Here is a 249999-nt window from a genome sequence, read left to right as displayed (position 1 = left end):
GAAGGATTTTTTTTGTCCCTGCTGTACAAAGTAATAAAAACTGGTCTAGTTCTTCTTAGAGAAGAGGGGGAAAAAATGGAACCCATGCTCAGTTATTCTGGAGCAAGTCATTTGTGAGAGACACTACATGTGTCATTTGGAAGATCCAATACCGTGTGTCAGGCACAGCGCAGCCACAGGAAGCCTAGAAAGCACATATTCTTTTTTAAAAAATTAATTAATTGAGACAGGACAAGGGAGAGGGAGAAGCAGACTCCCCTCTGAGCAAGGAGCCACATACGGGACTTGATCCCAGGACCCTGGGGTCATGACATGAGCTGAAGTCAGATGTTTAACTGACTGAGCCACCCAGGCCCCCTAGAAAGCACATATTCTTGTTTCTATTTTACTAGAAGAGATTGAAGTGTCACTCTCCTGGTTCCAAAAAATTGGGTTTTAAGTAGTACAGGCATCTGCATTCAAAACAAGCGCTCCCGGATGATTTGCTGGAGGTTTTCCTGAATCGACACTCTTGGGAAACACCGCACTGTACTGTGCACATACACATTTGCGTCCACTTTCACTGGCATTCACATTTTCTTATATAGATGAAGCTTCGTATTTGAGTAAATAATGCCATTTCCTTTGCTCAGGTTTTGTTTTTAGTTTTGATCTAACTTTACTTGTGCTTGAATGTTATGAAATTACAGCCATTCCCATGTGCACTCTCTCTATCTCACAAATTGCTATAAAATCTAAATTTGCACTTATTTCATGTGTGTTGGTGCACATGTACACACACATACACATACACACACACACACACACACACATAATAAGTACTAAAAAAAAAATACCCTAGTGTTTATTGATCCGCCTTACATATATGTTAATATTTAATCTCTATGTCATAGTTAGGACTCTACCATTGAAGAAGCTCAGAGAGGCTAAATAATTAAAGGTCGTTCAGCTTATATGTGATGGAGCCAATTGGAATCAAACAATCTGCCTTCAAAATTTATTTGCTTTCCACGACAGCATGAGCTTTTATTGTACTTTGCTTTGTACAGAAAAACTTTTGAATTTTGTGCCCCCTGCTGTTCATTGTCTGTAACTCATTTGTGGAAAGAAAATTGAAAAATGTTTGCCCTCAGTATTCATTTCACAAAGAGAATACTTCTTTTTAAATATTTTTATGAATTTGATATTATATCCAATAGCTTTATTTTAGAGCATTTTATGTACAAAATATTATTACATGTATTTATTTTGTTTTTTATAGTTAACAAAATCATAAGACTGGCTAGGAATATTACATATAAAATATGAGGAAATAGATGTACAATGAATTTTAATGTAAATTCCTTTTCTTGTGATAGCAATATTAAAATGATTGGTAAATAGCATGAAGTGTTAAAAGGGATCTGTAAAGGTTTTTCATTTTTTAAATAATTTTTTACGTGCTCAGTTACAAATATAAATACCGAGATTCTTTATGTTTAGATAAACATACATATATTTGACTTGAGGCAGAATACTAAGTGAAAAACAGAAAAATTAAAAGCCTGTATTCTTTTGGGACTGGCCCAAAGACTAAGGTATCAGATAAAGGCTACAGGTGTAAAAAGTATGGTTTGTAATTTGACAGGTGAATCTTTGATCTACCACACAGGTAGTCTTTTCAGTTTTGTCAGTGTAACTAAGCTCATCTAAGGTAACTTGTTAAATAGGAAGTGATCCCACACGTTCTTCTCAACAATTTTTTTAAGTTTACCTTGCGTGGCTTATGCATGTGCATAGGCACTAATGGTTGGTTGTAGAGCTACTGAAAGTTCCTAGTGTTCAAGTCCATTTTTCTGAACAATCTTGCTGCAGTGTCTGATATTTCTTCATCAGATATGCCTTTGGCTGAAGGTAGTGGACATTTCAATAATTATGGAGAAAATGTGTTACATTTTCATTAGTATTTAAGCTTTTAGCAAGAGTAAGTTTAGGATATCTGTAGAGAATTCCTTAGCTTGCGTGATGCTTTTTTTTTTTTTTTCCTGGCTTCTTGAACACCTGCCTTACTCCCTCCTTTAAAAGTTCCTGTCTACCTACCATCTGCCATCTACAAATCTCCTTTAACTCCCCCATAATCAATGCAGACTTCAGTACCTGGTTTTCATTCTTATCATATGCTGTTGATTTAAATGTCAATGTGAATGGACTAATACTCTGGTCCGGACGCACTTCTGATTCCCTCAAGTCTAATGACCTTCCATTCCACTTCTGCTCTTCGTCTCTGGTTGTATGGTGGGTGCTCATACTTAGAGGCACTCCATCTCTGAACTCTTATGCTCAGATATCCACTCTGGACCTCCACCTCCTCTTTTTTTTTTTTTTAAAAGATTTTATTTATTTATTTGACAGAGATAGAGACAGCCAGCGAGAGAGGGAACACAAGCAGGGGGAGTGGGAGAGGAAGAAGCAGGCTCATAGCAGAGGAGCCTGATGTGGGACTCCATCCCATCACGCCGGGATCACGCCCTGAGCCGAAGGCAGGCACTTAACCGCTGTGCCATCCAGGCGCCACCCAGGCGCCCCCCACCTCCTCTATCCTTACAAAATCCTCACTGTCTTTGTACCACTGTTCATGAGTATCGCCTTCAGCGCTTTCAGTTTCTAAATTATCTTCCGGTCTATCGTCACCTATATTTCCAATGAATCCCACAACCACACAAATTAATACCACTACAGATTTTTAATTTTCCTTTTTTAAAGGTTTTATTTATTTATTTTAGAGAGAGAGACAAACAGTGTGTGTGTGAGAGAAAGAAAGAGAGAACCAATAGGGGGGAGGGGGAAAGGAGAGGGAAAAGCAGACTCCCCACCGAGCAGGGAGCCTGACGCGGGGCTGGATCCCAGGACCCCGAGATCATGACCTGAACCGAAGGCAGATGCTTAAATGAGATACTCAGGTGCCCCAGATTTTTAATTTTCACCTTCAGCTGCTCCTCAGCATTGTTTACCTGTCTCCAGCAATTTCTTGCTTTGCCTGCTACCTGTCCCTCTCCTCAGTCCATTCTAAACAATTACTTAGGTGATTCTTTTCCAGATGTACATCTGACCTTTTCATATCTAAAGTCCTTCAGTGTCTCTGTACACTTAGGAGATAAAAGACTCTTCGTCCTTCTGTAGCCTAATACTGCACCACTTACTCAAGCAGTGCTTCATATTTTGTGTTTCTTCAGAGTTCTATGACTAGTATTTTTTGTACTCACTGTTGTTTTATTCCTGTATGTCTTTGGACATGTCCTTCTCCCTGCCAGGAATATCCCTTAGTTGGTAAACTCCTTTTTATCCTTGAAAATTCTGCTCAGGCATTACCTTCTCTAGGAGCCCTTCTGTGATCCCTCTTCTGTCACCCCCAGTGGAATTCTTTCTTTGTACTACTTCTGTTCCAAGCATATACTTCTAACTACTGCATTTTACTACCCTCTATTTTATTTATTAGTTTATAGGTACTTAAAAAAAATATTTTAGAGAGCGAGCATGAGCAGGAGGAGGGGCAGAGGGAGAGAGAATCTCAAGCAGGCTCCCTACAGAGCACAGAGCCTGACCACAGGCTCCATCTTATCACCCTAAGATCATGACCTGGGCCAGACACTTAACCGACTGAACCGCCCAGGCGCCCCCAGTTTATTGGTACACTTAAGACTATCGTTCTGTCCTTGCTGATTGTTCCTTAGTCATACTGTCTTATTTCAGTTTGTCTTTGTATCCTCAGTGCCTGGCACCTAATAGGCATAGGTCTTAAAACTTTTTTTCCTAGCTGAGCTGAATAGAACCAACGCGTTTTTTTGACGCGTTGCTGTAGTGATTATATGCTTGTGTGCGTCTGTATGATCCTGCATAAGATGCTCTGTAAATGTTTGTGGAATAAGTGAATGAGAGGCAGACTACTGGCAGAAGGCTAGGAAGGAGATCATTTGATAAACATGAGATAATGCTGCCTCTTCAGCTTTTCCCATCTCCCCAGGCTGTCAGCAGCACCACCCAGGCACACACATGCACTGGGAGTGCCTTCATCAGAACAATTAGCTTATTGAACTGGAATCGTCTATTTGTGAATCTGCACCCTAACTAGACAGTACATTTCATGAGAGCAGGTAATCTGTGTGTGTTACTTGTGCTCATATAGGGTTTTATTAACTAAAAGGAAGATATTGTGAGGGTCAAGTCAAATAAGAAATATAATGGTAACAAAAACCTCTACTTACAGTTAATAAAAGACTCATTTAACTGTGAATTATCCTTCTAGTTGGGATTCCTATTTCCACTCTTGCTTTTCCTTAATCCATTCTTCAAACTTTTTTTTGAATAAAAGTAAATATTTACTTAGAAGCAACATAATGGCATCCAGTTAAAATTTTAAAAAGCTGACAAACAGCTATTTAAAAAATCCATAAAAATATTTTAATTAACTGCCTGAACCACTCCTATTTTTCCCTGTATTCTCACTTTTATGTATTTTGATTGCCTCTTCACTTGACAATTTTGTAATGCAATTTCTTTGTGAGAGTAGTTTGGTATTTTCTCCATAGTTAAACAAAATTTATGTTTTATTATTGAAAATTTAGAAAAGTTAATTTCAGTCATAACTTAGTCATAACATGTCAGTTTTTAGTATTGTTAAGTTTGGGAAAACCTATCTAGTTTCCTATGTGAGCTCGATGATTTTAGAGCATTTTAAGTTTTTCTTGATCAGTGTGATTAACCTTAAATATTCTTGAAAGCACTCACTTGTCAAGCTGTTGTAGAAATGTATTGAGTTCTAGATTATCTTTGTAGATGCCAGTATCTTTTGCCAAATCAACAAGAAATTTTCAAAAGTTTCAATGTATTTATATGATTCATTCTTCTTCAATTGATTACTAAAAATTTTTGGTCTATTACTTCTATTTAAAATCTATCTCTGCCTCTCAGTGGATTACTGATTTTGGTTTGGTCTAAAAATTTTCTTCAAATTAACTTTTTGCCACAATAATTTCTGTTGATTTCATATAATAAACAAAAAAAAATTTTTGTTTGATGTATATATTATTGTATATGTTATACTGTTAAATGTTTTCTTGATGAAGAAAACTTCTATTTTGACTAGACTGATGAGAACTGAAACCTACATTTATAATTTTCTATATCTGGGGGTTGGAAGGATTTATTGACTCCATTGTCCACAGACTTCTGGTGCTTCATGCCCCAGAACATGCCAGGTGAGTTGTCTCAGTGGGGATAGGAGTGTTCCTGGAAGCCATTTCTACATCTAAATATCAATAACGTAACTACGCATGAAAGTAATTCTGAAACCACACCTTTTAAAATGTTAAATCCCACCAGGTCACTGCCCAACTGTCCCATTGCTCTTGTAGTAAAATTCAACCTCCTTACTGGAGCCTGCAAAACCTTGTATGATTTTGGCTTTTCCCATCTCTCCAAACTCATCTTTAATATTCTCTTAATTGCTTTCTCTTGCCTAGCCATACTGATCTCACGTCAGTTTCTGAATTTTGCCAAATTTTGTTTTTCTCACTCCAGAGCATTAAGATCTCTTCTGCTTACCTAGACACTTTTTTCCTATTCTACATGAGCTTTAAGGTACTTGGATGGTCCCCTTTCAGAGAAGCATTCCTTCTTTAGTTACCCCATTCTAGACAAGCTTTCTTTGCCTTTAAACAGCATCCTTTGAAGGTTACTTGTCTTTTGAGTTCTAAATACTTCTTTTCAGAATGCATAAATTTTCTCAATCAGCATCCCTTTCCTAATGTTCCATTTTGTCCATTATATGCCTATGACATATGTGTGTATGTGTATAGGCCTATATATGTATAGGTAAATAGATATATATGTATGGGTAAATATTTTCTGAATTTATAAAATAGCTGATACGAGTCCCACTCTGAATTCATCATTTCTCTCCCCAAACCTGTTCTGCCTTTTGCATTCCCTACCTTATGTTACTACCACCTATTCACTTGTTTGCCAAGTCAGAAACTCGAGTCACCTAGATTCTCTTCCGAGTTACCCCTTCCATCCAATCTGTCACTAAGCTCTGTTGATTTCACTTCAGCAACATCTCTCAGATCTTCACTTCTTGTATGACATAATTTCTTACTGGAGTTATTGCGAATGCCTCCAAGGAAGCCGTCTTGTAGCTTGTTTTATACTTCTCTACCTCCCTACTCTCAAAATCTGTCCATCATACTGCTGTCAGAATGATCTTTCGAATATTCAAAAAGAAGCACTATGAAAAATTTAATACCTCATTCATGTCCACTTCCGTTTCATTACCCCACCGTCGGTTCCCTATCTCCAGCTACTCCACACTAGACGAGTTATCTTTTCCTTTTGCCTTCCTCCTTTCCCGCCTTCCTTCCCCCCCTGCCCAGCCCAGTGCAACACACCAGCCGGACACCGCTCTGAAAACGACTCCGACAGCCCAGGCCTGAGGGTCCGGTGAGGCATCCTTGTACGGAGCTCCCGCCCTGAATCTCCTCTGTCACCGTCCTTAGGACGGCCCACGGCACGGTCAGCCAGCCCAGCGCCCAGCGAGTTGTGAGCCCTGTGATGGCAGGACTATTCTGTTCCCCCGTGTGGCGCCCCCACGCCCCTACCCCCCCACCCCCGCCTACTGCTGGCACCCACACCGGACACTCCGACAACAGAGAAAACGTGGACGAAAGAAAAAAGGTGAAGTTTGAAAATAAAGGATTCGATGTTGCTTCAACTAATCTTGGTCTTTGGGGACGGCAGTGTGAGAGAAAGTATTCCTGCCCGGTAACCGTTTCTGACGGCCGGGACCTACACCGACCGGGCTCCTCCGCAGCGGGGAGAGCCGCCCGCGCCGTCGGGGCCGGCCGGCAGCTCTGACGCAGGAGGCACTCAGTCGTCAGCACGCGGGCAGCCTTGCTCACAGAGGCGGCCTCGCTCACAGTCGCTGCTTGGAGCCCGCCGCTCGCCCTTCCCGTCTCGGGCAAACAGGGCCGCTGACTGGGGTCCCGAAGGCTGTTCATGCGGGTGCGCCCAGTACGGGGCGAGCCTGCCAGCACCTCGCAGAGACCACCCCCGGTCTCCTCCGCTCGCCGCGCGGCTGCCAGAAGCCCCGCGCCGCTCCTGCGCGCCCAGTACGCCCTGGGAAGCGCGCGCGCTATCGGCTTAACGGTTCTGGCCCCGCGGGCCCGCGGCCGCGCTCGAGGTCAGCCACCCGAGGCCCCGCCCCGCGCCCGCCTCGCGCCCCTCGGAGCCGTCGTCGGCCCCGCCTCCGCCCCCCCCCAGTCGCCCCCGGCCTCCGGCGGACGCGCGGCGGGAGCCGTTCCCCGACGGGCAGCGGGGCGCTGGGTCGCTGCGTTTGGGCTGAGCGCGGCGACGCTGCTGCCCCGAAATCCTCCCCGATCTTGAGGCGGTAGGTGCTGGGGAGGATGAGCCGAACTGGGGGGCAGGAGTCGGGCCCGGGTGTGAGGAGGCGGTGGGCGCCGTCTCTGAGGTCGGACACCGGGAAAGTTGTGAGGGAGGGGGGTCCTGGAGTCGGGAGGGACAAATCAGGCAGGGCCCCCAGAGGGTCCCCAAGGTGGGTCGTAGAGTGTGAGGGAGCGAGCACGTCGAGAGGAAAGGGTGGTGACTGGTGTGGGAACCCGGCGAGGGGCACTTCGCCGAGGGAGAGTTACGTTGCTGAGGGCCTATTAAAAGAACATAAACGCCAGAAAAAAGTAAGTACATAGCGCCCTCTGTCCCAGTACCTGGTCCTTGGTGGTGGAATGGTTTGAAGACATTTTGCCCCCCATACCCTGGCACCGTCACTACTAATTTCGGGCATTTTTTCTTTGATATTATTGTAGTTGTTTTTATTAATAAAATAAACAGCAAATTAATTAATTAGATGAAATTATATTAATGGAAAAGAAAACCCAGCAGGAAAAAAAGTGCCAAGAAACCATATATGGTTAATTCACAGAAGAAAATTAAGTGGTTCATGAAAGTATATGAAGATATACCACATAATTTATATGTAAAGATATGCCGTTAAAAAAACTGAGATGTAATTGACATATGACAGTTTCAGGTTTACAACATAATGACTCAATATGTGTGTCAAAAGATTTTAATTGCTGATAATTTAGGCAAAGTTACAGAAAAGGACAGTTACATACCCACGAGCACCCATTATGTGGACGGTTTTAATCTACTTAAGTGTTAAATTTTGTTTTTATTGAAAGATACCTCACAGAGAAAAACAATTTTTTCCTGATCTGCGTAAAGAGAAGGCACTAAATGGAAAATATTATGGAACACTCTCTCCTCTTACAACTCTTTGATAGTTAAATTTTTCCTGAATGTGGCAGCTTGATTTGTGAAATATAAAATATCTTTTATCACCTAAGTCATAATTGGTTTATCTCTTACTTCTTGTATTTCCTTATATTACTTTTCATCTATCAGTTTATCAGTTTGTGCTGTTTACTTGCAAGCAGCATATGGTTTCCAGGAATCCTAACTTTGTATGTAATATTTTGAAGTTGAAAATTGAGATTAAATCCTCTCTGATTATCATATGGGAAATATACATGAGGTAGATGAAAACAAGGTCTTTTCACTTCTCAGATTAATTTTATATGATCTTATTTCTTTTTAATTCCAATGTAGTTAACATGCAGTGTTATATTAGTTTCAGGTGTATAACAGTGATTCAGCAATTCCATTTGGTACTCATTGCTCATCAAGATAAGTGTGCTCTTAATCCCCTTCATCTATTTCTCTCATCCCCTTCACTCACAACCCCTCTGGTATCCATCTGTTTGTTCTCTATAATTAAGAGTCTGTGTTTCCCTTCCCTTTGTTCCTTTGTTTCTCAAGTTCCACACGTGAGTGAAATTTGTCTTTCTCTGACTGGCTTATTTCGCTTAGCATTATACTCTAGATCCATCCATATTGTTGCAAGTGGCAGGATTTCATTCTTTTTTATGGCTTAATATTCCAATGTACCTATATGTGTGTATATATAGAGATATATGTGCATATATACATCTATAGATATGTGTGTATATATCCATTCATCTATATGATTTTTTTAAAAGATTTATTTATTTATTTATTTATTTGACAGAGAGAGAGAGAGAGAGAGAGAGACAGCCAGCGAGAGAGGGAACACAAGCAGGGGGAGTGGGAGAGGAAGAAGCAGGCTCCCAGCGGAAGAGCCTGATGTGGGGCTCGGTTCCAGGACTCTGGGATCACACCCTGAGCCTAAGGCAGACGCTTAACGACTGAGCCACCCAGGGACCCCTATATGATCTTTTTTTAAACATTGATAGAGAGAGAGAGCGCGCATGCTCATGCCTGGGAGGGGGCAGGGAGCTAGGAAGAGAGAATCTCTAGCAGACTCTTCGCTGACGCAGGGCTGATACCAGGACCCTGAGATCCTGACCTGAGCCAAAACCAAGAGTCAGACGCTTAACCGACTGAGCACCCAGGTGCCTCTGATCTTATTTCTTAATTGCAGCAAAACCATCAGCACTTTCTAAAGAAATGTAGAATTTAAGTTGGAGATTTTAAGTATTGTATCTGGCTTCTAAATACAGTGCATGGTATGTATGTTTCCTGTGTTTTGACCCATGATAAATAAGGCACTGTACCATGTCTCCAGAATGAGGAAAGCATAGTAATCTAATAATTTATTTAGTATTATAAGAAAAATGATAAATTGAGGAAATGGAAATTATTAGTACATACTAATGTATTCAGCAAGTCTTTATATATAATGTCCCTTCTCATAATTCATTAAAAATATCCAATAAGCAATGTCCACATGGAATACTAGAGAGTCAAATGTCTTTCTTGTACTTACCAAACATGCAAGTTTAGAGACAAGGGCATGAACTTTATAGTTAAAATCCTCATTTTTACCAAATATATACTATGTGAACTTGAGAATCTCTCTCATGTTTCTGAGTATTAGGTTTCACATCTATAAGGTTACTAATAATGATTTTCTACAACAGTTAATGTATGGCTCAAAATTAAGTGAATTTAGCATGTAATAGGACCTCAAAAAATGGAGAGAATTAAAAAAGAATACTGTATGTTGCGTAGTATGTCCCAATTGGTCGGTATCTGGGCTTATTATCCCATTGTACTGTATTTTAGAAAATTCTAGGTTAATTTATAATTTCAGAATTGGTTGGTCCTTAGGATTCATATTTAGTTTGATTTTTTTTTTAAACAGAAAAGGAACCTGAGATATAGTTAAGTATTGCTAGATGTAGAATAGCAACTAAAGCTTCCTGACATGCGGACCAATATTCTATTCATAGCAGTTGGCCTTTTAGGATGATTTGTTAAATATGTGTAAACTTGGAAAAAAAACCACTTTATTCAGTAGCTGTTTCTCAGCATGTATTAATAGAATGAAAATTTTGAGACATTGGATCAAAATGTTCTTTAAAAAATATTTATACTACAAGGCTGTATATTCACAGTTTAAAAGACAGCTCCATGATTGGCCCACTACTTGTTCTCCATTGTTGTAAGTAGGATTCTTTTTCTTTTGCAAGTGTTGTCCTTTGTAACGGTTGATAGCATAAATGCCTACCGTAGGTAGTACTAGTAGTTTCAAAGGAAACTTTTGGAGCTCTACATTGGGTGGGTAAGGCAGGTATTAGAGTTTAAGATTAAAGTTATTTTAGATAATGATTTTGTAGTTCAGTTAAGTCTTTATTATTTTTAACCTAAACTGAGAATTGGGCTTTGGTTTATGGAGTCCTTTCCGTCATAGATTATGATCCTGTGAATCAGTTTCACAGTGGTAATTACTTAATGTAAATACTTGCTTTTAGTATCAGTGTCTCTATGGCAGGCATAGTTTACTTAAAAAAATATTAAATATGGCATTATCCTTTCTCATTTCCTTAACTGATGTGAATTTATATCTCTGGAGCCCTTGCTTAGTTGTCCTAGTAAAAATTGAAAGGGTGGGTGATACTAAAAGATCTTTTATTTTTTGTTTATGTACTTGTATTGCAAAACCATATAATAGTTCTGTAACTCCCCAACTCTTGAAAATCCCTAGTTTGAATACTGTGGATTTGCATTGCTCAGCAACTGGAAAGGACTTTACAACCTATCAACTCAATTTCAGCTGAGCAATGAAAAACAAGAAAGTGTGTGCCAAAGTACTCTATTGTATTCTGATTCATTAGTTTCATAAGGGAAACAGGATGGAAAGTTACTACGTACTAGTATTAGGGTTCTAATTATAATGTCTAGGATAAACATTAAATAACACAATATTAGATTGCTTTTTGGCCCTTACTTAAGAATTTTCCTTCCACATAGAAAATATTCAATATTTGTCTGAAGTATTTTTTTTTTGCTACATATGCTTATACCTTTTTTGTTTCCTATTATATCAAAGTTGTATTGCCAACAAGTACAGACAGTATTAGTTTTGTTTAGAAGGTTGTGAATAGCCATGTTGAAATACCAGTTAAGAGACACATTACAAAAGCTCAGTAGGTATTAATTTGGAATACTGGCTGGCTTATCTCCAAACTTTAGGAAAAAGTAACTATTTTTGTGCTTAGTTATCAGTGCTAACTTTAAGAGGTTGTTTATAAATTTATGATTTTTAACGTTTGAATTATGTCCAGAGGCATTTTTTAAATAGATGAAAACACATCTTTGGAGCTAAAAGGGAGTTATTAACTCTATTCTTAGGGAAACAGTCATTTAGGGTAGTGATCTGCTTAAAATCATATGGTAACAATTGCTTCTGGATGAGCAGATACAAAGTCAGATGGAATTTTACTTTAGGCTTTGTCTTAATAAGCATCATAATTTGGAAAGTTGTGTCCTAGGAGGTTTTAGGCGTATTTAGGAGGTATTTAAATTTATAGATTTGTTTAATAAAACTAATTATGTTGCAGGTACTAGGACACAAAGATAAACAAGATCTAGTTTTTTTAGCCTCAACTCAGTCTAATCAAACAGGCATATAACAGATTTATTGTGATACATCTTAGAATAATTAATAAATAAAATACAGTAGGGGCTAGCGGAAGAAGAAAGATAAAAAGATAAATTATTATTGTTATTATTATTTTACTATTAATTATCTGTTAGCAACTAAAAGCTTCAGGTGAACTACTTTATTTTCCATTACTGTTGAGACATGAGGGTATTTTTTCCAAAGAAGTAACAGGAACTTAACCTTGGTCTTGAAAGAGGAATAGCATTTTGGGAGAAGAGCAGCAGGGAGAGTGAAGGAACTCCAGAATGTATAAATATATGGTGAAACAAAATAACATTTATGAATTCGACAATCTATTAAACACCCACAGTATTCTAAGCACTGTGCTAGACACTGGAGACATACCTGTGTGAGAGAACTGTAATTTAATGGTCAGATGATAGGTAATTGCAACTACTGCAGTAAGAACCACATTGGAAGAGGATAGACACAGGGGTGTTTTGTGAACACATAAGGGTACTTAACCAAAACCTGTTCAGTTCTGCCCGGGTGTGGGGTGGAAAAAGGTTGGGCAAGATTCTTGATTCTTGCTGGCCAGAAGCATGGACATGGGCCTCCCTTCACTTCCTTGATTCAGTACCTTGGGCAAGTTACCTAATTTCTCCAAGCCTTATCTGTAAAATTAGGATTATAAAAAATAATAAAGCTAACATTTATTAAGCTCTTAATATGTACCAGGCATTGTGCTAATGCTTTCTACATATATCTTATTTAGTCTTTACATCAAACCTAGGAGATAGAGGCTGTTGTTTTCCATAGTTATATAACTAGGTGCTGGAGCCATAATATGAACCCATGTAGACCAACCTAAGACCTGAACTCTAACTCTTAATTATAACTAATTGATAGAGTTCTGAATCTTAAATAATGTAACTTAGGTACATGGTTTACTCTGCATGACACCTGGATGTTGGCTCCTGTTTCTATTATGAATAATCCAGGACGTGGTAAGGAACTGAAGTTTTTAAAGCAGGTGTGTGTGTAAAGGGATCATAGTGTGAAAGAGGTTATATTCACCCATTTGTTCAGCAAATGCTTGTGTTACACCTACTTTGGATCCAGTCCAGGTGCTGTGTTAGTTGCCAAGGAAAGAGGGTGAATGAAAATATTGTTTCTCACTTAAAGAATCTGCTCCTCACTTTTGTAAGTATAAAAGACAAATCAGTCATTATAGTATAGTACAGTGGCCTCTAATGCCACGATGTAGGCATATTCACTATGTCCCATGAACATACGGAGAGGAGAGAGTATTTAAATCAGACTGAGTGATCAGGGAGATGAATTCAGAGCTACTATGGAACTAAAAGAGTAGTGGTGGGTAGGAGGAAAATAGATTTGGGAAATATTTTGGAAGTAGAATAGACAGGAATTAGAGACTAATTATGGTATGGAGGCTTGTATTTAGATCTTATTTAACCAAAGGTGGTCTGAGGGAGTTGAAAACTTTAAGGAATACTGAAAGAGGAACATCTTTGGAGTCAAAGTAATGAATTTGATTTTGGATATCTTGAATTTGAGGTGTGTGTGATAAGATGTAAATGGAAGTATCCTAAAAAATAGAATTGGAAATTAAAAGAGAGGTGGATGCTAAATGTATAAATTAGGGTATATTTATCATGTAGATAGGTAGCTGAAATCATCAGAATAGTTGAGGTCAGGGAAAAGGATCAAAGCCAAATTTGGAAGAATTCCTCAATTTAATTGGAGAAAAGAAGAGGAATAAGTCAAGGAAGTTAGAAGAGGTAGTCAAAGAAATAGGAAACAAACCAAAAGAAAAGTCAGGGAAGTTATGGAGGAAAATGTTTCAAAAGAGGGAATGTTCCATTGTGACAGATGGTATAAAGGGGGCTAAGGTTTCCACCTTAACTTATAAAATAGATTATCTTCAAATAAATGTTGTGTATGTGTATGTATATAAAAGCATCTTGATTATCTTGTTGAAAAGATAAGATACATTTTTCCTTCCTAAAGTATGGAACCTCAAGGTCTTTATGATAATGGAAACCAAAAAATTGATTGGTAAACCGCTTCAACCAGCAAGACCTGTTCGTCATCTGACTTCTCCCCCTGGTGAGTAATCTAGGGTACATATCCTTAAATATTAATTGTTTAATGGCTAAGTAATATTTGAAAGGCTAAATAATACATGAAATAATTGTTTATGGTGGGTAAGGAATAATGAAAACTAATGATCTTGTTTGTTTGAAGAATTTAAAAACCGAAGAAAAAGACTCTTAATAGACTGTGAGTCCATAATCTACCAGACTAACAAAGGTAGGAAGAATAGTTCTTGCCTGAGAACAACTTTGTGTATTTTTTTCTTGTCTCATTTTCATGGTTAACCGGCTTCTGCTTAGAATGATACTCTCAATACACATTGGGCCCTGTGATTATGATCACTGCAGAGCAATCACACTGGAGAGAGAATTAGCTTTTAAAAAAAATTCCTAACAGCATATAAATGAATGAATAAGTGAATGAATACAAACAAAACAACAGTTATAGATTAGGGCTATGCTAGGACATATAGTCTCATTTTTCAGGAAATCTAAACAAACGTTCTAAAATTAAAGATTTTTCTTTTGCCTGTAAAACTATTATTTTGGACAGATTTTTGGAATACTTTTTCCTTAATTGGATTATTAACCTTTTATTTTTTTCTTTGTTGCCAGAATGGCTTCTGTATTTTAACTTAGGTGTGTGTGTGTATATATATATATATATATATATATATCCTAAATATTAATATATAAACATATGTCACCATCCTATTAAAATACTCTTTAGTCCATGTGTTCAACTGAATAACTGACTGCTTAGAACAAGGAAAAAAATAGCTCTTTTATTGGGTGCAAAGATGAAGCAGAAAAGATAGAAATGGCACCAGTTCCTCAGTCTTCTATTTGTTCTCCCATCCTTGGTTCTTACAAGGAAGATTGTCTCTACTTTGGTCGTGTTTCCTCTGAAGATGGCCATGACTTAGGACAGACAAATGAAATTAGGGATATTCTGGACCATAGCTTTAGCAGTGTTGATGCCATCCCCTTCTGGTGTGCTGAAGAAGCAGTAGGTGTGGGTCAGGTCTCAGATTTTCTCTGAAAGGGAAGGGTACAAAGCCATTAGCAGCAGCTCCTTTCTGTGACCAGCATTTTTACAGCACCCCTCACTCTTTTATCTGTACAGATTTGGTTTCTCTTGATCCTTTCCTTCAAAGTCTGTTATAGGGGTTAAAGGTAGTGGGCCCGTCTCTCATTTAATTGTATCCTCTTAAGATCCAGAGAGGAGTAGTTTTATTAGGTAGAAAAGCTTGGTAAATCAGAAATAAATTTTGGCCTTTTTCAATATACTTCCGTACTCCCTGGCTAGCTCACATCCCCAGAGAATTCTGCTTTTCTTCAAGACCCAGATAGAATTATTATTTTTTTTTTTTTGAGATTTATTTATTTATTTTAGAGAGAGAGTTAGAGAAAGACCAAGCTTGGGCTGGGCTTGAGCTGGGGGAGGGGCAGAAGGAAAGACTCTCAAGTAGACTCTGCACTGATCTTGGAGCCCAATGCAGGACTCGATCTCACGACCCATGAGATCGTGACCTGAGCCAAAACCAAGAGTTGGACACTGAACCATCTGAGCCACCCAGACCCCAGAATTATTTCCTTTTGTGAAGCTTTCCTCTATATCACAAAGCCCACTCTGCTCTCCCCTAGTATCTTCTCTGTACCCCTCATATAACTTATTTGTTTTTATTATAGTAATTGTTTATGAGCTTGTCTTTTAAAATAGACCATGAACTCTCTTATTTCTGAACTCTTTTCACAGCGGCTGACACACAGTGACTGACATTTCATAGTGTTTAATAAATATTTGTTAAGTAAATGAGTTATCAGAAAACCGTTGAAAACAGTACCTAGAATATCCTGGATACTTAAGGTTTTTGGGTGGTTGTATATCATTTATCGAAGTAATGGGTATTTAATGTAGTTTTCTTTTTTTCCCTTCTAACAGGAGCAGTATTCCCTTTCAACTTTCAAAATGAATATTCATGCAACACTCAGTGCTTGCAAAGTGGAGTTAGCAGAGTAAGTCCTAGAAATTATAATAAAATGAAGCATTGCAGATTAGAAAGTAACATTTGTTAGTTGGTGCTGTGCTAGGTACTGGGCTAGGTACTTTATATACTTTTAAAAAAGTTATATTTCAAGAATGTATTGAAGGAAATTATACCTGTTGCCCAGCATTTTTAAATCTAAACATTTTGCTATATTTGTTTTAGAAAACGTTAAAGAGGGACACCTGGGTGGCTCAGTTGATTAAGCATCCAACCCTTGATTTCGGCTCAGGTCACGATCTCAGGGTTGTAGATAAGATTCTCTCTCTTCCTTTCCCTCTGCTCCTCCCCCCCTAAAAATGTTAAAGAAGAAACCTAACATATATTTCAAAACCCGTATTTATCCCTCCACTAACCTATTTTCTTCTTACCCTCCTCTTCTCACCCCCTGTGCAGGTATATGAGAATAATGTTCGTTGTGCAATGGAATCCTATTTCCTGCCATCCCCAAGTGTTACATTAAATGTGTGCATAAGGCTTGTCCCAGAAATGGGCCCAGAGAAGGGGTGGCTGGCCAGAGGGGCACATAGCCACATGCCAAGGTTCTGACAGGAAGATGAGCTTGAGCCCTAGCCCTGCCACTTCCCTGCCCTGTGACCTTACATGAGTGATTTCTTTAACTTCTCAGAGCCTCAATTTCCTCACCTGAAAATGGGGCTAAGAGCTGTCTTTCTCACAGTTAAGTGTGAGGAGGAGGCAGCAGTGAGCTAATGCTCCCAAAGTCTTAGCACTGTCTCTGGCATGTAGTAAGTGCTTGCTCCATACGTGCAACAGTTTTCCTGGCTGTGCCTGTGGACCGTGCCCCTCCACCATCCCATTTTCTTCTCACCCTCCTCCTTACCCTCTTAATTATTCTCAATTTGTAATTGTTTCCAGGAATGTATTAGTGCTTTTGCTATAACAAATATAATTGTTTTAACTGTTTTATAATTTTATATAAATAGTGTTATATCCACATGTGTTTTTGCCATTCTTTCTGCATTTAGGTTTATATTTTAAAATTTCTAATATTAGTTTTTGACTAAGTAAAATAATCAAAATTTAAAATTGAAAACATATAAAATGACATTTAGTGAAAAATTTCCCTGCAGTGTCTATCCCCTAGTCACCAACTTCCTCTGATCAGAACTAACCATTGTACCAGTTTCTCACCTAGATACTTCCAGAAATAGATTATGCATGCACAAGCATAAGTATATTCATAATAAATAAAATGTTAGGCAACTTTTAAAATGAATGAAACTGTTCTATATATGCTGATACAAAAAAATCTCTATATAATAATATACCATATTTTTTGTTCCATTTTCTGTTGGTGGGCTTGGCACTTGTTTCTATTTTATAATAAATGCCACAATGAACATCCATCCATATGTTATATTTTATACATGTTTGAGAGGTCTTCTTCTTATAAAACTGAACTAGAAGTACTGTGTTAACAGGTAATCTTATCTTCAATGTTATTATTTACTGCTAAATTACTCTCCAAAGTGATTTGTATGAGCAATGCAGGAGAGGTCTGATTTTTCTATATCCTTGTCTTGTTATTGTCAGACTTCAACATTTTGTCTTGTTTAAGAACTTATATCTTTTTTAAAGAGATTTTTATTTATTTGAGAGAGCTCGCGCTCGCTCGTGCACATGAGTGGGGGGAGGGGCAGAGGGAGAAGCAGTCTCCCCAATGAGCAGCAGATGGCGCCACATGGGGCTCTATCCCAGGGCCCTGAGATCATGACCTGAGCCAAAGGCAAACACTTAACTGACTGAGCCACCCAGTTACCCCTGAGAAATCATATCTTTTTATTGGTTTTATTTTTTAATTTTCTATTACTTGTGAAGTGGGGTATCTTTTCACATTTTAATTGGCCATTTGGATTTTCTCTTTTTCTGAATTGCCAATTCATATCATTTGCCCATTTTTCTTGGGTTGTCTTTCTTTTTGGTTTATATGCCTTTAAACTATATTTTGGATTTTAATTTTTCTTGTATGCAGAGCAAATATGTTCTTTCCTGGGAATATGGTCTATGAGAGAATTATTTCTTTTTTGTGGTGTTTTTGTTCAGAAGTTTTAAATCTTAATGTAGTCATATTATCATTGTTTTTCTTTACGATTTCACTTTTTGTGTCATTGTGAAGTCTTCCCATTGCTAACATTGGAAAAGATATTTTCCTACATACGTGTTCAGGTATAGTCTACCTGACATTGATTTTTTGTATGATATAAGATAGAAATCTAATTTTTTTCATGTAGATGACCAAGTCTCAAGTATAATTCGTGAATAATCTATTATTTCCATAAAGATTTATAACATATTTATTATATAATGTTTTCATATACATAGGGTCTTTTTCTGGGCTCTTTATTCTGTTCCATCGATCTAATTGCATGTCTCTGTGTCAGTACCATGATATCTTAATTACTTTTGCTTTATATTAATTTTTTATAAGTCATTGTAATGTTTTGTTTTATTCTATCAGCTAACATGCCCCCTTAATACAATAATAATGTTTATAACTTTCTTTGGAACCACTCACGTTCTTCAAAAAATTTTATGTGTAAAAAAGGAGTATATATATATATATATTTTTTTTTAAAGATTTTATTTATTTATTTGACAGAGATAGAGACAGCCAGCGAGAGAGGGAACACAAGCAGGGGGAGTGGGAGAGGAAGAAGCAGGCTCATAGCGGAGGAGCCTGATGTGGGGCTCGATCCCAGAACGCCGGGATCACGCCCTGAGCTGAAGGCAGACACTTAACTGCTGTGCCACCCAGGCGCCCCAAAAAAGGAGTATATTAACATTATAGATTTTATAGAGGAAAACCAAATCATATAATGAAATTTACTCCTACACTGAAAATTTTGTCTGCTGCTTCAGTTATAATGCAAAAGCTACCAGAACCTATGTCGGAGGTGCCACATATATGCTGGATACTTTTTACTAACCATGTATTTTTTAAGCCAACTTTATTAAGGTATAATTTACAGTGAAACAAACCCACTTGTTCATGTTTTGACAAATACATACCCTATGTAACCAGCCTCACAATGAAGATATAGAACATTTTTATCTTCCCTCAAAGTGCCCTTATGTCCCTTTGCAGTCATTCATCATCCATGCTTCCACTAACCCCTAATGCTCCCTCTTGCTCCAGGCATCCACTGATCTGTTTTCTTCAACTGTAAATTAGTTTTGACTACTCTAGAATGTCATGTAAATGAAATCATGCATATATATCCTTTGGTGTTAGATTTTTTTTGCTGAGCATAATATTTTTGAGATTCTTTCATGTTATTGTATATACTAATAGTTGGTTTCTTTTTAATGTGAAATAGCATTCTGCTCTATGAATATAGGACAATTTGTTTATTCAGCACTTGATGGACATTGAATTGTATCTAGTTTTTGGATATTATGAATAATGCTGCTCTGGATGATTGTGTTCAGGTTTGTGTGTGGACATACACCCAATACATAGAAATGGAATTGATGGGTTTTATGAGTTTGTTTAGCTTATAAGAAACTGCCAAAATGTTTTTCAAAGTGGTTGTGCCATCTTATGCTCCCACCTGTAGCATGTGCCAGTTCCAGTTGCTTCATAGCCTACCATTTTTAGCCATTTATTATGTGAGTATTAGTATCTACCCGTGTTTTAAATTTGCATTTTCTTAATGATTAATGAGATTGAGCATCTTATCATCAGCTTACATTCCATTTGTATTTTTCTTTTTTTCGTTTTTTTGAAGTATCTGTTCAAATATTTTGCACATTTTTGATATTTGGGTGGTTTGCCTTATTTGGGTTGTTTGATTTTGTGTTGTTTGGGTTGTTTGTGAGAGTATTGAAAATCAGTATACATGTGTGAGTTTATTTATTTTTTTTATTACGTTCAGTTAGCCACTGTATAGTACATCATTAGTTTTTGATGTAGTGTTCAATGATTCATTAATTACGTATAACACCCAGTGCACATCACAACGCATGCTGTTTCTTTCTTTTTTTTTTTTTTACTATGATATGTTAGTCACCATACAGTACATCATTAGTTCTTGATGTAGTGTTCCATGATTCATTGTTTGTGTATAACACCCAGTGCTCCACGTAATATGTGCCCTCCTTAATACCCTTCACTGGGCTAGCCCATCCCCCCACCCCTCCCCTCTAAAACCCTCAGTTTGTTTCCTGAAGTCCATAGTCTCTTGTGCTTCATATCCCCCTCTGTTTACCTCCCCCTTCATTCTTCCCTACCTTCTCCTACTGATCTCCCTGCTATAGCTTATGATCCATAAATGAGTGAAACCATAGGATAATTGTCTTTCTCTGCTTGACTGACTTCACTTAGCATAATCTCCTCCAGTCCCATCCATGTTGCTGCAAATGTTGGGTAATCATTCTTTCTGATGGCTGAGTAATATTCCACTGTACATATGGACCACATCTTCTTTATCCATTCGTCTGTTGAAGGGCATCTCGGTTCCTTCCACAGTTTGGCTATTGTGGACAATGCTGCTATGAACATTGGGGTGCATATGGCCCTTCTTTTCACTACGTCTGTATCTTTGGGGTAAATACCCAGTAGTGCAATTGCTGGGTTATAGGGTATCTCTATTTTTAAATTTTTGAGGAACCTCTACACTGTTTTCCAAAGTGGCTGTACCAACTTGCATTCCCACCAACAGTCTAAGAGGGTTCCCCTTTCTCCATGTCCTCTCCAACATTTGTTGTTTCTTGCCTTGTCAATTTTTGCCATTCTAACTGGTGTAAGGTGGTATCTCAGTGTGGTTTTGATTTGAATTTCCCTGATGGCTGATGATGTTGAACATTTTTCCATGTGTCTGTTAGCCATTCGTATGTCTTCATTGGAAAATGTCTGTTCATATCTTCTGCCCATTTATTTATTTGATTATTTGTTTCTCGGGTATTGAGTTTGAGAAGTTCTTTATAGATCTTGGATACCAGCCTTTTATCTGTAGTTTCTTTTGCAAATATCTTCTCCCATTCTGTGAGTTGCCTCTTTGTTTTGATGACTGTTTCCTTTGCTGTGCAGAAACTTTTTATCTTGATGAAGCCCAAAAGTTCATTTTTTCTTTTGTTTCCCTTGCCTTTGGAGATGTGTCATAAAAGAAGTTGCCGTGGCTGATGTCGAAGAGGTTACAGCCTATGTTCTCCTCTATGATTTTGATGGATTCCTGTCTCACGTCGAGGTCTTTCATCCATTTGGGGTTTATCTTTGTGTATGGTGTGAGAGAGTGGTCAAGTTTCATTGTTCTGTATATAGCTGTCCAATTTTCCCAGCACCATTTATTGAAGAGATTGTCTTTTTTCCACTTGATGTTATTTCCTGCTTTGTTAAAGATTAGTTGACCATAGAGTTGAGGGTCCATTTCTGGGTTCTCTATTCTGTTCCATTGGTCTGTGTGTCTGTTTTTGTGCCAGTACCATGCTGTCTTGGTGATCACAGCTTTGTAGTATAGCTTGAAATCCGGGAACGTGGTACCCCCAGCTTTGTTTTTCTTTTTCAACATTTCCTTGGCGATTCAGGGTCTTTTCTGATTCCACACAAATTTTAGGATTATTTGTTCCAGCACTTTGAAAAATGTCATTGGTATTTTGATTGGTATGGCATTGAAAGTGTAGATTGCTCTGGGTAGCATAGACCTTTTAACTACGTTTATTCTTCCGATCCAGGAGCATGGAATGTTTTCCATCTTTTTGTGTCTTCTTCAGTGTCTTTCATCAGGGTTCTGTAGTTTCTACAGTATAGATCCTTTACCTCTCTGGTTAAGTTTACTCTGAGATATCTTATGGTTTTTGGTGCTCTTGTAAATGAGTTCGATTCCCGAATTTCTCTTTCTTCAGTCTCATTGTTAGTGTATAGAAATGCAACTGATTTCTGAGCATTGATTTTGTATCCTGCCACATTACTGAATTGTTGTATGAGTTCTAGTAATTTGGGGGTGGAATCTTTTGGGTTTTCTATATAAAGTATCATGTCATCTGCAAAGAGAGAGAGTTTGACTTCTTCTTTGCCAATTCAAATACCTTTTATTCTTTTTTGTTGTCTGACTGCTGTTGCTAGGACTTCTAGTACTATGTTGAACAATCCTTTTAATGTACTGTTGGATCCTATTAACTAGGATCTTATTGAGAATTTTGGCATCCATACTCATCAGGGATATCGGTCTGTAATTCTCCTTTTTGGTGGGGTCCTTGTCTGGTTTTGGGATTAAGGCAATGCTGGCCTCATGGAATGAGTTTGGTAGTTTTCCTTCTGTTTCTATTTTTTGAAACAGCTTCAGGAGAATAGGTATTATTTTTTCTTTGAATGTTTGGTAGAATTCCCCAGGGAATCCATCAGGCCCTAGACTCTTGTTTTTTGGGAGGTTTTTGATCACTGCTTCAATCTCTTCACTGATAATCGGTCTATTTAGGTTATCAGTTTCTTCCTGTTTCAGTCTTCGTAGCTTATAGGTTTCCAGGAAGGCATCCGTTTCTTCCAGGTTGCTTAATTTATTGGCATATAGTTGTTGATGATTTCTAATGATTGTTTCTGTTTCCTTGGTGTTAGTCATTAATCTCTCCCCTTTCATTCATAGTGTTATTAATTTGAGTCTTTTCTCTAATTTTTTGAATAAGTCTGGCCAGTGGCTTATCGATCTTATTAATTCTTCCAAAGAACCAGCTTCTAGTTTTGTTGATCTGCTCTACTGTATTTCTGGTTTCTAATTCATTGATCTTTGCTCTAATCTTAATCAGTTGTCTTTCTGTGCATGGGTTAGGCCTGTTCTTTTGTTCCATCTCCAGCTGTTTAAGGTTTGAGTATAAGGACTGCATTTTAGATTTTTCTATTCTTTTGAGTGAGGCTTGGATGGCTATGTATTTCCCCCTTAGGACAGCCTTTGCATCGTCCCATAGGTTTTGAACCGATGTGTTTTTGTTCTCATTGGTTTCCATAAATTGGTTAAGTTCTTTTTTAATTTCCTGGTTTACCCAAACATTCTTAAGCAGGATGGTCCTTAGTTTCCAAGTGTTTGAGTTTCTTTCAAATTTTTTCTTGTGATTGAGGTCCAGTTTCAGAGCACTGTGGTCTGAGAATATACAGGGAATTATCTCAGTCTTTTGGTATCAGTTGAGACCTGTTTTGTGACCCCATATATGGTCTATTCGGGAGAAAGTTCCATGTGCGTTTGAAAAAAATGAGTATTCTGTTGTTTTAGAGTGGAGTGTTCTGTATATATCTATGAGGCCCATCTGGTCCAGTGTGTCATTCAAAGCTCTTGTTTCTTTGTTGATTTTCTGCTTAGATGATCTGCCTATTGCTGAGAGCAGAGTGTTGAGGTCCTCTACTATTAACGTGTTATTATCTATATGTCTCTTTATTCTGGTTAACAGTTGGCTTATGTAGTTGGCTGCTCCCCTGTTGGGGGCATAGATATTTATAATTGTTAGATCCTCTTGTTGGATACACCCTTTAAGAATAATATAGTGTCCTTCTGTATCTCTAACTACAGTCTTTAGCTTAAAATCTAATTTGTCTGATATGAGAATTGCTACCCCAGCTTTCTTTTGAGGTCTGTTGACATGAAAAATGGTTCTCCATCCCTTCACTTTTAGTCTGGATGTATCTTTAGGTTCAAAGTGAGTCTCTTGTAGACAACATATAGATGGTCATGTCTTTTTATCCAGTCTGCAACCCTGTGTTGTTTTATGGGAGCATTTAGCCATTCACATTGAGAGTGATTATTGAGAGAGATGATTTCAGTGTCATCCTGTTGCCCGTGAAGTCCTTGTTTCTATAGATTATCTCTGTAAATTTCTGTTCTGTATCACTCTTGGGGTCTTTCTACTTTTATAGACCCCCCCCTTAACATTTCTTGTAGGGCTGGCTTGGTGGTCACATATTCTTTCAGTTTCTGCCCGTCTTGGAAGCTCCTTGTCTCTCCATCCATTCCGAATGACAGCCTTGCTGGATATAGTATCCTTGGCTGCATGTTCTTCTCACTTAGAGCTCTGAATATGTCTTGCCAGCCCTTTCTGGCTTGCCAGGTCTCTGTGGACAGGTCTGACGTTATTCTGATGTTCCTCCCTCTGTAGGTGAGGATTCTCTTCTCCCTGGCGCTTTCAAGATTTTATCCTTGGATCTAAGATTTGCAAATTGTACTGTTATATGTCGTGGTGTTGGTCTGTTCTCATTGATCTTGGGAGGGGTCCTCTCTGCCTCTTGGACACTAATGCTTGTTTCCTTCACCAGATTAGGGAAGTTCTCAGCTACAATTTGTTCAAATATCTCTTCTAGACCTCTCTCTCCACTCCCTTGGAGATCCCAATAATTCTGACATTGGAATGTTTCATTGAGTCAGTAATCTCCTGTAGCTTTTTTTCATGAAAATGGAGGTTTTTTCCCCCATGTTACCTCTCTTCCTTCTTTTCTATCATCTCATCTTCTAGCTCACTAATTCGTTCTTCTGCCTCATTTACCCTGGCAGTCAGAGTATCCAGTTTAGACTGTATTTGATTCATAGAATTCTTAATTTCTGCCAGATTCATTCTCATTTCAGCCCTTAGAGATTCTGTATTTTTGTTAATATTTTTCTCAAGCCTGTACATCATCTTGATAATTGTTACTCTGAAATCCATTTCTGACAACTTGGTTATATCCATATCCATTAGTTCTGTGGCAGAAGCCACAGTCTCTGTTTCTTTCCTTTGTTGGGGGTTCCTCCTCCTTTTCATTCTGATGAGGTGTGGTTGCAGGGATATACAGAGTCTAAATTATCGACCAGGACTCGAGCAAGATGCACCTGTTTTATAGGGACCTTAGGGATGTGGGCTTCTTGTTCTTTCAGCCTGCCTTCTGGGGGAGGGGCCTGCCACGCACAGGGTTGCCCTGCCCCCTGTGGGGGGGGGGGATGGGCACAGTGAGAACCGGGTTTTCCTGGCTTTTGTTCTCTGGTGGCTTTCCCTGGCCGCTTTCTGTGTCTCTTCTGAGAGTCAGAGTAGCACTGACCCTACCCAAACCTCTGTCTTAGAACAGAGAGATCGCAATCTGCTCTTCACTGAGCTCTCCTAGCCACTCTAACTCCGTTTCTGTTGGTGCTGCTAAAAACCCACAGTGTCCTGGTTTGTGCGCCCCACAGCCACCCTCCCAGCCCTCACTCCCAGGACCAGCACGTCTCTGCCCTTTGTGCTTCTAAAACTGCCAGCTGCCCTCAGTTCGCAGGCATGCTCCCAAGCTCCCAGTTTCAGTCTGGTTTCCCTGCTGCTGCTACCGGTCTGCTAGTGTGCCCACTCCCCAGTCCGGGAGGCTTCTGCCTTCCCGGTGCACGAGAACGGCGCTCCCTCCCCCTTCCATTTATCTTCCAATATCTGCGTGCAGACTCTAGGCTCCCCACTTCATACCTCGAGACCCAGCAGTGGAGATGTTCATTTGTAGAGATTCAGACATATCTTCTTACATCTCAGGCTGATTTTGTGGGTGTTCAGGTTGGTCTGGTAGATATCCAGGGATAACTACCTCGATTCAGGGAACCGGTTGAAATAGGGTCCCCTACTCCTCCACCATCTTTCCCCCCCGTGAGTTTACTTCTAAACTCTAATATGCTTTACTGATTTATGTCTTTTCCCCCAACTTTGAGATATAATTGACATGTAACTACGTTTAAGAGGTACAATGTGATGATTTGATACATTTGTATGTTGCAAAATGTTTACCACAACGAATTTCATTAAAATACTCTTCATTTCACAATTATCATTTGTTGTTGTTATGGCAAGAACATTTAAGATTTATTTTCTTAGCAGCTTTCAGTTATGCAATACAATATTGTTAACTATATTCACCACACTACATAGGTCTCCTATGTGTCCATCTTTTTGTCAACATCACATTTTACAGACTGCTGTAGCTTTATGATAAGTCTTGATATACGATAGTGAAAGTTCACTAACTTTAGTCTTTTTCAAATTGTCTCAGCTCTCTAGGTCTTTTGCATTTCCATGTAAGTTTTAAATGAGCTTGTTAATTTCTACAAAAAAGTCTACTGGAATTTTGATTGAGTCTAAAGATTGATTTGAGAAGAATTAACATCTTAACAATACTGAGTCTTCTGATTCATGAACACAGCCTGTCTTTCCATTTTTTGGTATTTTCTGGCATAGGGGTCTTGAACATCTTTTGTCAAATTTATAACCATTTTATATTTTTTGATACTATTATAAGTGGTATTTTTTGTAAATTTCGAATTCCACATGCTGGCTGGTAGGATACAGAAATAGTATTGGTTTTTGTATATAGATCTTGTTAAATTCACTTACTAGATCTGATAGTTTTTGTGGTAGAGTCTTCCCTCCCATTCACGTTGTACTATGGGAATAATTTTACTGTAGCTTGTACTATAAATACATAATGCATTGCTGTTATTTTTGCTTTCACCTGTTATATTTTAAAATAAGAAATAAAAGAATGAGTTTTATTTCACCTTTATTTACTTCATTTCTAGTGCTCTTAATTTCTTTGTATAAATCCATGTTTCTGTTTGATATTATCTTCCCTCTGCTGAATAACTTCTTTTAACCTCTGTTTTTTATTATTACCTCATAAAATATACTTGAAAACTTTGAAAACAATAGCTTCTTACTATCTTTCATAGCCCTGTGGATTGACTGGGCTTAGGTGGCCTTTTTCTAAGTTCAGTAATGTGGCTGCAGTCAGGTAGCATCTAGGATTGGAGTCATTTAAAGTCTTGACTGGATGGCCAGATGGCTTACTTACATGGCTGGGAGTTGATTCTGGCTATTGGCTTAGGGTTCAGCTGCTTCAGTGGAATACAAGAAACACCTACAAATGGCCTTTCCAAGTGGCTTGGGCTTTTCACAGCTCCATGTCTGGGTTCCAAGACTAATGTTCTAAAAGATAAGAGGTGGAAGCTGCCAGACTCTGAAGGCCTGGAAATCAGAAGAGTGTCATGTCTGCCATATCGGATCTGTCTGAGCAGTCACAGAACTTGCTCAGATTCAAAGGGAGGAGATAAAGAATTTACCTGTTGATGGGAGGAATGTCAAGATTTTGTAGCAATCTTTTATTTATTTAAGAGTAATTTTAAGGTCATCTGGGTGGCTTAGTTGGTTAAGCATCCGACTCTTGATTTCAGTATCCTGAGATTGAGCCCCCTATTGGACTCTGTGCTCAGCAGAGTTGGCTTGAGATTCTTTCCCCCTCTCTCTCCCTCTGCCTGTGCTCCCTCCAACCCTGGCTCATGCTTTCTTTCTGTAAAATAAATAAATAAAATCTTAAAAAAAAAACTTAAAAAAACCAGTAATTTGAATTTTCCTTCATCTGTATTACCATTTCCTGGCCTTTGCCCACTTTATGATAGGCCTTTTTTTTCATTGTTTTGTAGGAGCTCTTTTATAGTACAGAAATTAACTCTCAATGAATTAGTTTTTTTCCTGTTTAACTTTTGTTCTAGGAATGGAGTTTGATATGCATTTACCTCTTCTCATTCTCCATTGTTATTTCAGTGGTGTACATTTGTTTAAGATGAGTGACAGGAGTGACATTTTTGCTATAAATATGAAAAAGCAAATAGAATATTGGGTATTGTACCATAAATTGGAAAGAGCCTTGACTTGAGAAAAAAAAAAAAAACAACAAAACCTGGTGTTTATTTTGCTTTACTCAAGCCTATTCAATTTTCCATTTCCTAAACTAGCCATATTACCCCATACTTCCCAACAGAAAGCTGTTATTTTCTTCCATAAACATTCATTTTTTCACTGGTCAGGTCAGTCTAACTACTACTAATCCTCCAAGTATTGTTTAAGTATCATGTAAAGCCCTTCCTGACATTTTTTAAAAAAGATTTTATTTGACAGCGAGAGAGGGAACACAAGCAGGGGGAGTGGGAGAGGGAGAAGCAGGCTTCCTGCTGAGCAGGGAGCCTGAGGCAGGACTCGATCCTAGGACCCCGGGATCCTGACCTGTGCTGAAGGCAGATGCTTAATGACTGAGCCACCCAGGCACCCCTTTCCTGACATTTTTAGCCAAATTTGATACTCCTACTCATTCCTTCCACCATACTTTCTGCATATCTTTATTACAGAATTCTCAAATTTTATTGATTTGATTATGTAAGATTGTACAATTCGTAAGATTATGATTTTATTGTAAGATTATGATAATTGAAAAAATTATATAATTTTAGTAAATGTACTCTCTTACATGCTATGAAAGATTTGAAATAATCTGTATTTTTAGTTGCTAATATATGCAGAAATTACAAAGTACCATTTTTTCCAGATTTCTTGAGGTGTGATTGGCAAAAATTGAATATATTTAGATTATACAACATGATTTTTTTTATAAAGGTATACAACCTGATGATTTAATGCAGGTATACATTGTGATGTGATTATGACAATAAAGTTAATTAACACATTCATCACCTCACATAGTTACCAAATTTGTATGTGTGTGTGTAGGGGAGAACACTTAAGATCTACTCTCGGAGCAAATTTCAAGTATATAATGCAACATTATTAATTGTAACCAGCATGCTGCATATTAGATCTCTAGAACTTATCTTGTAATTGAAAATTTGCATTCTTTGACAAGCATCTCCCCATTCCCCCTATCCTCAGCCCCTGGCAAACACCACTCTATTTTCTAATTTTATGAGTTTGACTTTTTAACATTTCACATGTAAGTGAGATCATACAATATTTGTGTCTGGCTTATTTCACTTAGTATAATGTCTTCCAGGTTCATTCATGTTGTAACATGTGGTGGGATTTTCTTCTCTTTTTATGGTTAAATAATATTCTATTTATATATTTTTCATCTATCTATCTATCTATCTATCTATCTATCTATCTATCATCTATCTATCTATCTACCACATTTTCCTTATCCATTCATCTGTTGATGGATATGTAGGTTATGTCCCTACTTTGGCTATCGTGAATAATGCTGCAGTGAATGAACATGGGAATGCACAGTCTTCAAGATTGTGTTTTCATTTTCTTTAGATATATACCCAGAAGTGGAATTGCTGAATCTTTCAGTAGTTCTACTTTTAATTTTTTGAGGAACTTCCATACTGTTTTCCAAAATGCTGAACCAATTTACATTCCCACCAACATTGTACAAGAATTCTTTTTCCCCCCCATTCTTGCCAACACTTCTCTCTTATCTTTTTGATAGTAGCCTTCCTAACAGGTGTGAGGTGGTATCTATCTCATTGTAGTGTTGATTTGCATTACCTTGATGATTTAGCAATGTTGAGCATCTTTTCATGTACCTCTTGGCCATTTGTATGTTTTCTTTGGAAAAATGTTTATTCAGGTCCTCTGCCTATTTTTAGATCGGATTATTATTATTATTTGGATATTGTGTTGTATGAGATCTTTATATATCTTGGATATTAACCCATTAAATATGGTTGGCAAATATATTCTCCTATTCAGTAGGTTGCCATTTCATTTTGTTTGTTGCTTCTTTTGCTGTACAGAAGCTTTTTAGTTTTATGTAGTCCCACTTACTTATTTTTGCTTTTTGTTGCTTGTGCTTCTGATGTCATATCCAAAAAATCATTGCCAAGACGAGTGTCAAGGAGCTTTTCCCATATGTTTTTTTCTATGGTTTTTATGGCCTTATATTTGGTTTTGATCCATTTTCAGTTCATTTTTATGTATATAGTATAAGATAAGGATCCCAATTTCATTCTTCTGCACGTGGATATCCAATTTTCTCAACACTATTTTTTAGAAGATTTTATTTATTAATTTGAGAGAGATTGCGTGAGAGAGCACAAGCAGGGAGAGCAGCAGAGGGAGAGGAAGAGGGAGAGGGAGAAGCCGACTCCTCACTGAGTAGGGAGCCTGATGTCGGGCTTGATCCCAGGACCCCAGGATTAGACCTGAACCGAAGGCAGCTGCTTAACCGCCTGAGCCACCCAGACACCTCTCAACACCATTTTTTGAGGAGACTATCCCTTCTCCATTGTGTATACTTGGTTCCATTGTCAAAGATTAGTTGAGTAGGTGTGTGGGTTTATTTCTGGGTTGTCTATTTTATCCCATAGATTTATGTGTCTTTCTTTCTTTCTTTCTTTTTTTTTTTTTTAAGATTTTATTTTTAAGTAATCTCTACACCCAACATGACGCTCAAACTCACAAACCTGAGATCAGGCCAAGTATCCCATTATGTGTCTTTTTATGACAGTATTATAGTGTTTTGATTATTACAGCTTTGTAACATAGTTTTAAATCAGAAAGTGCGATGCCTCCAGCTTTGTTCTTACTCAAGATTACTTTGGCTACCCGTGGTCTTTTGTTTTTTCATATGAATTTTAGGACTCTTTTTTTTTTTTTTAAGATTTTTTATTTATTTATTTGACAGAGATAGAGACAGCCAGCGAGAGAGGGAACACAAGCAGGGGGAGTGGGAGAGGAAGAAGCAGGCTCACAGCAGAGGAGCCTGATGTGGGGCTCGATCCCATAACGCCGAGATCACGCCCTGAGCCGAAGGCAGACGCTTAACTGCTGTGCCACCCAGGCACCCCAGGACTCTTTTACCTATAAAAAAATGCTACTGGAATTTTGAAAGGGATTGTATTGAATCTATAGATCACTTTAGATAGTAAGGACATTTTAACAGTATTCTTTCAATCTATGAACATAGGATATCTTTCCATTTATTTATGTCATCTTTAATTTCTTTAGTGTCTTATAGTTTTCCATGTACAAATATTTCACCACCTTGGTTAAATTTATTCCTAAGTAAATTTTTCTTTTAGATACTATTTTAAAAAGAGATTGTTTCTTAATTTTTTTTCAGATTACAGTTTACTTTGAACTGATTTTTGGTCTTGCATTTAGGGTTAGTGAAGTGTGCCTCTGCTGAAATTTTCAAATTTAAAAAAAATAATTTTTAAAAAGACCATATGGTGGTTCATGTTGTTGTTTATTAAATCTAACAGGAAGAGAAACTTTGGAGAATGAAGATCTTTGACATTTTCTTATTTTTCTACCTCTACTTAAAATAAAGATTTTGCTAAAATTTGATTTTTTTCTAGTAACTTATTTTGATGACTCAGTATTGTAGAGTTATCTCATTACTCTTCATTGTGTCATAGGGCTAGAGAACTAATCTTTCTGACTTCTTGCAGAGTTACCTTGATAGAATTTGCAGATGTTTAAGGAATGGGGTACAACTTGCTACTACAGTGATTGATAGAGCAGAGATGTTCATTTTTCAGGATAGATGTCTTCAGAGAAACCTACCTTAATGAATTATCATGGTTCAGAGTATGTCCTGCTGTTTGCAAACTGATTTTTGTAAGTGTAAGAGATTATCTTAAGGATAGATTGTATTGACCAAATTTGTGAAACTGATTTATAAAATCAGAAAACCCATTATTTTGTCATGAGAAATCTTACTGTCTTGTGCTGGATATTTTCTTATTGATTCTATTAGTTTATTATATGCACTAGGGAGATTTATGGGAAGCTAAATTGTAATCAGTATACTTCTTGGTGAGCATGGAATCAGAAGAGGAGTTAGTTAAAAAAAATCATGACAAAATAGTTATATGTGAATATATTTTGAAATATTTTTTTTGCTTATTTTTAATAAGCATTCTTATAAGATTGCTTATCCTTTAGGCCAGAAATATGTCTTGACTAATACTTTAATTGTTTAGGAAAATAGTTTTGGATGGTAAAAAAAAAGCGTTATATAAAATTTTTAAGCCATAGTTAAAAAGTATATTTTATTTTCTTTCAATAGTGTAAGACGAATGGAATGCAAGCCTTTTCTCAAGGTCATAATGAACAACAGCAACATCAGTCTTCAGTTAAAAAAGGTAAATTTTTACCATAATTCCTAAATTTCGTAAGGAAGTCTTAGCATTCCTGTTAGTAGTTGCTTAGTTGAAAACCTTATGTACATAAGAAATTTTATTATATTCTTTTGGTTGATTTCAGTCTGTATTAGAAATGCTGTAGGTTTGACTGCTTTACAGGAGAGACCATAATAACAAGGCTTAAACAAGATAGAAGCTTATTTCTGTATTTTCTATAATAGTTCATAATTGAGCTGGTGTATTCATTCTGCTCTGGTGAAGTGTTACTGGACTCAATCTCATCGTTTTGCCATCTTTAATGTATGGCTCTGTCTCATTGCCCAAGGTGAATGCCTTTTCTCCAGCCACCATATTCCCTGTCTAGCCATCAGGAAAGAGGTAAGGGGAGAGGTAGTTCTCCTTAGAAGTATGACAGTATGACCCATAAGTAGCATCTATCACTTCACTTACTATCTCATTGGCCAGAACTTAGTCATGGTATACAAAGCAGACAGGAAAATGTAATCTTTAGCTGTGTAACCTGCTAATTCTGTTGCTGAAGCAGAAGGGAAGAACTGCTCTTGGGGATAACCAGCAGTCTCTTCCACTAGCTATTTTTTAATAAAATAAAAATTATTAATTTAGTTCCCAAATTTTGGTCAGTTTATATAATTTAATAGTTATGAAAATACTAGCTTTTTCTTCTAGTATTTAACTCTGTATTTCTAAATAAAATGTTTAAATTGTTTCCAATATTTTTATTTTTTTGATATTAACAGCCTATTTTGGAAAATGAGAATTTGTCTTCCACATCAGTTCCCTCACTTCTTCATCCTTTTATCTTCCCTCCTTACCATATATTTATTTCAAAAGTTTCAGTTTTAACTGAATTACCACTTTTTATATAAATACAGTTGCTAGCCAAGAGGTGCATAGCTATTTCATACACATCATTTTCCTTGGAGCTAATGTTTGTGTTGTTTTTCTATGCAACTGCTGTTAACTTTTCCCCTTAAATGCCCCAAGAACTCTGTCACACTCTCCTATAATATTTTTCTTATGTACAAATATATCAGTTGGTACTTTTTTCCCCCTGAGGAGACTTTTCTTTCAGAATCCTCCATTATCCTGTTCCAGTATGGACTGTTTACTCTTCAGTACTGTTGTCCTGGAGTACTTTTACTATTATCTTGGGATACCCTATTACAATTCTTTGGTTTCTTTCTTTTAATTTTTTTAAAATAAATTTAATTTTATTATTTTATGTTATTTTATTTTAGAGAGAGAGAGAGAGAGGATGTGAGCTGGGGGGAGGAGCAGAAGGGGAGGGAGAAAGAAACTCCAGCAGACTCTGTGCTGAGTGCGGAGCCCAACGTGGGACTTAATCTCACAACCCTGAGATCATGACCTGAGTTGAAATCAAGAGTCAGACACTCAACTAACTGAGCCACCCAGGCACCTCTTTTTTCTAGTTTTTAAATTGAAGTATAATTCACCATTTAAACCATTTTAAAATGTATAATTCGGTGGCTTTTAGTACAATATTGTGCAAAAGTCACCACTATCTAGTTCCAGAACATTTTTATAATCCCAAAGGGAACCTCATACCCCTTGAGTAGTCATTTTCCATTCTCCCCTTTGCTCAGCCACTGACAAACTCTAATCTATTTTTTGTCTTAATGAATAGTACTTATTCTGGACATCTCCTCTAATGGAATTATATTATATGTGACCTTTTCTGTCTGGCTTCTTTTATTTACCATAAGATTTTCAAGGTTCATCCCTGTATGTATGCATGTATCAGCATTTCATCCTTCATTCTTTTTGTGGCTAAATGATATTTTCTTGTACTGACATGTCGCATTTTGTTTATCTTTCAGTTGATGGACATTTGAGTTGTAAACTTTTTGGCTATTATGAATAATGTTGCTATGAATATTTGTGGACAGGTGTTTGAACACCTGTTTTCATTTCTCCTGGATATAAACATGGGAGTGGACTTGCCAGGTCATGTGGTAATTCTATGTTTAATTTTTTGAGGAACTGCCAAACTGTTTTCCACAGTGGCTACACCATTTTATGTTCCCAGTAGCAATGTGTGAGTGTTGCAATTTTTTGATGTCCTTGTTAGGATCTTTTTAAATTTTTTTTATTTTTTAAATTTTAAAAAAGATTTTATTTACTTATTTTGAGAGAGAGAGCAAGTGAGAGAGAGAGCATGAGCATGGGGAGGTGTGGAGGGAGAAAGAGAAACAGACTCACTACCGAGCAGGGAGTCCAGTGCTTGATCCTGAGACCAGGGATCATGACCTGAGCCAAAGGCAGACACTTAACTGACTGGGCCACACAAGTGCCCCATGGGTCTTTTTTATTATAGTCATTCCAGTGGGTGTGAAGTGGTGTCTTATTGTGATTTTGATTTACATTTCTCTAATAGACTAATGATTTTGAGTATCTTTTCATGTGCTTATTGGCCATTTGTATTTTTTCTTTGGAGAAAGGTCTATATCCAAATCCCTTGACCATATTTTAATTGCATTATTTTCTTTTTGTGGTTGAATTATGAGTTTTGGATACTAGACTTTCATCTATTTTCTCTCTGCCACTCCCCTTCTCCCGCCCACATGCTCACTTCCTTTCTTCCCCTCCATACACACACACGCACACACACACACGCGCACACACACACACACGTATGTGTGTATAAGGTATTTGAGATATATCTGTTAGACCTTTATCAGTTATATGATACTAGGCTCTTATCAGATATATACTTCCCAGATATATAATTTACACATGTTTCTCCTATACTAGAATTTCTTTTCATTCTCTTGATAGTGTTCTTATCTGTACAAATTTTTTAAAAAAGTTGATGAAGTCTAGTTTCTTTTTTCTTTTGTTGCTCATGGTTTTGATGTCATATCTAAGAAATCATTGCCAAATCTCAAGTCATGGAGATTTACCCCTATGAGTTTTATAGTTTTAGCTCTTACATTTAGGTCTTTTTTCCATTTTTAATTAGTTTTTATATATAGTGTTAAGAATAAGCCCAAATTCAATTTCTTTTTTTCTTTTTGGCTTGGATATCCAGTTGTCTCATCACCTTTGTTAAAGAGACTATTTTTTTCTCCATTGGATGATCTTGGCACCTTTGTTGAACATCATTTGAGCATAGGAGTATGTGTTTATTCCTCCACTTTCAGTTTTGTTTCCTTGTTCTATATGTTTATCCTATACCAGTACCATACAGTTTTGATTACTATAGCTTTATAGTAAGTTTTGAAATTGGGAAGTGTGAGTCTTCAACTTTGTTCTTTTTCAAGGTTACTTTGGTTATTTGGGGTTTCTTGCAGTTCCATTTGATTTTTAGGATCAGCTTTGCCATTTCTGCAAAAAAGGCTCCTTTTCTTTCAAAAGGAATTTTGATAGGGATGATAGTGAACTTGTAGATCACTTTGTGGGATTATAACAATATTAAATTTTCCAATCCATGAACATGGGGTATATTTCCATTTATTTCAGTCTTTATTTTATCAGTGTCTTGGTTTTCAGTGTATAAGTCTTATACCTCTTCAGTTAAATTTACTCCTGATTATTCTTTGTCATGCTAATGGAACTGTTTTCTTAATTTCCTTTTTGGACTGTTCATTGATAGTGTAGAAAATACAACTGATTTTGTGTGGGGATATTACTCTGAGCTTACAGAAATAAAAAGGATTATAAGAAAATACTACGAACAGTTAAGTGTATGCCAACAAAGTAGATAACCTAGGTGCAATAGAAAAATTACTAAAGGCATGGAAATTAATTGCACTACTGGGTATTTACCCCAAAGATACAGACGTAGTGAAAAGAAGGGCCATATGCACCCCAATGTTCATAGCAGCATTGTCCACAATAGCTAAACTGTGGAAGGAGCTGAGATGCCCTTCAACAGATGAATGGATAAAGAAGATGTGGTCCATATATACAATGGAATATTACTCAGCCATCAGAAAGAATGATTACCCAACATTTGCAGCAACATGGACGGGACTGGAGGAGATTATGCTAAGTGAAATAAGTCAAGCAGAGAAAGACGATTATCATATGGTTTCGCTCATTTGTGGAACATAAGAAATCACAGGGAGATCAGTAGGAGAAGGAAGGGAAGAGTGAAGGGGGAGGTAAATAGAAGGAGGAGATGAACCACGAGAGATTATGGACTCCGTGAAATAAACTGAGGGTTTTAGAGGGGAGGGGTGGGGGGATGGGCTAGCCCGGTGAAGGGTAATAAGGAGAGCACGTATTGCATGGAGCACCGGGTGTTATACACAAACAATGAATCATGGAACACTACATCAAAAACTAATGATGTCATGTATGGTGAATAACATATCATAATAAAAATTAAAAACAAACAAACATACAAATTACCAAAACTTCCTTAAGATGAAATAGAATATCTAAATAAACATGTAGCAAGTAAGGAGATTGAATTTGTAATAAAAAATCTAACAAAGAAAAGTCCAGGACTTGATGTCTCCACTGGTGAATTCTACCAAACATTTAAAGAAGAATTAGCACCACTTTCTCAAACTCTTCCAAAAATATTGAAGAGGAACACTTCTCAGCTATCCTGTTAGGCCAATATTACTCTGATACCAAAGCCAGACAAAGACATCATGTGAAAAGAAAACTAATGATCAGTAATCCTTAGAATATAGGTACAGAAATACCAGCAGACCAAACCTAGCAGCAGAGTAAAAATATATATCATGGCCATGTGGGATTAATCCTGAGAATGCAAGGGTGGTTCAACATGTGAAAATCAGTTTGTATAATACACCACATTAACAGAATGCAAGGACAAAAAAATACATCACCATCTCAATTGTTGCAGAAAAAGCATTTTACAAAATCCAACACCCTTTCTTAATAAACACTCATCAAGCAAGAAATAAAGGGGAATTTCTTCAACATAATAAAGGGTACGATATAGGAGAAGCCCATAGCTAATATCATAGTGGTGAAAGCCTTCAAGTTTTCCCCAGTAAGATCAAGAGCAAGTCAAGGATACCTACTTTCACCACTTTCATTCAACATTATACTGGAAGTACTAGCCAGAGCAATTAGTCAAGAAATAAAAGACATTCAAATTGGAAAGGACGAAGTAAAGTTATCTTTATTGACAGATGACACAGTCTTATACATAGAAAATCCTAAAGTGTAGTACATGTAAAAAAGTAGTAGAGCTAATAAATGAATTCAGCAAAGCTGCAGGATACAAAATCATTGTTATTCATGATTTTAGTAATTTGAGTCTTTCTTCTAGTTAATCTTTGTCAATTTTGATCCTTTCAAATAATCAACTTTTGCTTTGTTGATTTATTGTTTTTCTATCTCTATTTCATTTATCTTTACTCTCATCTTTATTATTTCATTCATTCTGCTAGTTTTTGATTTAGTCTGCTCTTCTTTTTCTAGTTCCCTAATGTTTGATATTAGGTATTGATTTGAGCTATTCCTTTTTAATATAGGCATTTGTAGTTATTTTGCTCTGAGCACTGCTTTTTCTGTATCTCTTAAATTTTGGTATGTTGTGTCTTTGTTTTCTTTTGTCTCAAAGTATTTCTCAGTCCTCTTATTCTTTGAACCATTGGTTTAAGAGTATGTTTTTAACTTTCATGTATTTGTGAATTTTCTAGTTTTACTTCTGTTATGGATTTCTACTTTCGTTGCATTATAGTCAGGATGTTTTGTATGATACCATTATTTTTAAAATTTTTTTAGACTTATTCTGTGTAGCCTAACATGGTGCATCCTGGAGAAAGTTTCGTGTGTACTTCAGAAGAATGTACATTCTGGTATTTTTGAGTGAAGTGTTCTGTATTTGTTTGTTAGGTTTAGTTGGCTTATAATGTTGTTTGTGCTCTCTGTTTATTTCCTTGTTGATCATCTGTGTAGTTTTTTTGTTCATTATTGAAAGTGGGATCCTTGGAATCTCCAGCTGTTATTTTTAAATTCTGTGTGTGCCTCTGATTCTGTCAGTTTTCCCTTCTGTTGTTAGGTAAAATATGTTCCTAATTGTTATCATTTTAATGAGTTGACCCTTTTATCATTGTATAATATTCTCCTTTATTTCTTGTAACAATTTTTGCCTTAAAGACTGTTTTGTCTATTATTAGTATGCCCTCTCCAGCTCTCTTTTGGTTATTGTCTGCATCAAACATCTTTTTCATTCATTCACTTTTAACTTATTTTTGTGATTGGATCTAAAGTGAGTATCTTCAGACAGCATATAATTGGATCATATTTTAATCCATTCTGCCAATCCCTGCCTTTTAATTGGAGTGTTTATGACTGATACTTAATTGTAATTACTAATAAGGAAAGACTAACACCAGCCATTTTGCTATTTGTCTTCTATAAGTCATATCTTTTTTTTCATTTCCTCCTTAATAGTTTCTTTTGTGTTTAATAGATTCTACTGTATCATTTTTATTTCCTTTTCATATCCCTTATTATGTATCTTGAAGTTATTTTCCTAGTAGTTGCACTAGGGAATTACTTAATTTACAACAATCTAGTATGAATTAATATCAATTTAGTTTCAATATTATACAAAACTCTCGCCTGTATAGTTTCATCCCACGTTACAATGCCATTGTCACAAATTCCATCTTCAAATGTGTAATCAATCTATTAACCTGGATTTATAATTCTGCAATTTTATGTATTTGTCTTTTAAGTCATATAGAAAGAAAGGGGAGTTACATCCAAAAATTCATTGATACTAGTTTTTAACTTGCCAATGTAGTTAGGTTTACTGGTGTTTACTTCTCAATGTGGATTCCAGTTACTTTGTACTTTCTTATTTCAGCTTAAAGGATTTCTTTTAGCATTTTTTCTAAGGCAAGTTTACAAGCAATGAACTGTCAGTTTTTGTTTATCTGAATGTCTCAATTTCTTTTTCATTTCTGAAGGTAGTGTTGCTGGATATAGATTTTTTTGTTGAGTTTTTTACTTTCAGTACTTTATCTTCTCTACTGCCTTCTGGCTTACATGGTTCCTGATGAGAAATCAGCATTTTATCCAATTGAGAACCCTTTGTAAGTGACAAATTGCTACTCTCGCTGACCTCAGGATTGTCTTGCTTATAAGCTTATAATGCATCTCAGCGTGAAACCTCTTTGCGTGTATTCAATTTGTAGTTGAACTTCTTGGTTGTGTCGGATTATGCATTTCATCAGATTTGGGGAGTTTTCTGCTATTATTTCTTTAAATATTTTTTTGTCCTTTCTCTCTCCCCTCTCCTCCTGTGACTCCCATTATGCATTTGTTGGTATTTTTGCTGTGCTCCCACAAATATTGTAGGTTCTGTTCATTCTTCTTCATTTTTTTTTCTTTCTACTCCTCAGACTGGATAATGTCAATTGACTTTAAATTTGCTGATTCTTTCTCCTGCCTTCTCATATCTGCTATTGAACCATTCTAGTGAAGTTTTCACTTTGGTTATTGTACTTTTTTTCCCTCAGAATTTGTTTGGTTCCTTCTTATAATTTTTATTTTTTTATCGATATTTTCTATTTGGCAAGACACTTTCTTATGGTTTCCTTTAGTTCTTTGAGCGTAGTTTAAATAGTTTATTTAAAGTCTTTCTCTAGTAAATCCAATATCTCTGCATTCTCAGAGAAATTTTCTATTAATGTCTTTTTTTTCCTATATATGGGCCACACTTTCTTCATTCTTCGCATGTATTGTATTTTGTTGTTGTTTTTGAAAACTGAGTATTTTGAATATAATGTATTAACTCTGGAAATCAGATTTTCTCCCTTTTTAAGGGTTTTTCGCTGCTGTTTGTTGTAATTTTTGTTGTTTGTCTAGTGACTTTTGTGAACTAATGTTGTAAAGTCTATGTTTGTTACATGTGGCCACTCAAGTCTCTGTTGTGATATCTTCATGGTCAGCTGATAATTTGGCAGAGAATTCCTTCAATACCTAGAACCAAAAAACAGAAAAGGAAGAAAAAACCTCTCTCAATCTTTGTATATGGCTTCTATATGTGTGTTGAATGTGCCTTTTGTAAGTACTCGATCAGGCAGTTTACAACTCTTCCTTTGACTTTACTTCTTGCTTCTGAAAAACTTGAAGGTCAGACAGAAGGGACAGCTTAGGACCTTCTCAAGTCTTTGAGCATGAGCCTAGCCTTTACATTGCATGTAGCCTTCTAGATTCCTAGGAACATCTGTCTTTCTGTGCCCTTAATTCCCAAAGCATCTTTTTCCCTAATCTTTATTCCTAAGCTTTTTAGGTTTTCCTGTTGTTTGCTTTAATTGTTATCCCTTCTCCCAGGTGGAAATGGCTGATATATTTCCCTATAAATGTTTTGACAAATGGATTCAGATAGCAACCTCAGGCCCAGGAGAGTTCTTAGGTGAGATAAAAGCAAATCACCTTTAGCCACCAGAGAGGTCAAAATGAAAACCACGGTTTTCTGAGAATATGATTTGCACTGTTCTCTCCAGTACTGGGAACCTGTACCAGGAATGAGAGCAGTTGTTTTCAAGGCCGTTGCCAATCTGGGTTGGGGGAGATCTTCTCAGGCAAGTTAAAATGCCACAAAACTCTTTAGCGAATTTAGCTATTCTTTTCTTTACTAAGCATTCCCCTGGTTTTGTAAACGTTTAATTCCAGAATTCAGAAAAAGTTGGTTCTGGAAATTTTTGACAATTTGTTGCTTTGGTGGAGGGATAGAATTTTAAGGTTTCTTTCTTGGTTACTTTTGCTGACTTACTCTTTTGTTTCTTGACCCTATGTTTTCGTCTTTTTTGATTTACCTCCTTATTTTGCTCAGTGCATTTTCCAGGAGCTTCAAAAAAAAAAAAAAAGGTATTGGTTTGTGTATTCTTTGAATTCGTGTATTTGAAAATGTACTAATTACATGCTTGATTGATAGTTTGGTTAGAGAGAAAATTCCAGGTAGAATGAACCTCTAAAGCCAGACACAAAAGGTTGGATATTGTATGATTTCATTTATATAAAATATCTAGAAAAGGCAAATCCTTAGAAAGAAATGTTTGCTTTGATGGGATTGAGAATGGAGAGTGACTACAAATGGGAGTGAAGTGTCAGATGGTAGTTGATATAAATATTCTAAAAATAGATTGTGGCAGTGATTTCCCAGCTCTGTAAATATACTAACAATCATTCATTTGCACACTCAAAAGGAATGAATTTTATAGTATGTGAATTATACTTCAGTAAAGCTTTGGAGAAGGAGAAAAGGAGAATTTGCAGATTTCTGTTTAGTAGTATTGTCAAAACTTGCCAAGTAAAACCTTCCTGAGGGCAGGGAGTGAGTCTTCAACCTCAGGAGGCTATACTTTGGGAACTCACATTCATGCAGAACTAGCTGAGTTTTCATTGTATAGATTAAATATAAAATTTGATTAACAAAATTCCAGGTTGAAAGTTATTTTCATTCTAAAATTTTAAGGCATTTTGCTTCATTTTCCAGCAGGCTGTATTAATTGGCTTTTAATTCTGCAGTGACATTCAGGTCCCCAGTACTTATAAATGGCCTTGTTTTCTGTTTTTGCTTTTTTTTTTTTTTTTTTTTTTTTTTTTTTTTTGCTTTGGAAGTGTTTTGGATTGTGTGTTTATCTTTGCTCTTCTAAATTTCCTAATGTACCTCTGTGTGGGTTTTCTTTCCCCTCAATTTTTTTTTTTTTTTTTCTGGACAGTTGGTGCACTTTGGTTTTCTGATGTGGAATTTTGTGGATATTTTTTTGATGATTTTTCTCATCTCCATTTTCTCTATTTTCTTCCTGAAATGCCTATTATAGTCAGATGTTAGTGATATTAGTCTACTCGATTCTCTAATTTTCTCATATTTTCTTTCTTCTCATTCTTTTGGTTTTACTTCCTAATAGCGTCCCCAAGTTTCTTTATCTGACAGCATAGTCCAGAGAACACCTTGGAACTGAGTATTAGCCATTGGTACTTTTAAAAAGCACAAGGCATTCCCATCACTGGAAAATTCTCATTCAGCTTTTATATGTGGCACTACAGCAGCAACAACTGCCCAGTCTCTCTCTTTCCCTCTCTTTTTCATTCTCTAAGTTCAGAATCCTTAGCCCCCAGTGTCTATTCCTTTTTAAAAGATCTTTATTGGGGGGCGCCTGGGTGGCACAGCGGTTAAGCATCTGCCTTCGGCTCAGGGCGTGATCCCGGCGTTGTGGGATCGAGCCCCACATCAGGCTCCTCTGCTATGAGCCTGCTTCTTCCTCTCCCACTCCCCCTGCTTGTGTTCCCTCTCTCGCTGGCTGTCTCTATCTCTGTCAAATAAATAATTAAATAAAATCTTTAAAAAAAAAAAAAGATCTTTATTGGGGTACCTACCTGGGTGGCACAGTTGGTTAAGCATCTGACTCTTAGTTTCAGCTTCGGTCATAATCTCAGAGTCATGAGATCCAGCCCCATGTCAGCTCCCTGCTCAGCGTGGAGCCTGCTTAAGATTCTCTCTCCTCTGTCTCTGCTCCTCCCCCCACTAAAATAAATAAATCTATAGCAATTCCAAGAGATCCTGATTTCCAATGTACTATTAACCCAGAATTTTCATGACTGGTTTTCTACCAAAGAGAAATGAAAAAAAAAATGTGTCCACAAAAAACTTAGAGTATATCCATTTTATCCAAGTTGTCAAATGTTGGCTTGAAGTTATTCATAGTATCTCTTATTTTCTATTTAACACCTGTACAGTCTGTGGTCAACCCCCCTTTTTAAAAAAAATTATGCATTTATTTTAGAGAGGGAGAAAGGGGCGGGTGCGAAAAAAAGGGCAGAGGGAGAGGGGAGAGAGAATCTTAAGCAGAGCCTGATATGGGGCTTGATCTCATCACCCTGAGATTATGACATGAGCCAAAACCAAGAGCAGGACACTTAACTGACTGTGCCACCCAGGCGCCCCTGGACAACCCATTTTTGAACCTTGGTATTTGTTTTTTGTGTTCTTTTCTGCATCAATTAATCTAGCTTAAGATTCATCAAATTCAGTTTTCTTTTTCAAAGAACCAGCTTTTGGCATTTTAATTTTACATATTGTTTTCTATTTTGGTGATATCTATTTATAAATTTCTTATACTTAAGGTTTAGTTCTTCTTTTTCTAGCATTTTAAAATGGATTGTTAGGTAATTTTTTGTAGATATTTTAAGAATTTATAAATTTCTATTGGAGCACCTTTTTAGATATACTCCACAAATTTTGATGTTATAGTGTCATTCAATTTAAAACATTTTTAATTTCCTCATTATTTTATCTTTGACTTGTGAATTATTTTAAAGTATGTTATTTAATTTCTAAGATACTTGAAGTTTTTATGGATTTCTTATAGATTTCTTTATTTTGTTTTCAGAGAATATAGTCTGTATGATTTCAAGTCTCTGAAATTTATTTTTTAGCATTGTTTTATTGAAGTACAATTGACATATACATTATATTAGTTTCAGGTGTACAACATAATGATTCAAAATTTGTATATATTGGGAAATGACCATCTCAGTAAGTCTGCTTAACATCTGTCACCGTATATAGTTCCATTTTTTTTTCTTGTGTTGTACTCTCTTGGCAACTTTCATATGTGTGGCACAATATTATTAACTATAGTCACCATGGTGCATATTATCCCTATGACCTATTTATTTTATAACTGGAAATCTGTACCTTTTGACTCCCTTTCCCCACGTTGCACATGTTCCACCCCCTGACTCTGGCAACCTCCAATCTGTTCTTAGTTTTTTTAAAAATACCACATGTAAATGTGGGGTTGTGCCGTATTTGTCTTTCTCCATTTGACTTATTTCACTTCACTTAATACTCTCTAAGTACATCCATGTTGTCACAAATGGCAAGATTTCATTATTTTTTATGGTTGAGTAATATTCCGTGTGTGTGTGTGTGTGTGTGTGTGTGTGTGTGTGTACACACATTTTCTTTATCCATTCCCAAATCAGTAAACAGGTGGCTTCCATATCTTGGCTATTGTAAATAATGCTGCAGTGAACGTGGGGCTATATAGATATTTTTGAATTAGTGTTTTTTTCTTTGGGTAAATACCCAGAGGTGGAATAGCTGGATTTATTTCTATTTTTAATTTTTTGAAGAATCTTCAATACTGTGTTTGTTGTGGCTGTTACTAGTTTACATTCTCACAAATTGCGTGAGTTTCCTTTTCTCCATATCCTTGTCAATGTTTATTTTTTGTCTTTTTGATAGACTAGCTATTTCGACTGGTGTGAAGTGATAGCTGATTGTGGTTTTGATTTATATTTCTCTGATGCTTAAATGTTGAGCATATTTTCGTGTGTCCTTTTGCCATCTGCATCTTCTTTGGAAAAATGTCTATTCAGGTTCTCTGCCCATTTTTAATTGGATTTATTTTGGTGTTGAGTTGTAGAGTTCTTTATATATTTTAGATATTAATCCCTTATCAGTTGTATCATTTGCAAATATCTTCTCCTATTCAGTAGGTTGTCTTTAAATTTTGTTGGTTTTTTTGCCTTGCAAAAAGCCTTTAATTTGATGGTAGTCCCAATTGTTTATTTTTGCTTTTGTTTCCCTTGCCTAATGAGACAGATCTAAAAAAATATTGCTAAGACTGAGGTCTAAGAGATTACTACCTTCTATTTTATTTTAGGAGTTTTATAGTTTTAAGTCTTACTTTTAGCTCTCTCTCCATTTTGAGTTTGTTTTTGTGTATGGTATAAGAAAGCAGTCAAGTTTCATTCCTTTGATTGCCATCCGGTTTTCCCAACACCATATTGAAGAGACTTTTTTTTTAAAAAAAGATTTTATCACAAATAATGAATCATGGAACACTACATCAAAAACTAAGGATATACTGTATGGTGACTAACATAATAAAAAATTATTTTAAAAAAAGTTTAGAACTTTTAAGAAATGTGTTTGGTTTGTCTAGGTAATCAAATTTATTGCATACATTGTTAATATTATTCTCTTATGTTAACTCTCTGTGTTCTGATATTAAGATGTGTTATCTTTCCCTTTTTTACCTACTCAATGTAATAAATCCTTGCCCAGGAAACAAATAAAACTAAACAAACAAAAAAAGATTTTATTTACTTATTTAAGAGAGAGAGTGTGCTGGAGCATGCGCGTGGTGGGGGGGGCGTGGCAGAGGGAGAGGGAGAAAGAGATGCCCTGCTGAGTGGGGAGCCTGACATGGGACTCAATCCTGAGCAAAAGGCGGAGCTTAACTGACTGAACGACCCAGGCCCCCCTTGAAGAAACTCTCTTCCCCGTTGTGTATTCTTGACTCTTTATCATAGATTAATTGACCATATAAGTGGATTTGTTTCTGTGCTCCCTATTCTGTTCCATTTGATCTGTAGGTCTTTTTTGGAGCAGGTGCCATAATGTTTTCATTACTATAGCTTTGTGTAGTTTGAAATTGGAGTGTGATACCTCTAGTTTTGTTCTTTCTCAAGATATATTTGACTCCTCATCGTCTTTTTTGGTTCCACACATTTTAGGATTTTTTTGTTCTAGTTCTGTGAAAAATGCCATTAGTATTTTAGTAGAGATTACATTAAATCTGTAAATTGCTTTGGGTAATATGAACATTTTAACAATATCAATTCTTCCAGTCCATGAGCATGGAATATCTTTCTGTTTATTTGTGTCATCTTCAGTTTCTTTCATCAATGTGCTATAGTTTTTAGAATATAGTTTTTTTTTTTTATACCTCCTTGGTTAAATTTATTCCTATTTTATTTTTCTAGTGCAGTTGTAAATGGGATTGTTTTCTTAATTTCTCTTCTTGATAATTTGTAATTAGTGTATAGAAACATAATAGATTTCTGTATTTTAATTGTATTCTGCATCTTACTGAATTCACTTATTCTGATAGTTTTTTTATGGAGTCTTTAGGGTTTTCCATATAAAGTATCATGTCATCTGCAAATAGTGACAGCTTTAGATCTTTCTTACCAATTCGGATGCCTTGTATTTCTTGTCTGATTATTGTGGCTATGACTTCCAGTACTGGGCTGAATAAAAGTGGCAAGAGTGGACATCCTTGTCTTGTTCCTGATCTTAGAGAAAAAGCTTTCAATTTTCACCATTGGGTATGATTTTAACTGTGCGTTCATCCTACTTGTGTTTTATTATGTTGAGGAATGTTTTCTCTGTACCCACTGTGATCTTTTTAATGTGCTGTTGAATTTTGTTTGCTAATATTTTGTTGAGGATTTTTGCATGTGTTAATCAAGGCCTGAATATTTTTGTGGCATCCTTTGAGAAAAGGATGTATCGGGGTAACGCTGGTCTCATAAGTTTAGAAGAGTTTGGAAGAGTTTCAGGATTGGTATCAATTCTTCTTTGAAGTTTGGTAGAATTCGTCTGGTCCTGGATTTTTGTTTATTGGGAAGTTTTTGATTACTGATAAAATCTCCTTAGTAATAATTTGTTCAGATTTTCTCTTTGATAGCTTCTATATTTCTAGGAATTTATCCATTTCTTACTGGTTGTCAAATTTGATGGATAATTGTTCATAGAAGTCTCTTTGTATATGACTTTTTGTATGTGTGGTATTATTTGTAATGTCTCCTTGTTTGTGATTTTGACTTTTTTTCCCCCAAGACCCTTAAATTTAGAAACTTGTTTTATAGCCCAGCACATGGTCTATCTTGGTGACTCTACCATGTCTACTTGAAAATAATTTGTATTTTGCAGTTGTTGATGTAGTTTCTATATCTGTTAGTTAAATCAAGGTGGTTGATATTGTGCAGATCTAAGTATTTTCTGATTTTTTGTCTATTTCTATAAAGTGCTGAGGTGATTGTTTTATATTACTTGATATTTTTGTGCAATTGTCTATTTCTTTTATTTCTGTCATTTCCTCTCTATGTATTTTGAAACTTTGTCATTTGGCACATCATTAATGATCTCTTTAGCTGATATTAAGATAGCCACTCCTGCCTTCTTATTCGTACTCTTTGCATGCTATATATTTCTATATCCATTTACTTTCAACCTGTGTATTTCTTGCAGGCAGCATGTTTTCTTTTTTTAATCCACTGTGTCAGTTTATGGCCTTTAATCACAGCGTTTAACCTAAGAGTTAGCAAACTATGTCCTTTAGTTCAAATCTCTGTTTTGGAAATTAAAATTTATTGGAACACAGTCACATGCTTTATTATCTATAGCTGCATTTGCACTGTAAGGCTGAGTAGTTGTGACAGACTTTATGTCCCAAAACTCTCAGATATTTACTATTAGGCCTTTTACCAAAGAAAAAAAAAACTTATTGACCCCTTGTTTAGACCATTAACAAGTAAGGTGATGTAGTTGGATTTAGGCCTTTTATTATTTATTTCCTGTTTGTCCTGTTTTTTTTCCTTTTTCTGCCTTCTTTTGGATATTTTTGAATTTTTGTTGGTATTTGATTATATCTATTGGATTTTTTAGCTATATTTTCTTGTATTTTTGTCTAGGGATTATAATATCTAACTCAGTGTACTTGTTACCATTATACTACTTCATGCAAAATGGTGATGGTAAAACCTTGCAACCATTTCTAAGTTTCTTCCCTCCACACCATTGCACTGACCTTTTTGCTGTTACTGTATTATCATATCTCCACTAGACAGTGTCATAAGTTTTGCTTTCAACATTCACACACATAAAATTTAGAAGGAAAAAAAAGGAGCCCATTATATTTATCCAGCTATTTACCTTTTTTCTTTTATTCTTCATTTCTAAGTATTAGTTTCTGTATAGTATTGTTGCCTTTCAACTGGAGAAACTTCCATTAGCATTTCTTGTGGATTAACTAATTCTGCTAGTTACAAATTCTTTTAGTTTTTTTTCTTTTCTGAAAATGTCTTTTAACCTCACGATTCAGTCTCACACAACTACCCTCTACTTCAGATGAGAGTTGCAAGTTGTAGGTCCCCAGAGTACTCAAAACTTCTGTCCAACTTGGCTATAAATTAGAGGTTAAGTCTCCCTTCTTGGATTTGATCATTTGCTAAAATGGCTCACAGAACTTAGGGAAAACTAACACTTAACCAGTTTATTATATAATAAAAGATATGATAAAGGATACAGGTGAAGAGCCAAATGAAGAGATACACAGGGCGAAGTCTAGAAGGGTCCCAAGTGCAGGAGCTTCTATCCCTGTGGAGTTGGGGTGTGCCACCCTCCTGGTACATGGATGTGTTCATCAACCCAGAAGCTCTCCAAACCCCATACTTCGGGGATTTTTATGGAGGCATCATCTTGTGGCATGATCAATCATTAACTCAATCTCCAACCCTTTCCCTTCTAGGAAGAGGTGGGGGTGGGGATGAAAGTCTCAAGCTTCTAATCATGGCTTGATCTTTCTGTTGACCAGCCTCTGTCCAGAAGCCCACCAAGTCACCTCATTAGAACAAAGGCATTTCTGTCACCCAGGAAAGTCCAAGGGATTTAAAAAGCTGTATGTCAGGAAGTAGGATCAAAACCCAAATACTAAAACAAAAGATAGTCTTAGTACTCATCATTTAACATAAATGCAAGGGTTTTAGGAGCTTTGTGTAAGGAACCAGGGATGGAGACCGGGAGATATTTTTTTTTCTTTTTCACATTACGGAATTCCAGCTTGTTAGTTCTTTTCTTCTAGCACTTTAAAGATATTGCTCTGCTGTTTCTGGCTCAGCAAGGGATCATTTATGGTGATAGTTTCTGATAAGAAATATGCAGATATTTGAAGCATTGTTTTTATTCTCTTTTAAAGATGGGGACCCTATCTTGGATCTTTTTCACCATTACTTAGCACATCTCTGATGTGTAGATGTACAATAAATTTTTCTTGATTTTGATTGTATAAACAGGCTTATTAGGGTTCTATTTTGGCAGGATTGGAATTGCCCAACATGTATTACTGCCGTTATTGCCAGATATGAATAACCAGATGAAAGAAGCCATGCATTACTCATTTTCTGAGATGTTTCTCTCTTACCCATTTTTCCTTGGTTACTTGGCTTCCTTTCCTCCTAAAAGGAAAAAAAAAAAAGAGGCAGTAGATACCACAATTTTTTGCTTCTCTTCTCTTTTACATAAAAACTACTCCTCATTTTATAAAATAATGGACTATTAAGGGACATTCAGAAAACAATGAACCAAAAAATGTTCTAGGAGAGTTCTTTATTTTACATTACATTTCATGTTTAATATCTATAGAGAGAATTAAATACAGCAGAGATTTCCTGTTGAAGCTCTCAAGTGTTTCCATCTGCAGAAAAAAACCAGACTTTCTGCCTGATCATCCCATTGTACTTAAAAAACCAGTAAGTAGTTTTCTAATTTTGTATTAATTCTAAAATATTCATCTTTAGTATTTTTACTGGATTCTCTCCCTAGATGTTTAATCTTATTGTGGAATATAATTCAGAAAAGTACATAAATCTAAATGTATAATATAACCAATTACTGTAAGTAATTACCACTCCAGTCAAGAAATAAAATGGAATTATATTTTAAGAAATATTTTTTCCATTGAAAGATAAAGAGGCTAAAAGTTCTATTGTTTTTCAGTCAGGTTCTGTAATCCATCTGCAGTTGATTTTACTGTATGATGTAAGGCAGGGGTCAAGTTTTTTTTTTTTTTTTTTTTCTACATGGATATGCAGTCATCCTAACAATATTTACTGAAAGGATAGTCCTCTGCCACCTTTGTCGAAATATATGTGTGGTCTGTTTCTGGGCCCTTTACTCTTCTCAATTCATCTTTTTATACAGTAAAACAAGTCACCCCACTTACTCTTCAGTGTGTTTTTGCTGTTCTTAGTGCTTTATATTTGTGTCACTGCATCAAATTTTATCAGAATAAATACAATAAATACACATATCTTTTAGCATACTGATTGGAAATGACAGGAGTTTTGGTATCAGGCTTGGGTTCAAATTGTGTACTAGTATACCGTTCAAATTTAAGTCACGTAACCTTGAACCTCAGTTTTGTGATTGCAGATGAGATTATAGATGCATAATAGAAATGTATAATTAGTGTATAGAATTTATAGATGGATAATGTATAATGTATAGAAAAACTTGGATAGTACTTAGCTCTCATTATGCACTTAGTAAATTGTCTTTATTTCCATTTTGACTAGAATTTGACATTAGAATTTTCAAACTTTTTTATATGGGTAAATGTATTCTATTGAGATGAACTCAGAATATAGGTATGCTGAGAATGGCTCAAATGCGAGACATAACATACCTCCTGCGCTCTCCATTTTTGGGATTTTTAACCCTTTGGAATACAAAGCCTCTTTTTCTCTTAAACTCCCTAACTTGTAGAACTCTAGTCAGTTTTTCAAAATTTAAGCTTCTTTCATAATACCTTGCACAAGAGGAATGTTTTACCATGAAAAAATGTTCTTAATGATGTTCAAATTATCCCACCTCTCAGAAAAGATCTTAGGAGTATGTATGAATAAATCTAAACTTGAGTGCTATATAAAAATGGTCACTTTTTCATTTGCAGACTTATTTCATCTCTAATATTTTATTTTGTAAATAAAATTTTGACATACATATTTTGAACAAGCCAGGTATCACAAAAACAACGGGTTTGGAATACAATCTAGTAGATTTAAAAATGAATTACATATTTTTCTGAACATAGAACTGTTTTTGACAGATTCCAGTTACTTTAATACTTTCTATAGTAACATGCATTTAAGATCTGTAAACACATAATAGGATCACAGTATTTGGTTTGATAAACTAAGTAGTAAAAACTGTATTCATTCAATCTAATTGATAAATTAACTTTTTCTTCTATGTTACAGGAAAACCACCAAAGTTTTAAGTAGCCTTTTAAGAACAGATGAATTTGAAGATAAAGAATTATTCGTTTTCTATTTTGGACACCTGCAAATGAAGTGGATCTAGTAACAATAACTGTAATGGACTGTGACAATTCAGTTTATTTTTAATTTTGATGGTTGGGTATTTGGTTTCTCCTAAAATGAGAAAGATATTTTAAACTATAAAGAATTTTCTAATCAGTTTCAGCTTTGCAGGGAGTTTCCTGCATAAATTGGGAAGTAACACTGGAAAGTAAGAATTTGGTTAGTAAAGTGGGAAGGCTGTATTTATAATTTGCATGCTACTTGCAATTTTTTGTTTTTCATCTCTTGTAATAATGGAATGGAAATGTAAGCTGTAAAGATTCTCAAATATAAAGTATTTGCTATGATGTATATATGGTATATAATTTCTTGTTGCTTTTAAAGTTGGCTTTTGTTCTGTTTTCCACTGATTTCATACCAGCACTTTGAAAGGATCTTCACAATCTCTCCAGAGGCTTAAAATGACCCAGGATGTTCAATGCAGAGTTCTCAATGACAGGAAGGAGAATATTTTAATAGGCATTTCTTTGGTCTCTAGGTTTTTGATAAAACTGTTTAAAATTCATAATTACTAGCAGAGATTGACAATTTGGAAACAATGAAACTCAAGGTAAAAAATAGCTGCTACTTGTTTTGTTGTCTCTAATCAGACTCCATGAACAGAAGAAGTTGGGCAATTGCAAAATAAAACTGATATTTTTATTTCCAAAAGAGGAAAAATTTAGGCATTTGCAAATAATTGAGGTACATTAAGTTTCAATTCTGTAATTTCTTATGACAGGAACATGTATGGATGAAGAATTTGGGGGCTAAACTTTTAGCTCCTAGAAATTTTATATAATAAATCTCCTGCATTTTGTCACTCTGGATGTTACTATTGAAAAAAAAAGTTTCTTCCAGCATAGTGTCAAAAAAAATTGCTGATATAAAGGTAAGTGTAAACTCTCCCTGCTTCTCTTAGATCCCCAGGTCTACTGGCAAGGCATTCAAGACCATCATTTGGCAGAAAGTTTATCGTAAACTGAATTCTGAACTCCTAAAACCAGTACCTTTTTCTTCACTGGTCTTTGGGCTTGTTACCTGGATTCAAGCTTTAGTCCGTGGTAGGCTTCCCATCTTGGTCTTTTAGTACACTACTTTTCATTACACTTTGTTCCCCGGAAAAAAAATACATTAAAACCACAAATTTATAGGGTACTTAAAAATGATACATTTAAACCTAGGGCCCAGATTTTTCATTTATTTTTTTTTCTTATAGGTTCCAGTGTGTATATATGTATATATATATATACACACACACAACAATTTGTGTGTAATCTGTATAAGAGCTGGGGTCAGTAGTACCATAATTAAATTACCATAAAGGCTTTTTTGACTCTAGTTAAAAAAACGATGACAGAACCTATTCCCGTTTGGAATCTAAAGAGCCCTTCCACTCAGCACTGTTACTGAGGGCAGAAACCTTTTTAAAGCCACACCACCATTGTACTTTGGAAACTGCCTCACACTTAAAAGACTTAGGTACTTTCTGAATCTAATACTGAAATATGTTTTGATTGGCTATGATTTGTATTTTTGAAACCATTCATAACCAACCTTTTCAAGAAGAGTTTTATGTCAAAAGTCACTGTATATAATCAGAGAGACTGCAAAGTGTTTTATTAGCTGTTTGCCTTTGTACATATGTATAACTTGTTTGAATAATCATTGTACATCTACATTAATGTTCTCTACTTTGTATATAAATTAAAAGAGTTGAGCCAGGTGTTGTTTCATAGTGTTTGTCAACTTTAGAAATGACCAGAGACATACACACACACACACACACACGTGTGTGCATATGTCAAAATTTACTGCCCTTGTCTCATAGAAGCTATGAAAAAAATTTTTCTTTAGATGGATGAGGACTGAGGTGTATACAAAGGTATACCTTTGATAGAAGCTAATATTCCATAAATTCATTTGAGAAAATATTTTAGGTCAAATTTTATATTTAAAAATATAATTTAGCTCAACCTTCTGAGTTTTCCAGCAGTAATAAATAAATAAATAAATAAATAACCTTACAGTTTTTCCTTGAAGACCTGTGGTTTCAAAGGAATTTAGACTATCGAATAACATGGTAACAAACTTCATATGCACTGGATTTTTATTAGCAGCATTTATCAGAAGAGATTTTATTAAAAATATATGAGCTTGTGTAGTAAATTTATTAGGTACACAGAACAAACCAACTGTTCTGGTGAAACTAGAATTGTTGTCATTCTAGTGTTGAAATTGGAAACGGTTTTCTGTGTAGTACCTTCCTTATTTTATTACTTCCTTAAAGTTTTGTGCTTGTTTTATATTTGTTTACTTAGGTTAAAATTTCATTATTTAAATATTTTGAAACTATTATTTAGATGCAAATGTCTATTTTTCATAAGAAAATTAGTCCTCTGGATCATATGACAAAAATTTGAATCCAGATTTTGTCAAAATTCTATTTTCTTGATTTATTGAACTTACATACAAGGGAATTATGATGCTAATAAATGATGTAATGGTGTTACAGTACTAAATGGTACTCTAACTATCACAGAATTGTTCTCTCGTGAAAAACCAGTTTATAACCTGATAGGTATATAGTGTCTATAGATTACAGTCAAGACTGTTGTATGCTCATGTATTACTATTAACAGTTTTTTAGCTTAAAGAAGAGAAAGGTATTTTCTCACAGTTCTAGAGACTTGAAGTCCAAGGTCAAGGTGCTAGGAAGATTGATTTCTTCTGAGGCCTCTCCTGGCTTGCTTTGGGCACCTCCTTACTGTGTCCTTATGTGGCCTTTTCTCTGTGCACCTGCTGTCGCTCTCTGCGCATAAGGACACCATTTTGGGTCACATATTAGCTTTCAGTAAAGTGGATGCTCAAAAGATCATGAGTTGGGAATGGAGTGAGCACTACCAAGAATAAACTTCATTCACAGAAAATCAGTTACTTAAAAATGACAAAACACTGACTTAACCTTGATAGTTTATGACAAATCTACAAAAGCTATCCTATGAAGGGATACTCTAAAAGTTCCCACTTCAATTATTTTTTATCATTTCTTTTTCACGATTTTTTTCCTTTATGTGTATACTTTTTTCACATATTAGGATTTTGCCACTAAAGTGTTTTAGGTTACAATGTAGCAAAACAGCAAATATTGAGAATAGTGAAATTCAAAAATTTAGCTAAACTTCACATGAAAGATATAGAAGACATTTTAGAAGAGTGCACACCTTAAATATATTAAAGTATAGATTAGATTAGTAACTGCAGAGAATTTTCTAGTTCACATTTTAGATAAGAATACTTGTTTTGCACTTGGAACCGTAAAGAAAATGTCTAGAACATCTAGTTGTTCAGGATCCACCAAGAAGCTGAAAAGAGAAAAACAACTTATTAAATGAAAATAATTGCCAGGGCTAAGTTAGTTCAAGGTGTAATCATTCTTATAGTATAAAAGACTATTTTCTCCCACCTCTAGTCTGCATAATTGCCTTTCAAGTCAGTCACTATTTCCTATTTGAACCAAGACTGAACTCTTCCTGTGCCAGATCTTTTGGCACTTGGTCATAGTCTATTTTTTGTTTGTTTGTATATATGAATGGAGCTTATCTTGGCAATAAGATTATAAATTCTCTAAAGATGAAATCATGTTGTTTTAATCTATCCAGTACTGGCAGCAGTTTGAGAACGTAAGATACTTTTACATAACAATTTCAGAAAGACTGGATATAAGCAAGTGGATGTGTTTTAAATATTTTTTAGTATATCTATATTGTAAAGTTGAAAATGTTTTCCCCAGTGATTATAAATATCCCAAAGACAAATCTATGGCAAAGAAGTTAAGACTGGTGGAATGCTGTGAGAAACAGACAATAGGATTGAAATTTGTTTGCAAAGCTATTTAAGAGACATACTGGTTGGCAATAGGATCTTAGTTTCTTGTGCATCTTCTTTTCTCATAGCCACAGGCCTTTCTCATTTACCAAGGGATATTCTGCTCCACAGACCGAATTCTTCATATTTTGGTCTGGGTGTTTTATGATGGCTAGTGGGCCTGTTCAGCTGTACTCCAGTATGCCTCATTTGAATGATTTTGATATTTGAGAGTCCACAGGAATATACTTCTTAAGCTGTTTCTTAGGTAAGCCACTTAGAAATTAATAAAAAGGAGGTTTTATCAAAAATCATAATTTGTGAGTTAAATTAAAAATACAAACCTACCCATCTCTAATAGGTGTTTTTTCAGAATTTTATTTTAGGTCTAAATATGTATAGCTGAAATGCTTTTAATTCTTATTTTTAGCCTTCATATAACAAAGAAAATTCATAAGACTGGTTGCTAAAAATATTAGAAGTCATATGGACTTTAAAACTATAAATAATAAATTAATTCCAGCTATTTGTCCAAGGAGGTGTGTCTGCTGTTGCAATTTATAAAACTTTCATGTTAAAAAAAAAAAAAAGGATAGGATACCCAAGTAGATGTTAAAAATCGAGGGAGGTTTAAAAAATTGTGTTAGAAATCAAACCTGTCTTTTCTTTTTGTTCTTCCAAATTTCAGTGGTCACTGTTGAAATTAGATGTGGTATGAAAATTAATGCAAAATAGGGTAGCAAAAAAGGCATTAAACTGCATTGAATTTGGGTTCTGAGAATAAGAACTGATCCAGTATTATTTGAGCCCAACTTTTCTCTCTAAATTAGGGAATGCTCTGAGAGAGAAAGAGTAATAGAAAAATTTCAGCCATATTCATGGCTTTCTTATTTGAGGATTAAATCTGAAATATACAGCAAGGGAAATTCTACAAATCCACAAACCTGTGTTTAAGATCTAGAGTAAGTATATACCTAAAGCTCAGGCAGAGATGGTAGGTCGGCTGACTGGAAAGCATTCATACCTGATCTCCCCCATCTCCTCGCCTACCTTCAATTCCAGAATTTACCTTTTCACTTTTCATTTATTCCCCAATCCATCAAAATCTGCCCTAATTTTTAAATTCCTACCACTGTATTAAAACTGTTCTCTTAAACAGTGACCTCTTGTCAAATCCAGTTTTCAGTCCCATTCTCTTCAGTCCCACCCCACTACACAGGCCCCTGACAAGCACTGTGCCTTGCACCGTATTTCTCTTTCAGTTTCCTTGCTACTCGACTACTCTGATTGTCCACCTCTGAGTGGTTCCCCTCCATCTCTTTATTAAAGAAGGCTGTTCCCTCCCTTTTAAATAAAGGCATTTTCCTAGGCTTTTGTCAGATATTTTGTTCTTACCTATACCCTTTCTCACTAAACCCAGGCTTCAAATATTGTCTTGCCGTGGTTAACTCCTGAAAACTATATTGGCAAGGGAACTCTCTGGGTAGCTCCTGGTTCAGGTGCCTTTTTCCTGGCCTAGATTATTGCCCTACCTGACCAATCTCTTACCTCTCTATGATAACCATGTTTCTCCCTTCTGCCAGTTACTACTGATTAGAGCATTCACTACCCCTCTCAAAAATCTTTAATGACTCCATACTACTAAGTTCAAACTCATTGTATTTTCGACCTCATTTCCTTGCTCTCTTCTCTCTCTACATGTACCATAGATAACCCCTATTCCTTAGTCTTACCCTTGCACCAATTGGCCAAGAACATTTAACATTTCTTACATTTGTTCATGTTTACAATTTACTTCTAGCAAAGTATTTTTATTTGTCCAACTTACCTTTTAAGTTCCAGCTCCAGAGTCATCTCTTTTTAAAAAGAAGCAATCCCTTCTCTAAATCCACATGCATATTATGACCAGCAGTAACTGCTATGTGATACCCTAAGCTTGTTTTGTTCTGCAAGCGTTTGGCTTTCCTACTGAACAGAAAGCATTTTATGGGAAGGGACTGAATTTTTACTTTGCACTCTCTAGCTCCCGACATAATGTTTATTCAAAATTGGAACTCAGTCAGCACTAGTAAGGCTAAGCACCCCAGTATGCCCAGTACCTAGAACATAAAACACTCAGTAAATATATTTAATTGGTGACTGGAAGGGTAGATGAACAAATGAATTTTGGTTCTCAATTATCTTAAGCCTTGGTTAAGCCAGACTTCTTAGACAATTTCATTTCAAATTTCTCTTTCAGTTCTGCTTTCCCCCAATTACAAATATTTTAAAAGCTATTAAAAATATTTCCAGCATAATTCTAAAATCTGCAGTTTATGGGTCACACATTTCAAATTTATTCAATACACCTAATTATAATATGGTAAAGCATTTGAATAATTTTTTTAGAAATATCATGATTTGACTTCAAGTTTGTTAGATTAATGAATGTGACCAGAAAATGACTAATATTAGGTTTAATATAGTCAGGAATACAAATAGAATCAACTAAGGAGTAAAGACAATAGAATATATAGATCTCTTATTAACTCCCCCCACTTTTAGATTTTAAGATCTAATAAAGAGAGCACCACTGATCACATTTGGGGTAAGAAAATACTATCTTTTAAAAAGCAAAGGACAATACAAAAGCACATAGAAGCACTGTGAAACCAGGATAATTACCAGGAACTAGCATAGTAGATGTGAGTTCTGGAGTTTCCAAGAAATCCACGTTGCTTCTTTGGAATGTCTTGCTATAATTCGTCTGAAGGTGGCTGTATAAATTAATTATAGGTTAAGGCTGTGCACTTTTATTACAATCTTCCTGAGTAGAGTGCAACAGAGTTTGAATTCAGTCAAGATGGCAAAGTTTTGGATGATTTGGATTAAGTGTCTGAATATAGACTTCTTTTTATGGTTATTTAGCCTTAAAAAAAAAAGACTCAAGTAATTTAACAATTGTCATCAGAAAAAAATTTTAAAGACTTTTGAAAACAGCAGAACATTAATTCCTTGTGGAAAATAAAACAAAAGGAGAAAGACTTTAATTGCAGAAAGAAGTTTAAACAGAAGAAAGAATATATTGGCTGTCAGGATGATTAAAAATATAGGATAGCTAAGAAGAGAGACTATAGATTTTCTCTCCCTAGAGAAAAAAAGAAAGAAAAATCATCTAACGTGTAGGCATGGAGTACAGAATTGAGTAAGTTGCCTTTAAAGCTCCCTTCTGTGCTTGAAATTCTATTGGCGTCATTATTATGGTTTTAAAGTAGTCACAAAAATAAAACTTTTAGGTGAAATATGTATAGCTAAATTTCCAGGTATTCTATTAATTTCATTACCATATTTAAAATCCTAAATATGGACTTACTGGAGGGCTATATTCTCTGCCATTTAAACCCAACTAGAACTGTATAATTTCAGCAAAAATTTTCTTCATCCCATTTTTCCAATTGTATGTAACTTATTTATAATTATTTTAATTTCAAAGAGGTGGATTTGTTTAACTTTGTTGAGAAATAACTGACAAACACGTACATGCAACATGTACAGCATGATTTGGTATACATTATACACTGTAGAATGGTTACCCAGAGAAGTTGATTGTTTAATCGTTTCCAATGTCTTTAATTTCTTTTTTTTTGCAGTTTAAAGACATTTAGAAAAGTTAAGCTATGATGACCTTAACTGGTATAGTTAACACAGAATTTATGAAAAATTAGAAAGTAAAATTATTTTCTCATCCTTCCTTTTCTGTGTCCTTTGTCCACCCACCCTCCTGACACTCTAGAAACCCATGACCCATACCTAACTCTGACTTGAAAGCATCAGTAAAATGGTTATACTTAAAGTAGGATCATTACCAAAAGTATTTGTGGTTCAAGAATAAAGTGGTTTCTAATCCATGAAATACATTCCTAAAAGTGTGGGATGTAGGAAAAAGAACAAAAGGGACAGATTTTAAGGTGAGGTAAAGGGAATAGAGCTTTTCCTACAAACATCATATATATTTCCCTCTCCTTGGCTCCCCCTCAAAAGAAGCTGGCTATTACTTACCTATTCCACACGCTGCTGTTCTCCCAAAACTCATAAATTATGTAGCGAGATTCATTGGAAAGCTTCTGTATGGAAATACTGAAATGGAAGAGAAAAAGCATAAGTAGACACAGGAAATTAAAGACAAAAAGCAAACTAATTTTTCTTTTTTTTTTTTTTTAAGATTTTTAGTTATTTATTTTAGAGAGAGAGTGCTATCAAGCTCTAGTGGAGGGAGAAGGAGAGGGAGAGAATCTCAAGCACGGTCCACACTGAGCAAGGAGCCCTATATGGGACTTGATCTCAAGAGCCTGAGATCATGACCTGAGCTGAAATCAAGAGTCAGATGCTTAACCAACAGCCACACAGGTGCCCCAAGAAGCAAACTAATTTTTCTAATCATCTCTGTATGTGGTATGAAACAATCTGACCTATTCATATGGGAAACACCTATGATGCCTGCATGGGAATGAAAGTTTTGTGAAGAATTGATTAGTTCAATATGTCTGTATTGCTTGACATAATTTTTTACTTTTCTGGTTTGGCATCATGAAATCATCTCAGTATATTATAGACATCACAAATACAACTTCTGTAAAATTTCATTCATTCAAAAGATTGACTATTTGTTGTGTTACAGTTCCAAAAACTGTTGAGTGCATGCCACTGCCCTTACCCTCAAGTGCAGCTCTCTGAATCTATCCTGTCTGCCTCCATAGCTCTTTCCAAATTCCTGGCCTTATCCCATCCTTGGATTGACTGCTGCAAGGCTTCTGGTTTGCCAATGCCGATGGTGTGCTCTCTCTCTCTCTCACACGCACACGCGTGTGTGCGCGCGCACGCACACACACACCCCCCTCTCAATTTCCTCTCCAACTTTGAGAGTCCACATTCTAGCCATAACTGGTTTTTTTTTGTTTGTTTGTTTGCTTTTCCAACTTAGGACAGACAAATTTGTTCCTTGCAATTCTCTGACCAGCCTGAGAGTGGCTAAAAGGCTATGTAATGTGTTTTGGAGGAGTTGGGTTGGGGGTGTGCTGAAAAGATACACTGGGGTGAAGGCTGGATTTAATCCTGGAGCAATTAAGAACCACTGAAGGATTTAAAACAGGGAGGTATCAGGGTTAGAGGTGGGTTTTAAAAGATCCTTCTGGTGGCGGCATGAGGTATCCCATGGGGAACAGTCAATACAACACAGGAAGAAAAGCTAGAAAGGTGGTGAAATTGCTTAGGTGGGTGATGACAAAGATCCAAATTATGGTAGAAAGGAGGAGGGGACAGATTCATAAGTTTAAGGGAGAATGGGAGACAAATACAAAGATGCCTTTAAAAAAATTAATTCCAGGGACTTCCAGGGAAGATGGCAGAGTACGAGGACCCTAAATTCACCCTGTCCCACAGATAGAACTAGATGACTGCCACCTCAGCGTAGGGGACTCAGAAAATGACCCACAGACTGGCAGAACAGATTCTCCAAAACAAAATGTAGAGAAGAGACCACATCTAACAGGCTAAGAATACTCTGGAGAGCTACATGGACCGTTGGACTGCTGGCAGAGGGGAGGGACACATAGGGGTAGAGAAGACAAAGAAACAGACCCTCACAGTGGGAAGCCCCCAAGGGGAAGATGAATTTGGCTTTGAAAATCAGAAGGATCAAATTTCATGAGTTCTTACAAACAGTGGGTCTTAAAACCTAGAACTTTAAAAATCAACAGCGTTGGCTCTGGGAGAGCCTGTAGGGTTTCAGAGAAACTGACTCCCTACCCTTAGGAAGCACAACAAACAGCCCCATGAAGGTACAGCATAGAAGCAGCAGTTTGAAAAATGCCTGGGATATACTTGTTTACTAATCTTGGGCATGTGCTGGAGGGGTGGGGATCACTGTCAGAGTTCTCCAGGAACACAGGAACAGACAGGTGCCATTTCCCTCCCCTGATTCCCAGTGTAAACACACAGCCACCTGTGGGAACCAGAGCAGCACAGACAATCCCTAACTTGCTAATACTGTGCATCCTGCCCAGAGGGCCCCCCCCCCCAATCCTGCCCCGGCATCCCTGCTCTTAGGCAGATCTGCCCTCTCCAACTTGGCCTGTCTTGGTTCTGGTGACTGCAGGTCCCCACAGCAGACCAGGACAAACCTTGCTAACACCACACATCCAGCCCCTGTGCACTTCAGTGGAGCTGCTCCTTCCTATATGTTCTTGGCCGGAGCCCATCCAAAGCAGAGCCCTAAGCTTGGCTATGTACAAGCAGCTCTGCCGGAGGCCAGCACCACTCCAAGGTGACGCGTGGCCCTGGGAAAGGGGGAGATAACCATATACACGCCACTCCAACGACAGCCCCAGCAGTGGGCTGAGGGCAGACATCTGGTCTGACTGCCGGCCCTGCTTGACAATGAACAAAAGCTGCTCAGGAGACAAAACAGGAGACAAAAACCCTGAGTTTGGTGCTACTATATCTCTGGCAAATGCCTGGTCTGACTCCTCTCAAGCTCAAGACGGCCCAAGACTGGCCCACTAACAGCATAGGGACCAAACTACTGCTGACAATAGGCAAAGAGAGCCATTGCAGATGCCTGGACCGAGGGAAAAAGCGGCTCAGTCATAATAGCAGGATGCATGCATCACACACAGCAGACACCCCTGAAGCGCCAGGTTCTGGTAAACAGGGGACACTGCACTGCAGGACACTACAGGACCTCTTCTTCATAAGGCCACTACTTTCAGGTGGAGACAGAGCTGAGTTTCCAAATACACAGAAACAGACAGAGACAAATGAGGAGACAGAGGAATACACTCTAAATGGAAGACTAGGACAAAATCACAGCAAGAGACCTAACGGAAATGGAGAGAAGTAATATGCTTGATGGAGAATGTGAAGTACTAATCATAGATACTCACTGGATATGAGAAAAGAGTGGAGGACATCAGTGAGGCCCTTAACAATGAGACAGAAAACATAAAAAAAAAATTAGGGATGAACTCAATGAAATAAAAATACACTAGCTGGAGTAAAGAGACTATAGGAAGCAGAAAAACAGATCAGTGACTTGGAGGACAGAGTAATGGAAAGCAATCAAGCTGAAGAGGAGAAAGAAAAATAATACAAAATGAATATAGACTTAGGGATCTCAGCAACATCATCAAGTGTACTAACATTCACATTATAGGGATCCCAGAAGGAGAAGAGAGAGAGAACAGGGCAGAAAATTTTTTTAAATAAATAATAACTGAATACTTCCCAAGTCTAGGGAAGGAAACAGATATCCAGATCCAAAAAGCACAGAAAGAACCTAATGAAATCAACCCAAGAAGCTCCACACCGTGATACATAATTAAAATGGCAAAAAGTAGTGATAGAGAATTTAAAAGCAGCAAGAAAAAAGAAAACAGTTATATATAAGGGAAACCACACAAGGCTATGAGCTGATTTCTCAGCAAAAAGGTTGTAGGCCAGAAAGGAGTGGTGTGATACATTCAAAGTGCTGGAACAAAAGAATCTGCAGCCAAGAATGCTCTATCCAGCAAGGCTATCATTCAGGAGAGAAAGAGAGATAAAGAGTTTTCCAGACGAAAACTAATTCATCACCACCAAACCAGCCTTACAAGAAATGTTAAAGGGGACTCTCTGAGTGGACAGCAAAGACCGTAAGTAGGAATAAGAAAAGTAGGAAGCACAAAAGAGTAAAATTGAGTACATATGTAAAAACTGGTCAAGAGACTCACAAAATAAAAGGATGTAAAGCATGGCACCATATACCTAAAATGTGGGGGGAGAGGCATGAAGAATGAGTTCAAACTCAAGCAACCATCAACTTAACATAGACTGCTAGATGCAGAAGATGTGATATACAAACTGAATAGTAGCCACAAATCAAAAACCAATGATATGCAAAAAATATAAAGGAATCCAAGTATATCACCAAAGAAAGCCAACTAATCACGAGAAAAGAGCAAGAGAAGAAAGGAACAGAGAAAATGTACAAAAATGACCATAAAACAAGGAACAACATGTAAGTTTGTACTTATCAATAATTACTTTGAATGTAAATGGATTAAATGCTCCAATCAAAAGACATATGGTGACAGAATGGATAAAAAAACAATACCCATCTACATGTTGCCAACAAGAGATGTATTTCAGACCTAAAGACACATGCATATTGAAAGTGAAGGGATGGAAAAACATTTATCATGGACATGAAAAGAAAGCCAAGGTAGGAATACTTACATCCGGCAAAGGGAAATGAAAGCAAAAATAAACTATTAGGACTACATCAAAATAAAAAGCTTCTGCACAGCAAACAACGAAAACGCACCCTGTGGAATGGGAGAAGGTAACTGCAAATGATATATCTGATAAAGGGTTAGTATCCAAAACATATAAAAAAAATGTACACAACTCAACACAAAAACCCCACAAATAATCCAATTTAAAAATGGGCATAAGACATGAACGGACATTTCTCCAAAGAAGATAACCAGATGGCCAACAGACACATGAAAAGATGGTCAAATCACTAATCCTCAGGGAAATGCTAATCAAAACCACAATGAACTATTGCCTCACACCTCTGAGAACGGCTAAAATAAAAAAACACAAGAAACAAGAATTGGCGGGGATGTGGAGAAAAAGGAACCCTTGTGCACTGCTGGTGGGAATGCAAACTGGTGTAGCCACTGTGGAAAACTGTATGAGGTTCCTCAAAAAATTCAAAATAGAACTACCCTATGATCCAGTAGTTCCCCTTCTAGGTATATACCCAAAGAATACAAAAACACTAATTTGAAGTGATATATGCACCCCTATGTTTACTGCAGCATTATTTACGATAACCAAAAAATAGAAGGAACGCAAGTGTCCATCAATAGATGAAGGGATAAAGAAGATACGGTCTACACACACGTGCGTGCACGCATGCGCTCACACAATGGAATATTACTCAGCCATACACAGAATAGAATCTTGCCATTTGCAACAACATAGATGGATTTAGAGAGTATAATGCTAAGCAAAATAATTTAGAGAAAGACAAATACCATGAGTACTGGAATTAAAATTTAAAAAAATAAAAAATTCCATAAGTCCTACTTGTTCAGTCTAAAGTTTTACATTATATTCAGATTAGAAATCAAAATGAGAGTATAAACTAATAGCAAGGATTTTGATTTAAAAGCGAACAAAGAATGGGTCAGTGTAAAAGTCAAGCTAAATGTAGTTTTAGAATTTACCTAAGTGTGACCAGCAGGTGGTGGTAACTACACACAGAAATTTTAATACTTTTTTCCTTTAGCTCTTTGCCTGTAAATAAAGTTTTTCATAGTTGTTTATCCAGCTTGCTTAAGGTACGATGTAGCAAATATTGTTCGCTCAATTTCAGATTTTCTAGGGAAAGAGTTAGAATCAAAGGAATTGGATGGAAAGTGAAATCAGGGATTTTCTAATTCTAGGAGTTCATGAATGAGCTCTTGTGGGGGGGGGTTCCTGGAAATCCCAGAAATGAGCTGCAAATTGATGTGCATGTCCATTTTTTTTCTGGGAAGAAAATCCATAGCTTCCACAATAGTCTCAAAGAGTCTGTAATCTCCAAACATAATTTGACAATGTAATGGACAAATTTCAACCCATGACCGTGTTGTTTTTTTGTTTTTTTGTAGGATAAAATTTAAAATACCCAGCTTACCATTTTAGGCTCTTCAAGAACTGCCTGCTCTAAACTGATTTATATTACTTATTACATTAAAAACCAATTTATCTTGCGATTTGGACCTCCCAATTTTCTGGACATCCATAAGACTGTAAGGAATTAAAAAAATTTTAGCATCATTCTCAAGCGTTTAAAGGACTGAAGGAAGCATGGGTGTGATCAGGCAGTGGTTGGAAGTACAGCCCAGCAGGCCTACCCTTCTCTACAACTTGGTAGCTTTATCACTCTGGGCCCATTACTTACCTCAGCTTCCTCATCTGTAAAATGGTGATAATAGCAGTACAGTGAGGATTAAAGTGTTGCATGTAGAGTGCTTAGCCCAGTCCTTGGCAAATTGTGTGTGTTTAATTAGCCGTCAGCTCAATACCCCAGAGGAAAGTGGCACTTCCCCGGAATGAGCAGTTACAAAGGCCAAGTCTTAAATGGTGTTAAAACTGAGAAACATGACAGAAGTAAAAGGAATTGGAAAGGAAACAAGACCAGAAAAAACAAAACAAAACTGAAGGAAAAAGACATATTTGTGACAACAATGTACAGCAGGAAGCCAATAGTAATGATGATAATCGTTATATTATTATATGCGCTCACAGCGATGGTGACAGTTGCTGACATGTATTGCTCTGTTCCAGGCCCTGGTCTAAGCAATTTACATGGATTAAGGAATTATACCTTCACCATGACTCTGGGGGTGACAGAGCAGACACAGTCTGTTGCCCCAACCATTACCTCTTTCTTAACAGAACCCTGCCACTGTTGAGTTCATAGCATACCCGATGTACCAGTCAGCCCTGGACTGAGACAGTCATCACCATCTCACCCCTTTCTGTTGGATACTGGTTTCCTCACCTCCCCTGGAGGGAGGAATGACCATGTGACTTGAGCTGGACCAATGAGATACCAAGGAATGTCTGCTGGGAAGCAAGGGCTTCTGGGAAATGCTTGCATCCTGAGGCTCAGACATACGTAAGAGGAGAGCTTGTTTATGTTGCTCCCTTCTCTTGCTTCCCGACTATAGGCCATCTGGTGGAGAGCCAGACGGCAGAGCTGAAAGCAATGCAGATTTTGGCTCAGAGGGAAATGCGTGAAAATGCTAATCAGAATTACTCTACAGGGGGTGCTTTCAGTTAAGAGTGAAACTGACCGATACATAGCAATGAGATTTAAGGACATTGCTCTTTAAGACTGTGCAATACAGGTAACGGTACGTATGCAATGATGACACTAAGAAAAGGTTAATTATGAAAAAATTCTGTCAGCAATATTTCTGTTGAAAAGGCTTAGGGCTTAAATGATTAGCTTTCAATTATCTGCAAATTTAGAATTACACAGAACATTTCTGAGCTGTTGCTAATGTGCTTGTCTTCCTCCTTGATGTGTTCAGGTTTCCTGTGACACCACTCACTGCATTCTTTGGCTAAGCTGTCCCTGGATGTAGTCACTAAGAGCTTTAGCCCTGAACTCCAGGAGACCTTCAATATTCCCAGCAGCTGGAAAAAGGCAGTGAAATAGCATCCAGGAGGGAAGGATGTGGCTCAGGAATAGTTGGGGGTGAAGATAAGTTAAAAGACTCTCCTCCTCTTGGTTTCCTCCTTTCCCCACATGCCCTACTTCAACTCATAGAATCTAGCCACCGGAGAAAAGGCACAACAGGAGGGAGGTCCCTGAGAAACCCCCCGCCCCATTTCTCCACACCAAGCTCCAGCTGCCAATATATTTCACCTGCATAAAAATGCTGATAAATGATTCACAGTCAATATGCCACAGGGTAACATTAGTTCTTAAAGATCTTTCTTTGGCCATGGTAAAGTCTTAGGATCAAGTCTTCTTTTTTTTAATTTTTAAAAATTTTTTATTATGTTTAGTTTGGGTCAAGTCTTATAATACAATTCCATATTCATGTTCCCTAGGCCCCTGACATAGAGTTTAGAACACACATGAATCCTAGAATTCATATCTAAGAGTGACTTCAGAAATCGTTTTATCCTATTTAACAGCTGTGAAATTTTAGGCTATGAATGAATGACTTATTTTCCTAACTGGATTCTAAGATCCGTGAAAGCAGAACCTTTTCTCACTTTTTCTGGCATCAAGCATGGTTCTAAGAATACATTGTGTACACCACATATATTCAACTGGTACCTCCCCACAGCGATTAATAAACTGTCGTGATTACAAAATAAGCAAAATGACGGATGCCTGGCTGGCTCAGTCAGTTGAGCATCCAACTCTTGTTTTCAGCTCAGGTCATGAGCTCATGGGTCAGGTTGTGAGACTGAGCCCCACGTAGGGCCCCACGCTCAGTAGGGAGTCTACCTGAAGATTCTCTCCCTCTGCTCCTCCCCCCACTTGCTCTTTCTCAAATAAATACATCTTTAAAATAAGCAAAAAGATCGTCAGAGTTTGTGTGTGTGTGTGTGTGTGTTGTGTGTGTGTGTGTGTGAGAGAGAGAGAGAGAGAGAGAGAGAGAGAAATGGGTCACAAAATTGATTTATGTGGCTTTTCCACTAACAACTCATTTTGAAACTCAATTGACAAATACTCTGACAAGGGCTCCGTCAGCTTCTAAACCTCTGGGTCTGGTGGTCAAATACCTTCAGGGCATAAGCCTCTCTAATTCAGTTGCTTGAATTTAAGAAACTAAGACCTTATAATTGGAGCAGGAGGGATCTTGTCCATTCCACCCCTGGTTAACCACAGAAAGTCTAGAAAACTTTAATTCAAGGATGACCAAGCACGGCAAGAAGGATTAAATGTGGGTTTTGGAGTCAGACACGCCGGGGCAAGATGTTTACTGCATCTGAGCCCATTCCCTCTTTCAGATGAGTGCAGTGAAGATCAAATAAGAAATGGGTGCAAACTGCCTAGTCATACATCCTTCATTTCTACTTTGTGGCATGGCAGCATTTCCTGGCTAGCCATGGTGAAGCTGAGCCTGACATCAGGGGAGAAGAAGAAACTGTCCATTCTGGGTTTCCTTTTACCAGCCCAGCGCAAGGCATGTGCATGGCTGACAACACGAGTGGCTCATTTGATTGCTCATCAACCGATAGAGAAGAAAACTGGATTTGATGAACTGAATTTAGACCGGCGGGCCGGCATAATGGGTATCTCACATGGTTTCGAGCCACTTGGAGTGATTCTCTGACGCTCATTCCATCTGACAAAGTCTACTTTTTGATAATTCCAATAAAAGAAAAAAAATCAGTTGAAAAATCAGCAAGAAGTGAGTGAAGAGTCCTTAAAAAACAAACCAGTCTTGCCAAGGAAAAGGAGAGACTGAGAGTCTCAATTTATCTCCCTGGAGGAGGCTCTCCCCCTCCGGTACTTCACAGCTGGAGCCCAGGGAGCAGTTTTCCGTGGCTGCCGAGAGAACAGTCTGCAGCAGGCAGCGCGGCCCCGTCGCCTCAGCTGCCCTCCCACTGCTGCTTCCGTCACCCGGGGCTGGCCCGGAGCGTCGGGCCCTTCTCCCCGCACACGTGAAAGCACTACCTCGGAATCTTAATCAGACGTTGTGCGTTACTTACAAATGTAAAAGTCTAATCCGTTCCTGGAGATTGTGATCCACCAAACCGGGTTTTATCTTCCTTACGTCCCCACTTCTTCGGTTAGTATTGTGCCCTAGTTCCTGCAGTTCCTACTGTGGATGGTGTGTACACACACACACACGCACACGCGCACACACACTCTTTTTGCATTTTCCAAGCCTTCAATTTCAGTTCCAGATGAGTAGGCTTTTAAAACTACGTACACTTGCACTTTGGCAGATCCTATGTCACTGAACTAAAAGGACTAAAATGGTTTTGATTTGAGCCCTTCTGAGTTTGCTGTGAAATACAACAACAACAACAACAACAACGCAACCTCAGCATCTCCTGTGTTTCTGTTACAAAGGCATGACTGGAAGATTGCAAGCAGTCGGACAGGAACAGCACTGAGCGAGTCCCCTGCAACTCTAGAGAGTGGGTCAGAGGTCAGCCAGCCAGATGATGAAGGGAGAGTACCCCGCTCATGTTGTCTGGGCCTTGGGGTGCTGAGCACTCAGTTAATCCTCACAGCCGTCTCAGGGTCTTAGGAAGTTCCTGATGAAGAACCAGTAAGGCTCTTTCCCTATATTACAAAATGAACACAATCCCATATTTAACTCCAGAGCCAGACTTCTTAACCGGGGAGCTATTCTGTTGGAGTATAAATAAAATATAATTACTGGGAGTAACACCAAAGCACTCAGACATAAAGTACGCGTTTCCGTGTGTGTGTGTGTGTGCGTGTGCGTGCACATACGCATGCATGCATACCCGTGCTAAAGTGATATTTGGAGAGCATCATGAAATACAGTTTAAACACACCCCGAGGTAGGGGTAGATTTGGTTGTAGTTTTCCAGAAGCAGGTGAGTTTGGGGCTGGGCTTTGGGCTTCAGGCACAACAAGCGCTTGGTGGAAACCTACCAGCTGGGCATACATTTCTGGGAAGGAGAGCAGCCCGGTCTAAGGCACAGGTTATGCTGGAAAGACAATGGGCAGCTGGGCGCTCAGGTAGAGAGAATCCATGGTAACAGTGCTGTGCATTTTCAGGTACGAAAAACATAGGGTCAGGGAAATAGCTAGCATTTGGTTAAGACACTCAGAGGTACTGCAGTTCCTGATGAAGGGGATTCTATAACTGTACAATTATATAATTGTAAAATTATTCTAGTAACTGTTTATTGGACTACTTGGAGTGGAGAAACTGAAAGTGAGTAATAGTTCATAAATTTTAGTAGCCTAAGATAATCGAAGCCTGAGCTGGGGTAGCTAGGGAAAGAGGATTTTGTGTCTGTTTTTGTTTTACGGCCAAGGTCTGCAATCAAGACGTCAGACACTGTGCAATTTCATAATGGCTGAGATGATTATCAGGCTGCAGGGCCTGCTGCCAGGGAGCATTCAGAGCTAGGCCCCGTGGAGTTGGGGCTCATCCATCAGAGGTGAATTAAATCCATGTGGGCCTGTCTGGGTGCAAGAGGGGAGATGCCAGTCGATGTGAAACTCCCCTCTTCAAATTGTTCTCACCATTTTATTTCCCTTGATGCCCCCGGTGATCAAATCCACATAGAGTCCAAGGCTAAAACAGAAAATACCCAGTTAAGGCCTGCAAAAGGCATCACCCAGAGGGCTGGAATGATCAACATAAACACAAGAGGAGCTCAAATGCCCCTCTTCCCCTCCTTCATCTAGGGACCGAGCCGGAGCGCTTACCGCAAGCATCCACTCTGGGAGGAAGCGCTCTCCACATAGTGTTTCAGGGCAAGCTGGAATTCTTCCAAGTCCTCCTCTATCACAGACATCTGACGCTGGACAAGCATGATGTGCTGCCGAGGAAGAGGCAAGCGTTACAGCCTGGCTGTCACGGAGCCTCGCTTCGCCGGACCCCCTATAGCCCGTCCCTCCCCTCCTCACAGAGCAAACAATCCTCACCTAAAAATATGACCAAAGGGAAGACCATGACTAGTCCAAGTAATACTGTGCTATGAAAGCTGTAATGCAGGCAGGATACCTTTCTTGCCTCCAGTAGCAGGTGCTATAGAGAGTGTCTCCCAACGATACACTTCCCTTTTAAAAGCAGTGGTTCTCAATTAGAAGCTCTGGGGAGGTTTCAAATTTGCACTCACATCAGAATCTCTGGAAGTGGGGTCCAAGCACTAGCATTTATACAAGCCATCCCCCAAGTGGCTCTAATGTGCAGTCCGGGCTGGGATGAAGCCTATAGTCATTTTTAAAGAGCAGTCCTACTGGACAGCTCCAGAGTCACCTTAAATATTTTGTGATATCAGACATGTGTATCATTACAAACAACCACATTTCAAAAAATGTGTGTTCAATGCTGCATTTCCAAAGCTACATTAACCACCGACCACATAACATAGGCCTTGCTCAAAATCTCATGGCATCAGATGGAGCCTGTGTTTAATGGATCACACTGGGCTGGATGGCAACCGCTTCTTGTAACAAATTCTATTATGTTTACAGCACTTGTAGTGTAAGGCCTTTCCTACAGATCTGCCCAGGGGCTTCACATACACTCTGATCCAAGACCAAGCCTCTCTTCCATCAAGGGTTAGGAATGAATCATAAAGTACAAAAAAAAAGTAAGGATTGGGAGTGAATTACAAAAGTATGAAAAAAACTGTAAGGACAGTTTAGAATGTGAGGAAAACAACTTGCACAACATTACTCAGCTGTGTAGCGGCAGAGCCAGAAGTAAGCCCCTGGTTTGCTGTCTCCTCTCCAGTGTGTTTCTCACTTCACGTTAATAGCTTTGTTGGAGACCAGTTATATCACAGATTGCATAATAGATAATTTATATATTCAATAATTGTTCCTACTTTATTTTCCTACAGGTAAATGCTGGGTGCTGGATTCTGGGTATACAGAGATAAATCAAGACAGAATCCTTACCTTCATAAGGTTTAGTAAATTAATCAACAAGGTTTTCATTTTTGTTTTTTACAAAGATTTTATTTATTCATTTGAGAGAGAGAGACAGAGATACCGAAGGAGAGCACGAGTGGGCAGGAGAGGGAGAAGCAGGCTCCCCAGGACCCTGGAATCATGACCTGAGCTCAAGGCAGACACTTAACTGAGCCACAGGAGCCTCAAGAAATCAACAAGGTTTGAAAACTGTGTCTATGGAATAACTTTAGGTTGATACTAGCACATGAAACTGACTATATTTAAATTGACCAGAAGTCTACTACAGTTTTGACGGAACCGTATTGTCAAAGAAATCTTGATCCCAGCCTCAAAATCCTTTGATTGTGTAAGCCTTAAGGGAATATTTGGGCCCCCAAACTCACACGAGCAGGAAGCAGGCTACTAACACTCTATAACCCCTAAAAGGGGCAATATTCTCCCATGAGCTCTTTCCGATGTGGTTATGGAGGAAAATGAACCAAAAAGAAACTCTCAAAAGAACAACAACGGACAACAGAGTTCCTCGCAGACGGAGGTACAGTGTCCAATCACAGAACTTCCCTCAACGACAAGCATCTTCCCAGCATGAATTCACTGTTGCAAGGAACCAGTGAATGCTGTCTGCTTCCTATTCGTGCCTTTCCCGAATTACAGTTGTTACGACATTTCTCCTGGCCCAGTTTTATCACTGTGTATTTTATCTGTGTGTTTGCGGGGAGTGGTGAGGGGAGATAACTTACTTTTTTATTCATAAGTGTGTCAGATCGCAAGGGACTATGTCTTGATCTTACAGGGAGGGCTGAGCATGTCACCCAGGGATGCCAGACTTCGAGCTAGAAGCAGTGACTGAAGGAGACTTTGGGTGGTCTCCCTTGTGAAGGGGTCTATGTGTTCTATGTACATGAAAAGAATGCATGTTTGAGGATCAGAAGGCTCGCTGTGGCAGAAACTCCAACCTACTCCCCCAAATCCATTTCCTCTTCTTTCTAGGTACAGTTAGAGTACACAGTCCATCAGCTTTTGCAGATAACCAACCGATGAGTTTTCACCAAGAGAACACAAGCACAAGTGCTGTGTATTGCTTTTGGGCCAAGACTTTCAAGAGGGATGTGAACCCCCTCCACATTCTCTTCCCCTTTTCTGTTGCTAGACGGACCTGCCTCAGGAATGGCAGGGCCACGCTTGAGAGGGGCCTGTGTCCCTGAATCATTGTGTGGACTGTTTTACCGGGCAAGGGGAAAACGTTTATTATATTAGAATCATTCTCCATTTGGGTCTACTTGTTTCCCTAGCCCAGTCGCCTTAATGAGTTCAGTAATTTTAATTGAGCTTTGTTTTATTTCCCTTCAGAATCAGAGATCAAGAATCAGTAGACATAAGCCTGTAACTATCTCCTAAGCTTATGTAAGGAACAACCAGCCTCCTGTACCACTCTCCCCGGACCTGGGTTTAGTATTAATAACTAAGAGTTTCAGTTAATCTCTGCCAAAATAATTGTGGACATGTTCTTCTCACAGAAATCTACAGAGACTTCTTGATCACGTATTTGTGATTAACAATGACTCAGATGATTTCTCATGGGCTTTCCCAATGAGATATATAAATATATCTACTTATTCCACCATAATTCTTTTAGTCTGAAGGCAATTCTTACGTGATCTAAATTGCAACCATGAATAGAATCCTTCTCTACTCCCTGAAGGCATGTCCTTTGAAATGTGACTGTGAGCTTCTTCTATCAAAACGTGGATCCTATTTCCCTTTCCCTTGGATCTGGGCCAGCCTTATAACTTGCTTTGGTAGAGGAGTCCTAACATCTGCATGACATTTCTGTATGTTCCTTATGTCGAATACACAGCCTGAGATCCTTACTGAAATCTGAGGTGAATGGCCAGCCCAGAGCATTTTTGTTTCTCTGCTTTAGAAGGGGTAGTGTAGCCTTTATTATTTACTCTGTAGGGACTGTTAGGATTGAATTATGGTGGAATATTTGCAGAATAGTGTTTGCTAGTCACATGAGGTTAGCGGCATCAACCTTTCATTTCTTGGATTTTTTTTTTATTTAGAGAAATTTCAACTTTTTAAATCTCTAGAGACAGAAATATTTTAAATGCAACTAATTTGTTTCATGTTTTCTAGCTCTATTTACTACATTTACAGTTGTGTTCCAAGCATGTCTTCAGAAATGTAACAGCCTTTCTTGCGTGCTCTTGTTCAATCTCATAATAGCTATTGCAAAGCAAAACTATGTTTTAACAGTCCCTGACATATTTGTGGGCAATAACCCCCAATACACATGGCAGGATTAATTTACTTCACAAAATATTATTATTCACAGGCTTTATGAGGATAGAAAGGCAGAAAAATATGTTAGATTTGTAAACTCCTATTATACAATAGGATAACAAAAGTTATTCTGGTATAAACAACAGTAATGTGCTCAAGAAAAGTTACAGCTTTTGAAAAGCACCAGAATGGGATCAAACCTTGTTTAAAATGACATTGACTCCAAAAAGAACCCTTCTGAACATAGGAAATATCTAGGAAATCATCACCTTTTTCTAACAGTTGTTTGGTAAGAAGTGCTGTGCAAGGCATACAATGGCACCAAGCAGAAAGGCTTTGGGGGGGTAAACACACCTGCCAGATCCAGAACGTGTGGTCTGGATGGACTCCCTTCAAAAACAATATTGATCTTTCAGTGATTCATACTCCCTGCCTAGTACTTGACAGCTGGAAGACAAAAAATTACTCCCAGGTTTCCAGGAGTCATAAAGTCACAATCTTGGAATTTAGATCTGGGTTTATTTTTGATGCACGTTTCCTATTCTATTCTAACAAGAGTAAAATTATGAGTTCTAAAGGTTGCGGTCTTTATAATGTGCTTGTTACAAATCACGTGGAACACGTCGATCTTCCTGCATAGCCCCTTAGTGTTTTCCTGTTAGTGCAACATTTGAACAATTCAATGTTATAAGAGATACGTAAATAGTTTTTCAAACTCCTATTTATTCTTTTTGATTTCACCTTAAATACTGTGTCACTCTCGAAGCATTCCCTGGCCTCCTAAGTTAGGTTGTGTTCCCTTGCTCTGCACATCTGTACTTCTCTATAATAATCCCCATCACCGTGTACTGGAGATCCTTGTTGAATCACTGCAGGTCCTTCTGTCTGTCTCGTAGCGCCTGTGATATTCACCACTTTATCCCCAGACCCTCCCCCAGGGCCTGGCACATAGCTGGCGATTGAGTTATTCATGGAACAAACAAGCAAAAGACGCACTATTCATTCCAGGAAAGCATGTGAGGTGGTCCCGTGAACTCTAGAGCCCACACCATTTTCTTTCATCTACCTCCATCATCTTGTCCTCTTTCCCCTTTAAGAGCAAAGAGTACACGTTTAAAAAAAACTTAGCTTCACTTTTATGAGCTCTGCGGCCTTGAGCCAGTTACTTCATTTTTCGTCCTAAGTCACCAAATGAAATTGGAATGGCGGTACTTATATCATGGAGTTTAAGGGAGGATTAAATGGAATACTGTATGTAAAAATCTTGCCCAGGATAGACACTCAATAGATGTTACGTCTCATACTCTGCTCACTGAGGGAAAAAAAAAAAAAAAGACCTAAAAGAAAAAAAAATCATATGCTGGACTCATCATTATGTAATGACTCACGTTCCAGAAAACTAGATATGTCAGCTAGTAGGGTTTGGGACTTTTGCTGCGTGCTATTTAAGCCTGCCAGATACTCCTGTTCTGCTCTAGTGGTAGGAGACCTCATGAAACAGAGTCATCTGTCAGCTCACAACCTCACTGGCAAAGAAAACTCCATTTCAGTGTCCAGAGATGCACCGAACACTGGAGTGGGACTGTTACAGTGTGGGGTACAGGTCTAGCACAGAGCTGCTGGGGCCCGGCTACGCAATGAAATCCTTCCACACCTCAATCCTCCATCTGCAAACTGGGGTTAATGACGGCAGCACCTCGGATAGCTATGATGGGGAGGAAGTGAATCACAGGTGCGTGTGCGGCACAATACTGTGCATGTAGCAGAGTCTCCGTAAAGAATAGCTTTACAAAAATAAAATCCACCATAACAGTTTGTTCTTTGCTTTCTGGTATGGGATTTATTTTTCAAGGTTCTCATGTATTCACTAACGGAAAAGGAAAATCACCTCTCTAGTCAATGAAGCCTGAACCTGGTTTAGGACACCAAGAGAAATCGCGGAACCCAGGGGAGCCTGCAGTGCTGGCTGTGAACAGTGGAGATCTGTTTTCGTCATTCTGAATACAGAAGGATTTATAAGAATCGATGGTGAGGCATTACTACCACTAACGAGAAAGTACAACTTGTAATGACAAGTAGCTTATTGGTATCTTTGAGAAAAACAAACTTACTCAAATCATTACTATATGTGTATTCCCAAAGAGCATAATTATTTTACCTTTCCATGTGGTTGAAAATAATTAAGGAACACCCTTTCCTGCTTTTCAATAATATTGACTGCTGAAGCACCTTGCCCAATCCTATTTTGTTAAGTACTTCTACGAACTATTGAATTAGTAATGCTGTCTGGGTTGATAAATCTTTGAAAATTGACCTTGGGCTCTCTTCTGTCAGGGACCAGAGAAGGAACAGTCTGTCACCTTCCACAAACAATCCTTAGACGATTTTTCTCCCACTTAGCTAGTGAGAGACAATAGTCTCACCTTAGGAAATCATGTAAGAATAGACAATGGTCTCTCTCAACATGAGAAAAGTTATGTTCAGTTTTCTTGACTGGAGTGTAGTTTTCCCTACATGCAAATCTCACTGATGCCAGACATACAAGATCACCAGGTCACGATCCTGGACCCGAGGGACTGCCAGGGATGGTCTTCTGAGTATGTGCCCTTGACAGCCTTCTGTCCTTCTCAGAAAAGATTCTGCTTCCCACCAAAACCTACCCCTTTAGAATTCTGGGTGCCTGATGAATTAATACAGACCACACCCTGTCTGTGGAGGAACCAGAAGCACTGAACCTGTGGTGAAATATAGGTTACCTTTGGGGAATGTGTCCATATCCATAGATTTTTTTTTCTTAAAGATTTTATTTATTTATTTGACAGAGATAGAGACAGCCAGCGAGAGAGGGAACACAAGCAGGGGGAGTGGGAGAGGAAGAAGCAGGCTCATAGCGGAGGAGCCTGACGTGGGGCTCGATCCCACAACGCCGGGATCATGCCCTGAGCCGAAGGCAGACGCTTAACCGCTGTGCCACCCAGGCGCCCCCATATCCATAGGATTTTAATGATGACACCATTAGTAAGCTTTTCTCTACAGCTTTCCCTCTGAAGACTCTCTGTGCTTTGAGTCTGGACAGGTGGGCAGGAGCCGAAAGAACGGTGAGCCTCACCTTCTATCCCACAGGCGGTGCCTGGTACAGAGAGGAAAGGTTTCCCAGCTTTGCCTCATGTAAACAGGATGGATCCTAGGAGATCTATACGATATATGTTTAAGGCATTAAGAAACAAGTGATGTTCTGTGGGTTGCCAAGATTTTAAAATCAAAATTTCCACTAAATGTGAATGCAAAGATCCACTTTCCCCCAATAGAATGTGCTACAAATATCTGCCTCAAAATAACAAATCATGATATGTGTTTTCAATTAGTTAATTTATTCATAAATTTCTTTCGTTGTGCCTTTAGTCTCTATTACTATCACTTTGTCCATCCTCTCTCAGTCTCTATAAATTGCCACCACTCCGGATGGACCTCTTTTCCCTAGGAGTGTAAATGTTCCTTTTTCCTCTAAATGTCAATTTTTTTTCTTGGGAAAAAAAAAAAAGATTTCTGAGCACTTCCAATGTGCCTGGCCCTCGGATAAAAGCGGGAGATACGATACCGAACAGCATCAAGTTTCGGCTCAGGTGTCACACCCAGGCTCGCAGGGTTTATTACATGTTGTTCGTGATATAATTTGAATGTTGCCCTTCTCTGCCAGTCACAGTCATTCAATTATTCAATAACTCACTGACTTATATATGCATAAAAATCTCATTTTGCACGTATTACATGCTAAGTACGTACATAAAAACCCTGTAAGGTAGGCATCAGGTTTCCACAAATCACAATTTCAACTACTACTTAGCCATGCAAAATAAAATACGCCTATGTATTACTTTTTCAAATTTTCACTGCGATAGTAACTAATTTTGAAGAACTTAAATGTTTTCAAAGTACATATTTCTAACATTTTGACCTAGAAAAAAAAGTACTTACAGATTTAGTATTCCCTTCAATAACTTCTTCTTCCCGTGGTTCAAGTTTGAGATCCTTCAGGTGGAGAAAGAAATGGGGGGAGAAAAGACCAGAACTGAGATAAAGGGAACACCATACACTTGAATGCTGGCTCTTTCATGGCCAATGTTGTACCAGAAGAACCGCATTATCTGTAAGGAAATGGAATAATTCTGAGTTTAAAAAGGAAGCCGGTCCAGCAGAGCCTCTCTTACCCATTTGTCCGTGGTAAAAAGCCATTTCACGTGTGTTTGTTATTACTTTCGGTTTACTGATGACATTAAAAGAGAACAAAATGGAGCAGATTCATTAAAACAGGGAAAGGATTGGACAGAAAAAGAAAAGACTAAGCTGCCTCCTTTAGCTGTTAGTACTGATTGCCACTTTTCCTGGGAAATCTTGACGGACATTAGTGCAACTAATACTTTTACCACTCTGGTGATAATTTGACATTACTAAAACATAATGAATTCAAAAGCAAATGAAAATGCTATTGATATTTTCTAAAAAGCAAGGACTACTAAAAAGAGCCTAGAATTTTCTGCAGTGATCAATGGATGATGCTAATGTCCCTAGTGAAACCAAGCGTGTAATCTCTGAGGACTTCCTTCTAAGAATATATATCCTAGCATTTGTGCTGAGGATTATGCACAATCATTCCTTCAAGTAGAAAAGAAATAAATTGAAAGTTGTGAAATCCAGATCGTCTGAAGTCACATAAGCTTGTTAAAAACAGAGCTATGTACATCTAGCTTTGCTGTTCCCGTGTGGTAAAACCTTAGACAAGTTATTTAACTTTTACTGTTTCCTCCGCCTGGAATTCTCTGTTCCTAAGAATTCATCTAACTGGCTCCTTCTCCTCTCTCACACCTCAACTCCAATACCACCTCCTTAGAGTGACCTTCCTGATCACCTACTCTAAGTATCCAAACCCTCATCTCTACCATACTGCCTTACTTTGTCTTCAACGTACTTTCCGTTATCTGAAATTACCTTATTTCATTGAGTTGTCTACTGATTTCCCTCAGTCTCTATTGGACCAAGGGCCTTACCTGTTCTGATCACTGCTGCACTTCCACTTCCAGCTCAATAACCATTAGCTGAATAAATAAATGGCTGAATGAGTCCATTGCAATCATGGCTTTTCCGTGAAGGCAAGGTGATGGACTGCATATGGATGTAAGCTGAATCTAAAATACTCTACAGAGAGAAACTGTAACAACAGGGATCTCCTTGACCACTCCTTCCCTAACACCAGCTCAGCTACACTTTTCACTTCCACCTTCTTCGATCGAAGATAAGAACAGCTTAAACCAGGTGGTACGAACAACATCCTTCGTTCTACCCCTTCCAATGAGGATGTTTGCAAACGAAGTTTTCTGCAGAGCTCAAGCACAACATAAAATATAACCTTGATATAGCCCCATAAATCCTCAGAGAGGCCGAAGTGGGAAGAAAGAAAGCCTGAAGGAACTTGTAGAAATTTCAAGGATGATTTCTCCCTGCACGTGAATGGTACCGGGCTTGGTTTACGGTGCAGGAAGGATTTATCAGACTAAGTGCAAGGAAGAGAGAACAGGTGTTCTACTGCAGGAACACTTCCTTCTAATGGGGAGACCAAACCCGGGGCCAACAACTGCAAGAGCCAAGAGAGTCAGCTGTGAAATGACATGCACTTAGCTACTGTTTGGCAGTTGGGTAGTTTTTCCTCTAAAAGCCTAACTCACGGTACAGAGTAAGTTGTAGGACACGGAACTAGAACTGCCTCTCCATTCATTAAGGCAGATCACGCTGAGCCCCACACAGCTGGGACCCAATGCCGAAGACCATCACATCATACTTTTAGCAAACCACTGTCCTCAAAATGAAACCCTTTCATAGGAAGGGAGGGAGAAAAAGTCTAGGAAAGGAAGAGATGTGATAATACTTTGATTTCAAGTTGGAAAAAAAAGGCATGACCTAAGGTAAAGCTAGTCCTTTAAAAATAGCTATATAAAGTTAGGACACCAAATAAAGACAGGTTTGCCAAGAACTTCGAACCTATTTTAAAAGGAGGTATTTAGGTTCTTTAAATGAATCTCAAATTATGTAACAATTGACTCTTTATGTTTTAACAAGGATTGTTTTCCAAATAGAGGTCATGCATTTCCACGTCTTCCATGATTGGAAAGCTAACTTTCATAGCCACCATTTTCCCTATGATTACGTTTAACTCAGGTCAATGTCAATTAATAAAATTAGGAAGGAAAAAAGTTGAATTGCAGCAAGCTCTAAGTTTAGGTGATTTGCCCAGTTAGAGGTCAGCGTAAATGTACCAAATGATGAATGGCAGCAGAGGGACTAGAACTCTCCAAGGTTTCTTCCCCCGGACTTGGTTCCTTGTGCATAATCTCCTTCTTGGAGATCCTCCTCAACCTCAGGACCTGGAGCTTTCATCTTCGTGGCGATGGCTCCTAACTGTTGGCCTGACTTCTTGCTTATTAACATCTAACTGAACATTTCTGCCTGTGTCCTATTGGATCCTGAAATTCACACATCTAATCAACCAGTTCACCTCACCTCACCCATTATCTCCCACTTATCTCTTCCTTTCCATAAGGATGCAACTAAGGCACTCAGGCTCAAGTCCTCAGAGTCCTACTTGAGATTCCCCTATCCTTTACCCACCATACCCATTCAGTGGTCCTATTAATTTCAAGTCTTTCACATCCGCCATTTTCTTTTCGGTCATATTACAGGCCCACCTCTTGCCATACCTGATCCCAGTGGGCTCAGATCTGCAACCTGCTCTTTAATGTCATTGCTTGAGCTGGCTTTGGTGCCTCTGAATTTTCTTGTTTGAATTCAGTTTGTATTCTTGCTGTCCAATTTTCTATCTAAAAGATCTTCAAGTTATGTCACTTGTTGAAAAATAATAAATGCCTCCTATTGTCTCCAAGACAAGTCCAAATCCCTTACTCCGTTATTTAACCCCATCCATAACAGGACCCCTGTCCATCCATGCAGTCTTATTTGTTACCATTTCCCTAAAGGAAAGAATCGAAACAGGCTGGCTTATTTAAGGTTTATTCATGCTATCACCCTTACCTGAACGTCTTCTCTAGCTGCTCTCTTTTTACTAAAAGTTTACTCCTCCGTAGCAAATATTTGTTTGTTCATTGGTTTGTTAGCAGGCCAGCATTTATTCCAATTTTAATAACAATACATTTTCTTTTCAGTGAAATCTCTCTTCTCCTTTCAGTACAGGGCTCTGAGACCATCAGTCAAGATGCTCTTCCCTCCCTTATCCAAGCAATCAGCCTGGGGCCCTAACAAAACCAGCCAGATCCTACCCCCTGGAAAGTGGAACCTTGAGCATAATGTCAACAGACTAGAGATCGTTGAAACTCATTCATTCCAGTAGAGGTAGCCTGAGAGACCACTGAGAATTTCTCACTTAGATCTCTAGAGGTATTTTGTCTCCTGACTTTTCCTGAATCCCAGTTTCTATACCATCTGTTGAGTCTGTGAGCACTCCCATATCCTTCCAGAAAAAAACTTTGATTGCAGAGGTGATTTCTGTTGCTTGCAAACAAAATTCCTAATTGTCATCTTTTTAAGGGCCAACTTAAGCCCCTCCTGTTGCACTAGGTCCTCGCCAAACAGCCTCGCTCGCAGTGGTCATTCCCTTGGAAGCATCCGTTCCACTCCTCTGGCACGTCTCAGTCAGCGAGAACGGACGGAGCGTTAACTATGAACTGGTTCGTGCTACTACATACGTTAAAAAAATCTGTTAACTCAATTTTTATAATAAAGCTTAATTTTTACAAGTAGACTGGGGGTTCTTCAAAGTCAGTAACTGTCTCAAACATAAACATTTCTTCCTCGGCGCCTGGCGTGCAGAGACAACACCTATTCTTACTGACTGACAAAACCTGCCGCTTCCATCAAAGCTGCTTCAGGGGGACCCACTACCATATCAGGACCGCATGTACTAACTGAATTAGTCAATAAAAATAGCTGGACACAAAATATAGATCTGAAAAACTCGTCACACATCCTTACTTGCTTGCTCACTGGGTAGTTCCAATGCCAAAAATCATCCGTTAACATGCAAATTTATAGAAGTTGAGAACGTAATTTCATTTTTTAGTATATCACACAACCACCCAGGAATCGCTCTGAAACATGCGCAAGACATGGGCCAGGTCGCCCCTGAGAGCTGCCATCGGCATCATTCAGGCGCACTGCTACCTACCGCACCGATCACCAGAGAGGCAGGCAATGCAGACATTTATTTAACTTGCAACTCTACAGCCTATTTAAAAAATTTTTTTTGAAGATTTACCTATGTATTTGAGAGAGAGCGTGTGTGTGCACACGAGCGTGGGGGGAGGGGCAGAGGGAGAGGGAGAAGCAGGCTCCCCACCGAGCAGGGGGCCCATGTGGGGCTCCATCCCACGATCCTGAGATCATGACCTGAGCCGAAAGGAGACACTTAACCCACTGAGCCACCCACGTGCCCCTCTAGATCCTATTTTAAATATAACTAGGGGTAGAGGTGGGGGACTGAGAATTAAGGTGAGCTTGTATATTTGCTTTAACAGAAACACCCAGATAACTACCAAGCAGCCATTTGTAGCATCAAGGGCTCCTGGCTGTTACTCTATCTGTGGGGCAGCCACAGATGTATCAATGCGGTGAGGAAAATGGGTCAGAATGTACTGAAAAGCGAGAGGGAGAAGAAAGCAAAGGAAGCACCTACCTTCTTCTCCAGTCGATCAATTAATTTCTGGAGTCTGTTGATCTGGGTCATCCACTGGTTATCTTCTTCTAATAAGCCTTAAGGGGGAAATCATGAGGGCAATGTATTACACAGAGCGGGACTGCTTTGGCACCCCAGAACTTACCTTTTACCCTGAAGGAAGCCCACCTTGTCGCTGACTAGTCACCACCTTTTTAAGAAATACATTCACATGAGTGCTTTCTAGGTTATTGATTTCCGTAGACTCGTGCAGCCCAGTGGATTCATTTTCGCAAGTCTGTGCCTTTGATAGTCAAAAAACAGATCCTGCTGAGCCATTTTTACCACCCCATGAGATGGCTGATTTTTCTTTTGAAAAGAGGAAAGCATCCATCAATAATTCTACACTTACTTCCGCGACAGTGGCAGGAGCCAGGGACGTAACAGGCCGGACCACAGCCTGGGAGCTGTCTCCTTTCCTAGGGACTAACCTGAATAGACACGGACACTATGGTCACGGCGTAGCAGTTAAGAGTGCGGAATCTGGGACCTGCTGATCTCGGTCAGATGACTTGACTCCTCTGGCCTCAGCATCCTGATTTTTAAAATGGCAATAATATCACTGGCCACAGAATCACTGGGAGGATTACATCAGAATATATATGTATTTATACACACACGTATATACATGCATACACGTGACAGATGTGCATGTGTACGTCTGTGTGAACACACAAACACACATTTATATCTAGCACCAGGTCAACCATGTAAGTCCTGCTGCTATTACTATTGCTGTAATTATTTTTTTAATTAAAAAATTTTTAAGTATCTTTTATTTTATTATTGCTTTTTCAAGTAAGCTCTACACCCAATGTGGGGCTTGAACTCACGACCTGGTGCAAAGGGAAGAGTTGTGGTCTGAGCCCCTGCACAAACATCCTGGCATCCTTGTGGATCCTTATGGCAGCTCGCTCAAAATGATTTCATAGGCATTTGCTAAAATATTACTGTTGGATATTTCTTGACGGGAGGATGTGACTGAATTCAAACGATAAAGCCTTGTTTTAACTTTGAATGGGAGGAAGATAAGACCAAATTATAAAGAGGTCGTACTTCACATTAGAATTCGCTTCTCTCTGCATTCTTGGGAAAAACTCCTCTCAAAGCCCATCCCACAAATTATGATGCAAAACTAAGCAGGAACACAGTCACGCAGCAGTGGCTACAAAAAAAATCAGAATAAGGGTGCTTTATGATAGGAAACACTGTAACTGTATAAGAAAAATTTATGTTTACTTTTTAATTTACAAATCAGTTAACACATTTCCATTCTGGGTTTTTCCTAAAGAATTTAAGGTGGCTGTCACATCAAAATTCCTTAGAAGGATATTTTGGGTTTTGCTCTGTCTTGGTTAAAGCGTAAAGAACAATCTGTATTTTGACGCAGGAGCCTCGTATTGTCATTTCCTAGCAACACATGGTAGACTGTATTAGTGCTCACAATTTTCCCCTTTCTTCCTGGATAGAATTCTGTGTGTACCGCCGTCCCCCCCCGCCCCCGCCCCTTGGCAGTAGCTCCTACCGCGAGGGTGGAGTACACGTCCCTTCTCACTACGACTGGCTTCGGCATATGACTCATTTGGCCAGTGGAGAGTTAGCAGGTAAGATGCACACATTTTTAAGTGAGCTGTGATGTGGCCTGGCTGTGCTTCTGACACACACCGAGAGAAGAAACTGCTCCAAGTGGTCACTGATCCCGGGAGGCTACACGAGAAGCAGAGCTGAACCCAACCTACAGGCCGGGGAGCACACATTCCGCCGAGATCACCCAAATCGTCACCAACCACAGACCCACGCATGAAAAAAAGACAAATATCTGCAGTGGTCATCACTGAGCTTTTGTGGTTGTTTCACTGTAAAAATGGACTAATAAACCATATACCGTGGACAACTTGCTTCACTTCTGGGGAAATAAAGATACTAACATCTATCTTATAAGGTATTAGAATGAAATAAGGCAGTGTTCAAGAAAGCACTTTGAAACCGTTCAAGCAAAGTCTGTGTAAATATAGACTATAGTTAGTACTTTGATTTTCTGAAATATGAGATATTTAAAGGTTAATTTGTATTAAAACAATATGTTCAAGTGATTGTTTATATATATATGCTCATATATTTACATACGCATATGTATATATATACACACATACTTTATAGAAATTACTGTGATATTTTGCAACATGAGTTTGTATATTTCAAATGGATTTTAAAGTAATTATTGCAAATAACACAGTTAAAATATAACCTAAACTATTAAGGTTTTAGTCCAATAAAAGTTACATTACACTACACACTTCAAAAACGCCAGCTCTGACTTTAATCCCTTCATGAAAGGAAATAAAGATCCTTTTCCTGAAATGGACTTTGCATACGTTTAGGCAGGCTTTAGGGGATCTGGAGCAAATTAGACTACAAACTAAAGGGTGCCTCCTTTCTTGAAGCTGATGGGGATTTCTATAGGTCTCCAGTCCCTCACGTATTAGGTGACTGAGCCACTCTCTTCCCTACCCATCGTCCCTCTGTGCGCTGCTGGGTTCAGCTGTGGGATTCTGATGGAAACAACGGGGAGGATCATCACCCCGTTCTTAAGACCACAGGCTCTTTGCCACTGTGGTTTCAGACAGACTTATCTGATATAAGAAAAGCATTCCATTACCACTGCTGTTTTACTTGCTTAAAGAATGTGTCAACGTGAAAAGACAAATTGGGTCAGTTTGGAAGAAGAAAAATGACAAAGCTTCATTACCTGGACCGCAGGCACTAAACTGAGGGCTTTTAGGGGAGAAGCTGTTGTGTCTCTGGACTCGGCGACTTGATCGCTTTCCAGGCCACTGAATCAACAGGACTTCCGGCTTGGTCGGCCCTTGCCTTGAACAAGAGAGACAACATTCAACCACAGCGTGTTTCTTGCCTCAAGAAACAGATCTTCACCCATCAGTCACGAAGATTTTCCGGTGTAGTGAAATGAAAAGTTAGAAGAATGATTGCTTGCCAACATGCTCTAAAGACCCATTTGGTTTTATAAATATGAATCTAAAGGAGAAACTGTGAGCTATCTTTACTCTTTCAAAGTTTGAGGAAAAATTGTATCTTAATTTGTGACTTAAGAAAAACATCTTTCCTTTCTTGACCATACCATCAATGGAGAAAATGTTTTTGTGTGTGCTGGTGTATTTAGTTTGCAAACTCAAGGCTATGTATCCATATAATTTTAAAAGTCAAATAACCCTACAAAGCTTCACAAACAGGAGCTCCTACTACCCGACCTCCATATCATGCCCCATGCCCCTTTCACAGAGGGAATGCTTTCAGCAAGTGTTAATTTGAGTATTTATCCCCATATCTGTATACAATATGCTTAAATTGCTACCACTTTATTCTTCAGTTTTAAAATATCTCTATTAACTTCCCAATATGAAAAGCTCAGGTCAACAGTATATACATGGAAATATTATAAGGAACTTATAGGAAGACTGTTTGAAAGAATGGATTCAACTTCAAGCCTTTGGTCTTTCCCTATTCTTCTCTCCTGGTTGGAATACACACGTTAGCTGGAATTCCAGCAACCATCTTGGACCATGAGGCAATCTTGAGGACGTACTTACTACGTGAAAAAGACAGGCGGTCTATGATAAATCTGTAGAGCTGTCATACCTGCTTAGGCTGCCACCACCAAGCTCTTTCATAAGAGATAATAAGCCCCTATGTGTTTAAGCCACTTTTTTCCTGTTACATGCAGCCAAATCTAGTACTAATTCACTCATCCCAAAATCTTCCTTTATTATCAGTAAGGAAAAATTTCTTTAGCCTCTCTCTAATGCAGATCCCCTCAGCCCCCCCTTTTATTTATTTATTTGAAAGAGAGAGAGAGAACGCAAGCAGGGGGAGCAGCAGAGGGAGATGGAGAAGCAGGCTCCCTGCTGAGCAAGGGAGCCAGATTTAGGACTTGATCCCAGGACCCTGGGATATATATATGTACGTATGTACGTACACATACACGTATACACACACACACACACACACACACACACACACACACACACACACCATTTTCTTTATCCGTTCATCTGTTGATGTCTACTTGGGTTTCTTTCGTATTTTGGCTATTGTAAGTAATGCTATAATGATCACAGGGTGCACAGATCTCTCAAAATTAGTGTTTTCATATTCTTTTGGTAAATACCCAGGAGCGGAATTACTGCATCATATGGTAATTCTATTTTTTTTAAGGAACTTCCATACTGTTTTCCACAGTGACTGCTCTAGTTCGCATTTCTACCAACAGTGCACAAGGGTTCCTTTCTCCACATTCCCGCCAACGATTTTTTCTTGTGTTTTTTGATTTCAGCCATTATGACAGGAGTGAAGTGATATCTCACTCTAGTTCTGATTTTCATTTCACTGATGGTTAGTGAGTTGACCACCTTTTTATGTGTCTGTTGGCCACCTATAAGCCTTCTTTGGAGGAATATTTGTTGTCTTCTGTGCATTTTTAATTGGATTATTTATTCTTTCGGTGTTGAGTTGTATACGTTCTTTATATATTTTAGATAGTAACCCTTATCAAATAAATTACTTGGAAATATCTCCTCCCATTCAGTAGGTTGTCATTTTGTTTCATTGATTATTTCCTTTGCTGTGCAGAAGCTTTTTATTTTGATGTAGTCCCAGTAGTTTATTTGTGCTTTTATTTCCAATGCCTTAGAAGACTTATCTAGAAAAATGTTGCTATAGCCAAGTCAGAGAAATTATGGCATGTGCTCTTTTCTAGGATTTTTATGGTTTCAGGCCTTACATTTAGGTCTTTAATCCATTTTCAGTTTATTTTTGTGTATGGTGTAAGAAAATGGTCCCGTTTTCCCAACACAATTGGTGAAGAGATGGTCTTTGTCCCAATGCATATTCTTTCCTCCTTTGTCATAGATTAATTGACAATATAATGATGGGTTTATTTCTGGGTTTTCTATTTTGTTCCACTGATCTATGTGACTGTTTTTCTGCCAGTACCATACTGTTTTGATTACCATAGTTCTAAAGTATATCTTGAAATCTGGGATTGTGGTACCTCCAGTTTTGTTGTTCTTCAAGATTGTTTTTGGCTTTCTGGGTCTTTTGTGGTTCCATACACATTTTAGGATTGTTTGTTGTAGTTCTGGAAAAATTCTGTTGGTATTTTGATAAGAATTGCATTAAAACTGTAGATTGCCTTGGGTTGTATGGCCATTTAAAAAATATGTGTTCCCCCAATCCATGAGGATGGAATGTCTATTTCTTTGTGTCATCTTCAATTTCTTTCATCAATGTTTCTAGTTTTCAGAATACAGGTTTTTCACCTCCTTGGTTAAGTTTATTCTTGGGTATTTTATTATTTTTGGTGCAGTTGTGAATGGGATTGTTTTCTTAATTTCTCTGTTACTTCTTTATTAGTGTATAGAAATTCAACAGATTCCTCCATACTGACTTTGCATCCTGTGACTTTACTGCATTCACTGATCAGTTCTAGTAGTTTTATTGGTGGAGTCTTTATGGTTTTCTATGTATAACATTATGTTATCTGCAAATAGTGAAAATTTTGCTTCTTCCTTACCAGTTTGGATGCCTTTCATTTTTTTGTTGTCTGATTGCTATGGCTAGGACTTCCAGGACTATGTTGAATAAAAGTGGTGAGACTGGACATCTTTGTCTTGCTCCTGATCTTAGGGGGAAAAGCTCTCAGTTTTTCACCATTAAGTATGATGTTAGCTGTGGGTTTTTATATATGGCCTTTTACTATGTTGAGGTATGTTCCCTCTAAACCTACTTTGTCGAGGGTCTTTATCATGAATGGATGTACTTTGTCAAAAGCTTTTTCTACATCTATTGAAATGTTCATACAGTTTTCATCCTTCCTCTTACATGTGATGTATCGTGTTGACTGATTTGCAAATATTGAACTACCCTTGCATCCAAGAAATAAATCCCATTTGATTGTGGTGAATGATTTTTTAAACATATTGTTAGATTCAGTTTGTTAATATTTTGTTAGGGAATTTTTCATCTACATTCTTCAGAGATATTGGCTTGTAGTTCTCGTTTATTCTTTTATTGTAGTGTCTTTACCTGGTTTTGGTAACAGGGTAATCCTGGCATCAATGGAATGAATTTGGAAGTTTTCCTTTCTCTTCTTTTTTTTGGGAATAGTTTGAGAAGGATCGGTATTAATATGCTTCTTTAAATGCTTGGTAAAATTCACCTGCAAAGTCATCTGGTCTTAGACTTTTGTTTGTAGGGAGGTTTTGATTACTGATTCAATTTCATTGCCGGTAATTGGTCTGTCAAATTTTCTATTTCTTTCTGATTTAGTTTGGGAGGTTATGTTTCCAGGAATTTAAACATTTCTTTTACATTGTCCCATTTGTTGCCATTTAATTGCTCATAATATTCTCTAATAACCTATTGTGTTTCTATGGTGTTGGTTGGTATTTCTCCTCTTTCATTTCTGATTTTGAGTCCTTTATGTATGAGTCTCCTACAAGTTTGTCAATTTTGTTAATTTTTTCAAAGAACCAGCTCCTGGTGTCATTGATCATTTTGGGTTTTTTTTTTTTTTTTAGCCTCTATTTCATTTATTTCTGCTCTAATCTTTATTATTTCCTTCCTTGTACTGGTTTGGGGTTTTATTCTTCCTTTCCTAGCTCCTTTAAGTGTAAGGTTAGTTTACTTGAGATTTTTCTGGCTTCTTGAGGTAGACCTGTATTGCCATAAACTTCCCTCTTAGAACAGCTTTTGCTGTACCCAAAAGATTCTGGACCATTATGTTTTCGTTTGTCTTCACGTGTTTTTTAATTTCCTCTTTTTTTTTTAAAGATTTTATTTATTTATTTGACAGAGATAGAGACAGCCAGCGAGAGAGGGAACACAAGCAGGGGGAGTGGGAGAGGAAGAAGCAGGCTCATAGCGGAGGAGCCTGATGTGGGGCTCGATCCCATAACGCCGGGATCACGCCCTGAGCCGAAGGCAGACGCTTAACCGCTGTGCCACCCAGGAGCCCTTAATTTCCTCTTTGATTTCATGGTTGACCCATTCATTGTTTAGTTATTTAACCTCCATGTATTTGTGTTCCTTCTAGATTTTTCTTGTGCTTTTTTCCTAGTTTCATTATCTTATGATCAGAAAAGATGCATAAGACTTCAATCTTTTTGAATTTGTTGAGACATGTTTTCTAGCCTAACGTGATCCATTCTGGAGAATGTTCCATGTGAATTTGAAAAGAATGTGTATTCTGCTGTTTTAGGATAGAATGTTCTGAACATACCTGTTAGATCAATCTGGTCCAGCGTGTCATTCAAAGCCACTGTCTCCTTATTGATTTTGTTTCAATGGTCTATCCACTGATGTAAAGGGCAGGTTGAAGTCCTCTGCTATTCTTGGTTTACTACTGATGACTTCATGTTTGTTAATAGCCGCTTTATGTATTTGGGTGTTCCCATGTTGGGTGCATAAATATTTATAGTTGTTATAACTTCTTGTTGGATTATTTCTATTATGACTATGTAGTGTCCTTCTTTGTCTCTTGTTATCTTTAAGTTCTATTTTGTCTGATATAAGCATTGCTACCCTATCTTTTTTCCCTTACATTTGCATGATAAATGTTTCTCCATCCCTTCGTTTTCAATCTGCAGGTGTCTTTAGGTCTGAAGTGAGTCTCTAGATGGTTCTTGATTTTTATCCATTCTGTCACACTGTGTCTTTTGATTGGAGCATTTAGTCCATTTATATTCAAAGTAATTATCGATAGGTATGTACTTACTGCCCTTTCATTCCTTGTTTTATGGTTGTTTTTGTAGTTCTGTGTTCCTTTCTTCTCTTGCTCTCTTTTCTCATGGTTTGAAGGCTTGCTTTTGTGATATACTTGGGTACCTTTTTCTTTTTGCAGTTTTAAAAAAAATTATTTATTTTAGAGATTGAGAGAACGAGTGGGGGAAGGGGCAGAGGGAGAAGGAGAGAGAGAATCTCAGCAGACTCCCCATTCATCGAGGAGCCTAATGAGGGGCTTGATCTCATAACCCTGAGATCATGACCTGAGCTGTAACCAAGAGTTGGATTTTAACCAACTGAGACACCCAGGTACCCCTAATTTTTGCTTTTCTATTACTGGTTTCTGATTTGTGGCTACCGTTAGGTTTGTCTATAACATCTTATGTACAAAACAATCTATAGTAAGTTGATGGTCCTTTAAGTTTGAAGCCATTCTAAAGGCACTACATTTTTATTCCACCACCTGCCATGTTCCAGGTGCATTGTGTTCTACTTTACATCCTTTGGTTTTGTGAGTCCCTTGACTAATTTTTATAGACATAATTAATTTTACTGCTTTTGTGCTTCCTACTTTTCTTACTCATGTTTATGGTCTTTCTGTTCCACTCAAAGAGTTATCTTTTAATATTTCTTATATGGCTGCTTTAGTGATAATGAATTTTTTCAACTTTTGTTTGGGAAACAATCTCCTCTTCTCTTCTGAATGTCTTCTCTTCTATTCTAGCCTTGCCGGATAGAGTATTCTGGGTTGGGTTTGGGTTTTTTTGTTGTTGTTTTTTTCATTTCATTGAATATATCAATATGCCGCTCTCTCCTGGCTACAATGTTTCTGCTGAAAAATAAGGTCATAGCCTTATGGGGTTTTTCTTGTATGTAATGGTTTTCTTTTCTCTTGCTGTTTTTAAAATTTTAGCACTACTTTTTGCCATTTTAATTTTTTTTAAAGATTTTATTTGAGATGAGAGAGAGAGCAAGCATGTGCACACAGAAGCAGGGGGTGGAGCAGAAGGACAGGGAGAAGCAGACTCCCCACTGAAGCAGGAAGCCTGACATGGGGCTCAATCCCAGGACCCTGAGATCATGACTTGAGCCAAAGGCTGATGCTTAAATAACTGAGCCACCTAGGCGCCCCTGCCATTTTAATTATTATGTGTCTTGGTAAGTACCTGCTTGGGTTCATTTTGTTGGGGCTCTTTCTGCCTCTTGGATCTGGATGTCTGTTTCCTTCCCAAAATTAGGGCAGTTTTCAGCTATTATTATTCAAATAAATTTTCTGCCCCTTTTTCTCTCTCTTCTCCTTCTGGAATTCCTATAATGTGAATGTTATTACACTTGATGGTGTCACTGAGTTCCCTTAATCTATTCTTATTTTTTTATTATTTTTTCTTTCTTGAGCTTGATTGCTTTCCATTACTGTATCTTCCAGGTCACTGATCCATTCTTCTGCTTCCTCTAGTCTACTATTTATGCCTTCTACTGTATTTTTAAAGATTTATTTTAGAGATAGTGTGAGCACACATGGGGATGGGAAGGGTAGAGGGAGAGGGTGAAAGAAACTCAAGCAGATTCCACAATGAGCGCAGAGCCTAACATGGGGCTTGATCTCAGGACGCTGAGATCATGACCTGAGCTGAAACCAAGAGTCGGATGGATGCTTAACTGACTGCACCACCCAGGTACCCCCCACTAATGTATTTTTAGTTTCTGTTATTGAGTTCTTAATTTCTGACTTTTTTTTTTTTTTTTAAGATTTGAAGGAGGGGGGAAGGGTTAGAGGGAGAGAGAGAATCTCCAGCAGACTCTGCTGAGTGAGGAACCCAATGCAGGGTTTGATCCCACAACTCTGAGGTCATGACCCAAGTTGAAATCAAGAGTCAGACACTCAACTGACTGAGCCACCCAGGCACTCCATGATTGGTTCTTTTTTATATTTTCTATGTCTTTGTTGAAGGTCTCACTGAGATGAGGGTCTGTCTTTTCTCAAGTCAAGTATGTTTATGACCATTACTTTATGTTCTCTATCAGGCATATTCTGTATCTCCATTTCATTTAGCTCTCTTGCTGTGATTTTGTCCTATTCCTTCACGTTAGACATATTCCTCTGTCCCCTCTTTGTGTAACTCTCTCTGTTTCTATGTGTTAGGAAGGTCAGCTATCTCTCCTGCTCCTGAAGTAGTGGCCTTATGAAGAAGCGGTCCTTTAGTGCCCTGCAGTGCAATGTCCCCTGTTTACCAAAACTTGGCGCTTCAGGGGGTATCTCCTATGTGTGTGGTGTGCACCCCAATGTTTTGGCTGAGCCATGTTTGCCTTCAGTCCAGTCACCTGCAGTGTCTCTGTCTTCTGTGGCAGAATTTGGTTCTTGTTTTGTTAATGAGACAGTCTGGTGCCACATTGGGGTTGAGTTTGGTAAGAGCAGACATTTGCCTGAACTGTGGTCACAGTGATCTGCAGGGCACTCTCCCTGTGCTGTCCACTGAGTGGCTTTCATTGGTGGGCAGGGCCTGCAGTCAGACTAGATGTCTGCCCCCAGCCCACTGCTGGGGCCACAGTAGAGCTGGTATTTATGGCTACCTTCTCCCCACCCCAGGGCAGGAGTTACTTTGGATTCGTGCTGGCCACTGTAGTGGCTGCCTGCACAAGGCCACATTTGTAGTGCTGCTTTGGGCTCCTGCCAAGCTGGGTTGGAGTGGGTGGGTCTGTAGAACATGGGTGCCGGGCATGCTCTTAACTTCATACATTGTCTGTTTTGCCATTCTCAGAGCTTCAACATCAGTCACCACTATATTCATTTTCTTTCTATATTCCAAAGTTTCTACCCCTTTGGTTCATCTATCCTTATCTTTGCACCTTGTTGTCCAGGCTCCGTTAATGCCTTTTTTGAAAAGTTTAGGGAGAAAGGAAAATAAATCATATGTTTACTCTCCAATCTTTAACTAGACCACCTTATGAATTGTCCTATGGCATCTAAAAAAGAGTGTTTGTGCTGTTCCTGAAGGTGCCCATGTATTTACACTGGGGTGCATGGGAGGGAATTGATGCCTGTTAGCTCCCTTGTTCCTGGAGAAGTCTCCCAAAGATCCCTGTTCCTCCAGCACATGTGCTGAGATGAGTAAATAAATGTCCTTGCTGTGTATTACCTGCATTTTTCAAACTGCTGCTTCTATGCTATATCTCAGCAGGGATGTCTGTTGTGCTGTCTCTTTAAGGGCGGGGACTCTGTCTCCTATCACTCTCCAGCTCTTTTTACAGTTCTAGGTCTTGGGCGCCTGAGTGGGTCAGTTGGTTAAGTGTCTGCCTTCTGCTTAGGTCATGATCCTGGAGTCCCAAGACTGAGTCCCACATCAGGCTCCCTGCTCAGCGGGTAGTCTGCTTCTCTCTCTGACCCTCCCCCTTTCTTGTGCTTTCTCTCTCACTCTCTCAAATAAATAAGATCTTTTAAAAAAATAAAGTTCTAGGTCTTAAGCCCCACTGACTGTAAAAACTTACAAAATTAAGCCTGTCTGGTTTTCAAATCCAAATGTTACAGGGGTTCATCTTCCCTATGTGGGTCCCTTGTGTCTGGGGTGCCTGGAGTGGGTCTGCTCTTTTCCCTTCTCCATGCTTTCAGTGTCCCTCTCTCCCAGAGACAGTCTTGTGGGTCTGTTTGGCTCCAGACTGCATCTCCACCCTCCCTACCATTTGCAATGTGGCTTCTTCTCTACATTTAGCTCTGGAGAGTCTGTTCTGCCAGGCTTCTGGTCATTTTCTGGGTTATTTACATTGAAGTGGGTGTTATTTAGGTGTATCCATAGGACAAGGTGAGCCTAGGATCCTCCTACTCTGCCATCCTCCCCAGAAGTTCGAGTAGAGAAATTTAGGTTGCAGATCATTCTCTCTTCAAATTTTGAAAAAGCTACTTGATTGCATTCTAGCTTCCAGTGTCATTGTTGAAAAAAATCTAGTGTTTTCTTCATCCTTTGTATTTGATCTGGGTTTTTGGTCTGGGAGAGTTTAGACACTTTTGTCTCTGGTATTCTGAAATCTCATAATGGCATGTCTTGGTGTCAGATTTTATGATTCATAGTAATGGGCTCTTGGTCCGTTCTATCAATCTGGAAACTCACGTCCTTGTTCTGAGAATTATTTCTTAGACTATTTCTCTCCTTTTTTCTCTTTCTGGAATTACTACTTTTCAAATATTGGGCCTTTTGGACTATCCTATAGTTTTATTTATTTTTCTTTCTTATTGTTCAACTCTTTGTGGAAACATCATCACTCTTTTATCTCCAAATCTTGCTCACAGGTTATTTCTGCAATCATAATTTCCAAGAGCTCTTTGTGTTCTTTGGATATTATTTTTTTTTTAAATAGCATCCCATCCTTAATTCCTACTTTCTCTGCTTTCTGAGGGTATTGATTTTTTTGGAGGTTTTCTTCTGCTCTCTGGATTATATCTTTCTTCTAAGTTTCTTTTCTTGTGTTTGATTTGTTCTCTTGGTTGTCCCTGTTTATCTCAGAGGAAGGAAACAGGGATGATTGGAAAGAGAGAAAGTGAGAGAGAGAGAGAGAGAGAGAGAGAGTGTGTGTGTGTGTGTGTGTGTGTGTGTGGTGGGGATTGCCAACTTGCAGCAGCCACTGTAGGGTGGCCTGGCTAGGCCTATTTATTAGGGTACACCATCTCTTGGTCCTTTTAAGTCTTTCTCTTAGACTGATGAGATCCCAAAGAAAAGCGAGAGAAGCATCCCCCAATTAGAGTGTATCAGCCCAGCTGTCAGTGCTTTGAGAGTACAGTATGCTGAGTGGCTTTCAAATCTCACTGTTCAGTATGAAGACTTTCACTTAATGCCTGTGTTTTTAGTACCATGTTCTGACCACTGCTGTGTTAGCTGTGTATCTGTTCTTCTCCAGAAAGCACATCTTTAGGCTTCCTCAAGCACTGGGGAGGGGTGCTTACACAGTATTAGATGGAGCTTTCAGCAATATGTTAGCCCCACCTTCACCCCCGTTGCACATGGTGAAGCCAATTCTTGAGCCTCTCTGAAGTTCTGTGATACCACTTACATTACACCTTAGCTTCATACATTGTCTATGTTTTGCCATTCTCAGAGCTTCAACATCAGTCACCACATTCATTTTCTTTCTATGTTCCAAAGTTTCTACCCCTTTGGTTCATCTATCCTTATCTTTGCACCTTTATGACTCCTTGTTATCCAGGCTCTGTTAATGCCTTTTTTGAAAAGTTTAGGGAGAAAGGAAAAGAAATCATATGTTTACTCTCCAATCTTTAACTAGACCACCCTATGAATTGTCCTAGGGCATCTAAAAAAGATCAACTTTCTTCCAGCCTCGGTGGTCATCAGAATAGGTGACTAGAGAAGTTCTTTTCTATGTTCAAGCTAAGGGAATGTAGACTGTCTGAAGTTTTATAATCACCTGCAAGCAAAATTAAAGCCTTCCCTTACTTTTATAATAGACAACCATCAGAAGGAGAAAAATAACTTCTAAACCTAGAAGGAATTAGTCATTTCTCTGGATAAAGAAGAACTTTGGAAAATAGAGTAAATTTTCGGATTCCATTATAAAAAGAAATTCACATGTAATTAAGCTGTGTTCTCAGAAATCTGGTTTGTGAAGAAGAGAGGCTTATGTAAGAGGACAGGGGCCTCTCAAGGGAAGCTCCAGTGTAACATGATGATTATTCTTGTCATTGGCTATTAGGTACTTTCAGAAGACATGGAATTAAAGTGGCTCCCGTTTAGCCAGTATGCGAGGACAGATACAGAAAGTGTTGCAGAGCACCATCTGAAAATCTCACCTCTGTGGCATTCCAGCTGTATGCATCCCTTCTCTCTGAAATTGCCATTTTCACATGAATAGACACAGACATTCCGCCCAGCACTGCATGTCTAACTCATTACTGCAAGATGAGCGATACTGTGTGACTCCTCCCTGGGGTTGGTAGCTAGAACAGATAACTTCTCAAAATTTGCTATATTCCAAGGAAGTTTTGTATCTCTAGGTTTCACAAATATTAAGTCCCAAAGTAATATTGATGCTTAAGAGGAAGCAAATTATTATAACCCCGGGGTTTTCAATGCTAACTGCAGGTTGCAACTGTTGACTCTGCAGGGCAACATGGAATCTTCCTTCATGTTGTAAAAAACGGATGAGTTTGTGAATCCACTGATTTGACCTCTCCTCTCTGACCTTGTTTCTTTTCAAATCTTTATCATATACTGATATGAGACTAATTTCCCTTAAAACTTGTTTTCATTATATTTCTCCTTTGTTTACAACCACCAAGACAATCTCTGATCATATGAAATCTAAATGCATCTGTCTAGCTTTTAAGGCCTTTCCTAACCTTAGATGCCAGGTGGCTTGTCCTCACTATCCCAGGTCCCCATCCACTGCAGTTCTATATAGTTCCCTTTACTGGGGATTCCCTTTCATTCATTCGGTTTCATTTATTTAACATGTAGTTGTGCCAGGTAGACAGAAACAAGGCAAAGCCCCTGCCATTTAGAAACCCAGCCTAATGAAAGAGGTAAGTAAAGTACTGAGTTTGTATGTAAGTCTAAGTAGAGGATACTGAGGAAGTACAGTGGTGAGTGGGAGGTACAAAGTCCTACTTTGAGAGCTGTGAAGGTTTTCCAGAGCAAGTGCTGTCCAAGCAGTGACCAAACAAATGAGGAAGAGCCAGCCAGAAGGAAGCAGATAGGTACTATGGGGTGGGTGAGGAGACCCCTTCAGGGAGAATACCCTCAGCCATTAAATCTACGTTAAAGATCCCGTTCAAGTCTTTCCTCCTCTGAGGCTTATTTACTGGTCCCTTGTCTAATATCATGGGAAAAGGACAGCCATATTTCCTGTCCTGTTTTTTTCTCTCTACTGGTGAGGGTCCCTGGGGCTCTCCTTACTGTGGTTTCTGGTGGCCAGCTGATTGCTAGATGGAGCTAAGGAGAGGAGACACAGTACTTGTAAACATGAGTCTAATTCTCACTCTTCAGTCAGGGTCACCAGACACTTCAAGTTGGATTTATGCACACAAACCCATAGTGGAAACTAGTTTCTTATTTGCTTTTCATTTTTTTATTTAGTGAAAACCTCCCCAGGAGGAGTATCATGGATTTGGGGTGGGATTTGGGCATCCCTGGATACTTATTCGAATATCATACTATAGCACCACCCAAATTCACATCAGACCTGTAATCATACTCATTCTTCCAGGCTCTGTTTGAGCTAGAAGCCTATACATAAAATATTCATCAGTCCTCCAGTGGCTTCCACTTTCCTTAAGTTCTGCATTATCACATTCCTTCTCATTAAACACAGCTGCTGTGCAGCTGTTGGGAGCTTGCACAGGAGGCCAAGGCTAGCCTGTGGCCTAACACAAAGAACAGCTATTTGTCGTGTGTTCACTATATGGTGGTGAATGCAGAACTCAAGTCTGCGGGAGAGGGCTGCAGAAAAAACCCAAGGTGCAGGTGAAGAAGGGAAGCACAGCGCTTTTGTAGGCCTCCTCTCAGGTGACAAATAATTGGCTCTAAAAAGGGAAAGAAAATCCATGGTACATCAAGAAAATCTAAAAACAGAGAAATCAACTTCATTTTCCATTTGGAACGTGAAATCAATTTCATTGTGTTTCAAGACATTTAGTTACCCTCTGGTCAGACTTAAGGAATGGGGTTTTTGCTCTTCTAAAGCTATTTGTTACACCTGCCGTTTGATACGGACTCACTCAAGGCAGCAAAAATGAGGAGCTGATAATGTGAAAATGCTGTGCAGATCCATTGCAGAGCGCAGACCCGTGTTCCTCAGCTGCACGAGCTCATTAGATTTGAGATTAGAGGCTTTTTTGTTAGAATTTGGTGGCGCTCACTCATTTTGACATTGGAAACATATGGTTGAAAATTCCACTGTTTCTCTGAGATGTCCTAATAATTACGTATCCATTAGTTTGTTTAGAAAAATTGGCCCTACTGAGCAGTCTATTATCAACCTGTTCAAAACAGTTACTGTGTGGTTCTCCCTAATTTAAAATGCAGAAATTAGATGGTCATATGTATAGGTTTGAAGTAACACATGCAAAATGTGTTGCGTAAGCCAGAGTTCTGCCAAGCCCTTCTCTAGCTTGCAAGGTATAAATAATGGCAATTCAAGAAAGTACCAACTGTTGGTTAGAATAATTTTGACGTCTGCTTTACACAGTTCTAATTCAGGTTTCTCTTTAGCATTAGCACCTTTATTTACATAACTATTATAACAGCATTACTTATCTTCTCAGTGATACTAATAGGTGGTCTTGAATTTTGAAATCTTTCCCTACCATTCACTTTTCTTTATTTCCTTAAATAAATAGGCTGATTCGATTCTCCAGTCCCCAGGCACATCCAGGTTCACTTGGCCGCTAAGTCTCTATCATTTCCACACTGTCACGTAACACTCATTTGCAACATGAGCCCAAATATCATCAGGAAATTCCATGAACTTGTCTTTCATCTCTGTCCGTATTCAATCTTTTGCTCTTCCTAAATCCTTAGCAACTTATTTCCCCTTCTGTATGATATATATCACTTTGCATCTTACGTTACGGTTTTAGTCTTCATGTCTTATTTACATAATAGACGTTAGGATCCTGAAGAGTCAGGACTACGTAAAATGTATCTTTACGTTATCACAGTGTCTTTTAAAGTCTTCTCCATCTACTAAATTGGCAATTTAAATCTGAATAAACGACGGACAGTAAAAGTAAAATGGCCTCTTTTAGAGGCAAATATAAGGTGAGCACCCAAAGAAGGTTCCTGTTATTCTATTTAAATTTATTAATTTTCATTTTTAGTTTTCAGTAGCTTAAGCATTGATGCCCCTCAACTGGTCTTTCATCGTCACTACAGAGATATCATATGAAAATACTTAACTTGCCTTTCTTGACGGGTTTGCTCCTCAGTTGTTTCCATGGCACATTCCAGAGAATTCTGGAGAGACTGCAGCTGATTCAAGGTCTCCTTCAATAAAAATCGAGTTACAAACTGTTCCAAATTGGAGGCCTCTTGGTAGTCCTGAGGAAGACAAAGCAAAGGCCATTGGAAGTAGGGTAGGGAAGAATATCCAGGAATGGTTCTCCTCCATGCACCCATCAGGCTCAGGCTCATCTTCGAGGAGAAACTAGGAAGAAGACTCGTTGGCCCTGGACGCTGAACTCTACCCGCCCACCAGAAGTTGAACACAAGAGCTGCAGAGATAATGGGAAAATCTAGCTCATCTCCCACCACATCTACCTCAGTGTTAGGAAAAAGGACGAAACTCCCTAGAATTATGGAGCAGACATCTGTAGAAAAGGAAAAGAACGTTATCTGGAGACAAAGGTTGGAAGGTGATTAGCTCAGAGTTTGTTCTGTGCTTTAAGTAATGACCATGCCATCATTTATTTTTTCTATTATCAACTAAACGCAGTCATGTTTCAGCAGTTGGCTTAGTTCCCTCTTGATGTATTTATTATGCCTGATCTGTATTATACTGAAGCCAGAGAAAATTATGTGTAGTTATCTCAAAATTCAGAAAATGTTAGGCATGGAATATTTAAACAGTTTACTAAATCTGCTTATGTCCCTCCCTCAGGAACTTACCTGAGGCTCGTCTGCATCTAACTCAGCCTCAAAAGCACCATCCCTTCAAACAGCCCCAAGTCTACCTGGAGGTCATCGGTCATCACACATGCAATAGCGCTCGCTACTTGTTGAGTTTAGTCTCAGGAGACAGGTGGGCTGTGCATGATGCTACCTGCTGCTCTTGTCTTCTGCAGTCTCAGGGAGAACCAGGAAAGAAAAAACCAGGTTGGCATGGATAGGGGCCAGGACCCCCCGTTCAGGTCATGAGACCAGCCAGCTGAACCTGATTTTCTACAGTACTGGGTGGGAATGATAAATACAAGTACAGCTAAGAAATAGAGTGATCTAGCTCTCTGTCCCTGAATGATTTTTTTCATGGGTGAAAATATAAAACTGAAAGGAGTAAAAGTGACAAGACAAGGTCGGAAGTTATGAAGTGCTGGGGAGTCTTAGGTCATGGTTGTAAACCCAGAAACCCAAGATGTAATTTAATCTTTCTGGGTCTCAGTTTTCTCATTTACAAATCGGACTGTAACTCAGGCACACATTCCAACTCAAAAATATTCTGTGCTTCTCTCAGCCCTAAGTTAGGACATAACGGATTGGGGCCTCCTGACAAAAATTACTTCGGAATTTCTCTTCTGGTGGCACAATCACCCAATGCCATAGAAACCCTCCTTTTGTTCCTATTTTGAAATCACAGAATGTTTCAATCATCAGTTTCTCTTTAAGTCCGTTCTTGTAGGTGAACACAGGAATTCTCTTATCTACCATATCTAATGATCTGATTTAAAACCTAAAAATTTTAATGCCTTTAAACTCCACCTAAGAAACTAACCATAAACCAAAACATTACATGCTTATAATAACCTAAGGATTTCTGTGAGTTAATTCAAGGTAAAAAATACACCAAATGTTCAATTTTATCAGATAGCTTGCTAGTTAATAGCAATAAAAACTTCAAAAATTATTCCTTCATGTGTTTTTAAATTGAGAAAAGCTTTCTTTTGAAAAGAAAATGTGTCACAGAAAAAAAAGGTGTGCTTGATTTTTTCCCCCTGGTCATTTGCATTTTGTGAAAGCATATTTTTAAAATAAAGCTTATTTAAATAAAGCTTATTTAAAAAATAAAAAAAATTATTAAAATGCTGAGACAACATATTGGTGTAATCAGAGATTATGCCAATTACCTTTGCATCTCGGTATACACTGTGACTAAACAAATGATAAAGTTTTATACGTATTCGTAGACAGCCTGGAAAGTGAAGAAAGCATACATTCACCGAGCAGCGCGTTCTCACATTAGCCTCACTCTTTTCTCAGTCAAATGTTAAGTATTTGTCATGTCAGAACTGCAGAACTAACTTCAGCTTCCTCGACTCAAGGTCATGCCTTATACTTGTGTGTCTCATGGTGCCCACACCAGATACTCACTCAATACTCGATTGCAGAGAAACTCCTAAGTGTAAAAACGTAATTGGGTTGGCTACTGTGGTCTTACATATCAAGATTTTGGTGATGTCAAAGTTCAATATTTAAGGACAGTTAAAATCCAACAACCAGCTACTCAGTGGGAGCAAATTAAGAAGTGGTTCTTACACTGAGACTTCTCTCCCACTCTGACACGACTTTTTCCTTTTTCTTCTTTTTTAAAGATTTTATTTATTTATTCGACAGAGAGAGAGACAGCCAGCGAGAGAGGGAACACAAGCAGGGGGAGTGGGAGAGGAAGAAGCAGGCTCCCGGCAGAGGAGCCTGATGTGGGGCTCGATCCCAAAGCGCTGGGATCACGCCCTGAGCCGAAGGCAGACACTTAACGACTGCGCCACCCAGGTGCCCCGCTACGTCTTTTCTATCCTCACTAGTGACTCTTCAGATAACGTGAAGAGATGGCACAACCAGCTAGTAAGTTGGACAGAATCGCTGATGCCTGGACGCTGAGAGGGGTGGTGGGTGGGTTCAAGGTTTTGGGACATTCAGGTTTTTGAGTCAATACGAAGACTGGCTGCTATGTGTTATCTCTTGATCATAAAGAGAAAAAGAGCTTGTTTTCTACTGTTCCTGTTTATCCTTCCAGACTCCACTCATGGAACCATCTCTGTAGAGCCTCTCCTTTCCTTGAGCCACCATTTTGCTTCATGGGCTTAGGCACACACTTCTTTTCCCCTCTCTGTGCTCCCAGCCAGTGTGCAGAATTTATTATTGTATATTGTAATCTGCTGTCTACGTGCCCATCTCCCTCATCCTCAGCCAACTCTTTCAAGGTAGAAAGTATATCTTGTCATCATCTCTGCCTTCAGAATGCCCAGAACAAAGCCCAGCTCCATAAATGGAGCAGCTGCCTCATAAATGCTTAAAGGATATGTGAGCTGCAGGAAACTACCTGCAAGTTCAGGCACCAGAGGGCACGTCTGAGCTCTGGAAACTGCTCTTGTCTTCCCCCAGGCACCAGCTGCCTCCCCCTGCCTGTAGCCCTTGCTGATGGCAGACACTGTGGTCCAGCTTGCCTGGTCGTGTGGGCTCTGCAATAAATGGAAATAAAGCTTTGTTCTTAACAGACTGTTTGTCCTCATTTCATTTTCTGGACCATTTGTTAGGCTTCTTCCCTTCCTTCATCTGAATCCCAAGGTTTAGGTTTGGAGACCCAGGTGGCATGAATCCAATCTTCTTTCCTTCTCTCAGATGTGCAGCAGATGTTCCTTTGGAAGGCAGTGGCAAAAGAAGCAGATGGAAAATTAAATAGATAACAAGCTGGAAAATGTCAAAGCCTGGCCCTTTCCATTCTCAACAAATGTGTTGGTTCTGCAGGTACAAAAAGGGATCTTTGCATGCTGAACTTCCCAAAGACTGATATGTTGGCTTACAACACATGCTCTTGTAAGCAAAATCTAGAATTTGAGAGACTGGCCGAAAGAACATCCACTGGTCTACTAAAGCAGTAAAAAAAAAAACCATACAGGTGGTACCTGATATCCAGATTCTGCCACTTCTTGCAGAAACAGTTTAGTCCTTTATGTTTATTAGAAAGGGTTCGGGCAAATGAAGGCTAAGAATATGTCCCCGGATCCCAATAACGTTCATTCACGTCACTGATAATTGTCAGTTAAATTAATCTTTATGTGGAAATTGCGAGCTAGCATTAATATTTCTGTCTGTGCCTTTGGAAAGCCAGAGTGTGAACATTTCGATCTGCCTATTTCTTTTGTATGGAGCTGGAACCAGATGAGGATTCATTCAAGTAAAAACCCCAGCACTGGAAGCAGAGTCCTTTGAAAACCAGGTTTCTTAGGGCCCTGCCTGTGCATCTTAATTGTCAGATCATTTCTCAAAAAGCAAGCCCCTGTCCATCTGCGTAATGGCAGACTAGAGATCCCGGCTATTAAACCACGATGAATCATCTGAGTTAATTAGGAAAATCAGAGCATCAGTCTTCCCTGTTTGTATTTGCCCTACTTGAAAATTAATCAAGTCTGTGACATGCAGTCTTGGCGTCTTCTTGTTTTTGAGATCAGATGCAATCACATTTAGCAGGGGGTACTGCTTCTGACCGCCCTTTGATCTAAGCCCTGCAGCTTCCCCTGTTCCGACGTGAGACAGCTGTGCTGGCTTCTAACAGGAAAAAATTCACTTTTACAAAGATAAGGTTATCTTTTTTCCCCTACTCTCCCCCAAACTGTTACTTTTTAAAAAATAATAATTGGCTTACACTGCTTTACCTATGTCCTATTTCTGTAAACATTCTTAGACTTTCATTTTAAATGACTTTTCTTTTAAGCAGGGAGAATACTATATCAAATTTAAGCCTTAGAAAAAAAGAATTGGTCCTTAGTTCAGTCTTTTTTTTTTTTTTTAAGATTTTATTTATTTATTTGACAGAGAGAGAGACAGCCAGCGAGAGAGGGAACACGAGCAGGGGGAGTGGGAGAGGAAGAAGTAGGCTCCCAGCAGAGGAGCCTGATGTGGGGCTCGATCCCATAACGCCGGGATCACACCCTGAGCTGAAGCTTAATGACTGAGCCACGCAGGCGCCCCCTTAATTCAGTCTTAAAAATGGACTGAGATTAATTCCAGATAGATAGTTAAAATTTTAGATAGCAGTACAAGAGATTAAAATATTTTCACACTGCAGATGCCCAAAGATTAAAGGAATTATAGATTTTCAGGTTAGTGAAAGAGGAAACAGGGCTCTAATTCTGGAATAAAATGTTATTAAATTACCAAGAAATTTAAGTAATTTCTAAGCTCTATGTTGAGATGGTGTAGTTCAAAATCAGAAAATACTATTATTTAAGACCTTTACATTGACAAACTCCATTGTGGGGGCTCATCTTGAAGTTATCAAAGATTGATTTCATGTAGGTTTCTTTCCTCTGGCTCTTTTTATCGCTCTGTTTCATACCAGGAGACTCTAACAAGAACATATGGCCCCTTGAATGGCGTTGCCCACAGAATAATCCCATTCTGTTCAAAAGTAATCTTCAAACAAGTGGAATTTTGGCAAAAAAATACCTGGATCTGAATGTGCAAACAAACAGAGTCAGCCCAAATTTGAGGGTTAATAGCTAACAGATGAAGACTTGGGTTCCATTTATCACATCTAATAACAACAGTGTGGTGATTAAGAACCTGGGTTTGAAGACAGTTACACAAGATACACATAAGTTCTGATCAGTGTTTATGCCACTTAACAGCAATGTGAGCTTGAGGAAGTAGTCAGCCTAAGTCCCTGGTTCCCTAACTATCAATAAGAATAGTGACAATCTCATAAACTTGTGAGGATTGAATGAAATATAGCCTGTAAAGCACATGGTATGATGTCTAGCTTACAGTTTACAATAAATGTTTATCATTGTTATCAATCCATTGGAGGAAGGATATTACAAAGAGTAATGATTGAATGTTGTGGTAACAATTCACTTCAGAATTTTACTAATATAAATATATGTCGGTGTTCAGTGTATAGCAGGCTCTTCACAAATACTAAATTTTGGAGTTCCTTCTACATATATTTGGTTTTTTTAAAGATTTATTTATTTGAGAGAGAGTGTGCACGTGTGTGGGCAGAGGGAGAGGGAGAGAGAAACCCAAGCAGACTCTGCGCTAAGCAGGGAGCCCCAGGTGGGGTTCGATCTCACAAATCTGAGGATCACACCAGAGCCCAAAACCAAGAGTCGGACGCTTAACTGACTGAGCCACCGAGGTGCCCCTTTATATATTGTGCATCGCACATCTCCTGCCTTACTTGTTCCGAAAGGTATAACTTTGACACACATATTTCTTACTATATTGAAGCTGTGACCCGTGGAATTCAGTCTTTGAAAAAGTCAGTTAAAAACATGGAGTTCAACTGCAAAAGTAATTAAAAAGTGTTTCTGTTCTTGTTTCTCATCAAGGATAGTACAAGGAAGCCAATTTATACATGTAAGCAACACTTTTTGCATTCCCTTTATCGCCTCTGAATCCTCTAAGCCATAACCTCTTCCAGGGCATTTCATTTTACAGAACCTTTTCAAAATTCCTTCTCAATCCTTAATCTGATTTTACTTCCTTTTCCTCTGTTCTCTCCCAGATCTTCCTACATATATTGGCTAAGATTTCTTCCCTTCTCCTCAAGCCACTGTAATTCTGGTTCCATTCATCTAGGTCTATTCCCTATTCTACATCACAGAAGTTTAGAAACCAGAAGAAAATAATAACAGGAGGATTTGGGGAAGGTGGACATGTTGGTGACATAGTTTTTTTTTTTTTTTTTTAAGATTTTATTTATTTATTAGACAGAGATAGAGACAGCCAGCGAGAGAGGAAACACAAGCAGGGGGAGTGGGAGAGGAAGAAGCAGGCTCATAGCGGAGGAGCCCGATGTGGGGCTCGATCCCACAACGCCGGGATCACGCCCTGAGCCGAAGGCAGACGCTTAACCGCTGTGCCACCCAGGCGCCCCGGTGACATAGTTTTTGAAACTCCTGGAATCAGGAGACACAGCAAACAGATAAAAACAACAAAAATCCCCACAGACAACATACACGATAAAACTAGATTTCAAGGTAGTATCATGAATCTGCACTGGATGGCATCACTGGATATATGGGAAGAAACAAAGGAAAGTAGTGGGATATATGACAGACCTGAAGACAAGAGAACTCCAAAACAGCCAACAAATATTCACAACTGGCTAACAACACATAAACCCAGGAGGATTTTTATCCCAAACTGGATGAATATAAACATCCTAGTAAAGCCTACAGAGACTGGAAATGTGGAGGCCCTGTGAACTCTTTGTTTTAAAGACAGATAGATGATTGATTGATTGATAATAGATAGATGTATGTATATGTTTGTTTATCTATTTATAGCACCAGCAGGGGGAAGGGCAGAGGGAGAGTGAGAGAGAGAGAATCCCAAGCAGACTCTGCATTGAACCTGATGTGGGGCTCAATCTCATGACCCCGAGATCATGATCTGAGCTAAAATCAAGAGTTAATGGCTCAACCAACTGAACCAACCAGGGGGACCGGCCCTGTGGACTCTTAAAATCAACTAGCTAATACTATATTCTAAGAGGGCCCCATATTGAAGGGAAACTGCTGGGAGTCAAATAGAAGCTGAGCAGGAGAGGGTCACAGAGATAAAGAAGATTCAGTTAAAAGTAGGGGACAGGGGGGCGCCTGGGTGGCACAGTGGTCAGGCGCCTGCCTTTGGCTCAGGGCGTGATCCCGGTGTTATGGGATCGAGCCCCACATCAGGCTCCTCCACTATGAGCCTGCTTCTTCCTCTCCCACTCCCCCTGCTTGTGTTCCCTCTCTCGCTGGCTGTCTCTATCTCTGTCAAATAAATAAATAAAATCTTAAAAAAAAAAAAAAAAAAAAAGCAGGGGGCAGGAACAGAACCAGGAACTCTCAGAGGGAAAGTCGCTATATTTTTTTAATACTACAAGTCAACCACCTACGAGGGAGCTGTGAAGCTAGAAAAAATATTCTGAACACAGCCATCTTTGAAAAATTCAGGGAAATCAGTATTTTATTTTAAAGTGGGCAAAAGAAAATTACTAAGGTTAAATTCTTTATATTGTTATTATAAGAGAAAGGATATTAAAGGGCAGAACACCATTCCTGCAGACAATGAAAGCACACCAGAAGGACAAAGCTCACAAAACAGATCAAAAGTATAACCAAGTATTTTAAAATGAGCTAAAAGACATTGAAAAAAGAAACTGAAGAAATGAAAGAACAACATGAATGAGAGTTTAGCTCAAAAACAAAGTGACAAAATTCAGAAAAGAATTAAAGAAGAAAATTATTTCAGAAATGAAGTTTAAATTAGAAGGAGCACAAGAACACATAAACATAACAGGCAAGACCTTAATAAATGAAAATGAAAAAGAGGCAGTCTTTAAAAATCGAAAGGAAATAAACGTAAAAACATTGGAGAGAACATAACAAATATTGCAGACAAAGAATACCCAACATATTTATAATAGAGTTCTTAAAGAAGTATAGAAACCATCAAAAGAACAGTACCAATACTAGAATCAATTATTCAAGAATGCTTTCCTAAAATATAAAGATTTGAAATTAGGTATTCAAAATGTGAAAGGTGAAATAAAATGAAGTCACGTGTATCAAGGTGTTTTAAAATGGAGCCAGGAGGTCATTAAGGAGTAAGCCTTACACATGACTTCACACGTGGAACCACGAACTTTTAAATTGGGCCAAACCACAGATCAAGGACTCTGCAAGAACACTTGTCACTTGCTACATTAAGAGAATTTTGCTTAGTGATAGTCTTAGCAATTAATTATGTTAGGCAGGATTAGTGTTCTGCCCCCATCATCAACCAATATTCTTTGTAAACAACTTATATGGGCATTCTCTTTTTGTCTTTAAAAACCCTTGACTTTTGCTCCCTAGGGAGACACTATTTGGACTGCTGCCCAAATCTGTGTATCTCAAATGAGAATTCTTTGTTCCCAAATAAATGCTTTTGCTTAATTCCTACCTCTTGACAATTTTAGATTGACAAAAGTACACCACATACCTAAGAATATCAACTCAGAACAAACATCAAGACATATTTCTGTAGGGGCGCCTGGGTGGCACAGTGGTTAAGTGTCTGCCTTCGGCTCAGGGCGTGATCCCGGCGTTATGGGATCGAGCCCCACATCAGGCTCCTCCGCTATGAACCTGCTTCTTCCTCTCCCACTCCCCCTGCTTGTGTTCCCTCTCTCGCTGGCTGTCTCTATCTCTGTCGAATAAATAAAAATAAAATCTTTAAAAAAAAAAAGACATATTTCTGTAAAATTATTGGGCTTTAAAAGACAAGCAAAAATTCCTTGTGCTTTTAGACGTAAAGAGCAAATGACTTACAGGGTAACAACAACAAAAAACACCCTAAAAACTGAATTATTGTGAGAATTTCCAAAAGAAACCTTCTTCTGTCAGAAGAATGTGAACTGCAGCATAAGAAGGCAATCAGCAAAATCTAGACCATGAGCACCTCTTTAAAGGGCTGCAGGGTAACCTGTAAATTAAAAGACATGTTAACACACATAAAAATGGGCACAACTAAACTATGGTTTTTAGAGATGAACATTCATGGGATGAAACCACAATAACATGCAAGGAAATGATTACTAGAGGAATCTGGTCATTATATCGAGGGGGAGAGAAAAGAATGGGAGCAAGGTACATGGAAGGGCGAGGGAGGCTGGCAGGTTTGTTTGGTTTCTCGATCTGGGTGGTGGTTTAAAGAGTGTTTGCCTATAATCATTAAATTCTACACTTGATTTGTGTGACTTTTCTCCTTTTCATTTTATTTTTGCAAAAGTTAAGATATGTGTAGGAGCCAGCCTGGGAGGGATACACTAGCCTCATATTTTTGAGACATTGTGGGAGTAGACAGATAAGGGCTGTAAAATACAGGAGTCTTTGGCAGGCAGTAGGACAAGAAAATCTGTAAACACTTCCAAATTAGTAATTTTTATCACCTCTCATATACTATCTTCTCAACTGCTAGTCTGTATTTTTCTGGAGTGTAACATAGAACCAAATGTTAAATTTTTTTCCAGTATGAAGAGCACAGAGCTATATTTACACATAATTTGGGCTAAATTTATGTTTGTTGATGTTGATAAAAGATCATCAAAATTTCTTCCCCATAAATATGATGCTTTCTACCTTATTGCTCACACACTTTTCTTTGAATATCATTGTTAAGCACGTAATACCTCAAAGGTAACAGCACTTGTAATCTGACTCCTCCTAAACAGTGTATGTGTCAGATGGATAGTTCTATTTTAACCACAATCTTAAAATATGTTGAGTTAGTATGTCTAAGTTGCTGAATTTGTCAGAGACAAATACATCTTCAAAACGTCATTTATGATCTTTCAACTTTCAAAGACTTATTATCCTTGTCTTTGATCTAAACAAACCCTATGACAGAGGAGTAATCAAGTATTAAAATATGAGGAGCACTTACAAATAGCATAATATACGGGAAATACTAGATAATATATACGAGCACGGACACATTTTTGGATTTAATTTGCCTTTGGGGCTCACTTATGAATAAAATACCACAACATTCCAGTAACGTTTTGTTCAGGAAAAAAGTATCCCTGGGAATAGTCACTTCTTCAGAATAATAAATAGGCAAGGATATTTGCCAGTCAGATTTAAAAAATAAAAATATTATATTTTATCAAATACAAAGTGCCATTAATTATGAGATGCATTTTTTGTATTTTACTTACCACTAGGAAATAAAAATATTTGCAATTCAATTTTATACACCATCGAGTGCAAGATGCATCCCAATTTCATAGACATTAAAATGTAAAAATGTATGCATCTTAGAAACTGATGAAATATGGGCCTTTGCTACATTGCAATATGGCAATGACTAACAAAAAGAAATAGACAATGTCTTTGCACCTGTAATTTCGTACTTTTATGTCTTTCACATTAAAGAAATTTTTTTAAAGATTTTATTTATTTGAGAGAGAGAGAGGGTGCACGCACACGCTGGGAGCAGGGGCAGGGGGCAAAGGGAGAAGCAGACTCCCCTGCTGAGCAGGGAGCCCGAGGTGTGGCTCAATCCCATGACCCTGAGATCATGACATGAGTCGAAGGCAGGTGCTTAACTGACTGTGCTACCCAAGCACCCCTAAACCTTTCACATTTTAAAGTCCTGGAATGGTATATGGAGAGACAGTACTGAACATTTCTTCTATGCATTCAAGAAAATGACTGGTCAATGTAAGAACAGACCGGCTATGGACCGAAATCACAGTCACGGTTTGCCTTTCTTAAAATTGGGTTTGTGCCAAGGTCTTTGGCTCGCTTTAGAAATATCTAGATAGGCTTAGTCAAAATCTTCATATGTATCCTGAAGAATAAGTTAAGCATTCATGATGGCAGTGTTTCTATGGTACAAGGTAACTAAAATAATGCAGCCTGCTGACACACACAAAGGTCCTGGGTGGATTACAAATAGTAAAGACCCCTTAATTCCTAGGTGATTAAAAACACACAGGAAACTATACAGGGAATACACGTAAGAGTGGATTATAAAAATCTACTTATATTCTCCTTTCTAAAAAGGTTTCTAGATGATTATATAGATTATTTACAATCAGTTCTGAATATCTTATTTTCAAACTGGTAAATTGTAAGGTAATATTTACATTAAAAAATTTCCTGGAAGCTCCACTTTTGGCAACAGAATTTGTTAAATTTCCTAAAAAATACTTCTTTTACAAAAATATTAAAGTATGATGAATATTTTAAATGCACAGCAGAGCTTCTAAGAAAAATAAGAAAAAACCCTAGTAATGGCGAAATGAACAGGAAACAGACACACAGACTATAATGCTATAATCTAGCACCGAGATCCTTGCTGTCCTGCAAGCATTTTCTTGAGCCAGAAGCTTCAAGTTTCAGATTATAATTTTGCGGGGAGATGCGATAAGCCAAGGTGGAGAGTTGGAATTGGAACACATAAAGGAACACTATCCGTAAAGAAAGAAAGATGACAAATCGTCTCAGGCTTAGCTATGGGTACAAAAAATTCTTGAAAACTTACAACCAAAGCTTAGTCCACATTAGAGTCTGAAGTTCAGTTACTTTACCTGCATGATGCAGGGGATTCCTAAACTGAGAGATTAATTTAAAGTAGTTCTGTATTAGTAATATCCTGGGGCACCCGTCATAAACCAAAAAATATATTCTTTAGGAAGCATATCATCAAACCACATTTCTCAGAATACCCAATGACTTAATCATCCAAATATGAATTCACAGCTAAAAAATTCAATCTAACATGGATCCATATTGCACAAAGAATAAAAGAATCATAAAAAAGTCCACAGAAATGCTTCAATGCTCAAAGAAATTTAAAAAAAAGGTAATTGAAAACATGAGAAAGGAAAGAGACTGTAACAGAAGGCCAGGCAGATTTCAAAAGAAGCAATATGAACTTGAAAAAAAAAAGAACGAAACGCTCAATGGACAGATTAAATATCAGATTAGCTACAGATAAAGAGAGCATTAGGGAACCACAATATAAATCTGAAGTAATTATCCAAATAGAAGCACAAAGATGGACTATATGTGATAAAAGACATAGGGAAAACGAGGAGGTCAAACCTTCTAGAGAGTTCTAAGAGGTGAAGAAAGAGGCAACAGCTGACAATTTTGCAGCATTGAACAAAGCTCTGGCATCTCAGATTCTGGAATCCCAGCTGATGCCAAGCAGCATAAATAAATATATTGCACTTAGATGCTATATAATAAAACTTCTTAAAAAACAGAAGTGCTAATATTTTATTTTCTCTTCCCTCTTGAGGAAACTGCAGCTGAAACAACATGAATGAACCCTTATTCCAGCTCCTTCTGGACGTGCGGCCGTTAACCCTGGAGATGTGCTCTTCTATCTGCCACCAGGCAGAGGAAGTGGCAACCACAGGCTCTCACCTTTAGAGTTCACTACAAATAAGTGGTGAATCGTTCCCAAAGTCCCTCAGACTACAGAGTGCAAGAGATCAATATTCTGCAAGGGTCCCTTGAAGTCCTCCACTAGCTTGGACAAATCATCTGACATTGCACTTTAGAACTTCCAGCAAATAAAGAGATTTCAGTAATTTTTCACAGGCTATATTGGACTTTCCTCTGCTCCCTTTTTAAGTTACTGGTCCTGTAATTTTGCCTTTTTTATCTATTATGTGCTCTGATTGTTCCTTATTGATTTATAGAACTTCTTTAAATGTTCTTAATACCAGTCTTTGGTAGCTTAATTTTACAAATACATTCTTTTGTTTTTCATTTTCTTTTCAGATTCTAAGTGCTATCTTTTGAAATATAGGTGCCCCTGAATACAATAAGGTGAAAACGATCAGTTATACTATTATCATAGACACATTATTGCACTCTGTAACTTGTTTATGAAATCCTTCTCCAGGCCAAAGTTAAATTTTCTAATATGAAAAAACCTCATAACTCTTTACTTTTCTTCCATACATTTTTGCCAGATCTGTCACAAGTTAGATTTCTATAGATCTCCTAACTATTGGTTCGTAGAGCTATGATTTTTTTATTGTTTTTCCTTCTAAACGCTCTTACTCATCTTCCTAGGACTCTGATTCTATTTTGCAGCTTCTCACTCAGTTCTCTGTCTCTTAATCTTTTATATTTTCTAGATCTTTGTCTTTTTGAGCCACATTCTGTGTGACATCCTCAGTTCTGTCTTCAAGTTCCCTTATTCTCTTTCCTGCTGTATCTAATCTACTGTTAAAAGGTACCCTGATGCATTAATTTCAGGTTTTGTATATTTTTGACTTGTACCTATTTTTTGTTTCTTCTCAAATTTTCTTGGTCTTCTTTTGTATACTCCTCAATTTCTCACATTTTTAACCCCACCATGTATTTATATGGTATATTAACATTTTTATCCCCTACCTGATATTTTCAATGTATAAAGTTTTGGGCTGTGTGTTGAGATTTTTATTTTTTTAAATTTTAATTAATTAATTAATTATAAATTCATTTATTTATTTATTTGACACACAGAGAGAGAGAGCACAAGCAGGGGGAGCAGCAGGCAGAGGGAGAGGGAGAAGCAGCCTCCCTGCTGAGCAAGGAGCCAATGCAGGGCTTGATGCCAGGTCCCTGGGATCATGACCCGAGCACAAGGCAGATGCTTAACCGACTGAGCTACCCAGGCATCCCGAGACTTATAAATAATATCAGCACATATTATTTGCAAGATTAATCTTTCAAACCTATTGGACAAGATTAAGAGGACTCAAAGAGTATTTGATTTTACTTTTGGTCTAGTTCCTGAGGGTACCTTATCTTGGAATAATTTTAAATTGAATTCTTGGCTTGAGGCTATTCTCACTAAACAGGAAGTTAAATTTGGCTTGAAAATTCATAAGGAAGGGCTGACTTGTAGTTACAATTCTCAGTTACCCTTTGTTTACTTGGTGCTCAGGATCATTAGGGGTCATTTTCCTTGTTGTGAAGAGTGAAACCCTTTGGGTTCCAAGTGTATACAATTGGTTTCTTATTGGAATCCTTACCATGGAGACAGGGCTCTCCTTGGAGAGCCTCCTTGGGAGCATGGCTAGGCCTTCTCCATTTCCCATGGTGTTCTGAAAGTCTTAAAAACTGAAATGTAAGGTCACTGGATTAAAGCCAGCTTCCCGGCACTGATTATTTGAGGTCCCTCTTTCACTTAGATCTTGGCTTATGAGAGACTCTATTTTCTTTCTAGGTAATTGATACATTAAGGAATTTAAAAAAATATATTGTGTCCATCATTTTTATTTTGCTTAAACAGTAGGATTATTCAAGGAATCTATTACCCCAACACTACCATAACAGATGTTGCTTATTATTTTCTATGAATTATTTTATTTAAGCCTCGCAAACTTGTCAAAAGAGATTAAGGTCTTAAAGTCACATAGCCTAGTAGGTACATTTAGACTTTTTTGTTCATGAGTCAGTAATAATTGGTCCATAGGAAAAAAAATTGACAAAAACCAACTCTACTTTGTTTTTTTAAAGATCGATTGATTTATCTGAGACAGAGGGAGCAGGAGCAGGCGGGGGGGGGGGGGGGCAGAGTGAGAGGGAGAAGCAGACTCTCCGCTGAGCAGACAGCCTGACATGAGACTCCATCCCAGGACCCTGGGATCATGACCCGAGCCAAAGGCAGACACTTAACTGACTGAGCCACCCAGGCCCCCAAAACCAACTCTATTTTAAAAATCTGCTGACTTTTCTCATAAAAACTTACACTTATAGATAAAGTGGCTGAAAAGTTAGGACATGTTTTCTGTAGATAGAGCCGTATTAAAATTTTAAATTAAAAAGATAAATAACTTTCATTTTTAAAGTAACAATTTGTTACTACAAATCAGAAAGTACACATAAGCAATAAAATATGTCAAAATGTTTATTCTAGGACTTCCAGGAAGCCCTCACTTTAGTCCACAGATGCAGCTAAATAACACTCACATCGGTGCAAATAACCCAGAAACCAACCTGAAGACTGGCAGAATCAACTCCGCAACTAGATGTAGAGAAGAGAGGAGGGCGGGCAAAGACAGTGGGGTGCCTGCGGGTCTGGACACTCGAGGGAGGAGGGCGGGAACAATGGGCAAGCAGAGGGATGAGAAACAGACGACCACACTGGGGAGCCTGCAAGGGGAAGATGAACTCCCTTAGAATGTGGCTTGGAAAATCAGTGGGGCTGAATTTTGTAAGTTCTTACAACAAGCAGGACTTAAAACCTTGCACCTTAAAAATCAGCAGGCTCCGTTCTGGGAGAGCCCAGCAGGTCATAGGAACTGAGTCCTTGCCCTTAAAGAGATACCATAACAAACAGCTCTCCTGAAATACAGCACAGATGCAGCAATTTGAAAAATGCCTGGGGTACACAGGAGAGAGAGTTAGTAACTAATCTCAGAGTTTGCTAAGGGACTTCTCGGGAATGAAAAAGATGACAGGCACCATGTCCTTCCCAAAGCCCCAACATGGTACCGGCATTCGTTACCTAACTTGTTTGCACCGTGCCCCACCCTACCAGCTAGGCGTGCCTCAGTCCTCACACTGTGGGACCCTCCCCCCAGAAGATAGGCACAACCCTTGCCAACACTGGTCTCTCTACCTCCCACAGAGGAGGCACAAACCTTATTAAAACACTTTCTGCCTGTACTTCATGGAGTGGCCACGCTGGTCAGGTCTCCCTAATAGCTGCATGTCCCCAGTGGTAAAGGACCATACACGCAGCTTGCAGTATCCCCCTCCCCACCCCCCCCACCCGCACATCACAGAGCACCTCAGCTGGCTGGGTCTTCACAGTGCCTGGGCCTACCATGTAAAGACAACCAGTGCTGGGGCACCTGGGTGGCTCAGTTGGTTAATCATCTGCCTTTGGTTCGGGTCATAATCCCAGGGTCCTAGGATCAAGCCCCACATTGGGTACTTGCTCAGTGGAGAGTCTGCTTCTCCCTCTTCCTCTGCCCCTTCTGCTGCTTGTGCTCTCTCTCTCTCTCAAATAAATAAAATAATAAAATAAATAAAATAAAATAAAATAAAATAAAATAAATAAAAAGAGGACCAGTGCTGCCTTGTTAAAATTGCCTGCCCTGCCCACTACTTTCAAGAGTAACGGACATAGCTAACTTTCCTAACAAACATAAACAGATATAGATATTTAGGCAAAATGCAGACACAGAGGAATATGTCCCAAGTGAAAGAAAAGACAAAATCACAGCAAGAGTGAAATGGAGATAGTATGCCTGATAGAGAATTTAAAGTAATGGTCACAAAGATACTCACTGGACTTCAGAGTGGAGGACATCAATGAGACCCTCGATGCAGAGATAAAAAAGAATGAATCTGAGATGAAGAACATACTAACTGAAATTAAAACTGCACTTGGTGTAATAAACAGCATTATAACACTCAAAGTGCTGAAGAGAAAGATCCACAGCCAAGAATACCCTATCCAGCAAGGCTACCATTCAGAATAAAAGGAGAATTAAAGAGTTTCTCAAACAAAGATGAAAGTCATTCATGACCACTAAATCAGGCTATAAGAAATATAAAGGGGGCTCTTTAAGTGAAAAAGAAAGACTTCAACTGAGAGTATGAAAAGTAGGAAACATGGAAGAAGCAAAAATAAGTATTTCTGTAAAAATCAGTCAAGAGATTCATAACATAAAAGAATGTAAAATATGACACCATTTGCCTAAAACATAGCAGGGAGAGGAGTAAGGCACGGGTTCAAACTTAAGCAACCACCAACTTCATATAGACTGCTACACACTGAAAACGTTATATACAAACCTAATGGTAACCACAAATAAAAAACCAGTAATAGATACGCAAAGAATAGAGAGAAAGGAATTCAAGTGTATCTTTAAGGAAAGCTAGCAAACCATAAAAGAATGCAAGAGAAGAAAGGACCAGAGAAAAACTACAAAAACAATCACAGATCAAGTAATAAAATGGCAATAAATATTTATCTATCAATAATTACTTTAGGGGCACCTGACTGGCTCAGTCAATTAAACATCCAACTCTTGGTTTTGGCTCAGGTCATGATCTCAGGATTGAGTCCTGTGTGGGGCTCTGCACTGAGCATGGAACCGGCTTCAGTTTCTCTTTCTCCTTCCCCCTCTGCCCCTCCCCACCTCACACTCTCTCTCTTCCTAAAAATAAATAAATAAATAAATAAATAAATAAATAAATAAATAAATAACCTTGAATGTAAATGAATTAAAGGCTCCAATCAAAAGACATGGGGTGACAGAGTGGATATAAAAAAAACACACACACACAAAACAAGACCCATCCATATGCTGCCTACAAGGGACTTATTTCAGACCTAAAGACACCTGCAGATTCAAAGTGAGGAGCTGGAGGGACACTTACTACACAAATGAATATGAAAGGAAATCCAGGGTAGAAATATTTATATCAGACAAAATAGACTTTAAAACAGATGGTAACAAGAGACAGAGAAGGACACTATATAATAATAAACAGGACAATCCAACAAAAAGACATAACAATTGTAAATATTTATGTAGCCAACATGGGAGCACCCAAATATATAAAACAGTTAATAATAAACACAAAGTAACTGATAGTAACACAATAATAGTAGGGGACTTTAACACCCTACGTATGTCAATGGACAGATCATCCTAACAGAAAATCAACAAGGAAACAGTGGTTCTGAATGACACACTGGATCAGATAGACTTAAGAGATACATTCAGCACATTCTATCCTAAAACAGCAAAACACACACTCTTTTCAAGTTCACATGGAAAATTCTCCAGAATAGATCACATATTATTAGGGACAGAACAAGTTTGTACAAATTCAGAAAGATCAAAGTCATACCATGAATCATTTGTGACCACATACTATGAAACCAGAAATCAACCACAAGAAAAAAACTGGAAAGACCACAAATACATGGAGGTAAATTACATGCTACTAAACAATTAATGAGTCAACCAAGAAATCAAACAAGAAATCAAAAATTACATGGAAACAAGTGAAAATGAAAATAAAATGGTCCAAAATCTTGGTGATGCAGCAAAAGCAGTTATTTTTTTATAATATTTTTTTATTATTTTATGTTAGTCACCATACAGTACATCCCTAGTTTTTGATGTAATGTTCCATGATTTATTACTTGCATATAACACCCAGTGCACCATGTAATATGTGCCCTCCTTAATACCCATCACTGGCCTAGCCCAATCCCCCACCTCCCTCCCCTCTGAAGCCCTCAGTTTGTTTCCCAGAGTCCATAGTCTCTCATGGTTCATTCCCTTTTCTGTTTACGCCCCCTTCTTTCTTCCCATTCTTCTCCTACCGATCTTCCTATTTCTTATGTTCCATAAATGAGTGAAACCATATGATAATTGTCTTTCTCTGCTTGACTTATTTCACTTAGCATTATCTCCTCCAGTCCCGTCCATGTTGCTGCAAATGTTGTGAAATCGTTCTTTTTGATGGCTGAGTAATATTCCGTTGTATATATGGACCACATCTTCTTAATCCAGTCATCTGTTGAAGGGCATCTCGGCTCCTTCCACGATTTAGCTATTGCAGACAATGCTGCTATGAACATTGGGGTGCATAAGGCCCTTCTCTTCACCTCGTCTGTATCTTGGGGGTAAATACCCAGTAGTGCAATGGCTGGATCATAGGGTAGCTCAATTTTTAACTTTTTAAGGAACCTCCACACTGTTTTGCAGCAAAAGCAGTTCTAAGAGGGAAGTTTATAGCAATACAGGCCTACCTCAAGAAACAAGAAAAATCTCAAATAAACAGTCTAACCTTACACCTAAAGAAGCTAGAAAAAGAACAACAAAAAAAAAAAACCAAAAAGAAGAAGGAAGGAAATAATAAAGAGCAGAAATAAATGACATAAGAACTAAAAATCAAATGGAAAACATCAATACAACCAGAAACTGATTCTTTACAAAGATCAACAAAATTGTTAGCCAGAATCATAAAAAAAACAGAGACAGAACTTGAACAAAATCACTAATCAAAGAAATAACAACCAACACCACATAAAAACAAACAATTATGAGAATATTATGAAAAATTACAAGACAACAAATGGGACAAAATAGAAGAAATGGATAAATTCCTAGAAATATATAACCTGCTGAATTTGAATCAGGAAGAAACAGAAAATATGACCAGACCGATTACCAGCAATAAAATTGATTCAGTAATCAAAAAACTCTCAATAAACAAAAGTCCTGCACCAGATGGCCTCACAGGTGAATTCCACCAAATATTTAAAGACGAGTTAATACCTATTCTTCTCAAACTATTACCAAAAAAAAATGGAAGAGGAAGGAAAGCTTCCAAATTCGTTCTGTGAGGCTAGAATTACCCTAATACCAAAGACACCACAAAAAAAGAGTATTACAGACCAATATCTCTGATGAATATAGATGCAAAAACCCTCAACAAATACCAATAAACAAAATCCAGCAAGACATTATAAAAAATCATTCACCACAATAAAGTGGGACTTATTCTTGGGTTGCAAGGGTGTTTCAATATTTGCAAGTCAATCAATGTGATAGATCACATCAACAAGAGAAAGGATAAAACTCATATAATCATCTCAACAGATGCAGAAAAAGCATTTGACAAAGAACAACATCCGCTCATGATAAAAACCTTCAACAAAGTTGAGAGGGAACTTACTTCAACATAATAAGGGCCATATATGAAAAACTCACAGCAAACACTATATTCAATGGGGAAAAACTGACAGCTCTTCTCCTAAAGAACAAGACAAAGATGTCCACTCTCACAAGCACTTTAATTCAATATGGTACTGGAAGCCCTAGTCACAGCAATTAGACAAGGAAAAAAAAAAAAAAAAAAAGAAAAGAAAAAGAAAAAGAAAAGGCATCCAAATTGGTAAGGAAGAAATAGAATTTTCATTAATTGCAGATGACATGATACTCTATATAGAAAACCCTTAAGACTCTACCAAAAAACTACTGGAACTGATAAATGAATTCAGTAAATTTGCAGGAATCAGTATATAGAAATCTGTTGCATTTCTTTTTTTTTTTTTTAAGATTTTATTTATTTATTCGACAGAGATAGAGACAGCCAGTGAGAGAGGGAACACAAGCAGGGGGAATGGGAGAGGAAGAAGCAGGCTCATAGCGGAAGAGCCTGATGTGGGGCTCAATCCCATAACGCCGGGATCACGCCCTGAGCCGAAGGCAGACGCTTAACCGCTGTGCCACCCAGGCACCCCATCTGTTGCATTTCTACACATCAGTAATGAAGCAGCCAAAAGAGAAATAAAGAAAATGATCCCATTTACCAATGCACCAAAAATAATAAAATATCCAGGTAATAAACTTAACCAAAGAGGTGAAAGGTCTGTAGTCTCGAAACTAGAAAACACTGATGGGAGAAATTGAAGACAACACAAAGAAATGAAAAGACATTCCATGTTAATGGACTGGGAGAACAAATATTTTTTAAATGACCATACTACCTAAAGCAATCTACAGATTTAATGCAGTTTTTATCAAAATACCAACAGCATTTTTCACAGACCTACAACAAACAATCCTAAAATTTGTATGGAAACAAAAAAGACTCTGAATAACCAAAGCAATCCTGAAAAAGGAAAACAAAACTGGAGGCATCACAATTCCAGTCTTCAAGTTATATTACAAAGCTGTAATAATCAAAGCAGTATGGTCCTGGCACAAAAACATATAGATCAGTGGATCAGAATAGAAAACCCAGAAATAAACTCACAATTATATGGTCAATCTATGACAAAGGAAGAAAGAATATGCAATATGGGAAAAAGATTGTCTCTTCAAAAAATGGTATTGGGAAAATTGGATAGCTACATGCAAGAGAATGAAACTGGATCACTTTCTTCCACCATACACAAAAAATAAACTCAAAATGGATTAAAGACCTAAATGTGAGACATGAAACAATAAAAATCCTACAAGAGAGCACAGGCAGTAACTTCTCTGACAATGGCCACAGCAGTATTTTTCTAGATATGTCTCTTGAGGCAAGGGAAACAAAAGCAAAAATAAACAATTGGGACTACATCAAAATTAAAAGCTTTTGCACAGCAAAGGAAACAATCAACAAAACTAAAAGGTAATCTGCTGAATGGGAGAAGATATTTGCAAATAACATATCAGATAAAGGGGTAGTATCAAAAATATATAAAGAACTTGTACAACTCAACACCCCCAAAACAAATAATCCAATTAAAAAATGGGCAGAAGACATGAACAGATATTTCTCCAAAGACGACATCCAGATGGCCAACAGACATGAGAAGACGCTCAACATCACTCATCATGAGGGAAATGTGAATCAAAACTATAATGAGATACCACCTCACATCAGTCAGAATGATAAAATCAAAAACACAAGAAATAATGGTGTTGACAAGGATGGGGAGAAAAAGGAATCTTTGTGCACTGTTGCTGGGAATGTAAACTGGTGTAGTCACTGTGGAAAACAGTACTGAGGTTCTTCAAAAAGTTAAAAATAGAACTACCCTATGATCTAGTAATTCCACTAATGGATATTTACCTCCAAAATACAAAAACACTGATTCAAAGGATATATGTACCCTTATGTTTATTGCAGCATTATTTACAACAGCCAAAATATGGAAGGAGCCCAAGTGTCCATTGATAGGTGAATGGATAAAGATGTGGGGGGGGGGGGGTGTATACAGTGGAATATTACTCAGCCACAAAAAGAATGAAACCATGCCATTTTCAACAACATGGGTGGAGCTAGAGAGTATTATGCTAAGCGAAATTAGTCAGAGAAATACAAATGCCATATGGTTTCACTTATATGTGGAATTTAACAAACAAATGAGTAAAGAAAAAAAAAAAAAGCAAGAGACAAACCAAGAAGCATTCTTAACTATAGAGAACAAACTGGTAGTTAGCAGAGGGGCGATGGGTGGAGGGATGTGTAAAATAGGTGATGGAGATTAAAGAGCACACTTATGAAGAGCACTGAGTAATGTACAGAATTGTCAAATCACTATATTGTACATGTGAAATATAATACTATTAATGATACTGGAATTAAAATAAAAAACTTAGAAAAAAAAGAATATTCTAAAGCTGGACTGTTGTACAAATCTATACATTTCCTAAAAGTTATTTAACCATACACTTATAATTGGTGAATTTTATGGTGTGTAAATTATACCTCAAGCTACTAAAACATCTATACTTTTTATTTTCTAAAAACAACCATGAACTTATTTTTAATCAGGTATTTGTACTTATAAATGCATGCATATTTCCATGTCCATGAACATTCATTTGGAATATAATTTTTAATGGCTAAATGGTATTTTCCATTATATTCATAATTTATTTGTCCAATTCCATATTGTTGGACATTTGGTTTATAACAAAAATTAGAAACTATTACAAGATGAACATGCCTTACACATACACTAAATTCTTTTTTTTAATTTTTTATTGTTATGTTGTTAGTACCATACAGTACATCATTAGTTTTTGATGTAGGGTTCCATGATTCATTGTTTGCGTATAACACCCAGTGCTCCGTGCAATACGTGCCCTCCTTACTACCCATCATTGGCCTAGCCCAATCCCCCACCGCCCTCCCCTCTGAAACCGTCAGTTTGTTTCCCAGAGTCCATAGTCTCTTGTGGTTCATTCCCCCTTCTGTTTATCTCCCCTTCATTCTTCCCTTTCTTCTCCTACCGATCTCCCTGCTATTCCTTATGTTCATAAATGAGCATACACTAAATTCTTTCCTTAAGCAAATTTCTAGGGATGAAATTATCAAAGGTTTGTAGTTTTCCATGTATATCATCAAACTTGCCCTCCAACACATAAAGTCCCATTATTGTGTTTAAGAGTCTTCGTTTTCCTGTGTTTTTGAATAATGGGCGTTATTAAACTTTTTGATTGGTAAGAGTATATTTTAGTTTCAATTTATTTTATATTTGACCACTGATGAGCTTGAATATTCCTTGATTATAAACTATAGTGTATGTGTATTATACACACATGGAGGGGGGTGGGGTCCCTTTGCACTTGTAAGCAGATAATTCAATTCATTCCTTTCCTATATATATTTAAATAGGGATATGTTTTGTACCAGAACAATCTAGGAAGTTTCAAGAAAGAGGCAACTGTGGCATGCTAGAAATAGAATGGTCTTTAAAATCAGAGACTCCGGTTTCTTATTCTTAAGAGAATCAATAGGAGAGCCATATCAGCAAGGTAGCAAAGTAAGAAGCCCTGAACCATCCTTCTTCTTGCAAAGACAATGATTTAGCAACACTTCACAAATCCAAAAACTACTCAAAAGTCTCCTGCACCTTAGGCAAACGTGAAACCAGGCTCACTGAAGCTGGAGTTTGGGACACCTTCTTGCCAAAGACTCCAGCCCCACCATAGCACCATATGATCAGGATTAGGGGACAGATTTTTCTCATTAGAGGGAAGGGATTGGTTTATGTGTCTAGCACCACATAAAGAGGACTCCCCAAAGGACTGGCTTCTGTCTTTCCAGTCTTGGAGCTCTGACAGCCTTGACATAGTCTAGCCACTTGGTGAAAACTGAAATGGTGGCTTTGGCTAGTAAATACCATAGATCCTCCCCAAAGCTCAGAACAGTTTGAGCAGATGAAAATTCCAGCTGTCAGCCTCCACCTGTAGAGGGAAAGAGTTGTTCCATGCATCTAGCACTCCAACTTCTCCAGGGCTGCTCAAAATAGTTATTCAAGTTGAAATGAAAGAACACTAAATAGCAACCATGTTGCATTAGAAACTCATTAATAAAGGTAAATATAGGATATGGAATGCTATATTACTGTAATGGAGGTAGGTAAATCACTTAATTCTAGCATAAAAGTTAAAAGAGAAAGTATTAAAATATAACTGTAACTTTTATATTAAAAGATACAGAGTATGAATGCACATAAATTGTGACAGTAACAACATGTGGGTGGGAGAGAAGTTAAAGTGTAGAGTTTTTGCGTGTGATTAAACTTATCTATTTAAAACAGACTGCTATAATTACAAGACATTTTATGTAAGCCACAAAAATAATACCCATAAAAGTTACACAAAGAAAAAGAGAAAGAAAGCAAATCCCAATACCAAAAAAAAAAAAAAAAAAAAAAATTAACAAAATATAAGGGAAGACAGCAATAGGAAAAGACAGACAAAGGAACGGGGCTAATAGAAAACAACGAAATGACAATCTTTCCCTATCAATCATTGCTTTAAACATAAATGGATTAAGCTCTCCAAAAAAAACCACATAAAGTGCCTGAATGGATTAAACAAAACAAAACATACAAGATGTTCTCTACAAGAAACTCATTTCAGTTTTAAGGACACACACATAGGCTGAAAGTGAGAAGATGGAAAAATGTATTACAGGCAAATGGTAACCAAAAGAGAACAGAGTGGGTACACTTACACCACAGAAAATAAACTTTAAGTCAAAAACTCCCAAGAGACAAAGGATATTACAGAATGATAAAATAAGCAATCCACCAAAAGAAATAACAGTTATAACTGTTTATGCATGCAGTATCAGATCACCTAAATATATGATGCAAACATTGACAGAACTGAAAGGACAGACAAAAATACAGTAATAGTAAGGAGGGCACGTATTGCATGGTGCACTGGGTGTTATACGCAACTAATGCATCATCGAACTTTGCATCAAAAACCAGGGATGTACTGTATGGTGACTAATATAATAAAAAAAACATTAAAAAATACAATAATAGGACACTTCAACAACCCACTTTCTAGATGGACAGAACTCTCACACAGAAGATCAATAAGGAACCAGAAGATCAGAACCACTCTATAGATCAAATGGACATAACAGACATAGACCGAACATTCCACCCAACAGCAGGAGAATGCACAGTCTTTTTAAACACAGAGAACATTCTCCGGGATAGATCATATGCTGGAACACAAAGGAAGTCTTAATTTTAAAAAGACTGAAATCATATCAAGTACCTTTTTCAAGCACACTGGTGGGAAATGAAAAATCAGTAACAGGAGGAAAACTGGAAAACTCATAAATGTGGAACTTAACACACTCCTGAATAACCAATGGGTCCAAGCGGAAACAAACAAACAAAAAAACCCCAAGACTAATGAAATGGAAACGCAACGTTCCACAACTTATGGAAAGTAAAAGAAAAAAAAAAGTACTAAGAGGAAAATTTGTTGTTATAAACACCTACATAGAAGATAGATCTCAAACAACCAAACTTTATACCTCAAGGAGCTAGAAAAAGACAAACAAGCTATGCTTAAATTTAACAGACGGAAGAAAATAAAGATTAGAGCAAAAATAAATAAAATAGAAGATAGCAAAAAGAGAAAAATCAACAAAACTCAGAATTGGCTTTTCGAAAAGAAACAAAACTGACATTTAACTAGATGAGAGAGAGAACTCAAATATAAACCAGAAATAAGTAAGAGACACAATGGATGCCAAAGAAATATAAAGGATCCTAAGAGACTAGTATGAAGAAAGTATATGCCAACAAATTGGATAACCTAGAAAAAATGGATAAATTTCTAGAAATAATCACGAAGAAGTAGATATTTTGTTTTTGTTTTTTTTTTAAAGATTTTATTTATTTATTCGACAGAGATAGAGACAACCAGTGAGAGAGGGAACACAAGCAGGGGGAGCGGGAGAGGAAGAAGCAGGCTCATAGCGGAGGAGCCTGACGTGGGGCTCAATCCCATAGCGCCAGGATCACGCCCTGAGCCGAAGGCAGACGCTTAACCGCTGTGCCACCCAGGCGCCCCAGAAGTAGATATTTTGAACGGGTCTATAACTAGTATGGAGGTTGAATCAGTAATCAAACATCTCCCAACAAAGACAGACACAGGTCCAGATGGCTTCATGGCGAATTCTACCAAACATTTAAAGTAGAATTAACACCAATGCTTCTTAAACTCTTCCAGAAAATTGAATACTAATGAACACTCCCAATTTATCATACATCATGACCAAGTGGGATTTATTCCTGGGATGCAAGGATGGTTCAACAGGAAAATCAATTAATACATCACAGTACAGAATAAAGGATAAAAATCACATGATAATAGATGCAGAAAGAGTTTGAATAAATTCAATACCCTTTCATGATAAAAATTCTCAACAAACTAGGAATACAAGAAAAGTATTTCACAACATAATAAAGACCATACGTGAAAAGCCCATAGTTGACATCATACTTAATGGTGAAAAACTAAAAGCTTTCCCAAGATCAGGAACGAGGCAAGAATGCCCACTCTTGCCATTTCTATTCAACATAGTGCTACTGGAAGTTCTAGCCAGAACAATTAAGCAAGAAAAAGAAAATAACAGACATCCAAATCAGAAAGAAAGAAGAAATATTGCCTCTGTTTGAAGACAATATGATCTTGTATATTGAAAGCCCTAAAACTTCCATAAAAAAGAAACTGTTAAAACAAATATGCACATTCCATAAAATTGCAGGATACAAAAACAACATACTAAAATCAGTTGCATTTCTATACACTAATAAATTATCTGAAAAGAAAATTAAGAAAATAAGCCCATTTAAAATCTTATCAAAGAGAATAAAATATTTGGGAATAAATTTAACCCAGGAGGTGAAAACTATAAAATACTGATTAAAGGAACTAAAGCAGATACAAATAAATGCAAAGATATCCCATGTTCACGATTAGCAGAAAAAATGTCTATTCTACCCAAAACGATCTACGGATTTAATGTAATCTCTAGCAAAAGCCCAAGGACATTTTTTACAGAAATGAACAATTCTATAATTCATATGGGTCCACAAGAGACCCTGAATAGCCAAAGCAATGTTGTGTAAGTGCAACAAAGGTGGAGGCCACCAGACCTTATGATTTCAAAATATACTTAAGAATTACAGTAATCAAGACAGTATGATACTAGCATAAGACAAACATTCATACCAGTGGAACAGAATAGAGAGCCCAGACATAAATCCATGCATATTTGATGAACTGATTTTTGATAAGGGAGTCAAGAATACACAACAGGGAATGGACCATTCCAACAAACGGTTTTGGGAAAACTGGATATTCACTATCAAAAGAGCGAATTTGGACCTTGAACTTACACAGAAATCAACTCAAAATAGATTAAAAACTTAAATGTAAGACCTGAAACTGTAAAACTCCCAGAAGAAAACAGGATAAATGTCTCATAACGGTGGTCTTGGCCATGATTTTTTAGATGTTGACACCAAAAGCGCAGGCAACAAAAGCAAAAATATGGAAGTGGGACAATATCAAACAAAAAAGTTTCTGCAGAGCAAAGAAAACAATTGATGGAACGGGAGAAAATATTTACACCCTACATATCTTATAAAGGGTTAATCTCTAAAGTACATAGGGATAATAGTAAAGACCTAGTAACCCAATTAAAAAGGCTAAGGACTTTAATAGATATTTCTGCAAAGAAGACACTCAATAACCAAAAGGTAAATGAAAAAAAAATGTTCAATGTCACTAAATATCAGGGAATTGCAGAGTTTTTTGTTATTAAAAAAAAAAAAAAAGACAAAAAGTGTTGGCAAAGAAGTGGAGATACTGGAACCCTTGCATACTGTTGGTGGGAATGCAAACTGATGCATCTTGGAAACCAGGATGCAGGTTTCCCAAAAAATTAAACAGAACTACCATAAGATCCAATGATCCCACTTTTGAGCACTTATTCAAAAGATTTGAAATCCTGATGTTGAAGAGCTATCTGCACTCCCATGTTCATTACAGCCCTATTCACGAGAGCCAAGATGTGCAAGCAACCTGCGTATCTACAGCTAGATGACTGGATGAAGAAAATGTGCTCTATGCAGACAGAATACCCTGCAGCTATAAACTTAAAAAAGAGGAATTTGTGTAATATGTGACAACATGGATGAACCCTGAAAATATTATGCTAAGTGCAATAAGCCAGTCATGGAAATATAAAGACTGCAAAATTCCATTTATATGAGGTATCTACTAGTCAAATTCAAAAAATCAAAGAGTGGAACAGGGGTTGCCAGGGGCTGGTGGGGAGGGGGAAATGGAGAGTCACTAACCAACAGGCTCTAAGTTTCAGTTAAGCGAGAGAGAGAAGCTTAGAGATCTGCTATGCAAGGTTGTACCTATCGTCAATAATTATGGTGCATTTAAAAGTTTAAAAGTATTGATCTCATGTTAAGTGTTCTTATCACAGTAAAATACATAAGTAAATAAGTAAAAATAAGAAAGTTTGAGAACACCGAACTAAAGAAACCTTTCCAAACCTCTATTTTCTTTCTTTTTTTTTTTTTTTTATTATTTATTCGACAGAGATAGAGACAGCCAGCGAGAGAGGGAACACAGTCAGGGGGAGTGGGACAGGAAGAAGCAGGCTCATAGCGGAGGAGCCTGATGTGGGGCTCGATCCCATAACGCCGGGATCACGCCCTGAGCCAAAGGCAGACGCTTAACCGCTGTGCCACCCAGGCGCCCCGCAAACCTCTATTTTCAAATGACTCTCACCATGAGTCTTTTTTTCTTTAAACAAAAGCTTTATTTTCAAGCTCATAGATTAATCTTTACTTTGAAAAAAAAAAAAGGAAAGGATAAACTATGTATAGGAGTATCTCTTATTTACTGAATATCCCTTTGTAAACATACCATGAAGGCGCATTAAAGGAGGAAATAACATATACCGCCGGCTTTTGCAGTTGTACAGATTAAGAAGCATCCATCTAACACACACTCACGTTACATTAACGCACACAAAACATAAAAAGTGCAAACGAGGCTCGAACCAAACACTAGGTACGCATGGAGCTTACTAACTCGGGAACATTTCGCAACCTCCATTAAATGTACGTAACTACTAAAAAGTCTCATCTTGAATGAAGGAGATGTTTAATAACAATAACAGGGTATATGTAGTCTGTTGATGTGGAAAACAAAATTTGGGATCAAAAGTCACTCAATTTCATGAGCGAACAGCGAATCAAAGACAATGCATTATAAAGCTGGAAGGGGCCACTGAATCTAAATTCCTCATTTCCAAAACGGGGTTCAAATACATTAAGTATGACTTGCTCAAGATCACGGGACTCTTCTAGACTAGATGAGAATACGGGTGTCCTTTTCCTTCTGTCTCCTATCAAAAAGCGTTTAAACACAAAAAGCCCCTTGATCCTTCCTGGGTCAGTGTTAAGCATTTCTGGAGAGAGACAGCAGGTGCTAGCTAGCCTCATGAGGCTATGAGGGGCAGAGGCTCTTGATTATAAAATTGTGCCCTTAAGAGCACTGCTGGAAGGAAAGCTTTTCAGAACAGAAAATAAGCAATTAAAAAGGAGGGAACATGTCATCTGAATTGCAGCTGAATTTCTCTTTAAGCGAATAATAGCAAAAAGCATAATTTCTAAAAACCTGTTTTTCTTTAGCAGAGACACATAGGTCACATCAGCCTCAGAAGGTTTTTCTCAGAAACATTTACAGCCTTTAGGTAAAGATTTATGGAAGCCTATACTGGAATTAGTATCTCCAGGCTGACAGTTATTTAATTTATAATTTCCTATTCCTCTTTCATATTTGAGAGGTTTTGTGTGTGTGTGTGTTCTGTACTGAATCACTCAAAAATGTTAATATTGAAATGTAAAATTAAGATTCTAGAAGAAACAAATATGTTATAACCTCACTATCCATCAATCTATCATCGCTGAAATAAAAATATTCAAATATTCAGAATGATTAAAGTACCTTTATGTTACTAAAAAAAAAAATCAAGAAACGGATGGAGCAAAATTAATTCACTTATTATGTAAACAACAAAAAAGCAGATTTCAAGTCGGCACTTTGAGCTCCAGGCCTGGAGTACTATAAAAAAAATGGAAAGACTAAGACAGTGATAAAACTCTGATAGGAATCTTGATTATTTCTTAACAAAAGGATTCATTTTAGTCAGAAGCTTAGATTTTGCTCCTTTGCCATGGCAACAGATGTAGAATCCTGTACCTGGAAGGTTACAATGATAATCTTCATTATGCTCACAAGAGGCTCTGTGTTAACAGTTTGGTGATTAGACCGGAAGGATCTAATTTGAGTATTTCTACCCAGTTCTAAACAGTGTGTTTTGATCTTCATGGAGCATGTGATTCTATGGAGGACAGTCTTGACCATTAACTCACAATATGACTTATGTCCATTAACTCGCCTGTATTGTTTTCCCTCAAATCTATGGGAAGGGAACACTGGTCTCGGCTTCCACCCCAGAATGGGCTGGGTCTGTGTTCACTGGTTCATCTAATGCTGAATGCAAAGGAAAGAACCATTTTTTACTCTTTTTCAGACGGATGAAGAAATTCTCTCATGCATGCCCTACCCTCCTGCTATATGACCTCAAAAAAGGTCAGCATGGGGAGATGCAGAACACAGAGACTCGTGGTCGCTCCGCACCTCCTGACATCTCGTGCAATCCTTGAACGTTCCCACTTCAATACATAAGGACTGAAGTCAGCTGCTTCGCTGGTGAGCAACTATTTTCTCATTGAAATGAAGAAAATGATTCTATAATTAAAATGTGGAAAGACTAACGGAACTCTCAGGGAAAAGCAGAGGGAAGTTTTTATCCCTTCTGATGAGAGAAGGTGCCTTGAAAGCAGCTCATAGATACTAACGTGCACTCAACGTGGGTCCTGTCCTTTGACTCTCAGCAGACCTTCAGCCACCTTTTGCGAAGTTATTAGATAGCCAAGATTTTAGGCCTTTTCCTTCCCGGTGACATTTGCTTCTAAAAACGTTGAAATACTGGGGATGCTTAAAGACTGAAAAACCTTTGAGACTTAAGAGAAATGGATATTTAAAGGTGAATTTTTCAAGAATTCTTGAATGCTTGTCCATGTTCTGAAACCACATTCTTGCGACAGGCATGGCGGCACGCCGAGAAGCCGCTGACAGGGCTTCAGTGACAGCCTGCTGCACCTTAGGGATCGCCTGAAATGTTCCTGCTGATGCCATTCTCTCCAGGCTACTCCCAGCCGCTGATGGAGCACAGTGAAGGTTCGAGAGCTGGGCCACGTCTGCCTGATGTGGGCTCCCCACTGGCCTGGTCAGGACTCGCTTGGTGGCTCTTCCTGACCTGCTTTCACGTCTTTGTCCCGGTGCCAGATCAACATCACACTCGGAAGCTTCTTCCTGCAACTCCTGCTTCCTCTTCCCTTTTCCCTTCAGGAATCTCTTGAATTCCTAATTCCATCTTGGCATCTGCGGTCTGCAAACTAGAGCAGACTCTACTCCATAAGTGTTTGCTGTGCCAGATGAAGAAATCTCAGGACGAACCAAACAAACTCTTAGGGGAGGTGAAGAGCTAGGGGAGAACCTAGACTGAGTACCTATCATCTACCAGGGGCTTGATCGTGAGTGTCTCGGTGCAGTTGGGCTAAAAGAGGAGTTAAATTAATGTATGCTCAGGGGCTGGCACATATTAAATGCTCAGTAAATAGTAATATTACTATAGTAACAGTTATCCCTATTAACAAGAATTACATTGGATTCTGTGTGAAAAAGTCAGGTGGGTAGGAGATAGTGAAGGCACGGAAGATGCGAAGAACCAGACAAGAGCACAGGGCAGCTCATGGTCCAAGCGGTACTCAGGGCTCCGCCACCGGGCGCAGCTGAGAATGCCCTGGGAGCGGCTGCTTCTATTGAAGTTTTGGGCCTTCTAGGAAATGCTCAGTTCTAGGTGGCCCCAAATACTGATTTGTTCATTTTTCAGGGCTCTGTGGTTTTACGGGTCCCTAAATGGTTAATATGATAGTCCGATTTCAGTGAGGTGGGGGAATACCCATAGCAATCCATTAGTAGTACTACTCCAGGTCTAAAGACGAGGCAATATGTTCAATTTGGATTTGGGGCCCCAAATGGACGTTAGTGGAAGGGGGTGAGAGCAGACAGGACCTTAGGGTGAGACCCTGACTCCTTCCTATCTGAACTTATTGCCAATGAGAACTCCCAGGCTCGGCAGTTAGCTTTTCCATCTGCTTAAAGAGCAACTCCATGGTTAGGCATGTGACTGTGGGCTTTTTCCAAGTGTAGTTTGATTAAGGAGACTTTCCAGATGTCAGACACCATGTTGAAGACACACTCTTTACCTCCTAAGAAAAGGTAGGTCAGAACTAGAGGATCAGAGCCCGCAAGGAAACAATCATCTTATCCTGAGGGCACCGTAAATAGAACACGGAATTATTAAAAAAAAAAAAAAAGGAATTACATTTTAAATCAACTGATTGTTTTCAAAGCCATCTGAATCATCCGTCAGAAGTGACGTTCAGAAGGCAGCTCCAGATTCCTTCGTAAATTAAGCCTACAAGTGAAAGCTTTCTTAATTCATTACATGCCAGTACACTTGCCACAAACATAATTAGTTTAGTCTCCTAAGAGTGTCATTTTTGAGAGGTTAATAAATCCATCCATACTTTCCCCAGAGTACCGGGGGTCAATTTTCACTTGTCTATGCCTGAAGCATGCTGCTGCTTTTTGAAATGCAGTGAACTCCCCAAAGAATTGGTGGTAGTTGTTTTTTGTTGTTGTTTTTACATAAAGTAGTATTACATTTCAGCATTGCTGAAGCATGCAGTCTGATAATCTGAAAATAATTAAAAGATCTATTACCTGACCATATATTAGGATGTAGCCATCTTAATCCAATCTGTCCTTGAAAGTACTGTGTCAGATGTGTTTTAAAATTCAGAATTTTTCAGAAACTAGAAAGGCAATACCTGGTATGTATACACATACACACACACACACACACACACACACACACACACACACCCCATATATTTATCATATATATCATAGCCCCAGCAAAGTCTGGGACAATACCCTGGAATGATTATACTCATATTTTTGCAGCATAATCCTGAATATTAAAATAGGTTTTGTAACCAAATGGATTTTGGTGCTAAGCTGACCAAACAACAAGAAAGCCAAAGCATTCAGTTTTCAGAACTTTCTGGATTTCAGAATTGCAGATAAAAGGTGGATCCTCAGTGAATTTACATCCTTACTCCTCCTCAAACAACTCCCGCCACAACTGTGGGAACAGAAGGTAAAGAGCCGGCGAGGATTTAGCTTGGAACTGAAGTAGGGGACTTTCATTCCTGCTTTCTCCTTCCTAACTCTTCAAGACTCATTTGCAAAAGGTCTCGTAGGCTGCACAAAATCCAGACTATCCACCTGTCTTTGTGTACAAAGAGTAACTTGGAGGAACTGTCGTCTTACTGATGACCAGCTCACTGAGCTTTATTTGCGCCTTTGATTTGCATGAGCAAATATGAAAGCGGAGAATAAGAAATAAAGAAAACAGCTCCTTCCAGCCACTCTCCTCTGCCTATGGCCACAGAACCATTCCTCATTACAGTCCCTGCCTTGTAAAGAGGCTGAGGATCTATTTTACTTTAGCCCTTGTGGGGCAGTGAAGGGGTTCACATCATTTCCTCCTGTTTCTCTTGATTAAATGCACAACTGCTTTTTCTATCAGCTGAAAAAAGCCTGTAACGCCATGTAGAGTAGCCATCAACAAAAATGTTTTATCAACTCACTTGATCGGTGGGTATGGGCTAATTTTGTTGCACAGTCTATTCCTTTTGGCGTGTAACATCTGGCAACACCTTGAACGTGGCAGGTGCTTCTTGTGTGTTTATTAAGTTGGACTGAGAAAGCACTGTTACCTTCTCCGCACCCCACTTTCTGTTTGCTCATTGCTTTTCAAAAGACGTCTGTTTCCTTAGTGTTGAGGCAACTGTGAAACTCTTCAGGATTCAGAGGCACTGGATTCTGCTCCTGGAGCTATTTATAACTCCGGGTAGGCAGGGTCCCCAACCCTCCTTTGTGCTTCCGAGGGGGCTGTAGGAGTGTACGTTCTGTCTCCGCAGATGATCTGTTTTGATCATATTAATGAGGAGATGGCTGACTGGGAGCTGTGTTTCCTTTTCAGTTGTTCCTCCATATTGTTATGAATTAATTTCTGTTAAGTTTTGATAATTCTGTTATTGACAGACACCTGCATCTGCACGCAATCCCGTCTCTGCCCATAGTAGCAGTTCGGTCCATCACTCGGAGTTACCCGTGCACGTCTGTGTACTCACCAGACTGAAGTTCCCCCGGAACAAGCCCATTTGCTTCAACTCTTCATTTGGTTTTTGTAAGTTGACTGAAATGTGTATCCTTACGATGAAGGAAAGTTTCATGAAGCACTCCCATCACCCATGAAAAAACAAATCAGAACGCTAAACTTCTATTTAATTTCTTTGAAGGATCGACATCCCCAAATTTATGTAGATTATGAGTCAGCGGCTCCACCTCGTAGACACAAAATGTTTTGGTTGTTGTTCTAAGAAATAATCCATATCTGTATAAAACTCCAAACCACATGCTTAGTGTTTGGTTTTTTTTCCCCCAATAACAAAGACTGAAAGCTGGGAGAGACCCCAGAAGTAAACAGACAACCGGTCTCTCCTGACTCCCTGTTATGGGCCACACGCAGCGACAGCCACCCTGTGTATGTGATCTTACTTCATGTTCCCCATGCCCTCGGGAGGGAAGTACAGCTATTCACGTCTGGCAGATGAAGGACCAACAGCAAAGAGAGGTTAGCTCAGGCATATGCTAGCAAGTAGCAGCACTAGCATGCAAGTCAAGTTCTACCTGCTTCCAAAGTTGGCCTTTGCAGAGCCATCTCTGCAGATATCCTGATTTACACAGTTTGGGGAAGACAGTTTGCCATGTGCTATTGAATAGGGTGATCAGCGCAGAACTCAAAGGCAGAACTGACAAGGGAAAAGAGTAGGTTTCTCTCTTTCCTAGTATTGCATATTTCCTTCCCTACTGAGAGAATCAGGCTCTAGGTATCATTAGCATTAAAAATATTTATGTGGGGGAAAATGTGTGAAACTGCTAAAAATGTAACTCAACATTATCAATCCAGTTTATATGATATTTATGCCATGTCTTTTTCTTCCTTGCTCTTTAGATTATCACCATGAAAGTAAGGCTTCTGTTTCTAAGAAACTCTAAAAATATTACTCACCTGCACCTACCATGTTCTGCCACATTATAATCTTGGTTACAGCTCTAAAAATGTCAGAACAGAAGATCGTGAACTGAAGATGTGTCATAGACAAACACATTTTAAAGGCAAGTTCAACATAATGGGCTAAGGAAAAAATCCAACTGTGAAAAAACTTGATGCTGACCTACAGTTTAAAAAAAATTTGCATCCTTTACAAAAACACAAAATTGTACCAGCACTGTGATTAAAACTGCTAACTCCTTTCTTTTCTCCAGGGCTCCCCAGTTGGCCACAAGATACATCTGGCCCCTTGCCGGGGACCCTGACTTCCTCTGGCATGAGTGGAATCCAGGCAGGCTAGGGTGGGCAGCTCTCATTCCAGGAGTTGGTAAGTTCAGAAACAGTATGTGGCTGCCCTAGGCAAGTAATCATTCCAAATTTCAGAAACAGTCTTCGGTGGAAATTCCACACACCTGTTCCCTCCTCGCTTTCTCCCTAGTCCCTTGGAATGCACGGTTACTTTGGCTAACTTATCCAAAATTGGACTGCAGGCACTGAGTCCCTCTCCTCTTCCAGATGATTCATAATCAGCAGTGATCTGCAGTATATCCTCACCTCTCCTGTGAACCAATACGTAGTCAAAAATCTTACTGAGCAGCTTAACTAGCCCTAGTACTACCAGATCCTCAAGACACTGGAGCGGTAAGTAAGAACTGAAAGGAGCATTCATGGGGACACGGGAGGTGCTTGGAGAACACAGGACTCCCCTTGGAGGGTTAAGGAAGGCTTCCTAGGGGGAATGACATTTAAGCAGGGTCCTGTAGCATCACCAGGAATATTATAGGACCAGCCAGACGAAAAGTAGGTAATTGGAGCCCTGAGAAAGAACATGGGAAGGGCAAAGGAATTCATCCACTTGGAAGGACCGCTACATAGCAAAGTCCAAAATGGGGTAGAGACTGTGAGGAATTCAGAGAATTATAAATGGCTACGCATGGCTGGGACAAAAGTCCCCCAGCACTGGCAAGAGGTGGGACTAGAGAGATGAGCAGGGGTACCCAGTGGGCAAGGGGGGCCCAGTTTTTGCTGGGTCTCTTGCGTCCTGGGCAAAGCATCTGGACTTTTTTCCTGAGGGTAATGGAGCCATTTTAAGGTTTTAGCCTCTTAGGTTTTAGGATCGGGAAGTCTTATTTTGGGGGAAGGCTTTCTCATCCTGTAGGGCGGAGTGTGATCTATAGACAACACTGGAAGCAGAATAATTCATTCTGTGTCTGTGGAAAGAACCCTAGTGAGAATCATCACGGTTCTGCCTCACACAGCCCAGTCAGGAGTGGAAAGAGAAGATGACGCCTGGAAGCAATGTTATAAGGGGGATTAGACCACGGGGATGAAAGAGTGTGTCCCCTTCAGATCTTTGTTGTCTTCCAAACGGCCCTTTTATCTGGGTGATAGTCATATGGGTGATTTTTCATTTATAATGTTTACTTACTGTTATAATATTTAAAATATTGTATATAGTATAAAAATTTTGATAGGTGGGTTATTTAGTGATTTGATTTTTTTTTAATCTAGAAATCATGAGGTTAACAAATGTTTACCAGAATAATTGTTCATATATGACTGAATCATAAGATAAATCAAAATACATTTCTCTCCCACAAGCAAGATAACACCTGTGAGTTAACCCCTCACTTCCCACAATTTCACTGAATTGAAATACTGATTTTCAGATGATGTAGAAAAATGAAATGACTATGTAAAGAGTGATAACCTACAAATTTTGATGTTCTTGAGAAAAACAAAGAAAAATCTGTATATATTTTCTGAACATTTTGCATAAATTGTGGTTTTGTTTGTTGTTGAAAGCCAAAAATTCTTGGCCTTTATCCACTACTCCTGGACATAAAAATATACTCCAACAGGGAAACATACAGTGCTGGCAATGCTGGCTTCGTGTTTCTTAATTCATTTTGATTGTTAATAACCAAAAAAGGATTAGATCGAGAATGGCATTTTTAAAAATGAGAAAAATTCTTAGTTCCATTATATACTTTTTTTATGTGGAATAAGTAATGCTTGTTGAAAATAGTGGAACTTTCTAGAATTCATAAAAAAGACCGAGATTCACATACACATAAATATGCATAAAATGGCATAACATACACAACATTTCTTTCAAAGAATAAAGATCAATACTGTGACTGAAGAAATAAACATTATCCTCATTTTTAAGGTCACCGTTGGGAAATCAAAAAAGTATTTTGAGAGAAGGAAGAACTCACTGAATTGAACTCCAGGTGACCAGCTCTATTCTGTCAAATTTTCAGCGTCCCTCTGCTGCTTAATGATTAAACTCTAAATTTCCCAGGCACTTTGCCTTTCAGCCTGAATAACCACTGGCATCCAAAGTTGCTTTATGCTTCAAAAACACTGTATTCCCCCAATTTGCAAGAAAATACACTGTGTTTCTCACATCTGCTTATGTTACTAGTTTCCCTGAGAGTGACTTCCATTCCCACTGTACTCTACCAATCTCTGCCCATAGACCTGCTTTCTATCCTTTGAAGTTTAGCTTAAATGCCATTTACTCCTTGATGACTTTCCAGATTAGGAGGACAAAACAATGCTTTCCTGTTTTCTATTCTTACTGTAAGAGTTTGAACCATTTCTATCAACTCTATCCCAAAGCTCTGCACAACAGACTGCCCCGCATTACCCATTCTGCTCCAGGGTGAGTCTCTTGAGAGCGCTGTGTTATAAAACTCGGATTCCTTCCCATTTCCCAGCATGGCATTTCTGCTGAATCAGTAACTGAACTAAGCCTCTCCTAAGACACATGGATTTTTTATTCCGTCACTTAAAACTGGAATTCTTTCTGAAAGCTAGTATTTTTCAAGTACTTTTTAAAGGCTTGTTTCATAATAGTCATCTTGAATACTAACTCAAACAAAAAATGTATTATCTTGGTATGCACGTTTTAGCTCTATTGATACCTAGTTCTTTATGCGTACATTTGTATATGTGGCTTGAGGTATCCTTCTAAAGATAAAATATAGCCGATTCTATTTTTCGGCATTCATAATATTCAGCTAAAACAAGGAATGGACATGTAGACCAGTTTTAAAAATCAATTTGGTTTCTTTTAATGGAGGCAGATATTAAAAGAAAAACAAGGATTTCCTTCCACCATTCTATCTCAACGTGTGCACACACACAGTTAAAATTTGACTACTATTGGTGGTTTTAAAAATAGGAACACATATTCTTTGATTCTTCCCTTGGAGAAGTGGAGTGTAATTTTCCTCCCCTTGGGTGTGGGCTGGACCCTCTTCTAATGAACAGAATGTGATCGAAGTGACAGGATATTACTGCTAAGATTATATTATAACCCTAGTCTCGCTCTCATTTTAGTGTGTCTCTTTGCCTATATCTCTCTGTCTCTCTCTGTGAGGACTTGCTCTGGATAAAGTCAGCTGCTGTGTCATAGGAGCAGCCCCGGAGAGCGTTCCACATGAGGAGGAACTGAAGCTAACCCAATGTGCCAAGGCTGCTAAGAAGTATTCCTGAAGTACCTTCAGATGTTTGCAGTCCCAACTCACAATCTGACTACAACGTCGTGATAATCTGAGTCAGAATCACCCAGTTAAGCAACTCTTAAATTCCTGACCTTCATAAACTACATAAAATAATTGCTAATTTAGGGGGAAATTTGTTACAAAATAATTGCTAATTTAGGGGGAAATTTGTTAGATAACTGACAAGTCCAAAAAATTTTTTCTTTTTCTTTCCAACCAAACATGATTTTTGTTATGTTTTCAGGAAATTGGTTAGAAATGGTAATAACTTCAAGCCTAGAAGGTCTAAGAAGAAATTCACAGGGAATCAGTTGGAGATTTTTGACCTTGAGTGAGTTACCTAAACTTTTTTGGCCTCAGTTTCTTTATATACTTACAAGAACAAAGCAGAACTTACCTAATAAAACTTTAGGATTAAATAAGATACAAAAGCATTTAGTATAGTCTTTGGCAAGTAGTAATTAATAAACATCAGCTATAGTATTATTACGATTTTGGTTCAAGAAGAAAAGCTAAGAGGTTGCCTGAGTGGACATTCAACTTCACAGAGTAAAACACAGCCAGTATCCAGTCACCTACATGCATAAGTACAGAAAACAATCTCCTTCCCAAAATGTCCAAAGTCAGGCCCCTTCCAGGACAGTCCATAGTCGTCAAAGTAAACATGATCCACAGTAGAAATTCAAACTGCATTTTGTCCAAGTCCGAAGAAATCCTATGTGTGTGTCACTTTTGAACCACACCAGCAATCCCAGACTACACTACAACCTCGCAGGGCCATGAGAGCTACAGGCCATGTGCCAGCACACAACCATCAGACCACTGAATAAATCATTCCACGGGGACGGACAAAACCACATGGCCATGAGCTGTCTCATCCTGGAGCCACACAGGAAGCACAGGTAATGACACCACATCCATCTTGTCTCTGCTATTCAAATAAAGGCTTTGGCAAAAAGAAATCATCGCAAATAGCATTTAGTCTTATTTTGCAACAGAAAACAAGAAAGAGAGAGAACAATGACATGATAATAATTGATGCCTGTCAGATCGAGAAATACAACACAGACCCATTTTTAATCTCTCCCTCTGCACTTTTCCACTTCAGGCAAAAGAAATGAGTCTCTTCAAATTTGGTTCTCATGACAGAAGAATCACAAGCTGTGCTGTGTACCCCCCTAGATATGTCTGCATTAACGTCTCCCTCCCTTCTCTAGCTTTGCACAAAGATCAGTTCTTCAGAAGCAGGGCCATAGCTTCACAAAGACAACTGTAGTTCAGAACTGTATCTTTAGGCAAAACAAACCAGCTTTTCTTTAAATAGTGTATTTTGTACTTTTAACTTCATTAGGCAGATAATTAACTCCCAATTTCTGTTAGAAATTAAGTGTTCCAGCCAGCAATTTAAGAAAGAAATTTTAAAAAGATTTCCATGAAGAAAATAAACAGCTATTCAAAACCATAGGGACATGACACATAATACAATTATTTCTCACTATATCTTATTTCTGCCTGGGGTGGGAAAAGGGAACAGGCTTGGGAGGACTGTCTGAAAAGAGAAAGTGATCATGAAAAACGTGATTATTTGTAGGGATCTCTGTGGATTTAGGGGTATACTGCAAGTTTACCTGGGGCCTTTGACACATGTCCAGAAATTTGCTGGATTTTTTTTTTTAAGTCCTTTCAAGATTATTTGCAAGATCACTGCTTGGTTTTTATACACTCATCCAAGAAACAGGAAATAAGGTGAAATGTGACAAACTATAGTCAGCATGACCTTACCCCCGACTGCTGATAAACCATAGCCTCTTTTGGACGTGAATGAGCGCCGCTGGCAGAACCAGTCCCCAACCACCCACTGAAAAGGTCAAAGAAGAACTGACATCTGCAGGCCCTTCTATCCTCCTTTCTATTAAAATCCTGCCCCTTCTCTGAGGCTCACTTAGTCTCATCTCCTCCCTGAGTTTTATCTGACCACTAAGTTAACAATGATCTCTCATTTTCGAATGTCATTTATTCATAGCCTGATGTACCCACAGTTAACTAACTACATTTTTATTCATGGTTTTATTCATTTTTTTCTCTTCTAATAGAAATAGAGAATCTGTTAATATGTTACAAGTTTGTATTTGTAGTATTTTGTAACAACTTTTTAAAAGTTTTATTTGGTATTGTGGAAAATTATCTTGTTCCTCTAAGATTTTAAAGTACAGAGTCACATTTATTACAGCCTGGTAGCACTGAGGCATCTGAAATCTTACATAACAACAATGGGCATAAGGTACAGTTTCAAGGTTCAGATCAGAAAAATGGGAGGAGGTGAGTCAGAAAGCTAAAGACTAAGTAGAGAGGTGGATTTTGGGGGAGACAGAGGGACGGCTTGGTTCTTCCATAAGCGGCCATGGATTTCAATGTTCAAACCCATAATATCAGCAAAGGATGAGAAATGACATGTCACAGAGTAGCTACTTAAGATGGTACCTACCAAATTTATATACCAAAAAAAAGTCATTTTCTAAGATATCACCAATATTAAGTTAGGGATATGAAGAGGTAGGCCATTTACAAAACCAATACAAATATAAAATATCTGTGAAGTGATTCAAAAAGATGTGTTTTGAAACCATATGAAGTATCATAAAAAACTTAGCGAGACCCAAAAGGAAGCTTGGATAAACGGAGATGTATGTATGTACCTGCTTGGGGAGGCATATTACCAAGATGACAGTTCTCTTAAACTTACAAATTTAATGTAAAGCCATAAAAATTGCCATGGAATTTTTTCTTAGAATTGGAAAGCAACTATAAAACTTACGTACAAATGGCAATACGGGAAAAACAACTCTTTGGGAAAGAAGAACAGAAAGGGTAGATTTGTATTTTCATGTTTTCAAATATACCCAAGTATTCAAAAATTAAGACAACATATTAATAATACTAGACAATACAGTTTGCAATAGGACAGTGATCTTGGGCATAAATCCAAGTATAAGTATTTTAAAAATGGTAAATATGGCATTTTAGTGAGTGTGATAAAAAAACGGAGAAATGGTGTAAGAATAATTAGCTATTTGGGGAAAAAAAATCAGGTGGGCTCCTATTTGGATACTTTCAGATCCTTTATAAATCTACCCAGAGCTCAGAAGGTATTTCTGCTTATTGATCTCCAGTATATTAGCCTTTCTTTTGGATATATTTTACTCTCCAGGCAAAAAGTTAAATCTCTCGTTTGACGTGGCAGGTAACTTCCTTTGTTTTTTAGTTAACCTTCCATCTGTTCCTCTGATAACAACAGACTCTGTATGAACTTCCTTGCCTAGAACTTTGCTTATCCACCCTTCATATTTAATTTTAGTGTTTAATTATTGTTTTAGTATTTAGTTACCTGCTTCTGTCTATAATTTCTTTCATATGTTCCTCACATATTACACAAAGCTCTGGAAACCTATTTGTTCCTTCGCCTAAAACAAAGTTGGAAATAACTTAACTATGGGAGCTACAAGTCTCCAGACTTTATTGATCCACAACTAAACTCTGAAGACCTCAATCATTTCAAAGACCATGTTTTGTGCCACGACACAACTTAGAATTGCATATTTGCAATATGTTCCAATGGGACCACACAAACCTTAAATAAAAAAATTTCCAATGAGAACTGGGTTTAAATCTCACTAGCTTTAGGATATCAAATCAACTAACCACTTTATGACTCAGTTTCCACATTTTTGAAATGCGTGTATTTTTATTTGCCTGATATTCTTCAGTAGGGTGTTATGAAGAATAATGAAATTACCTATGTTAAAGCACACTGAAAACTCGAAGGAACTATATAAACTTTAGTTGGCATCAGTTGTTATTCCCCATTCCTTTTTTGCTCAGAGACACTCAAGCCCTAAGCTGCTGTCTGGTAAGCTGGCTCAGGGAAGTCAGGTCAGCTGCCAGTGGTCCGGTAGGGTTCCAGCAACAGTTAGGAAGAACTACTGATGTGGTTGCTGGGAGGGTGTCAATCCAAGTCTTGAGACTGACCAGACTTCACTGTGAGCTGGAGTCCCTCCTCCTCCTAGCCACCAGTTGATGGTCTTGCCTCAAATAATCACCTGCACCATTGTCTGAACCCTACTAGTAACCTCAAAGTGGCCTCTTCTCACCTTTAAATTATCCCCCGAGTCATACTCACATAAACTGGGGCAGCTCTCTGACCTCGGTCCTGCCCCTTCCCTGTTCAGACAGTGGTGGCAAGTTCCTCAGCCCAGGATTCCTTCCTTTGAGTCAGCAGATACTGCAGATTCCTGCAGGATTCCTAGAGAACCATGTCATCCCCCATGATTTAACAGAGTAGACTTTCCAAGGGCCTGGGGTTCCTTTTTGCCAGCACTGGGCACAAGTCTGCTCAACATTGGAAGGAAGATTCTGAAGCATACACTTGACACAGCTTCTCTCTTTCTGGGCCAAACTGCAACCTCCAGACACTTTTCTCCTATTTTCCCTGGCCCTAGTGTTTACCTTCTCTTCATAAAAACACACTCACACGGAAGATAGATCAATTCAAATGGGATGTCAAAAAAGCTCATTTTCCTATGGTTACTATGAAGTCCAAGAATGCTTTTCATTTTATTTTTAAAGAATACTTAAAAAGACTGTAATGAAACCATAAAGAATTAAGGGCCTGCCTTCTATGAGCCTGTGAGGGTGTTTTCACTATTCCACACATCGTACTATTTCAGCTCCTACATTTTGCCTGAAACAAAGGAAATTTTCAAGTTTTTATTTCTAATGATAAATCCTGCATAAAACTGTAGTAATTAATGATGTTTTCTCCAGACAGGAATTCTGAGACCTATTGCTATTTCCTTCCTCTTAATAGAAACACACACACACACACACACACACACAGGCTTCTTTTTCTCATAAATGAAAAAAATAATGAGTTTTAACAAGTGAAAGGAGTATGGGGCCCAGGGAGCCCAGATGCTGAATGTAAGGAAACAAGGTTGGAGAAGAGATGGGAAGGTTAGCATGAAGGTGTCTACAGATCCCAAAGACAGGCACAAGAAGCAAGGGAAAAACAGAGAGCCAATCATGCTAAGACTGGAGTCTGTTTTTTCTTCCTAAAGTAATTGAAGATGTATTGCAGAATGTACTTTTTGAAAAATAACTTCCAGGTGAAAACTACAAAATATGTATACATTTTAATTTTGGACATTTTTCCCAGCTTCACTTCTCAAGGTGAAGTAATTACACCCTAGGTAATTATGTTAAGAACACCATTCTTCACTTTGGCTTATGACCATTTCCTTTTTAAGACTTACCGGGAAAGGCTTAAGGGACTCCAGAATTCCATTTTTGTTTATATAAATGGCACAAGTGGAACTTAACTTCAGCATCAGAATTCTACATTTGCTTTTTGATTACAAGCACATTACACACTAATGATATGCATTAGCTTCTCACCCCACTGTAGAAAGAAAAACGTAACAGACAAACCCAGTATTTTTTTGGTGACGTCCCACAGCCAGACGGTGAGTTCTGCTTTTAGCTACTTTCAAGGTTTTCAAATGACCATTTAAAATTTGACCTATGGTGTTTCTTCTGAAAAGTAAGCAAAGTAGAATCATCCAGGCAACCCCTGAGGACCTAGAGAAAGGCTTTGGGTTAAGGGAACGGGAGGAGAAGGGGGAATAATGGTGACAGGCTGTATCCATCCTGCGTCCCCTCCTGGGGGTTCAGTGGAGCCGCTGAAAGCCATTTTATCCATTCTCTGACACAGCAGACAGATGTACTGCACGAATGGCTTGCATTTCACTTTTCATAAAAGCCTAGAACAGTCAGCCCTCCCTACTGAGACAGGACTTTTCATCTGGATAAAAATATAGAGAGATTCTCAAAAAGAAATGCTGGATTTCTCACTCCAAAGGGTTCATTGTGCGAGACAGTAGGGAGATGTCAGTGCAACAGTGGCTTGAAAAAACTGTCAAACTCCTGCATTTTCCTCTTCTTTCAGCTATCACACAAAGACCCTTTCCTAATCTTATTTTGACCATTAAAAAAAGATCTTTTTGTCCTTGAGTAAGCAATATGATTATATAGATCAAAGGTATTTTTAAGGGTCGTTGTTAAGAAGTAGGTTTTGTGGGGGCGCATGGGTGGCTCAGTTGGTTAAGCATCTGCCTTTGGCTCAGGTCATGATCCCAGAGTCCCTGCATCAGGCTCTCCTGTTGAGTGGGGAGACTGCTTCTCCCTCTGACCCTCCCCCATCATGGGCTAACAATAAAATCTAGGAAGGAAGGAAGGAAGGAAGGAAGGAAGGAAGGAAGGAAGGAAGGAAGGAAGGAAGTTTTGTAACAAAGACCAGAATAACAGGTTGATCTTGATTTAAATCCCACAAAGCCTCACTGTATTAATTCAAAGAACATGATTTTAGTATAATTTGTGAGAAAATAAGGATTATATACTTGCTTTTCCTTCCCATTAGAGGATATCTGAACAATTCTTAGATGGACTTCGGAGCAATTTTTTTCTCAGGAGTAAATTACTTAGCTTTTAGAGTTGTACGAATATCCATTTAAGTCAATTTATTTAACCAATCAATAAATTTTTGAGTACATTTTGTCAGGCTTTGTGTGAGGCTCTGGGTATTTTCCCTCCTTACAGACAAGGAAAACAAAATACATAGTTACTCATTCTGATCATTGCCAGCAAGAAACGAGACACTCAGACACAACCCCTTTAAATAAGGTGGTCAGAGAAGACCTCTTGGAGGACATGGTATTAAAGGTGAGACCTAAAGAATAAGGAGAGAAGCCAGCCACACCAAGCAGAGGTTTGAAAGAATTACCATTTCTAGAGGGAAGGTCCCAAGGAGTAAAATCTTATGCACTTTCCAAGTACACCTTAACAGATCAAGAGAAAATATATTTCAGACTCTATTCTTCTGTTCTTTCTTTCTGGAATTTGTTATTTGGATATAGGACAGCTTAGGCTGATGTTCCAATTTGCTTAACGCTTCTTTTTTTGCTTTACTTTTTTGGAGACTTTCTAAACTTTGTTTCCCAGAATTCCGTTAAGTCTTTATTTCTGCTCTCTTGTTTTAATTTCAAAGAGCTCTTCAGTGTTCTGTTTGTCATCCTATTTTTCATGGAAACAGTATCTTCTCTTGTCCCTCTGAGGAGGCTGAGGAGACTCACCGGGAGTTTTCATCTTCCTGTGGAGTCCCCTGTGTTACTTTGTGCGTTCATTCCTTCCTCCTTCCTTTTTGGTTTGTCTTGGTCTCCTCCTTTCCTGTAAGAAGTTTGGTGACACCTGGCTGACTGTACATCTTTAAGGATGGGCTGTGGACAAGCTTTTAGGATTCCAGGGGAGAAGAGGGAGACCAGGCTGAGCTCTACCTATCATGAGAGAGACTCTCAGTTGCATTGGCAAGATTTCTCAGAGACAACCTCTTTCTGTCTGCCTGCAGGATGCCAGCCCTCTGAGTGGCCAACACTCCAGGAGTTAAATGTGGGAAGAAACCTGGAGGTCTTTTCATTTCCTTTGTAAACTTCTACCTTAATCCCTCAGCTGTGGCCAGAGACCCTGTCCTTTAACCCTTTCGGGGAACAAGTCTAGGTTTTCTAGGTCGGTGGATCAAGAGGCAGTTGCTCAACTGGATAGAGAAGGGCAGGGAATCACAGATTTCCAACAATCCCCCCAGTTTTAGCCTGACCATTCCCATCCTTCTCCAGGGGCAGCCAGTGCCACAGTTTCCTGAGCCCATGAGCCCACCTGGGCCATTCGGCTTTCCCACTGCAAGTCAGGCCATCAAACGGGTCAGCTGTGCTGCCAGCGACCACTTGTTCATTGGCTTTTCAGTTCCCAACTTCTGTTGTTTCCCCACTAAAAATATCTCATTTTAGTTTCCTTTGGGAGCTTTAGGAGTGAGCAGAGTTCAGTGATATACACATAAATCTGCTGTCTTTATCTGGAAATTCCATGTAAGCTTTAAAGATTTTTACTTCTTGCTACGTACCTCACATGCTAAAATATCTTTTTTGATTGACAGGAAATTCTCATCTCTCTCGACCCCTTCACAGCAGTCAGTGCTCTCAACACCTCTGTGCTGCATGGAACACTCTCCCCAACTTCTGGACACTACAATCTCCCAGATTCCCTCTCCTCTTTCTGCCCACTCCTTCTCAGACTCTCATGCTGGCTCATTCTCTTCCACCCACCAACAAAACTGAAGTTCCTTAAAGCTCGGTGTTAAGTCCTCTCCTTTTTCTACTATATAGTCTCTCTCCAGGTGATGTCGTTCAAGTTCTTCGCCTAAGTATTAAGAATTCACAAACATACATCTTATCTAGACCTCTCAGATTCAGATCCCTGTATCTAATGATTTACTTGAATTTCCTTAGATATCCCAAAAGCAGTTTAGATTCAACATGTCTAGAAGAGAACTTTTAATCTTACCTCCTCGAACCTAGTCTCCTTACAGCATTCTCTAAAGTAGTGCTATTACCCAGGCATACAAGCTAAAAACCAAGATTCATCCTGGACTTGTCCTTCTCCCAACCCCCATATTCATTCCTTCTCCAAGTTTTACTGATAGGATCTCAGACATATGTAGAGTTAATTTCCTTTTTTCCATATTGTTTGCCAATACCTTTAAACTACCAACATCTCTCACCTGGGCTAGTGAACTAGCCTCCTCACTCATCTTCCTGGTTCTATTCCTCATTTTCCCCATCTACCCTGATCTCAAGCTAATTCTTACATGCTCTTTTCAAAAGGCTGCATGAATTTCCACATTTTCGCTGAAAATGTGGCTGATTTGTTTGCATCTAGGATACAGGTCTAAATCCTCGGGTTCACCAACAAAATCATGAAAGGTACAGCCCCTCTCTACCACACGTTTCACATCATGCCACTCCTCAGTGTTCTAAACTTTAACCTTACTGACCATCTTTATTTACTTGAATGCCTTGTGCCTACCCCGTGCCCCTTCCAACACAGGGACTTTGTACATGCTGTTCCATGTGTCTGTTTCACCTTTCCCTAGCTATAATTTCATCTGTAATTGCTCAGGTGTTATCTCCTCCAGCACGAATCAGGTGCCCCATCTTGTGCTTCCCCCTGTTGTACTATACTGCCATTGCTCGAGACCACAGTAAGAGCTGCTTGAATAGCTCTTTGTATCCTCAGCAAAAAGCACAGTTTCTGGCACCTAGTATTCTGTAATTGTATTGTGAATGGCTACAATAGTTCATTTAATATCGAGAAAGTAAGTTATCAGTGACAAAAACCAATGTATACTTTTACAATACATTAGGAAACAGGATTTTTAAGAAAATTTTTTCAAAGAAGAGTTTTACAGAAAATAAACACCAACATTTCCTTACTTTTTTTGTTTTGCCCATTGCCTTCAGGATGGAAAGATTTAGGTCTTCAAGTGCTGCTAGTACGTTCTCATATTCACCCAAGTGCTGGGAAAAATATTCTGAAAGTAAAAATATTAGAAAAAATCATGTTTGCATTTAGATATCATAAAATAACAACAAAATCAACTGACGATATGCTCCATGAATGTGTAAAACAAAATGCTGTAAGTGAAAACCGGAGGGTTTTCAAAAGAGACTAGGGTGTCAATATACTCATTTCATTAAAAAAAAAACAAAAACAAAAACAAAACTGAATGTTTACCACTACCCTTGACGAAATTATCTTTCTTACAAAAATAGGAAAAAAAATGAATCTGTATCTATGGACAAGACTGTTACGATAAAAAATTGTTCTCAATAGCATATTATTATAGCACTTTTTAAGACAGTAGTTTCAGCAAAAAATTAAACTACATTTTACTGTTTTTCCTGGGAGACATTTAAGCAAGGTAAGCTCTCCTCCTGGTTAAGAATTAATAATGCTACAAAACACAAGGATGGCCCCCTTAGCACCTCCCATGTTACTGTACTTATCATGATTTAATTTTTTTTTAACAATCTGGGCAGAGCAAATGGATGCTTATCACATTTTTCAATTGGTAGAAATAAATAATACACTGGGTGTTCCAATTAGGAGTATGGAATATAGACTGATCCCAAACAAGCTGAAGTATAGGAGAGAGAAATGCAAAACCTCATATTTACTTATAGAAATCTATATATTTCTGAAATGAGAGATCTGGCCTAACCAAAATTCATAGAAAGTCATATATTGAAAAGACCTAGAACTTTCGGTCACTGGAAAATCATTAGCCCTCACCATTCCTGTGAACTCATCTTTGGATGAGCAGTTTATTATTGCCTCTCTTTAATGTGCTGTAAGTATTTAGGGAATCAACTTGAATGAAAAGAAAAAACATAAAGCTATGTGAGACCACTGGGATAAATTTCAGCATGTTTCATGGAAACTTGAACACTCAAGATGGAATTACTTGTTGACATTGATACTAATAACAAAAGAGAAGTACCACTGAATGATTTATGAGTAAATGTGCAGAAATTATCTACGAAAAACAAACACAGGTGAGCAATAAATCAATTCTAGATTATCACTGTCAAATTATAATTTGTGTACACATGGATTAAAAATGCATGGCATATTTTTGACAAAAAGCAAAAGCATTCTTGATTATGCATTCCTTAAAAAATGTATGGTGTAAATCATCTCACACAGGGTTCTTTCAGGAAGGGATTCGTTGGAAAATAAATAAGGAAGCAGGTATTCCTTAAATACCTGCTTGACAGTAACATTTTAATTCCTGGTTCTGATATTGATTTTCTGTGAGTGTTGACCAACATATTGGACCTTGTTGCCATTATTTGCAATAAATGAAGTCCCTGTGAACACAACTGTTCAACTAGCAAGCAGTTAATGTGGCTACAGAATATTGACTTCGACAAAAATAATTAGCAGAGTAGAATCCACACTAAGTTGAAACAAGCAAAACATAAAAAATGGAAAAAGTAAAATTATTAGCATATTTTTAATATATAAAAGGCTCAAAAAAGACTAATGGGGATTTCAAATGCAAGACGACAGAATATATTAAGTGAAAAATAGAATTTGGTGCTTAAAAATAAGGGTTAAAAAACAAAACATGAAGGAACACCACCTTTTAAAATATTTTCATAAACAAGATATCTGACTTAATCAATTAGGGTCCCCTGGAGAGACTATAAAATTGCCTTTCTACTGTGAAATCAAGTTTAGGAAGACACATGCTGATAAAGAACACAAGAAGACAATGAGGTTTCTGAGCTAACACCTATCTAGCCTTCCTTCCTCTTCATCTACTCATTCATCTCAATTATCAAAGTAGTTAGGAGAAAAAAAAATTACTCTCCAACCAATACACTAGAACGCAAAATAACTCTGAGTAGAAAGAACTACAACACCCAAGCCCTGGATAGGAGCTTAAGTATAAGAGTTATTTTGAGGTGGCACAGGTCAGTGCCACTCAAATTATTTTATAACTTACCAAGGGGGATGCACCAGGGCAAGTAGGGCGCCAATAAACTCAAAGAGGAAAATTAGATGAAGGAGCCAGAGACATTTAACATAGATAAAAGGAGAGAATAAAGTTAGAATTTCACAAAGATACAAAATACAAAGTACCAAATAGAAGTCATAGAATTGAAGAATGCAATAACTGAAGTGAAAAGTACAACAGAGGGCTTCAAAAACAGATGAGATGAAGGAGAAGAAAGGGTCAGGAAACTTGAAGGGCAGTTGAAATTATCCAGTCAGAGCAGCAAAAAGAAAAAGGAATGAAAAAGAGTCAGGATAGCTTAAGAGACTTATAGGACATCATCAAGTGAACCAACATTCAGATTATAAGGTCCCAGAAGGAGAGGAAAGAGAGAAAGGGGGCAAGAAATCTTGTTTGGAAAAATAATGTCTGAAAACTTCTCCAACCTAAGGAAAGAGACCTACAGATCCAGGAAACCCATAAGGTTCCCATTAAGGTGAAGCCACAGTTAACCTCACCAAGACACATTATAATTAAACTGTCAAAAATTAAAGGCAAGGAGAGAATCTTAAAAGTAGAGAAAACCAACTTGTTAGGTACAAAGGAACCCCTATAAGACTATCAGCAGATTTTCAGCAGAAACTTTGGAGGCCAGAAGAGAGTGGCATGATATATTCAAAGGGCTAAAAGAAAAATACTGCCAACCAAGCATACTCTACCCAGCAATCTGTCCTTCAGAATTGGAGAGATATATAATATTCCAGAGCAGCAAAAGCAAAAGGAGTTCATCACCACTAGGCTGGCCTTACGAGAAATGTTAAAGAGACTTCTTTAAGCTGAAATGAAAGGGTACTAATTATTAATAGGAGCACACATGAAAGGATAAATCTCACTGGTATAGGTAAACGTATAGTAAAATTTAGAATAATCTCATGTTGGAAAAGTGGAGGGTTAATCACTTATAAAACTAGTATGAAGGTTAAAAGACAAAAGTATCCAAATAATGATAACTACAGTAATTTGTTACCAGATACACAAGATAAAAATATGTAAATTGTGACATCTAAAACATAAAAGGTTTCACAGGAGTGAGGGAATAAAATTGTAGAGCTTTAGAATGTGTTCAAACTTAAGTTGTTATCAAGTTAAAACAGACAGTTATAAATAGTTTTATGTAAGCCTCATGGTAACCACAAAGCAAAAACCTACAGCAGACACAGACACACACACACACACACACACACACACACACACACACACACACAGAAAACTGAAATACACCACTACAGAAAAACATCAAATCACAAAGAAAGAAAGAGAAAAAGGAACAGAGGAACTACAAAACAGTCAGGAAACAATCAATGATATATAAATAAGAACATACATATCAATACTTACTTTAAATGCAAATGGACTAAATTCATTAATCAAAAGACAGAATGGATGGATGAATTTAAAAAATCCATCTATATGCTTCCAACAAGAGACTCATTTGAGATATAAGGACACAGACTGAAAGTGAAGGGATAGAAAAAGATATTCCATGCAAGCAGAAACCAAAAGAAAGCTTGAGTAGTTATACTTATATCAGATAAAATAAACTTTAAGACAAAGATAATTTAAAAAAGACAGAGAAAGTTATTATAAATGATAAAGGGTCAATCCACCAAAAGAATATTACATTTATAAATATATAGGCACATAACATAGGAGCACATAAATATGTAAGGCATATAATAACACACCTAAAGAGAGAAATATACAGTAATACAATAATAGTAAAGGACTTTAATATGCCACTTACATCAACAGATCATTCAGACAGAAAAATCAATAAACAATGGCCTTAAATGACACATTAGACTAAATGGGTTATATATACACACATACATATGTATGTATACACACACACACACACACACACACACACACCATTCCATCCAAAAGCAACAATATACAAATTCTTCTCAAGTACACAAGGAACATTCCCCAGGATAGATCATATGTTAGGTAACAAAACAAGTCTTAATAAATCTAAGAAGACTGAAATCATACCAAGCATCTTATCTGACCACAATGGTATGAAACTAGAAATCAATTACAAGATGAAAATGAAAATTCACAAATATGTGGAGATTAAACTACATGCTTCTGAACAACCATGAATCAAAGAAGAAATCAAAAGAGAACGTCAAAAACACCTTGAGACAAATGAAAGTGAAAATACGACATAACAAAACTTATGGGATGTAGAAAAAGCAGTTGTAAAAGGCAAGTTCATAGAGCTAAATGCCTACCTCCATCAAGAAACAACAAAGATCTCAAATAACCGACCTCTGTACCTCAAGAAACTAAGAAAACTAAAAAGAACAAATGACGCCCAAAGTTAGGAGAATGAAGGTATTAACAAAGATCAGAGCAGAAATAAATGAAATAGAGACCAAAAAGACAATAAATCAATGAAAGTAAGAGCTGGGTTTTTCTGGAAAGATAAACAAAATTGCCATTTAGCTAGATTGACTAAGAAAAAAAGAGGACTAAATATCAGAAATGAAAGAGACATTACAACTGATAGAATAGAAATACAAAGGATCATAAGAGACTACTATGAACCACTACGTACCAACAAGTTGGACAACCTAAAAGAAGTGGATAAATTCCTAGAACAGAAATATACACCCTACAAAGACTAACTCACAACAAAATAGAAAATTTGAATAGACCAATTACTAGTGAGAAAATCGATTCGGTAATCAAAAACCTTTCAAACGGGCGCCTGGGTGGCACAGCGGTTAAGCGTCTGCCTTCGGCTCAGGGCGTGATCCCAGCGTTATGGGATCGAGCCCCACATCAGGCTCTTCCGCTATGAGCCTGCTTCTTCCTCTCCCGCTCCCTCTGCTTGTGTTCCCTCTCTCGCTGGCTGTCTCTATCCTGTCGAATAAATAAATAAAATCTTAAAAAAAAAAAAAAAAAACTCTCAAACAAACAGAAGTCCAGAACCAGATATCTTCACTGGTGAATTCTACCAAACATTTAAAGAACAATAGCAAACCTCAAATTCTTCAAAAAAGTGGTAGAGGAAGGAATATTTCAAAACTCACTTTATATGGCCATATCACCTTCCTACCAAAACCAGACAAGCACACTACAAAAAACTACAAGTCAGTATCCCTCATGAACACAGATGTAAAAATCCGCAACAAAATATTAGCTAACTGAAATCAACAATACATTAAAAGGATCATACACCATCAAGTGGACTTTTTCCAGAGATGTAAGGATGGTTCAACACCCATAAAAATCAAGCATTGGATAAAATTCCATGATCATTCATGATAAAAACTCTCAAAGTGTGTATAGAGGTAACATAATAAAGGACACCTCAACATAATAAAGGACAAATACAATAAGCCCACAGCTAACATCATATCAATGCTGAAAAGTTTAAACTTTTGCTCTAAAATCAGGAAGAAGATACCACTTTTATTCAACAGAGTATTGGAAGTCTTAGCCAAAATAATTAGGCATGAAAAAGAAAAGTCATCCAAGTCAGAGAGGAAAGGTAACTGTCACTGTTTGACAGGATATTATAAATAGAAAACCCTAAAGACTCTACCAAAAAACTGTTAGAATCAACAAATTCAGTAAAGCTACAGGGTACAAAATCACTATATAAAAATCGGATGTATTTCTATATATTAAAAATGAACTACTAGAAAACTAAAGAAAATCCCAGTTTTAATTGCCTTTAAAGAATATCTAAGAATAAATTTAACCAAGGAAGTAAAAAATCTGCACATAACCTATAAAAACTGTAATATATTGATGAAAGAAATTGAAGACAAGTGGAAAATTAGTCTGTGCTCAGGGACTGTAAGAATATTGTTAAAACGTCCATATTATCCAAAGCGATTTACAGATTCAATTCAAACCCTACAAAAATTCCAATGGTATTTTTTAGAAATAGAAAAAACAATCCTAAAATTTGTATAGAATCACGAAAGATCCCAAATAGCAAAAGCAATTTGAGAAAGAACAAAGCTGAAGAGCATCACACTTCACAATTTAAAGTTATACTATAAGCTATGGTAATCAAAACAGTATGTTACTGGCATAAAAAGACACATAGATCAACAGAAGAGCCCAGAAATAAACCCATGCATATATGGCCAATTAACTTATGACAAAGGAGCCAAGATATGCAATGAGGAAAGGGCACTCTTTTTAATAAAAGGTGTTAGGAAATCTGGACAGCTATATGCAAAGGAAAAAAAAATCCTGAAACCCTATCTTTCACCATACCCAAAAAATCAACTTAAATTGGATTAAAGGTTTAGATTTAAGACCTGAAACCATATAACTCCTAGAAGAAAACACAGATGGTAAGTTCCTTGACATCAGTCTTTGCAACGATTTTTTTTTTTTTTTTGGATCTGACAACCAAAAGCAAAGGCAACAAATTATAAAACACATGGAACTACATCAAACTAAAAAGCTTCTGCAAAGCAAAGGAAACAAAAACAAAATGAAAATGCAACCTACTGAATAGAAGATATTTGCAAATCATACATCTGGTTAAATGGTTAATATCCAAAATATATAAAGAACTCATACAGCACGATAGCAAACACAAACAAAAAACCAAAATGGGCAGGACTAGAATAGACATTTTCCGAAAGAAGACATACACCTGACAAGCAGGTACGTGAAAAGGTGTCCAACGTGGCTAATCACCAGAGAACTGCGATCAAAAGCACAGGGAGATAGCAGCTGTCGGAGTGTGCGTTATCCGAAGGACAGTAGGTAAGTGTCGGTGAAAACGTGGGGGAAAAGGAACCCTTGTGCACTGTTGGTGGGAATGTAAATTGGCAGTCACTACAGAAAACATTGTGAAGGTTCCCCCAAAATGAAAAATAGAACTACTGTATGGTTCAGCAATTCCACTTCAGGATATTTATCCAAAGGAAACAAAAACACTAACTCAAAAAAACCCGTGGACTTCCATGTTCATAGCACCATTATTTATAATAGCCAGGACATGGAAGCAACCAAGTGGCCATCAATGTATAACTAGGTGAAGAAAATGCAGTTAATATATACACAATGGAGTATTATTTAGACATGAAAAGATAGAAACCCGACCATATGCAACAATACGGATAGACCTTGAGGGCATTTTGCTAAGTGAAATAAGTCAGAGAAATACAAATACTCTATCATCACACTTGTTTGTGGAATTAAAAAAACAACTTCTAGATACAGATTGCTGAGTTGGTGAAATAAATGATGGTGGTCAAAAGGTACAAATTTCCAGGGGCGCCTGGGTGGCACAGCGGTTAAGCGTCTGCCTTCGGCTCAGGGCATGATCCCGGCGTTATGGGATCGAGCCCCACATCAGGCTCCTCCGCTATGAGCCTGCTTCTTCCTCTCCCACTCCCCCTGCTTGTGTTCCCTCTCTCACTGGCTGTCTCTATCTCTGTCGAATAAATAAAATCTTTAAAAAAAAAAAAAAGGTACAAATTTCCAGCTATAAAATAAGTCATGGGATGTAATGTGCAACACAGTGACTATAGTTAATAATACGGTATTATGTATCTGAAAGTTGCTAAGAGACTAAATCTTAAAGTTCTCATTACAAGACAAAAAACTGTGTAGTGATGGACTAATTGTAGCGATCATTTCATAATATAAATACCAAATCATTGTTATATACTTGAAATTAATGTCGATTAGATCTCAAATCACACACTGCAGTACCCTACTATGAAATAAAGATGTTTTCAGATTAACCTCCCACCCCCCAAAAAGTACAGGTCAAAGAATGCTGAAGTCCATCTGCAGGGAATCCAGGACAGCTTCACAGAGCAGGCACGACAAGGCCGGGATTAACAGATGAACAGGACTTAATCTGCTAGATAACCAGAGGAAGGGTAAACAAAGGCATGGAAGCAGGTGATCTTTTGTCGTATTTACAGGAACACAAGTAGGTCAGCCGTGGGGGCACAGAAAGGACAAGACTGAAAGGTATTTGAGGAGAAGCAGCAACAAGGAAGCAGGGTGCCAAAAATCAGTGATGAGAGAGGAAGTTGGAAATGTTGCAAGTATTCCTAGCTAGTGCTCTAAATTTACCCTCAAGTCTAGGTCAGTATTTCTGACCATCTACATCAGAATCTTCTAGAGAATTCTTGAGCCCCAGTGTTCGAGATGTGGTCTGGACCAGCAGCATCAGTATGACCTGGGAACTTGTTAGAATACAGCATCTCGTGCGCCCGGGTTGCTCAGTTGGTTATGCGTCCAACTCCTCATTTAGGCTCAGGTCATGATCTCAGGGCCATGGGATGAAACCTGGCATTGCCTTGGGCTCCACACTCAGCAGGGAGTCTGCGTGGGACTCTCAGTCTCCCTTTCCCTCTGCCCCTCCCCCTCTGGACTGGCGCATGCGCACTCTCTCTCTCTCTCTCTCTCCAGTAAATAAATAAATCTTTAAAAAAAAAAAAGAATGTAGCATCTGAAGCCCACTCAGACCTACTGAGCCAGAATCTGCATTTTAATAAGCCCCCAGGTGATCTGTAGGCACATTTAAGTTTGGGAAGCACTGCCCTAGAGTACTTGTTAGAAAGGAAGACTGAGAAGGTCCCATCACTGAATCAGAATTTTTGGGTTAAGGCCAAGAAAGCACCATGTTTTATAGACATGCCAGAATAGATTATTACCTGGAATAAATCTGAGAATCACTACAGGCAATGGGAAGCCATGGGACAATTTTGAAAAGTAGAGTGACATCCTCCAATATTCTCATGAGAAAGGTTATCCTGCATACGCCGTGGCAAGTTTGGGAAATGTTGGTGACACACCATCAGGACAGACAATATAGCATCAATTGCCAGGAGTGATTTCATCCCAGAACAAGGACCCCGCACCATGCTGAAGCTATGAGGTGAGGGTAGGTAGGAACTTGACATTTCAGCAGTATGTCTGCACGCTCAAAGATGCGGCAAGCAGGAAAAGAAGACCAGTGATGGCTTCCCAAGTGACTGAGCTTGGACAGTTTCATTCCTGTTACTGTGCTCCAGTGCCTCATTTCAATCACGGTTCCAGAGTGAGCTGGGCAAAGGAGTTTGGTCCTCAAATCGTAGCATTAGAGAGAAAGAAAGATCCAGAATAAATACTGGTTCATTAAAACTGGTTTGTTGACAGCATGGCCCACTGAGAGTCACTCAAGCCACAGGCCAGATGGGAGAACATGCAAAATCCCAGGCAGGAGGTAGAGGTGGGGGGTTAAGTCAGGGCAGGGACGGAGGTGGAAGTGATTGGGATAGAAAGCAATGACTGCAGCAGAATCACTCATCCAGGGACTGGATGTGAAGACTGAAGGCAGCTACCCAGCAGAAAGTGCGCCAGCCTTTACAGACTTTGGGCGAGAAGGGGAGCTCCAGCCTGGGGGTCCTGAGTGTGCAGGCCTGAGGGAGCACTTGTGGCGGGTAACGCAGAGCAGGAGCTCCAGAGAAGCAGAAATTAGTGAGGTAGTGACCGAAAGGTGGGAATCATCCATCACTCACAAACACCAACGACTGTTGGTGCAGGGGCACACTCGGGGCTTGCATCTGTGCTCCAGCTGTTGCGGTCACACCAAGGCCATTCAGGCAGCCTCTATCCTTCAGCCCTCTGCACTCTGGACCCGTTCTCCTATTCTAACAGCATATTTGTAAGTTCGGGGTCCGAGGCTGACCAGAAGAGCCAGGACAACTCTGGTCCTTCCAGAGGAAGGGCCAAGAACTCCAGAACACACCTCATTCTCAAGATGTAATCTTCCTTGTGGCCTGGGCTCAGAGCTTCACTTCATACGTGCCCCGAAGGGTCAGAGTGAAGCAGAGCAGGAGTGAAGATGGAGATACGCCTCAGGGTGACCTCTATCCCTTCAACTCAATACCTATGGAGCACAGATAAAATGCTGAATACATGCACGGTCTCAGGACAGTGCCCAAAGAATCCAATATATGTGGAACTCCTTCTACGTCTTTTGCTTGTAGCGTGCCTTTTCTTAAAGTCTATAATATGATTTGCTATAGTATCAAAAGACAAAATAAAAAGAGCTGCACGGTTCTGTGTGGGGAAAACAAAACAAACACTCTTGACCTCTGAGAACTAGAATAATTTCCTGGAGAAATCTACTTCTTTAAAATCTGCATACGAGTTTCATGGGCAAGAGCAAAGCAGAATTGTATAGCGCATATGGAAATGTGTGACCACCAATTCTCATCAGTGTAAGTGAAGAACCTTTGCAAGGTAAGAGTCTGAACATTGTTTTATAAGAATAGAGCATTATTTATAAACAGACTTATTCGACAAACTGCCTATCAGAAAGAAAATTATCTCCTCGTGGAAATTCAATGCAACATCTTCCCTAATAATATGCTAACCAAAGGTTAGTTTCTCCCTTCCCTGTTGTACTTAACTGGTGGTGTCACGTCACCAAGTTTTGTTTTGTTTTCCTAGTCTGCACCTTAATCCTCCAGGTGGTTGTGTTTTCAGGTTTGGCCTAAGAATTTCAAGTTAGAACCAGAGCTCCACACCCTCCACCAAGGCCACACTGGGAACTCATCTCACAAAGCATTCTCATGAGTTTAGATGGATCCTACAGTCTGTACCTTGTCACAGCTTCCCAAGCAGTATACTAGGTCGGGAGGACAATACTGAGATGGCAGAGAATGGAGAGGCGGGGGAACTCATGCTCTGAATGGAGGTGTCAGTTGGGAATCTAAGGGAATGCATATCAGTATCATGTAAAATGTTTTACACCTACTTTTTTTAAAGTAGGCTCCACGGCCAGCATGGAGCCCAATGCAGGGCTAGAGCTCACAACCCTGAGATCGAGACCTGAGCTGAGATTAAGAGTCAGATGTTCAACTGACTGAGCCACCCAGGTGCCCTTCTTTTTAGTGATTTTATAAATGTGCCAGGTAGCCACAGCTCTAGTAGTCTGGAAGAGGAACAGTGCCTTTTGATCCTCCAGCATTTGACTTGGCTGGCACAGGTACCTCTCAGCACTGCCCAGGGGTCACACGGAGGCCATTCGGGCAGCCTCTACCTGTCAGCCCTGGGTAGGGTCCGGAAAGTAAGAATTTTACTCCTGATAGATTTTAGATTACAGCTAAAGATGGAATGAACAGAGAACCAAAGACTTAAAGCCAGAGTTCAAACACATACACCTAGTTGTAACTGAGTTATGTACTGACTGATAAGCTATGGCCTAAAGCTGCTAGCTGGGAAGGCCTCCCTAACTATGGGAAGAGTGAATAACGTGGCATGCCTCAACACTGCTGGTGGGCGTGCAAACTAAAGACTCTTTGACCAAGTAATTATGCCTACAGGCACCTATCATACAGAACTACTCACACAAGAGTACGAAGATAATACAAATGAGGATATTTACTTCAATGCTGTTTGTCCAAGTGAAAAGCTGGAAACAACCCGAAAATCCACAAAAAGGGATTTGATTGAGAAGTGAAGGTGAACGCACCACATCTGCAGTCTCTTTAATGAAATGAACAGCGTGCAGCTGCACTGATCCTATAGTATATCTCGCTGTCGGAAAAATTATCTATCAAGGCACATGTACCAATGTCAATTTATGAATAAAAATATCTGGAAGGTATGCTCCAAGCAGTTAGCAGCAGAGATTAGGGAGAAAGGGAAGAGGGGGAAAAGGAGACCGACATTTCCTCTTAAATGGCTATGCAATTCTGTATTACTAAATTTTAAAAAAACTAAGTATGATTTTCATAACTAAAATAAATCAACACTTTATTTTAATAGCTTTTGATTTCTAGGTCCATAATTTAGTAAATGAACAAACTAAGTAAAAGCAAAAGAATGAACATTTTAGATTCTTGGACCTTTTAACTGCTTCTGTGAAAGAGCCCATGAACTCTTCTTTCCATACTGATCACGTGCCATCCCTCCCATGCGCGAGGGCGAATTTGTGTGGGGTGTGAGTTGACAGATTTTACTTGCTCGCACTGAAGCATTTGGTTTTGATTAGAATCCAACTTAAATATTTACTTTATATTTACAAAATAACGAGACATGAAACTATACTCTGGAAATTAAAATGCATGTTCTTGAACAGAGAGGGGGAGGATTATAACACATGATTGGGAGTATAATCACTGGGTTTAAAAATACAGAGCAATTTGGTTGCATTAAAACCCTATATACTAGGGGTGCCTGGGTGGCTGGGTCAGTTAAATGTCTGTCTCTTGATTTCGGCTCAGATCATGATCCCAGGGTCTTGAGATCAAGCGCCACATCGGGCTCTGGCTAGGAGTGGAGGCTGCTTGGGATTCTCTCTCTGTCCCTGTCCCTCTGCCCCACCTCCCACTCCCAGCCTGCATGCATGCTCTCTCTCTTTAAAAAGAAAAAAAAACCCAACAAACCCATATACTAGTTCCCTAACCATGGGGAAAATCATAGTCAGAGCTTTCTCCAGTAAAAACAGAGTAGGTTCCTAATCTAGTTCTACTATTAGCGAAGACAAGTTAAAGTTTTTTTTTTGTAGAGGATTAAGCGAAGATACACGATCATACTAAGAAAGGATAATGTAATATGCCTTAGTGACAACACATAAGCAACACAGCAAATAAAGAAGACCCACTAAATGTCTTACGTTAAAAGCCCTTATAACAGTGTGATTTCTCATGAGCCATGCCTACGCAGGCAAAGTTGGGTAGAAAACATAAAGAATTATCTGGATGATTTGAGGAAATCATTACTTGGCCTGAGCTATCTAGATACTTAAGGCACATGGGATCTCCTAACCTCACAAAATTATTGGGATACTCTCCCCACTTCACTGGCAGGGACCATCTGCACGTGCATGAGAACGGATCACAACTTGACCTTTATAGCGATTGCTATTCTTTAGAAAGCCTGGTGGCCATTGTCCCCATGGGCCCTTTGGCCCACTGGGCACAGTTTAATGCCCATGTGTGGATGGGTCATGGTTGGATTATGCGTGAAAGCATGTCAGGATTTTCCCTGTTTTTCTTTACTAGTGTTTCATAATTCACAAAATCATGACCTGCTTTGGCATCAGACCCCTGCCTCTGCATGAACAACGTGCATTTCAGTTGGATTCTTCCCAGTGAACAGGAGATAGACACTGCGCAGGAACAAAACCAGTGTTTTAGGACCATTGGAAAATTGGAAAGCTTACGGTGATTACCATATTTGTGTTGTTCAGAGCTATTTTCTTGAAACCTAGTGTTTTGGTTTTTTTTTAAGATGTTATTTATTTATTTGACAGAAAGAAAGACAGCCAGCGAGAGAGGGAACACAGGCAGGGGGAGTGGGAGAGGAAGAAGCAGGCTCCCAGCGGAGGAGCCTGATGTGGGGCTCGATCCCAGGGATCCAGGATCACGCCCCGAGCCGAAGGCAGATGCTTAACAACTGCGCCACCCAGGCGCCCTGAAACCTCGTGTTCTGATATTTTGTCCTGACATAACCTCACTCGGTGTTGCTCTACCATTTAATGAAATGGAAGATAACCACTCTTGAATACCGTAAAATGGACTTTGTGATGATTTGGTAAACTTTAAATTTGTAAGAACTATGAGATGTTCAGCAAGCGCTCGTGACTTCAGTTAGGAGTTTCAGATAATCTCATTTGTAAAATTATTTTTAAAAAACCTAGACAACAAAATCAAACTTGGACAAGGTGTTATCTCATACAATTACCTTAAAACATAAAACTTAAAAACTCCCAGCATTCAGAGAAAAATAGCTGTTTCACACTGAATAGTCTCACAATGTTTCATAATTTTCTCATAAGAAAAAACAAATCTCAGAAATATTGGCCTTTTCCACCTTCCCAGCCTGTGACCTTTGTTTCCAACCAAGAGGATGAAGAAAATAAATGAAGAGGTTATAAGTCAAGAATCTGTAGAAATTCCTCTCTCCCTCGAAACTTGTTTTGCAAGTGACATTTAACATTCCAGAACTGCTTAGGGAGATATAGAACAAAGTTGTTTTTATATGTCAAGGGGGTCAGTTTTGCAAAAACAGTGGTAAGAGGCAATATACTTGAAGAGAATAATGAAGTTGTATTAAACACCAACGTAAAAATATATTCAAACTAGTGGAGAATTTGCTATTGTTAAACTAATTGTATCAAGTGGAAAACAATTCTTCTCCATGAACAAATTAATGAGCCCCAACTCTTTCTCCAGTGAAATACACGCTTGAGTAAAACAGATGAAGATAGGGGCGCCTGGGTGGCGCAGTTGTTAAGCATCTGCCTTCAGCTCAGGGCGTGATCCCGGCATTATGGGATCGAGCCCCACATCAGGCTCCTCTGCTATGAGCCTGCTTCTTCCTCTCCCACTCCCCCTGCTTGTGTTCCCTCTCTCGCTGGCTATCTCTATCTCTGTTAAGTAAATAAATAAAATCTTTAAAAAAAAAAAAAACAGATGAAGATAAATCCCTTGAGATCTCAATTATCTTTTACTATATTCCAAATCTAGGACATTAATTTCAGGGTATGTAGAAATTTAAATAAGATGGTGCTCTTTTTCAACCTAAAGCAAGTAGTTTGATTCCCCACCCCTCCTCCCCAAATACCACAACTTTGCCCACCCCTCCCCCCATAATACAACTTACCACATAGTTCTTCTGTGTCAAGATTGCTGAAAAGGAAAAAAAAATTGTTACTTTGGTAATATTTACCTTTTTAAATACTTAAATACAGTTATTCCCCAATCTATATTATTATATTAATAATAATAGTTATGGTATTTCTCTTACAAATTCTACATTGCTTTGTCAATCATATTAACAATGATTACATCAGATTCTATCTTTGAGCAAATAATTCCTGGGGTTAGTGTTTCCACCAGTATCATGCTGGGGAATACTGCTTAACTGTGAAGAACATAAACTCTGGAGCCAGAATGCCTGAGTTCAAATGCCGACTCTACCATTTACTGCCCACAAGTACTTTGCATCCCTGGGTCTCAGTTCCTCAACCACAAGACGGGGAAAATAAGTTCTGTGTCATATGAATGCAGTAGGATGTAAATGGGTTAATACATATAAAACCATTAAAAGAGTAACCTGCACAAAATAAGCACTTAATAAACGTTAGCTCTCAGGATTTCTGGCTTGGTAGAACTGTTAGAACTTCCATACCTAAACTCAACCTATGAGGTAAGTTTGACCCCATGCCTTTTTGGAATGATTTCTGACACATAACAAAGAGTTACACGGCTTAATATTTACATGTAAACAATAGTTACCTCTTACCCTTATGAAGATAAATACAGAACAACAGATGAAATATTAGCAGATAGAATACATTCCTATTAGAATAATGTCTTGACCATGGCAGACATGGTATAGGAATGCAAGAATGGTCCAAAATCAAGCAATAAATCAATCTGAGATGACATTATAACTTAGAGGAGAAAACTCCTATTAAACACTAGATGGGAATTTAATAAAATTCAACACTCACTCCTAATTTTAGAAAGTTTAAATGCAATTGGAATAAAAGTAAATCTCTTAAAGATGATAAAGACTTACTAAAAGTCAACTGCAAACATCAACTAACTGAACATCTTTGACTTTATTCAGCTGCCACAGGTAAAAGCCCAAGGTAAATCACTGTCATAATCCAGTCCTCCTCCCTGGCAGTCAGGGCTGCGGGGCCAGCGCATCCCAAACACGGGGTCTTTTTACCAGTTCCATCACAAGTTGTCATATAATTTTAAATTCAGGATTTTATCCTCAGACACTGAATATGTGATCTTGGATAAAGGATATCTCTTCAAGATATCCTTACCTCTTATGCAGGTCATCTTGTGAAGTAGTAATTGCCACCAGATAAAACACGTAAAGCCTTCTGCAGGCTTTAAAGTACTTTCAGGGTGGGTTTCTATTCGTTCTTCCCACAGGCATTCATTGCTATGGGCCAGCCACTGTTCCAACCACCACAGATCCATCAGGTTGCAATAGATACTGAGACGAGTATGTCCGATCACTAGTCTCTAGCAGCTGGATTTAGAGGTAGACTCATATAGTAAATAATTAAAATGTAATAAAATAGTTGCTATGGGGGAAGTGGCTAATTGCAAGATTATCAGGGACTATAAAGGATGAAATTTTGAGGGTAACTCTCAAGGGTTAAATATCAGTAGAAAAGGCAGACAAAGCGAGAACATTCCAGTTAGAAGAAACTCTGTTTGCAATAAAAATTATGAATGCGAGGAGTAGTTCCTTTGGCTGGAACATAAATCATTAATGAAGAAATGGGACTAAACAATGAAAAGCCTCATGTGATCATCTGAAAAGTATCTATGTACTCTTATCAACTAGGAATCACAGAGGATTTTAAAGAAAGTGTGTGATATTATCGGATTTATACTTTAGGAAGGTCACTAACGACGGGTTGAGGTTAGACAAAAAGAGGGTGAAAAAGAGGCCAAGAGAACAGTTTGGACGTTATTATTATAGTCTGGGCAGTTGATCCCAGAATGGAGTATACAACCCAATGGGTGTGCAAGGCCATCCAATGGGGGCAAGAAGAAATACTTAGACATCACACACACACACACTTTTTAAAAACTTTATTTTGAAATACTTGCAACCTACAAAAAAGTGCCCTTCACCTAACCATCCCCCCAGTTATCAACATTTTATTTCACTTATCACATTCTTTCTCTGTAGGTGTTTCTTCAAATCATTTGATTGGACATTGCAGATAATGATATCCCTTTACCCCTAAATGCTTCGGTGTGTATATTCTACAAATAAGTATGTTCTCTTATGTACAGGTGAGGAAATTAATATTGATTCAATGCCATTATCAAATCCCACAGTTCTCAAATATCTCCATTCATATTTAACCTTACACTTTTTCATTTCTTTTAGTGTAATTTTACAGCGTACAAGTACTAATACAGTGGTGCATACATAGGATTTGATTTGTAAGTCTTTATATATCAGGATTTCAAGCCAAAAGGTACTAGCTAATATGGGAGCTTGATCAGAGGTATAGGACGGATAGGAAGTGACGGGGTGAGAGGCAAAAAGAATAGACAGAGGTGAAGGATTTTGAGGTAAAACCATCAAAGCTTGGAATCTTATTGGATTCAGAATTAGATCATTAGACATTTTTAGTATCATTTCAAACACTTTGGTCATTAAAACTTACATGTCATTTCCTAACCTTAGTGTTTTCATAGAACTTCAGACTTGAAAAAGGACATTAAAGGTCACTTTGTTTTTGTATTTGCTTCAGAACGTTTCACAGGTTCATAATGAGATTTTTAATTTCAAAGGAATAAACAGTCCAATCCATTATGAAAATTGAATTACATGGAATATATCATAAAACATAGTAGTTCAGAGTAATCTGCATTAGTAACAGACATTAGTTCTACTTGTTTCTTAATAAAAGGCTATGTTCGTAAAGTGCTATAGTGCTCCCCTCAAACATTCCTTTATTTAGCTGTTTCTGTGCTGTGTTGTTTGTTGTGCACAGTAGAGCATGGCTCTTTTTATAGACTTACATGGGTGAATTATATAGAGCTGATTTCTTACGAGATAGCCCTACCCTGTAGTAACACGGGATTATAAAGGGACGTTACGCCATAGATAAGCCTGCAGTGTATCTACAGTGTGTGCTATTGTCCTGCTCCTTTGTGTGTTTATAGTAAGGAAACCTGTAATCTTTTAGCGGTGGCTTTTTTTAAAAAGAAAGATAAACAGAAAGAGTAAATGCTAGTCACATTGCCAACATTCTTATTAAAACAGAACCAGAGGGGTGTTACTATCAGAATGCATTCTCAGCTAGATGCCAAGGAGGGGTAAAGAACACAGACATTCACTGCAGCCTGACTGACAATTGGGGGGGGGGGTGGAAACAGACTAAGTGTTCATTAGCTGAATAACTAAGCAAATTGCATATCATTATATAATCATTAAAATGTATCTAAAGAGTCTTCAATGGCTTGGAAAAAAGCTTATGTTTAGAAGTTATGTAAAAATTTGAAAGCAGATATAAATGGTATATATAGAATCAAAAAATGCATATGTTCGGGACTTGGGGGAAAGTAAGTAACAATGCCAACAGCAGGCCACATTGCTTCTGGATGCTAGGACTTCGGCTGCGCTTGCTTTTGCCTTCTTTACAATTTTCCAAGTCTTTGGTTTCTCTTATTACAAGGTTTTATTTATAATGGAAAAAGCAAACTCCTTGATTACAAATAGAATGAATCAGGAAAAGATGTGAAGCATGAATGGTAAGGTTCCCATTACTTAACTTATGAATCTACTTGGTATAAATTACAATGTATCTGTCAGTTTGGACCCGCCATTCAGTTTTGCAAAAAGCACCACTCAGACACTGCAAGTGTAACAAGGACATGACATACACTGCACACCATTCATTTACAAGTCTTGGGGGCAGCTGAAGTTGTTTTGACTTGAGTCTCCTGTGTTGGGCACTGTACATTCTGAAGAACTAACCTGCTCTCCTGAGAAGTAGGTTTACTGTCAAGAAAAGAATTTGGGAAGTGCAGACTGATTTCTACTTGGGAATTCAGAATCTTTCTAATATAACCTTCCATAAGCCAGCTCTCAATGCCAGGGTCCATCCCAAAACAATTTTAGTTTCATGTGAACATTCTGAGTTATCTCTGAAGTATTTTTCAATGGATTTAGCTGTTTAAATAAGAACAAAGGATTAGAACTTTCTTACTGAAAAACCACCATTCTAAACTCCTTCTTTGCTTCTGATTACATTCAAGATTTTTAGCTGCTTCTTCAGAATCAATACACTGTGGCTCTAAGCAGGACCCTTTAGAGTCTAAGTCCTACTTCACATTTCACCGAGCTTCCAGTTCATCGCCAGTCTGAATACGACCAGTGCTAACAGGGTTTCTTCAGTTGGCAAAACAGTTTGCTAAACACTGCTAAGCTCCCTAATAACCTGAAGGAGTTAATTTTGGCTTACAAAGATGTTTACTTCTAGACAGGATTTGAGGCAAGGAGAATGTGACTCAGCGAGCAACACGCTTAGTTACTCCCTGATGGGAGCACTGTAGCGATGCCCACATTGGTTTATTGGTAGACCAGCAGGCTGGCTAAGGAACAAATACGCCCAGCCATCGTAGTGTTCATGTTATAAAAGATTATTATGATCTTCCAATTCACTAAGAACAATCTGAGTAAAATATCTTTCCATCATCATCAGAGCAAATGTGTTCGGCTAGTTCTGACGCACCAAACAAAACAATATTAATGAAAATCAACAGACGTAATACTGGGAGATCAGAAGAATGATAAAGGCCCTGACCTTGCAAATTTGTTGGAATAGTTTTTAACTCCATGAAGTAGATCTGTAACTGGTCATAAAGAGTCTGGTCCTATAAGAGTCTGTCCCTCTGGTGGAGGGGGGATTGTGAGAAAGACTAGGGTCTAGAACGGGATGCGTCTCCTCTGATGGAGCAGATGCTGTGGATAAAAACTAAGCTGAGGTGAGCTCTCTCAGCTGAGAGACCTCCATCGAAAGGACTACAGTGACAGAATGGGGGCCAAGGGATTACAGGGACGGATTCTACTCAGCTATTCCCACAGGCAGGGGCAAGTTAGTTTAGCCACCAGACCCCTGACCCAAGAGGTAGCATCAGTGCAGGTCCCTGTTTGTAGAAGAACAGAAATACTACACAGGTTATCAAATTGGACTATGCGATGAGCCAAGAAAACCAGAACCAGGATAGAAATGGAGATTGCTCTTTTTAAACAATTTTTTTTCAGTGTAAAATGATTACCACAATATTGTTAACTAACGCACCCATCGCCTCACATGATCACCATTTTTTTAGATCGGTTCTTATAATCAAGACAAATAGGCGTCTGAAGCAAGGCAGTATGTAAGGCCATGCTATCAACACGGTGTGACAGGACACTGAGTCAACACTGGTAAGAGCTCTGGAAATCCCTTCTGCTGAGGCCAAAATTGTTCCTGGGACCTGGAGAGGGTCAGAGCCTGTAATTACAGCTGAAACAGTCCTAAGTATATGGGAGATGAGGGCTATAGACGGTTGTAGCAGGCAGCATCTGGCAAGCAGCTGGCTTGAAGTGTGGGCTCAGAGTCCATCATGATCAGAACACACTGTGCATTTGGGTGTCCGCTAGAGGAGGAATTCACAGGAGGTACCACAAACAAGAACCTGAACCTTGCTAATACTGGGACCGATTAAGCTCAGACTATTTTCACACGTACACGCAATGTCTCACGTGAGAAACAAAATGGGATTGGAAAATCATTTTGTTTTTCAGGTCTAAAGCTAATTATGTACTCATCCAAGACATATTAAACATTTTCTATGTGCACTGTAATGGGCTGACTTGGGTCCCCCAAGAAGGTTTGTTCAAGTTATGAACCCAATACCTATGAACATGATCTTGTTTGGAAATAGGATCCTTGCAGATATAGTTAAGTTAAGATGAGGTCATACTGAGCTAAGGTTGACCCTAACCCTGTGATGGGATCCGTAGAAGGGAAGGGAGGTTTGGATTCAGAGACAGGGAGAAGAGGTCCTGGGAAGATGGAGGCAGAGACTGGAGTGATGTTGCTATGACTCAGGAACACCGCGGACTGCTGGTAACTACTAGGAGCTGGCAGAAGCAAGGAAGATTCTCCCCTGGACACTCCAGAAAAAGCATGGTGAGCCAACAGCTTGATGTTAGACTTCTGGCTTCCAAGACAGATTTCTGCGGTTTTAAAAGCCACCCGGGCTGTGGTGATTTGTCACAGCAGCCCTAGGAAGCCAATACATGTTTTACCACATGTTGTGGTAGAGTCCAAACTCATACACCAAAATAACACCACCTTTTCGTTTGTGTGTCATTTTCATAGCCCTTGAGCATCTAGTGAACTGAAGAGCTGGTTCGAAAGTTGGCAGTTACTGTATTTCAAAGTTGGCAGACTGAAGTCTGGGAATTCCAAATGAAAGCTTAGAGTACCCTAAAGAGTCAAATACGGGGAAAAATAAAAATAACAAATTCTAAAAAATGAAGAATTAAAGGTTAAGGAGCTGCAACATACCTGGAGTACTTGGCATATGCTTTACCTGGTGTATCTCACTTCCTACAACTCTTTTCATGATCCCCATCATACAAAGAGGGGACTAGGCCTTGGATGAGGTTCAGTAACTGATCTGAGGTCACACACCTAATGAGTGGCAGGGCCAGGACTCAAACCCAGTAATGTTTAAGTCAAGAATGCTCTTGACCCCTAGATATAGGAATCCTGAACTCAGTAATAAATAGTTGGAGTCATCAGCACATGGGAGCACTCAAAACCACAGGAATAGTCGAACTACACAGTGTTTGTAGCTTGTAGTAGGAGCCACGGACGAACCTTCATTCGGACTCTTGAATCTAAAGCACCATGTCATCACACCTACCAAAGCTGAGGGTGGGGATCTCTCCAAATGGCTTTTCCTCCGTTGAACTCTGAAGGGACATTAGGGCAGGTACTTTTTCCCACTTACCGTATAACAAATATTAAAAATAGGAACTGACACAAGGCATGGACCAGAGTAATACTTTTTGAACTGAATCCTAGAGATGACCATCGTCTAAGACCCCAGTAAGAACAATCTTAATTTGTGATGAAAAAAAAAAAATTAAGAACCTGTGAGTTAACCAAGGAGGTAAAAGATCTCTCCTGAAATCTCTAAGACAGTGATGAAAGAAACCGAAGACACAAGAGCAAGATTCTCTGTGCCCATGAACTGGAATATTGTGTCCAGACTATCCAAAGCAATCTACAGATTCAATGCAATCCCTATCAAGATTCCTATGGCATTTTTCAGAAGTAGGAAGGATAATCCTAAAATGTGTATGGAACCACGAAAGACCCTGAATAGCCAAAGCAATCTTGAGAAGGAAGAACAAAGTTGGAAGAATCATGCTCCCTGATCTCAAACTATATATATTATACATATTATAAATCTATGATAAAACAGTATGTTATTGGCATAAAAACATGTATCAATGGAACAGATCAGAGAGCCCAGAAATAAACCAATGAATATACACAATTTATGTCAAAGGTGCCAAGAATACACAATGGGGAAAAGACAGTCTCTTTAATAAATGGTGATGAGACAACTGGACAGCCACATGCAAACATGAAACTGGGCCCCTGCCTTATACCGCATACAAAAATGAACTCAAATTGATTAGACTTAAGTTTGGGACTTAAATTTAAAATGGAAATTAAAGATTTAAATTTAAGACCTTCAACAAGAAAACACCTTGAAAAAAACATAGCGGGGGTAAGCTCCTGGCCACTGGTCTTGGCAAGGACTTTTTTTGGGGGATTTGACACTAAAAGCAAAGGCAACGAAAGCAAAGTAAACAAGCGGGACTTATCAAACTAAAAAATTTTTTCACAGCAAAGGAAACCATTAACAAAATGAAAAGACAACCTGTGGAATGGGAGAAAATATTTGTTAATTGTGTATCTGATAAGCAGTTAATATATAATACTCAATAGCCAAAAACACAATCTAATTGTAAAACTGCCAGAGACTTGAAGAGGCATTCTTCAAAAGACAAATGGCCAGGGGCGCCTGGGTGGCACAGCGGTTGGGCGTCTGCCTTCGGCTCAGGGCGTGATCCCGGCGTTACGGGATCGAGCCTCACATCAGGCTCCTCTGCTATGAGCCTGCTTCTTCCTCTCCCACTCCCCCTGCTTGTGTTCCCTCTCTCACTGGCTGTCTCTGTCTCTGTCAAATAAATAAATAAAATCTTAAAAAAAAAAAAAAAAGACAAATGGCCAACAGGTGCATGACAACGTGCTCAACTTCACTAGTCATCAGGGAAATGCAAATCAAATCCACACTGAGCTATCCCCTCACACCTGTCAGAATGGCTAGCATCAAAAGGATAATAAATAATAAGTGCTGGTGAGGGTACAGAGAAGAGAGAAGCTTCAGGCGCTCTTGTTGGGAATGCAACCTGGCAGAGCACTATGGAGAACAGTATGGAGGGACCTCAGAATACTAACAATAGCACTACCACATGTTCTAGCAAATCCACTTCACGGTATTTATACGAAGAAAACAAAAACACTAACTCAAGAAGATATCTGCACATTGCAGCATTATTTACAATAGCCAGGACACAGAAACAACCTAAGTGCCTACAGACAAATGAATGGATAAAGAAGTTGTGAGACATGCGTATGAATATTATTCAACCATGTAAAAGGGAATCCTGACATTTGGAAAGACACAGATGAACCTTGAAGACATTACAGTATGTGAAATAAGCAAGGCAGAGAAAGACAAATACCATATGCCACATACTGAAAAGGAGCCTAAATTGGGTGGGCAGGGGATGAAAAAGACCGGGGTCTCAGAAATCAAGAAGAGAGTTCCCAGAGCTCTCTAGACTGAAGAAAGGCTCAATAAGCGATGAAGAAGAACCAGTATAGTTCACATTTAATGTCTCTGGCAACTTTTGAACAACAGTTTCAGTCCTTCCCTGAAATTTGAGAGCCTAGGAAATGCAGGTAGAACCTAAAGCTGACTCATTGAAGAAATGGGACACAAAAGCAACAAATAATGCAGAACTAAGATGACATAGTGCGAGGAGTTCAAATGAAGAACGAATGTCATGTTCCCAGGCTGGAACCAACAGGCAGGGAGGAAAGAGGTGGGAACAGGTGGAGAGACGCCAAGCAGAGACAGGGAGGAGGCATATGAAGCCCAGGTGTAACCCCGAGGAGGGGGGCAGCTTTCTTTGTGCAAGCCTAAAGTTAAAACAAAACAAAAAGACATCTAATTGGTTCATATCCGTGACTGTTTTCTAGTTTTTTAGAGGTTTCTAAATCTGGCTGAGCATCTAAACCACCTGGAGATTTTTTTTTTATGCAGATTTTCAAGCTTAGCACTTAGAGATTATGCTTCAAAAATTCAAGGTGTGGGCTCAAGGTCTTCTTTAAAAAGTTGCCAAGGTGATTTCAGGAAGCAGCCTTTACCTTTAACACTAGGTCTCAAATCAAAGCATTTCTTAGAAAGGGAACAATCTGCAAAGAGTATGTGCTGCACGGTAAGTGGTAGCTTAAATGTGTTACAATTACATAAGCCATGTTAATAGCATATGCTCGACAATTCTATCCACCTAATAGCCTCTATTACTTACTTCTCTGGCTCTTCAGAGGTCCAAGTTCCATTTAGTAGCAGACGGAACGTGCTTATACAAAAAAGCCAGTCTCCAAGTAAAAATAGCATATTTGACCTTGCTCTCTTGGAAGCCAGACACAACGCCCAGCAGAGAAGACGGACTTTAGTAAAAATTCTCCGGAGTCATGTTCGGGCCCTTTGCCTCTCTCCTCTCAGACTTAGTATCCGCACAGCTTCAGCGCACCAAGGGCTGATACTAAGGCTTACTTGTATCTCTAGTCCTGTCTTCTTGCTCAAACTTCAGCCCGGTTTCTGTGGTCACCTTCTGGGCTTTTGCAGTTGCCCAGGCTGCGGGGATTGACACCAGCACAGCTCAGCCCTGAGCGTGCGTAGGAATCACGTGAAGCGCTTGTCAAACGCAGGTTGTGAGCCCCACGCCCAGACAGTCTCCGTTATAAGGAGGGGCCCGGGAGTTTGCATTTCTCTCAAGCTTCCAGGTGCTGCTGCTGCTGCTGCTACTGGTTCCAGGACTACCGTTTGAGCAGCACTAACGGAACCTGAATGCAGCTTCTTTTTCTTGGTCTACTCTTGACCTAAGAGCCTAACATCATGAGCTGCGAGCACCACCTGTCGCTGACGCTGGCCCTGCCTCGCTTGCACTAACTTGTTCAGGGCACGGGAAGGAGAGTCTTCTCCTCATTGACTTCAGGCATTTGTGACTAGATGGACCTCGGAACCTACCATTCGAGGCTTCAAACAGGATATTAAGTCATAGAGTTCTCCAAGGCTCTGATTTTGAACAGCTTTCTGTACATAAATAATGTTAAAAACTGCATCTTGAATGTTAGGTCAGGTATAAAATTTGCATGTGGGAGAGTATAATGGATCTATGTTTTACAGACATTCTTTTGCAAAGGTATTTCAGATGAAGGAAAAAAGCCCGCTCTGGCTTTCCGGTTGTATCACTGGAAGGAAATGCTGGAGCAGAGGCTCAGGGAAACAGAATAAAAATTTACCAGACACTGTTTTCATCAGCCCGAGATTTATAACTGCAGAAGCACAACATAACCCCAAGCAGCTGCTGTGGCTTAACGTGACACTCTTAACTGTTGGAGGATGTTGAGCTTGGATTGGCTGTCCTCCATATCTTCAGAACTAAAAGGCTGTCCCATGGCTCATGTCCTCAGAGGACAATGAATACATGGCTCCCCACCCTTCCAATTCCCTCTTCTGTTTTGTCTCACTGCTTCCTCCCCGTTGCTCAACACCTGGCCCCCTCCGCTGCTGCCCCCATCAGAGCTCCCAGCATCTGCTGGGGGTTCTTCCCTTTTCTTTTTCTGTCTTCATTTTTATTTCTTCCACCTCCTATTTCTCAGACCAGTTAGTTCTGACATTGAAAAGATCCGTCTTTATAATGCAGTGGACATCTCTTGCTTATTCTGCTCATCTTTTCCATTCTTCTGTACCATCATCCCCTATCTCTGGGGAACATGCCCTCCACTATATGTTTCTGATGGAGCTGTTGATCATAGTAGCCCAGTTCCACCCTACCTTAACCCGATCCACTTGGCCACATGCATGTGCATGAAAACACTCTCCTCTCCCCTTGGCTGTGATGAATGGCCCCAAAGTGAGCACACTGTGTTAAGTGGGGGCCATTTAGAGTAACTCCTTCGGGATCTTATGAATGGTCTCTTAAGAAAGCAGCTCCCTCTTACCTCCAGAGGGGCTAAGGTAATATGATAGAGCCTCACGCTACCTAAAGCCACACACGTGCAGAATCTGACCTGTGGTAGAATAGACTGGGGCAATCCTGAGAGAGAAACAACTAGAGAGAAGGGAGGAGAAGGCATGGGACAGCATGAATGAATAAATAAGAATAATGACCCCAAGTCCCTAGGATTCCTGGGGCAAGCTTTACGCCAAGAGTCTCCACTCTCTAGTCATGGAATCAATGAATTCTCTTTCTCTCTCTCTCCTTTCTTAATCTACTTTGAGTTTAGTTTCTGTCAAATGTGGCTGAAAAAAGACTGAGAGTTCATAACTAATGACAGCCCTCCTTTTCTACCAAAATTAATCTTCCCTCCACAAGGGAGGTTAAAATTTGGGACTTTTGCTGGCTCAGCTGCGTCTGCTCCTGAGGGGTGGTAAGCCCTTCTCTTCCTCCTTCCGCCTCAGTGTGGTTTCTTATCTAGCTCCATCTCCACCTGGAAATCTTTTCGGGAGCCTCACTAGCACTCTCCAGAGTAGTGTTTCTCAAACTCTTTGTGGGGAAGGGTGAGATTTTTAAATTTCCATTTTCTGCCAGGGAGATGCTTTTGTATAAAACTATAAAAATGGATTACTAATATCGTGTACTTGGATATCGTAGCAATGTCAAGCTGCTATGAAAGTTTGTAAATAGTGTCAAGTTTTCTTCTTCTCTCAGTTTGTGGGCCACTGTCAGTCTGTGGCCTACACTTTGAGAAGTGTCAATACAGAGAGCTGCTATTGTGCACACTGTTTTTAATGCCTGTTTTAGTTTTCAGAATTTCTTTTTCTTTAAAGATTTATTTTTTTTGAGAGAGAGAGCACGTGAGCAGACAGAGGGAGGGAATCCCCAGGCATACTCCCCGCTGAGCATGGAGCCCAATGTGGGGCTCGGTCCCAGGTCCCTGAGACCATGACCTGAGCCAAAATCAAGAGTCGGACACTTAACTGACTGAGCCACCCAGGCGCTCCCGGAATTTATTTTTAAGAAACATGTTTTGTATCGGAAACATCAGCACAATGTAGAATAAAAACTGGAATCTGCTCTGGTTCTGTCACAAATAAGTTAGGTCTCTATTGTCTAATCTCCTAAAATCACTGGATTTTAGAAAAGCCCAATTTTAACTAAAAAAAAGTTTATGATTCTACATTTTAAAGGGTTTCCAAATAACATCAAGAAAGTATTAAACATTAATACTCTCCCATCGCGTTATGTATTACTTAATAAAATTTCTAGATAAAGTATTCTGTTTTGCATCATATAAAATGGCTTCATGAATAAGGGGGTTTCACAAGATGGAGAAGTCTGAAAGTTAAGTTTCAAAAAACATATCCAGATTTTCGTAAGTATACAAAAAGCATCAGAAAACTGTCTCAATTTCAGAAAGTTTGATATGACTGGAATGTCTAAATCTTTTCAAAAGATGAAAAGAACTAAGAAACATAAAGGCTACTTTGGAGAGTAGAAAAAATGATGCGTTTATGCCTTTCTTTTTATATGATAAAAAATTGTTATGCATAACTCTGAATCTGGTGTGCCTCCGAAAATGCTTGATCCTTCTTCCTAGTATTTCTAAAATTCGATCTCGTTGGCTTATTTTAAACATCACTTTGCCTTTCAGAATGCAATCTTTGCCATCAGGCAAACAATATAAGAAAGACCAGTAGAAACATTCCAGAAAATTGTTCAATCTGGTGAAGAAAAATAGCTTTAGGAGTAAGAAATGAATTCTTCCTTTTTATTTTTTTTCTTAAAATCAGTAATGTGTTTTCACAAAATTCATTCAAGTGCCTCGTATGGATACAAGGGGAAAATCAGTTCTTCTGGGGTTTATAAATGTTTTTGGAAAGGACAGAAGTTGCAAAAAGTAAGCACTATATTAAGTTAAAAAATGCAAAATGTTAATTTTCAGTGAAAGAGATATATGGTATCTATTCCAACTTTCTTATATACTGTAATCATGTTTCTGATATTCTAAATTTTTAAAAGATTTATTTTAGAGAGAGAGAGAGTGAAAGCAAGCCGGGGCGGGGGTGGGAGGGCAGAGGGAAAGGGAGAGAATCCCAAGCAGACTCCCTGCCGAGCATGGAGCCTGACAAGGGGCTTGATCCCAAGACCCCAAGATCATGACCAGAGCCCAAATCAAGAGTCAGATGCTTAACAGACTGAGACACCGAGACACCCCAACTGATGTTCTAAATTTTGTATGTGCACTGGGGGAGGAGAAGTAAGGAGAATACTTTGTAACAACATTTTGGTCTTTCCACACATTTTCTATCTCCAATATCCAATAGAATCCGTTCTATTCAACTTATTAATTTATCCACTCAAAAATATGGCTGGATAGAGATCTTATATTTAAAAAAAGTCACTCCCGAAGAAAAATCATTTAAATTCAAACATAAACAAATACAAAAGTCTACATGCATATGCTGAGGCCTGGATATCCCCTTCAGGACCAATACATGAACCTACCTCATTGTTTTGCCTCATAAAATGCCTAATTTTACTAAGATTTCCAAAACTCAATTTTGCAAGCTTATTTCAAACATCGTGCCATTGAAAGCTTCATCTTTATCATCATGCATACAGTGTACCTGTTTGTTTGAGCAGATAACAATACAAGGCTTGGCATAACATTCAAAAGGTAAAACAGCACGTCCAAGGTCAACTGTTTCCCTCCTATCTCATCCCCTAGCCATACAGTTCACTTCTAGAAAGGGCATCTATGATTTCCAGTCTCGTGTGTATCCCCCAATGACATTCTTATATAGCCTAACAAATTCATGAATATATATTTTCTTTTTTTAATCAAAAGGTAGCAGCTGTACAGGCCATTCTATACCTTGCTTGATTTACTTGGCAATATACCTTGGACATCCTTTCTTATCCATATATAGTGTTGTCTCCATCTTGGGTAGCCACATACTTTCTACCAAATGAAAGTGCCATAATTTATGTATGGAGCCCCTATTCAATAAGTACGACTGTTAAGACAGGCTACGTCCAAACTGAGAGGTCGTTTATATAGAAAGAAGCACCACGTCAGTACGTTCCTCTCTGACTACTCCTCCTAAGTCCCAGCAATCCCCCCTGCAATTCCTTGCTATCAGGTGACGTCTTGTTCTCCGTATACAAGTCTCATGCTTCACACCTGGATTTGAATCTTACTGGGAGGCAGTATCCCGTAGTGGGTGAGAAGCAGGAGATCTGAGTTTGTGCCTGGCTCCACCATTTACTAGATGTCTGACCTTAGGCAAGTTACATTTCTAGGCTAGAATTCCTTCATGTGTAATTAGGAATAATAATAATTATACCTTTCTCAAAGGATTACTTGTGAAGATTGGATAACCTAATACATGTAATGCCTTTAACTCAGAGCCTGGCACATAATTAGTATCCCCCAAAGTGGTAGCTCTCATTCCAAGGGACACTTAGATAATTACGCTTCAGCAGACCAAAGGGTAAGAAGTTCTTAGTCTTTTGCCATGTGACAGCATTTCCTTTACCATTAACCATATGACACTGATTACCTTTTATTAAAGATGGGCAAGGCCTAGGCCATCTCTATTTCCAAGTTATGATTTGTATAATGGCAAGGGAAAGAGAATAAATGCATAATACGCTTTTTAGTCTTTCATCTTGCCCTATGTCAGGAAAATTTTGCATGCTTGCTTCTTTGCCAGAAGCTCAAATGAGGAAGGGAAAGGTAGAACTGTATGTTCTCACTGTCAGTCACATTGGATTACTTTGAGGGAGAGAAGTTCCTGTTAACACAGCCTGCCTTACGGATGAACCTCTCCTTGACTGTCCCTCCTAAGATCAGAGAAGAAGACCTTGAGGGGAGTGTCTTCAATTCTCCTTGGACATAGAAACAGCTCCAACAGAGTTTTCATCATCCCAGAACTCTGAGGAGCCATTGAGGGTAATATCTGATTGTTACTGAATATTAATAAGGGATTTGTAGAAGCCCCTTTAGACCGACGATATTCTGAGTACTCAGTAATTAAAATACTGAGACTTTCTCTCATAGTCTTCCTGGAAGGAAGAAAAAGAGATTATCTCTAATGTTTAATAATTCTAATGTTTAAAAATTCTCCCATAGAGCCCCAAGGCTTAACTTCTCTCACACCATCCTTACACTAGTAGGCATGTTCCTACCTCCATAACTTCGTTCCTTCTCTCCCATGGACCTGGAAAGACCCCTTCCTTCCCTTCCCTTCCTCTCTTCCTCCTTTCCTTCCTCTCAGATTGTCACGTTGAGCCCCTTCAATGCCATGTGTGTCCCATCTTCTTCAGGATGCTGTTTCTGACCACACCAGCCCTTCTTTACTTCTACTCTCCTGATCCCTCAGCTGTGATTCCTAGCCTTTTCTGCAACACTGACCCCCATGAGAATCTGATTAAAGCCAGGAATCTTCTCTATCCACTTACCCACGTGAAAACTGCATGTACACACATACACAAAAACCAATGTGGTAGTTTGAGGACCTCCTAACTATCCTTGAAATCCCATGTTCCACAGCTTTCTCTCCAAATCAACCAACTTGGTACTGCCTTGTATTAATATGTAGCTGATAAACATAATACATATGTTATCTCCCTCCTACACTGGTAAACTCCTGAGCACTTATTAGTATTATTCTTGGTGATCTCTAAATATCTCCTAGAGGGGCCTCCCAGGAGTTAAGGGTGCACCGGAAAAGCAACAGGTCATCGTGCAGATTCTCCACCTTGCCTGCTCATTAGAATCCCCTAGAAGGCTTTAAAAATACTAATGCCAAACCTGTGCCCCCAGAGTTCTTACTTAATTGGTCCTAGGTATAGTCTTGGCCTAGTGATTTTTTAAAAAGCTCTCAAGTAATTCTAATAAGCAGGCAAAATTGAGAACCACTGCTGGGTAGTAATAGTGAAATTTCTTCAATTAGACTCATGGAGTTGGAACTGAATTCTCCTACTTTCATTACCAGTGATCTCCTTCCGGCCATTATTTTCAGGTTGTTTTCTTCATGTTTCTGTGCTGTAGCCCAGCTATGTCAGATGGTTGTTTCTGGGTGTGGCACCAGCAGCAGCCAAGAAAGTCTCAATGGAAATATTCAGTGACAGAAACTTGGACAGGTATACCATATGTAATAATGTGGTCTCTCTGACTCGGCATCCTCGACTCGATGGTACCATCAAATGCACTTGACCAGGTGTAATCACACAGCACTCTCCCACATTCCTTGTTTAAGCATTTTCCTGTGGGAGACTGGCTTCAGGGGAGACAGCTTCCTTGGGAACACTGCGGTGAAATAATCATCCATGTATAACTATGTTTCTCTCAGGTTCAAATAGTACTATCTGTATTTTAGGATTACTGCAAATTTGAAAAGCTCAGGGGTTTTAAATTTTATTTTTTTTTAAGTAGGCTATATGCCCAAAATGGGGCTTGAACTCACGACCCTGAGATCACAAGTCCCATGCTCTACCAACTGAGCCAGCCAGGCACCCTGAATACTAGTTTCCTAATGTCTTTCTATAAGGAGGAAACTGAGAAGATAAAATGGAGTATGGACTTAAATTTGTATCTCTTCCCCAAAAAAGCTGAAAAATAAATACTCTAAGAAGAAGTATCAGTGAGTAGCTATAGGCAAATGAATCAATCTGTAGCCAAGTTGGGGATGGGTGCAGAAATACGTTATAATAAAAAAATTCAAACTTTGAAGACACAAAGTTCTCGTTTGATTCCCTGATTCACCCATTACAAGTTGTATGGCCTCTGGTAAGTTACTGACTTTCCACGGCCACGATAGATGGCGGTAATTTAAAAGAAGGTAACAGCATAAAATGTTTAGAACAGTGCTTTGTATAAAGTAGGAATGTGGCAGATGTTAGTTTGCACTCTTCCTGACAGACAGTCATATATGATGAAATCACATATTTGCCCACAATGAGGGAGCACGTAGGGTATCAAGCAGAGACTTTTACTGATGCATTTCTCTACAAACACCCCCTCCTCCTGCAAGGAAACTAGAAACAACAACAAAAGCATATTAATTCATTTAAACTCATTTTAGTGACAGTGACACTGAATCCTGTGTACTGGGGAAGTAAAGAAATAAAAACAATTAAAAGCCAAATGGGAATTTAATGACCTCAATGGGAATAAAGAGACCTGAACCGCACTAATAACATATACAGAGTACTCAAATCCTAGCTCTCCTGTTCCCTAGGCAGGGGCCTTTCCTCCGAGCTGTCCAATAAAGCATACTTCGTGATTTTTATGGTGTTACGTATCTATCAGCTCTCTGTACGCACGACAAATTATCTTTACGTGATTCTTCTTCCTCTTCTCTCCACGGTTCACGATTTGTTCCAGTCTGTCAGCACCCAGGCTTCTGTGACGTTACACTAGATCCCTCTAAGTCTTAACCCTTCTCTGCTAATTTTACTGATGCTTTACAGGACACGCTTTGGCGAAATACACTGCTTTGTGAACAGGGCCATCTTCATTTTACTGAAACGAGTATCAAGGAGCGTTACTATTAGAGAAGATATCTTTCCCCATCAGAGCAACTTCAACAATCATATTGAGTTAGTTCTGCATTCAAGAAAACAAGCCTTAAAATCAAACAAGTAACTAAACTGTCTGTTCCTATCCCACCTTTACTTTATTTCTATCCCTCTACTTTCTCCTTTCTGCCTCTCCATATTTGATCTTCCTCTCTCTGTTCCTTTCTTTTTTTTTTTTTAAACTTTACATCAGTACACTTTCTTTTTTTTTTTTTTTAAGATTTTATTTATTTATTCGACAGAGACAGAGACAGCCAGCGAGAGAGGGAACACAAGCAGAGGGAGTGGGAGAGGAAGAAGCAGGCTCATAGCGGAGGAGCCCGATGCGGGGCTCGATCCCATAACGCCGGGATCACTCCCTGAGCCGAAGGCAGACGCTTAACTGCTGTGCCACCCAGGCGCCCCTCTCTGTTCCTTTCTGACAACTAGAAGAGGAAGTTCAAAAGATCTGAAGTTAATTGAAGAGTGTTCTGCTTGACAGGTTATACTCTTTCCTCTTATAATTTTTGGCAGATTAAATTAATTCTAGACCAAGGTCCATTTTAGTTCCCTCTCCTCTGGCTTTGGAGAGTTCAAGTACAAAAGCAAATACTTTTATTACAAAAATGTAAATTATAACTACATACAATGATCAACTATGGTTGCTTTGTTAATAGTTTTATTTAAAATAATACTGAAAATTTTTTAAATAAAATCTGATTTTAATCTTCTGTCATTAAAATAACTTTGAGAAATAATCTAAATTATTCTATTATTTTAAACTATAGGGGGCACCTGGGTGGCTCAGTTGGTTAAGCGTTTGGCTCTTGAATTTGGCTCAGGTCGTGATCTCAGGGTCGTGAGATCAAGCCCCGCGTTGGGCTCTGCACTGGGCATGGCAGCCTCTCTCTTCCTCTCCTTCTGCCCCTCCCTCCCCAAATAAATAAACTGTAGTCAGTTCTAGTCTGGACAATTTGGAATATAGTAAGCACTCAATAAATAACTGTAGAATAAACAAATAAGTAGAAAATAGCATCAACTGAAAAAAACACTTGATTTTTTGTTTGATGCATTCTCATTATCAAAGGTACTTACAGCTAAATTTTCTGTCTTAAATCTTTTGCTATAAAAGACTGAAGACCAGTCATAGCTAGTTTCTCACAATAAGCGAACTATAAAACTAGTAGTTTTTGAGGCTTCTAGAATAAACACAGTTCCATCGAAACAGACATCAAGCAACTTTCATAGATTAAATCTATTATGACATAATTACTGCAGTTTCCATTTTGATGACAAAAACATGTCTGTTATTTTCTCTCTTTGTGAAGCATTAAGAGTAAGTGAAATAATTACTCCTGCAATTTCAGTGTTAAACCAAAAGTTATTTTATTATAATAACAGGCCTAGGAAAGCATTAGCTATCGGTGGCCAAGATGTAGTCAGCCATGGTGATGACATGGGTACCCAAAGGTTACCTGTTAAAATCTAAGTTGGCAACACTGGTGGTGTCGTTCCAGTTCTGAAAGGTTACCTTACGTAATTGGCATTAAAATCAAACATAGTCTTAGCTATGTTCAGTGTTACGTGAGAGCTGGCACGAAAGTAACCAGGTATCATTTTGTGGTAATTAATTGCATAAGTTTTTACTTAAATAAATATACTTAAATATATAAATATGTACCTTGTGGCTCATAAACAAATTCTTTTCAATTAATGGATTTTATCATCTATTTGTACAAAACACTACAGTCAATGGGAAATGAATCAGTGCCTGCTTTTAGGAAGGTTTTTTTTCTTTTTTTAGGAAGACCAAAGATAAACACCTGCAAAACTGAGAGTGTACTAATAAAATAGCATATTGAAAAGTTCTAATTAATAACAAATATGTAACTACTGTAATTATGCATGGTAGGTATTTCAAAAATATGAACCAAAGTCTCCCCATCTGCTTGTATGCCTACAACATCTGCTATTACTTCCTTCTACTGACTAGGTTACGACTGTCTTAGAGAAGCAAAGACAAGGCAGGCCACAAACAAGAAAGGGGTGTGATCGTTAATTTAACATGTCAACTTGGTTGGGACATAGGGCCCAGAAATGAAGTCAAACATTATTCTGGATGTTTCTGTGAGAGTGTTTTCAGATGAGATTAACATTTAAACCAGTGATCTGTGAGAGTAACAGAGATTGTCCTTCATAATGTAGGTGGGCCTCATAAAATCAGTTAAAGGCCTGGATAGAAAAAAGATTAATCTCCCTCAAGCAAAACAAAATTCTCTAGCAGATGGCTTTTGAACTTGAACTGCAATACTGGCTCTTCCAGGCTTTCCAGTTGCCAGACAGCCCATCCTGCAGATTTTGGACTCTCTGGTCTCCAAAATTACATGAGCCAATTCCTTAAAATAAATTTTTTTTTTAAGATTTTATTTATTTATTTGAAAGACGAGAGAGAGAGAGAGAGAGAGAGAGAGAGCGAGCACATGCGCGCACAAATAAGCCAGGGGGAGAGACAAAGGGAGAGGGAGAAGCAGACTCCCCTGCTGAGCAGGGAGCCCGACATCGGGCTTGATCCCAGGACCCTGACCTGAGCTGAAGGCAGACGCTGAACCGACTGAGCTACTCAGGTGCCCCTCCATATAAATACATATCCTATCGACTCTCTGGAGAATCATGATGAATACAAAGGGCCGGATTCTTGACTTTTGATCCAGGTAAGAAAAAAGATTTAGAAGAATACGATTCAGTAAGAGCTAAGCTTCCCGATCCCCCAACTAGATACAGATTCCCTAGAATAGAAGAGGAAAATAGGGAAAGGGAAAGTGAAGAGAACCGAGATTCATGTGTCATCTTTGCTGAGAAGGTCATTTACCATGTCTTCCCCTCAAGGCCAAGTCTGTAGCGGAAGTGCTGTTTTGGGTGCTAGAACCCTAAAGAAGTTTGAAATCTGACAATAAGAGGCTCGATGACTCATCTTCAAACAGAAAAACTGTGTTCCCCTCAATCGGCATGACGGAAGCAGCAGATCTATCTGCATGGGATGCCTGGGCAGGACCTGAGACAGCGTCACAAAACTGCCTGTGAGGAGACCAGTTCGGGAGTAATCCAGGGATCATCAGGATCTGCGAGCAGCCCAGAGACGGCCCAGGGAGCTGGGAGACCTAGCTGGGAGTGCCAGGGACTGAGAACAAGGGAATCTGCTCGGGGAGATTCTGCACTGACTCCTGATCAAAGATCAGGTGGGAAGGAAGACAGCACGGCAGGATAGATCCTGGAAAGCTGAACACAGAGACAAACACATGCCCCTCTTCTCTCACAATTTTGTACCAGGTAAGTCCACATCCTCATACACAATCCTCCTCCAGGAATGGAGGAGAATGACCCTGCACTGACTGCGATTACATTCCCCCCACCCAGCAGAATGAAAGCTGGAAATAGAAATTATGTCAACTTACAGAAAAAAAAAAAAGTTACATATCCCATTTCCCAGCCACCTGAGTTTCTGGTCTGTTAGACCTGTACACCGGGAGGCAGCACAGACGAGAAAGAAGGGGTAGGGATGGGTTCTGGTGACCTGGGTTCTAGCCCAGGCTGACACAGTCATAATTTTGAGAAATCGCTTATGGTCTTTGAACTCAGTTTCCTCAAATGTCAGATGAAAGAGTTAGACCAGGATTTCCCTGAAGAAGCCAGATTTTCCTTTTCCTTGACATACACTGTCAATGATCTAAAACTATAAATGGACACAACCTGCTCAGAAGGAAGTACTTCTGTCTAAAAATTATGCTAGATTTTGTAATTGCATAGTTTCTAGCCCATAGCCAGGGCTTGATACAGATCTGTTTGAGTGAAATGAAACAAATCTCTGAGTTCAGTGTTGGAACTATCCTTGGGATCCTGTCACCCACTATGTCTCACTGTCCTGGTTGATGAGCATGGAGTAGTTCTAACAACAGGTGACAGGGCCACTGAAAAAATCATCAAATTCATTTCTCTGTTGCAGGCTAAAAAAAATATTTAAAGATTTTACACTCGTGACCCTGTAAACCATAGCTGTGTCAGAAATTAAAGAAAAAGAACAGCAGGAAACATAAAATGATTCTTCCCTCCTTCCTTTGCTAGGGCAAGTGTTACTTATAACTCTCTTGGATATGAAGAGGAAAAGAAAACCTGTAGTAATCCACCCATTCAACCTAAAGAATGATTCTGGAAGGGATACAAAAAACAGTAAACTACATATTTCTGTCTATCGAAGGCAACTTTTCTAGCACTTACAATTATGTATCATTTGCCCTGCCCTGAAAGTCCTTGGCAATTTTAGAAAAGCTCTTAAATACACACCACAAAAATCATGTGTAATGTACTGAGATTCATTGAGAAAAACAATAAAGGAAAAATCCTCCGGCCATCTAAATGTCAGCATTGTCTTGACACTGTAGCGTTACAGAAAATGTCCTACGTTGGAAAGGCCTCTAAGTGTGGTTAAAAGCTCTAGTCGTGCACAGTGCAGGGCTAGACAGCCCAGGACTTCTCTGAAGAGCAAAGAGCTCTAGCAGACAAGATGTTCCAGCCCACATGAAACAAACAGCAAACAGCAACCAGGAAGCCCACCCACACAGCCAGGCCCTTGAGAGCCTGCTGACGATTTTGGTCTGCAGACAGCTTCCACAATGTGAGATCCAGCTTCACCAATCGTCCCTCCCACCCAGCACTTGTCCTGAAGGGATGAGAAACAATGGAAAAATTCAGAAAGCAGTAACTTGGCATCTATTTGTTCGGCATAGAGATTTGTACTGGATACAAATTTAAGCCCAAGGACAAAAGGTAACCTTTAAGATCACCTTTTTAGGAGGCTCCCCTATGACCCACCTGGTGGAATTTTCCTGAGTCTACCTTTGCACTGCACTGCATGGGGTCTGGACTATGAAGTGTCCCACATGACCTCTCAGGCCTGGGCTACCTCTGTGTCCCCTTTTCTCCGATAATTCCTTCCAGGATCCGGATTGCTTTCCTTTCATTCTGAGCTGCCACCACCCCATTACCCATCAGGAGGTTCTTCTCTCTTACGATAAACCCAATATATTCAGTTCCTCCTTTCCTTGCTGTCCTCAGCAACAAGATTCCAAGTCTCTTTCACTGCTGTGAAATTTAACTACTAGGAGAGAAGGGAGGTGTGGTCCCTAATGGGGATGGCATTTCTTTTTTTAAAAAAATTTTATTTTATTTAAATTCAATTAATTAACATATCTTGTATTATTAGTTTCAGAGGTAGAAGTCAGTGATTAATCCGTTGCACACAACACCCAGTGCTCATTACATCACGTGTCCTCCTTAACGCCCATCACTCAGTTACCCCATTCCTCCCACCTCCCCCGCCTCCAGCAACCCTTAGTTTGTTTCCTAGAGTTAAGAGTCTCTTATGGTTTGTCTTCCTCTCTGATTTCATCTTATTTTATTTTTCCCTCCCTTTCCCTAGGATCTTCTGTTTGTTTCTTAAATTCCACATGTATGTGAAATCATGTAATTGTCTTTCTCTGATTGACTTGTTTTGCTTAGCATAATACCCTCTTGCTGGGGCTGGCATATCTTAACTCCCTTTCCGAGATGATACCCAGAGACTCAAGCAGCCTTCAATATTCTCCTGTTATTACTAAAGTCAAGGTCCTTTCAACCCTCATCTACCTCTAGACTGTGCTCATCTCTTTTTCAAAGGAAGTCCATTTTCCAAGCTACTGTTGCTTACTGACACATGAGTAGAAAAAGAGCAATTCCTGTCAACTGGAGTTCACATTTCTAAAGCTCTTCAGAAAGGGAGAGTTTAATCTGCAAGGGCTCAAGACAGTTCATTTCTACGCACATCTTCCAAGCAACTACTTCAACTACTTGGTCACTAAATGGATAGCTTCATCACAACGATTTTTGTTCTTACAAGGTAACACCTCTTGAAATATTAGATTTCTATGAATTGAGGACACCAGTGCCCCAGCCACAGATACCAGCAATAGCCCTCACAGAAGAGTTAGAACAGCGTGCAGAGAACTCAGTGAATGGGACAGCTTCCCAGCCATCATCATCTTCCCCATCTGAACCCAGGAGGCAGCAATGAGCCAGGATTTTGTGCTTTGTGTAGTTCTGTACTCTCAAGTACTACTAACGCAAGTTACACAAACTTCACATATTTATGTGGCACCTTCTGTGGTTGCCAGACTAAACTGCTTTTTTTTTTTCTAATGTTTTTTTATTATATTATGTTAGTCACCATACAGTACATCCCCGGTTTCCGATGTAAAGTTCGATGATTCATTAGTTGCATATAACACCCAGTGCACCATGCAATACGTGCCCTCCTTACTACCCATCACCAGCCTATCCCATTCCCCCACCCCCCTCCCCTCTGAAGCCCTCAGTTTGTTTCTCATAGTCCATAGTCTCTCATGCTTCATTCCCCCTTCTGATTACCCCCCCTTTCTTAACTGCTTCTTAACATTTGTTTCATGAGTTTTCACAATTTCCTGCCAGAAAGTATTATTAGCGCCCTTAATATTCAAAGATAGTAAAACACTAAAAAATTTGCTTGGCCAAAGCCTTCAGAAACGAGTGAAGATGACCACTCTGCCAGACACCAGGGTAGCGTATAAAGACTGATTTAGGGACACCCAGGTGGCTCAGCTGGTTAAGTATCTGCCTTCGGCTCAGGTCATGATCTCAGGGTCCTGGGATGGAGCCCCGCATCAGGCTCTGCTCCCAGCAGGGAATCTGCTTGTCCCTCTGCCCCATGCTCACTCTCTCAAATAAATAAATAAAATCTTTTTTTTTTTTTAAAGGACTGATTTAAGAGGATGCTGTATAGAGTAACGGTTAAGAGTTGGACTGCCCAGCCTTACCTCTCACTCTCTGGGTGACTTTGGGAAAATTACTAAATCTGTTTCAGCCTCGTCATGCAAAATGGGCTCACTCATAGTTATTTTTTGATAAAGACTAAAGAAGCTAACGATGGAAAGTACCTAACACAGGATCTGGCACATCAAAGTTACCATTATTATTTCTCTGCATTATCAGAGTACTGATCGTTCAACATCTTTTCAGACCAGAAAGATTTAAACCTACTCAGAAAGACGAGGTTTTAAAATGATGATTCAGATAAATACTTTTTTCAAAGAGAGCTGAAGCAGTGCCTCCATTGGTGCTTCTGTCTCCAGACTTGTCACCTCTCATCAATCCTCTTCACTTTTGGGAGATCCATCTTTCTAAAACAGACACCTGGTGCAGTCACTTCTACGTTTAAGACCCTTTCGGTGGCTCCACACGGACCTGAGGGTAGAAATCCGAATGCCCCACAGGCTGACAAGACTTTCCCAAGTGGCTCTGTCTGTCTCTCTGGTCCCTCTCCCCAGCACCCTCTTGAATTCGATGATTTTGGTACACTGCATGTCTTTCAAGACCTCCAACATGCCACACTCTTACCCAAAGCTTCCCCACATGCCATTCTCTTTGGCTAGAAACTTCTCTCATCTCCATCCCTACTCACATACACACCTCTTCTTGATAGTAGACTTAAAAGTCATTTTCAAGAGGTCTTGACCGACCCTTTAGACTAGGTGAGCCCCCACCCCTAACACCAAAGCAGTTGTATTTCCCTGTCATAATTAATCGAGTTACCACTTTTCTACATCCCCAGCTAAACTATAAATCTCTTGCTCACCACTATATCCTGAGTCCCCAGCACAATATCTGGCACACAGTAAACTGTGTTGAAAGAATGGTAAGCTCAGTTTGTATGGGCAAGACAGAATTGTAGACACGGCTTGACCTCAAAGTTCAATTTCTTAGGCTCCTTCTCTCCCTAATCTCTAGGATCCTCTTCCTTGGAATTCCCAAGAACTTTCAGTGGGTTTTTGTGGTAGCTTCTTACAATATTCAAGCTCTTTTTCTTCCGTGTCAGGGTTGACATAAAATTACTCAGGGCGCCAGGTGGCTCAGTTGGCTGAGCATCCGACTCTTGGTTTCAGCTCAGGCCATGATCTCAGGGTTGCAGGATTGAGCCCCACAACGGGTTCCATACTCAGCGCTGTCTGCTTGTCCCTCTCCCCCTGCCCCCCCCACTTGTACTCTCTCTCTCTCAAATAAATAAATAAATAAAGTCTTTTAAAAATTATTCATAAATGGTTGGGGGCTGATTCAAAAGTTAAGAGGAACAGTGAGTTTTGTATGGTGGTTCTTTGTTGTTTGGGCACATGACACTGAATGTCTGATACAGTGTATCAGCCATCTTTCCTCTCTTCCCACCAAAATTAAAATATGTAATATCTATAACATTTTATGTTAAATTTCCAGGGATTCATGTTACCAGTAAAGAAACCTTGTGTCAAAGACTTAATCAACCAAGGACAGAGATTTCCTGTGTCATCTATGACTCTGAAAGGGGGATTTCTGTCGTGGGCTTTGAAATCTAGATTACCTTCTTCACCCTAAAGAATAGTTCCAATCAAATTCAATGAGGGTAACAACTTTTCACACATTCTTTTCATTGGACTATGTCTCTCAGAATATCTTCTATATTAAAGACAAAATCCCTTTGAGTTTTGTGAACCAGCCAGGACATAAAGAGTTAGCTCCATGGACAATAAAGAGATTTTGAAATATAAAATATAAAGGGCAAGAATTTAGGGTTAGGAATTCAAAATATAAGCAGAAACACAGAAACAAAAATTCAAAACGTGGAGACCTCTTCCGATCCATTCTAATTTAAGTGACTCTGGTATAGACATAATCTTTGAACATCAAGTTTAGAGCTGGATCAGACCAAGAGAGAGACAGAAAGATTGTGAGAGTGAAAAAACTAGATGGAGACGGGAGCTCAGAGATCGTACACACAATTCTATTCAATCAATAAGCAGGGATGAATGACTAATTTCTTGCAAACTCAACTGGAATAACAGTTGTCACGTTCAAACCCAAATTTTCACTTGGAAACTATTCACAGTTCAGAAGAAAAAAGAAAGAAAAAGAGAGAGATAGAAAGTAACTCTTTGCACCAGTCTCAAGTCTGTATCTATTAATTCCAACCTGAAGGCAGTCAGGATGGGAAGATGGAGGGAAAATTATTTGTGCAAATGATTAAAATCCTATTGTTTTCCACATGGGGGATTCTAATTACTCTGAATCATTGTTTTTAATCTAAAGTTCATTAAAAACAGATTCCCAGAAAAACTTAAAATAAAATTAAACCATTAAACCCATTAGTGAATGAGTCAAGAATAATATTCAGCTGATACCCATGCTCAGCTTTCTTCCTATTATACTCTGAGTTCACTACTGAAAGCACGTGCTAGTCTATTTTTTTCCCCACTGAGAAACCTTTTAAGAACAGAAAAGAGAATGTAATATTCTATATAGTAGAAGCTTCTTTTAAAGCAGGGGAACTTTATTTTATATATAAATGCAGATCTACTAAATATACTGAGACAAAGAAAAATTCTTAAACATATTTTTGTCTGTTAAAATAAAGAAATAATCGACATTTACATTTTAAAATTAAATTTCATGGCTTTTAATTCATGGGAGTAGAGAACTATTTTAAAAGAGAAATAACCTTTCAAAAGTTTAATTGCGAATCCAAAGCCAGACTCATTATTTACTCTATCCCCCACAAAAAGAGTCAGTTCTCCTTTTTTATTTGACAGGATCTCTTAGTAGCATCATCCTTTCTATAGTCAGTCATCAGGATCTAAATTCTAAAAATCATAAGTAATGTGCCATTGTATGCTTTTCTTACATCAGATCAATATGTCCCATTCCTATAGCAATCAATCAACTAAGTACTTATTGAATGTATTATAGCAATTACTGGAAATAGTAGAAAACCATATTCTTCCTCAAAGGATTGCATGATTTAGATTTGGAGACAAGATTAATATGCTCATGAAACAATTAGCAAAAAATAACAAGATACATAATTAAATGGCACTGTGTGAAAGTATAAACTGCAATTATAGAAATTTGGAGAAAGAAGACAACCAGGAAAGAAGGAAAGGTTAGTGAATACGTCTTAATAATAATAATCGTGATTACTATTTTGTGGCAGGTATATACATATTATCACTAAACTTCGCAAAATGAGTCTTTACTTGGGCTCCATTTTACAGCCAATGAAACTAAGGCTGAATTACAAGCAATGACCACCCAGAGTCCTCATTGCTCGAGAGTAGAGGGATTTAAGCCCAACCTTGACTAGTTGCTGAGTTCTTTCTACATTGCAATGTTGCTTTTATGGAGTTGGGTGGACCTTGATGGCTGGAAAACTTTATGAGGCAGAGGACAGTGGCAGACTATTCAGGCAAAGTGCATAGCATGAGATATGGGGAAGTAGGAAACCATCCCTTCTCACCGAGCCCATTATATGTACTAGAGACTGTGCTGGGTCTGGGAATCACTGGAAAGCAAAGTAGTCATGACCTCTGCCTTCATGTAGTTTTGTAGGGAGGTGAGCATTAATCAAAAAAACACAGAACAAACATAAAATTGTGACTTATATAAGTGCTTTGGAGAAGAGATACACACTACAAGGAGAAAGCAGAATGAGAAATCTAACCTAGTGAGAAAGGTTTTCACGGAAAACTTTCATGAGGTGTATAGATGTGTATATGATTATTTAAATATGGGAAAAAGAGACAGAAGATCACAGCTCAGGTGCTAGAGACTGGTTATGTGGGTTAAGATAGGTGTGGACAGTGGTAGAGGAGAAGAGATCCAAGAAAATAGCTTTCTGTGATTAAAACAGAAGGCACACAATAGAAGTATGGCGACCAAAAGCCATTGGTAGTTAAGTCAAGGTGGTGAAATATCAGGTATTTTTATGCTCTTTCTTATGATTTCTGTATTGAGTTCTTTTTATAGTAAGTATGTATTATTTATATAACTCTTTATTGTAGAGCAAAATATCTTCCTAAAGAGACTGCTCATGAAAAAATGCATTTCAAAAGGAAGCAATCACTTTCAGACTATTTGTAATCTATATTTATTTCAAAAATTCTGAACTCTGGAGGTAACATAGAGAAAAACAATTGTAAATACTCCACCAAACTGACCATTTTGAGAATAATGCCTTATAAAAGAGAGAAAGCTTATATTTAGGTAGTGGTTGTGACCCTAAAGAGAATTAGATGGATTTGTAAGATAAATGAGATGGGGGGGGGGGACAGAATTAGTTGGTGCATTGGGGGATGAGGAGAAAGGAAAACATCCAAGAAGTAAGCATCGTGTATTTGAAAATTATTGGGGTTAACATTTTTCTGACTTGATTTCATCCATTTGGTGGACATTGGGAGGTAAGAAAGAAGACTGCAGTTCTGTGAATAAATAATTCACCTAGATTCCTCAGTAGACAATTTTTGTTTAGAGCAGTAATCAATTTTACTTTACCACCAGCAATTGTAGTATGGCTGATGGGAAGTGAGTTCAGTAAAAATTAAAAGAGAATTCACGTTGTTTATTGGGAGGAAGAGAGGACAACCAGAAAAGAATTCTCTAGATAAGGTTAAAAATGTAAGATGATCTGAAACAGCTTGAAAGCAAAAGCCTTTAACACAAATGATTAAAGGAAACAGTAAAACTCTGCGAGTGCTCTGAAGAACAATGGAGAAAATGAGGCAAAGGCACAGTGACGGAATGGAGGGCGGCTGGGAACGAAGTCCAAAAGTAGGAGATGAATCCCAGATAGAAAGGTAGGGTGGAGGGCGGGGACGTGTGCAAAGAATGGAAATAATGTCCACAGAGAAAAAGAATAACATCTCTACATTGTGGCGACTCCCACACGGTAAAAATCCTACATAATGATGATAAAAAGGGAAGAGATTAAGGCAGCAATTAAGGCAATTACCTCTATACTGTACATCCAAATATATTCTATTGCTGGAGACAATGAACCACCTTCTCATCAAAAAGAAAATACCTGAAAGGGATTTTTAAAACTGGCTATGGAATATTTTGATTTCCGAGAGACCAAAAATATAGCCAAAAATCTGAAAATTTACTGAAGTGGTCTGACAATGACCTTGGCTTCAGTTTTTAGGTAGCCCTGAGATAATCCTGGGCCCTTACATATCATATCTGTGAAACCTTGGGCGAGTCACTGAACTTTCTGTATCAGATTTCTTAACTGAGGGTTGTGAATAATACCGTTCTTTGGTTTCTGTGAAGATTAAATAAGATGATGCAGGTAAATGCCTGGCACGTGGTCATTCAATAAATGTACTTTTCTATTCAATTAAAAATTAAACATTTCCTCAATACTTTTTAAGAAATTATATAGGAACTACCTCTATACAAATTTGGCTTATCTACCATCAGAGAAAATCGAGACCAATTTTTTTTTCAGAAATTGTAACTAAAGAGAATCCACTTCCACATCATCTGAAAAAAATCTCCTTAAAATTCTCTCCTTTAGAAATCCCCCAAACTATGCTAATCTTCTTAATTATAAAGTAGATTTGTCGAGTCCTCACTTTTCCTCCAGGAAAGACTCCTCAGCTCAATCAACACTGCAAATTGTAGAGTGGCCCTGATTTAGGAAGAAGTGGTAATGGTGTCAAGGAAAAGCCTTCACGGGAAAGTGAAGAATTTTAAAAGGAACTCTCAGGAAACAGTCTGTCTTTTTCTCTCCATTTCTTTATGAGCTAGAAATGCTCAAAGAAAGTAAATGCATTTCAGAGATGATTGAAGTGGAAGGCACATCTGAAAAATAGCTGAATAGTAAGTAAATTTGATGGCCCCAGATTAGTGCTAATGGCCAAAATGAATCAATAGCTGGAGACCTGGTTATGGATTAGAGTGAGGTCTAGTAAGATTTTGAGCCTTCTGTTTTCAGTCTCTAAACATGCGGCAAAAAGTGCACCCGGATAGAATATAATCAAATAGTGTTTCTCTTAGTCATGTACACAGTGCTAGTTTTTAAATTCTTAAGACATAAGGATAACACAATATGTGAGAACCGCCCAGGGTATCCAAACTAGGTAGGCAACTATGGAGAAAGACGAAGGGAATAAAGAACAGGTGTTATGCACTAAGTCTGAGTAAGTTTTGTCAGTCCCTGAAGATACAGAGCATTGGCAGGACCACAAGGAGCAAAGACATGGCATTGCAGACGTGATCTAGTAGTTAGAGTGCGGGAACACAGGAACACTGGGAAGTGACACAATCAGATGGTCAGAAAGGGAGCAGGTGTAGGGAACTAGAACCCTGGACAGCTCAGGGCAACCAGGATGCCTGTTAAAACAAAGATTTCTCCCTGGCTTCAATCTTTTCCATTACAGAGAGCTCCAGATTGTCCTGAATGACCCCACACTCCGTAGAAACTGTCCAAACTCCACCAAGCCTCTTGTCCTTTTAGGGAAGTGGATTATAATCCTCTAAGATACGAGAGGGTAAAAAGAAGCCTTTGAGGCTGCAGGCAGGTGATCTACAAGTTTTGCCTGGCCAGCATCTAATCCTCTTTATTCTGAAAAGATCATCCTGGTTCTCTCTCACATTATATTTTCCTGAACCCCAGTTTTTCAGGGATGTGAATGGAACCCAAGCCAGGTTAACATACTTCAAGATCAGAATTTTGCTGGGAGTATTGGGAAAGGAAAGCGATCTCTGGGAGTTTGCCAAGCTGGTGGCAGTATGAACCCAGAGTTCTAGTAACCATCCTGACATCTCAGCAAGAGGATCTGCCTAAGAGAATAGCCAACACAGAGAAAAGAAGAGGTGAGAGAGGATGGCAGACAGCCATCATTTCCTAGCACCGCTGTTTGAGTACTTTGCTCCAGCACACATGAAACCTACCTCTGGACTGTACGGATACATTATTTTTGAGGTCAGCTTAATTTCTGTTTCTGTCACTCACAACGAGTCAAGTCCTGCTTACTATATTATCTTCTACCCTATTGTAATTTCTGCCAAGTAAAGCTTAGAGGAAGTTGAGGAATCTATAAGAACGTTATTCCCTCCCTCCTTAGTAACGCAGCTCCTTTGACTCCGTGCCTCATTTGGCATATAAGCATTCCAACTAAAATCATTGGCCAGAGCTGATAGAGAACTCCTCCTCTCTCTGGAAAACGACATGCATCTGCCGGCCTTTCTCTGTTTATGACAAGGAGGTTACTTAATGCCTGCGGAGGTCAGCTCACAACCTGGTTCCTACAGCTAAGTCTTTCTAAAAACTTTTTAGATTTAAATTCAATTAGTTAACATATAGTGTATTATTAGTTTCAGGGGTAGAATCTAGTGATTCATCAGTTGCATATAACACCCAGTGCCCATTACATCAAGTGCCCTCCTTAATGTCCGTTGCCCAGTTACCCCCCCCCACCTACCCCCCCCCCAACAACCCTCAGTTTGTTTCCTATAGTTAACAGTCTCTTATGGTTTGTCTCCCTCTCTGCTTTTATCTTTTATTTTTCCTTCCCTTCCCCTATGTTCATCTGTTTTGTTTCTTAAATTCCACCTGAGTGAAATCATATGGTATTTCTTTCTCTGATTGACTTATTTCACTTAGCATAATGCCCTCTAGTTCCATCCACATTGTTGTAAATGGCAAGATTTCATTATTCTGATGGCTGAGTAATATTCTATTGTGTCTGTATTTATATATATATATATATATATATATATATATATATATATATATATATATATATATATATATATATACCACATCTTTATCCATTCATCAGTCGATGGACACCTGGGCTCTTTCCATATTTTGGCTATTGTGGACACTGCTGCTGTAAACATTGGGGTGCATGTGCACCTTCAAATCACTGTTTGTATCCTTTGGATAAATACCTACTAGTGCAATGGCTGGGTCATAGGGTAGCTCTATTTTTAACTTTTTGAGGAACCTCCATACTGTTTTCCAGAGTGACTGCACCAGTTTACATTCCCACAAAAGTGCAAGAGAGTTCCCCTTTCTCCGCATCCTCGCCAACCCCTGTTGTGTCCTGACTTGTTAATTTTAGCCATTCTGACCAGTGTGATGTGGTATCTCATTGTGCTACAGGCAAGTCTTGATCGTGGAGCTGAAAGAAACGCTCTGTGTTCTCTGCTAATTTGCTCATGGCCAGTTTGGGCCTTGCTGGAATACTTGGAGCATTCTTCAGCCGGGGCTCCTTTGGCCAATCTATATTGCTAAACCTCAACTCTGGACACCCGGTCTGTCCACTCCAGTTTACCCTGTTATAGTCTGGAATCTGATTTTCACTTTACTTTTTTGACATCTTGACATTTGGCTCTACCACCTTTTACTCTTTTCCAATTTCTTTCCTGTGCACCTCTCAGTCATGGCATGTTTGCTTCGCCTCGCACCTGGGACGGTGACCTGTCCTGTTCTCCAAGCACTTAGGTCTTGGTGCTGCTTTCAGAGCCTTCAGTTCCAGTTGAAGATGGGATTGGTTATGTTAACAGGAAGCTCTCTCTTGCCCACTATGGAATTGCAGTGAATTTTCCAGTCATAATGCAGTGCAAACTGTGCCACATACTCTTCAGACCAACCTACTGCTTATCCCTTGGGTACTGGTACTGCCTTCTTTTCTTACTGCCCACAGAATGTGTCTACTTAAGCATGTGATGAATAACTCAAGGGAGAAAGTGGCTGCATCAACCAACTCATCGAGCTTTAGCATTTCACTGTCGTGCACAAATAAAAGATGAACAACCTTCTGTTTCAGAAGGAACCAAATTCTGCCATCTGCAATAAACCCTTTGATATCATTACTCTCCAATTATTATGGGATTTTATCTCCTCACTGGTGCATAAAACTGTCTTCAAATATTAGAAAGACTTGTCATAAAATATTTGTTTTCTGCATGTCCCTAAGGAACAGAACTAAGAAAAATAAGTGGAAGTTGAGAGACAAATTTTCAGTTTGGGAAAGAGATTTTAAGCTTTTCGAGCTAGCTCAAGATGGACTATGCTCTTTTAGTAGGTGGTGATATTTCTGTCACTTTGGTGTGCTTCCGTGATTTAACAAGTATTGGGTGAAATCCCAGTCATCGGCACTGAAAAAATTATTTTAGCCTAGAATGAGGAATACTCGACCTGAAGACAACAGTTGCCCATCTCTAGTTAAACCCTCCCCCGACCCCCATCTGTAGGCCCTGGGAAGCTTTTCTGTGTGTTCACTCCCTGACCTAAGAGCAACACTCCCATCTGCTCTACCATTTGGTCTATCTTAACAATCTGCAACTCCAAAGTGCAGTATACTGGAAGAATCATTTTTGGTCTCTAGGGGATCTTTCCCCCGCCTGTGCTATGGTTAACACCACAGGGAATTATGTTAATTTATTCATGTGTTCCTCTGACTGAAAAATGTAGACAAGCTGGCTTTCTGATGAGTAAGAGCACTTTTGATGAACCATGGAAGTTTCCTCTTGACCTAATGATCTTCCTTCTATCTATTCCTGCTCTTTGCTGTTGTGGTTTCAATTTAAGCTATCAAAGCTGTAGATTTAGCTTGTGCTAAACTTTGCCAGACTTAAAGGTTAAGGGCTTTGTGTATTCTTTTTTAGACAGTAACTTATACAAATTTGAGAAAAATCTGTGTCCAAAACCCTTTAATGGAGCTGGAAAAGATGTAACAAGGCTAATTGAAATGACTGAGAAATAAATAATTCTTTTTTTTAAGAAGAAAAAGGATTAGGCATATTTAACCCAGACAGTAGACAGTTAAAATGGGGATTGACAAGTCTGTGAATCATGAAAGGCTTAGTAAGGTGGACATGATATTTGCAGAATGTTGTGGAATATAAGGTTGTGTGCACTTCCCTTAAAGTTTGAGAAAGTTAAAGATTTCAACAATATTTTGCCCTGTTGACAAAAACTTACATTTCGACCTTCATTTTCTTTGCTATGCTATATATCCCAAGTATCATTCACTGGGACAAGCTGGCTTTTTGTTCCACACTCAACCAATTACAGTATTCAAGAAAAAAACTCATGAAAAATTCTGAATGTCCAAACGTAATGGATCAGATCTACCAATTTTAAAATTAATTTTTGGATAAAGGTGATGGAAATTTAGACTTCTGATGCCTTCAAATTTCTCCTACTCTCATTCAGGCTGTTTCATTTCTAGTCCCTGCTCTGAATGAAATCTTCAGGCCATGTATATCAGGCCCGAATATAATTTCTGGCAAAACATTCATTATCTTAAAATTCTAATCAAAAATTAGGATGATTCACGGAATTCTCATTAGGAGATTATACCAAATTTTGAGTTAAGCTTCCTGAAAAGGTGACCACAACTCCCTAGACACCTCCCTTAACACGGAGGGACATGTGGTTGATGGTTTCATCTTGAAATACACAAAAAAAAATTCTCTACGATTCAGACCTATAAATACCTCCTATCTTGGTAATATTCACGTATAGAAATCTTTGCAGGTCTCAAATGTGTAAGTTCTTATGAGGCTGCATGTCTTCAGGTCTGTTGTTGTATTTGTTGGTTATAGTTTACTTGCATCCAGGAGAGGCAATCTGACTGAAAAGTTTCAGCTGGCTCCAGGGCATACTGTATCTGCAGGGGAACCCCCTAAACACAATTTCTTAAATGAACATATTGATTCTTTTAAAAATATAAGAACAAAGAAATGAATGAATGAAAGGAAAGGGAAAAAACCAGGAGAGTTGGATTTGGAAATTAAAACTGGTACTTAAATGTGTGTAGAGAGGGCTTATAGTTGGTTCATTTAAAAGCTATCCATAAAAACATGGTCTCTGAAAAGCTGTAGGTTTACCTGATGGCTTTTTTGATGTCCTTTTATAAGGAATAATTTACTTAATTTTGGTATTTAAAATATCTTAATTATTTACATTTCTAAATAATATTTGCTTGCCATGATTGAACATAATATTTCAAGAATATTCTTCATGAGAAAAAAGGGGAGAATTAGGCTAGTAAGATAGGTTCTCAATATTTTCCTTCTTTCTTTCTAAATATTTTCAGAGTGGATATGTCACTTTTCAAACACAGCAAATATAATATTTATAGCAAAAAGACGGATTTCCATAGATGGCAGGAATGAGCTAATACTTAGAATACACTTTTGCATGGAACGGAATCTTACTCAAACAAGCTCAAGAAAATGCAGTGCATTAAGTGGATAGTGATTTAATGGACTTCAAGAGGAAGAAACCACTAGATATCAGGAGGGGCAGGAACCAGGCATCCCTAGGGGCCTCAGCAGCAGACATTCTGGTATCTGATCTCATGGGTCACCATAGACATGAGACAATGAGTCCACATGACATGATCCAGCCTATGTATGAATTGGCTCCTTCAGGCCAGGATGTATCCTTGAAAAAATCTGAATGGTTGGCAATGCTCAGCATATGAGAACGTATTTTCTTAGAAGTTATGTGGAAGGGGAAAAATATATGGCATATATAGTACAATCACTAAAATAATTAAAACTTGGATCATGCAAAGACGAAAGTTATCACTTGCTTGAAGTATAGCTCTGAAATTTCTGTAAATGTTTGAATTAATCTCCCTAAAAGATCAAAGCCTGACACTGACATACTTTCTTTTTTAAAAAAGGAATTTCATTAATACAATTCGGAAGTCTCTAATATATTTTAGCTCTAAATTAGGTTGAACACCATTATCAGAAAACAGTTACCAGAGAACACTTAAGTGCTTTTACTAATGCATATGTGAGAGTAACTTGTAGAAATAATCACTCCTTTGGACTCGCTGTATAAATCATTGCATGTACTTCTTTAGCACTAAATGTAATCTTAATGCTATGCCAAGTAATTTTAACTAATAAATGTATAAATAAAATAGCAAAATCAGGCCAACGAGGTCTATTGAAGACTTTGTTTTTCTCTAATAGGAGTAAATGTGTTTTGAAAAATCTCTGTGACACCTAATTTTGCAACTATGAGTCTCAATAATTGTTTCAAATCTGGATACTGTTAAAACTCTAATAATAACCGCAATGAAGAAGAAATAATCAGAATACATAATGAAGTATTAGCATCTCAACTTCCAATATCTGAGCCACAACGGGAGCCTCTGCTCTTCTGCTCACTTAGATATCATTTCTCAGAACGGTTCACATGGCTTCCTTTCTTCCATGCATAAACATTATTCCCTAGCAGTCATTTAAGAATTCAGCTACCATCTGTGGTCTTTCTCCACCTTTGCCCCATTAGCTCTGTCCTTCAGTGGAGCCACAATGACCCACAAAGATGTTTCTCCCTGGCTTAAGAGCTTTAATAGCGTCTCCCGGCCTGCAGTCTAAATCTGAAGCACTTTTGCATCTCAGAGTGCCAATTCCTTCTTGTCTGGCCCATTCTTCCCTTTCCAGATTTTTCTCCTCCTGCTCCCAGCATTACAACTGACACTTGAGTAACACAAAAATACTTGCCACTCCCTTCCAGCTTATACTTCCAGGTCTTTATTTATGCATTTTTCCTCTAGTTGGAATATATATCCCCTCATCTCCTTCTTTCCCTAACCAGTTTCCGTTCTCCTGTAAAGACTCAGCTCCTGGCTACCTAATCCTAGGAACATTCCTAGAGTCTACCAAACTAGGCTAAAACTCCCTGCCCTGCTGTGTTATCCCAAGGTGTTCTGCACACACTTCAGTCACAGTACCTAGGATATTATAGTGAAGTGATCAGTTAGTGGGTCTATTGTTCCATAAATTATAAGCTGGTTCCATGTTGTACCACCGATACCCAGGAGGGACTTAGATTTGTTGAACAGAATGGAACTTCTGACACAGTTATCAGCTAACGCTATTTCTGACAACAAAAAACTTAAGCGGTTTCATAGGCAATTTGAAATTCCAACAGAAGTCAAGAAACTTACAAACTGATTATTTAACAAATTCACAGCTGCTTGAGGAAAGTGAATTTAATCTTTTAATTTTTCTTACGAGTTTGCCGCAAAAAAAGTCTGTGCTTAGATGGAGCCCAAGAGCATTTTCTTGGCAAGCTGGCTCACTGCCTGGGACCCTGTCAACACTTTGCCTAAAGCAAGACAGTGATTGTTCAAGTAGCAGACATGCTGATGGGTCTCAGGGCATGGCTGAAATGACGCATTTTCCACATTAGAATTCCACAATCACGACTGTCTCAAATGATGTGATTTGGTTCAATTACCCAAATCGAACAGCACATTTCTGTTGTTCTCTATCCTAAATTGTTCATCATTTTATATTTTTAAGTGTAGTAAGGATATAGAGATTTTATCAATGCTATACTAATAGGAAAGACCTATATATGTAAAATAAATAAAATAGATAGATCACTGTACTCATCGATTATTCAGAAAAAAATTCTGTGTCCTGAATTACCTGCGTGTCTCAGGTAACAGCGATTTGGAGTTAAGCACCTCCGAATTGTTCAGATAATCACTGCAGCTATGCATTTCACTGCACTAATATAAGAACGGCCTAAGGACAGTTTTTAGATGGAGCAAACGGAGATGAAACCTAAGAAGCAAGGTAAAATTCTATTTTCTTATTAATGATAGAATTAGAATTATTTATAATCTTTGATTTTGTTTTACATTCTGCACACTCTAAAGCTACCGTAAGAGGGCTCCCTACAGATCACTGTTTCGCAATTCAAATACTCAGTTTTTCGGAGTATTTCAATTACTAAAGAGAGGGTATCTCAAAATTAACCATACAGAATTAAACATTACAAAACGTGCCCTCTGCATGTTTCGTCATTCTCTCCTTCATTGGTATGTGCCTGTTCACACCCTCGCTATATCGTTTACAGAATCCAATGACAAAAAAGTTCCTTACTTGGTATTATGTGTATCAATGGTATGGAAGAGCTCATGTAATTCTTCTCCACTCAGAACACCATCTGCAAAATATGCTTTGAATTCTTCAAAGGACAATTTTCCATCATCTGAAATGGTAGGAACAGACAGAAGAGAAGCAAATCATTTCAACTTTGTATATTGTTTTATCTTTTATTTTTTAAAAACTTTGCCCAAATGCTTATACAGGTTTATTTGTGTATGTATCCACATTTACTTAAAAAGAAAGAATAATTCAAGGTGTTAAAAAGAAAAATAATTTAATATCTAGTACATAGACTTCAGATGTATACCCCCTGATGAAATAGGTCTATATGGTTTTAAGTATGTTTGGGATCACTTATTTCTGGGCAAACATTCAACAAACAATTTAACCAAACATGCCAAAAAGATACCAACCCAACCAAATAAAAGCCTAAGACAGAGTCAATTATTTAGACATTTTTGTCTTGATACACAGGAACTAGCAGGTTACAGAATAAGTAGATGTTTAATAAGTGTATATTGATCAAATGAATGCTAACATTTAGACTTTAAAATTGTTATTACAATCCAACAAACTGTGTTCATTTCTTTACTATTTAAACAAATGAAGGCTTTTTAAAGAAAAACACATTTTACTTATTGTGGGATATAAAAGTGAATGACAATCAAATCAGGGAGTCTAACAAAAAGAAATAAGAGGTGTAGACGTAAGTATAAGCATGTCACACAGTAACACAATGTTAAGTGCAATAAGAGATACACTTTGGTATAGATGGGAGTTAGGGCAATCAAAGATCTTTTTATTTGGGAGCATGAGGAGTTTTAGTAACTTTTGCACCTTTCTACAGCAGGTAAATGTGGATAAGCAGAGATGGAAGAAACACAATAATAGATGAAAGTAAAAGATCTCTACAAGATTCAGAAGCAGAGAATTTAAGGGAGTGAATGGACAAGAAGGAAAAGGAAAGCATCCTTCTTTCTGTGCAAGAAGCTGGTGTACCAGTTCTCTCAGGGAAGTTGCCAAATGACTTAAGTGGTGGAATGTTCCTCTCCATTAACAACGAGGCAGCTGGAGGACTAAAGAGAAAGGAACTTAGGGTCACAAAACTCTTATTGTGTGGTCCTACCAACACCACCATACTGAAGAAAGTAGAACTTGTCTTTGAGAAAAAGGTGATAAGATTTAATAGGACTGGATCTTCAAGATCTATTTGGAGCTTTTTTTTTCCCCCTCAAAAGATGGCCCACAGACCACGTGAAGTTCGGTTAAAATGAATCATGGAACTTTACATCAAAAACTAGGGATGTACTGTATGGTGACTAACGTAATAAAAAACTATTATAAAAAAAAATCTTACCAAAAAAAAAAATTGCAAATTCTGAGCCCTACCAGAGGATCTGAATCTCATAGAAGGCATGGAGGGGTGGAGCAGTCAAGAAATCAGGACTTGTGGTGACCTGTAAGATTCCTCCTCACACTAACACCATAAAGGACACAATAGGCCTAATCACTGAATGACCTGCTTTTTCAGATAGGGATTTAAAGGCTGTAACATTTTCAAAAATCCTTATTTGCAAAATATAAACATAAAGACCCTTGAGAGTTTTTAAATCGCATATAATTATACTTCTTAACTTAATAGGTGTATTAAACCAATCTTCCAGTTAATTCTTGCCAACAGCTAACCGAGCGGACTTAGCATTGCAGGTCACAACAAACCTAATCTGGATCATGCACTGAATGAGATCCTCACTCCCAGAGGTCCCCTGGGCTGGCCTGCCTCAGTGTAGCTCAGCCATTCAAAGACCCCAGCAACCCATTGCAAAATGAAGTTGAATCCACCAGGCTCATCCATTGTCTATTTTTGTATTTCTGCTTTTGGATGGGCTATTTTAGTATCATGTCTCAAATGACTATTTTTAACTTTGGCTCCATGTAACCTGATGTATATTCCAGACTGGACGTAGTATAGTTACCTCTACTGTGTATCTCCTTACTTTGACAAAAAATATATCACCAGGTTGGGGAATTGGACACAAACCATGTCTCGGTATAGGAGACAGGAAGGAAGGAAGGAAGGAAGGAAGGAAGGAAGGAAGGAAGGAAGGAAGGAAGGAAGGAAGGGGAGGAGAGGAAATGGGAGGTGGCTGGGGGGAGGCGAGGGGGCAGGAAGGAAAGGAAAGGAAAGGAAAGGAAAAAAGGAAAAGAAGGAAGGGAGAAAGGAAGGAGAAGGAGAAAGGAAGAGGGAGGGAGGAAGGAAAGACAATAGAAATCAAGCCACTATTTCCAAATCTACTATGGAAATTTGCAACAGATGTAATACATACATATTCATGGTGGAATATGCTTCCTTTGGTGAATATTTAATGGCTGTCAGGTAAGCTGAACCATTCAATTATAGTCCTGACTTGAAGGATGGAAACTATATTTTGAAAGCCTGTTTTTACCACATCCAAGACTCTAGGAAGTCTTAAATTCAGGCTACTATACTTTTAAATAAGCAATTGTAAAGAGTTAGTTTGGAATATTTCTAGACTAATGTCTTAATGTTAAACAAAAGTATTACAGGTTTTTTTGTTTTTGTTTTTGTTTTTGTTTTAAAGAGACAAAATACTCCTTTCTAGTGTGGTTCTGCATTAACAAAGCAATCTGAATTTTTTATTACAATATTTTTTTTCAACTTCAATCTTCAATTTTCCTACTTTTCTTTTGAAATGGAACATAATTAAACCTTGATTTATACTGGTTTGGCCTACCGATTAGCCAAATCTTGTGAGATCTGATATACTATGAAATAAATCTTTCTTTTTTTCTTTCAAGATTTGATTTAAATTTGAGTCAATTACCATATAGTGTAGTATTAGTTTCAGAGGTAGAATTTAGTGATTCATCACTTGCATATAACATCCAGTGCTCATTACAAGTGCCCTCCTTAATGTCCATCACCCATTTACCCCATCCTCCTACCCACCTCCCCCACTATAATAAAGGATGCAGGTTTTTCAATTTTTCTATCTGAATTGCATGCATTGCCAGAGTTTGTATTGAGCATAGCTGGCCTCTCCTCTGCTTTATTTTTAAAGTATTCCGATCTTATGCTCTATATTCTATTAATTTTTGAGATGGAGGTAGGAGAGTGCAGTTGCTCAGAGCAGTCTCAGAACAAAGAAAACTTGAGGTTTTAACATGGATTTGCCATTTATTAGTATAACACTTTCATCCATTCTTTCACCAAATTTTTACTCAGATCCTACTATGTTCCAACACTGTTTTGTGCTAAGAACATAGGCAAGCCCTTAAGAATTCTGTAATTATGATGGAATATATAGCAAATGAACAGCCAAAAAGCGTATGATAAGGGCATTTCTAGGAGACACCGGATGATGTGGGACCATGTAGAAAAGAAACTAATCCAGATGTAAGTATATAGGGAAGGCGTCCCAGAATAAGTGACATTTCAGCTGAGATACAGTGAAAAATGGAGGTTAAATGGGGAAAGATCTGTAAAGGGGGACAGTATTCCAGGTAGAGGAAATGCCAACCACAAAGCTAGGAGGCAAAAATAATACAGTTTGGGAATTGAAAAGAAAAATCAGTAAACTCGGTCAAAGAATACATACTAGAGTAGAATAATAGTTACCAGAGGCTGGGAGAAGGGGGAATTGGAAGACGTTGGTAAAGGGGTACAAAATTTTAGTTAGGCAAGATGAGTAAGTTCTGGAGATCTAAGGTACAACAATGTGACTACAGTTAACAATATTGTATTGCATACTTGAAATTTCCTTAAAGGGGAGCTATTAAGTGTTTTTACCATTAAAAAAGAGTAATTATGTGAGGCGATGAGTATGTTAAGTAGCTTTATTGTACTGAATATTGCACAATACATATGTCTATCAAATTATCAAATCGTCTGCCTTCAATATATGCAATCTTAAAGTGTCAACTATGCATCAACAAAGCTGGGAGAAAAGGCTACATGCTGGGTGGGAAGGACAAGCCAGAGAGTTAGATACAGGAGTCAATGTCAGGAAAAACCATACAAATCATGGTAAAGACTTCTGAATCTACCCCAAGAGGAGCCACTGTCCTATTAGGAAGCTTAGTGTGGCTGCAGTGAGTAGAGTAGAGTGGACAGGTGTGGCACCAGAAGAGAAGACACATTAGAGGTCGCTGCGGCAATTAGGGCAAGAATCAATGGTGGCTTAAACTTTGGTGGTGACAGTAAGAACACAAGGTAAGTGGCCAGATTTATAACATGTTTAGGAAACAGAATCAATAGGAACTGGTGATCAGTTAAAGGTGATGGATGAGAGGAAACATTAAGTCAAAAATGATATCTGCCCAAGATTGAGTAATCAGATGGATGATATCTCCATTCATTGCAAGAAAGAACACATGGGCTGGAGTACTGTGCTCTATTCAAATTAGATGTACCTACGGAATAAGGTACTTGGGAATTACCAGTACATACTAATTGAGGTCCTAGACGTGAGTTTATTCTCCCAAGGAGAATGCCTACATGAGACAGAAAAGGGCCTAGAATACACTTCGGAAATGCCAACTAAATTCTTTAATTCAGATTTTATAAATGCTTGGCTGTTGCAAGGATTGAGAGGCTGTACAGAAAACACCTGGCATAGTACCTAGCACACAGTAAGAGTTCAATGAGGGTAGGTAGGATTTTTGGGTGGATTTACTTGCTCAGTCTCGCTAAGTCAAGACCGTTATGTATTATTAATTCCCATCTTGTTCTTATTCTTGAAAAGGACTTATTGAGTACACACAGAATAATGGATATTTTATATGTTTGTTTAAAAATAGAAATTTAAGGGGGGCCTGGGTGGCTCAGTCGGTTAAGCGTCTGCCTTCAGCTCAGGTCATGATCCCAGGGTCCTGGGATCGAGCCCCGCAATGGGCTCCCTGCTCAGTGGAGAAACTGCTTCTCTCTCTCCCTCTGCTACTCACCCTGCCTGTGTGTGCACTCTCTGTCTCTCAAATAAATAAATAAAATCTTTTTAAAAAATTGATATTTTACTTTATTTTCTTAGGTAATAAGGTTTTACACATCCTAAAACTGGTACTGCTTTGAAAAAAGTCTTTAAACGCTCATTTAATTTTTCCTTCAGGTTTTGTTTTTACAAATATGCCAACAACTAGAGCACTGATCTCAGCATTTCCCTTCCTACTATCATAATTTTAATCTAGTTTTGTGACCATTTAAATGATTATTCTTCAGGAGCGCCAGGGTGGCTCAGTTGGTTAAGCATCTGACTCTTGATTTGGGCTAAGGTCGTGATCTTAGGGTCCTGAGATAGAGTTCCACACTGGGTTTCGCACTGGGTGTGGAGCCTGCTTAAGATTCTCTCACTCCCTCTCCCCCACCCCCTCACTGATGCTCTCTATCTAAAAAAAAAAAGATTATTCTTTCAAACCACTGGATATTCCTTCATGTATTTCTTTAACATTTTTGAACACTTTAAATATTGTGCTTTATTAAGATTAAAATACCAAAACATGATCATCTTCAAAAATAACAACAGCATCCTTGTACAAAATGAACACCTGGAAAGCATTACTCAGTTTAACACACAAAGAACAGCATATACTTTGCATAATATGCAAAATTTGAGGCAGAAATAAAAAATAGCAACCTTGTTTCTAAAATGAAGTTCTTAAATTATAAATTAAGAAAAATAATAATTACTATATTAACATGTAATTAAATGTAAATAGATTAAATACTTTCTATCAAATGTACATATCACTTTGTACAAGTCATTTAATATCATTGTGCATTAACTTCCTTATCTCTACACAGCCTCTACCTCTCAAACGTCTAATGTTATATACTGGGTTTAAAACAAGTTACTAACAATATATAAATGCAAATAAAATGCAAGCTCTTCTGATTTCAGCTCTGATTAGTAAAGACCTTAGACATTTTCACTCCTGTCCTTAGAATAGCAAAAAGCTGAACAAACTGAAAATCAGTGACTTTTCTTGGACTCATCAGAGGACTGAGGTTGCAGGCCAACCACTACCCAAAATCTGAGAAACGGGGAAAACCAGAGAATCATAGCCAAGATCTGCTTACACAAAGCAGAAGCTACTGGAGCCATAAACTGATAGAAACACTAACATGGTAAATTTGATGAATTGCTGGAGGCTGGATACAGACTACATGAGAGGGAGAAACTCCTGGGGGCTTCAGTCTTTAGGGACCTTCCACACTTTCATGGGTTTTACCTCCAGGAACCCCACCAGGTTCTCATAGTGAGGAGACAAAAAAGATCACCTTAGAGCTCTGGCACAAGGAAGAGCAAGAGTAATCATGAAATATACCCAGAGTGCTCTTCAGGACAAAAGTCTATTCTTCAGGGGCCACAGATTTTATCAGAACCCTATCCCACTTGGGGGAAGGACACTTCCCTCACTGCAGTCCCCTCTAGACTTCATATCAAATAAGTTGAAGGGAAGCTACGAAACATTTATGAAGGTCACAGCCAAGAAATACAGGCCCACTGAAAGACTGAGATTTAATCAGAAGATTATGGAACATATCTGCTCCTCCATTTCTTACCATCACACCAACAGGGCTCCCACTTAATTTACAGTGGATTACAGCTGAAAGAGCTGTAAGATTCAGATTCTCTCTGAAGAGGAGTACTCAGAGAAGCCCAGGTCAACAGGGAGACAAAAAGACAAGAGGCATTTGAAGGCTGTAGCACGTACAGCTAGAGCAAACGTTAAGCACTGCCCAACTCTACCAGATTAACAAGATTTCTCAAGCTAGAAACCTATGAATCTCATTTCCTATTACCTGATATATCATGATCAGTTTTCACAAAAATATAAGTAATGGTAAAATGCAAGAAAAAGCACGGTCTATAGAAACAAAGCAAGCATCAGAACCAGACTAAGATCTGACACAGATACTGGAATTATCAAAAAAGAAATTCTAACTAACTATGATTAGTAGGTTAAGGGGTCTAATGGAAAGAAAGAGAAGAGATGGGGACTGTAACCAGAGATGGGAACTCTAAAGAAGAAATATCAAAAGAAAATGCTAAAAATCAAAAACACAGAAATAAAGAATGCCTTTGATGGGCTCATCAGTGGACTCAATACAGCTGAGAAAAGAATCAGTGAGTTTGTAAAAGACAAAAAACAAAAACCAAAACCTAAACAGAACATCTAAGAACTCGAAGAGATTTCAAAAGGTTTTACGTAAACACAATTGGTGGAGAAGAAAAGATACAGAGCAGAAGAAATATCTGAAATAATAATGGCTACGAACTTTCCAAAGTTAATTACAGAAACCAAAACACATACCCAGGAAGCTCAGAGAGCACAAAACGGGATAAATTACTGCCTTGATATCCCTCCACCCTGACCCAAGCAACCCTATACCTACACATATCGTATTCAAACTACGGAATACCAAAGACAAAGAGAAAATTTAGAAAGAGGTGGGAAAAAAAATTAATCTATAGTCTATATAGGACTAAGAATACAAATTAAAATTACAGTGGACTTCTCATCAGAAACCATGCAAAAAAAAGGGTGCGGAGTGAAATATTTAAAGTGGTGAAAGAAAAGACCCATCATCTAGAATTTTATATGCAGTGAAAGTATTGTTCTCTGAATCCAGCATTATCCTAACACCGAACTTAGATAAAACCATTATAAAAAAGGAAAACTCTAGACCAATATAGGAATATAGATGCAAAAATCTTCAACAAATATTAGCAAACTGAATCCAACAATGTTTAAAAAGATTATATATAAAGACCAAGGGGGATTTAGTTTAGTTATGCAAGGCTGGACCAATATTAAAAAGTCAATCAGTGTAACCCCCAACATCAACAGGCTAAAGAAGAAGCAATCTATGATCATATCAACTGATGAAGAAAAAGCATTTGATGAAATTGAACAGTGATTAATAATAAGAATTCAGCAAACTAGGAATAGAAGGGAATTTCCTTAATCTGATAAAGAACATCTACAAAAATTCCAAAGCTAAAGTCATACTAAATGGTGGGGAAGTAGAAGCTTTCCTCTTAAGATCAAAAACAGATCTCAAAAGATGTCTCTCTCACCACTCTTATTTAACAATATTCTAGAAGTCCTAGCTATTGCAACATGATAAGAAGCAGGAATAAAAGGAATAAAGGTATACAAATTGGGAAGGCAGAAACAAAACTGTTATTTCTTCACAGATGGCAAAATTATTTATGTTGAAAATCCCGAAGAGTCAACAAACAAAACAAAACAAAACCCAACCAAAAACAAAACCTCTGAAACTAAAAAGGAAATATAGCAAAGTCACAGGGTACAAGGTTAATACACAAAAATTAATTGCTTTACTATATATCAGTAGCAAGCAACTGGAACTTAAAATCAAAACAATAGCATTTACAAAAGTACCCCCAAAATGAAATACTTAAGTATAAATCCAATAAAATATATAAAGTATCTAAATGCAGAAAACTACAAAACTCTGATGAAAGAAATTATGTAAAATCTAAATAAATAAATAGATAGATAGATAGATATTCCAGGCTCGTTGATTAGAAGAATCAATACTGTAAAGACATCAGTTCTTCCCGGGCCCCTGGATGGCTCAGTTGGTTAGCACCCAACTCTTGTGATTTTGGCTCAGGTCATGATCTCAGGGTCCTGGGATGGAGGCTGTGGGCTCCATGCTCAGCAGGGAGTCTGTTTGAGGGTTCTTTCCCTCTGCCCAGCCCCTGGTTGCACGTACTCTCTCTCTCTCAATAAATAAATAGATAAATAAATCTTGAAAAAAAAAGATAATTCTTCCCATCCTTGTTTTTTGATCAATACAACTGATATTGAAATCAAATCCCACCAAGCTATTGGACAGTACTGACAAACTGATTTTAATGTTCATAGGGAAAGACAAAAGACTTAGAATAACAAACACAGTACTGAGGAGGAAAAACGAAGAGGGCTTAATAGTACCCAATTTCAAGACTTACTATAAACTACAGTCATCACACCAGTGGTGCACCGGCAAAAAAGCAGATGCATAAATCAATGGAACAGAATCAAGAAACCAGAAATATAACCACACTAATAGAGACAACTGATCTTTGACAAAGGAGCAAAGGAGGCAATTAGAGAAAGAATAGTCTTTTCAAACAATGGTGCAGAAACAACTGGATGTCCATCTGGGGAAAAAAATGAACCTAGACACAGACTTTACCTTTTGGGATAATAAAAATTAACTCAAAATGGATCACAGACCTAAATGTAAAATCCAAAATAAAAGAAACCTTGGATTGGGTGATGAGTTTTTGGATACAACACCAAAAGTACAATCACGAAAGAAAAAAATGGTAAATTGAACTTTATTAGAATTTTAAAATTTTGCCGTGTGAAAAAAATACTAAGAGAATGAAAGACAAGCCACAGGCTGAGAAATATTTGCAAAACACATCTGAATAAGAACTTGTATCTGTAATATACAAAGAACTCTTAAAATAGTAATAAAAAGGCAAAAAGCCAATTAAAAGTGGGCAAACATCTGAACAGACAGAAAACCAAAGAAAATACACACAACCCTATATATTTTTAGTACTGATAGTCACAAAGAATTAGTAATTTAAATAGTAATGACCTATTAGAATGGCTTCCCTCCAAAAAACCCCACGAAACCCAGCAACGCCAATTCCTGGCTCAGATATGGGGCAGCGGGAATATTAGTCCATTCTTAGTGGGATAGCGGAACGTTGCAGCCACTTTGGAAGATATTTTGGCATTTTCTTATGTAGCAACCACCCAACTGCTCAAAAACTTATGTCCATACAAACACTGCATGGGGATGTTTATTTTTATTCATAATCACTAAAAGTTGGAAGTAATTAAATGTCTTTCAATAGGTGCAAGGATAAAATAATTTTAGTACATACATAGAATGGAATATTATTTAGTGATTTTTAAAAAGTGAGCTATCAAGCCAAAGAAAGTCACGGATGAATCTTGTCAGTCTGAAAAGACTATATATACTATCTGATTCCAATTTTATCACATTCTGGAAAAGACAAATTTATAAAGATAGTAACAAGATCACTAGTTGCCAGGAGTTCAGGGCAATGAGAGTTGAAAGGACAAAGGCAGGAGATATTTTAGAGTGGGGTGACTATTTTGCATGACATGGTACAATAATAATATGGCCTTATGCATTTGTTGAAACCCGTAGAACTTTACAGCACAAAGAACAAACTTGAATGTGTGCAAATTCTTAAAAAATCATTTAGGAGTTTAGGGGATTCCAGGATGGAACAGAGAGAAATTGACAAAATAAATTAAATATATTAGAAATGCATGAAACAACTTCACTGAAGGTAGTGAGGGGAAACAGCGTTGACCTAAGTAACTTTGGAAATGAATGGAGTCTGTATAAACGCAAAGTAAGCTGTAAGAAGCACTATGTTATAGTTGATAGAGTTGATAAAGTTGTTTTCCATGGGGGCACAAGTAGAAACTCCCGAGTTCTACACATGCACACTGGAATTGAACAGTTATGTAAATCAACAGCTGACTGGGGGAGCAGGTGGCTCTCTGTTGGAGTGATAGGTTACTGATAAGCAAAGGGGGGAGGCTAGAATAATCCCGTGGTAGTGTTTAAAGTCTGAGATAACACTATGACCTCATGTTTAACTTAATACAGATATGTATGAGTACATGCAGAAATATTTGTAGAAATACACATACGATTGGGGTAGTATACACATATATATTTCCCTGCTCCATCAGCCGAAGAGCTTAGAAGCAACAATGACACACCGGTAACAATGAGCACATCCACCACCATCTTTGTTTCTAGTATCATTCTCTAGTAACAACAGAAATCAAGGATCCTTGGCTGAGTGACTGATTCTCACACTGGGACAGGAATTATAAAAGATGAGCCTCAAGTATCTGAAGGGCCAGAGAGTAAGAAATTACTAAAAAAACTCACAATTATGAGAGTCAAAGGCACACAGGAGTCTACTGAAAGAACTCCCAATGGTCAAAGTGGGACAATTTGAACAATAAAATACATTGAGTAGTACTGGATTAATCATAGAATAAATATTCATGTGTCCCTAGGGTTATAAATAAATACTGAATAAATAAATACATCTATAAATGAGAAAACAGACAAATCTCCCATACAGAAGAGTTATAAGTAATTCATGCACATACTCAGTCCTCAAGGACGTGGAGCGTAACTCCCCACTCCTTAGGTGTGGGCTGCCCATTGCAACTTCCTTCCAAACAGTCTACTTATGGAAAGGGGAAGAAACCTGACAAACACTACCTGAACCAGGAGATGGAGGCCAACACCAATAGTCATAAATCATGTTGACTATATAAACCTTTGATACGATGTGATGGTACTTTACCTCTGTGATCTTCCTCCGCCAAGCACATAACCCCAGCCTAATCATAAGAAAAACATCAACGAATCCCAGGTGAGAGCCATTCTATAAAACACCAGACTAGTACTCTTTACAACTGTCAAGATCATCAAAAACAAAGTCTGAGAAACTGAGCCTAAGAAGATAGGATTACTTAATGTCATGTGCTGTCCTGGCTGGGATCCAGAAACCGAAAAGGGACATTTGGTAAAAACTAAAGAAATCTAGGGGCGCCTGGGTGGCTCAGTCGTTGAGTGTCTGCCTTCGGCCCAGGGCGTGATCCCAGAGTCCTGGGATCGAGCCCCACATCAGGCTCCTCCGCTGGGAGCCTGCTTCTTCCTCTCCCACTCCCCCAGCTTGTATTCCTTCTCTCGCTGGCTGTCTCTCTCTGTCAAATAAATAAATAAAATCTTTAAAAAAAAAAAAAAAACTAAAGAAATCTAATAAAGTATGGACTTCAGTTACTAATGTATCGATATTTGCTCATTAATTGTAACCCGAGTACTACACTAATGTAAAATGTTAATAATAAGGGAAACTGGATGTTAGGTACATGGGTATTCTCTACAGTAGCTTCACAGTTTTTCCATAAATATAAAAATATTCTAAAATAAAAATTTAAAAATGTATACAACAGAATATGAAAATTATATGAAATTAAATAATATATTAAAAACTGATTTGCCATGTTATCAACATGGTAAAGTCAATTATGTTTATTCATATTAGATCTTGAAATCTAACACATTAAACTCAACAATCAACTCAATAAATTCATTTTCTTAACTCCAGACAAGGTACCCTGTCTCTCATGTTGTCTATAGACTGAGAGAATGAAATGCTTTCTGTATTGGTGCTCATCCAAATAAAAATATGTTGACCTGTTATTTCTCTAAGCATTTCTACTCTGAATTTTATTGACTATATTCATCACAATAATTTCATGAAGTAGTTATATATTCTTACTTTTCTTTCCAGGAGCAGAAAAAAACTGAAATACAACAGGACTAAGTAATTCCGATGTGATCCCTGAAAGCACATCTCCTGGGACACATTTTTGGAAGCAGGTCATTAAAACTGCCATCAGCTTAAAATTTACAAAGTGCCCAAAACTCAGGTAGAAAACTGAATAATTCAGTCAAATCTTTGTCTCTTCACTGACTTGTACCAAATATTTGAATTCTTTATTGGAAAACTTATTTCTTATATCAAAATAATTTTGTCACTTGGAATTGCGTTAGGAATACGAGAACACTGTCTTCATCTTGAAGTAAGGAGTATAATATTAATTTTTCATGGCTAGAAAGAATATGCTTTTAATTTAGTAAAAAAAGATATGTTTAGAATGAATAAAGATGTGGTATATATATGTGTACATACATATATGTGTATATATGTATACATATATACACGCACACACATGTACATACATATATGTGTATATATGTATACATGTATACATACACGCACACACACATGTACATACATATATGTGTATATATGTATACATATATATACGCGCGCACACACACGTACATACATATATGTGTATATATAGGTATACATATATATATATATACACACGCACACACACACACACTGAAAGATTCCTCAGCCATCACAAAAAAAAATGAAATCTTGTCATCTGCAAGGAAGTGGATGGAACTAGAGGGTATTATGCTAAGTGAAATAAATCAATCAGAGAAAGACAATTATCATGAGATTTCAGAGGAACATAAAGGAAGGGAGAGAAAAACAAAGCAAGACGAAACCAGAGGGAGAGACAAACCTTAAGAAACCCTTAACCACAGGAAACAAACTGAGGGTTGCTCGAGGGGAGGGAGGTGGAGGGATGGGGTAACTGGGTGATGGGCATTAAGGAGGGCACATGATGTAATGAGCACTGGGTGTTATATAACTGATGAATCATCGAGCTCTACTTCTGAAACTAATAATACAGTACGTGTTAACTAATTGAATTAAAATAAAATTAAATTAAATTTTTAAAAAGATATTTGTTTAATGTCATTTTCATAGAGAATTAACAATATTTTAGGTGAGACTGGGAGAAAGGCAACAAAACCCCCCACCCATCACCATGTGTTCAGCCTTTTGTAGAATGACAGATGAAAGAAACATTGTTGGAGGGACATTTAGTCATTTACGGAGAATGTGTTTTCAAAATTAGCAACGTAAGGAATACCCCATTTGTAGGCAAATTTTACCACAAAATGAAAAATTAAATGTTTTAATACAGGTGTTAGATATAGAAGAAGGAATGCCACACATAATTGAATTGCTTTCTTTCCCCCTCCTCTATACCTTCATTCCCAGTGAATAATCACTGTTTTTCCAGCTAGTTTACCTTCCAAAAGAGGAATATCTGTTATTTTTGCCTGGTCAATGTCTGCTTTCCTTTATTTTGGTTAAAAATACTTTGATTTTCACTTGGCACATCACCTGCTCCCCCCCGCCCCCGCCTCTAATTTAGTTGCAGCTTTATGAACCTCACAGCACTCCGGGGGGTCTGTATGGAATCCAAGCCTGGAAAAATCAGTTCATTTCATTTCTTAGTCCTTGCTTCAAGAATGGGCATGTGACTCTAGTTGACCATTCAGAGAAAATCTTGACATTTTTGCGGAAATCATTCTGAAAGAGGTATTCTCTCTTTATTCTGATTTGCTGAACTGGCAGAAAGCATTCCAGGAGCTGTCTTGTCTCTCCTGGTAAGAAAGCCTACCTGAAAGTAAAACCAACCAAAGACAAAATTGGAGAGAGAGAGAAGGAGACAGGGAAAGAGAGTGATCCCTGAACACCTACATGCAACTGTGCCTCTATACCAGCCCCTGGGTATCTCAGAAGAGCCAACACACTCCCTATTTTATCATCTGAATTAGGTTTGGGGCATTTTGAACTGAATTGGTCCTGATGAGAACCATCTTTCTTTTTTTCTAGCTGTCTTAATTTACTCATCTTTAGAGATTTAGTTGAGGACAAATTCTATAAGCTTACCTAGGTGACTCCAAGCCCAAAGAACTCTTTCTCTGAACTCACACATAAGTTTATTTAGCATTCATTTGGTTTAGTGATACTTCTTGCATTGTTGATGACACTGTTATTCAATTTTCTGTTTATTACTTTGTTTTTTAAAGATTTTATTTATTTATTTGATAGAGAGCCCGCTAGAGAACACAAATAGGGGGAGCTGCAGAAGGAGAGAGAAGAAGCAGGCTCTCCACTGAGCAGGGAGCCCGAGGTGGGGCTCCATCCCAGGACCCCGGGATCATGACCTGAGCTGAAGGCAGACGCTTAACAACTGAGCCGCCCAGGTGCCCCTGGTTATGACTTTTTTGACAATAAGATGCTAAGTTCCCAAAGGACAACATTATCCAATATCCCTTCCCTACCTCATGTCTCAAATTGTTAAGAGGTGATGGGCCAAGTTTTCTCCAAATCTATGTGTAAACATCTAAAAGGAATTATTTTCATTACACAAATACATAATTTGTCCTAGTAGCATAAAGCCTCTGTAATAATAATGGCACTGCTAATTAAATTTTATTATAATTTTTTTTAAAGATTTTATTTATTTATTCGACAGAGATAGAGACAGCCAGCAAGAGAGGGAACACAAGCAGGGGGAGTTGGAGAGGAAGAAGCAGGCTCATAGCGGAGGAGCCTGATGTGGGGCTCGATCCCAGATCGCCAGGATCACGCCCTGAGCCGAAGGCAGACGCCCAACCGCTGTGCCACCCAGGTGCCCATATAATTTTTTTTTTTTTTTTACTTTAAAAATGGGGAAACAGATTTAGAGAGGTTCATTAATTTGACCAAGCCCATGCCCGGGTAAATGTATACTAAAGTTTGTGTTTTTTAATCTTTGTATTTCCACCATCTAGCAGTGTCCAGCATATAAAGGGCACTCGTAAATATTAGGCAAATGAATGAATGAGTGAATGAACAAATGGTAGAGCCAAGATTAAAGGCTGCTTTTTGGCTCCAAATCTCTGTTAAACTATGCCACCTACAAACAGGCTCGTCACCAAAATAATAACATATTTTTTTCTTTTATTTTTAAATAACATTGAATCAGTATGATGCATATGGAAAGACTGATATTTCTACATTTCAACAGCATAACCCCACTACAGAGGTGAGCCACAGTAAATAAAGCATTCTGAGCTAAGTACTAGGGCTTTTATGTTAGAGGGGAAGCTGGATATAAATTGTATTTACTCGTTCTGTGACCTTAAGCTATCCATGCCTCAGGTTACTTATTGGTGAAATTGGGATAATGGTATTATCTTCCTCATAAGACTGTCACAGAGATTAAATAAAATGATGCCTAGCAGAGCGTCTGGCGTATAGTAATCCTCGGGTCGGGTGATTTACCGTAGTTACTGTAATATTTTCTTCTCTCTCTTTTTTAAAGATTTTATTTATTTATTAGACAGAGAGAGAAAGCCAGCGAGAGAGGGAACACAAGCAGGGGGAGTGGGAGAGGAAGAAGCAGGCTCATAGCGGAGGAGCCTGATGTGGGGCTTGATCCCAGGACCCTGGGATCATGACCTGAGCTGAAGGCAGACGCTTAACGACTGAGCCACCCAGGCGCCCCTACTGTAATATTTTCTTTTGAGTGTGAACCTATTTTCTCATAGGTCTTAGTAATGTACAAGCTATTCTATTTTTAATAATTTATGCATGATTTTAGAATATTAAGGAAAAAAGACAGACATGTCTCTTGTTAACAGCAACAGATATTTGTAAGTAAGCTCTCATAACTAAAAGTGACCCCAATATTACAAAACAGTAACTTTTACTATGTAAGACATTCTCATCACAAATAATAGTCTCATTACCCGCCCAGTTTACCCAAGCCAGAAACTAGAAATCTGACCCTCCTGCCCCCACCCGTTAAGTATGGCATACCATTAAACACCTTCATCTCTCTTAAACATTTTTGATTAATTAGCAAGTTGTTACTGTTAATACATTCAAAAATATAAACTCCAGTTTCGTATCTGTTATTTTGCCATGGATTTACTGAAGCTTTCGACAGCTCTAATCTGGAGGGGTTTGCAGTCCAGGTGCCAGCTCAGGAAGGCTTTCCCTCGGGGAGAGTTGGAAGTAGAGATCTGGTTTTGAAGATCCTTTAACAGTGGAGCCAACAGGGCCTACTCACGCATTAGATGTGGAGGCATCAGAGAAGGAGCAGAATCATGGAAGCCTCTGGATCTTTTTGTTGGAGCACCCGCCGAAGAGCGGAGCCGTTTCCTGAGTTGGGAAACGACTGAAGCAAGCGGGGATCGTGTGGTTTCAGATAGGAACACGGTAGGTAGTCAATATATATTTTTACAAACCGAGAAACTGTGTTCAGTAACTAATTCGTATGTAACTTTTCACGTTGCGTGGCTTTGTACTCGCTTGTCCTTCTACCTGGAATTACCTGCCCCCATCTAACCTGTACCTACTCAGACGAATTACAGCTCAAGAGGAGGCTTACTCAGCACCGCAGGCAGGATTACACTACCTTCCTCTACGGTACTGTAGCAATTCAGAGACGTTTACGAAATATTAACACTAAATCGAGCACCATATTAATCGCTAGGTATACAAAAATGTATCGCTCCCAGCCTTCGAAAGGCTTACAATCTAACAGGAGGTAAGGGAACACACCCATAAACTATTCAGGACAATGCGATAAACGGTATTATATACAAAACGCAAAACTATAGATGAGAGAATGGTGGGTGGTCAGGCAAAGACGTTAATATTTACTAAGTGTGTATTTGTCGTGTGTGGTACTTTGTGTTATTTCATTGAAACATCACAACAGCCCTATAAGCCAAACATGGATCTTTAAGAACCTACCCAAAGTTATACAGTTTGCACGTGGCAGAACTAGTTTACATATCAACCCCTGACTCCGAAGCCGTTCTCTGCCAAACCAAACAGAGGGGGCTTCCTAGGAGAGAGAAATTAGGCTGAAGGCAGAAGGAGGAAGGTCATTCCCAGCAGAGAAAGCTGTGCTTGTCTAGACAGTGAGGGCTGGGGGAGCCAGAGGCAGTGTCCTTCAGAGACAATGGAGGGCGAGGAGGCTGGGACACCATGCTCAGGAGTCTGGATTTTATCCTGTAACAAACAGGTACCAACTGAAGGATTTTGAACAGAGAAGTGACAGTATCAGATTTACACTACAGGAAGACTGCTCCAATATAGGATCTGGTATCGCTTTATATCACAGCATTTATTAGAGTGTACAAGTATGTTCTAACTCACGCTTATCTCCCCTCTAGAATTTGAACTTTAACTGAACTTCATTCCATTTCTTGAAGTGTGTGTGTGTGTGTGTATGTGTGTGTGCGCTCTAGTGACTTTAATTCAACCATATTTATTTTAGTATCTTTAGTGCCTAACATAGGGTTTGGCAAATAGGCGCACTGCCTGGTTGTAGTTGAATGAATGAAAGAGAGAAAGATGGAGGAAGAGTAGGAGAGCTGAGACTAGAATTTACGATTTCTAGCTCCAAACCTTACACTACAATTTCTGTGCATGGTTCTCGTTAGCTCTAATAAAACATTTAAAAAACAGTGTAAATAATGACTGTTGAAAAAAATCAAAATATTTCTACTTTTAAAGGAATACACTGACCCACTGGTCATTTTGATATCATGAAGACATAGCCAACAAAATCCAGAATTGCAACAGTTTTTATCTTAAGGAGAACCTTAGATACTGAAGGTATAACATACATGTCAGCTTTTCTAATTTCTCTATTTTATTTAAAAACCATGAATAAAAATGAATTCAGTTTCCTTCTCTTTCAATGTTGGAGTATAGAACCCAAAGGGTGTCTTGGGGCATATAGGGCCAACTCAAAGCACACATGAGAAATTATATTAGGATTATTGGTTTCCAAACAATAGAAAAGCTGAATGACCATGGCAAAGATAGGGCAAGCAGCAGGGCAGCTGAGGGCTTAGCGAGGTCATCATGGCCAGAACATCTGGGCACTGCCCAGCTGAACAGTTCAGCACCAGTGGGAGGGTGGGTGGGACATTATGACTGACTGTCCCACCAAATAAGAATAAGCATTAGGATAAAAAATGAAAATGGGGCAGGGGCCACCTGGGTGGTGTAGCTGGTTAAGTGTCCGACTCTTGGTTCTGGCTCAGGTCGTGATCTCAAACTCCTGAGATCGAACCCTGTGTTGGGCTCGTGCTCCGAAGGGAGTCAGCTTGAGATTCTCTCCCCCTCTTTCTGCCCCTCCACGTGCTCTCTCTCTCATAAATAAATAAATCTTTTTAAAAAATGAAGATAGGTAACGCTTATGTAGTTTCTTAAGGGCCAGACTCCTTGCCAAAGAAATCTGTATTATCTCTTTCAATCATTCAACCAACCTGTGAGAGAAGTATTGTTTTTGTTTTGTTTTGTTTTTGACAGGCACTGCTTTTATTCCCATTTTACGGATGAGGAAGTTAAGTCACGTGCTCAGATCATGGAGAAAGGAATTGGGATTTGAACCCAGGACATCTGACTGCCAAGCCTAGCTTAAATACAGCGCCATATGCCTCCCACGTCTAGGTGGAGTAGAGGACATGATTCGCGGTGGAACAGAAAGGGAAAGGAATGCTGGGCTGCGAATCTGTAAACCTGGATCACAGACAGCACGCACGGTAGAGACACCATGCTGAAGTAGACAGTTTGCTCTAGAAACGGCAGGACCGGCTCTCAGAGCAGGCTCTCACTCCTGAGCCTCTGGCTGCCCCTGGCGTTCGTGTCACTGGCTCAGTCATTGGAATAGACGTTCTGTTTGTCTCTATGACAGCTGATAGCCCAGCTATGTAAAGATAAGAATTTTCACAGTTTTCTGCTTTTGGCAGAAAAGCAACACATTTATGAAGTGAAACTGCTTTATATTTTAGGAAAAAAACATACTGTGGAAATAGAAAATTTGTTTTTCCTTATTTTGTTAAAAAAATTATTACAGTCAGAACTTGCCCTCGTGGACTCCCACGTGCTGTAATGCCTGATGAGCCACTTCCAGGGTCGCTGTTCGGGCACCAGATTTTTCTTCAACAAATCGCTCTCACTAGACTTTGCACGGACCTTCAAGCCCGTAGGTACGTCGTTGGAGAGGCTGCAAGCGTGCGTGTGCCTGAGAGCAAACACGAGTATTGTGCTATGTCTGCTCCCTCCCGCTCTGTAATTAGCTACTTGAGTCTCAGTTACACTGACGTTCCCAAACATTTTGAGAAAATAGTGAGGAATTATGAAATAAAAATCAGCCTTATGTCAATAATCCTGATTTCCAGAGCCCAGTTTCTCATCTTCTCATCCTTATTTGGGGCTAGGATCCCTGAATAAAAGATCATCGAGGCTCTAGAGCCCAGTGTGGGGCTGGGGATGCTTGACTCAGTAGCTCACATCTTGTTACCAAGATGCAGGAAACACGGAATCACAGACCTCTGGGTGGTACTCTGAAAGTTTCCCCGTATTTCAGGGAAAATACTCCCACTTCCTGAACCTGTGTTTCACGCCTCTACCTGAGGTCCTGTTTGTATATGTTAATTGAATAAAGCAAACCTTGGGCGACTACACTGAAAGGCTCTTACCAATTCCTACTTAATCTATTTATATAGGTTATGTAATGGTCCAATGAGATCTTCAAAATATTCCCAAACACAAATTCGACATCAATTGTTCTTATATTAGTGTTTTTAGTTTTATGTTTTGAAGATTTTATTTACTTATTTGAGAGAGAAAGAGTTGGGGGAGGGGCAGAGGGAGAGGAGAGAGAGAATCCCAAGCAGACTGTGCTGAGTGCAGAGCCCCAGGCAGGGCTCAGTCTCATGACCCTGAGATCCTGACCTGAGCCCAAATCACAGGAATCAGACGCTTCACCAGTTGAGCCACCCAGAGGCCCCCATATTAGCGTCCTTAATGCCAGATGTAGTTATGTTCCAATTTTAAGATTGTTTTTTCTATTTCTGAAAAATGCCGCCAAAATTCTAAAAGGGAATACACCGCATCTCTAGATCGCTTTGGGTACTATCAACATCTTAACAGTATTAAGTTTTCCAATCCACTAGCATGGAATATCTTTCCATTTATTTCTGTCTTTTTCAATTTCTCTCATTAATGTCTTTCATTAATGTCCGTACAAGTCTTTCACCATGTTGGTTAAATTTATTTCTAGTATTTGATTCCTTTTGATGCAACTGTAAATGGGATTGTTTTCCTAATTTCTTTTTCTGATAGTTCATTGACAGTATATAAAAATGCAACAGATTTTTGTACATTGCGTTTGTACACTGCAACTTTACTGAATTCATTCATTAGTTCTAATGCTGTCTTTGGTAGAACTTTTAGGGTTTTAGCTCATACTATTAACTAATAAACAACAGATAAATAACAACGATGCTTAGTTTGATTAACTGATCTGTATGATTGTGTTTCTTCTTCAGTTTTCAGTATCAGACTGTTGGTAACGCACCTCTTACAAATAGATTTGCAAGTATTTATTGAGCATGAATGTTGTGAATTTTTTTTAATTTAAATTCGATTAGCCAACTTACAGTACATCGTTAGTTTCAGATGTAGTGTTCAATAATTTATCCGTTTCGTGTAACACCCAAGGCTCATCATATCTCGTGCCGTCCTTAATGCCCTTCACCCAGTTACCCCGCCCCCACCTACCTCCCCTCCAGCAACCCTCAGTTTTTTCCTAGTGTTAAGAGTCTCATGGTTTTTCTCCCTCTCTGATGACTCCCCATTCAGTTTTCCCCCCCTTTCCCTACGGTCCTCTGCCCTGCTTTGTATGTGCCACACGTGAGTGACACCGTATGATAATTGCCTTCCTCTGACGCATTTTGATCAGCACTGCGGGCCTGGTGCTATGTGAAACACGCGCACCCTCTGTGCTCACAGATTCATAATGTACAGGCTGCTGGAACAGATCAAAGGCCACCGAGAAGAGCTATGACCATCTCTTCCAGAGATCAGTCATTCATTGGGATTAGAAAAGCCACCCATACAGGGGCGCCTGGCTGGCTCAGTCATTAAGCGTCTGCCTTCAGCTCAGGGCGTGATCCCAGGGTCCTGGGATCAAGCCCCACATCGGGCTCCCTGCTCCGTTGGGAGTCTGCTTCTTCCTCTCCCACTCCTCCTGCTTGTGTTCCCTCTCTCGCTGGCTGTCTCTCTCTGTGCCAAATAAATAAATAAAATCTTTCAAAAAAGAAAAAAAAAAGAGCCACCCATACAGCCCACCTATGTGCTGGTCAAGAACGGCAGCAGATCTTAGCAAGGGCACATCAGCAAAGGCAACCCATGCTGTTATTACTTACCATGAGCTTTTTCATTTTGCCTTTTTCTAAAGTTAAATTTTTTTTTTTGCAAATTTTACAAATACCCATGTATCATTTCCATTTTCATTCAACCTGCATATAAGTAAGCTTTCTCAGGAGTTTTGCATTTTTAGGTTTAATTCTGGGCTCTTTAGATCAAAGCACTCACATCTCTTCTAATTAATCCTATTTTGAGGTCTGTCTTTATGCCTAGAATTCTAGCCTATGATGTTAGAACCACCACCAAAACCAAATGAGTCTAAGACACCATTATTATGGCTAATTGCTATCATGTATTTTTTTTCCCACCCATTTCTCCAGCAGCTTCTCTCATGTCAGATAGATCCCAGAAGCTACATCCGCACTCTGGTAAGCTGAGTATCGTACTGCTTATGACCTCTTATTCCTGTTGTTACTCCATCCCCAGTTACGCAGCCCATAAGGGATTCTGTCATATGAGGGTCTGTTACCCAGAGATCCCGTACATGTAGCAGCTGTTTATTTGCAAATACAGAATGGAATGAACACATGGTTCAGAAAGATGGGGTTTTTTTATGCTGGTATCTTCTCATTTACATTAGATTATCCACTATACTTTTTCCCTTTCTCAATTCTGCATGTATGGTAAATAGTCTTTTTCGCACTCAACACTGAAATAGAAATGACTGGAATGTCACCAAATGTATCCACTAGCCAAGGCATCCCAACCCCAAAACAAGCAGGTGTAAGTTGTTACTGTGTACCATGCACTTCCCTGGGGACTTTACATCTGTGACGTCATTGATTATTCATAATAACCCCATGACATACATAGATGCTATTATCTCTATTCTGTAGATGAGAGAGCCGAGGGTGAAGAGTTTGTTACTTTCCCAAAGCCACAGAGCTACTAGGTGCATAGCTGTGATTTAAACTCAGGCCTGCCTATCTCTGCCCTCCCCTCACTTCACACTGAGAATGCGGGAGAAGAATAAAGCAGGATGGAAGGCAGGGGAAAGAGTAGATAGACAGAAGGGAGATGGGTAACAGAGGAAAAGGTCATTAATCATTGTTAATTCATTAAGTGAACATCCATTGAGCACCCAGTACTGGCTGGGCACAGTAGCCATTCATAAGACAAGCTCCTTGCCCTAGAGAGGCAAGTTTGGCTTCAGAGAGTGGCATCACCAGCAAACAACGGCAGTCCTTACCAGAGGGAATAATCAATACAAGCCAGAGTGTGGCGAGAACAGATAGAGGCCGGGGCCCTGCAAGGGGAGCTGGGGAAGGCTCTCCAGACAAGGCGCCTTCTGAGCAGGATGCAAGGAATACATGTGAGGTCTCAAGCCAGCTAAGAGGGGAGAGGATACAGCAGGTGGAAGGCAAAGCAAGGACAGCACAGAGGTGTGACAGATGGAGTGACGCTCAGAGAATCCCCTCAGAGAGCTGCAACAGAGGATGCATGGTGAAGACGGCGAGAATAAGAGCAGAGGGCAGGTAGCTTTGACAGAATTTTAGGATCAGGCATTAGGACACGGAGCGAGGAGGCAAGAGGTATCATATGTGGGAAGGAGGCAGGTAAAAAAACTGGGGACCGAATAGGCCCACACAGGGCTCCCAGTCCCAGGGACCATTCTTCATAGCATAACCTAGGAGATTATCATAAACTCCAATAAATCATGAATTGGTTTTTTAGGTGCTTTTTATGATGACTGTGGATTATGATAGTAGGCCACCAAAGAGGTACGTTTTGATGGAGAGAAGAGTGATATATTCAAAGGTAATAATGACCCTCAATCAGACTTTGGGGTCCAAGGAAAGGAAGGTGTAGCCTGAGAAAATGAGGAGCTTGGGTAGAGAGCGAGAAAAGGCCTGTCTGAACTAGAAATGGCTGCTGAAATACGAGGCAGGTGGCGTGGACTCTTTGGTTGTGCTTCGGGCGCCACTGGGTTTGGGTGTCAGGCGCAAGGCCAGCAAGTAGGATGAGGAGACAAGATGATAGCATCATCATAACTGTCTTAAAAATTAATCAAGTCCTTCTGGTGAAAAAAGAAAAAACCCTTTGAATTGATAATATATTAACCCCTGCAACATAGTTTGGGAAAACATTCTGATGGATAGGCACAGTGAAATATTATCAGGATTTGGGACAGTACTTTATAGCTTCTTGGAGTAATATATTTTCTGTTGTGTGAAAAGTGATATAGTGCCAATCAAGATTTTTTTGATCTGACTGCTTAAGGGCTCACTAGACCACAACAAATGTTTTTAAAAGTGTCAGATCTGGACTCTGCCTGTAATCCTTCCCCACAGATAAGAAATCCGATTTCAAGAAAAGGAAAGGACTCTTTGTCTCCTAAATTTGTCAAGGAAGTCTTGTCAAGAATATAGCTCTATTATGTACTTGTCCTACGGCAGCAAAATAAACTCAATAAGCCCCGATTCGGTATTCTATGGAACACAATTCGTAGTGGGATGAGAGTCAAAAGATATTGCTTACGACAGCTTATAATTGGACTTTGTGCAGGCATCATTTAAATTGTAGTTCCTCTGACAGAACAATTGTTTCCTCCCAGTCTTACTTCTCCGTCTCTGTAGACTATCGGTCGCAGCACATACACTTCAAACGCGAGACCGACGGCCAAGAGCCGTGGAGCGAAGTAAGTTCTGGCAATGCAGGCTTCCAGGTAACCACCCTCAAGTGCAACTGTAGCCCCCGAGGCCACTCTGAAGTTCAGCACGCACGGCCTCGACGTCGGGGTCACGCAGACCTGGGGTGCAAGTGTCAGATCTATATCTTATTAACTCCAAGAAGTAACTCACAGCACTTGGCCCCATGCCTGGCACACAGTAGACACTCAACGAATAGGAGCTGTTATTACTTTAAAATTAAAGCATAAAAGGGGAAAGCCGGAGCTATGACAGCTGCTTACTTCAAAGGCATAAATTGCATCTTCCTGTCAAATATAAGTACCTCTTTCAACGTCTCATGAGTATCTGGAGCCACAAACTTGCCTAAAACTCTTATTAGTACCACAGGCTGACATTTTATGTATCGATTGCTTGGGTTCTCCTCTCTCTACCATATTATTCTTTAGAAGGTGATCTAAGAGGTAAGAGATCAATAAATAGAAACTGCAGGTTTTGGTCTTACCATTTTTGTCTGCTCTCCTCAGTATCTGAAAGAGAAAAAAGAAAAATTTTATTACCTTTTTTTGCAATTGCAGTGAACATTATACTCACACATAATTCGCTCATTAGTAAATAAAAGAAATTCCAATTTTATTTATTAAGATTTTATTTATTTATTTATTTATTTGCCAGAGAGAGGGAGAGCGAGAGACAGAGAGAGAGGGAGAGAGCAACGGCAGGGGGAGCAGCAAGCAGAGGGAGAAGCAGGCTCCCTGCTGAGCAAGGAGCCTGACGCCGGACTTGATCCCAGGACCCTGGGATCATGACCAGAGTCAAAGGAAGACACTTAAATGACTGAGCCACTCAGGTGTCCCATGGAAATTCCAATTTTAAATAAAGGTTTCCCAAATGAGATATTTCCTTAGAATAATCAGAAACTGAAAACCACCCAAGTGTCTTTGAACAAGCGAATGGACAAAAAACCTGTGGCACATCCATACAGTGACTACCAGTGAGCAATGAAGGGGAAGGAGCTCTTGATACACACTATAGCTTGGATGGATCACTAAGTAATGATGCTGAGTAAAAACCTAGACACAAATAAGTACCTGCTATATGATTCCACTTATATAAAATTCTAGAAAATACAAACTAATCTATAGTGACAGAAAGAAGATTAAGGGTTGCATACAAATGAGCAGGGAGGACATTAGTAAAGGGCACGAGAAAACTTTTTGGAGCGGTACGTATATTATCTCAATTATGGTAATGGTCTCACAGGTATATGTGTATGTAAAACCTCATCAACTTTTCACTTTAAATATATGCAATTTAATGTAAGTCTATCATATCTCAATAAAGTGGGAATAAATAGAAACAAAAAAATAAACTGGATAAATAGAGCTCACGTGTCTACATTAAATCTTACTTTACTTCTATGCATTAATTGTATTATCTTCGATAGATAAGAACTGCTTGGCCATCAGGTATCTTCGGTAATGAGTTCAAAATTTTCTTCTGGGCAGCCAGTCTTTTCTCCACTTTTGGCCCATGAGCTTGAGAACTGGACAGAGCACTTGGGCCTGGCAAACAGGGTGTCACATCTCTCCAGCCACAGTGATTACTCAGGCAGGAGCACAGTAAAGGCATGGTTTTGCTTGAATTGTCAAGAGAGACACACTTTCTTCTGCTGACTTTGAACCCTAGGAAGGTACAGGTAAAAAGCTGCTGTTCCCCTTCTGTTATTACATCCATCATGGGTTGAATCGTGTTGCCCCAAAACAAATGTGGAAGTCCTAACCCCCAGTAGCTGTGAAGGTGAACTTGTTGGAAAATACTTTGCTGATGTAATCAAAGTAAGAAAAGATCTTACCGGCTTGACTTTATAAAGAAAGAGAGATTCAGAGAAGCAGAGACAGATATGATAATGGAGGCAGAATTGGTGTGATGCTGCTGCGAGCCAAGGAGTGTAAGGACTGGCCGCCGTGAGAAGCCAGGAGACAGGCATCGAGCAGACTCTCCCCTGCAGTCTTCAGAGGAGCAAGGTCCTACCTACACCTTGATGGCGCCCATCTAGCCTCCAGTCCTGAGAGACGCATTTGGTGGTTAAGGCACTCTGCGGGCAGGACACTGTTAGAGCAGCCGTAGGAAATCAACACAACATATAACCTGGACATGACCAGCCCTCAAGAAAGCAGTGTCCATCCAGAGCCTGAAGAAAGTGGATCCTGATGACATTCTCTGAGCTTCTGATCAACCCATCCTGACAAGATGATCTCCTTTTTTCCTTACAGGAGTCAATAAATTATTGTTTTAAATCTTAAGATAGTTTGGGTTATTTTACTTTCTGTTTGCAACAATTAAGGTAGCCCTAGCTGATACTCTAGATGGACAGAAAAAAAAATCTGGATAATATAACACACAGCTATGCTATATATAGTACCGAAGGAAACGTCCCTTTATCATATTGCAAAGATAACCCTGAATCACACGCAAGGGGCACTTGAGGATCGTTTTTCCGAGCAATACACAGTTAGGTTAAGTAACCAGAGATACTCTTAAACTTAGGTCATCGATTCTTGGTGGGAAGTTTGAAAAATGAGCAACAGCTTTTACTATGAAGTTTTACTGCTTTCTACTATATAAGCATTTCTTTCCTTCTGTTGACTTCACGAAGAGGAAGTATGGTTAAATCTATTATTATAATGTGTTTATTATAAGATACTAACATTATTAATAAAAATCTCACCTATGAAAAATTTCCAACAACAGATATGTATCATCCTGACTTGTGTGCATCAGTTGGTCTCCTTTATAAACTAAATTTATGTAATTATTGTAAGAAAACTGCTTTCAGTCATAAGAGTGTCTATGCTTAGAGCAGAATGAGACATAAATTCTTTTTATTTCACAGAGGCAATTTCCAGTGGGGGTTTTGGGAATCCATCTCTCCATCATACCCAGCTTCCTCCTCTCCTCTGAAACTAGGAAGCCCCAGCTGAGAGTCGGGGAGACATGAAACGCAGACTGATTTCTACCTTTAATAGACTCTGAGCTTCTATTTCAAGCTCTCTTGTGTCCTTATGAGCAGCCAGACTAGGAATAACCACACACCAGAGACTCGGACCCCTGACTTCCAACATTTCATTTCATAAAGAACTGTCTTAAATAGCATTCAGCCTCTTAGTGATGAAATTAAGCCAGTAGCTTTGTTAAGACAGTTCTTTGTAATTAAATATGAACAGAATAGTCTCTGCAGCAAATTTTGCCTCTGAGCCCACAGACTAATAAAAAAATATACTGCAGGTGAAAACTGAGTTCGTTACATTATGCTTCCGTAGTCATCTGGATTGGCTCATCTTACCAGTTAGTTCCACAGGATAGATAGTAAATAGATATAAATATTATGGTCAGAATTAAAACTCAAACACACAGGTTGTGCTGTGTTTTTGCAACAATTTAAGAATTATCAAATAGCATCCTTTACCCCAGAAGCTATTCTTTGATGCCTTTGTTGAAATTCCTCATTTCTCACCTGAGGTTACTGAAGGCAGGTGTTAAAATGCAAATGTTATCTCAGAGGCCTAAAAAACTGACAGTCACTATTTACTGAACTCATATTTGCTAAATGCTTCCTACTCTGTACCAGTTAAAATTAAGTAATGAGATGAGCCAGCCAGACTCCTGAGAAACAGGGATAGAGGGCGGGGAAGTTGGCACTCATCCAGAACACGGAGTAACATCGAGACCTGGCCCTCTAGGAGGCAGTTTTGCTACAGCTCCACTTGTTGCCATGAAAGAGGCTGCAGGGGAGTGGGCACTGAATGAGGAATGGAGGAAAGGTAATCAGCACACACATTTTCATCTTTTCAACCTTGCCTAGAATAGGCCTTGTGTGAACAAACAGTTTTAAATGTATAACATTAGAACTAAGTTTCCCTTATTTCTGCAGGTTCTTAAAATTAGGAGAGTGGTATTTGCCTGGCCAATTAGGGTAGACAATGAGGGGTTAACTGCCATTCTCCCAATGGGACAATCTCACTCAAATTATCTAGTGTGCACTAGGCAAGATAGGAGGTATATGGCTCTAACAGAGCGTGGTCACAGAATCATCATACCTGGGAAACGGATTCTTTCTTTCTTTTTTTTTTATTTAAGATTTTATGTATTTATTTGAGAGCAAGAGTGAGAGACAGAAAGCACGAGATGAGGGAGGGTCAGAAGGAGAAGCAGACTCCCCACTGAGCAGGCAGCCCGATGCAGGACTCGATCCTGGGACGCCAGGATCATGACCTGAGCCGAGGGCAGTTGCTTAACCAAGCAGCCACCCAGGTGCCCCTGGAAACAGTTTCTGCTCTGATGTTTCCCTTTCCATCTCACCTCTTCTACAATGATTATACATGCATATGTACAGGGCTTCAGAAGTCAGTATCTTTGCCAAGCAAAGCTGTTACTTGTTCTCCCCAAGTCCCCATCCAGGCACTGTGCATTTTGTTCAGTATTCACGGGTGTGCATGCTTGGTTGGGGGAAGGAAGGGAAGAGAAACAGTAAAATCAACTCTCTCCTTCAGAACCTCCCAGGCCCCACTTCTGCCTCTAGTCAAATGAGGAAGGGCCACTTCCCTTCCAATTAAAAATCCAAACTGTTTGGGAGAAGACAGTGGCATCAAGTGGTGAAGTTGTAACTAACTTCACATTTATCATGCTTTGGGGGATGATCTGAAGATTGGTTTTTCTCCCTTTGTACAGTAGCAGAATTGATTAATGTAAAGATTCAAAAGAGGGACCACATGCTATACAGACTAGTATTCTAAATTATGGAGTTTATTCTCTATTATTTGGAATGAAATAACCTGGGAAAGGAGGCTGAATAGGTGTTAAGAAGGAAAAGAACCGCCATGGTCCTGGTCCTTCCACGTTGCTGAACACGACACCCAGTGCAGTCCCTCTCCTGTGGGCCCCGGTGTGCGTGCGTGCCTGCCTTGGTACCAGCACTGGGTTTTCTAAGCCCCCCAGTAGGTATTCAAGAGTATTGATGATGAACTGAGATGTAATTCTCATTTTTTAGATAGAAAATAATAGGCATCAGATTCATAAGGGAACAGTGTCTGTATTAATTTGTGGATTTGGCTACTGTTATTTAGGCATTCAATAGGGAACACTGATGTGGCAATAATAGTTCAAATTTATATAGCTCATTTCCTTTTTCTTCTCGGTTTTCTTAGCCTATGAACTCTCACTTGATACAACAACCTCTAGAATTAAGTACCATAGTCATTGTTGTTGCTAATTTGGACATTAGGAAAATGAAGCAAAAGCCAATAGTTATGGTAAATCCCTCTCTGATTTTCTGATCTATGGCTAGTTTCTTACCAGCTGGACATGCCTAGTCGTGTCATCAATGGTATCCTCAAAAGCAGTTCAAATCATTTCTCAGAGGACTGATTACTACAGTGGCACTGGAATACAAACACTGGAAATCAAAGTTCGCCTCAAATTTGGAAATTAGTCTGTGTGATGCAGAAGGCTCTAATGGGTTTCATTCCTGTTCCTCTTTGGAATAGGGAATATCTATTATCTACTTATTATAATCTGAAAAGAATTCAAAAAGCAATCTTTTTTAGCAGTGCTACTAGAATATATTAAAACAAATCAAATAAATTATGTATTTATATTTCACATTTTATTTTTGCTAAAAGCAATATGATCCAGAAATGAATAATTCAAAAATCCCTAAGTAATAAATCCTTTTTCATGTCACATATTTCACCAGAGTGCTGGATTTTTCACAAAATATCTCAAAGAAAAGTGTAAACAGAATCTTTTCTATTCGAGATAAAATCCAGTGGCAGTTTTTTTTTTTAATAGACACTAGCATTTTAGTGGCAAACAAGCATGTCAACACCTCTCATGTGAAATCAGTTTTATATATTTATTTTTAAATTCTAGAAATAGATAGAAGAAGGCGAGGGTATCCTATTCATAGAATACGTGTTCCTTCAGGACAGGGACCTGATGCTGTTTATCTACAGAGCTTGAGAACAATCGTGTAGATACAATAATAAATAAGATTTTAATTTCCTCTTTTCTTTTTTCTTTTTTTCTCTATTTTAACAGCAGTTTGAACTGTTGGGCCAAGATTAGTGTGTATGTCGAGAAGGATGACCTTTATTTATACAGCTCAATCCATCCATCTCTACAGTATCACCAGGATTTGTTCACTGCTTTAAGAAAGTCACAGAGAAGCAAGTACTCGATATTCTTAGGGGATGGAGTGAAGATCAGGCCAGAAGGAATGGAGGGCTCTCTTGCCCTCTCTGAATTAACTTCAGGGCAGCTTAGCCATTGATCTCATAACAGACATGAGTTTCTGGGACCCTGATGCTATCCATGAAGATTCCTTTCTCAGGGGTGCTGTGTGCCCCCTTCTCCCAGATCAGTTTCCTCAAGGGCTTTTTGGCCCTGAATGGCAGGATTGAAAAAGAAGAATACCAGCCATCACCACCCAAACATCACCTGATTGACCAGAACCAAAAAGAAAGAAGTGCTCAGGAAGAATAAGGCCCTTAATCCTATAGAGAGGAGTGGGAATCAGATTGTTCTGGTGGGAAGATGGCCGGCCAAGAAAGCCTGGATCCCCACCTGGAACTGCATGGTAATGAGGGGAGGAAGCTGCCAGGAGACACAGCTGGGCATTACCTACAACATTTGCCTTAGACCAGATTTAATTATTTATATGGTTTTTCTCTCCCAATTAAAAAATCCCAGCAAATCCATTCAAAATAAACTTGGGAGGGCTCCTCACCCCATCCCCCTTATCTTCATGACATCTGCTTCACCATTATGATGCTACTAAGTTGATTTCCTCACATTTTCATCTCTCCACAAATGAATGTATTTTAATTTTATATACAGCTGGATTTTAATAAGAAACGATCTCAGGGAAGGGTAGAGGAAAGAGCACATAGCACTCCTCAATGCCTTTTGCCAATTTCCTCTCATGCCTCAATGAGAAGGGGCCAGAATTGTCCCCCTTGAGCCAGCAACTACCTCCAGGGGACAGCATAAATGTGACAACGGAGGTGCTGAGGGAGCAGGAGCTGAGGGATAGGAAAACCACAAATCCTAACAGCAGAGAAACGAGCTGGGCAACAGGGCGAAAAATATAAGGAACAGAAACAGCAGAAAGGGACAGTAAAGCAAAATTGAGAAATAAATAAGAAACAAAACTGCTGTAAAGGTAAAAACCCCACCGTGAGGGAAGAAAAATAGAAAAAAGAAAATCAAGAATGAGAAAGAACGATCACTATCTCAGAAAAGAAGGGAATCAATCCCGAAAAGGGGGGCGGGGGGTGGGGGCAAAGGAAGAACAGTCAAAAGGTATATTGATGAAAAGTAATTAAAACTTGGAGAGGTATAGGGACGGAGAATAACAAGAGAAACGGGAAAATAGAGGAGGTGGCAGTGAAAAAAGTATCATCATGAAAGCGGTCTTGGCCACCGATGTAAAAAAGAAAAACAAGTATGTTTTCAAAGTAATTGTTCTCCGTGGGGGTTGGGGAAGGGTGGCGAGGCATCGCAATCTCTACTGCTTCCCCATCGCCTTAGAGCTTCAGGGAGATAAGGGGCTGCAAACAGGGCACAGCAGAAAGGAGTTGAGTTAATGTTCGCTCCCTCCATTAGTCCCCTTTCAAATGCGCTATTCACCTGAATGGAGACTGTTGTATTTACAAATCGAGTCCCCAGTGAAACTCACGCCGTTGGAAAATTTAACTTCTGCCGTTCGTTCAGGGTTGTTAAGCCCCGAGCTGCAGGTGCAGGGCAACCCTTTCTACTAGTTGAGTGGCAGTCATTTCGCCCGCATTTGCTCTATGCATTTCCAGAGGGACAGGGGAGCGAGGTAGGAGGTAGTTCACGCTCGTGTGCCGGGGGGCAATCGCGGCAAAACAGCTGACCGGCGGCTGATCCGCACCCGGAACCGACCGCCCTCCTCCGGGGGAAGAGGAAAGATGCAGGGGGACCACCGACCCAACTCCTGCGCCCGGTACTTACGTCGAGGAAGATCGACATGCCCTTGGACAGCTGCAGGGCAGAGCTGAGCTCTTCCGAGGAGTTGTTGGAGGACGGCGACGTCTCCCGGGAATCCTCCATCCTCCCGAGCCCTGGCGGCGGCAGGCGGAGCGGGCTGGGCGGCCGCACGGGCTCCGGCAAGGGCGCGGCCGCAATGCCGCGGGGCTCGGGCTCCCGAGCGGGCGTTCGCTCCAGCGCGCCTCCCGGCGTCTCTCTCGGCTCGCTCCCCCTCCGCGCTCCCACGCGCTCTCGCTCGCGCCTCCTCCCCCGGCTGCGGGCGCTGGATCCGTCTCCTCCCTGCACTTAGCAACAGCTGCGCCCCTCGCGGGGAGCGGAGTCTGACCCCCGCACCGCCATTGGCCGCCGCCCGAGACGACCCCGAGCCCCCGCCCAACCCTCGCGCCGGCGGCAGGGAGGTAGCCGACCCAGACTGGTACTGATGCGAGGGCGTGTGTCCTGAGAGCCAAAGCGCGAAGTCGAGGCGCCCCCAAGCCTACCCCGCGGTGGAAACCACACGAGTTAAGAGAGATTCGAATTGATTTTGCCAACTTTGCTTTTCGTCCAAGAGGACCTGTCTGCCCCACCCTCGACAAAGGTGGGCGGGTTTGATGGCCGCCACAATTAGTGGGGGTCTGGATTGGCGTAGGGGTTAAATCATTAAGTTTTGGAATCTTGGAGGCCTGGGTTTCAAACCTGCCTGCCTCAGATGGTCTGTTATCTTGTGATCTGGGAAGTTGTTAAATCTTTAAGCCCCAGTTTTCTTCATCAGTAAAATATGCACAAAGATGGTGTTTACCTAAAAGGCTTCTTAGGCTTAAATGTGGGATTGGGATATGGACTTTGCATAGAATGAGAAAAACAAAACCAAACAAAAACCACCTTTTGCTCTGTGGGAAAGATGGTCAGGTAAAGTTCAAGCAAGAAATTTTCCAAAATAGAAACCACAATAAAGAATGCAATCCCTGTCTATGCTTAAGCATTTAAACTAGGGTAATTATTCAATATTTGGGGGCTTCTATGAAGGCTACAAAAATGCGAAAAAATGCGAATCTCACCTTTCATCAGGAGAGGATAATATCCACTGTTTATTGGGCATCTAAAATGGGCAAGGCGCATGCCAGTTGCTGTATGGGTTACAAAGCTGAACAATCTGGGAGCAAGATGAGTCAAAGAGAATCGAACCTGTCTTAACAGGATGCTACCTATGAGGATTGATGGGGTGGATTCAGATCTCCATTTTGTAGCCTCCTAAGAAAGAGAATATGTTCTTTCTAGAAGATACGTCCACAAACAATATGGGACAAATGTGTCTTAAGGCATATCGAAAGCGTTATGGGTTTCTTAGGAGGTACGGTTTTATATTCTGGACTTTGCTTGATAAAAGGGGTAGTATTTGAAATGGATCTTAAACACTGGTAGATACTCCATAGGTGATAGAAATGGAAGGAAAAGACATTCAAGGTAGAGGGAACAGCCTGAGCAAAGGCATGGCACCAGGAAAGCACATGGAATCTGTAATCAGTCCACTGGAATTCTTTGAAAATATACAGAATCCCAGCCCAAGCTTATTGAATCTGAATATCAAAGTATGAGACTCAGGAATCTAAGTCCTGCTCCCACTGGTGATTCATATACAGGTGCTCTGTAGCAGGGCCAGGACCAGGATGAGGCCAGGAAGGTGCCTGGGGCACAAAATGTTAGGAGATGCTCCCCTGCACTTGCACGATCCCGAGAGCGACTGCCTTCTTCAATTTTGCATCCTAGCTGCCTCATTCACCTCACGCAAGTCCCAGCCCTGCTCCGCACGCAGGTCAGTGTTTGCAAGATATGGATCCCGTTGTTCTCATCTCTGGCTCTAAATGGACTTAACCAAGGATGTATGGCAACTTTAAAACGTGGCCACAAATTCATTGACATGCTTCCTTCCTATAGAGAAGTGGGTCCCCTGTCCTGAGGGATCCTGACTGCTTTGAGGAGTAAAATGCAGCCGAAGTGATGCTATGTGCCTCCTGAGGCTAGGTATGTAAAAGGCTCCACGATCCCACCTTTTTCAGGGGCACCTTTGCTCCTGGGCTTCCTGGGGGCAACCTGAGCCACCATGCTTTGAGGAGGCTATAGGGATAAGCATATGTAGATGTGCTGGGTAACAATACCAGCTGAGCTCAGCCTTTGAGGCATCCCAGTCTAAGCTGTAAAAAACTGAATAAAGAATCCTCTGGATGATTCCAGCACCTAGCTATTTGAGACATGCCTAGCCATTTGTGGTTTTTCAGCCAAGACACCAACATCATAGAGCAGAAACACACCATCAGTGCTGTGTTCCTTCTGAATTCTTGACCCACAAAATTTGCATACTGAAATGGTCTCTGTTTCATACAAATAAGTCTTGAGTGGTTTGTTTTGCAACAATAGATGACCAAAGTAAGGAGCTTTTAAAAACTCCAAAAACCAGAAAAACCAAATTGATGCCTGTGCTTCACCCCCAGAATCATATTCAATTATCACGCAGTGGGCCCTGGGCATCAGCATTCTTTAAAAAAGCTCCCCATGTAATTCTGATGTGCAGCCAGGATTGAAAACCACTGAGCTGGCCTATACTGTTCATATAGGGAAAAAATAGAACAAAACATCAGAAGATAGGCAGAGACCATAAAGTGAAGACTCTTGAAGTCCAGGGATAGAATTCTGGACTTGATTAGGGTGGGAGTTAGAGACATCAGGTTCATCAGGGCAGATGTTAATTGGAGCAGTGCTTGAGAAATATTAATCTGGCATCGTTGTGTATTTTTACCTTATTAACTGTAAATCTTATTATCCGCACTGCTGGAATAGCGCCTTCCCTTGGCCAAGTGCTCGCCAAAGGGAAAAAACAAAATCATTAAAAACAGACTATCCAACTCAACAAATGGGTACTGGTCTTCAAATCCCTGAAAAAGAAAAGCTAGAAAGGGAAGGAGAAGGGGTGCTGATCACGAACATCAAGCTACCAAGTTTAGGAAAGTAGGATATTGTTTGTTCCTGCCATGCATGCAGCAATATACAGATATTTCTGCATCAAGTGCGATTTGAGTCTAGCCCCTCTAACCCAAGCTGTGGGTCCCTCAGCCCTTAAATTCAGCCTTGCAAGTGGTAATGTTGTGGGCCAGTCCCACAGTAACAAAAACAGGTGTCAAAGAAGACCTTCTCCGGTTATAAATGAAAAACAGGAGAATAATCAGTAGTCATCATTCAAAACCAGGAGCTATTCGTAACACTTCAGTAAGAATGTTCCTTTTACCTTCGCCAACACGAATGGTATTTTCTGTACCTGGGGCTTTGCTTATTTCCTCTAATGGGCCGTAAAGAAGAAATATAAATTATTAAACAACCAACTAGTCCTTAATTTTTTTTTTATGATTTCAGCATATACACCATAATGCTATAGCTGACTTCTCTTTTTAATGGAAATGTCATGTTCATAGAAGGCTCCAATAGGAACGGATGGCAATTAGATTCCCATTCACAGCCAAATTCAATAGGCTCTACAAAGTGGTAACCAAACATATTTTTAGTTTGTTTTTTTTTTTTAATGTAGAAAGCGTGCATTTTTGAAAACTGTTTTCACACATCATTTTTCTGAAACACAGATGCTTCCCTGCTGTATGTAGTATCAGTTACAAATGGAGACAGCCGACTTGGGGGAGGAAATGCATCTCCTCACCAAATTCTTTGTAGCAAGATCCTGGGGGAAAAAAAAGAATTGTAATTCTAGATTCCAACTCTCTGGCTTCTTATGATAAGACATTGACGGGAAGGTATTTCTAGCATTTCAGGAGATGATAGCTGTGCGGGAACATATTATATTTCAATCCATCTCTGCTTCATGGAGGAACTGTTATCTTAAACCATTTCAGACAGCCAGGAATCGGTCTTATTTATATTTTAAAAATTCTACAGAAGGTTATTCTCTGGAGCAATGATTCAGAACGCTTTCAGTCAGTTTAGTGGACCTTTTCATTGCTTTGGCAGCCTAAGATCCAAACCTTCCTTATTTAGGGACATGTCCCCAAGGTGAGGATCCTGATTAGGGGCAGGATTCCTGTCTTTGGAGGTGGGAAGATGGCCCCAGGAGACAGGGACAGATCACAGACCTGTCAGAGTGCAGAGACAGATCTAGGCTCACTTGACAGGACACTTTGCTTGGGACTTGAAATCTGGATCTGGAAGGGACTGGAAGGGAACTTTATTAATGGCAATTTATTTACATTTATTACATTTATTAAAAGCAACAGACTGTTGAGGGGCCACAGTGTCAGCAGAGCCCCTGAAGACAACTTGACCATATGGTAAGAGAGCTCTGGCTGTGGTTTCGGCAGCCTTGTCCTCTAAGCGTGATCTCTAGCTTTCCTATCCACTTCCCGATTGACCAGGCATCCTTCAGAGTTTTGTGTTTTTTTTTTTTCTGTTTTACATTGGTCAGTTAGTGTGTAGATGTGAACATTTAAGTTCTAGTCTCAGAAAATTTCAATTATATAGTACAGTGTTATCCACTGTCGTGACTTTGTTTTACGTTAGATCTTCTCTTATTCATCTTGTACACCAGCCTCTCCCTTGCCCCCACTCCCGGGCCACCTTTGTTGCCCATTCTTCTACTGTCCGTTTCTGTGAGTTCAAGATTTTTCCTTTTAAAGACTCCAGTATGAGTGATCCTGTGCAGGATTATCTTTCTCTGTCTGGTTTATTTCATTTAGCATAATGCCCTCAAGGCCCAGCTACATTGTCACAAGCGGCAGGGTTTCCTTCTTCTCATGGTGACTAGATCACATCTTCTTTATCCATTCATCCATCAGTGGACACTTAGGTTGTTTCCACATCTTGGCTACTGTGAAAAATGCTGCAATGAACATGGGAGTGCAGATATTTCTTCAAGATCCTATTTTCATTTCTTTTGGATATATACCCAGACGTAGGATGACTGGATCTTTTGGTAGTTCTATTTTTAGTAGTTTGAGCAAGCTCCATACTATTTTCCATAGTGGCTGCACTATGGAAAAGTTTATTAGAAAACTCTGAAAAGGGGCACCTGGGTGGCTCAGTCGTTAAGCGTCTGCCTTTGGCTCAGGGCATGATCCCAGGGTCCTGGGATCGAGCCCCACATCAGGCTCCTCCGCTGGGAGGCTGCTTCTTCCTCTCCTGCCCCCCTGCCTGTGTTCCCTCTCTCGCTGGCTGTCTCTCCATCAAATAAACAAAATCTTTAAAAAAAAAAAAAAAGAAAGAAAGAAAACTCTGAAAAGCTAGTAAGGGTTCATCTTTGATGCTTGAACTATGATAAGTTCAATCTAAATTCCTTCTGTTAAAGAGAGCGAGTTGTTAAGTCCTTGGGGGAAAAATGGTTAGAAAAAATAATTCTATTCAGACATTTGTTTAGTGTCTGCTTCATGCTAAGCAACGACAGGCACAGCTGGGAAAATGTTGAGAAAAACTGGCCCTTGCCCTTGCAAAACATATGCAACTTAAAGAGACACTATTTCAATAGATAATTTTAATGCAGTGAGACAAGAGTTAACACCAGAGGTTTGCCGTGAGCTCAGAGAGAGGACAGTGGAGGGCACAGCTCCCCATTAGTATCTATTCTGCATGGCCATTTATGTAACTAGATGGTCAAATTAGGACTCAGAAATAGTAAGTGCCATGGGCCAAAATGATTAACAAATAATGGCTATTTTCCTACGAGCTATTTTACCCTGGGGATAATTTTTTTTCTGTTATACCATTGTGTGAGTAAAATAAAGTTGCTGTCCAGTGGTTCAGTTGACATACAGCTCTATGATCTTGTAATATCAAGCCTCAAACACCCAGTATCATCCATCAGCCCTATGCAGTCCTATAGTCATCTTTTCACGGGCCAGCTTTCTCGTCTGTAAAAACAAGGTTGAGGTATTGTGTGCAAAGGAAATTCCATGTTGACTGTTGAAGGTCACGTTCCCTGGGGGATTCCCTGCAGTTAGATCAGGTATTCAGTCTTGCTTTACTGACACCATTTGAGGTCTGTGGTTTTTTTTTAAACAGGATTCTGGTAAGCAGCGGTGGTCACTGTTTTGAGATTCTTATCTATAGCCTTGGACACCATCCATTGCCCCCTCCTTGAAACTCTTATCCTGGCTTTCTGATCCTGTTCTTCATCCTCTATTTAGTCTTCTTCATGGGATCTTCTAATTCTTCCAAATGTTAATATTTTCTAAATAGTGTCCCTGATTTACATTTTTCTTTCTTGCTCGCTTGCATTCTCACTCCCTTTCTCTCCTCTACTCATTGATATTACCCAATCCCATTGTTCCCACTGGTCTTTATAGGCCGATGACTTTGTAACCAGCAGAACTTTCCCCTCCTGTAGATTCTTATTTCAGTCTGTCTGGTGCACATCTCCTTATGAATGTTTGTTCGGCATTTTGAATTGAACATGTCTAAAAATGAATTCATCATTTTCTCTTCCATATCTTGTTGAAGAATGTCATCCTTCATCAATTCATCCAAAAAAGAAACCTGGGAATAAACTTCAGACTCCTTCCAAAACTGCCTCTCACCCTGCCTCCCTCTTATCCTCACCCCTATCCAATCAGTTGAAAAGGTTTATCTTGGAATCCATCCTCTCCCTCCATCCCCACTGATGAGGGAACAGAAGGCAAGCTGAGGACAAAGCAGAAACTGACACCCGCAACCCCCCCCACACACACACCATGAGATGTATGTGACATTCCTCAGGCACTCCTGGCTGCCCTAAAGGACAAAGAAATAGTTAACCTATAGATACCACAATCCTGCGAGACTTAAGTCTCCCTCAGTTTGCAAATGTCTTAGCAGTTTACAAGAACGAAGCATTTCTACCAATAACCTAGCTTCCGGAAGGGAACGGTAGATACGATTAAATGTCCTTATAATCTGCAGCCTCCAGGAAGTTCCCAACCATCTTAATGTTAATGCCTTGCTAGAGGGAAAAACAACCTTAACTTGACAATGGCAAGGCCTCTGGTATCTCGTGAGTCTTCTTTAACATATGAAAGTATTTTCTCAACCTCCCTTTTTCCTTACCTCCCCCCAACCCCATGGTATATAATCAGCCACCCCTCACAACCCGGTGCAGCAGCTCTTTCTGCCCGTGGGTCCTGTCCCCTGTCCCCGTGCTTTAATAAACCACCAATTTTGCACCAAAGACACCTCAAGAATTCTTTCTTGGTTGTCAGCTCTGGACTCCACCCCACTGAACCTCACCTATATTCCCCAACCTCATCACCCACTGCCATCACATGAGACCAGGTAACTGGAGCAGTGCCCCAGCCACCAGGTTTCCCTGCCTCCAACCTGTCCTCATGCTTTCCACCTTCTACAGAGCCAGCTGTCTAAAACTCACATATCAGAATAGCACATACCTGCTTAAAATCCTTCAGAGGCGCACTGGAGCCTTCAAGATAAAATCAGCTTTGCCTCAGTCACCTCTTGCCATTCTCCCTCTGCCTCCTCCCCAGCCTCAACATTCTAAGCACGCAGGTTTACTGGAGTGGAATGGAGCGCTTAAGCAGACAAATTCTTATCTAAAAGACCTGGGCTCAAATCCCAGCCTACCTTCTTATTACCGTTGGATCATACTAAGGCACTCAACAGAGCCTCTCTTTTTCTCAACTCATAAATAGAAATAAGAATGCTACCTACTGAGCACAGTTTAGATGAAGATTCAGTTAAATAATGCATGTAAAACACTTAGCATGGTACCTTGCACAAAAATAATGGCACTACTATGTGGCTATTTATCATTACTTGTAGGTCCTTGGATACATATTGCTCTCCCATGCTCCTGGGCTGTTGCCCTTGGCATTCTCTGCCTAGAATAAACATCTTTCTTAATTGGCCCGCCCATCATTTAGTCGGGTTTTAAGAATTAGCTCAGGCATCTTTTCCTCTCTCATCCTTTCCCCCCACCCCACTCCCCAGAGCTGGGGGTTTCCCTCCTCCTTGTTTCCATAGCACTCTACATGCCCATGTCATGTCATGTCCCTTATCACATTTTTAAAAAAGCAATTCCTCAGTATCCTCTTTGTTTGCCTCCCTGCCTAAACTCTGAGATGCTAGAGCATAAGGACTGCATTTTTCATCTGTATCTTGTGTCTGATAAATTGCTAGACACATGGCGGGCACTCAATACATGTGGAATGAATGAATAAAAGAAAGAAAGTTTAAATAAATCTTATACTCAACATAGGAATTAGAATAAGAGAATGAAGGATGTTACCTGCTTCCTTGTCATAATATCCAATTACATGAATTGATGATAAAAAGATACAGAGACAAAGCAGAGGGACTCCAAGACCTGGCGGAGGAGGTACCAGCATTGACTGCTAAGCTGGCTGAAGCTGTGCTGAGTCATTAAGTGGCAGAAGAAGGGAAACATAGCAGGGGCTCCCCCACTCCTCAAAATGTTAAATGTTCATGAACTTAGCAACTGTTTCACAAATAGAAAATACAGGAAATAGCTATTATAATGTCATTTCTTTTTATTAAAATTTTAGTTAACATACACTGCAATATTGGTTTCTAGAGTAGAATTCAGTGATTCATCACTTACATACAACACCCAGTGCTCATCACAATAAATGCCCTCTTTAATACCCATCACCCATCCAGCCCATCCCGCACCTGCCTCCCTCCATTAACCCTCAGTTTGTTCTCTATGGTTAAGTCTTTTATGGTTTGACTCCCTCTCCTTTTTCCCCCTTCCCGTATGTTCATCTGTTTTCTTTCTTAAATTCCACATATGAGTGAGATCATATGGTATTTGTCTTTCTCTGACTGATTTTGGCTTGGCACAATACACTCTAGCTCCATCCACATCACTGCAAATGTCAAGATGTCATTTTTTGATGGCTGAGTAGTATTCCATTGTGTGTATATATATACACACCACATCTTCTTTATCCATTCATCAGTCAATGGATATTCGGGCTCTCTCCATAGTTTGGCCATTGTTGATAATGCTGCTATGAACATTGGGGTGCAGGTACCCCTTCGAATCTGTATTTTTGTATCCTTTGCATAAATACCTAGTAGTGCAATTGCTGGATCACAGGGTAGTTCTAATGTTTTGAGGAACGTCCAAACTGCTCTCCAGAGCAGCTGCACCAGTTTGCATTCCCACCAACAGTGCAAGAGGGTTCCCCTTTCTCTGCATCCTCGCCAAAATCTGTTGTTTCTTGTGTTAATCTTGGCCATTCTGACACATGTGAGGTGGTGTTTCGTTGTGGTTTTGACTTGTATTTCCCTGATGATGAGTGATGCTGAGCATCTTTTCATGTGTCTGTTAGCCATCTGGATGTCTTCTTTGGAAAAGTGTCTATTCATGTCTTCTGTCCATTTCTGAACTGGGTTGTTTTTTGGGTGTTGAGTTTGGTAAGTTCTTTATAGATTTGGGTACTAACCCTTTATCTGATAGGTCATTTGCAAGTATCTTCTCCCATTCTGTAGGCTGCCTTTTAGTTTTCTTGATTGTTCCCTTGCTGTGCAGAAGCTTTTTATCTTGATGAAGTCCCAGAAGTTCATTTTTGCTTTTGTTTCCCTTGCCTCCTGCAACATGCTGAGTAAGAAGCTGCTATAGCCAAGGTCGAAGAGGTTTCTGCCTGTGTTCTCCTCTAAAATTTTGATGATCTCCTGTCTCACATTTAGGTCTTTCATCCATTTTGAATTTATTTTTGTGTATGGTGTAAGAAAGTGGTCCAGTTTCATTCTTCTGCAGATTGTTGTCCAGTTTTCCCAACACCATTTGTCGAAGAGACTGTTTTCCATTGGATATTCTTTCCTGCTTTGTCAAAGACTAGTTGACCATATAGTTGTAGCTATTATAATTTTAATAAGCATCTACATTTAAAAACATTCAGGCTTGTAGAGAGGTGGGAGAGGGGACCCAACAACCCTGTGTAGATGCCCCAAGCGTTTTATCCAGGGCCTAGAAATAGGCTTCCTTTCTTCCTAAGGCTCTTCATATAAATGCAGACATTTGGGGATCTCACAATGAGGTCCTGGGGATGTGTCACTGAATTCTGAGGACCCAAGATGCAGGAGGGTGGGATTAGGGGAGCCAGATCAAGCTTTGGAGTTGTGAGCAAGTCACTTAATCTGTCTGAACCTTAACAGCCACTTCGTTAGATTTTTGTGAGGTTATGAGAATGGACATAAATTTGACTGTGAGCACTTTGTGTGGGCAGGCTCCGAATATTCTGCTCATCCCTGTGCCCCCAGCACTTAATGCAGAGGAAGCTTTCATTGATACTGTCTGAATAAGTCAGAAACCAGTGCACGCACGGTCATCATTACATGTGCAATACTATGGATTTTACCAAACTCAAAGAGCTGTTAAGAGATAATGTGAACGTGCCTACACTCTACTCTGGCTAATATGTCCTAGAAAAGACTTTCTCACGTGCTTGAAATTATGGAGAGTCTGAAGTGCCCACTTTCACCCCACTTAGCATTTTCCCCTCTTGGTTGCTCCTTTATGGAAGAAAAGTTGTAACATTTCCTTTAAAAGTGCAGATTAACCTCTAATTAGGGAAATATTAAAAACAGACTACTTGTTTTCTCCAAAACTGAAATGTTTCCTGGTTTGTGAGTGAGCCAATGTTATTAAAAACAGTTTTTCAAAAGTGATTTTCTATTAAATGTATTAAGCTACTTTTCACTGTAGAAGAGTTGGAAACCATAATCTAATCATATAGTTGTTCTAGCGGACATTTCAGAACCTGCAACATACACTTACCATATTTTGTTATGAAACAACGAGTCCGTTTGGGCTATAGCACATTCTTGAGGTGAGCAGACTCAAAGTATTAAGAACCATATAAAATTCAACATTTTATTTACATCTTAGGGAAAGTTTTTGAAAGTGTCTAATTTACTAAAGTAATTTACAGACTGAATTACATTTGGGAAAATTCTCAGAATTTAACAACTGCAATGACTTCCTCCTTCCCATTTTCTTCCCAGGTTCAAATATGCGTGTTAGAAAAAATAGAAGGGCGAGGTTTTGGGTTAAAGGGATAACACTTTTTAAAATGGGAAATATCATTCATATTTCAAGAAGGGAAAATAAAAACAAAAACCGATAAGCAATTATGACATTCTTCCCACTAGCCTTTAATCGACACCTACTTCCTAAGAAACTGGGCTTTAAGAAAATCTTCTGAATAAACTGCTGAGCAAAATTGCTTTAGGTTTAAAAGAATTTCCTAACTTCACTGGGTTCTCTTTCATTTTTGCTAATGGAAGTCATCATAATAATGTTGAGAGAGAAAGAGAGAGAGAAACAGCTTGCACACTGGGTCGTGCACAGGCTCTTCCACTTTTGACCTGTGTGTTCTTAGGCACATATTTAACCTACCTGTGCCTCAGTTTCTTCATCTAAAAATGGGAATGATAATAGCACTCATCTCATGGAGGGTTGTGAGGATTAAGTGAACTATTCCATGTCTGGCTCAAGATAGTTGCTCAATAAAGCTAAATATCATTGATTTATATAACAAGCAGTTACATAAATCTCCTCAAGCTCCTTGTGAATATGAGCAAAAGAGCAGGACATGCTTTGATGGAAATTTTTAATCTTTTTTTAAGAAGAGTGGAACCATCTTAACTCCCTTGACCCCTCACAAATCCAGTCATTCCACCAAGTCTTATGAATTCTGACGTCAGTAGTTCTGACTCCATAGCCCTTCATTTGTCTGCATTCTGCCCTCCACTTCTGAAGCACCTCGCCCCTGAAGCTAGAGCCTCTTCCCAAAACTCCTTGTCTCTTACACATCCTTCCCCTCTTAGTTCTCCAACCCATAGAGCAATGAGCTTAGAAACCTATGATTCCAGTTTCTCTCTGCTCACACAGTGGCCACCACTGACCTTGGGATTGAGTGCAAATGAACCTTTGTGTCCCTTGTGTTGTTCTCAAGACCCTGCAAAATCCAGTTTCATCTCTGCCCATGAGCCCACCATGAGCTCCCTGTGCCCATATCCTTGCATTTACACACACATGTATTGTGTACAAGCACACACACGCACACACAGAGTTCCTTCAGTTCCTGACCTTCATGCTTTTGCCTCCCCAACCCCTATTCATTCTTTAGGTTTCACTTAAGAGTTCACTTCCCCTGAGAAGCCTTAGGGCATTTCCATGACTCCATACTCTTTCTGCCAAAACACTCAAACTGTGCAAGCTGTCCATTGTCATGTCTGTGGACAGGAAACTCAAAAAAGGCAGAGGCCAGTGTATCTTGCGTTCTTTCCACTGTGTATTAAGCACCTGATGCATTGCAGTATATTAGCAAGTATTGTTGAATAAAAATCTGTTACATGATAAATTGCCATGTTTATTCTGCTTTCTTAAAATTTAAAATTCAGCAAATCAGTACCTCATATAAAAAAGGAATATTTAAATTAGATGAGTTTTATATTAGTTTCTTTCATGGGAGCAATGCCTGAGAACAAATGGTAAACAAGAAAAAAAAAATGTTAAAATGTACCATTAAACACTTTTCCCTAGGCTGACCTGCTTTGAGCTATTGAATTTTTCTTTCAGAAACAGCATGAATTTAATGTTCATTTTAGCAAAAGACAAAAAAAGATTAAAGGTGAGAAAAAGAATTCATTTCACAGTCCATCATTTTCAGCCTCAAAAAGAAATTAGCATCCAGTTGATGGGAGGGAGGTAAACTAATTCAGTCTCTGTGGAGGGTAGTTAGGCAACTCTTATTCAAGTTAAAATTGTTTATGCCCTTCAACCCAGTGGTTTACTTCCAGGCATTTTTCTCTAAGGGGATAAGCAGACAACGTCACAAAGAAGATGGCTTCACCCAGGCTGCCCAGAAAAGAGAGTCTGAAGCAAAATTTACATGGTCAAGCTTTGTGGAGAGGTTCAATCCTAGGGCAGTAAAAGTGATGGAAAAGGAAAGTCAGGCAAGAAAGGAAGAAGAAGAAAAAAGTGGTACTTAGTGAGGTGGCCACAATTTCACAAGAAAATAAAGCCAGTCGCTAGCTCGGGCCACATTTCTCTGGGCTGGTTATATAGACCCACTGCACCTGGAAACCCTCTTGGCGTTGAAGAGGGAGGGGAAAAATCCATCTGTCATCTTTCCATCTTCTGTCTCTCCCTGGTCAGTTTAACCTCCCCTCCTACTCACCTGATCCCTCTGGTTATTAGGTATTCCTGCTACTTGGTTCATCCAGGCAGCCCTGGGAAGTCAGTCCCTCCTCCTCCCACGAAACAGAACCCCAGCACTCTGTCTGAGTTGGGAAGTGGTGGGAGGAATCAGAACCATGAGTCCTTTCGAATTTGGCTGGGGCTGGGTCAAAGCTCTCCCACAGGATGCTCATCTTCGGGGGAGCATGAGACAGCCCCCAGAGCTACGAGAGTGGGCCTGCGCAAAGACAGTACAGCTCTCCACTGCGCTTCACTGAGCAGCTGCACGCCTGGCAGGCAGGTGGGGCCAGGAACATTTGGGGAAGCATATAAATTGGATCAATATAGATGTACACTGTACATTCATTGTAACATGGTTTATGAGCCCCAAGTTGTATACAACTCAAATTTTCATGAATAGAGGATTAGTCCAATAAATTTTAATGTATCCAAAATTGTATTAAATCTAGTTAAAAACAATATTTAACATATGATAGAATGTATGCAATTATGTAAAGAGAATGTGATTATGTGTGTGTATGTGTGTGTATAAGCCTAGAGATAGGAGGAAAGATTTCTAAAACATAAAATAGTAGTGGCCATTTTATCTGGGTGGTACTATTTCAAAAGGCTTTAGTTCTTACCTTAATATTTTCTTGTACTTAAAAATTTATAACGATTACATACTGTTTTATAATCAGAAATATTTCAAAGTTATTTATAGTGTTTAAACATTTTACAACAAGAGCAATGTTTAAATGATGCTATCACGGCACTCATTATAAATAAGAGCAGAGGAATTTCCATTCTGGGTCTGCCAGGCTCTGGTCGGTTCACTGTGACTCTAACCTAGAAAGGATTAAGGGGTATATCAATAATCCATAATATTACTTACGGCATTATTGCCATGTATGATGAATTCACTTAATGAAGACTTAACTCTCGAGCAACAAGACGGAAGCAAAGATACATTGAAAGCCCACCATTCAAGGACTTCTATAGATGTGCTTCCTCACTATCCTTATAGTCACGTATTTGGACCATGTTGCAAACTGGACAGTAGGTCCTCACACTAACCCCGCCCTTCCCTTTTCCACACGTTTGCTTGTGTCATCCCCATCTTTGCTCCACATGCAGCTCTCTGCTCGTTCCCAACCCTCGTCTCCACCGGGAGGGAAGTGAAGTCATCCTTCAGGTCCCAGGGCATGTGCTTCCTCTTCTTGGTTACCTCCTTGGAGTAACAAACCCATTTTGCAAATTACTGTGATTCTTAAAATTCTTCTTCAACATCTCAACAGAATTCATAATATTAGATATTGTCAATAATCCCAAGGAAAAAATTTAATTTGCTTACATAAAGCATGAATAACTAGATTTGCAGTTCTAAATGTACAAATTTATCATTTCATGTGACAGGAACAAATCCTGCTTGAAAACGATACTCAGTTGCAAAATGAGACAGCGAAGCAATACAAATATATTCCAAAGCACTGAAGTTGAATAAATGAAATGACAGTGGTTTTGAAGATTCGTACAATCTCAGGCTGGCTCTGGCTTCATAAAGCTATTAGTTCCAAAGCACAGAGAGCCGGTACACTCCATTGCACTCCCTCCAGAGGCAGGTGCACCGCCTGCCAGTGCAGAGTGAGTAGGAGTGAGAAGCAGACAAGACGTGCCTCTGGGAGTGGAGGCCAGTGAGTGGGTCCTAGCATCTAGGAAGTACAACAAGTGGCCCATGTCAGAGGAGACCCTTATGAGGGAGGTTTGTAGGAGAAAACATTGGTTCTCGGCATGCAGACTGAGTAAAGCAGTGGGGAATTTAGTGTTAAAAAGAGACCACAGGCTTAAAATGGTGTTGCTTAGGTTAAGGCCCCAAGTCAGTAAACCAAGACTTAATACCTAAGCTAACTGCAATTTTAACAGACACTCCACGCCCGAAATCTAATGTTTAACCAGTCAACACGGGACTCTCCTGGTCAGCACTAGGAAATAGATTTCCCTTCTCTTCCCCTAAGGAGGGCAACCCTGTCTACAATGGATTTTTTGCTTATTTCCTTCTTTTCCCACTCTCTGTACTTTTAAAAACCTTTCCTTTTCTGTGGCCCTTTGGAGCTCCCCTCTACTTGCTAATCATTCAATAAAGCCAATTAGATCTTTAAAATTTACTTCAAATATCTACAAAGACAACTCATAAAAACAATGTTCTCACAGGCAAAATATATGGGTAGCCTATATATATATGTGTGTATATGTATATATACATATATACACATACATACATACATATATACATATGCAAACACACACAAACTGCCCAATAGACAGGCATGATCCCTTTTCCAATTTTCATTTAGACTTGAATCTGTTCTCAGAACTCTTCAATAAAAAGAGAAGCTACTAAGTCCCCTTGCATAAAGACCTCTGCAGTACCACAGCAAACTATAATTCCTCAGTCCTTTCCCAGATCGACCCACAGATATTTCCTGGTTAATTGTACACTGGGATGCCTCTGGATACAAAGTCTGAGTTGACACTAAACTCGGACACTGAGTGCCTTCATGAGCTCCTCCCCCTATTACAGCTGCATTTAATGGAAGTCAGGTAATGAGTAGAGAACTGTCTTGTGTATATTACATGGTCAGTTCACTAGGTCCACAGACCCATCCAGTGGTCATTTCCCCAGTTCTCAAATGTAAAGTAAGAATGAACATATATGATAAGAGGCAGAATCTTCACATTAATCTCTTAAACTGTGGAAGAAGAGCTACCACAGTAGGAAAGGCCAAGTGAAATCCCATGAAGCTTCCCTTTCCAAGCTAAAATAATAAACCAAAGCCAATATCACAACCTGAGTGGGATAGCAGAGATTAGTGGCACTTTCAAAAACAAAGGATATAGGAGTGGTGGACTCTATCACATACCCATTTAATTCATCAGGCTGGCCCCTGCAAAAACTGAGTAGATTATGGTAGGTAAAATAGACACTATAAATTTAGCCCAACAGCCATCGGTGCCAAATGTTGTCATTAATAAAAGAGATCAGTATAGATTTGGTACGTGGCATGTGGCTATTGATCTAGTAAATGCATCCTTCTCCAGCTATCAAAAAGAAGGAACAAAAACTGTTCACACTCACATGTGATGTGAGTGGGATGCGTGTGGGTATGTATTCATAGCTTTGCTCCACTGCTAGTTAACTGTTCTGATATCTGTTACAATATTGTTCAAGGGAGCCTGGATCATTTGGATATCCCATGGAACATAACATTGGTTTGTTATATTGCTGATATCACTTTATTTGAACCTAATGAGCAGGAAAGGCAAGTATTCCAGATGCCCTGGTAAAACCCATGTTTAAGGATAAGAGCAAAACTCTAAAATATATCAGGAGGCTCTTACAAAGGCAAGTATTCCAGATGCCCTGGTAAAACCCATGTTTAAGGATAAGAGCAAAACTCTAAAATATATCAGGAGGCTCTTACATTGGAAAAACTTTGAGGAGTCAGTGATATAGGGGCATATCAGTCATCTTCTTCATGGTAAAGGACAAGTTATCTTACCCTGTCCCTCCTGCAGCTAAGAAAGCAGCACAACACTAAATTGGATTTTTGCGTTTGGGAAACAGCATATATTGACTTTGTAAATGCTGTTTCAACTCATTCACCAAGTTATATGAAGGCTATCAGTTTTGAGTGGGATTCAGAGCAAGAAAGGGTTTTGTAGCAGATCTAGGCTGTAGTACAAACAACCCTACCAACTGGGCCATGGGGCTCAGCAGATTCCATGGTACCATAGCTATCTGTATGGAGTTTCTAGCAAGTTCCAATAGGAGAATTATGGTATAGACATCTGGGGTTCTGGAAAAAGGCCATGATATCTGGAGCAGATAAGTGTATGGAAAATTGAAAAGCAACTTTTGGTATGCATCATGGGCCCTAG

The 249999-nt window shown here is 39.0% G+C and overlaps 2 protein-coding genes and 1 non-coding gene across 3 annotated transcripts; 1 reads left to right on the top strand and 2 right to left on the bottom strand.

The window, feature by feature from the left end:
* The first annotated feature begins 7329 nt into the window (after positions 1-7329).
* CUNH8orf88 (chromosome unknown C8orf88 homolog) lies at positions 7330-51241 on the top strand. The gene is made up of 6 exons (XM_026495774.4): positions 7330-7420; positions 14009-14107; positions 16040-16113; positions 31933-32008; positions 49212-49318; positions 50828-51241. The coding sequence occupies exons 2-6, from the start codon at positions 14029-14031 to the stop codon at positions 50849-50851; spliced, it is 360 nt and encodes a 119-aa protein (XP_026351559.1). The 5' UTR covers positions 7330-7420; positions 14009-14028; the 3' UTR covers positions 50852-51241.
* Positions 50522-233091, bottom strand: NECAB1 (N-terminal EF-hand calcium binding protein 1). The gene is made up of 13 exons (XM_026495772.4): positions 232857-233091; positions 225328-225352; positions 200414-200522; positions 161786-161811; positions 147060-147157; positions 98737-98873; positions 84782-84903; positions 81994-82070; positions 77232-77285; positions 69756-69868; positions 58835-58912; positions 57461-57552; positions 50522-54294 (listed from the first exon to the last, which is right to left on the bottom strand). The coding sequence occupies exons 1-13, from the start codon at positions 232953-232955 to the stop codon at positions 54269-54271; spliced, it is 1056 nt and encodes a 351-aa protein (XP_026351557.1). The 5' UTR covers positions 232956-233091; the 3' UTR covers positions 50522-54268.
* On the bottom strand, positions 178494-178566 carry TRNAT-CGU (transfer RNA threonine (anticodon CGU)). The gene has a single exon. It is a non-coding gene; the product is annotated as a tRNA-Thr (tRNA).
* Positions 233092-249999: the final 16908 nt, after the last annotated feature.

This window comes from Ursus arctos, unplaced genomic scaffold (genome assembly GCF_023065955.2).
Source record: "Ursus arctos isolate Adak ecotype North America unplaced genomic scaffold, UrsArc2.0 scaffold_6, whole genome shotgun sequence".
NCBI classification, from domain to species: domain Eukaryota; kingdom Metazoa; phylum Chordata; class Mammalia; order Carnivora; family Ursidae; genus Ursus; species Ursus arctos.
The sequence above is the reverse complement of the archived record's forward strand: the minus strand, read 5'-3'. Positions and strand labels throughout refer to the sequence as shown.

What these genes read in the sequence shown, in the direction of transcription:
- NECAB1 (XM_026495772.4), bottom strand. Translation starts at nt 232,955, where the DNA reads ATGGAGGATTCCCGGGAGACGTCGCCGTCCTCCAACAACTCCTCGGAA. An exon ending in GCATGTCGATCTTCCTCGAC is followed by an intron (nt 225,353 to 232,856) that starts GTAAGTACCGGG and finishes TTTCTCTTTCAG; the next exon opens with ATACTGAGGAGAGCAGACAA. An exon ending in CAATGGGCAAAACAAAAAAA is followed by an intron (nt 98,874 to 147,059) that starts GTAAGGAAATGT and finishes TGTCTTCCTCAG; the next exon opens with GACTACCAAGAGGCCTCCAA.
- CUNH8orf88 (XM_026495774.4), top strand. Translation starts at nt 14,029, where the DNA reads ATGATAATGGAAACCAAAAAATTGATTGGTAAACCGCTTCAACCAGCA. An exon ending in TCATCTGACTTCTCCCCCTG is followed by an intron (nt 14,108 to 16,039) that starts GTGAGTAATCTA and finishes CCCTTCTAACAG; the next exon opens with GAGCAGTATTCCCTTTCAAC. An exon ending in TGCAAAGTGGAGTTAGCAGA is followed by an intron (nt 16,114 to 31,932) that starts GTAAGTCCTAGA and finishes TTCTTTCAATAG; the next exon opens with TGTAAGACGAATGGAATGCA.